The sequence below is a fragment of the Sminthopsis crassicaudata genome, chromosome 3 (assembly GCF_048593235.1).
Source record: "Sminthopsis crassicaudata isolate SCR6 chromosome 3, ASM4859323v1, whole genome shotgun sequence".
Taxonomy (NCBI): Eukaryota; Metazoa; Chordata; class Mammalia; order Dasyuromorphia; family Dasyuridae; genus Sminthopsis; species Sminthopsis crassicaudata.
In genome coordinates this window covers 267975833-268204284 of record NC_133619.1, presented here as the reverse complement: position 1 = coordinate 268204284, position 228452 = coordinate 267975833, and the positions used below count along the sequence as shown (strand labels likewise).

At 34.2% G+C, this 228452-nt stretch overlaps 3 protein-coding genes and 1 long non-coding RNA gene across 13 annotated transcripts; 1 reads left to right on the top strand and 3 right to left on the bottom strand.

Annotated features, from left to right (window-relative positions):
• Nucleotides 1–23796: 23796 nt before the first annotated feature.
• On the bottom strand, nt 23797–43364 carry CFAP298 (cilia and flagella associated protein 298). Of its 2 annotated transcripts, XM_074300767.1 has the most exons (8): nt 43208–43364; nt 42686–42886; nt 37296–37463; nt 35984–36051; nt 35054–35212; nt 28918–29049; nt 24425–24520; nt 23797–24079 (listed from the first exon to the last, which is right to left on the bottom strand). In XM_074300767.1, exons 2-8 carry the CDS (start codon nt 42822–42824, stop codon nt 23969–23971), a joined length of 873 nt encoding a protein of 290 aa, XP_074156868.1. In that variant the 5' UTR covers nt 42825–42886; nt 43208–43364; the 3' UTR covers nt 23797–23968. The 2 variants fall into 2 exon arrangements, with proteins under 2 accessions (XP_074156868.1, XP_074156869.1); XM_074300768.1 differs by having other exon boundaries at nt 42686–43362.
• Nucleotides 43365–49030: 5666 nt separating this feature from the next.
• Nucleotides 49031–153793, bottom strand: SYNJ1 (synaptojanin 1). 8 transcript variants are annotated; one of them, XM_074300766.1, is made up of 33 exons: nt 153602–153769; nt 152491–152632; nt 127139–127225; nt 125921–126188; nt 124438–124663; nt 123393–123476; nt 118818–118879; nt 113357–113453; nt 108294–108463; nt 105897–105978; nt 101839–101991; nt 97715–97880; nt 95526–95549; nt 89627–89818; nt 87597–87681; nt 85645–85785; nt 85152–85344; nt 84733–84891; nt 83717–83873; nt 79390–79507; nt 79060–79275; nt 76048–76126; nt 72595–72757; nt 71370–71591; nt 69999–70136; nt 69218–69256; nt 67134–67181; nt 65783–65821; nt 65605–65675; nt 59330–59438; nt 58837–59045; nt 52486–52509; nt 49814–49926 (listed from the first exon to the last, which is right to left on the bottom strand). In XM_074300766.1, the coding sequence occupies exons 2-32, from the start codon at nt 152612–152614 to the stop codon at nt 52489–52491; spliced, it is 3942 nt and encodes a 1313-aa protein (XP_074156867.1). In that variant the 5' UTR covers nt 152615–152632; nt 153602–153769; the 3' UTR covers nt 49814–49926; nt 52486–52488. The 8 variants fall into 8 exon arrangements, with proteins under 8 accessions (XP_074156859.1, XP_074156860.1, XP_074156861.1 ...); XM_074300758.1 differs by lacking the exon at nt 52486–52509 and having other exon boundaries at nt 49031–49926; XM_074300759.1 differs by lacking the exon at nt 52486–52509 and having other exon boundaries at nt 49031–49926; nt 97715–97871.
• Nucleotides 153794–160422: 6629 nt separating this feature from the next.
• Nucleotides 160423–202885, bottom strand: PAXBP1 (PAX3 and PAX7 binding protein 1). 2 transcript variants are annotated; one of them, XM_074300756.1, is made up of 18 exons: nt 201006–202885; nt 199608–199736; nt 194072–194248; nt 191025–191246; nt 189229–189332; nt 183532–183749; nt 182817–183006; nt 178611–178752; nt 175383–175482; nt 175173–175288; nt 169650–169849; nt 168549–168693; nt 167227–167348; nt 166636–166712; nt 166193–166259; nt 164246–164392; nt 163257–163411; nt 160423–162026 (listed from the first exon to the last, which is right to left on the bottom strand). In XM_074300756.1, exons 1-18 carry the CDS (start codon nt 201628–201630, stop codon nt 161909–161911), a joined length of 3054 nt encoding a protein of 1017 aa, XP_074156857.1. In that variant the 5' UTR covers nt 201631–202885; the 3' UTR covers nt 160423–161908. The 2 variants fall into 2 exon arrangements, with proteins under 2 accessions (XP_074156857.1, XP_074156858.1); XM_074300757.1 differs by having other exon boundaries at nt 178611–178734.
• LOC141561309 (uncharacterized) lies at nt 201828–204032 on the top strand. Its single transcript, XR_012488019.1, has 2 exons — nt 201828–202000; nt 203482–204032. It is a non-coding gene; the product is annotated as an uncharacterized LOC141561309 (long non-coding RNA).
• Nucleotides 204033–228452: the final 24420 nt, after the last annotated feature.

Sequence of the window (228452 nt, the reverse complement as noted above, 5' to 3'; positions counted from 1 at the left end):
AAATGTATTTCTGCATTAGCTATGTTTTTTTTAAATGCCAGAAAAATAAGGAAAGGAAAAAAAATGCCTCAACCTCCATTCTGAGAACATCAGTTCTCTATCTGGAGATGGATAACATTTTTAATTATTAGTCTGTTGGAGGTGCAATACATCACCATACTGATCAATTACTAAAATTTTCTACAGTTAAATATCTTTATGATATTGCTATTACTATGAGTATTTTTCTCCTGGTTCAGTTCATTTCAGTTTGTAACAGTTCATATAATTTCCCCCAGATTTTTCAGAGAAGAGTGACTTCATCATTTCTTATAGTACAGTAGTATTCCATCACATTCATATTCTGTAACCTGTTTAGCCATTCCCTAATTGATTATCTTCTAGTTTCCAATTCTTTCCAACACAAAAAAGAGCTGCTATAAATATTGTTTTACATATATGTCAAATTCTTTTTTATTTGATTTCTTTGGAGTATATATCTATTACTGCATGCAAGGGTATGCACAAATTTATAACTTTTGGGACATAGTTCCAAATTGCTTACCAAAATGGTTGGACTAGTTCACAGCACCACCAACAATGAATTAGTACATCTATTTCCACAGTTCTCTTCAGCATTTTCTTTTCTGTTGTCTTAGTTTGTCTTGTTGTCTTTTTTCATAGTTGTGAATGCAATAATATTTGTAAAGTGCTTAGCACAATACCTGGCTTATAGTAGATCATAAACTAAATTTTATTTCCTTGCCCTCTCCCCATTAGGGGGAGCTCCTTTTCTAATTTAATTTATTTAAATGGAGGAGCTCCTTTTCTAATGATTCATGAAAAACCCTGCTAGAGAAGCTGAATCTTACCAATTTTGACATTCTTGCTAAAACAAAATTAGGGAACAAAAAGGAAATTGCAACTAAATAGAAGAATGAGTCACAGGTACTCTTTAGAGAGACAAACAAAAGAAGCTGGTGGGGTGGATATTATTGTATATCCAAAACTACAAGAAGTGTTATGGTATTTGGTTAACACAATGCCTGACATATAGTAGGCAATTTATAAATATTTATTGATTAATTATGTAATGTTATACTTAAAATTAGTATTTGCCAAAAAAAAACTATCATGAAAACAATCATAACTTATACAACAATATCAGTTACTGAGTACACATGAAGACACACTATGAAGAATAGGATAAAATTTTTCAAATCAAATCAACATACTAATGATACTGAGTGAGTAAATTCAAGATTTCAATGCAGAAGTGGAAAAGGTGGTAAAGAGAAATATATAGAAAAGTATGGTTCGGGAGTAAGAAAAAAGAGCCAAAGACTGACAGACTATATAGAAATTTCATACTTCTTTATCATTTTAATGAGCATGTTTTGGGTTTATTAACCCAGAATCAGGCTGCTACATGCTTCCCTCAGGGTTCTCAGATATTTCTGAGGGACTGGTTTGTCTCTCCTTCAACACTTAATTATTCTATTCTGTCTCCTCCTACTATTAGTTAACAGTGATTGATATTTCTTTTCCATTTAATCCATAAACATCAATTGGTTTTTATCAAGGTACAGGTATAAGGTATAGTAAGAACTAAAATACATTTTCCCCTCCAGTGACCCCAGAGGCGTTCTCTACGTGAATTTGGTCTTTGAGAAGAGTGAGTTCACACATGACTCAGTTTTCACATAATATTGATCCCATCAAATTCATGGAATCTCAAGTGCTTCAAAAGATTGGTTCATTTTCCCAGCCTTTTAAAATTCATAAGATCAGAGTCTCCAGCTTAATCTTCATCTGAAAATTTAAAAATGTATATATTGCAGTATGCAAATAGCTGTCATGTTGGCAACAGAGAAGTTCCAAGATCTCTTCACAGCACTGTCTCTCACCAAATGCTGCCAGTGAAGGAGTCAAAACAAAAGCAGATTTCCAACCCAGAAAGAGAAAAAGGCCAACACCAATTAAAGTTTTTCGAAGTTTGTCTCTAGTATTGAGTGCATAGTTGCAACCCTCTAAAGAAGCTTCTATTCATCACATGGGCTAACAGATTATATAATGTTTAGCCATACTCCAATGTTTCTCCAAAGTGTTTCCAGCCTCTTTCCTGGGGGGAATAGTATTAGCGGTGCTTTGCCCACAATCTAATAAGGAGACAGCATTCAAATAACTACATACCAACAAGTGGTATTCCAATAAGGTAAATATGAAATAATCAACAAAAAAGAGATTCTAGAGTTAAGAGGGATTAGAAGGACTTTTTGTAGAACAGTGGGATTTTTAATTGGGACTTAATCATATCAGTCATTAATTTTTTTTCTCTACTTTGGCTATCATTTGTCTCATAGATAGAGTTGATATAGATACCTTGATCCATTTTTGAAAGCAGTTTATATGACATAAGAGAATTATTTTTTTTTACACAGTTGATATAATTCAATTATAAATGTCTGATTTTTTTTTTCAACAGAACAGCTCATTTACAATTTTGAACAAAAAAATTAAGTAACTTATTTCCTATTTTGGCCACTTGGATATTTTATATTTTTCTCTTTATACATTTTTTTCATGCTCTGTTTTGCTCTAGTCAAGAGTGAGAAATTAGATGTTAGTTCTGTTTTCCTCACATTGGTAACACTACAAAGCATAAAGAATCAGATATTGTTGTTGGATTGTTTTAGACTCTTTGTGACTCCATTTGGGGCTTTTTTGCCAAAGATATTGGAGTGATTCATTACTTCTTTCTCCAGCTCACTTTATAGATGAGGAAACTGAGTCAAACAGGATTATATAACTAGAAAGTTCATTGCCCAAGGTCATATAAGTAGTAAGTGTCTGAGGCCAAATTTGAACTTGGGAAGGCTTAGCAATATACATACTACTTTGAGTAGCTACTTATTTACCCCAAATTGGACATTAGCATTAGTCAAAATTAACAATCAGCAAATCAACAAACATTTGTTGAAGGCCTATCCTGTGTGTTACCATTACTATTGAATTAGATAATAGGGATAGAGCTATAAATCAGGAGAAAAAAAACATTACTTTCCAGGAGTTTCTATTCTAATGGAGGAGACAAGTTTATATATAAAAGCACACAGAATGAATATAAAGAGAATAAACACAAAACAGTTAAGTACAAGGTGGTTTGGGAGAAAGGGAAATAGCAGTTGGGGATGGACAAAGTCAGGAAAAGCCTCTTTTAAAAAGTGGTGACTGAGCTGATAAGCCAATAATTCCTATCTGTCGTAGTTTAATCTTTTCTTCATATAAATTCTCCTAAAAGTAATGTGCTTATTAAATGGCCACTTTTTTGAGCTCACATTCTTCTCTTAACATTTCAAAGATTCTCACTAACACAAAAAGAAAAGGCCACCAGATTGAAGAGTGACTCAGGGATAACAGGATATTCCCACTTTTGTTATCTTGGCAACTTCATGTTGAATTTAGTTGTCTAAGAATGAAGCATGAAATGATTGTTTGGCAGGATGTGTTATCTACCCCCTCTTCCATGAATCTCTAGTTTTTCCTCTAGTTAGCCATCTGGTTTTATATGGGACAGGCAGCCCAGATTTTAATGTCACAAAATTTCAACATAAGTGGATAGAAGCAGTTGGATTTGGGTAACAGCTCTTCTTCAATAACTTTAGTAATGATCTTCAGCAGCCAAAGAGTTTTCTCTTTTCTACTTCGTTATTATTGTGGTCAAGCATTTTTCTTTTCTTTTCTTTTTTTAAAGCTTTTCATTTTTCAAAACATATATGGACAATTCTTCAGCTTTAGCCCTTGAAAAATCCTGTTTCAATTTTTCCCTGATTCCCCCATGCCCTCCCATAGATGGCAAGTAATCTAATATATGTTAAACACAGCAGAAATATATGTTAAATCCAATATATGCATACATATTTATACAATTATTGTGCTGCACAAGACAAAAAGTGAAATAAAATAAAATGCAAACAAACAACAACAAAAAGAGTGAAAATGCTATGTTGTGAACCACATTCAGTTCCTACAGTCCTCTCTCTGGATGTTAATTGTTCTTTAAATGTTTGGTAGGATTCACATGTAAATCCATCTGGTCCTGGAGATTTTTTTCTTAGGGAGTTGATTAATAGCTTGTTCTGTTTTTTTTTGTTTTTGTTTTTGTTTTTGTTTTCTAAAATGGGACTCTTTAATTCATTTCATCTTCTGTTAACCTGGGCAACTTATATTTTTGTAGGTATTACTCCATTTCATTTAGGTTATCAAATTTATTGGCACAAAATTGGGCAAAGTACCTCCTAATTATTGCTCTAATTTCTTCTTCATTGGTGGAAAGTTCTCTCTTTTCATTTTAAAACCAACAATTCGATTTTCCTTTCTTTTTTCTAATCAAATTTACTAAAGTTTTATCTATTTTATTGGTTTTTCATAAAACCAACTCTTAGTTTTATTATTAAATCAATAGGTTTTTTTTTTTTACTTTCAGTTTTATTAATCTTTTATTTTTAGAATTTCAAATTTGGTATTTGATTGGAGTTTTAAAATTTGTTCTTTTTTCCAACTTTTTAAATTGCAAGTCCAATTCATTGATCTTCTCTTTCTCTATTTTATGCAAGTAAGCATCTAGAGATACAAAATTTCCCCTTATTCACATTGGCTGCATCCCACAAATTTTGGTATGTTGTCTCATTATTGTCATAATCTTGGATGAAATTATTGATTATGTCTATGATTTGCTGTTTCATCCATTTATTCTTTAGGATGAGATTATTTAGTTTCCAATTATTTTTGGTCTATTTTCTCCTGGCTTTCTATTGAAAGTAATTTTCATTGCATTGTGATCTGAAAAAATGTATTTGCTATTTCTGCCTTTCTTCATTTGATTTCAAGGTCTTTATGTCCTAATATATGGTCACTTTTTGTATAGTTCCATGTTTTCTGTCTCCATTCAATTTTCTCCAACGATCTATCATGCCTAACTTTTCTAGTATTCTATTTATTTCCTTAACTTCCTTCTTATTTATTTTGTGGTTTGATTTATCTAGTTCTGAGAGAGCAAGATAGAGAGAGATCTCTCACTATTTTAATTTTGCTGTCTATTTCTTCTTGCAGCTCTCAACTTCTCTTTTAGGCATTTAGATGCTATACCAATTGGTGCATATATGTTTAGTATTGATATTGCTTTATTATCTATGGGAGCCTTTAGGAAGATATGGTTTCCTTCCTTATGTCTTTTAATTAGATCAGTTTTTGCTTTTGCTTGATGTGAGATCAGGATGATACCCCTGCTTTTTTTTACTTCACCTGAAGCCTAATAGCTTCTGCTCCAGCCTTTTACCTTTACTCTGTATGTATCACTCTGCTTTAAATGTGTTTCTTGTAAACAACGTGTTGTAAGTGTCTGGCTTTTAATCCAGTCTTCTATCTCTTCCATTTTATGGGAGAGTTCATTCACATTTACGGTTAAAACAACTAATTCTATATTTCACACTATCTTATTTACCCCAAATTATAATTTTCTCTTCCCTTTTCCCATTTTTCTCCTCCTCAGTATTTTACTTATGAGTACCGCTTGCACAAGCAGTCCTCTCCCTTTAGAGCTCCTCCCCCTTTTTTATACTTTCCCCCTACTAGTTCTTTTTTCCCTTCTATTAGCCTACCCCTTCCCTTTTCCCCTTTCCCTTCCCAGTTTCCTATAAGGTGAAAGAAGTTTCTCTGTAAACAAAATATGTCTATTATTCTCTCTTTGAGCTAAATCTGATGAAGTAAGATTCACACAATATTCATCCCCTTCCCTTCTTTTCCTCAATTCCTCAATGACTCTTCGTGAGATGTAATTTCCTTCATTTTACTTCCACTTTCCCCCTTTTCTGTTATAATCTCCTTTCTGCCTTTAGTTTTTTTTTAATATATATATTATAACAGTAAAATCAAATTATACATGTGCTATCTATGTATACCCATAACAGAGATACAGTTCTCAAGAGTTCTTTTCTTATTGTCTTTTATGCTTCTCTTGAGTCTTATATTTGGAAGTTATTTTTTTTGTTCAGTTCTGGTCTTTTCATCAGAAATAAATGGAATTCATCTGTTTTGCTGAATGTCCATCTTCTTCCCTAAAAGAAAATGCTCAGTTTAGCTGGGTAGGTTTATTCTTGGCTGCATTCTGAGTTCCTTTGCCTTTTGGAATATCAGATTGTAGGTCCTTTGATCCTTTAAGGTGGAAGCTATTAGATGCTAGGTAATCCTTATTATACCTCCTTGGTATTTTAATTTTTTTTCCTGGCTACTTGCAATATTTTTTCCTTGGTTTGATAGTTTTTAAATTATTCCTTGGAGTTTTAATTTTAAGGTCTCTTTCAGGAGATGTTCAGTGAATTCTTTCAATGGCTGTTTTATCTTCTGATTCTATGACATCAGGGCAGTTCTCTAATGTCTAAGCTCTTTTTTTCATCATGGTTTTCAGGAAGGCTAATGAATGATCCTTAGATTGTCTCTCCTAGATCTATTTTCCAGGTCATTTGTTTTCCCAATAAAGTACTTTACATTTTCTTATATCTTTTCTTTTTCTTTTTTCTTTTTTCTTTTTTTTGGTTTTGCTTGACTGATTCTTGATGTTTCATTGAGTCATTCATTTCCATTTGATCAGTTCTGATTTTTAGTGAATTATTTTCTTCATTTACTTTTTTTGTTCTTTTTGTATTTGTCTAATTGAATTTTTAAATGAGTTGTTTTGTTCTATGGATTTTTTTCTCATTTCATAAATTCTGTTTTTTAAGGAATTTTCTTTTTCCATTTCACAAATTCTGTTTTTTAAGGGGTTATTTTCTTTTTTCATTTCAAAAATTCTGTTTTTTGGGGGGATTGTTTTCTTTTTCCATTTCACAAATTCTGTTTTTCAGGGAGTTGGGTTTTTTCCCCCATTTTGTCAACTCTATTTTTTTAAGGAGTTATATGCTTTTTCCATTTCACTAAGTCTATTTTGTAATGAAATTTCTTCAGATAATTTCTTTGTTTCTTTTTCCAACCCTCTTGTAAAGTTCTGATTTCCTTTCCCCATTTTTCTTCCAGCTCTCTTTTAAGATCTAGGAGAGCCTTATGTAATGGGGACCAATTTATATCACCCTTTGGGGCTTCATTTGGTGACAATCTGCTTTTAGTCTCCTCAGGGTTTGAAATCTGTTCTCTTTCACCACAAAAACTATCTATGGTCATAGATTCTTTTTGCTTTTTTACTAAATTAAAAAAAAAAAGTTGAAATCTGCTTTTAGGGCAAGAAAGATTGTCCAAGCTTCCTTTATAAGCAGCAGTAGCTGTGCTGGGTCAGTGCTGACTCATTCCCAGTGCTGGGTGGGCATGGCTAGGTCCCATGAAATTCTGGCATTTCAAGGTTCACTATTTACTTTTTCTGTTTGTGTTGGATATTTTATAACTTCTCTGCTTATCTACTGGCTTGCAACCACGGCAGAGTAGCCAATACTGCTGTTGATTCCTCCCCATTAATTCTCTAGCACATGGAGCCCACACCTCCCTGGTCTGTGCTGGGCCTGCTTGCGCTTGGCTCACCTTCCTTCATGATTGAAACAGACCTTTTCTGTAGAGATTCAAAATTATCTTCTGCTGGTAATTTGTTACACTCCCAATATTTGTGGATTCTGCCAGTCTAGAATTAATTCAGAGGCTGGATTTGATAATTAGTCTAAAGGTCATGAGAGAAAGTCAGAAGAAAACATGTGTCCTCTCCACCATCTTGGCTCCACTCCCTCAAGCATTTTTGTTTAAAAAATTTTTATTATACATTTTTACAATTTTGTTTAAAATTGTATAATTTTACATATTATTAGACATTTATCATATTTCATTCTGACAAAACAAACACTTTCCAATGTATTTCCCACATAGTATAATTCCTGAAAAATAGTTAATTGATGGTTAACCAAAAAAGAAGGATATCATAGGTTCTTTAATTTGGGCAGTATTGTATTATATTGGCCACTATATTTGACCAGAATTTGTCTGAGCATTGGTTGTTTTTGTTGTTGTTGTTTTATTTTGCAATATTTTAATTATACGTATTTTTTTATTTTGTTTTTTTCAATTTTAATCAGTTTGTACACATTTCTCATGCTTCTTCATAATTGTTATTCCTTACAGCACAGCAATATTCAATGACATTCATATACCAAATACAAGATCCCAACTGAGGCCTTTCCAAGGTTTTCTTCTCCCGTTCCTCATTCTTTAATCCAGCGATGCTGACTTCCTTCATGTCTGGAATACTCTTCCTCCTCATCCCTGCCTCCTGATTTTTCTAGCTTCTTTTAACACTTGGCTAAATTCCCATCTTCTACAGGACCTTTTTCCCAATTCTACTGCATTCCCCTTGTTAATTATTTCCAATTTATAGTGTGTGTGAGCATTTAACAATATGCAAACTATATACAAATAGTTTGTACATATTTCTTCACTTATTATCTCCCTCCTTGTTAGACTTGCCAGCTCCTTGAGTTCAGGGACTATCTTTTGTATTTCTTTGTATCCCCAGCACTTACCACATTGTTGGCACATGGAAGGCACTTAATGTTTATTGACTGTATACCAAGACTGTATACCAATATTGAAATTAATTTAAACCCTTGTGAGTCATTCAACAGTTAACAAAAGAAGAATTTTTTTGGGACATAATAAAGAAAGGATAAATAAAGATATAACACTCAAATTAGGTAACACTACTTGCCTTCATATGGAGAGACAAAAAGAATAGGGTGTGGTGATTTGCACTCTAGAGACATCTGCCAACTCTGAAGGGACTATATTCCAAATGAGTGAACCTTTTATGCCCTTATGTGACCAGAAAGCCATATCGACATAGCCTGAGGCCATCAGAGAGTGTGCCCAAAGTAGCACAGCTTGAGTTTTATGTTCCTGCCAATCAAAACTTGGGAGAGACTTCTTTACATTTTAGAGAAAGAATTAGCCTAATCCACATGGTGGTCAGTCGGTGTATATTAGGGGTGGAGGGAGACCTGGTAGTTAGTGATCCTATCAATCACACATGGTATCTATGTAAGTAGAGAGAAAGAACCGATAAGAGATGTTGTAAAGGCAAAATGTTCAAGACCTGCAATTGTTTGGATATGGACTTAAGAGGGAGATTAAATACAGAGTGACCCTTGGATTTTAAACTTGAGACTTAGAACTATGCTGATACTCTTAATAGAAAAAAGGAAATTTGAATGAAGTTTTAGAAGGACATTTAGGGAGGTTATAGGAGAATCATCTACTCAAATCTGGTGTGGCTAGTTTTCCCTAAAGTGCACTGAAATTATCCTCAAGATTTGGTCAAGGTTGGAACAACTGACATAGATCGCTGGTTAAGTTTATAAGTCCAGTGCAAAAGAAGTTGGGAATTCTTTAGGCTTGATAGATAAATTCCTTGTTGCTAGATACATATACATTTGGAGAAAGCAGAGTTTTTTTCACCTAAACCAATGCAGTCTTTTTTTCTGAATATCTTTTCCATGCTAATGTTAAGCAAACTTCCTTTTGTTAAGTGTATTGTCTACAAGTAATTCATTTCATTCCAGTCCTAAACCTCAACTACTGAGCTAGCCAAATCAGGCTTGGCCCAGACCAAAAGTGGGAGGTAATGAGTTCAATTTTTGGCATGATGACCACAAGATACCTTTGGCATATCCAGAAGGAGATATTTAGCAAAATGTAAGTAATTCATGATTAAGTTCATGAAAGTGTTAGTGCTAAAAGTCCCCAAAGCCAAGTTCAAAAAGATATCACCATATTAGTAAACTCTGTGCTTTCTATTTATATTTCAGTACCCTCTCTTTACTGTTGGCAAGTAGATCTGTAGATGGGAATATATTTTTCCATAAGAGATTTAGAAGTGTCTCTTTCTAACCCTGACTAGAAATGTGGCAGCTAGACATCATCATGTTCATCTTGACAGGCAAATTAATGCTGGTATGAATTTGGTCAGCTGAATCCCCCCCCTTTTTTTTAATAGTTTTTATTTACCAGATATATGCATGGGTAATTTTACAACATTGACAATTGCCAAACCTCTTGTTCTAATTTTTCCCCTCCTTCCCCCCTCCCCAGATGGCAGGTTGACCAATACATGTTAAATATGTTAAAATATAAATTATCATTTACATGATCACATATTATAAAGTATATACATATCCAGATAGTTGTTTTGCTGTACAAAAAGAATTGGACTTTGAAATAGTGTACTATTAGCCTGTGAAGGAAATCCAAAATGCAGGCAGACAAAATTAGAGGGATAGGGAATTCTATATAGTGGTTCATAGTCATCTCCCAGAGTTCTTTCGCTGGGTGCAGCTGGTTCAGTTCATTACTGCTCTATTGGAACTGATTTGTTCATCTCATTGTTGAAAATGGCCACATCCATCAGAATTGATCATCCTACAGTATTGTTGTTGAAGTGTATAACGATCTCCTGGTTCTGCTCATTTCACTCAGCATCAGTTCATGTAAGTCTCTCCAGGCCTTTCTGAAATCATCCTATTGGTCATTTCTTACAGAACAATAATATTCCACAACATTTATATACGACAATTTATTCAGCCATTCTCCAATTGATGGGCATCCATTTAATTTCCAGCTTCGGCCACCACAAAGAGGACTGCCACAATCTGAACTCCCTTTTTGATGGGAAAAATCCATTCTTACAATTCTAAAGAAGATGTCTTATCTTTAGGATTTATTAAAAGAATGGAGCACTGTGTTTTCCTTGAAACATATAAGTACCAATATATACTTTTTCCAATTTAAGAGATCAAGGAGAAGTGGACTGAACACTTTCATTTTAAAACAGAATTTTTACTGATATCTTTTGATTTTATGTATATATTATATATATGCCTCCAGAAATGATTCTCCCTTTCTTTTTTTTGAAGGTCTTTTTTTTCTGTGGTATATGTACAAATTTAATATTTCCCCTACTTACATTTAAAATAATTTATTTGGTACATTTGTTTTTAAAACTTTTGAGTTCCTGATTCTCTCCCTTATGCCCAGCCCCAGCCTCTATTAAGAAATCACATGTGAAGTTATGCAAAACATTTCCATAAAAGTTTTGTTGTGAAAGAAAACATAACCCATCCTAACAACAACAACAACAAAAAACTCAAGAAAAAATTTTAAAAATGAGAGAGAGACAGAGAGAGAGAGAGAGAGAGAGAGAGAGAGAGAGAGAGAGAGAGAGAGAGAGAGAGAGACAGAGAGACAGAGAGAGACAGAGAGAGACAGAGACAGAGAGAGAGACACAGAGAGAGAGAGACAGAGAGAGAGAGAAAGACAGAGAGAGAGACAGAATTCTTCAATCTGTATTCATACACAATTAGTTCCTTCTCTGGGTAGAGATAGGATTTTTCATCATAAATCCTTTGGTGTAGTCATGGATCCTTGTACTGTTGAAAATAGCAAAGTCATTTTACAGTTGATCATCCCAGAACACTAGTATTACTTTGGATACTGTAGGTATCCAACTGCTTCAGTTCATGGAGGATTTTCCAGATTTTTTTCTGAGAACATCTTAGAGCTCATCATTTCTCATTATATTCCATCATGATCACATACCATAATTTATTCAGACTTTCCCTAATCAATGGGGTGTCCTCTCAATTTCTAATTTTTTGCCTTGAGAAGAGACATTACTATAAATATTTTTGTACACATAGGGACTTTTCCTTTTGTATGATTATTCCTTTCAACAAAGAACAAGTAAGCCAAACCATACAGCAATATTATCTGATAGTATATACAATATTCCACCCCCATTGCTCACTGCTCTACTGAGGGAAGGAAGGTGTTTTCACTATTAACAGAATGCTTTCTGAAAAATCTTGAGGACTGTTCCCATTAGTAAGGCATCTAAACCTTATCCTTACTTTTTTTCTTAGGTAATTATTTTTAGAGTTGTAACAAAATTTATGTTATTTTAAAAAAAGGATTGATTGAAACACAGCTGAAACTTCTATGCTAGGGTTTATTCATGTCCACGAGTGACCTGTTAGGGGAACACAGAGAGGAAGAACTGTATCAACAGAGATTACTGGTAGAATACTTATCATTTCTAAAAATAATGGTAATGGATTTTTAAATGCATTCTACTTGTGTTTTCCCCCATCTCTAGGTAATGAAAGTTTTTTCCTTGTAATAACAAGATCTTGGAAGGATGCATAATTGTGATATGTTTTTTCCAAGGAAGTGCTAAGATTCCCACTGCTTTATATAAACTTCCTTTTACTGAAACAGCTCATGAACCCTCATGAGTTCATTTGTTGTGAACATTTCTTAAAGATTAAAAAATGAACTCAATTTCCAAAGTATACACGGGAAACCCAGGCATTCTTGATTGTAAACCTGTTCAGATACACCCATCTTGGCTTCCTTACCACATTAACTCCACTGAAAAGACCAGCAGGTGACCTGTAGTATGATGTAATTAAGATTCTGTAGAAGTACTGATTGGAAAAAGTTCTGAACAGTGGTGCCTCATGAAGGCAGTGGCAGATATCCAGCTCCACTGTGTGTATCCTGTTTCCTACTGCAGAAGTGCCAAGATGCAATGAAGAAAGAAATTAGTAGACCTTAAAATGTTTTGTTACCAGAAAGGAATGAAGGATCATGACTTGGGATTACTTCCCTCAACTTCATATTCTTCTCCTTTTGCCCTATATTCAGCAGCTACTCACAAGAAAAATTGCATATCATCATAAAGCATACCCTGCAAATCCACTTCCATGATGAGATTTTATTTCAGGGCAAACAAATAAAATGACTATTATTCTCCTCTACCTCAATACATGCTTGTATTCCTTTGATTTTGTTATTGTTGTTGTTTTGCAGTGGGTGGGAGCAATCAGGCTTAAAAGACTTGTCCAAGACCATATAGCTAGTGAATAGCTGAGCTTGGATTTGAACTTAGCTCCTTTTGACTTCAGGGCTAACTAGCTCCCCAGCTTACGTTTTTCTGTAACAGTGACCCCCCTGAGCCCTGTGCTTGGAGGCCAGCTGTATTACATCTCTCCCCTCTCCAGGATTCTCTGACACACTTAAGGGGTTTGGGTTATCTAAGCTCTTTTCCATTTGCTCCAGCCTCCACTGATGGCATTCCCCCAGTTGTTGAATGTCCTCTAGTTCTACTTCATAGAACAGCTTTTAAAGGAATATTTACTTGAAGATACAATAATAACTTGATATCAATTATTATATAGGATCCAATATCAAAGAAGTATTAGTATTTAGACAATCAAGCAAAAATTATTCCTCAAAAAATTATGTCACTGGGGCATAATCCTCCACCAATTCATCCTTGGGGAGGGGAAAGGATTAGATTCACCCTTTAGCTCAGTTCCTATAGCACAGTCTCAAGTTCTAAGTCCAAAGCCCTCTTGGACTTGATCCCAGACACTCTGGTATCTCAGGGTTTCCCTTCTGTGTTAGCTGTCTGCAACCTCCAGCCTGGAATCCTAGTTCTAAGGCCCCGAGGCTGGAGGATTCTGGATCCAATGGAGATTTTGCCTTCTGCACTTAAAACTGAAAAAGGCAAATGAAAAAAAAAAAAAATAGAAACACCAGATCCATTTCTCAGGGCCACAGAGTCTAAAGGGGATGAATGTGACTTTTCACTTTCTTTGGATATGGCGTAGAAAAGAGCAAGATTATTCCAGTTTGGTAGATATAAAGATACAGCTTGATCTGGCTCTGCAACATATTGGAGAAGGCTACTGACAGCGAGATGTAGGATGCCTTCTCTTGAAAATAGAGTGAATCCATGTTAGGTGATCTAGACATGTTCCAACACTCAGTTATATATCTATCTAACCAACAAATATTTGTTAATCACTATCTTCAAAGCACTGTGCAAGATGAGAGTGTAGATAAAACAAGATCTGGGACTTCATGGAGCCCATACCCTAGAAGGTGGATGAGAAATAGAAATTAACATAATTCTGGGTTACACACTCATTCTAGCCCCAGGGTTAGTACCAACTGTAATTGTTTTTCCCCCTAAATATTTGTTTTTAATTTAATTTTTGTTTTTAGGTCTAAATTATCTCTCTGCACTCACTGAGAAGGCAAAAAACACTGTACCCATTATATACATGAAGTCATGCAAAATATTTCTGCTTTAGCCATGTTCTCCCCCCAAAAATACACCAACAAGAATAAAGGGGGAAATATGCTTCAGGAACAGAAATGATTACAAGGGACAATGTTGAAAAATTATCCATGCATATGTTCTGTCAATAAAAAAAAAATACCTTCCCCCCCCCCAAAAAAAAAAAATATATATATATATGCTTCAGGTTGCACACTGAGTCCATAAGTTTCTATCTGGAGGTAAATAACATTTTTCATCATTAGTCCTTTGGAATTGTAATACTGATATTGATCAGTTACCAAGTTTTTCACAGTTGATTATCTTTACAATATTGCTGTTACTGTGAATATTTTTCTCCTAGTTCGGCTCACTTCACTTTGTATCAGTTCACATTAGTTTTTCCAGATTTTTATGAGACCATCCCCTTCATCATTAAGGGGATTTTATCACCTACATATATCATAACTTGTTCAGTCATCTCCTAGTGGGTGGGAATCCCTTTAGTTTCCCATTCTTTGCCACTACAAAAAAGAGCTATTATAAATATTTTTAGTAATAAAAGGTCCTTTTCTTTTTTCTTTGATCTCTGTGGATTATAGTCTTAATATACTGCTAGGTTAAAGGGTATATACAATCATATAGTTCTCTGGGCATAGTTCCAAATTGTTCTCCAGAATGGTTGGACCAGTTAATTTCATCACCACCCATTATAGTAATAATTATTAAATAATAAATGACAGGTGCCACTCAAAGCACTGTATAACTCCTATAGAAAAGGATTGTTTTCTATAATGGGGATCAGGGGAAGTATTCATGGAGAACCTCTAGTTATTTACATTTGGTTTCTGCTTATCCATTAGGATTACTGTTTCCTTAATTCATAGCTAACAGTGAACACTTCCTAGAGGGGTATTTGCCTCTCACTTATACAGTTCATCAATCCTTTCTCAAGTGGAGTAGGACTCCCTAGTAAGTAGTTCCTTTCATGTGGTATTTGGGCAGCCAAACCAATGGAAGGAATACTTGTAATGCGATAGTAGAATCTAACTAAAACCAATGCTATGGTCTCAGATTTAATTGATAGGATCTCTGCCTAATCAGAGACAGAAATACCATCTACCTGTACCTTTCCTTCCTTTTTCCTTTCTCCACCCTTAGTGAAGGAGCAAGTTGACTTCTTTTACAACATATGTTCCAGATGGCATCTTTTATCAACCAGAAATGGTGGGTGGCATTTTTCATGGTAGGTAAAAAGTAGATTTCTTTGGCCTCCTCTGCTAGAACATCTCCCACTACATATTAACTTGTGCCTTGGCCATTTCCACAACATCTCCCAAATCTTAAAGGCAAACCAAACTTTTCCCCAAACTTTGGCAAACCCTAGTGAAGGTGTAGTGAAGGGCTCCTAAAAAAGAATTGCACTGTGGGAGAGATCAAGTTTCTCTCCACCCTCTAATTACCACATTCATAATAATTTAGTTGAAGTGAACTTATAAAATAGGGTGAGCTCTGAAGTTCCCATTGGAGTCAGTAGCAGCATTCATTGGAGCAGAGTAACTAATGACAGTGTCTGCATTAAGGGCTGAGTGACACTGGGGAAAGACAATTTCAGCACTCCACAATGGCACTGACCCTTGGAGCACAGTGGAGATCTATGTCTAAGGAGAATTTTGCGAAGACTCCAAAAGAGAAAACTAGGATTTCCAAGACTAAGAAGTTATGAATTCACCCTCTTTGGCTGCATGTGATCTCTAAATTTGAGCTTGCTTTTCCAAGGGAACTTATGTGTGACTGGGAAGTGTGTCCCTCAGTTTGGGGAGACAGGATGATACAATCATAATAGCCAGCCTTAACAGAGTGTTGGAATGTGTGCAAAGCACTTCACACAGGGAATCTCATTTGATCTTCACAACGCACGGGTGAAGTACATACTATTTTTTGTTTTATAGATGAGGAAGGTAAGGTTAAGCAAGATTAAGTGACTTGTTCAGGGTCACAGCTAATAAGTTTCTGGATCAGAATTTGAAGTCAGATTTTCCTGAGATTGATTGTACTCCAACCCTGCCATTATCAACCCATTATGCCTAATAACTATCTTTGCTATTTCCAATTAACAGATTATTTCTGAAAGTTAACTAACTTTGTGATAAGAAGCACAATGGATGGTGGTTCAGAAGCTAAGCAGCTAAAGCAGTTTTTATGGGAAAATTTGCTTCTCAGAACATGTTAAACAAGGGCAATTAGGTAATGCAGTGACTAGAGTACTGATCTGGAGTCAGGAAAACCTGAGTTCAAATCCAGCCTTGGACATTTATTAGATGTGTGACTCTGGCCAAGTAACTTAACCCCGTTTGCTTCAATCTGTAAAATGAGTTGGAGAAGAAGGGCAGCTAGGTAGCACAATGGATGGAGCACCAGTCCTGAAGTCAGGAGGACTCAAGTTCAAATTTGGACTCAGACACTTAATTAGTGTCTGATTAATTAACTAGGTGTGTGACCCTGGGCAAAGAATTAGAAGTTGAGGAGATGCCTATCAATTGATAAATGGCTGAATAAATTATGATATATGAATGTAATTGAATATTATTGTACTGTAAGAAATGAGGAACAGGATGCTCTTAGAAGAACTTGGAAAGACTTATGTAAACTGATGTAAAGTGAAATGAGTAGAACTAGAACATTGTACACAGTCACAACAATATTGTACAATGCTCAATTGTAAATGACTTGGCTATTTTCAGTAATACCAATACAGTTCTGAAGGACTTATGATTTAAAAAGTCCACCTCCAGAGAAAATGCTGATAGAATCTGAATGTAGATCAAAGCATAATTTTTGAAACTTTATTTCTTTCTTTGGTCTTTGTTTTCTTTCATAACATGACTAATATAGAAATGTTTAGCATGACTGCACATGTATAACCTTTATAAAATTTTTTGCTTTGTCATGGAAAGGGGAAGGACAAAGTTAGGTTTAAGAATTTGGAACTCAAAATTTTAACAGACCAATGTCAAATATTGGGGTTTTTTTACACATAATTGGGGAAAATAAAATAGTAAGTAGAAAATGACATACCAAGTCAGAGAGAAAGGATTCATATGTAAAAAACTATTGTAGTACCTTTTGAAATAGCAAATAACTGGAAACAAAGTTGATACCCATTAATTAAGGCTAAACAATTGTGCTGCATGAATGTAATGAAATATTATTGTACTCTGTAGGGAGAAAAGCTAAGTACTCTTCATTTTGGCCAAAAAACTGTCAGATATAATTTATTAATAATATTAATAATATTATTAGCATTCCTTTTTGGAAAAAGATGCAAACAGCAAAATTTCCTATACTAATTAGAATTCTCCATCTCCATGTTTTCTTACATTTTATACTGCTTAAGAAAATACAAAACTTCCTCCAACAAGGTAAAATGTTTATGCTAGATGTTTTGATTTACAAATATAACCATAGAAATGTTTTAATATTACATCAGCTGAAGCATAACAGATTCTGCTCTAGCCTTTTACCTTTATTCTCTGATCTATTTATCTATATCTATTTTAAATGTGTTTCTTGTAAACAACATATCATAGGATTCTGACTTTTAATCCACTATCATTTAATGGAAGAGTTCATCCCATTCACATTCATAGTTAAAATTATTGTGTATTTCCCAACATCCTATTTTTCCCAATTTACACTTTTCTCTCTCCTTTCACCCTTTCCCATCTCACCAATGTTTTACTTCTGATCACCACCTCCCTTTTTTCAGCATTTCTTATCCCTTTCTCCTTCCTTTTCTGACCTCCCTTCTATTAGCCTTCTCCTTTCTTTTCTCCTTTCCCCTCCTACTTCCCTTAAAGAGTGAGATAAATTTCTATACCAAACTAAGTATGTATGATATTGGGATTTTCTTTTGAAGGAAAAAATATGCTGAGAGGTTGGAGAAAATGGGTCCAAATTGAAAAGAAAAACAAAAAGAGGGGCATCACTCTGCTGTGGGCAGAATAAAAACTCAAGTGGCATTCTGAGATTTGTAGCCCCAGAGATGGAGCCTTTCTTTCCTTTCCTGCCCTGAAGTACTACTACAAGTTTTGAGTTGATTTTAGCACCCTTATCTAGGTCCTCCCTTTCTCTGGGGATTTAACAAGCTGAACTGTGGCAGGAGGTTATGAAGAGGAACTCAAATACAGAAAAGAAGCATGTCAGATAAATGGAGTATGAGTCCTTTGAAGGAGGATTAAAACTATTTTGTTGAGCTGCCTGCAGGGACCAGGAAACCACTTTCAAGTAATCAAGTCCCTTCGTAGGAGGTGACAGTTATTCTCTGAAAGACTTCAGGAATTGGTGAAATATCTCAATCTCTCTCTCCTTTGCTCTCCTTTCTCCTCCCCTATCCCTGAACCTTTAGTCTTCTGCAAGTAGCAGGCATTTATACCTAGGTATATTCTATTCTTCAAATTTATTTATACTTCCTGTCTTTGAAAGCACTTTTCTTTGACATAGTAATCTGATTGATATAGCTGCTTTATGACACACCTATATGTATTGGGGAGGCTGCCAATGGTCAACTGAGTTTAACCAGAATTTAACCAGGTATTTAAATCTCTGTCCATAACACACCTAGCAAGAACTCTATGAGCTGAAATTGGAAAAGAACCTCATAGATACTTTATTCATAACTTTGTTAACAGAGAGGTCTTGATCTAGGTAGATTAGACTATTCACTCTGCAATTAAAGCTGGGTCAGAACTGCTGGCAGGTTTTCTACAAGCTTGAACTCTTTAGATTGGATTTCCCCCTTGTGCTAGGAAATCCTATCACTAGGAAACTCATCCTGCAAAATCGCATCAGATTTGATAACCACACCTCAGTATTCTCTATCCTTCTGAAGGACTAGCTCAAAGAATGCCTCCCAAATATTCATTTAAAGAGGGTTCCCAAGCTAGCCATTTCTTCATTTCCCACCTGGCCCACACTCTTTGGACAGGACTCCACCATGCCCCAAGCCAGGTACCCCACTCCCCACTTCCTTTCTGCTTCCTTTTGTGTATGGTCTTTCCCTATTGTAAGCTCCTGGAGAGTGAGGACTGTCTTATTTGTATCCCCAGTGCTTAGCACAGTGGCTAGCATATAGTTGCTGCTTAATGGCTATTGACCAAATGGCACATTTAGGAAATCTTGTCTATAGGACCCAGGAGCAGGTCATGACTTTGGGCTAGCCAAAACGAAGACAGAGGTATGTTTTAGAAAGAATCTGCTTCTTATTCTTGTGAAAAGAGAGAGTACCCAGACAAATATCTGCAATTCATATCTATATTTTGGTTTGCATAAGCTAAGTAGCAAGAACCCATCTCAGTGGAAATCCATTATTCAGAAACTTCAGAAACTTCCTCAGGACAGATTCTTCCACATTATTTCTAACAAATCCTAATCCTGTAGGCAGGAAGACTTGAGTTGAAATTCAGCCTTGGACACTTCCTAGCTAAAGTACATAGTTCCTGGATAAGTCACTTAACCCTCTTTGCCTTAGTTTCTTAACCTGCAAAATGATTTAGAGGAGAAAAACAGCAAGCCACTTCAATATCTTTGCCAAGAAAATCCCAAATGGGGTCATAAAAAACTGGACTTGACTGAGTATTTCATGACATACATGCACTACAATTTCTTCACTCACCAATCAATGAGTACCAAGTTTGTTCTCAAGTGTTTGCAAGTCATTTGGTGTGTCTGAACTTCGTGAGATCATAAATTTGCAAATGAAGGTAACTGTGGCCACTTGTGATTAGGAAACCATATGCTGATGCAATTTTCCAGGATGAGTTTCCTGGCGATAGAGTTTTCTAGTCCTAAGGCCCAAGACCTAAGGATACACAGATGATAAGTGACAGAGACAGTATTTGAAACCAAGAACCTCTGAATTCAAATTGAGCATTCTTTTCCATCCCTTTATTTGAGAAATAAAGATCAAAGAATCTTTAAAATTCCTTCTAGTTTGGAACTGTTGTAAAAAACAAATTTTGCTTTCAAGTTAGCAGGAGTGAGGCTCTTAAGAATACAGGAAAACTAAGCATCTTCTTTGAGTAGGTGACAAAGTTTGAATACAAATTTTTACTGCCTTATCGTTATCTAATACTTGTGATTCAAAGAATATATGATTCTGACAACAAAAGTCTTAAATACTTTGTTACATTAATACTATTCAAATTTATAGTGTCTAATTCTATGGGATTTTTTTCCTAACACACTGCCAACAAAATACCAAAAACAAGAATAATGTTATCATGTATCTACTTTGTTTAACCAATAGGCTGTAGGTTTTATTTGAGGTGGGGCAGAGATGGTACTGGGAAGGACAAAGTCTGTACAGGAAGATGAAAAAATTCTATTGCACATAATACCATTTGTAGAGAACACTTATTATGCCATATGAACATGGCATTAATACTTAAGGATATTTCAGAAATATAATCACCAAGACTAGTATTCATATACACTAGAATTGTGTCAGTGGCTCCCTGGGCAAAAAATGTGCACATAGGTACCCACACACATGGAATTGTTCAGTGAGCCATAGAACACTATTAAAACTTCTTAGAAACTTTGGACATATTTGCCAGGTACATTCTAAAGGGCTCTATGAGGGAGGGAAAAAGTAACAAAGCCATTGTTATATGAATGTAGAGCCAGAAGAAGTCAGGATTAAGGATTAATTAAAAATTACAGGGTTTTTTTTTTTTTTTTTTTTTTAAGCATTGTCCATTCTGCATTTTTTTTAATGGCCTAGTTTTTCTGTCTTTTATGGTAATATGGAATGTCTACTGGAATAATAAGGCAGCATGATTTCTCTTTTATTGGCCTGAACACATGTAACATATAAGAAATACTGGCCCAAGTTTATTTTGGTTAGTTTGCATGAATTTGGCTCTCACTGAATTTTGTATACATCCTTTTTCTTCATTTCTGTCCCAGGAACATAACTCTTTGAAGCAGAAACTATTTTATTTTTGCCTTTGTATCCTTTGTATCTGGCACTGTGTCTGTACCAGGTGCTGTGTCTGGCACCATAGAAGCTTAATGTTGGTCAAGTTGAATTTAATAAAATTTACTATCCTTTAGATAAGTGTGGGCATGACAATAAATCCTGCAAATTCTGAATGAGCATTTATGTGTATATGTGAGTTTGTATCTAATTCAAATTGTCACCTTTCTTCTGTAGATAAGCAATCAGGGCAGAGAACAGTGAAATAGTAGTTAGGAATCCTGTGTTTCTAGACCTAGTCTGCGTTGATTAGATGTGGATAAATGAGCCTTAAGTTTCCTCATCTGTTAAATCTATCTACATGACAGGCCAGACAGTATTGCATAGGGCACAGAAGCAGGCTCTTTCTTAGCCTTGGCCAACACCATCTGTAAATTTCTATCACCATAAAATTCCATTACATTCATATAGCAATTTGTTTAGAACAGTAACACTGAGTGAGTAAACTCCTGCCAAAGTTGACTGGCAATTGTCCTACAACATAATGTCTTAGGAAGGAAAGCAGAAAGCTGGGGAACAATTTTTATAGCCAGTATTTTCTGATAAAGGCCTCATTTCCCAAATATGTAGAGAGCCGAGTCAAATTTACATTAATACAAGTTATTTCCCAGTTGATAAATTCATATCCCAAAGGTTATGAACAGTTTTCAGATGAAGAAACTAAAGCTATCTAGAATCATGAAAAAATGCTCTAAATCAGGATTAGAGAAATGCAAATTAAAACAACTCTGAGGCACCATTTCACACCTATTACATTGGCTAATATAACACAAAAGGAAAAGGATGTTGGAGAAGATGTAGGAAAATTGGAACACTAATGCACTGTTGGCGAAGTTGTGAACTGACCCAACCATTCTAGAGTACTATATGGCCCTATGCGCAAAGGATTATATTCTTTGACTCTGCAATATCATTAGTAGGTCTATATTCCAAAAAGATTAAAAAAAGGGAAAAGGACCCACTTTACAAAAATATTTATAGCAGCACTTTTTGTGGTGGCAAAGAATTGGAAATTAAAGGGATGCCCATCAATTGAGGAATGGCTGAACAAGTTGTGGTATATGAATGTGATGGAATACGACTGTATTGGTGAGTAATGATGAGCAGTCTGTTTTCAAAAAACACCTGGACTTATAAGAACTGATAAGTGAAATGCAGAACCAGAACACTGGACACAGCAATAGCAACACTGAAAGAGTTTGCTCTTCTCAGGAATAAAATGGTAAAATGATTTTCATGATGGAAAATCTTTACCACATCCAGAGAATTAAAGAACACTATTTTCCTTTTTTTGTGTGTGGTTACCCCTTTTGATTTTTCTTTTATAACACAATGATTAATATGGAAATAAGTTTAATATTTCTGTACATGTAAAACCTATTATCAGATTGCTTGCTGGCTTGGGAAGGAGAGGGAAGGAAGAGAAAAATTTGGAACTCAAAATCTTACAAAAATGAATGTTGAAAACTACTTGTAACTGGGAAAAGATAAAATACTATTAATTGAGGAAAAAACAAACAAAAAAATGTTTTGGGAATTGCTTGGGGGACACTGTTTAGGTTGAGTGATTTACTTGAGCTTTATTGTGCCAGAGGCATACCTCAAACTCAAATTTTCCAGTCTTTGAAGTTGACTAATCAACTACTTTCCAATGGCATGACATATGGATAGGGCCTGGCCCATAATTTCTTCATAGAGGGAATTCTTAGATGAGAAAACTCTTTTAGCCAAACAGGTGGGTATGCCTTGAAAATTTAATCTTTGAGCAGGGGTTCTTAACCTGGGGAATGTGAACTTTAATTTTTTTTATATATTTCAATATAATAGATTTCCTTTGCAATCAGATGCATATATTTTTTTAAAAATTGTCCTGAAAAGGAACTCATATACCAAAATTCTCCCTGACAAAAAGAGATTAAGAACTACCTCCTTCCATATTAGATTTGCTTAGAACAATTGTGGGGATTAAATGGCTTACCCATGATCTCACAGCCAAAACATCAGTAGCTAGCTGGATTCTGACTCAGATCTTTGTTTCCACGTGACTTCTTTTGCTATACTAAAGACTTCAAATTCCCAAAAGTTCCCTAGTTTTCCGATCACTGTGCTACTGTTCATGCTGTTTGTTTTCCCCAGAAAGCCCTTCCTTCTCAGCTGTACCTGGCCATTTTGTCCACCTTCCAACCTTTAAAAGTTCAGTTTCCAAGTATTGAAGTCTTACCTGATTCATTTAAATAACATTTCTCCTTCCTATAAAATGACTAAACATTTTAAACTTTCATATTTTGTCATTTCACATTTGACCTATATTTTATAATTTTATAGCTATGTGTGTATATATTTCTATATATTTTATTTCCTACCAGACTGTTAAGTTCTGTGATAGTAGGGTATTTATATTTATTTGTATATATTTATTTATATTTATATTTATAATATATTTACATTCCTGCCAGAGCTCAGTATTAGTATGTAGGTCTCCAATAAATATTTGTTGAATGAATTAATCTTGCAAGAACCACCTACTAAATTAGATAAGGATACTAAATAAAAAACTGTAGAATTAGAAAAATGCAATATTGCAAAAAATGTCTTATAAGCTTTGCTTAAAATTTAGAAAAGAGATAAAATGTGAATTTAAAGATTTATTATTCATAAAAAATTTTAGTAATTCATATTTTAACCTCTAAGTTAAACAACTTGAAATCTATTATTTTTATCACACAGCTTTTTTTTTTTTTTTTTTTTTTAAACAGTGAAAGGCCAGTTGATTGTTTAAAATAACAGCAGCTTAATCCAGAACTTCATCTTGGTCTCCACTTTATATCTTTTACACCATGAAAATGTTTCTTTAAAGCAGTGTTGTCTGCCCATGTAGAGTCTAGACAGGAGTCATCATCATTTTCTTCCAGTTTCTGGGGAGGAAAAATAAAATACTTTACTTAAGTACTTTATGAAGTGCATAATAAAGTATGAGGAAGAATAAAATAGAAAGGTGCTCCATGTTCTCTGGAAGGCTTGACTCTGACAACCTCACATTCAGATTCCAAGGCTTCTGGAAGATGTAAAGGGGGAGGCTCATATGCAAAGGAAGACAATTTTGAAATCCTGGATCTTCCCTCTTCTCCCAAAACTCTGAAAATCTGACCCACTTTCTCCCCGGTATATTATTTCTACTCTAATGCAAATGATCTTGGGAAAAGAACTGACCCTCTAATTTTAAAAAGACCTCTGATGAAAAGCAGCCTCTTTTGTGTTACCTTGAGTTCCTCCTGCCTTTTGTAATAATACAGCATCATCTGTTTTTGTTCTTCATTGCTTATAACAGGCTCTCGGGCTGGAGCTCCTTGACCTTTCTGTTGAAATGTGGAAAGAGGTAAAGTGCATATTAAAGTAAAATTTACTTCTGTTTCAATAAGTCTGCTCTCCTAGATGGAGACAATTCCCTTCAACCACACAGAACACAAACCACTGAACTGCTCATCTTAGGTGATTCTAGTTCCTTTCATAAATCCTCTCAGAGTAGCTCCCCAAGGTGCTGAAGGCTTTCTTCTTTCTAGATCTTTGCTAACATAACAAAACACTACTTGAGTGGTCCATTTGCTGTCCCTAGTGCCTGTCACTTCATCTCTTTTCCTCTATTTTGTCAGTGACGTGGAATCTTACTTGTGATTAAGCATATATTTCTTTAATGATTTTTGTATGTCACTTCTTAATATCCTTTATTAAAAAAATCTTAAGATGGCAGGGATAGCATATAGTAAAGTATCTTTAAATGGTTTTATTGAGGAGCAAAGTTTAGTAGGTCAGGAGGACATGAACTCTCAGATTTAGAATAAGAAAGTAATTTGAGTCCCACCTCATCTACCTATTTGCCACGTCACCTTAAATAATCAAGTTTCTTCACTTCTGTAGACCTCAGTATCGCCACTTATAAAATGAAGGGATTAAATAAGTGTATATCTAAGGTTCCTTCTGAGTCCTAAGATTCCCAAGATTTTTTGGAAATCATCCATTCTAGCACTGATAGTTGCCTGAAATAGAACAATTAAGCTAAGGTTATTGCAGGGACTAATTTAATATTTGAAGGGTCTGGAGATGTGGTGGCCTCAGTCTTTGGGGAAGGTTTACAGTTCACAGGATCAAAGTTTTAAAGATGACAAGGCTCTCTGAGGTCATTATCTTCCTGACTCCAAACACAGTTCTTTCCATCCGTCTAGCTGTCTCTTTCACTATCAGGACAAAGTCAACAACTATCCCCAGGACATGAGTCAAATTACTTCTTCAGAACTTCTTAGAGCTACATGGTACCTCTGATCTCCATCATACTAGGAACATATAAATCTATTTCAGGAGCTTAGAGTACACTGAAAGCAGTCTTCTTTTGTATTAATGATTTTTAATCATTTTTTTTATTTTGAAAAAAAATATTTTGAAAAACATTCCCAAACCCTCAAGTTTTTGCCACCGTGCCCACATTTTCCATTTTAAATAACTTCTTTATTTTTAATAATTCAACTTTGCATGCAAAAAAAAGTAAATTAAAAGTTAACTCTATGCTCCTATTATATACTTCCTTTTCTACTTCTGTAGATGAGGATAATAGATATTTTTATGTACACTGACTTATGTAAAGCCTCGGACTTATAAAACTATATTTGCATTGCTGGTTCAAAAATTTCATATTTATTATAACTTTTCACTAGTTAGAAAGTAACCAACCAATTAAAGTTAAAATGTATAAATAATAAAACATGGAGGCAGAGCCAAGATGGCAAAGTATAGGTAGAAACTTGCTGAGTTCTCTCTCAAATAACCCCAAATTCCTTTAAATAATGACTCTAAACAAATTTTATGGCATCAGAACAAACAAAAAGACAAATTTTCAGCCAAAGACAACTTAAAAGGTCAGCAGAAAGGTCTGTGGCACCAGAGTGAGAGTCTGGCCTTGGCCTCAACCCCAGCAAAGCAGGAATAAACTTAGGGATGTCTGAATCAGTGACAATATTGATGATTTTCAGATCTCTCAAACCAGAGACACTACAACTTGGGACAACAAGACAACTTGGGAAATGAGCTAACCAGGACTGGATGTGGGCTGTAATGGTGGCAGCTTCTGGAGGCCTCAGCTCATAGAATAACTCTTTATTAGCAATGAGGAAAAACTCTAGTTGCTTTAGCACATTACAACTTATAGCCAAAGTGGAGTGGGGACCTTCCTTGCAGTTACAGGTGGTCAGGTCCCTAGAAGGATCTCTGAAAACAGCTGCACAAAATCCCTGAAGCTTAGGACAATGCACTTTCCATAATGAAAAGAGAGATTATTTTAACAAGATGATAACAGCTGAGTAACAGACTGAGAAAATGAGCAAAATGAGGAAAAAACTTCTGACAATAGAAAGTTACTATAGTGAGAAGGCAAAGTAAAGCACACTCTCAGATGAATATAATAAAGTCAAAGTTCCTACATGCAAAGCTTTCAAGAAAAATAAAATTTGATTTCAGGTCATGGAAAAGCTCAAAAGGAATTCTGAAAACCAAGAAAGAGAAAGGAAAATTTGGAAAGAGAATTGTGAATGGTGCAAAGGGAAATACAAAAAGCTAATGAGAAGAATGCCTTAAAAAGCAAAATTGGCCAAATGGGAAAGGAGGTACAAAAGCTCACTGAGGAAAATAATTCCTTAAAAATTAGAAATGAGCAAATGGAAGCTAGTGACTTTATGAGAAATAAAGATACAATCAAAAAAACAAAAAAAAAATGAAAAAACAGGAAAAACAAAGTGAAATATCTTAGTGGAAAAACAACTGACTTGGAAAACAGACCCAAAAGAGTTAAAATTATTGGCCTACCGGAAAGTCATGATCAAAAAAAGAGCCTGGACATCATCTTTTCAAGAAATTATGAAGAAAACTGTTCTGATATTCTAGAAGCAAGGGTAAAATAGAAATTGAAATTGAAAGCCACTAATCACCTTGTGATGAAAACTACCAGGAATTATTATAGCCAAATTCCAGAGCTCCCAGGTCAAGGACAAAATGTTGCAAGCAGCCAGGAAAAAAACAATTCAAATGCAGTAGAACCATAGTCAGGATAACCCAAGATTCAGCAGCTTCTACATTAAAGGACTGAAGGGCTTGGAATATATTTTTGAGAGCAATGGAACTAGAATTACAAACAAGAATCACTTGCCCAGCAAAAGTGAATATAATTCTTCAGGAGAAAAAGTAAAAATTCAATGAAATAAAGGACTTTCAAGCATTCGTGATGGAAAGACCAGAGCTGAATAGGAAACATGATTTACAAATTCAGGACTCAGGAAAAGCATAAGGAAGTCGTTAGGAAGGGGATAACCTAAAGGGCAATAAGGTTTACATTCCTACATGAGAGGATGATACTTGTAACTCATATAAACTTTCTCAATATTATGGTAGTTAGGAAGGAGTGTATATACATAGAGAGCACAAGTATGAGTTGAATATGAAGAGATAATATTTTTTAAAAAGGGGTGAGAGGAATGTATTGGGAGAAAGGGAAAGGAAAGATAGAATAGTGTAAATTATCTGCCATAAAAAAAGGCAAGAAAAAGCTTTTATAGTGGAGGAGTAAAGAAGGCAAGTGAGTGAACTTTCATCAGAATTAGCTCAGAGATAAAATAACATATACACTCAATAGGAGCATAGAAATCTATCTTACCCTGCAGGAAAGGAGAAGTGAAAGGGGATATGGAAAGAAGGGAGGGTGATAGAAGAGAAGGCATACTGGGGGAGGGAATGGTCCATAGCAAAATGCTTTTGAAGAGGATCAGGGTAAAAGTAGAGAGAGAATAGAATAAACAGGGAGGAAATATAGTTAGCAATACTAATTGGGAAAAGAATTTTGAAGCAAATTTCTCTGATGAAGGCCTCATTTCTAGGCAACTGTCAAGTAAAACCATTCCCCAAATCGATAAATGATCAAAAGATAGGAACTATGTCCCAGAGGGCTATAAAATTATTGCATATCTTTTGACTTAACAATACCACTAGCTAGGCATGAATCCCAAAAGAGTTTTTTAAAAAGTAAAAGGACCTATATGTTCAAAAATATTTATGTAAGCCCTCTTCTCAGGGTAAAAAACTGGAAATCAAGGGAATGCCTATCAATTAGGGAATGGCTGAATTAATTCTGATATGTGATTATGATGGAGTTCTATAAGAAATAATGATAGTCTCAGAAAAACCTGGAAATTCCTCCATGAATTCAAGCAAAGTGAAATGTACTGGCGTGTATAAAGTTATAGCAATATTCTGGGATGACTAACTGGGAATAAATTTTGCTATTCTCAGCAATACAATGATCTAAGACTATTCTGAAGGACTTAGGATGAAAAATACTATCCATACCTAGAGAAAGAACTGATTGTATCTGAATATAGATTGAAGCATACTTTTTTCTTTATTTTTTTGAGAGTTTTTTTTTTTGAGAGGAGGAGATCTATGTTTTATTTTGCAACATGATTTTTAGGGAAATATTTTACATAACTTCATATGTGCCTTCTTAATGGAGGTGGGGATGTGGAAGAAGGGAGAAAATCTGGAACTCAAAGTTTAAAAACATATGTAAATAAAATTGTTTTGCATGTAACTGGGAAAAATAAAAATATTAAATAAAAAATGAAACATTAAAGCATAAAGAAAATTGTTTTACATGTAATGGGAAAAATTAAAATATTAAATGAAAAAAATAATGAAACATTAAAGTATAAGGACTTACTTGCTGAAGCTTGACAATGATTTTAGTTTTCTCATTTTTCCCCACATAGTCTGAAAGTTTCTGAGTTCTTTTTAACTCCTTTGCTGCCCACCACATTTGTGCTTCCGATTCATCAATGATCTGAAGCCCAGCCTATAATTAAGTAAAAGAATCAGCATCAGGACAAATTTGTCTTCAAAAAAGAGATAAGAAAATGCATCCCTTTGCCCTGCCATCTCCTACCCTAATTTTTATAGAGGTGGGGAACTATGATTAATGAATGTTGTGTATACTCTTAGCATCAGCTAATATGCTGCTGATTTTTGCTAAAAGTGCCTTTTGTTTTGTCTTTTAAAATTCTCTGTTACAAGGAATGGCTCTCTGAAAGGAGACAGATATAGCTGAAGATAACTGAAAAACAACAAAAAAAATTATTTGTAAGAAAAGATAACTGGACTGCCATACCATTCAAATGTACATTGGCAAATTTTGAAACACAGCACAGCTTGGCTTATTATCGCTCCAAACAGATACCAGTCTACTAAGACTTTTTTGATAGCATCTAAAACACTCATCTTTATTATTTCACACTTTAAACTCATTTAATGCTCATTCATGTAGCATTAAATTCCTGCTTTGGAGCCACAAATTTATTTTAATCAACATTTCTAAGGTAACAGGAAAGATGGCGTATGAAGAAGAAAAGAGTGCTATTTTTGAAGCTCAGAGTTGCAGGTTCAACTCTCATCCCTGCTGCTAGGCAAGTCACTTTACTTCTCTGAGCTTCAGTTTTTCTCATCCTTAAAATGGGGTAAAGTTTCAACCCCACAGCTTTCTTTTTAGGAAAAGTGTTTAGTAAATCTCAAAATCCCAAGTAAATGGGAGTGTGTCTTGCAGAGAGAGAGACCATTAAAAGCATCTTGTTTTTGTACATTAAGATACAAAGGGGATCTGAATCTTTTTATGTTTTTTAAGAGACCAGGCCCTCCGTCTCACCAGATTGAAGTCCATCTTTCCCCTCGAACTGACTGGCATGGTCCCTACCTTACTCCTCTTTGAAGAGACTGACTTTGGGGATATTAAATAAATCATGTTTTACTATTAAGAGGAGAGAAAGATTTTCCCTCCCTTATCCCCAACTTACTCACTATAGGGAGTTTACATGACACAGACTAGAGGACCAACATTCAGTCCTCACAGTCCTTCATTTCCACTATAATGAAGCTCAATCATAATTCCCTTCAACCACTCACTGGCTTTGCCACATTGCTGACCTTTTTTGTCATTAGGAGGACCTGAAATTCAATACCTTAAACTCTAAAATTTCTTCTAAGTGAAAACTCCTATCCTTCCACTTACCCCACTCATTCCTGGGATCCTTGGCCCTGACATAATTTTTCAGCCGATCATCCAATTTATCTTTCAGGGGCAGCGTAAGATACAGTAGGTCAGCATTTCAATACTTTTCTCTGTAGGCACGACCTCACACCCCTTTAACTTTCCTCTGTAACTACTTTGCCAATTTCTCACCTAGGATAATATCAGGCTGCCAAGCATGGCTGGAGAGAAGCATGAGACCATTTTGTTTATATTTATTGTCATCTCAGGCTATGCTATTCCAGCTGAGCTTTCACTGTTATTTGGCAATATTTTCATTCCCTTCTCATCTGCCTTCTCTCCTCATGCTATTACATCTATTCTAGATTTCAGGGAGTATTATTTTGTCTCCCTCTCTCCTAAGATATTTATCATTTTAATTCTTTTCTTTAGAGCTTTTATTTCATTTTTATCTCTTGCTTCATTTCTTCCATGTAGTTCTTGGTTATAACCAATTTTTTTCTTTCTACTTGAAGTGATTATGGAGTTACTTAATCCATATAGTCTGTTTGGGGGCATATGTAGATGTACAGTAATTTTTAATATCAGCTAATAGTTTTTCTGATTAACCTATCATTCTAGTTTTATTTCATCAGTTGGCATTTTGTTCCTGGGCAGGCTCCATGGCCTGCTTTGGATATAGATAAGGTGGTTGCTCCTATTTGGTTTTGTTCTAGGTTTCTTCATCAATCCTACTTCACTGGAGTTTCAGGGCCTTTTCTGGCATCTTAGGTCAGAGTGTGAGGGAATCTCAGAATTTCTGGACACCTGGCTAATTGTGATCTGAGAGCTGCCATATCCAGATTGATTGTTGCTTCTCCTGGTAATTTCCAAGATATGCAGCATTTACACATCCCGGCCAGAATATTTGCAAACAACAAGATTGGTTTGATGAAAATAATGGGGAAATTCACAACCTACTAAATTAAAAAACCCAGTAACTTCACAGGGTTTATCAAAGGATAGTGCATGTGTCTCTAAGAAGGCTGTGGTTAACTCCATCAAAAGTAAAATGCAGGCAAATCTTAAGAGGGACACAGGATTCTTGGCTCAATAAGAAGGTAGATGAAATTCAGTTTTATATTAATAGTAACAAACCAAACTACTTTTTATGATGCTCTGAAAGCTACCTGTGGCTGAAAACTTATGGTGCATTTAATTACTCAGTGCTGTTAAATCACACTGATTAGTGATAAAACATGATCCTGGAGATATGGGCTGAACACTTCCATAGTGTTCTCAACAGATCATCATCAATTGATGCTGAAGCCATGAGCTCAGGTTGAAGCCAATATCTAATTAAATTTCCAAACGGAGAAGAGATTTTGTCCTTAGATCCTTTTGTGTGGCAAAGTACCCAGTACTGATTCTATTCCGGGTGAGATTTACAAAACAGGAGTCCACTGCTCATATATAAAAGGTGACAGAAATTTTCTGAGTTAATAAGACAAGAGGACATTATTTCCCTAGGAGTTCAAGGGTGCCTTTTTTGAAGAGTGCATCTATATGAAGGAAAAGGAAATAGATTGCCTTGTGAAAATCACTCAAGTTATTGCCAGAGTCCTCCTTAATAGGTTAATCCTTCACCAGAAAAATGATCATCTACCTGAGAGCCTTAGTGGTTTTCAGGAAAAGCAAGGGAATGGTTGATATAGTATTTGCCTAACAACTCCAGGAGAAATACCAGAAGCAGAACAGAGATCTTGATGTAACATTCATTGACTTGACCAAGGTTTTTGATACTGTCAGTTGTGAGGACTTATGGACTACCAAGACAAAATTTGGTTGTCCAGAGAAGTTTATCAGTATTGTATATTGGTTTCTTGACAATAAGCCTGCGCAGATTCTGGATAATGAATAATGCTCTTGTACTTTCCCAGTTACCAATGGAGTGAAACACAGTTATGTACTTGCTCCTTTGCTTTTTAGCATGATGTTTTCAGTAAACGTGTTGGATGCCTTCAAGGAAGATAAAAATAACATCAAGGTATTGATGATAAATTATTTAACCTGAAAAAGTATAGTCACTTTTGTAGGCCAAGACTCAAGTGGAGGAAGAGTCAGTGTGCAGTCTTTTTGTTTGGAGACAATCGTGTCCTCAGTGAAGCCTCTGAAGTAGAGATGCATCAGAGTATGGATCAATTTTCTGCTGCCTGTGTCAATTCTGGCCTGATAATTAATATCAAGAAAACATAGGTTTTCCACCTACCAGAACTATGTATCACCATCCATACATGGAGCCATTTGTTAGAACAAATGGAAATAATTTGAATACTCTGGAATACTCTGGCTAAGTTTACTTATTTTGTCAGTATATTTTCTAGTGACGTACACATGGTTGATAAGGTTAATGGATGCCAGAGAAAGCTCAGTAAATAGGAGGCTCCAAAAGAAAAGAAGAGGCATTAGACTGCCTAACAAGCTGAAGATTCAAATTGTGCTGATCTCATTGCTGTAGGTCCATGAAACCTGGATAGCATACTAGCACCATGCCAGGAAACTGAACCACTGCCATTTGAATTATCTTAGGAAGATTCTGAAGATCACCTGGTAAATTAAGGTAAGGGACACGGAGCTAAATTGCCAAGCATTCCAACTTAACTACAAAGCACAATTCTGATGGGCTGTGCATGTTGTTCGAATGCTATGAGCATGTTTGCCTAAAAAATTATTTTATGGAAAACTCACACAAGGCAAGTATTCACATGGAGGTTGGAAGAAGTGATATAAGGATATTCTCAAGGTCTCTCTGAAAAACTCTGGAATTGAACTGAGACATGGGGAGACACTAGCACAGGAATGGCTAGCATGGCATGTCTGCAGCAAAGAAGGTGCTATATTCTATGAACAAAGCAGAATTGCAGTGGCTCAAAAGAAACATAAAATACACAAATTTAGAATCACTGTCCACTCCAAATGTTCATATGGATCATTTATAAATGGTAAAACCTTCTTAGCTTGTATTGGTCTCATCAGCCCCAATCAGACATACTGTACCTTGATCTCAACAATAGTGATGTCATTTTGGTCTTTTTTTGAGAATGGGCAACCATCAGCCTGTTTCTAAGGTTTCCAATATGGGTTTCGGACAATCCTGGGGACTTCTGACCATTCTGTTTTTTCTAGACACAAAGCCTTGCAGGCTATATGTGTGTTTGGCTTGTGTTGGCGCTAGATTTACTGACAGATCCCTTCCCTATTTTCCACAGATTTAAAGATGGCTTTCCGTTCAGCTTCGGGTGAAAAAAAAAACTTACTATTTTATTGGGTTTCTTAATCATCATTCAGTCTGGGGAGAATATCAGGATTTTTCTGGAGTAGATATATAGGAGGCCTCTCTTTAGGAAGGCATCATCTTGGCCCAAAGTCCATTCCTTTAACTCTTAAGAGATGACGTAGTTTCTTACTTCACTGAGAATTCTGAAGTCATAAACTTCTATTTTACCTCTTAACAACTAAAAACTGTTTCCTTCACTCATCTCCTCTTTGTTTCTTCCTATTTCAGAGGAAGAAAAGTTCCTTCCCTTTCCCCTTGTGCCTTTGATTCCAGATTACTTCTATATCCCATTAAGCCTGTCCAGAGCCAAATTCCTAGAAAAAATAGTCTTAATTCACTGTCCTCATTTTACCCTTGACACGTTTGGTCCTAAACAATGTGGTTTATGCTCTTACTCCTATAGTACAACTTTTCTTTCAAAGATAATCAATAAACACACAATGGTAAACTTCAATGGCATTTTCTCAATTTCTTTAACCCCTTAGAAGTTGACAACAAAGGATTTTCAAGATCCTGTTTTATGACCACTTCTTTTTCTCCTGAATTTCTGATTAGCCAGGCTTCAAACCTTGGAATTCCTCTGATGACTCCTTTTCAACACCCTATACACCTAGTCAGTCACAAAGCCCTAGAGATTCCAGTATGAGTTATTTGTTGCTATCTCCTCTTTCTATTCCCCGCCCCCTTTCTATATCACTGTCAGACACACATGATCTTTTGCATAACCTATTCCCATAGTCTCTTAGACTCTCTTCTTGTCCTCTTTCAATCCATTTTCTGCACTGTTGCTAGAGACTGATATAATGGACACTTCTGATCAAATATTCACTCTTCTGCTCAAAACCTTTTAATTGTCCAGAATGACCATACTTACCTTATACTCCAATTTAACTTCACAGATTGATATTCCCCAAACACAAACTATACTGTCATTTTTTTTGTTCACAACATCCTTTTAGCTTGAAAAGCCCTCCTTTTACCCCCATTTCTGGCTACTGAAATGTGATCCACTCTTCAAGTTCTAGGTCAGATACCACTTGTATAAAGACTTCCCTATATCCTTAACCAGGATTAGTTTCTTTTAACATCATTCTAAATTCTAATACAGTTTATAACTCTTAGGAACTTAACTCAACTTAATTTGTATTATGGGTATATGTATATATAGATATATATCTCTCTCTATATATATATATGTGTGTGTGTGTGTGTGTGTGTGTGTGTATCTGTGTATCTTTTCTCTTACTAGATTATAAGCTTCTTCACAGTTGTTTTAAGTGTAAATTAGTACTAAGTAAATAATTATTCATAAGTATTAAACCTTAAAATTGCAGTGAAGACAACTTGTACTTCAGAAGTCAAAACAATGGACTTTTAAACTCCTTCCAATTATGGGATTATAAAAAACAATGTATAAAACATAACTTAGCTCCTGTAATTTGTAACTCCATTTCCTTTTTTTCCAGAGGAAATAAATCCATCTCAGACATGATAACTACATACCTGAGTCCCTGATAAATCTTCTTTATTCTCAAACTCCATTCTAATTGGATCATATGGTGGCAAACCCATTGGATACACAATCATTACAGCTCCTCGAAGTTGGTCCAGTGCATCTTTCACCATCTCCATAGTAACACATACATTAGCTTGTACTTGTTTCTGAAAATGAAGAAGCACAATTACTTAAGCAAAATACAACTATAAACAAAACTACTTCTATATTTTCATTACATTTTGTGCTTAATTAAAAATAAGACAAATAGCTAAAAAAAACCCCATAGTTCCATTAGAAAAAAAATCCTTTTATTTTCTTCCCTCCAGATTCTCAACTGGAAAACAAATCCATTGTAATATTAAGATGAATGTCTCTAAGCACATACAGGAATACTCTATGGATATACTATTGAAACTTCTCATTACTACCTATTTTAATTAATTAAAAAATAAAAAATGTAATAATTCATATTTGTCTCACCTGTCAACTACAAATTTTACCAAAAGTAACAAAAGTATCTCTACACTGAAGGAGTTGGAGGATATGGGATAAATAGTTACAGGAATAAAACAGTAGGCTAGGGAGTATCCCAAACATGTTTTGAAATTTTTTTAGTTTTTTAAAAAAATTTTATTTTCAGTTCCAAATTCTCTCCCTCCCTTAATTCCTTGCACAATCCAATGAGAAGGTAAGACAGATGGTACATATTATACATTTGAAGTCTTGAAGATATAGTTCTCTATTATTCATGTTATGGGAAAAAAAACCAAGAAAACCAAAAAAAGTGAAAAAACTATATGCTTCAGTATTCACTAAGAATTCATTAAATAATGAATAATAATACCCATCAGCAAAAAGTAGATAAACTCAAAAGATGGGTACCTTTGGGAGGATTTCAAGTTGGAAAGGTTATTGGTACATATGACATTCATTACCTTAGATATTACTGCCTTAGCTTCTTCTACAGTTTTCTTCAAAACTTGCATCATTTTTTCATTTGGAGCTTAGAAAAAAGAGAAGTGAAAAGATTTTATGATAAGTTTCAAATATATTGCATGCTTTAATTCTAACTAGTAACAATCTGACAGCAAGTTTAATGATAGGCATTAAGTTTTAGTGGATTCAAAAAGGTGCTATGTTAAGGACATCAGCTAGACTATAGTTAGTGTAGTAGCTGGGTAACAACAGAAACTCTTCATAATTATATCGTTTTCTGCAAAATGACAAAATTTGATATAGAGAATTTATAGGCTAAAAAATTGCAAGCAATGAAAATTGTTAGATTTCCTTTATTTAAAAGGCAGTTTAAAATTTTTTAGTTAAGAAACCAAGAGATATGAGAAAACCGAGTTGTATACTGAAAATATTTGACATGAATTTTATCCCCCAAAGCTAATAGTCAACTGAAAATAGTCCCTGCTGAAAGACTGTAAAAAATAAGTTGCTATAACAGGATTTACTTATGAATTAGTATCTTTTTGAATTAAACTTCTTTGCGCTAGATAGCATCTATATATTTTAGGTCTTAAATTCTTTAAAAGGACTATATCTTCAATTGTCACAGCCTTCATTGAACACAGTATTTGTGAATATGCCATGTACACAATAGATATTCAGCAAATACTGGAGTGGTTAAAATTCTTCAAAATTCAAAGTTTATATATAAAATCCTCATTGTCACAAAGAAATCATAATCTAGTTGATATTTTACAATTTAATGTCTCCATCTCTCATATATTAAGAGGATAACTGCATTGCACACATGATTAAGGATTACTGAATCATCAAGTGCTGGGTCATATGTACAGAAACAGAAAGAAGAATTATAAATATATTTAGCCCCACTTTTTTGTGGAAAATTTGGAATACAAGGTTATGAAAGGATCAATGTTAAGAAATTATCTGTGTATACGTTTTGAAAACAAAAGCTTTAATAATTAAAAAAAAAAGAATTCAAACCTTAAAATTTCTCCACTAAATTTTGTTCCACATTACATTTAAGACATAGCTGTCATTCTATTGTTAAGAAGAACTCTTGAGCTATACTTAAAAGATTCTTGTGCATTATCAGATTGGCGCCTTAGGGCAAGAACACATAAAATTAAGTCTATGCTTGTGAATTTGTGTTGACATGTTAAGACTACTTTTCAAATGAAAGATAATAAAATACTACATTTTCAAATTATCAGTATTGCCCAAACTTACTCAAACACAAAGAAGAAAAAAAGTTACTTATGGCTTAATTACCATGGCCATTTCTTCGTCCAATTTCATCCTTCTTAAACACTGAGCCCCCACTTGGTACACATCTTTCAGCCCATTCATCTTTTAATTTCAGTTCTTCAATTTGTTCATCTGTTAGACCTTGCATATTAGGTGGCAGAAATATGCCATGTTCTGCGAGTTCTTCCATTTCTTTAAATATGGACAAAACAGAAAATATTTCAGAGCTATATTACCATCACCACCAAGTATCTGAAAAACATAGTAACTAAAAAACCTGCAGATACAGTCTTATTTGATTTCCACAGTAACATTATGAATTATCACTGCTCTCTCCTGCATTTTTACAAAGGAAAAAACCTAAGATTCATTGAGAATAAGAGATAGTTAGGAAAAGGCTGAGCTACGACTGGAATCAAGGTTCTTAAATCCCTATTGAAGAGTTCTTTCCATTTATTAACTTGTGAATGTCTTTCATATAACATTTTTTAGAATTCTAGAGCTGGAAGAGAATTTAAAGGTCATCCAATCCAACCACCCACCAGCATATGTTGGAATTTCCTTGAGATATATCCAGCTCTTGCCCGAACATTTCATAACAAGGAATTAACTATAGTTTAGTAAGAATCCAAATTTATTCTTGAACAGCTCTAATTATTATAGTTTTTCTTAATCTCTCTATGACTTCCATTCATTAATTTTAGATCAACAAATTCAACAAATATTTATTAAACATATAAGTCACTTTTTAAAGGTACTAATGAAACAAGGACAGATAATGATAATTATTCTTCTTAAGGAATTGAAAAACTAACAGGGAGGGAAAAGATGTATACACAAATAATTATATAGAGAAGAAAGCAAGAAGTACAAAAGAGAATGACTAGATTCTATAACAGTATCTAAATAGCACTCTAAAAGGTACTATTCAGAAATGTAAGGAGAGACTTCTACCAAGAAGGTAATGGGAGAGAAATAAGACAGATAAATCTCCAATTATTCTCCTCAAAAACAATACAGAGACGTTTAAGAGAATGTAAGCTTCAAGAGAACATCACCTTATAGAAAAGGAAAATGTACATTTAAAGAAATCAACAAAGTAAAAAAAAAAACTCCAACAACAATAAAAAAAGGATTTACAAAGTCATACAGAAGAAAAGAAAGGAAAAAAAAAAACTATGGCCCTTGAAATAAATATATATTGTAGGACATAAAAATCTGGATAAGGAACATACCAAAGAAAGGAAAAAGTGACATCAGTGAAGAAAGAACAAAATAAAATGACAATGAACTATTTTTATTGAGTTACAAATATTTGTGGAAAATATAAACAAAACTGTGAAAAGACATGTTACAAAGTAAGATGGCAAAAACGCCAAGAAAACAGCAAAACAACTGCAAGAAACAATACAACTGGTGCTTAAAAGCTTTGTCAAACAAAGATGATGGAAATAGGAAATAAGAGGATAGAACTCAAGACAGAAAAGCTGAGAATTATCAGCATCCCCAAAAACGTTTAAGGGAGTTTTTAGGAAACTGTGCAAGAACTTCCTAGAATTAAGATAGGCTGCAGTGCAACAAAACCTAAATGGCACCAATAGGAATAAACCCCAAATTTAACTCCTTCATATGTGATAGAGCACTACCTTCCAATTTAGACAGCCAAAGAATAGCAAATAATAAGAAAAAATCACATATTAAAGAATGCCAAACTGATGCGTGGAAGATTTTTCACTCAAGATGAAAGAAAGAAAAAAAACAAAGGCACAGACAGGGAAGGTGATGATCACAACAACAGACTTTTCAAAGCAGGATAGCTTGACTACAATACAGCATGTGCAAAGGAGAAAGTACATGTGAAAGAAAAAGTGCAACTTACAGCTAGAAAGAGAAGCCAGAGTCTGGATATAATAAAAAAAATTATATTTTATTTTGGTATTGGAGGGATATGGTGAGCATATCATTATTCAAATAATTTTACTAATGCATCATGAATAATGTACTGGAGAAGAAAAATAGACTATAGGCAAGAAGATCACTTTGGAGGGTATTATAATAGTTCAGATAAAAAGAAATGAGCGCTGAGTGTAGCAAGTGTAATGTGGTAGTGTAGGTATAAATGTAAAGGATGGAACAAATGTGAAAGCTGTTAGAGAAATGTAATCAGTTGAGGGAATTAGGAAATGCTTATTCTAGAGGGGTGAAGACTAAAGATTTGACTACTGAAGAGAGTTCTACAAACAATAATTAAAGATCCATGTTGAAGTTAGTTTACTTGTCCAAAAGTGTAGACTGCATGATAAAGGTAGTAAGTTTCCCATCAATGAAAATCTTCTGAGTGGAGGTTGAATGTCTACTTAGAAACTATATTACCATCTGCTTTGCTCTCACATCCTAAGGACTACTGAATGCTTTCATCTGACTTGTAACTGAATCTCCTAGATGTGTTCCTCCTAAAGAAGGTGAGTTCCTTGAGAGAAGAGATTCTTACTTTTCTATTTGTAACCCTAGCATTCAGCACAATGCTCTCTGCATTTACAAAGTACTTAACAACATGTTTTTTCATCCATTCATTTGTTGGGGAGGTTAGAAAGATCTCTATTCAGATTAAAGACTGGAGTAATATTTGTGCTTCTTTCTAACTTTGAAATTCTGTGACAGGACTTGGCATCTGATTAGAAGTTGAGAAGGAGGATGGAGAAGGGTGACACAAGGTAATGTCAGTATCTCGGAGAATGGAAACTTGAATGATGGTGATAACACTGACAGAAAAGGGTTAGAAATAAGGAAGAACAGGAGGATCCAGAGTCACAGAGGACGAAGTCTACTAGTCAATTAGCCATGTGACATCAGGGGAAAGAGCACCAAACGTGGAGTACAAGGACTTGGATTTAAAGTTTAAGTCCTGTCACTTTTCCTGCATAATTCTGGGGTCTTTCAACGCCATAGGACCAGTTTCCTCATCTGTAAAATAAGGGGTTGGAGTTGATGCCATTTCAGATGCCTTTTGGTTTAACATCTATGATGTTTATACTTCCTTCTAGCCTTTAAATTGAGCCTTTTTCTGCCGTCATCCAAGATGTTAATGAAAAGAATCAAGTACAGAGCAGGCTGACATCTAAACTAAGGTTCTATGGGATACAATTAACAAGACCAAATTTTGTGATATATGTGGAATGAGGAAGAACAGATGAGGGTGGAAGTATAGTCTTGTTATCAAGAGTAAGTGGGAAATTCTGGAGGAAAGTAAGTTCTGGATATGTTGAGTTTGAGATGCCTATGAGACATCCAGATGGAGAAACTGAACTAGCATATTCTGCACATCTTTTATACCTACAGTCTTTTCTTCACTCTAATGAAAATGAATGCTGTGTAATTTTACTAATGTAATTCATGCACAAAGAAGGGGCAGCACTTTGTTGTTGTTCAATCATTTCAGTTATGTGTGACTTACTTCATCCCACTTTGGGGTTTTTGTGGCAAAAAATACTGGAATGGTTTGCCATTTCATTCTCCAGCTCATTTTACAGATGAGGAAGCTGAGGCAAATAGTGACTTGCTCAGGGTCAAACAGCTAATAAGTGTCTGAGGCCAAATCTGTTTCCTGACTCCAAGCTTGATGCTCTCTTCACTTTGCTAACAAGCTTCCTCAGGGGCAACACTAAATGGTGGAAAAAACAATGACTCTGGCAACAGATGACTCCAGGCTCACTAGCCTCCTATAGCACTATTTTCTCATTTGTAAAATGAAGGATTTTGGATTCATTGATGACTGAGATCTTTTCCAGCTCTAGATCAGTAACCCTATGACGACCCTAGTTTAGGCCCTCTTCATTGCTTTTACATGGATGATTGCAACATCATTTTGATTGAGCTCCCTACATCAAGTATCTCCCCTTTATGATCAATCTATCTTGCAACCATTAAAGTCATCAAGAAGCATTTATTAATCATGTTGTCTAGGTCTAAAAGTTGGGGATACAAATATAAGCAAGAAGAATGGCAGTCCCTGTGAAGGGTTTATAAACAAAATACACAGAGAGAAAACAGCACCTAAAAAAGGAGCGGAAAGGAGTAAGGAGAGATGAAGAGAGAGAAGAGAGTCAAAGTGGAACCTCAGAGAGAGAGGCTGGCCTCGTTAAAATGAAGGCTCTGGGAGAACCTAACCAAAAAGAGGAAGGGCTGAAGGGCAAGTGACTGATGTTTCAGAGTGAGAAAGTTAATGGATCATAATGTAAATTTTGAAACTCAAGAGTGGAACTCAGTGAGGAAAGGGGTGATAGTGATATTTCTAAAACACAGATGACAAAGAAATCACTTCCCTGCTCAAGAAGCTTCAATGGCTCTTCATAACTTCCAGGATCAAACACAAACTCCCCTCTTGACATTTAAAGCTATTTATAATTTGAATGAAACTAACTTTTCCTGTTTTATGATACATAATTCCCCTTCTAGTACACTATGGTATTGTCAAGTGGTCTTGTTATAGACTATATTATTATATATAGACTATATATTATAGACTATACACACACAACACTACCCCTTCTGGTTCTCCCCCATGCCTAGAAAAAGCTTGTTTACTTAAACTGAATACAATTAACACTCCCTGGGTACAATTAACCATTAGGACCCTATTTTCCCATTTGATCTCAAGACACCCTTTAGGTAAATATCTTGCTGAACCATTTGGTCTCTGCTTCAGTTCTCTCCCCACGCCAATTTATTCTCCCTTCTGGGGGGTGAAGTGTCCTCCCCCTCTCCTTACAACCTGGCTCAGACCGCAGTGTGTATTTCACAAATGCCTGAATGGAACCGCAACAAGGAGCTGAGCAGTGGTTTTGTGGGTGAAAGTCCGCCGTTACATCTATGACTTCGGTGTACAAACTCCCTGCTATCCGACAGATCTGCTGCAGCGCATCTGTAATTTGTAGTGGAAGGGTTTCCTAGCATACTGAAACTTTTACCAGTTCACAAAGCTGGTATATATCAAGATATAGGACTCAAGCCAAGCTCTAAAACTGGACTTCTCTATTTTGGGGGGGAGGAAATGTATCTAAATAAATCTATACAGACACAGAGATTTAATTTCTCCATATAAATCTAGATCTTTACATAGAGATATCTGTACGCACACGTTGGCAGGCGCTTGTTATTTTGTTTTGTTTACTGTGGCAGGGACTCTCCGTGGGCAACACTGGCTTGCCCCTAACTAACGGAGAGGTCTGTCGGTTCTGAAACTAACGTTTTTGGAAACCTGACTAGTACACGTCACTCGGTCACAAGACGGGGCTTGCTGATTCGGGGGCTAGCTCTCCATGCTTTTGCAGACGCCTCTTATTTCTGCGTGGGTGGAGGGTGGAAGGCCCTAAGTAGGTAAGTAGGTTTTTGCAGGGCTGTCTTGCCTGGGATACCTGAACAGATGCGATCCACCTTGAGTCTCCCGTTGTAGATCCTGGTGACCTGCAAGGTGAGCTCCTCCACCGGGGTGCTCCCGGGGGCCTGCAGCAGAAACTGGCTCTCATCGCCCCTTTTTACGTGGAGAAAAACCATCACTACTCCCGGAGTTCTTCTGGTACGGTTACAGAAGGATGCCGCGCACGCGCAGACCGGCGCTATCGGAAACAATACCGGAGTTAATAAGGCCCGATCTCCTGACTCCGGGGTCAAAGGGTGTCAAAGGGTTGGCCGCAGGGGTGCAGTAAAAGGGTTTGAAGGAGCGATCCCCCAATTGGGGGAAGCGAGAAAAGTGTAGAAAAGCGCCACCCGCTCTTCCGGAACTTTCGGTTGCTAAGGGCGACCGACTCCAACAAGTGTCTAAGGATAGCGGGGAACGGGAGAAACAGTGCCTCCGCGTCGGCTTCGAGGAAGCCCCTCCCTCCCCTCCGCCTTCGTCTTTCTAAGTGAAGCTGGGACCACGAAAGCCTCAACGTTACCACCGCTTCAACGTCTCCGAGACCGAGAACTGTGAGGACTGCTCCGGGCCGCCGCCGGGAGACACGGCGTTTTGGTCGTTCCCTCCCACATCCCGGAGGTGACGTCACACGAGTGTGACCTAGCGCCTTCTCCCTGCCTTCCCCTTCTTCCCGCTGTGGCTCTCCTGCGCAGCCGGAGAGCGGAAGGGGGGATGGGCTGCTCCAAGGACGGAGAAGGCTGCAGAAACGCACTCCTACCCTTAAACTCCGCTTTCCGAATGAACGGATGCCCATCAATTGGAGAATGGCTGAATAAATTGTGGCATATGAAAGTTATGGAATATTATTGTTCTGTAAGAAATGACCAACAGGATGATTTCAGAAAGGCCTGGAGAGACTTATATGAATTGATGCTGAGTGAAACAAGCAGAACTAGGAGATTATTATACACTTCAACAATGATACTGGATGAGGATGTATTCTGATGGAAGTGGATTTCTTCAACATAGAGAAGAGCTAATCAATTGATCAGTGATAGACAAATCAGCTACACCCAGAGAAGGAACACTGGGAAATGAGTGTAAACTGTTAGCATTTTGTGTTTTTCTCCCCATATTATTTTTACCTTCCGAATACAATTCTTCCTTTACAACAACAACAACAACAACAAAATTCGGTTCTGCACATATATATTGTACCTAGGATATACTATAAAATATTTAATATGTATGGGAATGCCTGCCATCTAGGGGAGGGGGGTAGAGGGAAGGAGGGGAAAAATTTGGAACAGAAGGGAGTACAAGGGATAATGTTGTAAAAAATTACCTATGCATATGTACTGTCAAAAAAAATGGAGAGATATTTTCATATAAGAAGTATGATTTATTGATATAATTAAACTTTTCTCTTAAATGATATTAGTTATCTGTTATGCTATATCATTTTATGTTATATTGTATAAATAAAACAATAAATATAAAAAAAAGCAACTCCGCTTTCTGAGAGCCACAAAACATACTCTCCCTTCTTCCCAGGTCCCCACCGTCCCCACCGTGTGTCAAAGGGAAATAGTGACACGCGCCTTGTGGGGTCTTCATCGTGAGGGCAAAAGGAAATAATATCTTTATAGATGTTATTAAGACACCCATAGAACTGTTCCTTCTCTGATCTAAGCCGAAGGTCCCGTTCCCATTTTGTTTTTCCTGGCTCGTTCAGTTAACCCCCAGGTGGCCGGGTGGCTGTGAGAATGGACCTATGTAGAGCACTTTGCAAATTTAGTGCTGAATATAAATGTCAATTATTATTTTTAGCCTCCAATTTGTTGACGTCTTCATTACCTGAGACTTCTCAGCTGCTGAGCTCAAGCCATCTCTAGAGAGTTAGCAATTCAGGCTTGTGCTGGTAATTAATCTGTAATAAATATCAAACTGGCTCTGGAAACAGTACCCGCTTTTAAACCTAATCTCTGTTAACACCTTAAATCTAAGCATTAAACAAAATCAAGTCCGGCTTTGTGTTTATGGCTGATTTTTAAGGTGTAAATGCTCTTACCGAATAACGATGGGCTCTGAAAAACTAGTTAGAACTGGCTCTCCGAATCTCGAGTCCCATCCTTTCTAGCCTAGCTTAATCACCAAATGGGTGGTTGCCTCCAAATTGAGACCTGGAAAAGACCTTAGTTTAAGAAGGCCCAGATGTCGCACTACATCGAGGGCCGTCTGGCTACTGGGCCCAAATGTCTCCAGAGGAGGCGAGGCACAGCTCCCCATCCATCAAATCCAATTCACTTGCATGTCATGGCATTATCTGATGCCATGATTGATCTTCAAAAACGAAGGACAAATAAAAGCCCCATTCTTTATAAAGTCATTGCTCCTTTTGAATTGGCTGATTTTCAATAAGGTTTGATGACACTGGCTTAGTCACAGGCTTCCTTCAGAACTCTACAAGTCTTTTTTTTGTTTTTGTTTTTTAGAATTTTTAAACAAACAGTACACAATAACTAGAAAATTTAGATGTGATGGCACAGTACGCCAACTAACTTACTTCAGTTTTAGAACTCCCAACCCCTCCCATCCTCCCATCTCTCACCCCACATAACAGGGTGGTATATACATAGTAGAAAGCTGGATTTATTTAGAGAACACAGATTCAAATCCCAATTCTGCCACTTGAAATGTAATCCTAAAACTTTCCTCATTTGTCAGAAGACAGAGTTGGATTAGATGGCCATGAAGACCCTTGCAACTCTGGATCTATGATCCTTCCAGCTCTAAATCTGTGATCCTAAGTTCTGGAACATTTAATTGCCTTGATTTTCTGGCCAAAGAAGCAGAAAGTCTGGAAAGCCTCTAAATCTGGAAATTGCAACACATAGAATGAACTTGGGATTTCAACTTCTGATTGTGGAATTTCCAATCTAGTCTGAGCCAAAATTCCAGAGGATCAATACTGCCTTGGTCTAATGCTTGTTGCTGGGGAATTGTCTGACACCTTCCAACCTCTTTAGCCCATGGAAGTTGCAATGGGAGTGTGGGAAGAACAATATAATAGTCTTTGTCCTGCATTTATCTTTCCTTGACTTTGAGCTAAGCACCTCTCTGCCAAGGTTGTGTGTCTCTTCCTGACACAAGGAGCAATGAGAGGGGAGCTTCATTAAAATATTTGAAAGTCAATGTCAAGGGGATCAGATGATTAAATATAATATTTTGCAGTATTTTACTAAGAATACAATAGATGTGATAAAGATTCTAAATTTCAATGTAGGCAGATAATAGAATTTCAACTAAATTGTAAACAATAAATAGGCCCCAAAATACGAAAATTAATATGCCCTAGTTCTGTTCATTTTATTGTGATAAGCGAATTTTTAGCTTTTGTTTCTTTTCTACAGTATTATCCTGATCTACCAGTCTAATGACTTTGTGGGTGACAGTTTGTAGGGATTTTGAGGCAAGAGAGATTAAGTGACTTGGCAAGGGTCACAAATCAAGTGAGTTTCTGACAACAAATTTGAACTCAGGTCCTCCTGACTTCAGAGCTGGTGCTCTACTGCACCACCTCTCTTTTCCTTACAGCCTAATGACTTTCAATAAGGGATATGAGATTTGGTATCCAACAAGAATTATTACTAACGAAACCACACCAGTTCTTTGTGATCATGTTTTTCTCACTATCCATCCCTTTAATTGTTTTTAGGATTTACCAGTAATTCAATCAATATATTATAGTTTTCAAATTTCACTGTTTTGAAAATGGGGATAACATTTGCTCTTCTCCAAAAACTTTCCAAAATCAAAGACAGTGACTAAAAAAACATACCAAATAGTTTTTAGTATCTTAGAATGTAATTATTATCTCCTCTGTCAATTAAGTTGCCTTTTCAAACTTCTGTATGTTCTTTTCTGCCCTTCAAAACCAGTTCAGTTTATCATCTAAATAATCAAGCTTATGTCTAAAAAATAAGAATCAAGTGTGAAACTGAAGGTCTTTTTTACTGAATAAATGGCACGGGGCTCCTTTGGCTATCCAAAAGTAATTTTCTCTTTACTTTTAGATTCAAGATAGGAATATTTTACTGTTGAATAAGTGGATTACTACTATTTACATATGATAAATAAGTTTAATTGGTCTCCGCTAATTATCACAGAAATTGTTTTGAAAACTCCTGGGAAGTATATTAGTGTCTGAACTCTTGTCCTAAAATATCTCTTTTTAAGCAAAGTGATCAACATGGTAAAGACAGGTATTTTTAATTAAGATGCCACATTTCACAGGATATGTACAGAATGTCACATACCACTGCATTTTAATATCATAGTTTTGTAAAGTGTATAGTTATAAATAGTGTGCCACATAAGCAATAACATTGTTACATATAAATAGCAACTTACAACAAAGGACAAAGAATTAGTGAAAAGTTTAGTGTTTGTTTCAATTTAGTATTTTTTTTTTTAAAGAAATGCTAGTTACTTTACTAATACACATTATACTATTTTAGCTACTTGCAGCATTTACCTTTTAAATCCAATAAACTCAGAATTTTTAGTAATCTGCAAACTTGATTATCCTGTTAAATGCTGAGTTGTACATACACTTTAGGCTGCACTTTATCATTAGATACCCAACAGGAAGCACTGCTTACAGAATTTCAATTTGCACTAGCAAAGTTCAAAGAATTGTCTTGCTAATATATAGAGCATATCTGAACACTGATCATTACACAGATGTTAGCAGCCACAATTTTAACAAGTTAATTCACATTTTGAAGCACACTGTTTATAGTAATACTGCTGTTTAAAATGTACAAATACTATTGTTCAGATAAGAAGAACAACAAAAAGCACAATATAAAATCCACTAAGGTTTCTTCTATTTAACAGCAGATCTTGGCTGCTAAGAGAAGTGTGAATTACTTTTACAAATATAATATTTTGATAACATTTATGAATTTTGATGTCTCTTACATAATGTTTCCCATAAGTGTTTTGAATGACACAATCATCTATGTTTTTTATCTTATTTTTGCCTATGATCAAACTCTGAAACCATACCAATAAAAGTGAGTCTTACTTTCTTTTCCTTGAGTAATGCACATCTTTAAATAAATAGTGACACGGCAAAAAAGGTAATTCTTTATAAACTATACTTATTTTAAAAAGCGTACTGGAGACATTTTAATAAAGTAAAAGATCACTTTAGTTTATATTTGCAACAGAAGTATTATGAAAAGAATTTTCTGCTTGAGTTTACTCAATGTTATCAAAATGCCACATTTTGTATAAATTTTGCACATTTCTTGATAAAATAATGGAAGCAAGATCAATTGCATAATGGCAGTGCACTGCAGGAGATAAAATCCACAGCTGACTTGGGGCTCAACATTAGTAGTCTCTTAATGGGATAAAGTAGTACTGGACTACATCCTCCATTCAAAAGAGCTTCATCAGCACTGAGGTCTGCTGCTTTATCTGGTGGAAGCGATGTTTTATAACTAAATTAGCAAATACAGCAGTGAGAATAGGTGTGGGATAAAATGTGCCTTAATCAAAAGCAAGGAGAGACTCATATTTAAGACCAGGAGTTAAAATGTTATTAAGTAAACTATGCAATAATTGTCTTTCCAGATGTTTTCAAAGAACCACAAGATTTTCAAGGTAGTCTGGGTAACTACCCATGACAGGGAACTTCTGATTCCACTGAGGTGCTGGAGAGAAAAACCAATAACTTAGGGGCAGAAAAAAAATGTGTTTTGTTTTGTTTTTTCTCCCAATTTGGGGAAGGAAAGCTTAAGAAGCAGGAAATGAAAATATTCCACATAACTGAAATGAAATATAAAGTGCCTCAGTTATAGTTACAATCTTCTTCATTCTATAACAATAGACACGAGGGCATTGAAGGTAATTAAAATCTGCCTTGAATCTATGCCATATAAATAAAATCAGTTTAACAAATAATGCAAATAATTTGTTATATAATTAAAAAAATACCTGTCAAATGTTTTTCAGTATACTTTTGGCAGTTCTTTGGTAAATATTCATAAATACCAGTTTCTAATCTGTATGAAAGGGCTTATGACTATGTCAGGTGAAAATTATCATAGTTTTTTTTCCATATTCTTTCAAGGGGGGTGAATAAGAGATCATTTGAAGAATAAGTAGTATTCCTAAAAGTAGCTTTAAGCATTTTAAAATTGGGATTACTAACTATTTTTGGCTAACTATCCCAGTAAACAAACTCAACTTTATAATAAAAATTATCTTTGTGTATTCCCAAAATATACATATTCAAACTTGTACACATTTAAATAGTGGTATTTCATGAAGATATCAGTGCACTTAATTATTGCACATAGTATAACTTTAATGCCCAATTTTGGGGATATACCTTGCCCAAAAGACCTTTCATCTCTTAACATTATTTTTCTGTAAATCTATGGCTGATGAAGTCTTAGATGCCAAAGGGGTAAAAGGATCTATAGGAGCTGTAGGGCTAGGCGTTACTACTGGGGTAGGAGGCTTAGGTGCTCTTCTTAATGGCAATATACAAAAAGGAATAGTTGAATTTTTATTCCAGTCCAAGGACAAGTCTGAGTCATGAAATGAAGTTGACTGAGTGTTTAGTAAGTGTGAACAAGCTGATTTCTCAGAAATTGCTCTATTCAATTCTGTTGCACTATCTTGTGATTTTTGTTTTACACTGAAATTATCCTCCTCAAAAGTTACCCAGTCTTTTGGTTTGAGGCTTTTCACTGCTGAAGATGTACTCTGCAAATCAAAACTGTCCTCAAATCCACCCTCGGGAAATGAAGTCTTGCTTACATTATCACTGAGAAGATATGAAGAGGTGGAAGGATTGTTAACAGGTTCTTTTCGAGAGAAACACGAAATTACTTGAGATTCTTGAGAGCCAGAACTAAATGGATTTCCAAGAGAAGTTTTATCAGTAAAAGGATTTGTCTTGTTTAAGTCAGTAACAAAAGGGTTTGAGGAATTTTTTCTATTTTCCTGGGATTTGCTCCGAGCTGGGATAGGTGGCATTTCCGGCATGAAATTTTCAGAATCCAAGAAATATGTAAAGCTTTGTGATGTGGAAGGGAACTTAAACAACTCCTTTTCATTTAAAGGTAGAACTGGTAATGTTTGAGTACCCATCTGAGACTTTGATGGAGCAAATAGATTAAATGAAAGGTCACTCTTTAATGGTGTTCGATACTTAATGTGCTCTTCATCTGTTTTTATCTGAAATAGAAAAAAAAAATGCTGAATATTTCAGATGGATTCTTATACTACTTTCCCCTACTCCATTCCTCATATCCTCTTAATGTTCCTTATTTCCTTGTGAAAATTCAGAAATCTGAGTACTAATATAAAAAACTGCCCATGCTGCATTATTCTTTGTGAAATGATGTGGCTGAAATTCTATTACATTTGGTTCCCTCTGACCAGCCCACCAAGTAAATCTTTTGTTAAAACCTCCTTTAAAAAAAGTGGAAATATTTCATTCATGCAAATACTGACAACCAAATGGAGAGGTACACAAACAACATTAGGAAATGCACTTTGCTTAACCTAGTAGCTGTCCAAATGACAGCCACAGAATAAGGAAATTACATTTTGAACAATCTTATGCTGGTACTGTCATTTGTAGCAATCTCTCAACATCTATTTATACTGATGTTGTGGTTTCATTGTTCTTTTATATGCAAAAATATAAATGTTAATATGAAATTTCATATGAATGAAAATTAGTATGTTAGCATATTTAGGATCATAAGCCCAAGTCAATGCACTTCTTACCTTTATCTTTGAGAGCAGATGAATTGCTTTGTGAAGGAGCTTTTGACTTTAAAGGCAAGATTTCATTTTTAGAACTAAAATGCCACAGAGGAAAATTTCCTCTTAGGGATCTTCCTCAGATTTAAAAACATTAAAGTATATTAAAGGACAAGATAACAAACTTTTTAGAAAAAGAAATAACTATAAAATAGATATAAGTCCACCATGAATATGGTCTTGACTATGAATATGGTCTTAATGATGGTGGGCTATATTATTGCCTTAATATACAAAAGACATGACCTTAAATTGTTTTCAAATTCTGGTGAAAGGATTCATAGAAAAGGTAAATCAGTTAGAAGAAACCTTTAGAAATTACCCTAAACCTTCATTAAAGGATGAATTTTCCTTTACAATATCTCACTTGAATGATTCCAATTATGATAAGGTCACTTTCTCAGATGGTGGCATATCCCATTTTGGGGATCTTCAGTTAGGAATATCTTCTTTATACTGAATTGAAATATAACTGTTTACAACTTCTACTCATTATCTTTGTTTCTGTGAGCCAAACAGAATAAGATTAACCTCTTATTAATGTTAATGTATTCACTACCCTATACTAGTGATTTTTTGTCGTCAACTGTAGTTCAGCTGGTAGAAGCTGGAAATGTGTCATAATTGGTCCATGAGGAAAATAATTATTGATCTTGGCCTTAGAGCAACTATGTCCTAAAAAATGAACAAATCAGTCTCTTCATTATTAATTTCTTTTCAAAAGTATCTAAGAATTATCATTAAATTCCTCACCCATTTGTGCAGCACATGGTATTTATGCCAACTTCAAATATAAAGAAATAAATGTAGTGTGGGGAAAGGTGAGCTAGAAGAAGAGGTCAAAGCTGAGACAAAGGTCAGGCCACCCGTCAGGGGGCATCATGTGAAGATGCAAAAAAAGAAAATTAAAAAATAAAGGGATTTTTAAGCCTATGTTCTAGGCAAGTAAATCAAGTTATTTATAAGAATGAAAGCTTAAATCTTGGTGAACAGTAACATACAGGCCTGGAACAAAGAAAAAAAAGAATTTTTGTTTTTTTTTATGATTCGAATTGTCTTTTGTTTGTGGATAGGGAGTGGTTAGCCACTTGCTTATTAATTAATCACCTCAATTAACTGCATCATAGAAGTATGTAAACATATATAAGCAAGAAAAATCCTTAAAATATACTAATTAGCTAAATTGGGACTGGGACCCCTACTCTCAACACATACTAAGGACTCATAATGTAGATATATACATTTTAGAATTGTATCAAAAATTTTTGCCGAATATCATAAACAGGTAAATCTTCATGTTGAAGAGAAGCAAATTTAGAACTAAAAATGAAGGTAATATGCAATTTGACATAGGCACAATCTTTCTATCTATTATCAGGTAAGTAATTTTCAAAGTACAACAACAACCACAACACCATTCATTGCATTGAGATTTGTAAATGAAGTAGAATCTAAATTAAGTCATACTAGAACTATTTATCTTATAAAAGAAAAAGTTCTTGAAAGATCTTTAAATAATATTTTCTGATTTTTTTTGTATTAAGAGAATGAAATCTTTGTTACCAGAAAATCCCATTCTTCATAAGCAGCCTGACAGAACAATTAAATTTACATATAAATAATCTTAACTCTGAAAGCATTTCTGGATTAGATAAACAAGCTTTCTAAAAACCAGCAAGTTATTCTCTAACGATTATTCTTTAAGGCATTGTTAACTGTTCATAAAAGATGAAGTGGGGGAAAATATTGTTAAACAGTACTAGCAAATATAACTAAAATGACTCCTAAAAAAAATCTAAAATGCTAAAGAAAAGGAAAAGCAGATTTATGATGATAGTCATTTATTAATGTGGATAGGTGATTAAAAAAAAAATATGGGTAGATGTATGAAGCAAAAGAGTTTCATACATCTGATCTTTCAGGACAGATGAAGAGCACATAGAAGATTGGTAAATAGTCAGATACCTGTTACCCTGACGATTGCTCCTGCTTTAAGAAAGGAGACAAACATCAAAGGAAAGAGTTAGGAGGAAAATCAGAACAGTCCTAACAATTCAGTCTTTAACACTATTTTCAATACTACAGCATACCACACAGTAAATGAAAGAATAGCAATATTTACAGGTTATGTACAATAATAGACTCAAGAGATAACTAAAATTTTTACACAAATTATTAAGATTATATGAAATTTCTAGTCATATGGAAAAATGCTATAAATCATTATCAATTCGAGAATTGCAAATTAAGACAACTCTGAGGTACCACTTTACACTTCTCAGATTGGCTAAGATGACAGAAAAAGATAATGATGAATGTTGGAGGGGATGTGGGAAAGGTCATTAATGCATTGTTAGTAGAACTGTGAACTGATCCAACCATTCTGGAAAGCAAATTGGAATTATGCCCAAAGAGTTAACAAACTGTGCATGTCCTTTGATCCAGCAGTGTCTCTACTGGTTCTGTATTCCAAAAAGATCATAAAAAAGCCAAAACAACCCACATGTGCAAAAATGTTTATAGCAGCCTTTTTTGTAATGTTAGGGAACTGGATACCCATTATAAGGAAGTGGATACCCATTAGTTGGGAAATGGCTGAATAAATTATGATGTTTGTTATGTTATGGAATATTATTGTTCTATAAGAAATGATCAGCAGGATGATTTCAGAAAGGTCTGGAGAAACTTACATGAACTGATGCTAAGTGAAGTAAGTAGAACCAAGAGAACATGGTACATAGTGGCAATAAGATCTAGTGATTAACTCTAATGGACATGGCTCTTCACAACAATGAGGTGATTCAGGCCAATTCCAAAGAACTTGTGTTGGAGAGAAACATCTACATCTAGAGAGAAGCCTATGGAGACTGAATGTGGATAACAACATAGTATTTTCACCATTTTTGTTGTTTGTTTACTTTTTTTTCCCTGTTTCTCATTATTTTCCTTTTTGATCTGATTTTTCTTGTACAGCATGATAAATGTGGAAATATGTGTAAAGAATTCTACATGTTTAACACATATTGGATTGCTTGCAGTAGGAAAAGAAAAACTTTGTTTGCAAGATTTTGCAAGGGTAAATGTTGAAAACTATCTTTGTGTGTATTTTGAAAAAAAAAACCTATTATTTTTAAGAAAAAGGCTATATGAGGACTATATGAGAAATCCACTTTAGTAGTAACATGATATTTAGGAATTTTAACAATTTTTGGTGCTTTGATATAGTCAATTCAAAGTCATTACTAAAAGATATGATATTCCAGATGATCTTAAAAACTGAAGAAAAGCAAGCCTTAAGAGCTCATAGGCCTTCCCCTCTCCCTTCATTCTACAATTATTTTATTTTAACAGAGAAACCAGGATACATAAAAACCTACATGATTATACTGGGGAAGTAAACTTCTCAAGGGATGATAATTTTTAACTTGGCTAGTAACAGTAACACAGAAAAGTTTCAAACAAAGCTCAAAATATTCATCTCCTATTATTCTCTGCCCTATACAGAAATAATTGTCACAATTCAGGCTATTTACTGCATAACCACATGAATGGGGTCTGTTTGGGCAGTGACAGAAAGAGGGATGATTAAAAACTTTACAAGAAAACTTATATTGAAGGGCAATCATTTCACCAATATTTTCTCCTCCACCTTTTTTTGAGAAAAGTGAGAAGAGAAAATGTTCAATTTTTAAATTACATTTTATTTAATTCTCAAAATATCTTCACAGGCCTGTTATCATAGAAAATATCAGTCATGAAAATTCTGCAAAGGTACTCATAAACAAGTGTCTATATAAAATTCACATGTCATAGAAGGTGATCAAAGAATAGTTTGTCAACTTAAAAACTGAGTTTTGTTGTTTTCAGAGAGGATACTTCATTTAGGGTTTGTTTATAAACTTGTTTGTCTGCTGGGTGAACATTTATCAACAAGAAGATAAGGAATGTAGGATAAGTGAAGAAAATACAAATGCACAGAATGTCCTTGAGTCAAGGAGACCTGATTGTGAATCCTGTCTTAGACACTAGCTATATGATCAAATGGTGAAGTCATTTGATCATTATGCTTCAGTTTCCTTATCTGTAAAATAGGGATAATAATAGCTCTTACTTCACAGTTGTTTTGAGAATCAAATGAGATAATATATGTGAAGTGCTCTGAAAACCTCAAAATACTATTTGATATTAGCTATTATTATTAATAATGAATTGGCTCATGCATGTTTCTAAAAATTTTCTTTCAAGAGATAAGGCCAATATCATGTCCAGAACTGCCAAAATTTATTGCATTCTGAGTAAATGTTCTGGATGACTGAACCCTATCTCTTTAAGTATTCTTTTTTTTCCATAGTTTTGAAAAGGAATCATTCTAAAATATATTATTGTACTTTTCTTTCTTATTAGAGTAAAATGAAGATAATTGAAGATAGCCAATTAACTGCTCCTTAATCTCCTGCTAGTTCATTATCTAGATCATACTCCCAACTTAGGAAGAGTGTTACCCAAGACTTTGTCCTAGGCATTTCTCTCTTTCTACACATTCTCTCTTGGTGATCATCTTAGCTCCTATAGATTTATTATATCACTGTTTTATTTATCCAAACCTAGCCTCTTTCTGGAGTTTCAATTCTACACTGTCTAGAAGATATTTCAAACTGGATGTTCCAAAGGCATCCACCCAAAATGTCCCAAACTGAACTTATCTATCTTCCTAACCTCACTGCTCTTTTAAACTTTATTTATGTCAAACTCTGAATTCTTACATCATTACAGATCACTTCAGCTCTCTTAAGTTTCAATTTCTTTATCCTTCCAACGAGGGGGTTAAACTTGATGTTTAAGGTTAAGACTGAATGAGTAGAGGGCCCTATTTGTTCCATCCAGGCCTTGGGTCCTTAGGGGCTGACAGGACCATATGCTGAAGGCATACTACACAGCCCCTCATTATACTCATAAAACAGTAGCCTGGATGGGCATCTATGCAGTTAATCTAATATTATTCTTTAAATACGTAGTTTTATCAAGTTCCAAATTAGATGACAGAATCCCATCAGCTTTATTAATTGATAAAATCTCAAGGCTCCTTTGGTTATAAGACATTCCATATAAATTAGAGCTGAAAAGGGGATGTACTTCTTGACAAATAACTCAGTGATTTGGACAGGCCCTGCATGGGAACACTTGGCAGGAGGGAAGAGTTGCACTCAACAACACATTATGATCTTCTTTAAATGTTTCCTCAGGGCTGCTGTAATTTAGAAAAAGAAGGTTGGTGGCACAACACATCAGTGAAGCAACTTAGTGCATACATAGAGTGCTAGCCCTGGAATCAGGAAGACCTAAGATCAAATATACTAGTTTTGTGATCCTGGAGAAGTCCCTTAACACTGTTTACTTCATTTTCATCATCTGTAAAAATGAACTAGAGAAGAAAATGCCAAGCAAACTCCAACTGAGGTCACGAGTCTAAAACAATTCAATAATAAAAATAAAAGGAAATTTTATTTTTGTTTTTAAATCAGTTTTAAGAAAGTAACACTGGCAAAGGAAAGGAGACTCAATGATTGATTATTGAGATAGCTTAGCACAGCTCCTAATTATTATAGCATAACCAATATGTTAAGTGTGGAGCTCTCACAGACCCAGAGTGGTGAGCATGTTGAGTCTGAAGGAAGAAGAAGCAGGAAGGCAAGAACACCATCCATTTCACTGTTCCCTAGTTGCTACTAATTGCTATTAAAAAGCTAGCTTAAGAATTCACTAAATTGAAATGAAATGAAACCATGTTAGCTATTGAACAAAAGTCAGGAAGCTAAATAGTAGATTTTTGGATAGCTCATTTGAGAGGGATAGGAGAGGAAGGATGCTGCTGCAGCCATGATTGAGTTTCTACTTTAATTTGTTCCTCCAGGAAACAGAAGCCATTAGAAATGAGATCTGGGAAAAAGAAACTCGAGGGAGGATGTTTTTTTCCACTCATCTTGGTCTCAGTCTCCACCTTCAGCTGAGATTGGGACCTTAAATGACCTGATAGGATAAGATATTGCCTAATTGATTATTCTGTCCAATTCATGGGTAAAAGTCAAAGAGTGGGTAGTGGGACCCTGGGCATCAGAAAGTGATTTTACTTCCCTAGTGATGGATGACGCTGTGAAGAAGGAATGGCAGCCAAAAGACTGAAAAATACAGAATAGGTGGTATAAGGAAGAAGGAGATAGTGGCTTAAGGCTGAGAAACAAATTGCAATCAAGAGAATTAAAATTTAATTATATAACTTGACTTGTGTTTCCAAGTATAATCTTGAAGATATTTGCCAGGTATAACTTCCCCACCCCTGGTTCTGATAGCTGATTTTCTTTATAAACTAAAAATACTGTATTTCTGAGTGTCATTTTTAGCCAGCTCCTAGCTCCTGACACTTCTCCATCATTTCATTACACTACGACTATATTGATCTCATTAGGTGGTTGTACTTTTGGCCATGACTACTTATTTTTTCTTTTCTGTTACTAGTTTTTCTGAAAGTGTTCCTTCCTGATGTGCCATTATCCCTTGAAGTCTTTGACCTGTTAACTTCTAGAACCATAGTGTGAGTCATTTTTCATTAGGCATAAAACATGGTGTGGTATGGCTATGATAGGACAGAGACCAAAGATAAAATGTAGGGGATTATCTAGCTAGTATGTTGAACCCTTATCTTCCTGACTCAGAAATTCTATTCACTATGCAAGATAGCCACTTATTACAGATATTACTATGTCTAATTTACAAATGTAGAAAATAAAGCTGCTCTCAAACCCTGAACTCTTCCATCATCCCATGTATCTCTCAACTATTCCACAACATATGGCAAGTTTCACAAATATGTCCTTTAAGGAAATTTCAACAGAAACTTGATATAGAATATTTTATGAACATAAATGAAATGTATGTGATTTTGTAAAATTGATTATGGGCAATCTCATGTGTAAGTGAATTTTCCATTTAATGACAAAATTTAAGGATAAACCTTTAAATAGTTCTTACATTTCTTTCTGCTTAAGATAGCATTTCCAAGATAAAATGAAACATTAAATTTAAAATCTGATAGTTTAAAACACTAAACATAACTTCCATTATTTTAGAACCTACTCTGCATGTAAACCTAAAAATAATAAGTTTTAACTTGAATGAAAATATGTGCATATATTCACTTTCGTATGTATGTGTAAATATTAACACCAGAGACCGCCAACTTTTTCAATCTGAAAATTACTTTGGCAGAGCAAGACTCTCAATGACCATTTACCATATACCTGAGTAAGACAGCCTGTCATAAAAATGTTACAAAATTGGAGTAAATGAAGGTACTGCTTTTGATGACATATCAGTGATATACCTAATTTGGGATCTGCTTAATTTTTATAACTATGTCTATTGTTCTTCATCCAATCCATTTAAGTTGGGCCAATAACTCTAAAAGTTTGCTAAAATCCACACAAACTATTGCTGATATCTGCTCAATTGAAATTGACAACCTTGAAAATGTTTGATCCAACAATCATTCACATTCTCTGATTCATTTATGAAAAATGAAGGCTGATTTATGAGATATAGAAAATTATGTGTAGGCATGGATAGATTGTAATCTGTATCTGGGGAACTATTCAATGAATGAGATCAATGATATATTTAAATGTTTACTGTATTATATTCTTGGTGACAATACTAAATTTAAATGGTTCAAATCTGTTTTCCTAAGAAACAAAAGCAAAGATAAAAGGGTTAACAAATTTTCAATGTTCAAATTATATAATAACCAATTAATGAGATTTCATAAATCACTCGTAACAGTATTATCATAGGAGGTAATTTTGGCAAATGTCAAAGCATACAAAATAAAACCAAAATTATTTCTTCTTCTATTAAAATAATGTTAATTTTAAGGTTGATATTGCAGTTTTGGTAACTTAAAAAAAATTAAATACTACCTCTTCCATAACATTTGCCCTAATTCTCTTACTTCACAAGGAAATGAACCTTTCAGAATTCATCTAGTACTTTGTTTATAAAGAATTATAGTTTATTTGTGCGGTGTCAATATCCATATTAGGTTGCAAATTCTATAAAGGCAGGGATAACGTCACATCCAATCTTTTTTTACCTCAATTAATGTCTACTGCACAGAACAGATACTTAGTGAATAGCCATTTATGGTAAATAAAATTACAAAAAGCCTTCTTTGGGGAAAACCTTAGCTTTCTAGATCAAATTAATGAAGATCATGTACGAGACAAAAATAAATACTGAAGATAACATCTTTTAACATATACTTACTTGTTGATGCAAAGCAGATTCAGGGGTCAAACTATGAGATGATCTGCTACGTGGCGGTGGCTGTGGTGGTGCTTCAAGATTTTGTTGAGAAGTAGGTTGAGGCATAGTTGATGTTATAGGAATAAGAGGCTCCTGAAGCTTTTGAACAGGTAGAGTAAGGGAGGGCAGGGCCGTCTGAGGCTTTAGTGGTTCAGGGAGTAAAGCTGAACCTAAAAATATAGTGGAAGTTTTACCAATTTCTAGAGTACCAGGTCTTTATTCTCCTCAGTACAATATTCCTCAGTATTGTGGGACATCCTGGTCCCTTTTTTCCAAGAAGTAACTATTTTAGTCTGTGGCACTTAATAAAAAATGTATTAGAATATAGATAATTTCAGAGTTTGGAAAATTTCTTCCTTCATTATTGTTATGGCTTTCATTTAATCAGCAAACATCAATCAAAGAATTAGAGGAAAACAAGGGATGCAAAACTGGTTACTTCTAAGGTAGTTACCTTTTGGTAATTCAGTTGCTTTACTTTGGATTTCAGCAGTGAGCTTCCCAGCAGAAACCCGGGCAAGGCTTTGTGGTGCACTAATTACTCCAGCACGTGGTGGGATAATCTTAAACAATACAAATGCAAAACTTGCGAAATTAATTTATTTCAAATTAGCATAAACTTCATTATAAATATTTTCTTTAACATGAGAACTCAGATTAATAAAATGACCAATTATGATTCTAGAGGATTAATGATGAAATAAATATGCCTCTTCTCTCCTGTCAATAAGAGTTATGGAATGAGTCAAGTCAAATTAACAAGTATTTGTTTGTAAGTGCTTATTATGTACCAGACATTGTGGAGGGGGGAAAGGGAATACAAAGAAAGGCAAAAACAGTTCCTGCTCTCCAGGAGCTTATAATGTACAAAAAATTTTACACGCACACACACGCACATTCAAGAATGAATTAAAATATGAAGGTAATCTCACAGAAAGTACTAACATTTATAGAAAATAAGATTTCAATTAAGACTTAAGGGAGCCAGGAAAGCCAAGAGGCTAAGATGAAGAGGGATAGCATGGGAGATAGAGAAAATACCCAAGGCTTGGAAATGGAGTGAGGTACTACAAGAAGATCAGTTACTCAACAGCAGAGTACCTGGAAGGGAATAAATTATAAGAAGGGGACAGATGGGTTCTGATGCTATTGACTTTAAAAAGCTAAACAGAGGAGTTTATATTTGATCTTGAATGCAACAGAGAGTCAGTGGATTTGGTTGATCAGGGAGTGACCTGATTAGACCTGTGCTTTAGGAAAGTCATTTTGTTAGCTGAGTGGAGAATGAGCTGGAATAGGAAGGTCAATCCAAAGGAATCATTTGATGAGTGTGGTGGCAGTGATGAAAGAAGGGGACATATGCAAGTGGATTTGGCAGAATCAATAGGATTTGAAATAGGATATTGGGGTTGAGAAAAAATGAGGCATTACAAATGCCAAGTAGGTATGAATTTTGGTAATTAGGACTATGGTGTCTTATATAGTAATAGGGATGTTAGGAAGATGGGAGGGTTTTGGAAGAAAGAGAATGAATTCACTTTTGAAATTTAAGATGTTTATGGAACATTGAGTTCGTCAGACAGAGGTTGGGGTTATATAAATATTTGAGAATCATCTGCAAACAGATGATGATTGAACTTATGGGAGTTGATAAGACCACTAAATGAAACAGTACAGAAAGAGATGAAAAGAGTACCCAGGACAGAGAATCGAGGTACAAGTCTTGCTTGCTCTCTTTATCAGCTCTTTACATCTATGTAGACATCAGTGAGAATACGCTAAATATTCTGAAAATTTTTTTCTTTTAAATAAACCAATTTACCAAAATATGCTACTGTTAAAAAAAAAAAAAGAAGGTATGGAATGAGACCATTTGTGCATGTTTGTTTTGTGAAAGAGAAGAGCTACCTCTTTATGTGAAACAGGGGTGAAAGAGGAGATTGTGGCAGAGGAACTGGCATGATGATAGATAAGAAAGAGGGGAGAAGAAGGAGTTCTTGGCAAAATGGCCTCATTTTTTTCAGTGAAATTATGAAGTATTTCCTCTATAGTTGAAAGGCCTGGGGAGAGGAAGCTGTTAAGAGGTTGGAGAAATGATGAAAAGGTCTAGAAAAGTTCTGCGTAGAGTAAGAAAGTGAATTGATTAGGGTGTTATTAAAAAATTGCCTTATAACTTGAAGGCTCAGTTGAGATGTGCAACATAATTTTGCAGTGGAACCAAACAGCATGGCTGTGTTATTTTCTCCAGCTTTGTTCAGAAGCATGTTAATAGGCGCTAAGGCAGTGGATAATAGGAGTAATCCAAGACTGGAGCTTGGTAGGGCAAGACAGAATAAATTTATAATATAAAACAAATGAATGCAATGGCTAACTGCATTTATTATACAGGAAAACCCTCTTACAAGGGAAGGTTATTGCAAAATAGCAGTTATTTTAAAATTAATTTATTTTCATCATTTAAAAAAGAAATTAGGAGATTACTAACATGCAGAAGATATGGGGGAAAGGATCTCATCATGGTGAGAAGGGCACTGAGGTCTTGTTAGATCTTGTTTATAGAAAGAGACTACCTTTCATTACACAATCTACTTCGCTAGATCTATGAAAGCAAAAAACCTTGAGATAGATCAAAAATATTTCTTTTAGCATATCAAATTGCAATAGTTAAACATAGCCAAGAGTTAAAGCACTTTACCCTACTATCCTTTTAACACTAATCATAGATAGATAAATAGATATAGATATAAATATGACAGATGTTCCTATTCACCTCTGCTTTTTATAGTCCTTACTTTTCTTCAAACCTCAGCTTGAGGTTGTCCTTGAATTCAAAGCCTTCCTACCTCACTCTATCTTTAATTCCACCTCTTGAAGTTATTTTATATTAGCTTAGATGTGTATGTTACACTCTCTTTGGAGAATGCAAGAATTCTGAAAGCAAGACTGTTTCGTTTTTTGTATCCCCTAGTAAATCATTGTCTTGGCAAACAGTAGGTTGTTAATAAATGTTGAATTGATTGAAGTACTATCTCAAGCCTATTAGATTGGCTAATGAGCCAGAAAAAGGGAAATGACAAATGTTGGGGAGGATATGGGAAAATGAGACATTAATGCATAGTTGTGAACTGATTCAATTATTCTGTAGAGCAACTTGGAACTGTGCCTAAAGAGTTATAAAATCATGCATACCCTTTAAGCTAACAGAACCACTACTAAGTATGTATCCTAAGAGATTTTTTTTTAAATGGGGAAAAATAGCTATATGAACAAAAATATTTATAGCAATTCTTTTCTCAGGGCAAAGAAGTGGATGAGAGGATGCCCATCAATTGGGGAATGACTGAATAAATCGTGAAATGTGATTATGATGGAATAGTATTGTTCTATAAGAAATGATGAGCAGGATGCTCCTAGAAAAACCTGAAAAAAGTCCTCTATGAGCTCAAACAAAATGAAACGTACAAAGTAATGGCAGCATTGTGGGATGATCAACTGTAAATGACTTTGCTATTTTCAGTAATACAATGATACAACTCTGAAGGACTTGGCTTTTTTCAGTAATGAACTGATTGAGACCAAATCTGGATGGAGAGAAGCCATCTGCATCCAGAAAGAGGATCACAATGCAGTATTTTCAGCTTTTTTTTTTTTTTGATTGCTTTTATTTTCTTTCTCATTTTTCCCTCTTTTTTGACCTGATTTTTCTTGTGCATGACAAATGTAGAAATATGTATAAAGGAATATTACATATTTAACATATACATGGAGGTAATGATGGATGTTGAAAATTATCTTTGCATGTACTTTTTATTTAAAAGCTATTATTTTAAAAAATATATATATAATGATTCAAAACTACTCTGAAGAAGTAATGATGAAAAATGTTATCCATATGCTGAGAAACAATTGATTGTGTTTGAATACTGAGTGAAGCATACTTTTTAAAAATCCAATATATGTATACATATTTATACAATTACCTTGATGCACAAGAAAAATCAGATCTAGAAAGAAAAAAACCAGAGAAAGAAAACAAAAATGCAAGCAAACAATAACAGAAAGAGTGGAAATGCTATGTTGTGGTTCACAATCATTTCTCATAGTTTTCTCTCTAGGTGTAGCTGATTCTCTTCATTACTGAACAATTGGAACTGGTTTGAATCATCTCATTATTGAAGAGAGCCACATCCATCAGAGTTCATCATCATATAATCATTTTGTTGCCTTGTATAATGACCTCCTGGTTCTGCTTATTTCACTTAGCATCAGTTCATGTAATTATCTCCAGACCTCTCTGAAATCATCCGGTTGGTCATTTCTTACAAAACAATAATATTCCATAACATTCATATACCATAATTTATTTATCCATTTTCCAATTAATGGACATCCATTCAATTTCCAGTTTCTTGTCACTAAAAAAAAGGGCTGCCACAAATATTTTTGCACATGTAGGCAGATCCCTTTCCCTCCTTTAAGATCTCTTTGGGATATAATCCTAGTAGAAATACTGCTGGATCAAAAGATATGTACAGTTTGATAACTTTTTGAGTATAGTTCCAAATTGTTCTTCAGAATGGCTGGATCCATTCACAGTTCCATGAACAATCTATTAGTGTCCCAGTTTTCCCACATCCCCTCCAACATTCGTCATCATCTTTTCCTGTCATCTTAGCCAATCTAAGAGGTCTCAGTGTAGTGGTATCTCAGAGTTGTCTTAATTTGCATTTTTCTGATCAATAATAATTTGGAACACCTCTTCATAAGGCATATTTTTTAAAATTTTATTTTTCTTGAGAATTTTTTTTTTTGGGGGGAGGTAGAATCTATGTTTTCTTTTGCAACATGACTTTCATGGAAATATTTTGCAGAACTCACATGTAATGAGGAAAATAAAATATTAAAATAAATAAAAAATAAATGCTATATTGAGTTCCTACCCTTTCTGGCTACTTTGTTCTACTATAACTCCTAGTTCCTGGATCTCTAATTACTTTCAAAATTACAAATTACTCATAAACTTAAGTCCTCACTTTACTAATGGCTCCCAACTCTCTACTCTCAAAGTATCTAGTTTTATTACACTCAAGGAGGTCCCCAGCTACTTTTTTTTATATTCTTCTAGTTATCTTTTACTCCCTACATATTTTTCTGTTTTGCTTTGCTTTATTTTTTAAAAGTTAAAAAATATTGCCATCATTCTCAATGACTCCCTATATAGGACACCTCAACCTTGCAACATAGAACAATTAAGCAAAACAAATCAACAAACTGGGCATGTCTGAAAATGTAGGCCTGCCTCATGCCACACTTACAATCTATCACCTTGCTGTCAAGCTATGTCCCCTACCATGTGGTCAATACATTTTATTGAGGTCATCTTTGTACATATCAACAAGTGTTTCAGCACTCTACTTTATCTCCTACTCCACCCTATTATAGGACAAAGATAAATAAACAAAAACATCTAGTCTAGTGGCTCTGCTGATATATACAATATCCTGGTCTAGTAGGCCTTCTATATTCATCTTTGTAACAAAGTAGGAGATATATTTAATTTTCAATACTCTTTTCATTTGACCTTCTCCCTCTACGATTTCTCCTTTACTTATATAGTAATTGATTTTACTAATGTTAAAACTGTTAAATTATATGTACTGATGTCGAAATTGTCTGCCTATTTGTCATGATCTTTTCTATCCTTTTTTTTTTTTTAATGACTTCTCCAGTTAGCCATTGATTTGAAAGACAGCTAATATATACGACTGTAATGGATTATTACTATTCTATAAGAAATGATGAAGAGGTGCTTTTCAGAAAAACTTTGAAAGATTAACATGAATTGATGCTGAGTAAAGTGAAGAGAACCAGGAGAACCCTATGCACAATAGCAGCACACTATTTTGACCTTTTAAAATTTATTTGTGAGGTTTTTTTCTTCATGGTTTTTCCCAATTGTTCTTGTTTTTCTTTCACAATATGACTAATATGGAAATGTTTAAAATGATTGCACATGTATAACCTTTATCAGAATGCTTGCTGTCTTGGTGAAAGAGGAGGAAAAAAAAGGAGGGAGAAAAAAATTTGGAAGTCAAAATCTTGCAAAAATGAATGCTGAAATGATCCTGGAAAAATATAATACTATTAAGTAAAAAAAAAAAAAAAAAAAAAAAAAGATATCTAATATCATTATTTTATAACTTTTTTAATGATATGACTTTATGTTCAGATTATGTATCCATTTTGAGCAAATTTTGGCATATGGCATAAGATGTTGGTCTAATCCTAATTTATCTTTAGTTGCTTTCTAGTTTTCTCAGAAATTCATGTAAAAAGGAGTTCTTCCCACAGTAATTTATATTCTTATATTACAATTATATACAACATATACAATAATATATATTACAATTCTTCTTTCACTTGCTTCTGTCTGTTGCTTATAGGAATTGAACCCACAGATTGGCTTTTCTCTTTTTAACAAAATAGTTTTAATAACTACTATTTTAAAATTAGAAGTCTGATAATTCCATGATCATTTCATTCACACTTTTCCCACTACTTCCCTGAAATTGTAGAGGTTTTGTTCTTCTAAATGAATTTTGATATTATTTTTGCCTAACCCTTTATAATTTCACTGGCATGGCACTTAACCATATATTTAAATTAATTTATTTGGTATTTTTTTGTCTTATACTTTCAGTAGTAAATTAGGCAGGATTTAATTCATACCGGCTTTGCTGCATTGTACCCAACAATTCCTGGGCTTGTTAGTCCTCCTTGAGGTGAAGGCTGATTACGTCCTAAAATAAAGATACAAAGATATCATTTTTTAAAAGTACATATTTTAGAAATCTATTTTATGGTCTAAGTTTATATAGAAGATTTTTTGATCTTTGTATTTGTTTACCTAATACATCTTTTCGTGTTGTTCCAGGGCTTTTGGGTGCTTTGAACAGGAAAGAAAAGAAAATCAGTCTTGAGAATAATACTTCATGGCATAATTTTACTTCTAATTAAATGAAAAATCTGAGGGCATGAAATAAATGAATGAAATTTCTTAAGCCTATTTTAGATAAAATTATTATAGTGGACAAAACTAACACAATTCTGTTAATTGATTTCTGACAGTATTTTTTCAGATATCATTCTGCAATATGGAAAAACTAGAATGTGCATTTCAAAAAGACCTTTAAATAAGACAAATGCACAAAATTTTGGATTTTGATTCTGACACAGATATACTCATGGTAAAACACAGCACTACTCAGAGCACAGTTTTCTGACCAATTCAAGGGAAGATTTTTCTTAATACTTGATTCCACAGTGCAATGATAAATTAACAGTACTTGTAACTAGTTGGTCATTTTTCTAGGCCACATCAAATACAATTTTCCTTTAAGCAAGTTCTGCTTTATTCAAGTTATATATGATTACTATAAAATTAAACTGGAGCCTCAGTATATAACACACTATCATTGGGGTTCATGCAAAACAATAATATTATGGATCATGTCATCTTATAATAATGACTGTTTAGCATCATTATAATTAAATCCCCTAGATGAGGTATAAGAAGAATATGCTTTATCAATAAAGCAAGAGCAAATAACGTTAAAGCAGGCTCTAGGAAATAACTATGAAAGATGAAATCAGAAAAATATTTAAGTAGGCTAGAAGGAGAAAAACTATCAGAGCACAGGATCTATGAACTAAGACTTTGGACTAAATCTGCCCACTTTCTTCTCTTCTGATAATTATAAATTTCAAAACCAGAGTTTAGTCTTTTAAAATGAAATTTCTACTTAGAAACAATTAGAGTTATCCTACATTAGAAAGTCATTTATGTAAGCCACCTACATTATCTATATACTATATTCTAGGACAGAAGTCCTAAATTAGATGGCTTAAATACAATGACTAGTTTAAAAAACTTCCTCTTAATATCACATATTCATAAATCTTTAACTTGTGTGGAAAAAAATAAGTACTTTTATTATAGCAATATTCTGTAATATTTAAAAGGAAAAGATTCCAAATAAATATATGAGAAAATTTTAGTAAAGTAGCATTGGTATTTTATGAAAGATAAATAGACAAATTCTGAAAAGGCTAAAAAATAAGAAGTTAATACACAAAAAGGAGAAACATGAAGACAGAATCTTAAAAAATATTTTCAGATACAGGAAAGCAATGTTCAGAGATGATAAAATGAGATACACACATATGTGTGTGTGCATACAATGCAAAAGTCTTGTTACCTTCCATCTCTTGCCTAGCTACCCCAGGGCTGGGAGGACCTCCAAGACCTTTTTAGAGAAAGAATAGAAGCTGTATATTGCATAGCATAAGCAGAAAAATATGGAAAGCAAGCACAAAAGGGGCACAATTTAAAAGAATTTCTAAACTAAACACACTTTTTAATAACGTGATTTTTGTTGTTTTAAATACTTCTAAGGCAATTATGGCAAACCAAGTTGAAATAACACTTCTGGATACCTATTTATAGCTTCCAACCCTCAATGGCCAGAAATAAGATTTTACAGAAAAGCAAGGACAAAGAGAATTTTATTTCATGCTTGTCCCATTCTTTAAAAGGAAAAATACCAAGATTCAACTTTATTTCTTATAAGACTAAGTTATATTTCCAAAATTAATATTAAATGATAATAATTATCAGTTTATATAAAAGGACTCAGTGCCTGAGTGATGCTGCTATGTCATTCTGAATTGCTAAGAGACTACATATGAGAAAGTGAATTTTAATAAAAAATTAAAGAGTTTGTTAAACTCTTAAAAAGCATGAGAACTCTTTCCTAAATACACTGCATTAGTAGGGTTATTTTTCCAGTGAGTGATAAATATGAACATTAAAAATATTCACTATTATTACTGAATTATATATTTCTATTTAAGTCACTCAAATAATTTTTCATATTTATTATGTTTTCTTCCCTGAATTAATGTTCTATGTACATGAAATTTAACTAGAAAATAATGTATGAGGGCAATGGTACATAGGCAATATAAATATTCTCTATAAGGAAACTAGAAATTTTCTAGAGTTGTACTTTGTAGAAAATGTGTTAATGAAACTATTTTGCTATTTTTATAACATAAGCTTCCTTTTGCTTATCCTGATATGTATAATATAAAAAATATAATATCCTGGGAAAATTTTCTTTTATAGTATAATACTTTTTCTTATTCTTTTCCTGGAAAATTGAATCAAACTATCTAAAATTTTTCTTCCAATTAAAATATTTTGTGTGGTTTTAATAGAAATTGAAACTTCTAATTAAAAGTAACACTGCTAACAGTGATTAACTTTTAAACACATAGTTTCTAATGAAAGAAAATAAAAGCGCATAGTTCTTAAAGATTTAGGAGATGATTGACATGATTTATGACAAGCCACAATAAAAGTATGCAAAATTTAGCATCTTAGATTTCAAACTAATATTAAGAATTTAAGGATTTTTTAACAGAATTGCATGACAGAGAAACATACTATAAGCAACTTAATTCTTCTATAATCACAAACATTCAATGCCAGATATGTGGTGATAAGAAATTTGAAAAGGTTGAAATGTTTGCTTTGTGTAATGGCATATGAATAGTCTTTGAAATTACTGTCTTACACAGAAGGAAAAAAAAAAAAGATTTATTACTGCTTTGTTAAAGTTAATGGGCTTTTAAAAAAACCTTTTATAGTAGAAGATAATAAAAAAAATATGCTTGTTTATAACAACAGTTCAATAAAAATATTTTTAAATTCTTGCATTTCAGTAGTGGAACAAAAACTCTGAAATCAAAAACTAGTACAGGCAAAATTTATTTGATGCTTAAGATGTTCTTCTATATAAAACTCTGTAATGATTTTTTATTGTTGTTCATATGTGTGATTTCATTAGTAGAAGTAATCCTCTGTGAGGAAACTTTCTCTACCAAAAGACATTAGGAGCCAAGAGTCTAGCTGAGATGTTCAGTCTACTAAGAGTAACAACTTGTTCAGGGTCATTGAGCCACTGTGTATAAGAGATGGAACTTGAATCTAGGTCTCCCCAACACCAAACCCTCCTGTTTGTCGATTATTTATCACACTTTCTTTTACTGAAACAGAGAGTGAACCAGACCAAGTAGTAACTATCTAGAAAACTGATGGCCTAAGCAGTTATATTCAAGACTGTAATGTTAGGGGGGAAAAAACTTCCTTCTTAAGAAATTTAAAGCAATGTTTTAACCTTTAAGACTTAAATATCCTTTGTCTGAAAGGAGAATTCTATGTCAGTCAATATTATGAACATACCAAAATCCAGACTTACTAACATATATAAATTGTTACCTCCAAATTCCTTTCTAGAAGGTGCAGGACTCCTACTCCCTTTATAAAGTCATAGGAAAATTATGCAGCACAATGGAAAAACAGAATCAATGACAGAAGTAGAAGTTAGGAGAATCAGATGTTTAAATGCTAATTAAAATAATTTATCATTTTAAATAAATTATCTAGGAATACACAAAAATATCTAAGAGCTATGGATGGCAGCCATTATGGATATGCATATATTTCGAATAATCTGATGAATTGTTAACACTTCACAGAGAAAAGGTGTTTTCCTAAGTGAGAAACTTTTTTTTTATCACACATGTAGACACACACACACACAATTTATTAATCTAAAATTTAATAATAAATTGTAAAGAATTACTGAACTAATTATATTAAATATTAATACTGAAAAAGTTAAGACTGGCTTGCACAAAAAACAAACAAACAAACAAAAAAAAACCTCAAAACAATCTAGATTTCAATAAGAAAGTCTAGATACTTAGCTATATCCAATTACAAAAAAGCCCTCACATATATACATACTAATAGGGATAGAAAAGAATTATGTTAGAAAAATCTCATTTACAAACACTTACTTTACATTTGGTTATGTCTATTATATGTTTCAGGAAAAGGCTGACAAGGCTGACAGAAATGAGTTAGGATATAAGAGCCAGAGATTTAAAAACAATCAATACACTAAAATATAAAAGGGCTGAGTATAATTTTTAAAAAGTCTATTGGAAAAGAAAAAAAAATTAATGGCACACACAATAAATAACAGTGCAGTTACCTGAAGGAGGGGGAGGTCTTTGTGGTGGAGCTGGACGTGTAGGTGGGGCAACTGGACGAGGAGGCGGAGGGCGTTTAGGCTCCAGGCTTTGGATAGCCTCTTTCTGTGCTATTACTGGTTGAGTCTCAACAGGAGAGCCTGAAAAACAATTAAAAAAAATAAATTTTATTTGAAAAATTACTTTTCCTGATGTGCTTGAAAATAATTACTTTTTTTTTTTTTTTTTTTTGAGGAGGACGTTAATTCAGAAAGGCAGAAAAAGAACTAGATACTCTTATTTTGTAAATGGAAAATTTAAGGCATGATGCCTAAAACTAAGTTAGAACTGCAACTAGAATCTAGGTCACTAAAGAACATCTATGGATAAAGTGGCATAGGGGATTCCAGTAGTTCAGTTTTGCTAAAGCAAGTTGCTCATGATATTATTTATCATATGTGTAAGGCTCCTAAAGCACAAGCCATGGTGTCTATCCAATCTCTCACAAATGGCTTCTTTTCCCTAATAGCCTTGGTTTCAGGTGAACACTCTTTGCCTTTACCCTGTAAATGAAATCAGTACATTAATTCTGGGCCCATTTCCCTTAGTATTATGATGATATTTCTTCTAACATTACCTTAATCTCATAGTTTCCTTAAAGGTAGAGAATCCCTGTACTTTCTGGAAGTGATTTGTGAAGCTCATTCAATGTGGCATTGATCTATAATCTATCTTACCCTTCCCTAGAATGATTATATCTACTTCCAGAGTAGGAAAGAATCCTACTTCCTACCCCTCCTTTCTTATTCCTAAAGGAATAATAATTTCTTGAAAAGTACATACAGTGGGAAGAATATCATTCGGCAAAACATTCACACCTTATGAGATTTTGTTTCCTCTCTGTTTTACTATCTAGGCAGCTAGGAGGTACGGTAGATAGAGCACTGGGCCTAAGTTGACACCATAATAACATTAAAATAAATGCAAATAATTGAATTTATATCAGAATAACACATAACACACATATCAGGTCAAAGTCTGAAGACATGTAATGAAAAAATTAGATTTTGGTGATGTGAATGAATTTCTTTTTTCCTGTGAATGCCCCCACAGCAATTTTTCTTCTCCTACCCTTGGCCTCAAGAAAATAGGTATATGTAGAATATAAAATACTATTTGGCATGGTGTGCCAAAAATACAGTTCAGCTTTTTAAACTTTAATAGCTTAAAACTGCACTAAGACTTTTGGGATCCCCTGTATATTCCAGATCTTCAATGAAGTTCTAGGGCAGAAGAGAGCGTTCTCTCTGACCTATTTGTAATGTCAAAAACATTTCCATTATGTACAGAGAAAAACCACATGCAGGACTAAGTTAATGTACAAGGATACTTGCTTTGTGAAGGAATAGAAGGCCCAGGAGGCCCAGGAGCTTTTGATGGACCTCGGCTTGGTCTAGCAGGAAGGGGAGGTGGAGGAGCATCAGATATTGTAGGGGACTGGCAGGGGCTGGATCGAGGGGAACAACTTGGGGAGGTTCCAAGACCAGAGCTTGAAACTGGTTGTAGATGCTGAGGAAGAATTTCTTCCACTTCTGTACTGTAGTCATCAACATCACCTAAAGAAAAAAAAAGATTCTTTTACTAACAAACTTCTAGTAATTGACATTTAAATTTTCATTTTAAGATCTTACTTTCTGTAATCCCTAATTCTATGATTCAAAGGATTAAATTTCAGAAATCAGAATTTGAAGAACTAAATTACTGAAGCCACCTACCAATTTCATAAATAAATGCAGATTAATGGTCAAAGGATATGAAAAGACAATTTTCAGGTAATTAAATTGAAACTATTTCTACTTTGATGCGTTTTCTGATTTTATCAATCATGCTGTCTAAAAATATAGATCAAGCTTATCCATCCTTGCCCATACTGATTACTCATTTGTATATTCTCAAATATACATCAAAAGAGATTACTTAATGTGCAGTGGGGGAAGGTGGCAATGGGGAGGAAGTGGATTTCTTTAGCTAGATTATGTTATTTAAATATCATATGTGAATCTGCCATTTTGAAATTCATATTGAAATTAGAGGGATAAGAGTGACAGTTTCTAGCTTTATCACAATAACAAAATAAAATATTCTTATAGACTTCCTAACATTCAAATTAAGTTTTGTTTTTTTAAATATTTGAAACAAGAAATGCAATATAAAATAAAAATGGACACTATTAATGCACATCCCAAAAAAGTAGAAGAGAAAGAACAATGAACAATGAATTCAATGAAATTTTTAGAAGTGTCTTGGCACAAATTTTTTTTTTTTTTAAAAGGCATTATAAAGAAGATACTGCTTTTTAATAAATATGAGACTGCTATAGGCAGCATGCTAAAGTGGAAAGAGAACTAGCTATGAGTCAAAGGATGTAGATTCAAATTCTACCTCTGATGATTCCCTATATGACCTTGGGCAAGTCACTTAAATTCCTTGGGCCTTGGTTTCCTTAATCTATAAAGTGAGAAGGTTGGAAAAATTGGCTTTTGTGCTCCCTTTCAGTTATGGATCTATGATCCCATGAATGATATAGAGCTATAAAATTTACTTGTTCAATCAACAAACCTTCCATAACAAAATCTTCAGCAACTTCTGCATCTTCACCAAGCAAAGTTGAGCTTGCTGATGTTGGCAATGTAATGCTAATTTTCTCCAAATTCATTTCTTTTTCCAAGTCAGCAATCCAGTTTGGGTTTTTTAAGGTAATAGTTATGATTCGATCTAAAACCTTTATTTGGAGGAAAAATACAAACTTATCAATATGAAAATTAAACTTTCTGCATAAAAGATATTTTTGTTCCATTCTTCTACAGTCCCCAAAGTGGCTGCAGAGCAGATAGGATAGGAGCCCTGCCCTGCTCCCTGCTCAGGGAGTGATAAATGGAGTCACAACAGGAAGAGAATCTTCACTGAATAGTTTCCAACCAGCTTTGATGAATCACCAGCTACCCAAGTGTATGCCGCATCCCACCTAAATCTGTACTTGTCGTATTTCCTCTCATGTCCCACTCCAGCCCAGCCTACCTACTTTCATTGCGTTCTTGGAAAACCCATTCTCTTCAATAAAATTTCTTTTCACTTTAGACTTCTTCCTCTTGGACTCCTTCTGTCTATTCTTATTTGTGAAGACTTGGCATGATATAGAATGATGATATAGAATGATATAGATGATATAGAATCCCAAACCATTCTCTCTCCTACTGGTTACACGGCTCATTCCTCATCCTGATCCAAGAGTGATAGTTAGAATACTTCTTGCTCACCATTATCAATTCCAGATTCCTTGTTTGATGCCATTAATCAACACTTTCTCCATTTGAAATTCACTCCATTTTAACTTTTTGTCCAAAATTGTAACAGCAGTTATTTATTCAACCCTATGGAATCTGCCCTCCTTTCTCAAGGAAATCAAGTTTTCCTCTTCACTCCAATATCGTCTACATATTCTAACTTCCCCTTCTCAACTCCTCAATCTCTTTAATTCCTGAGACTTCCTTTACTTCACAATAATTTCCCACTTATTGTGTACACAGCTCTCATTCTTTACCCCATGCTCACATTCAAATGTCCTACTTTAATTAAACAAAATTTACAAAATGATTTTATCAAATTCATACCCTCCTATTGTTCCATCTCTTCCTATGCTTTATCTCTCCTAAGTCTTCTTCAACCTCACTTCTACTCTCCCAAACTACCACATTTCCTTTCTTCTTTCCTAATCTCAACTCCATAGTTAACTAATTCCTCTATATTCAGACCTACTGATGCCTAGCTAAAAACTCTTGCTAAAATTCTGGATAGTCTTATCATCCACCTTATCTGCTTCTATTCATGTGCCAAATGTGAATAAGAGAAAATGTGAGTTGGAGGAAATCAGGCAATTAAGATACTTATGTTCTCTACAAATTCATATATCCAATCACCATAGCAAGTCTACTACCCTATTTGATTTTTTTATATCACCTTCTCTACAGAGTTATTCCTCCTTCCTTTATAATGCAACTAAAGCCTCACTTCTTACATGAAATTTTCCCTGATGTGCCCAACTGCTAGTATTTTCTCTCTCAACTTTGAATTTAACTACTCTGATGATTTTTGTTATTCATATTTTTATTGTAGTGGTAGTTGTGTTTGTTTTTAATTTTTTTAAGTATTGCAAATGGCACCAAAGAACAGTTTTCAAAGGATCAAAATTCCCAAATGTAATGCAAAGACATGGAATGGGCATAAATAGGTATAAATAATACCAAAGAATTGTGGAAAAGAATGCTATGAAAGAACAAAAGAGAAGCATGACTGGAAAAAATAGATGGATTGATCAAATAACATGAGAGAGAACAGGAGCACAGCTTGTATTCTCTACTGGTACCCACATGACACAAAGCAAAGCTACAAAAAGCCTCCAGCATGTTTTGGCAATTTAAAAACAAAAAACAAAACAAACAAACAAACAAACAAAAAAAATAGCACTTTAAGTTTTACAAGGAACTTTATCTACTTTTATATCTCAATTACCTCATCTGACTCTCATAAAAAACTCAGTAAGTAGAAACTATTACCCAATTCTTAAGTTTTAGATGAGAAAACTGAGGCTCAGAGAGGTTAAAAGTGACTTGCCGATGGTCACAGAGCTAGTAAGTATCAAGAATCAGAATTACAATCCCAGTCTCCCTGACTCCCAAATCTACAACTCTTTACCACTGAAGATTTATAGGAAGTCAAGGACAAGTGGCAGAGAATGGAAAATAGCAAGGAATTCTGAATTACATCAGAGTAGGGAAAATCCACATTGATAACACAGATCCATTAAAGTGCAGATTTTAAACCTTTTAGTGAAATCTAACCGGTTTAAATGTGTGATAAATAATTCTTTAAAAAAAAAAAAAAAGCTACTTTTTCTCTATATTTCAGCACTAATTAGAAGTAGTGGTTTATGATACAAGTTAATAATATATTAAAAATTCCATCAGGCTGTGTGTCCCAAGATAACAAAAAAAAAGTGTTCTACTCAACTTATGGGTGGTGGTTAATTTAAGTAATACATAATAATGAGAATGTGCTCATGTGTCACAGTAAAGCCTTTTCTTCTGAGTTACTTTTGGTCTTCTTCAGTTTAACCTAATGACTACATATTTCAGAAATTAATGATCTGATTGGAAGCATGCAGAATAAATTTATTGACAGCCTAATTTGTAGAAGTTAAGATAATTCTGTGTATGCCAATACTATGATCTGTGCCTAATAAGTCAGTAATATTTTCAAACAAAGAATAGTTTTGATAGTCTAACCAAAATTTAATAAGCTACCAAAATGATTTATTGATGAAATTTAAAAAATTTTTATCTATAAGAAAAAGGGACATAATGAAATAAACTGAATTGAATGATTTTCTTCCTACCTGGCTTCATTTCATATCACCAGCTAAGTGCTAGATGACTGCATATTCTATGAGATATACAAATGCTCCCTGAAAATTATTTAAAATTTTCAATTACACAACAAACTATAATTAAAAAAAAACAACAACAACAACAATTATATAAGGATGCAATGTGGGGAAGTAGAAAGAATGTCAGACTTGGAAGTCAGAAAACAAAGATTCAAATCTTACTTCTAATAGCTCCTAGCTATATAGTCATGGGCAAGTCATTTAATCTCTCAAGACATCAAATAAGATGATTTACAGAAAGTGATTTGTAAACCTTAAAGCAATCTACTTATCTATACATGTATGAAAATATGTAGTCTGGTATCATTATGACACCCATTGGCAAGTATATTTTATGATTATACTGTGAAATATGTCTGAGACTTGTTACTAAATAGAAAATATTTCTATCTAAGATTGTGTAAGATTAAGAATGCCTATTTTTTATTTATTAGCATAACTAGAACAAATAAATATATCTAAATCTGCTTAGGAGACTATTTCAGAATCTTTTAGAATCAATAAAACAGTATCTTACCCAATATAAGCATTTTATAAATGTTAATTAAATTGAAAAAAGATTATATTACCTCTTTACCATTGAGGCTCAGAACACTCAGGGCAGAACTTCCTTCCAAAAATGTTACCCACATTTTGTCTTCTACAAACCTTTAAGATAATTGCAAAGGATGTCAGTTATCTTTATTGTAACTCAATGACAACTGATACCTCACTGACTTATTCATTTAAATTTATGGTTGTGTGAATACCAAAAGATAAAAAAAATCTTAAAGGTAATTTTAATAAATCCCTAATTTCAAAGGTTAAGTTATTAGCCAAATATTAAACATGGCTATTATTTATTGTTAGGAAAAGAAAGAAAACATAAATATCAGTCTTTTCCTTAGAGAAACTTTTCTAGGTTTAGACACAGCATTTTTCTATGGTCACATTAAAAAAAAAAATTAACAGTCAAATATGTAAATTATGGATATTTAGAGGGAAAAATGCTGAAGTAGATTATCATTTTTCTGCTTAAAGGCCATGGTATGATTGCCATAATTACCTAACTGTAGTCTTATGAAATGAGGTAAAAACTATCAATCTGTTCAACATAAAACTAATAAGTTGCTCCTTAATGTCAACTGAAACGTATTAAGTCCTTCAACTTTCTTCAAGTTTTATGTATATTTTCTGGAGTATCCTTGCAGATAACAGAAAAGAAGTAAAGATAATTTTACATATACATATGAGATTATAAAAACTGCCACTATGGATCATACAATGTAGATACATGTTAGATGGTATTCTATATCTGATAAAAAAATCATATCCTCACATTCTTTAGTGTTTTTCCCTAGCTTTTCTTAAATGATAGATAGGATGGCAATATCCTATATTTTCAACCTATCACTCTTTGCAGTATGGTGGTTTTAAAGTTGGTTACTTTTTATGTCTTTTAAGATAAATCTGCCTCTTCAAAGGTTGAACCTCCTTGACTCTTTTCTCCTCTGGAATTCAAGAATAAGGATATTTGAAGTCTCTATTTACCCATCCCAATACTTGACAATTTTAAGCACTTCAGTCTTCCTTTTTTGCATACTGCAAAGTTAATCTTTCAATATGCAGTGTTTCCTTTGATGTTATGAACCTTCTAGGCTAAAAATGTCTTGTACAATTAGAATTGCCATAGTACGCTAAGTGTAGACAAATCAAGGTTTTTAATTTGTTTTTTAATACCCATCCTTACAAAACAGAAGCCATTTAGATATTAAGAGTCTTTGAATGATAACGAGGAACCTTTTCTAGGTCATTAAATAAGACTTCAGAATCTTAGATGTATGATTTGGATTGTTGTTTTGGATAAGGTGGTTGCTAAGAAACAGAAAATAAAGAGAAATGGGCACATCAGTCAATAAGCATTTAAGGCTTTGTGCTAAATCTAAGTCAGCCCCTGCTCTCAATGACCATCTCATTGACAAGCTATTTAAATGTTTTCAGTTATAGACTTTAATTTAAAAATCTAAAAGTATCTACTTTATCCAAATACTTATGGATCTAAAGAACTCAAATGTTAAGTTACATGACTTTTCCCTTTACAAAAATCATATTTAAATTTCTACAAAAAATCATGTTTAATTTTCTCATATTATGTTTAAGTATAAAAAAACCTATCTTCACAAACATGTTCATGTGGATGCATATTCCATCTCTAAATAAATAGTAAATAGGCATCATGTAGTCTAGCTTATTATACTAGATACAGTTGATGCTTGAATAAACAAATCTGAAATAACTGAACTTACTAGGAAGCTAAAAGTTTCACATATTTATTCATTCTCTTAATATTATTTCAAAGTTGGAAAAGAACATTTTACAAGAGAAGAAACCTGAGAATGGGAAATAAAAATTCTTGATCTCTTTTATTCTGTTGATCACATGCTTCTCCTTGATATCCTCTTCTTTAGTTTCTAAGGTTACCTTTTTCCTTGTTCTTTTCCTACCTGTCTAACCCTTCTTCTTAGTCTTCTTTGTTGGATCTTCACCAGGTCACACTGGATAAAGGTGGGTATCCTGCATTTGTCCTGTACCTTCCTCTTTTCCCTCAATACTATTTTACTTGGTAAACTCATCAGCTTCAACTCAAAGTTCTTCGCAAAGACCTTTCTGGTCTTCTTGCTTCTCTTTCTTCTTTTTTCCCCCTTTTCTGCCATCCCATTCTCCACTATGCAATCTAGTGACCCTGGACTCCTTGCTGTTCCTCAAACAAGATACTCTTGGCTCCAAACTTCAGGCATTTTCAATTAGGTATATATAACCCTAGAATACTGTCCCTTCTTATCTTCATGTTGTAGCTTACTTCAAGGTCCCTTTAATGGTGGTGCCTTCCTTCAAGTGATTACCTCCAATTTATCCTATATATATATCTTGTTTGTAGGTAACTGCTTGCATGTTGCAGGCTCCATTAAACTGTAAGCTCTTGGAGAGCAGAGACTTATCTATGTATCCTCAGCACTTAGGACAATGCCTGGCACACAGTGTTTAATAAATACCTATTGACTAAATTACTTTAAAGTTGTTCAAATTGAATATTTTACCTTTTAAAATGGTATTAAATTGGTTATGACTAAGAAGAGATTACTTAATTCTTTGTATTTTTATTTCCCATTGCCTAGCACAGTGGTTAGAATTTTCTGATTCTCATAGAATTTCTAGCTTTCCTAGTATTTTCGAGTTCTATCTTGCTAGCTCATATTTAAGTTCTGGTATAGTTTTCACTTAAAAGAATATTCCCACTTTCACTTTAATTTTTTTAAGTAAAAATTTTAGATTTTAAGATCTCTAAATTTCTCTAGCACTATGCCTTATTTTTAGCTTGAAATGACAAAGGTAGGTACTTAACTTAATAAAATTATTAACAACAAAAGGCAGTTATAACATTCTTACATCTGCATTATGTAGTCTAGTTTATCTTGAAAAAAATGAGAACAGTTTAATCTGAAGATAAACTGAAAAATGAATTAGGCCATGAATCATTAGGTACTCTGGAATTATAGTAAAAGCTTCATGATTAGATTATAATTAACAAATGTTACACTTACCTTATGAGGATAACTTCACCATAATTTGCAAATTGCTGGAGAAGCTCATCAATCAAGATATCATCAAAAAAATTATTTTCTGGTAGTGAGCTTTTGATGGAGACCAATACTGTGCCATCTGATGGTCCTTGGGTTGCAATGACTTCCTTATAAATATTTTGTCGTGCTTCTGCATCCACTTCAAATATGTCTATATCAATTAGTGCAACAACAGGTCTTAAAATACAAAGAAAATGAAATAGTCAGTCTGGGACATATTGAGGATACTAAAGGGAAAATAATCAGATTTCAAATTAGAATCTCATTTAGGAATATTTAAGCTATCTAAACCTGTGATCAGAAGTCTTCAGCTCAGCTCTTCCATAGTGCAGCAAAGTACCAGGATTCCAAGTGTAAAGGACTTTGCTTTCATTTTGAAAACTAGCATTCAGAAGATCCAAATCTTCAGCTTCAAACAACATAAAACAAAAACAAAAACAAAGGAGCAGCTATTTAGATTTGATACAGATTATGGAATAGTAAAAGGATGTATTTTAGTTACCATTAAATATGTGACAGAAAAATTCCTTATCAGTTTAAATTGTACAAATCTTTATTAAATATCTATTCAAAGTACTATGTAGATGGTTATTAGGTGCTGGGGAAAATCAAACAATAAACATTTATTAAATGTGTACTATGTGCTAGGTACAATGCTAAATATAAGGGATATAAGTACAAAAAAAAGAAGGAAACAGTTACTACTCTTGAGGGACACATCACAAACAAATCTAAGTGCATACAAAATAGATATATACAGTATAAATACAAAATAAATATGAGATATTTAGGGAGGAAGGGCATGGGAATTAAGGGTTGGAGATTAGGAAAGTCTTTGTGTAGAAGGCAAAGATTCAACTATTTTAAAGGAGGGAAGGGAATTTAAGAAGTAAAAGTGAGATGAAGCACATACTGAGTGTAGAAAACAGTCAGTGCAAAGGTGCAGAGATGGGGGATGGAGTGTTGTGTATGAGGAATATTGAAGACAATCTGTACGGGAAAAAAAGTATAAGTCTAGAGAGAAAGAGTGGGGACAGGCTGTGAAAGGCTTTAAAGCCAAACTAGCTGTTACCGAAAATCCTATCACCTTCCCTCTAATTTACGCTGAGTACATCTTATGTGTACATGGGTGACTGCATGTTCTCTCCCTTATTAGAATGTGAGCTTTTTGAGGGCAGGGACTGATTTTTTGCCTTTCTTTGAATTCTTAGCACTTAACACAGTACTAGGCCCATTGTAAACATTTAATGATACTAGTTGGCTTGACTTGATCTTAGAGGAAATAAGGAATGCATCAGAGTTTTTTGGATTGTGTGCATGGCAATGAGGAATGGGGGCAAGATGGAGGAGGAATGAAATAGTCAGATTTCTGCTTAAGGAAGCACTTTGGCTACTATGTGAAAGATAAAGTGGATTGAGGCAGACACTTAAGGGAAGGAGACCAATTAATAATAATAATAACTAAATTTATATAGTGTTATGTAATGCCTTACTAATATTGTCTAATTTGATCCTCAAAATGACTTTGGCAACTAGGTGCTATTATGATCCCCATTTTACAGATAAGGAAGCTGAGGCAAACAGATTAAGTGATTTGCCCAGAACCCCACAAGTAGTAAGTGTCTGAGGCAAGATCTGAACTCAGGTTTTCCTGACTCCAGGGCAGATGTGCTATCTATTGCCCCACTAACTATCAAGATAGTAATTTAGGTAAGTGGTGATAAGAGTTTAAATTAAAGGGGGTACTGGAGATAGTGTGTGATAGAAAAAAATAATTGGATATGAGAGATCTTATTGGAGGTAGAAATGAAAATATGGGGCAATGCAAATGAAGAAGATTGAGGTCAATACTAAGCTTATAAACATGAGAAATGAGATGAGTGACGGCTGCTGTTTATCCTTCGTTCTTGAAGAGGGTCATAATATCAGGGAGGGACATCCAAGAGAATTGGATTTAAATGAGGGAGGCTGGGCAAGATCATCTGCCTCACTTTCCCCTCCAGAGCCATCTGGGTTCAGTGGCCAGAGAGAAATCAGGATGACTGGAGATGGCCCTGCAGATGAGCGGAGATACATTCCACAGAAAGAGAGAAATTTGATAAAAAGGGAAGGTTTGGTGGAGAAAGCTAGTCAGGTCAATATTAGACATCTGAGATGTCCATGGGGCATTGTTTGATGGGAAGTTGTAATGTGAGACTGGAACTCAGAAGACTGCCTAAGTTTAGATATAAAGATTTTGAATGATTTGTAAAGAGTACTTTTGGGAGCTGATGTGATTACCAATAGAGTATAAAGGAAATTAAAAAAAAAGGTGTGTGTGTGTGTGTGGGGGGAGTGGGGATGGCCTCAGGACAGAATCCATAATCAGTGGATGAAATATATGAAGTTACATTAGGTTACAATAGTTAAATGTTAAATGTTAAATATATTAAAGAATACGTTAAATACAATATATGTATACATATCCACATAGTTATTTTTCTGCACAAGAAGAATTGGGACTTTGAAATAATGTACAATTAACCTGTGACAGAAATAAAAAAAGCAAGTGGACAAAAATAGAGGGATTGGAAATGATACACACTCAATTCCCAGAGTTCTTTCACTGGGTGTAGCTGGTTCTATTCATTATTGAACAAATGGAACTGTTTTGGTTCATCTCATTGTTAAAAAGAGTCACATAAGATAAATTTCTTAGCAGGAAAAACCTCCAGATAGCCACTTAGTAGTTTTTGAATAAATGTTGTACTGTTAGGCTTCAGTTAAAACTATGCTGTCCCTTAAAATTACTTCAATACATTTGAGAGCTCATTATGTAGATATGCTCTGTAGAAAGTAAATGGTAAATTATCAATACCTTTTCATTCTATGTGAATTCTTTTCCATGTTCTCTCCTAAATCCTTTATAAATTATTTACTTACCATATTCAACATGTCAGAGGTCTTCCTCTAAGACTTCTCATTATTTATTGTTGTCAAGCAATAACTGCATGCTATAACTTTTGTTTTATAACTTCTGATGACCTCAATGCCATTTTTAGATGATACAATTTTAAAAACATTAATACGAAGGCATTTTGGTAAGATATCACACTATGCTTATTTCACATTTCTTAATAGGCTCACTAGATTATCTATATTTTTGTTTTTTTTACAAATTATAGTATTTTATGAGGCACAGCCACATAGCATGATCAAAATATAGGGGATAGGAACAAGACTCATGATTTTATTGGTAAAAGGAACTTTTAGCTATGGAAATTCCTTTTACCGATATAGGTTTGAATCTTCTCTGTAACTTAGAGCTTTAGAGAGTAGACAGGATAATGAGAGGTTGTAAGATGTGCCTAGAGTCACAAGCCACTATAAATCAAGAGACAGGATTAGAATCCAATTGTTCTTGGCTATAATATTATTTAAAAGATAAGTTTTTCTGTCAGTAAGCACCTAAGGATAATTGAACAAGTTCTATGTGGTTTTTTAAAAAGAATGTACCTTGTTCTCCTTCTTATTCACAGGATCAGACTCAGGACTAGATGGAACCTTAGAAGCTATCTAGTCAAACTGTCTTATTATGTCATATGAGTATACAGGCCAAGAATGGTCAAGTGACCTGCCTAAAATCACATAGGATCAGCTATGACAGATGCAGCTTTTGAATATGAGTTCTCTGATTCCAAATGCTGCTGTCTTTTCATTTCAGCATGCTATAGAATATATACTGGCATGATCTCCATTTGAAGAGTCTGTTTAGGACATGTGGAATAAAAGACCAATTCAAATCTCCTGCAGAGTAATCTGGAGTTTGAGAAATTCAGTAGAATACTATATACAACCAGAAGCATCTGAAGAATCCCCCCCCCCAAAAAAAATTAATTCCATAATTAGATTGACTCTTAACTAGTAGCCTTGTAGTCATCAGAAAACAAATCATACTTGTATGTAGGAGCAAAAATTATTTTTCCTTCTAAAAATCCTCTAAAGATCTGTAGCAAACAAAATATAAATTTTAAAGTTATATTAAATAACAATCCAAGTTAAATATTTGCTATTGCTATAATTACTACTAATTATTCCATAGCTGAAAGCTCCTTTTACCAATAATATCATGAGTCTTGTTCCTATCCCCTATTTTTTGATCATGCTATGTGGCTGTGCCTCATAAAACTACAATCTGTAAAGAAACAAAAAATACTTAACTTAACAAAAAGAGCTCCAAAGATAGTAATATCTGTTCCAGAAAATTTTAAAATCCTTTGACAAGAAAGAGAAAAATACCATTTCCAAGTGAATATACTCACTACATTAGAGACATTTAATAAATCAATGTGAATGTATTGGTGTTCAATAGATAGCCTTATTGAAAACATTTAATTTCCTCTTGACTTTACATGAGAAAAAATATCACAAAACTATGGATGGATACTCAATGTTATATAAAAAAAAAAAACTTATCAAATTAAATATGAAGTTTAATTTCTTATTTTCCTAATCCTCAAAGGAAATGGACAAATTAAATCTATAGACTATGTTTATCTTCTCAATTGGCTTTAAATTATTTTCCTACACTAATTTAATATTATTCAATACTATTTAACTGAACAGTTAATTCCCCAACCTGATCTATCAAAAGGCCATTTCCTTCTTCTCCAAAGAATACGATCCGTCCAGGCCGGGGTACGACATTTTTCGCTGGTATCATAGTCATCAGAAAACAAATCATACTTGTATGTAGGAGCAAAAGTTATTTTTCCTTCTAAAAATCCTCTAAAGATCTGTAGCAAACAAAATATAAAATTTTAAGTTATATTAAATAACAACCCAAGTTAAATATTTGCTATTGCTATAATTCTTTTACTCTCCAAAGGGCACAAAAATATGTACCTATCAATCACTTTTCTAAAGCAACAGAATAAAAATTAGCAGTGGGAAAACAAAGAAGAGAACATAGTTGCTTAAATTGTACTGCATTCCTTCTACCATAGATTGAACAAGTAGATACAATATAGAAATTTTTCTTAGTGTTAAACCTAAATATGAATTTACACCTGTTATCATTTTAATCAAGAAAAAGCTTCTGAGAAAGAAGGTATCTGCATTGCCTATATAACATGAGAAATATACATATAGAGGTAATTCTCAAGTGTGGGGACTTTCTGGTTAAAAACTTTAAAGAAAAATTTACAAGGTACCAGTGTGCATGGCTAGAAGTTAAAAATACAAGAAGTAGGAGAAAAAAGTTAGGTTAAAAAAAAAAGTAGAAGAGCACAAGATTTTTAAGCCAAAAAAAAAAAAAAAAAAAAAAAAAAAAAAAAAAAAAAAAGAACAGTTTAAAATATCTAATTCTAGTCAAACTTTATCCCCTCCCCATATCCATGAATACAAATTACAAAAATAAGATTTTACTTTTTCTTCCCAAAAAGAAGAGACAATTCTGTAAATATAAAATAGAAGTTCTTATAAGCCTTCTAAAAATAATTTTTTACTGTCTTCTAGCATTCTGATAATAGTTTAAACATCCTATCACTCAAGTCTCTGATATTCTTAACTATCACTAAAACAAAAAAAGATCCCTTTTTCAACATATGAAAACTACTGATGATTTTAAAAGTTACCACCTCCTTGAAGGTGTACCTGTCCAGAATTTTTCTGATTAATAAGTTGATCTCCTGCTATAAGTGAATCCCAGTTCTGTTGCCTTATTAGTTCTTTAACTTCTTCATTTGGTAGATCTATACGATAATTAAAATCACCACACCAAAATATATAGTCATGTGAAAATAGCATTCTCCCCTGAGGAAAAAAATGAAATGGATAATTAAAACAACTTTAAAAAAAAACAACCCCACTGAGAACATTAACTTTCCCTCACACACTATTCCCTCTGATCCATGTCTTTGACCTTGCTTTATCTAAATATGACACAATAATACAAATTTTTTATCCATAATTATGATATTAGATTACAATCTTAGGAGTCTCTTGCAAATCTGAACATGTATATCGAGACAACCTACATTCTCTAGGAATCAGCAACATAAACATAAACTTACCATAGGAAAACTCAGTTTTCGGGCTATTTCTACAAAATCATCATTCCTTTCTTTGACTTGAGACTGCCCTGCAGCAAAGTGACTGCAGACAAAGCAAAGGCTTGTAGTGTGGAATAACATCCGTATTGCAACTGCTCCTTTATTTCCAGTAGCACCTCCCATTCCAGTCTTCACAGTATCAACTCCAACATCCCTTTAAAACAAAGAATTCTAAACCAAGACTATTCAAATGTAATTGTTCCTTAGAAATGAGCAAATATACATCAGTATTATGTACCATAAAATACATACAAGTAAATATGTCTAACAGTGATTTTGTGATGACATAATAAACTTGGGGTCTATTACAAGTACAATATAAAATAATAATTTTTTAAAATCTAGAACCATCTTTATATAAGCATCTCTGAAACAGAAGTCCACATTTTCTAGTTCCATCATCAATTCATTCTGTAGTACAAAGTAGTATTTTTAATGCTTGCTATTTACTGACCTGATAAAAGGAGCATGCTGAGGTCTGATAAAAACGAAGAGACAGACACCAACTAATTGTTCAGAAGCCAGCAACACATATTTTTTATCTCTGGAGATAGTCTTCTGCAGTTCAACAGCCCACAATTTCTGATTAGTTGTACTATCATAAAAAAGTAAAGGTTTAAAAAGGTTGCATTGACAATTCACAACTTGTTTATTCTATATTATAATCACTACAGAAAAAAACCATACAAATAACATAATTCTAAATAACCTAGTTATTTTTTTCCTGAGTATTTTTTAATTTTTTCCTTCTCACTTCAAGCAAAAATATTTTATCCTTCTTCAAATTTTTCAACATGTCTGTTTCTTTCCAATCCATTAGATTATATGATCCTTGAGATCAAGGTCCATATTATACCTTTGTAATTCCAGAAAAATGCACAGTGCCTCACACACAGTAAGTACATTAGAAAAGAATCCAAAGTCAATATTTTTCTCCCTCTTGCAAAAAAACACTATTTTCATTGTTGCAGAGCAATAAAGCTTTCAAATTTATATATATATGCCATAACAATAGGCTCAATGACTTAGAAGAGTTTTTTTTTTTTTTTTCCCATGTAATTCAGCAAAATTGAGTTACAACTTGGGATCCTGACCTATCATTCTATTAATGAATGCCAGAACTTTGGAAGAAAGTTTTATTATGATTAGCAACATTAGAGAGACCATCATAGAGTTCTAATTTCTTTTGGAGAAGAATATATTAAGTATAAGCTGCACATTTTTGGATCCTTGCTACAAAGTGTTTGATTAGTGACAGAAACATAACAGTGATGCATTTTGAAATCCCAAACAATAACAATGTTATTACTTTCTAAAAGTATGAGTGTGTGTTTTGTGTGTGTGTGCATATGTATAAAATGATAGCTTTCATTTTTACATTACATTTGTTTTCCATGATATCCTTTCCATCCTCTTACTCCCCCAGTCAGTTGTCAATTGTGAGTAATAAAGTACAACAAACTAATAAAGTGCAACACAGTAATGAAGTAACAAAGTAATAAAAAGAAGTTCAATCAACTCTGTGGAGTTTATTATCAAATGACACCTGATAATAAATTAAACTAAAAAATTTTCCCCATTAAAGAACCCCAGTCATACTTAAATATATCACTAAAAGTACAGGGCATTAAAAGTAAGTTTCCATTGTTTGAAGGCCCAAAATAACTTTCAAGTCAGCATATATAAGGTACTAAAAATAATAGAATAAAAGGGAAGTCTTGGGCTATGAGAGGAAAAAGAAGCAATAATGAGCCCAACCTCAAGTCAAGAGTCAGGAATTTTGGACACTATCACTACAACAACAATCTTCTCCTTACATTTCACTTCCCATTACTCCTTTCCCACTATCACCTGAGAGAAAACAGAAGGAAAGATAGATCCCAAAGTCAGAAGTCCTGAGTTCAATCCTATCATTTACCTGTGTGATCCTGGGAATTTTTCCCTTTGGCAAACAGTTTCCTTTCCTATAGCATAAGGGGATTTGGCCTAAGGTACCTTTAAGAACTCTTCTATAATTACCAATCTCTATTAGTGGAAGAATTTCCTTATACTAAGGCAAGCATTTGTTTAGAAATTCCCCTGATTCCTTCCTGATTGCCTATGTTCTATAGTGACAAGCCTTTTATGTCATCCCTACAACTGCATATCACAGCTTGGATATTAGGCATTTTTCTCTCATTTGAGTTTTTCCTACATAGCTAGTTAGGGCCAAATTCATTGCTACCCTCTAAGCCAAAAAAAAAAAAAAAAAAAAAAAAAACAAAAACAAAAATCCCTATTTATGATTTTACCTGCTTTGAATTCCAAATTATTTCATAGCCAAATTAGTTTCACAAATCTGATGTAAATTAACTTCTCTTTGTAGAATTATACATTTTCTTTGTGTGTTTTACTTTTCTGGCTTACCTGGTACTCACAATGTTTCCAGCACTTAATTCTACCATTTCTTCAAAACCAATTGCAAATATGTCGATAGGCTTATTTCTTCGATCTACAATTAAACATTTGAAAAGTATTTTGATATGCACATATTCACAAGAAAAAATTTTAAAAATAACTAAGATTTCATTAAAACCTAAGCTGATAAAAAGGCATACAATTTCAAATCTGATGACATCACTTTACATCTTTGTTCAAATGCCCTACATTTTAAACTTGATATTCTATTCAAATAGAAATTAAAAAGCCTTTTGCAATCAGAACTTCTTTCCTAAAGCAAGTCTCAATAATTGCCAACACATCTGACTACTTTTACATTGCTACAAAATTTTCATGAGAATAATGTACATACTTTTTGGACAAGATATGAGGAGGATACAGTCAGGCTTTCAAAAATTTTGTCACACTGTTTAATTAAAGGCATAGCTAATATTCTATTGTATTTGTTTGTTGATTATAAAAAAAAAATTTTAGTTCAGTAGAGTGAAACAAAGCCTTAAAAAAGGTACTCTTCTCAAAATGTTTCCTGTAACAAAATCATACAGGATTCTTTTAAAGATATAATATAAAATTTGTTCAACAATTCTCTTGATTATTAATATTATATCAAGTATAAAGCAAGGAAATGTATGTCTGCCTCAAGGGTTTTACATCCTCAAAGAGGATTTCCATAGAACAGTTAAAATCAAAGCTTTAGGGGCAGCTAAATGGCACAAGTGACTCCAGGGCTATTAGCCCTGGAGTCATGAGAATCTGATCAAATCTGGCCCAAGACAGGGCACATTGACAAGCTGTATGACCTTGGGCGAGTCACTTAACCCCAATTGCTACACACACACACACACACACACACACACACACAATCAAAGCATTATTCCTTATAGATGATGAGGTCCTCTAAGATATTCTTGATTGCAACAAGACCTTAAATACTGTAGAGTCTTTAAATGAGAACTATTATCACTCCAAAAAATTTGACCTAAGTAGCCATACATGAAAAACCAGAAGGATGAAAAGTGTCTGCCTAATGGGCAACTGTATGGTTAACACATAGAGCTGTCCCACCAGCACACAAGGATTGATGTATAATGCACTGCCTCTAGACCTGTTTTCAGTTCTTGAAAAGAAGAGCTCTGACACTTAATCAGTATCAAATGTTGAAAGGAAAATGAAAGGAAGAGATCCAAGTTTGTTAATTATAAAGCAGGAATTCCAAAAGATACAGTGAAAAAGGTGGGCAGAAATGGAATATTAATCTGTAAACTTAAAGTTGTAAAGTATCAATAAATACAGCACAAGATTGTTTTATGAGTTTGTTTTTATGACTGTGTGTGTGTGTGAATTACCATTACCATGGTTTGGGGGGAAAAACTCAGAAACCATCAAAATGCAAGAAATTTAGGCTATATTAGGTTAAAAAAGAAATAAAAGCAACTAGCTAGCTTTTTTTTTTTTTTTAAACATATGGGTAACTTTAAATATTCCTTCTAGCAGTCTATTAGTTCCAGATAGCTACCAAAGGAACATTGATTCTAGAATTCCCTAATCTATAATCAATCCCAAAGTGGCAATGGAATTTAAAACAAAAATCTCCAAAGCTACTGTTACAATACATTTTTCAAATAAGAAAAATAAAGCCTTCAAAAGACAAAATTATGCATAATATACTTTAATCATAAAATTAAACCATAATTTAATTACAAATTGCTTTGCTGTCATAACACTCAAATTTCTTTTGAAGATAATTACATCTCTTTAATTATAATTTTTGTTTTCTAGATTAGCAAATCAGGATAAGGCTTTTAATATTTTTTTTTTTTTTGCTGAGGCAATTGGGGTTAAGTGACTTGCCCAGGGTCACACAGCCAGGAAGTGTTAAATGACTGAGCCTAGATTTGAACTCAGGTCTTCTTGACTTCAGGGCTGATGATCGACCCACATCAACTAGCTGCCCCTAGGATCAGGCTTTTATTAAAGCTACATTAAAAGTATCAAACCTTGAAATTCTTGGATACCAGCAAATTTTGGGGCATCTAGTAGCCAATCAGTAAGTGTTTGATTCTTAAATGCAATGCTTCGAAACTGTTTTCCACCATTCACATTCCATGTTCCAGTACACACTCGAATTTTTTTTGGCTTTGAATATTTATAGAAATTCTCACACATACTCTTTAGTACCTTTGAAGAAGCTGTATAAAAACAACAAAAACAAAAATTTCATTTTGTCTACATGAATACATTTATTAAGATCAACCAAAATGACTCAGGAAGCATGCCATGATGATGGTCTCAACAAAACATACACATAAATATAAACTACTTGCAAAGGCATACAAAACTATCAGTTGTGAAAGCAAATTCCAACACAATGCACTTAACCAATAAAACAACAACAACAAAAAGGACAGCATAATAAGCAAAAGTAAAAACTATTACATTAAAACTGTGGCAATGTAATATGCCTAATTAATAGTTTTGTTCAAATGAAATGGCACATTATTTTTCTGAAGTGTTTAGAGCTGTACCTAAGTTAATATAGCGTTTGATCTACTTCTTTTATAGTTTGTTTTTTTTTACAATATTATCAGAGAATGGTTAAATTTTTTGTACTGGGAACAGAATTTTCTTCAAGAATTATATCTAATGTTCTCAGTGCTAGTAGTCTTGCAAGTTTTTGTTCACTTTTAAAATATCTAGAGAACTACTATAAAATAAATATGATGCCAGAAACTGAAAAGAAAAATAGATATGTAAAATGATAACACTAAGTCTATACATTTTTAAAAACAGAAAATCAATTTTTTTATCCTGGGTTATAACAGATCTTTCATTTTTCTTCTGCCCCCATTCTGTGGTACAGTGGACATACTCAAAATCAGAAAAACTAGGGTCAAATTTGAGTTCCGTTTGAATACAGGCACATCATTTATACCTCTCTAAATCCTTCATGTGTAAATTAGAAATAAAAGCTGCATCAACATACCTCCCAGGATTGTTATGAGAAAAGCAACTCTAATATCTATTTGTCATTTGTATTTCATTTTTGTTACTTTTGAACAATAAAGATAGATGCTTTTAATAACTGCTATTTATTTGTAGCTTTAAAGAGCTTTTATATATATTATCTCATTTGATTCACATTTGATTTGATTCACCTTGTAAAATAGTAATGCAAGTATTATCCCCCTTTTATAGGAGGAAACAGCTTGAGAGGTGAGGTGCCCAGTGTAAAAACATATAGCTGTTAAGTAGTGAAATTGGTATTAAGGGTTGATCTTTTAACTCAAGGACTCCAACTCTACCTCAGGATTTAAGATAAATACAATTTAAAGACATTGGTATCCAAAGGGGCCCATTAATACTTAATTGACCAGAGAGAGAACAACTTGGAACCATATACACACTTTACTCACGTGCCATTCATTATTCTCCATTTAGTCACACATTTAGTTGCTAGTTTGTAAATTTTAAAGGGAGAAAGTACAACTGAAATAACAAACTTACAATTAAATTGTTCTCAAAATATGATTGCTGGACTTAAGTATTATGAGAAAATATCTGTGACCACAGAGGATACATATATACTGTATAAATACATACAGTATTTTCTACAGACTGACTTTCCACAAATTTAATTAAGCCTATCTGGCTTATAAATAACCATAAACCACAAGGTACTATATTGCTGCTACATACATACTTTATGAGTATGGCAACCTCACTTTACATAAGTAGAGTTAAGATTTTGAAATCACTATTAGTCAGCAAATACATTTATTCAAATGTACTGGAATTAGTGAAACACTTAGAAAAATATGCTGATAGCTCTATTAACAAAGATGTACTCAACATGTTTTTAGGAACTTTATTACCAAATCTAGAAATTAACCAGAGGCACAGGAATTTTTTCTAGGACATGGAATTTTCCTTCATTTCCCTGTGATATGCTATTCTTCCTTTGCAGAACACTGCCCTCCACTCCATTCCACCCAGGCTGTCCTCTATTCCCTCAAAATTTTAGAATTATATCAGACTTATTTTTCTCTCATTTCTTGTTCCAGGCTAAACTTAGCCCAAGCCATTTCAATGACACAATTACTAATTAAAACAGAAACTCTTCCTTTCTATCTCCATATCATGTAATAACACTGTATGAGAAAGGTATCCCACTTGATAGTGGGTTTTTGTCCAAACCTAAGGAACAGTGTCTCCCCAGAGGCTGTGCTTTTTTGCTTCAGAAGAAAAGGAAGCTATACCAGTGATTTTTGAACAAACTACCCATTCAGTCTATAAGCAAAAACATAATATAACTTCTATCATATGGCCTTTATTAAATCAGTTGCCAAATTCTGCCTATATATCATCTCTTATATTGATTCCTTAGGAATAATTCACATAACTACGTACCTAGCCTAGGTCTCCATTACCTTTTGCTTAGACTATTACTATGTCATTCTCATGGTTTTGACTTTGCCTTAAGCCCTCCCTTCTCCAGACCATCTTCTTCCTGACTTAAAAAAAATCCACAAATTAACATTATCTATGTTTTACTGTATTTTTTTGAAATATAATCCTAGAATTTCCCTCAAAAACCACAAGTGATGGACACTGATGAACAGTGATGGAATGGAACCTCTTTCTAGTTCAAGATAGACTAGAAAAACTTCAAGAAAGATCAGTCTCATTGGAGTGAAGAAGATCTTCTATCTGTGAGAAGGCCTTAATTACAGTCAATAAGCAACTAAGACTCTTAGTCCTGGCTCAGGAGAGGAGTACAGCAGGAGGCAGCTCCCAGTCCCAACTTAGAAGGCAAATTGGGAAACCAGGCTGTTTCCTGAAAAGAGCAGGCAAAGCTATTCCCTGCAAACACAAGTGACCTCTGTGCTCAGAGCCAAGGCTCAGAGCTACACAGGAAGCTTGAGACAGAGCCCCTTATACCCCAGGAGCAGAGCTGCACCTTAAAGGTAAAAAAGAAGAAATACCAAAAGAAAAGGAAAGAAAATGAGCAAGAAACAGAAAAGAACCTTTACCCTAGAAAGTTATTATGGTGTCAGGACAGATCAAAACATAAACTCAGATGAGGATAGAATGTCCACAGAAGAAATCTCAAAGAATGATATATATTGGTCTCAAGCCCAAAGAAGGTTCCTGAAAATGCTCATAAGAAACTTCAAAAGGCAAATAAGAGGTTGAAGAAAAAAAGAGAGGTATGCATGACAGTTAACAGCTTGGAAAAGGAAAAAAATTGTCTGAAGAAAATAACACTTTCAAAAGTAGAATTAATCAAATGGAAAAAGAGATATAAAAGCTAATTGAAGAAAAACACACATTAAAAACTAGAGCAGCAAATAGAAATTAATGACTCTGTGAGAAAGCAAAAATCAGCCAAACGATCTTAAAAAAAAAAAAAAAAAAGTGAAAAAATGGAAGAAAATGTGAAATACCGAAAAATAGTTAACCTGGAAAACAAATCCAAAAGAGATAATTTAAAAAAATTATTGGCCTACCTGAAAACCCTGACCAAAAAAAGGAGCCTGGATAATATTCTTCAAGAGATCATTAAGGAAAACTGCTTAATATTCTAGAAATAGAGGGGGAAACACCCACTGAAAGAGTCCATTGATCACCTTCAGAAAAAGATCCCACAAGGAAAACCTCTAAAAGTATAATCGCAAAGAAAAAAATATTCAAGCTGCCAGACAAAAAACAATTAAAATATCAAGGAACATCAGTCAGGATTACCTAGGATCTGGCCCTTTCTACAATAAAGGATCGGAGGGCCTGGAATACCATATTCCATAAGGCAAAGGACCGGAGGAATTAACCCCCTTGGGAAACTCAGTATTATCTTTCAGGGAAGGTGATAGAGCTTCAATGATGTAAGAGACTTTCAATCATTTCTATTGATATAACCAGAACTACATAAAAAATTTAATCCACAAATACAGGACTCAAAAGAAGCATAGAAAGGTAAATAGGGGGAAATATATATTATTTAAAGGTTAAATTGTTTACATCCCTAGAAGGGAAAACAATATCTGTAACTCTTGAGAACTGTATTTGTAACTCAGGCAGAAATAGGGGAGCATCACATGGATATTATGATATCAAAGAAAAAGACGTTAAGAGGTAGGAAAAGGTCTGTATTAGAAAAAGAGGAAAGGGGAGGTATAATGAGACAATTAGTTCACATGAAGAGGTGTAAAAGACCTATTATTATTGAGGGAAAAAATGGAGGGGGATGAGCATTGTCAGAAGCTTGAGCACATCAATTTTGGTTCTTAGAAGGAATAACTTAAAAAAAAAGAAAAAGAAACAATTCTATTTCATTGGGTTCAGGCTGGGAGTTTGACACCTTTGTTCTATGTAGTGACAAAACGGACCTTCTTGAATGGCAGGTCTTCCCTTCTTTCAGTGGTTCCTTATTGCCATTAGAATAAAATTCCTGTTTAGCATTTAAAGCTCTTTACAAGTTATCTTTGACTGTTTGACCCCATATTCCCCACCATGAACATCTTGTTACAACCAAACTATTCTATGTGCTGTCTTCCATACATTTCACTCTGTATTTTTGCAGAGGCTGTCTCCTCTTCCCCCAGAGAATACTCTGCTTCCTCAACTCTGCCTTATAGAATCCTTCACTTCCTTTAAAGAACAGTTCTAGTGCTACAATTCCTAGTTTTCTCCCAATAATATGCAAATACGATTTTATTGATGGAGATGACACTAAGGAAGATTCATTAGTATTTGCTTCAGTACTATACCCTAAGAATCACAGGGCCTTTCAATTTGATTTGTAGATGAAAAACTGTACATTTGTTGCCTCTATTACAATTAGTTCTTTGAGAGAAGGGATTGTCTTACTTTTCCATTTGTTTTTGAAATTTTTGCAAATATGAAGTGATTAACAAAGGTTTTTTTTATCATTCATTCATATAGAAGAGTTAATCTTGGTGAGATATCTTTTCATCAGAGATCAGAGTGAAGATAAGATAATGGGAGATGATATAGTTGGGGGAGAGAAGTTGGAGATGTGAAGAAACAGTTCTGAGCTAATGAATCCAGTTTTTTCAATGTATTAGGAAGCAGGGTCCTTAGCTCTAAAGAGATTTTTGAGAAAAAAAGAGAGGGGACAGGAAGTAAAGAAAAGCAGTCTTGGACAAGAAAATCTTAAAATATATATCCACAACACTTTAAAGGAGAGAAAATTAACATTAATGTTTCATTTAAATTTATATCTTAAGAGTTCTGGACATTGTCACAACTTATGTTTAGATGAAAAGAATAGGTTTATCAAACCACTCAGATAATTCGTGTGACCATTCACCAGAACAATAATCAGGCCTTTTAATTTAATTAACAATCCCAATCCTTTTTTATGTCAAAAAATTTCCAAATCATACAATTGGCTAACATAGATCCTCACAGGGAAAAAAAAAACAAACAAAAAAACCCCCAAAATACAAAACCTTTTTTGTTCTTTAATAAAAGAAAGATCTTAGATGAATTCTTTTGCTTCTACAACTACCCTCATAAATCCATTCTCTATTGTGACTTAATACTACAGCAAGTGGATTTCCTGAATTTGTCTATTAAGAGTAAAAAATAATATTAAAAAAACTGATTTTGTTTCATTCAAAGAAAAAAACTAAATGTAAAAGCTAATTTTCTCAACTAGAACATTTATTAGGACAAGGACTTGAAAAGTTTCATATTTAATTGTAGAAAAGCATATTTATTTATTTCATCTTCCCAAACACATAAACTTTCCCTTCATGAAAACCAATATTTATACTATAGAAGAGTACTTTTTTACTTGTTATTCAAAAGACCTCTTTTAGAGTACATTAAAAAGAAAAATATTATTTTGTATATGGTTTATTTGCCATACTATACCTGACTGCAATGTCTGCTCAGAAACTTTGGATGCATCAAGAAAAAAAACAAGAAGACATTAGTAAAATAGTTATTGTCATAAAATCCATAATGATGTGAGAAAATATACTCTACATTTTTGAGAGTTTCACTTTTTTAAAAAAGTCACTTTGAAAAATTTATTTTTTACTAGCAAGAAGTTAAAAATAACTAACAGCAAGCAGTTTTTTCTTATCAAAAAAATAACACCACAATGTGATAACTTTCAGTCCTATATTAACTAAATGGGAATATTTCAGAGTTTCACAACTATAGCTGGCTGTATTACTCCTTGGCTTGCCCCAAAGGATGCAAACATTTATGTGCATATGAACTCTGGTAGACAAAGTAGAAAATGAGAAAGCAGTGTTACTTTGAAATGACTTACTTTGTCTTTTTAAGAATAATTTAGCAACGCTGAAAGATTCTGCCATGTAAAATTTTAACCTTTTAACACGGGAATACTTGCTGAATCATTTTTCTCATGGAATCAACCTAAGTAGCCTAAATGAAGTGACTTAATTCTTTCCAAGGTTTCAGGATACTACTTGAATATCCAGGGGTTAATGAGTTAGCCTGTGGATTTGGATCTGTTTGTTTTTCCCTTTTCTTCCTTTTACTTGTCTGTTTTTTTCATGGATTTAGCACCACCAGAATATTGGTCAAGGGCAGAAAAAAAGTGATGAAAATAACTTCTCTACTTGTAAACAGTTCTCTAAGTACAGTGGAGGAAAAAGATAACATAAATTGGTAAAATTAGATTTCTAGATGACTAATCAATTTAAACTATCCACACTGCAAGGGATTTCACAATAAAAGGATTGGATATAAATTACCTCTGGATCATTTTATGGATTAGCAACAAAAAATTTTTTCTTATTATGCAAGTTATTTACTTGAAACTAATGCTGAAGTTCAAAGAGACCTTAGAGATAATCTAATCTAAAATTTTTTATTTTATAGATGAGGATTACTGAAGGATTAATTTCCGTTTGCATAAATAAGAAAAAAAAAATAATTTTTTTGGAGTACTATAGCAGAAGATATGATAATTTACAGAGCGCTAAACAAATAGGAGAGGCAGTAGAATGCAGTCTATACAGTTTATGAATCAAGAATGGGTTCAAATCCCACCTCTCATTTCTGTGTGACTCTGGGAAAGTCACTCACCCTCTTACTGCTCCTTATCGTCTATGTTAAATTCAAATAAAAATGGATCCTTGTGGCTGCATATTGACTTAGCAAATCTCAAATTAACATTATCTACGTTGTACTTTATTTCTATTTATTTTGTTAAACATTGTTATTAAAAAATCTGGTTCAGATTTATTTCACTCAAGTTTTGCTAGTGAGTTTGACATCTCTAGAGCAGGTGGGTGACCTAGGCCTGGATTCATAAAGACTCATCTTTCTGAGTTCAAATCCAGCCTTGGATATTTGCTAGCCATGTCACTCTGGGAAAGTTGCTTAACCTGTTTGCCTCAGTTTCCAGGTCCAGATTTCCCTACTCTCCCTCTGTCACCCCAAGTTAAAGTAGAAAGTGGCCTTGAAGAGATTCCTTTTTAAATCAATTTCTAGAGTCATATTTTGTGCTTTTGGCATTATTAACATAATCAATGACATCAGAGTTCATTCATTAAGACATGAAATGGTAATAGACAAATTTGGGATGGTTTTGTATTGAAGCCTGATGTCATGATTTTTCCATTGCTAATAATTAATGCAAATTATTGGAACATAATCAATTTAAAAATGAGACCAATTCATAAGACAGGGTTATACAGTTTCTGGAAAGAATTAAATATTTTATGAAACATATAATTTATGTTCATCTCAAATAAACACAGTTACACCTTAAAACTAGTTGATTTAACTAAAGGAAACAAAAATATCTGTGTTTCAACATGAGTTTTAACAATAATAACACAATATTACATTTTTGATACAAACCTTTAAAGAAATGATAAATTTATTTTGTTAGTATTTGAAAAAAGTTAACAATATTTTAGTCAACTTCACTATAATTATTAGAAATACTCATGCAAAAGATAAACTGTACAAGTTTATTTATTTATTTATTTTTTGCTACTTGAGTTTTCAGGACAGAAAATATAATTCCATCAGTAAAAAAAAAAGAAATGGTTTAAATGTAAGATGACAAATGCATATACCTCGTAAACCTCCAGTAGTTAGTAGTGCTCGGGCTTTATCTGCCAAATCACTATTTAAAGTACTCCCCAACAGCAAAATGTCAATGGCTTCTTGCTTGGAGCTATCAAAGAAGTTGTTCTGAATTGTTCTGGTTACAGAACGAGCACCATCTTTTAACTTTCCAGACTGTGGAGGAAAGAATATACATGAATCCTAATTAAAAAAAAAAAATCATTAATGTAACTCAAAAGGACATTTTGAAACTTAATTTAGTTACATGAGTATACTAATTAAACTTTTTGTTTTGAAATAAATCTACCACTTATTAACCACATTTCAACCTGTCATCTTTTTATTAAGATAACTGTGAAAGTAAGAAAAAATTAAGTACAATGAGTTAAACAGAACAATGCAAAAACTGCACATAATCATGGGTTTTGTGTGATATCAAATTTCTACATTACAGTGCAGCTAAAAAGTGTAGATGGTTAAAAAGAAAAAAGCTTAAAGGAAAAATTCTCCTCATATGAAATTCAAGGACATAAAGTATCTACAAATTGATCCAAAAACATCATCTGTGAGCTAAAAAATGAAGAAATTAAAAAGATGTTCTAGAATAAGAATTCTTAATGTAAGTAAATATTCTATACTGCTTAATTCAAAAGAAAATTAAGTTGCTTACAGAAGTATCTTTTGTAATCTTTAGTTTAAATATTGCTATTTTGTTCCTTAGGCAAACAGTAAAAGGGAAATAGCGTCAAATCCTTGGAATCAGAAGACTTGGGTTCAAGTCCTACCTCTGAGACACACTACCTGTATGACCATGGTCAAATAACTTTATCTTTCCGTTAAGGGTCTCTCTCCAAGGGACAATAACTTGCAGATGACTTGCTAAGTTCCCAAATTAAAACAATTCATCACTGGAGGTTGAGGTGGGAGGGGTGGAGAGGGAAAGTACATATTACTAGCCAACAAAGAATGTCTGAGCTTGATGAGACTTTAAAAATGACAGTCACATTATTTGGAAACTTATAATGTTCAGTTACTTGCACAAAACCATACAGTTAATTGGTTCAGTGGTATAACCAGGAATAAAACTCAACAAATGCTGACTAGAACATTCCAATCCATTCCAGCATTCTTAGTACATCACTTTGTTATCTAAAAATATATACTAAGACATACACTGAAAAAAGATGACTTTTTAATAAAATCTTTAATAAATAGTCATCACTCACATAAAAGAGTATGTGTGTGTGTGTGTGTGTGTGTGTGTGTGAGAGAGAGAGAGAGAGAGAGAGAGAGAGAGAGAGAGAGAGGAAAAATCTTCAGAAAATTTCAATGTTCAATTTTAGCCTTTTTAAAGGGATCATTTCTAAAATATCAAGATGCTTGCTTTTCAAGTAAAGAGTCAAAAGTGTTTTAAAAATCACATCACTGGATAGAGGATAAGTAACTGGACACTCAACTTAATTTTTAAAAATAGAATTAGTATAGTATATTCAACATATTCCAAAAAGACACTCACCATTGTCAGGAAGTTAATCAAAAGGAATCCAGAAAAAGCAAAAGAAAGAGCAGCTGAGATTAGATTTTATGAAAATTAAGATGTATAAATCATACATAAATATTACTATGTTTATATGTTATGTTAGAGACAAAATATATGCACCTTTTGGAAGATACACATTTATATTAGACTGCTGAGGCATGGAGGTGCATAAATGGCTGGGGAACTCTGAATTATTATTCAAGAAATAATAAACTAAACCTTCAAGAAGAAAACATTATACTTTTGTACAGCAGCAAAATTCAAATCTGAAAAGTCTATCATCATTAAAAAAGCAATGGAAACCACAGATTTTACATTTTTCAAAAATCAGGCTATCTGTATCCAAATACATGCACACATGTATGCATGTATATACATTTCTAGGGCTATCATGCTGCTGTTCAAAAGCAAATATGAGAAAGATAAATACTTGTGAGTGATGGCATAGTATTTTAGGCAAACAGTATTTAAAATAAGGAGAAATGATTAGAAAATAAGTAGTAACTAAAATATTTTAAAGCCTAGACTGAAAGGATTTTTTGGAAGACCCAAAGATACGACTGAAGAAAGGATAGGAGATATAGACTGACAGGGAGGCCATGATAGTTCAAAGAGGGCCTGAATTAATGTGGTGGTTGTATGAACAGAAATGTGATAAAAGTTGCAATTGTGTTACCTCAACTGGGTTCATTTCCCATTAAAGATAACTGGACCTTTTTCCTTCCTTCCTCCCTTTTCTTTCTTTTCTTCTTTCCTTTTCTTTCTTCTTTCCCTCCTTCCCTTTCTTTTCTTTCTTTTCCTCCCTCCTTCCCTCCTTCCTTCCTTCCTTCCTTCCTTCCTTTCTTTCTTTCTGATGGACAAAGGTTTCAATCACTTGATGTGGCTTCCCTGGCAATTGAAGAATAAAAAACTAGCTTATGGGGAGGTGGTGCTCTTGATGATTGCTAGAATTCCAATCTCCTTGTCTTTTTGAGCCAGCATTGCCACTGTGCTGAAGTAGAGCCTCATGAATCAATAAGTGTATCCTGTTTAATTTTTAAGTGGAATTCCTCTATTATTTGTTCTCCAATGGGGATCAACAAGAAAGGAGGTGTAAGTCCTAAAATAAAAGAGTTTGGTGGCCTGGATCTATGTCCTTCCACCCTCTCCATTCCATATGACCAATGTGTGTGTCAGAGGCACTTTTTAATGTCAGTCTTTAGCTATAGACCTTCCCTACAAGTTTCCCTACAAAGGTCTCAGCAAACCCACTTGGGACACCTGAAAAAGAGAATGGGACAGTTACTGTGACACCAGAAAAAGTGGTGCTCTAGAGATTCCTGTCTCCTGTATTTTGTGCCATGGTGGGTAAGGAAGAACTAGGAAACATGCCAGGTCACCTTCACTATCTTTTCTCAGAAATGACTGCATTTTCCTTCATATTGCTAGTTTAATGGGCAAAAGTCTGAAGGAGCCCCCATTCCCTTGGAGTTAGTTTTGGGGCAAGTGAGGAATTCAATATGCTCAAAGCTCAGTATGAGGCAGCTCTATAACATAGTGGCTAGAGCTCTGGGCCCGGAGTCAGGAAGATCTGAGTTCAAATTCAGCCTCAGACAATTACCAGATTTGTGACCCTGAGCAAGTCATTTAACTTTTCTTGGTCTCAATTTCCTCATCTGGAAAATGGGGACAAAAATAATAGTGCCTATTTCCCAGGTTTGTAAATGACAATCAAATGAGATAATAATTGTAAAGTTTATAGCACAGTGCCTGGCACACAGCAGGCACTTAATGAATGCTTATTCTCTTCCTCTTTTCTTTATATCTATTATAATACTGATGATATAATGCTGACTGGGTTGAATAAAGACATAGTGATAAAGTAATTAGATCAGGTGTTGATCTCTATTTCTGTAGAATTACTCAGATTCTCCTCAGACTCATGCATAACTCTTTCTATTCCCTACCCTCTCCATAGCCAACTAGGAAGTCTTGTGATTCTTGCCCTCATCCAATTTCTTCTGTCTACCTAGACATATGCCATCTTCTTTTAGTACTTTATCCTTTCTTGCCTAGACTATTACAAGACTCCTAAATGATCTTTCCTGATCTCAGTCACCCACATACATGAGAAATCATCCTTAGGAATGATATTCCTAACATACATATCATACTGTGTGTCACTGTCCTGATGAAAAAAATGGCTCCCTGAGGCCTCAGAGAAAAAATGCACTTAAAGACTTGGCTAGCCCATCTCCATGAACTGATGACTTCGTCATTTCCACACATGACTCCTCGTCATGCTATTTCTTATCTACATGGCTTACCACAAGGTTACCTCTAATACTTGGAATATATAGATAATATATTATATACACACACACACACACACACATCTATATACATACATACATATACATATATAATATATATACATACATATACATATACATGTATATATCATATTGTTCCTGATGCTGTTCCTATCTGTATAAAAAGCTATTTGAATGTGAATACTGTTTCATTTTTATTCTCAGTGCTTAGCACATAATTGGAAATAAAAAGTTACTGCATATAATACACTTAAAATATTTCTTCTTTTGCTTTTTTTACCTTAGCCTTGCCTTCCAAAGCTCCAGTGCCTGCATAAATTTTGCTGATTGAGTCTCCATTCACAGACCACATTGATCGAAAAACTTCTTGGAAACGAGTCACCAGCTGAGGCTTTTCAGCTAAGCCCAAAGCTTCCAGTTGTTTAGCTAGCATCTGAAAGAGAAAGGTTGAAATTTTATAGAAAAAAAGATTTTATAAAATAATTTGATAGCTTTAAATACTACCTCCAAAGTGAAAAAAGAACCAGCTTCCTTGGCTTGTTTATAGGAAAAAAAATTATGCCAATGATGTTTAGATCTATTTTTCCAACCTTGTCCCAATCTTCAGTTTTACAACTCCAACAGGCTATTTGCACATCTTGCATTAGGGGTTCCACAGACATTTTAAACTCAACATGCTCCAAATGGAGCTTTCCCTTTCCCCAGAAACCATCTTATCTTCCTAACTTTCCTATAATTATCCAAGGATGCCAGTATCTTCCCAGGCACCCAAGAGCATCGTTCTCAACTCCCTTTTCTCTTCTGACACTGCCACAACCCTGGTAAAGAACCTCATCACCTCTCATGTCAACTATTTCAAGAATCTGTAGGTTGGGCCTCCCTTCATTAAGTCTCTTTCCATTCTAGTCCATCTTCCTCTCTACAATTAAAGTGATCTTCCTAAAGCACAGGTTTAACCATGTCAACAGCTTCTTTCTGTGAACTCTAGTGGCTCCCTATTGGCTCTAGGAAGAAACAGAAAACTCTTTTTAGCCAAGTCTCTTCTTAGCCTAGCTCTTCTGACCTTCCTCATTTTCTAACACTTTACTCCCTTCTTCAAACTGCAATCTAATGACACAAGATTCCTTTTTATTTCATCTCAGTCAATAAGTATTTATTCAGTCATTACTATAAGTCATAGTCAGGCAGGATAGTAAGAACTGCAGGTACAAAAAAAGGCAAATGACAGTTCCTGCCCTTCAGGGAATTCATTAATTAAGAGCCAACAAGCAAACAATTATCTATAAAAAAGACATATTATAAATAGGAAATAACCAAAAGAGATATGATATGGAAAAAAGCTTTCAGTATGAGAGATTTTAGCTGGAACTCAAAGGAAACCAGGAAAACTAAGGCAGAAATGAGGAGGGAGAGCATCCAACTCCTGAGGGACGGTCCCTGAGAACACAGAATGGTAAAGGGTCTAGTCTAAGGAAGAGCAAAAAAAGGGATGAGGGAACAGAAGATGAAGGAGTAAGTAGATGAATAAAAGGTTTGAGAGAAGGCAGCAGGGAAAGTAAAATAACAAAATGCTGATCAGATAAACAAAAGTCAGAGTCTCAGGAAGAGGCTGCTAATCATTAAAAGAAAACTTTGGAAGATTATCCAAATCAATTGTGTTATGACCTCAGGGGAAAGATTTAGAGAGGTAAAAGTATTATTAACAGCTCAAAAAAACAAAAATTAAGATAAATAAGCAAAATTAAACCATTTACTCCAAGACTACAGTAGACCTAATACTTCTTTTTTGTATGTATATTTTGTTTTGCTTTATTTTTCTTTTGATGAGGCAAGTGAGGTTAAGTGACTTGCCCAGGATCACACAGCTAGGAAGTATTAAGTGTCTAAGGCCAGATTTGAATTCTGATGCTCTTGACTTCAGAGCCCGTGCTCTATTCACTGTGCCATTTAGCTGCCCCTTAATACTTCTTTTTAAAGACTAAGAAAGTGGACTGACACAAAATGAAAGCCTACACTTTTGGCCATTCACAGTTGAATAAGTATGTCTGAAAATTCTGTTCATTTACTAAACACTTATTATAATCAAGAAAGGATTTGCATGGCAAAACTAAAACCAATCCCCACCTTCAAGAAGCTTAGATCCAGCTAAGATGAAACAAATGGACACAGATAGTTAAATGCAGGATAATTGGAGGAGAGGAAAAATTAGGGGGCAATCAGAAAAGGCTTCTCCCAGGAGACTGCAGAAGAACTAATCCTAAAAGGAAGCTAGACATTCTCAAAGTTAGAGAGGAAGAGAGAACAGCTTTCAAGAAAACAGAGGTCTGGGGAAGAGTAATTATAATAGATTATAATAGAGTGTGAAAAGGAATGGAGTAAAATAATCTTGGAGAGGCAGCAGCTAGACTGAAGGGTTTTAGATAACAAGTTATAGAAGGTGTATGTGACCCCAGATGCAGGAGGAAATCACTTGAGTGGGAGAAAGCTATGGACATGGTTCTGTTGTAAGAAGATTATTTGATAGTTCTGTTGAGAATGGCTCTTGTGATAGGTCAGAGGTGATGAGGAAAGGGATGTATTCTGAGATATGGATAAGAAAGAAGTTATAAGAGGTAAATTGAACGAAACTAGGCAAATAAGGGAAAGACTCAAAGATGTCTCAAGATTGTAAAGCTGGGTGACTTATTCAAGCCACAAGCAACAAGTATTTAGTAGTATTTACTAATGTGCTAAGCACCCAAGAAGCTCACATACTAATGGAAGAATAAATGAAGTATTTTTTAAGCATTTCCTATCTACAAAAGGTTATGCTAAGCACTGATTGCTAAGCTAGGCTGTCCCGTCTGTCCTGGGTGTGGCAGTTGGTGAGGATGGCCAGAGCACAGGACACTGTTAATATCTGTAATAATCAATGTTATAATGTTTTCACAGATTCACAAGTCTAGGTTTAGGTCTGTTCATAAGACAATGATTCCTCTTCCAATTTCCAAGACAAGTGTATTAAGGTAATAGTGAGAACATAAGAAAAGCAATGATTTTCAAAAGAATGTCAAAATAATCACTGAGTTTGTAAGGATATTTTAAGAAAATGGAAGTAGGAAAGGAATTATCGTGCTGAAAGCATTAAAAAAGTAAAAACTAGGTTAGAAGTAAGTTGGCAGAGAAGGCTGGACTCTTTTTGACAAGAGTTGTGAGGATTGGGCTGGAAGCAAGAATGACAAGCAAATCCCTGGTTTGCCTCTTACTGTATGACCTTGGAAAAAAATCACAACCTTTAATCTCAATAACAAAAGTAAAAGGGTTGCCTTAGGTAATTTCTAAGATTCCTTCTAACTCTAAATCTATGTTCTCAGCATACATTAAATCTTAAGTAATTTTGTATCAGATACTATTATTGTCATTCCTTGACATTTCACATTTCCCAGTTTTGATTATTTACAAGTTGGCCATTTAATTAAATGAGAATACTTGGGGTTTTATAGCATCCTGCAGAAAATCAGACAACATACAAATGTAAAGAAAACAAAAAAAAAAATTTACTAAGTTATAATGCATAAATACCATATATTATTAATCTGACATCAGTTACTACAAGTACACATAAATTCATTATAAACAGTTAAATTCTATTACATTTCAGTGAGCTAAAGAAATACGGGTTCTGCACTCTTTGTCTCTACCATCTAGACTCAAGTCGCATGAATTTTCTCATAAAGTGATCATTCTGTCTTGATAAGAAAGGAAAATTTCAAAAGGAAAAGCAATTGTTGCATGTACATCAGCAACCCTGAAGACTCTGCATAGTGAGATATTATTCTTTCTCCTATAGAAATTGCAACTATTTTATAAATACTGTGCATGGATTTACTTCTTTTGTGTTAAATAAATATGATTAGAATTGTTTAAAAAAAAATAAAAATGAAGGTTTGGGGTAGGGTCTAGAGTTATCTGCAGCTTTTCACATTAGCAAGAGTCCTGAAATCCTATCACCCCATTCCTCCCACGTTGAGGGACAACTGTATATATATTTTAGCAGCATATTTTTAAAAGGTACTTCACAGATGGATCATAGAATGTTAGAACTAAAAAGAACCTTAAAAGTCATCTGTTACAACCTCTTAATTTTACAGATAAGGAAGCCAAAAGAGAGAAATGGTGATTCATTGGAAGTGACATAACCAGTAATAATAGCCAAGTCTAGCACTTCTGTTTCATACTCACTCCACTGTACCATGGTTGATATATTAAGTATCTGAGCAGGAATGTAATTCATTTTTTAACCAATGGTAAAAAGTGTGATTACAAACTTAGGTTAACAATGTTTTAAGGTTTTCTTACCTCTAAGCCAAAGAAAGCTTGCACACTATTTGTCCTATCTAGACAATCCAAGCAATTTGTTCGAATAGTTCCAGTCTGAGATCTGTATCAAATTAGCCGAAATACAGCAAACCAACAAAAATTCATCAATATAAACAAGGCAAATTTAGAAGTAAATTAAGATAATCTAATCAGTAGCATTATACTCATCTTTAAAAGTCAGTGAGTCACATCGATTTTGGGATAGCTAAACAAGGTATCCATTTGAGAATGGCGAAGCAAAAATTCTGTTAAATGAATTTAATGGAAAATCATTGTATGATAAGAAACCTCAAGTACAAGGAATTGAGAAAACAGGAGAACTATATGAACTTAAGAAAAAGGAAATAAGAACCACCAGGAATTTTTACAAAGCAATAATATAAACAAAGAAATTTAATGCAATGTAATCATAATGACCAATCTTAGTTATTATTGGTGGGAAGAAGAGTGAAGGGATTTTGGATGTCAGACAAAGTTGGCTTACCAATTGGGTTTAGTTTAGTTGGCTTTAAAACAAATGATCACAAAGGTAACTTCCCTGGGGTGAATAAGGAAGTGATGCATTCAGAAATTATATAAAAAAATTAAGGTTATAATATAAAATTTTAAAAACAAACAAGTGGTTTATAGCTAGACAGCTATACAAAAATTAGAACTCTGGCACTTTCACTGAAGAATAATTATCTTCTGCCATTTCACAAAAAGTTTTTCTTTTACAACACTTCTACTTTGTCTAATTTAGATAACACATACACAAAAATACTTACCTATGAATGAATTTCATATTAAAAAGTTTTCAAATCTCTAGCTATTCCTAAATAATGTCTAGGCTATTAATCTGAAATAAAATTTAAACAGAAGTGTAATATTATGTTAGACTACTGAGACTTATTTACAACAGTCTCAGTTTGGAACATGATCATCAATAAGTTTTACTCTGAACTTATGTCTTGTAGCATTTCCCCTATTTATTTCCAAAACTAAAATGATTATATTAAAAACTGACACCAAGGCAAAACTTATTTACATAGGCATCTGGCAAAAGTTCCTCAAATATTAGATTACTAATATTTTGTTCACAAACACTTCTTAGACTGTTGACTGTTTAAGTCACAGTTCATTAAAAAAAAAAAACAACCCTAATATTTCTATCTTAACTTTTCCCTTTAACATACTTAATGGTAAAAACTATAGGGGCGGTGGCAAGAGAGGCTGAAACAAAGCTAATTTCAATGCAAGTTTGCTAAAAACCATTTTATCTTGTCTTTTGCTTTGACAAGAGGGAAGTCCTATGCAATATAAACCTAACTAATTGTATTTAAACTACAAGTTCTTTGAGCAAGGAGCATACTAAATCTGATTTTAATAAACAACACAGTACTAATGACCAAAGTAATTGAAATAATAAAACTGAGGTAATTGATGAGAATAAGTTTTTACTTATATACATAGAACCTATGATGGGATAAGAGGAACTTACATCTAGGATATTCAAACCCCCGAATAATGATGGGGGAAAGTAGAATATGCCTTTTTCCACAAAGGGGGGAAGGAAGGCAAACCTTTTTTATGTCAAGGGTTATTTATATTTATATGTATTTATAACATCTTTAACAGGCCATACAAAATTGTCAACTTATAGAACTTAAGCAAAGGAAGATTGCTTTATCTAGTTTTTAGTTCATATTCCTAAGGTTGTCTTAGAAAATGATATTGTGGGCCTTATGTAGCCCGCAGGCATATTCCCAACTCCGTTCAAAAGGATCAGTAATTAATATGTTCTATCAAATACAAAAAATAGAAAAGCTCAGAACAGAGATATTACTAGGTTGAATGAGTCTAGGACTATATCCTTTCACAAATGATAATATCAAAATTATTTTATATAATAAGGAAAAATTATTCAACTTCTCATTAAAGATCCTCCTTAAAGTACATCTTAGAAAATGATGATTTTCACAAAAAATAATTGCAAATTCAGTTAACAAAAGAAAAACATGCATTACTTAAAACAATTTTTTAAAGTAATGGAAGCATAACTTTATAATTCTTTTTTTTGGGGGGGTAGGTACTGAGGCAATTGAGATTAAGCAACTTGCCCAAGGTCACACAGGTAGGAAGTATCTGAGAGCAGATTTGAACTCAAGTCCTCCTGAATTCAGGGCTGGTGCTCTATCCACTGCACCATCTAACTGCCCCTATAACTTTCTATTTCTAATGAAAATGGGAATGAATATAGAACTGAAATATAAAAGATCAGCTAATGTAAATGAAATATTAAAACATTTATTCTAATAAAAATTTTAACAGCAGTTAAAAATTATAATGTAATTCTAATGTAAAGAATATATAGATTAAAAAAAAAAAAAATCAAACCTTTGAACTTCAGTTCCATTGAAATAAAAAAACCCAGAGTCTAAGAATTTTTGGACTTGAGGTTTAAGCACACTATGTAATTTCTCTACTTTTCCTCCTTTAACCATTTGATGATAGTCAAAATTGATCATCTGGACATCAATAACATGTTCAGAAGCTTTCAAGTGGCTCTGAAAAAAAAAAAAAGGAAATACTTTTAAAATGTGAACTGATAAAAGACTCAATCAAGCACTGATAGATTATTTATATATTGCTTATAAAATTAGATGATCACTTTACTCAAATAGTCTCCAGTACCTTTAGTGATGACAGTGATTAATATCACAGAGCCCAACATACTATTTTTGACAGGATATGTAGAGGAAGAACTGATTTAATTCATCAGTACTCCAATTTGTTCAGAAAGTTTAATAACTAATACATCTAAAATTAGTGACAAGAGTCAAATATCCCTTTTAGGGAAAAAATGCCTATTTGCTGAATTAATGGAGCACAAATTAATACTGTCTGCTTCATTCAAATACTTTAAAATATCCAAACGAGTCTGTTATCTCATTGGTTCAGGAGATTATCTCCAAATACAAACAACACAACCTATCCAAGCCTGCTGATTTTGTGATTCTTGCTGTCTATGTTTTGCCATCTTCAACAGAGGCGATCCATGCAACATACTGAAGGCCTTCCTTGTTTTCTCTTTACATTGCAATGATAGCATAAGCAGAGCTCTTTGGCTGTTCAACTGTTCCTATTTCCCACTCTTGTCACCTAGAAACCCATTTCTCTTCCTAACATAATTATTGTTGTTGTTATTATTATTATTATCATCGTTATTATATTATATAATTCCTGGATGATGTCTTTTACACTTTTTCTTCGGGGCTCCTCTGCCCATACCCACCAGGTGTCTCCCCACTCTCTCTGTGATACTTTTGTGTAATACTCACTTCTAGTTCTTTGGAATTAGGGATATTCACCGATTTACTGCCATAAAGGAATACTGGTAAAAATGTTACTATTGCAAAATACTTCTTTGATTTCATGAGAAGCTAGGAGTCAATAATATAACATTCTTTATCCTCTTGGACTTTCCTGATTGGATAGACAGGTCAAATTCCTTCCCATGATTATACCTCTCTCCTAGGAGGCTTTGCAATACTCACTGAACAATTAAAAAAAAAAAAAAGTCATAGATATAGAGCAAGAAGGACTTCTGAGACTATCTGAGGATGGACCTTCATTTTTACAAATGAGGAAGCTAAGATTTAGAGAGAAGAAATGATCTGATCATGATCACTTGTAGCTGTAAGGCTGGAATCTGAAACAAAGTCTCTGACTTCAGAGCCTCTCTCCATTGAATGATACTATATAGGGAAGTCTTTATCACTTCTGCTCTATAGTGGGTCCACCACAATGTAAATCCATGCACTGACTACACATCTTCCTTAGTTTTGCCTAATATTTATTAAAGAATCACTGGATTGGTGGAGTTGTTAAGCAATCCAATTATTCTAGAGAGCAACATGGAACTATGGCCAAAGGGCTATAAAATTGTGCATCCCCTTTGACCCAGCAGTACCATTAATGGGTCTGTATCCCAAGAAAATCATAGAGGAAGAAAAAGAACCCACATGTGAAAAATTATTTGTAGCAGTTCTTTTGGTGGTGGCAAAGAATTGGAAAATGGGGAGATACCCATCAATTGGGGAATGGCTGAACAAATTGTGACATATGAAGGTAATGTAATATTATTGTTCTATAAAAAAGATGAACAGGCTGATTTTAGAAAGGGCTGGAAAGATTTATATGAACTAATGCTGAGTGAAACAAATAGAACCAGGAATACATTGTACACAATAGAATATGCACTTTACTCAAATGAAAGATTTGGTTCTTCTCAGTGGCTCAGTGATCTAAAGCAATTCCAATAGACTCTGGACAGAAAATAGACAGAGAAAGAACTAAGGGGATTGGATGTAAATCAACACATGCTATGTTTAATTCTTTTTTTTTTTTTTTTAATTTCTCCTATGGTTTTCCCTTTTGCTCTTTTTTTTCTCCCAACATAATCATAAATGATTTAACACACATAAATGTGGTTAAAAAAATTTTTTTAAAAAGAAAAAAAAAAAAAGCATACATTAAAAAAAAAATAAAAAATCACTGAACAAAATTATTTCTGCTAAATCTTCCAGAGAATCTTGAATGATCTTAATGAAGAGATCTCAGATTCCCCCCCTTTTTTTAGTAAAAGATATTTTAAATTGTTTTGTTTTCCTATATGAAGTGCTTTATGTAATCAAAAATAGGAACAATGAAAGCTTACATTCTTTAATTATCTGTAGCATCTTTAATATTTATCTAATAATATCTTTAATTAATTGTAAAAGAATAAAGGTATAGTTTATTGTTGATTATTGCTTGTGGAAAGACTGCTTGTTTCATATATAGATGATTCCCAAGACTTTGTACACATGGATAAGTTGTTGATTCCTTGGCCACCTTTTTCAGAATTAACAAAGTGTGAGATTTTTTTCCCCCCGCGTTCTTAGTATCTTTCCATCCTTTAGATACCTTAGATATCAATAATCTCACAATTGTTGTGCTTTCAACATAGACCTTTATTTATATTGATACATGGTCCAATCTGGACATTTTTTTCCATCTTAGGATCCAGGAATAGTGGCTTGACTATCCTTGACACAGAAAAGTTTGTTCAAATGTTTTTTGCAAATTATTTCCATTTTTCTTATGTTTGTAATTCTCCTCCCATCATAACACTTAACTGGCCCGATGATTTTGCTTAGCTGGATATCTTGCTAAATTTTTAAAGTGGTTTTACCGTCCACTACTCTTTCTACTTTATGAGATGATTCTACTCATAATTATCCATCGTCCTTCTCGATAAGATTTTACAAGTTTTTTGTTTTGTTTTGTTTTTAAACTCTTTTACAAGAGTTTATATTTTAACCTGGTGTTACCTTTTATAGCCATTCATCTTCATTTTTAAAGTAAATCAGATGTTTGCACATTAAGGAGGTTTCTGGCTCTTAGTTTTCAGTTTATAGTTACTTTTAAGTGAAATAATTATAGTTAAATATTCTAAATAAACATTCTAAATAATAGTCTAAATAAAGTCTAAGTGGTCAAAATAAAGATAAAGTCTTCTAAGTTATGTAAAATACTTTGAAATCTTTACACTTATTCACTTGATGTTATTTCTTACATTTAAACTCCTCATTTTGCTGCAATATTTTCTATTCTGACTTTCCAATTAGGCCCCAGGAAATTCATTTCTAGGAAAAACTTTCAAGATTCCATCAACCTTGATATTCCATCTCACCAGTATCATTCTGTTCTGAATGGAAGATGGTGTCATGAATTTCAAAATTTCTCTTGCTATAGGGAGCTCAGCTCAGAGTATTCCCTTATTTCTTACATGGCTACACTACTTGTCATCCCCCCACATTCAGTATCTTTTACTTTTCAGATTCCTTTTGTGTGCTATCTTCCTAAAGTATTGAAAACTCTGTCAGGACAGAAATTATCTTTCTTTTTTGTATTTGTAACCATGGTGCTTAGCATAGTAGCTACCACACAGTAGATGTTTAATACATGTTTTATTTTAATACAGAAATAGTAAAATAATTCCATCTTCTAATCATTAGCTTAAATTGCATTTTAGGGAAAATGTTCTAATTTTTCATTACTTATCCATACCCCAGCTTTATAAGTTTCTCCTCTTTAAAATAGCAAAGCAAATCTTTCTGTCATTTTAGCTAACAACATCCTTAAGGAGTTTGTTCTACTGGCTTTTATTTTAGTGATTTTTATTTGCAATTCTTGGGTCCTTTCTCTGGATATAATATGGTCAGATCTTAAATGATTTCAAGTACATTTTCCCTAAAGTTATTATCACCTCCATGATTTCTGATATTTGTTGCTATTCTACAATTTTGATTTTTACACTACAATTATAATTCAAGTTAACAATTTATTTTATTTGCTAACCACTGTTAACATGACAATGATTCTGACACTGCTATTTGTCCATTCTGATTATTTTCCCAGAGATACTAATTAGTATGTAACAAAGCTGAAACTTGTTTTGTTATTTCTTATAATTAGATCTAATCTACTCATTTGTCTATTTCTGTTCACATACCTAAAAATTTCTATGAGAACATGCCCAAAATCAATATTTGGAAGTTTAGCTGACTAAATTGGGATAATGCTATCTAATTCCATTCCTTAAATAAAGAAAAAACAAAGGACCTCTAGCATTATTTTCAGGTACTATTCAGGGAAGGGTTTGTTTTAGCTTCTACAATATGGAAAAGTCAAATATTGTAGCTGCTAAGAAGGAAGTAGAAAAATGAAAACAAATGGAAAAGAAAATGATTAACTTCAGTGGTAGGCGATTAAATTTCTCTACCTTTCCTATTTTAATCTTTTGATGACAACCAAAGTTCATTATGTGGCTATAAGAATCACAAAATATTAAAAGATAAAGGATAAGGAATCCAGCTCATTGGATATATCCTCTTTGGAAAATTTATGGAAGGATTTGTACAAGTTGCATTATTTATGAATGGATAATATATTTATATCTATCAGTTCATTGCCCCAATGAAACACTTTAAACAATTAGAGCAAGGAGAACAACATCTTTTTCATTTATGAATTTACTTATTTAGAACTATTAGAACATAGTGAAGGGATGATAACAATGGAGGGATCAGGAACAACTTTTAACAATCTTTGTAAATAAGATTTTTACCATTGTAATTTGAAAATCTCTTTATGAAAATGATAGGTCTCCATACTTCAAAGGTTATTAGAACGATAAAACAAACAAATAAACAAAAAAACAAAAAATTATATATATATATAAACAAAGAACTTCTTAAATCTTAAAAGTGTTCTATAAGTGCCTGCAATTATCATTAATGTAGCCTGCAATACTTCTCTCAGAACTTACATACTTAATAAGCACCTAGTCATCTTCTTTTATAATGGCTACTTGTTTTTAAGAATCATAAAAGAGAATAACTAATCATACATACCTGGAAAGCTTTACTTAGCATATCTTCACCTTCCTTAGTCCCAAGTAAATTTACAATGATTTGTTTGCCATATAAATTTTTAAGTGTTATAAAGTGCCTATTAAACAAAGATAAAATCAGTATACTTAATACTGTAAGTTAACATAATGCTATAAATTCAATATATAGATATCACAATCTATACAAAACACTCAAATGGCAGTATGTCTAACTTATAAATCTAATAAATCAGAGCAAAAATGATTTCAAATTCACTTCTATTTGAATCTATAATCATTTATTATGTATCTATCATGTATAAAGCACTTGGGCTATCAATGTTAAACAACAGTCAATAGAGCTTACATTCTCATGGGAAAGAAAAGGAAATCAAACACATACACAAACAAGCTAAGCACAAGATAGAATGTGCTAAGGTCAACAAAGAATGATAAGAAAATTTAGAGAGAAAAATATCATTTTCAGTTAGGGGCTAAGGAAAGAAAGGAAAGGCAGAATCAAGAAAGTGGTGCAAGAAGCAGAAAAGTTAGAAGAAATAGTTGGAGATAAGAGTAAATAGTTCTGATTAATTCATAGAGAAGAAGAAAATAGGTAAGGTTAGCAAACAATTCTTTTTTTAATTAAAGCTTTTTATTTTTAAAACATATGCATAAATAATTTTCAACATTCACCCTTGCAAAACCTTAGCAAATAATTCTAAGAAACAGACTATGTGAAGAGAAGTAGTATGAAAAAGGCTACAAAGGCAGGCTAAAGCCCAACTGTAAGAGGCTTTAATTTAATTTAAAAAACAACTACCTATGTGCTGGGCACCAGCGAGAGACACATCCCCTTTCCCCTCTCAGAAAAAAGGGGGAAAATAATAAATACATTCTACTGAAAGAATAGAAAACAGAAATAGAAAACAATTTGAGAGGACACTAAGAACTAGGAAAATTAGGAAAAGGCTTTCTATAAGAGGTGGCACCTTGAAGGAAGAAGCTAAAGGATGTAAAAGGTGGGGGTGAGGAAGGTATTCATACTTTTAGCTATGGAGGAAAACCTGAGCAAAGATACTGAGGCAAAAGACAGAATGATAAATTTGGGTAATATTAATTAGATAAATTTGACCGAACAGAATCAGTGATAATGATCAGGTCACGAAACAGCTAACATTTGTAATAGCAATTACTACATGTTAGGCATTGTGTTAAGAATTTTACAATTAGTACCTAATTTAATTTCCACAATCACCATGGTGTGGTGGGTACTATTAGCCCCATAGTTAAGGAAACTGAGAATGAAACAGATTAGGTGGCTTATCCAGGTCATGTAGTTAGTGTGTGAAGGATATGAACTCAGTTCTTCCTGATTCCAGACTCAGTACTCTATTCAGTACACCATCTAGCTGCATGAAGGATACCAATGTGAAATAATCCCTGGAGAAGTAGAATGGAACAAGACTGTGAAGGGCTTTAAGTGCCCAAATGAGGAATTTGAATTTTGTCCTAGAGGCAATAGGGAACCATGAAAGATGAAGCAGGAGAGTGGCCAAGTTAAAGTAATGCTTTAAGATGTGGCGTGTTATGACTTAAGAGATGATGGAGCACCAATCATGAGGCAATAATCCAGAAGTGATAAGAGGCTTAACTATGAGAATGGCTGATAAGTAAAAAGTAGGAGAGATGTTATGAAGGCAGACTTGACAGATGGTGGGGAGGTTAAGGAAGTGAATAATCAAGAGCAACTCCCAAATTGCAAAACTAAGTAAATGTCAATATACTAAAATTAAATAAATAAAAAAGGCACATGTGAAATTCTGGAGGAGCTATGAGGAAGGGGGAGGGCAAAATAATGATTCTGTATGTATGTGCCACATTCAAAAAGCCAATTTTGCTTACCCAGGGAAATATCTAGCATGCAGCTGGAGATGTGTGAAGGTTCAACCAGAGAGGAGAGAGAGAAAGAAGAGGAATTTGTATTATTACAAGAATTTAGGGAGTTGTGTTGAGGGTTTAAAACAGTGATGGCAGTGGTAAGAAAGAAAAAAGTTTCCATTTTTGTGGAATCCACAAAAATGTTTTTGTCCAAATAATTTCACAGGGCCTGAAATTTAACACTCAAGAAACTCTTAAGTAAAATAAATAGGTAGCAAGGGAGAGAAAAGGGACCACCCACTGTGAGCACCTCTCCTTTCCAATTCCATATTACAAATCATCTATCTTTTTTGTTCTAGTTTAAAAGGATGACTTTTCTTCTTCTAACATTAACCCCTCTCAAATGAAATAATATATGAATAGTACTTTATAAACTTTAAAGCATTATATAAATGCTAGTTTTTATAGCTTTGTCCCCATCTCATCTTCTCTGAAAGGTTGCTCCTGCAAACTTCCTTTTTTATATTTAAACCTCTTTTTAACTGCTGAGTCTTCCCTGTTGCCTCCAAATAAATTCTGAAATCTCTAATCTTTAAAAAAGAAAAATCTTCCTTTGACCTCATCATCCTTTCAAATTTCCATCATATCTTTTTCCTTACACCACTAAATTCCTTTAAAATCTGTTGCTTCATTATTTAAATTTTTTACTCACTTTTCCCTTTGTGATTTGACCTTAACCCCATAATTATGCTGAAATTGTTATTTCCAAAGTCCATGATCTTTTTATTGTTAAATCTAATAGCCTGTTCTCAGTCCTATCTATCATGACATCTCAGTCACTTCACTCCTTCTTCTGGATACTCTTATCACTGAATTTTCATGTCACAGTTCTGTTATAGCTCCCTTCCTACCCAACTGATCAACCCCTCTCAATCCTCTTTGAAGGATCATCATCTATTCCAATACCCTGATGCATTAGTACATCCCCATGGTACATCCCCATTAGTACATCCTAGGACCTTTCTTCTCAATACATTCAACTTTCTTGATGATTTTGTCAGCTCTCATAAATTCAAATTATCTTTTTTGAAAATAAAAGAATCACAGATTAAGAGCTAGAAATGGCCTGAGATAATTATCTAATTCTACCCTCTAATTTTACAGATGAGAAAACTGAAGCCAAGAGAAGTTAAGTGCTCAAATCACTGTTGATTAGAGAAATACAAAGGAAGACAACTCTGAGGTACCACTTCATACTTCTCAGCTTGGCTAAGATGACAAGAAAAGATAATGATAAATGTTGAAGGGGATGCTAATACATTGTTGGTGGAGCTGTGAACTGATCCAATCACTGTGGAGAGCAATTTGTAACTATACCCAAAGGGCTATTAAATTGAGCAAATCCTTTGATACAGCAGTGTCACTTCAGGGTCTATATCACAAAGACATCATAAAAGAAGAAAAAGGACCCACATGTGCAAAACTATGCAGCAGCTCTTTTTGCAGTGGCAAGGAAATAGAAATTGTTATCTGGAGAATGGCTAAATATGGTATATTAATGTTATCAAATACTACTGTTCTATTAAAAAAGAATGAGCAGGACAATTTAAGAAAAGCTTGGAAAATATTTACAGGAACTAATGCTGAATGAAGTGAGTAGAACAAAGAGAACACTATACATAGCAACAAGAAGATAATATGATGATCAACTGTGATGGATTTGGCTCTTCCCAATAATGCAAGGATTCAAGGCTTGGGCTGCAAAATGCCAATCCCATTCAGAAAGAGAATTATAGAGACTGAATGTGTATTGAATCACAGTATTTTAATCTGTTTGTTTTTCTTTCTTGTAGCTTTTTTTTTCTCATTTTGGTCTGGGTTTTTTTTGTACAACATGGCAAATATAGAAATATGTTTAAAAGGGATTACAGATGTTTAACCTAGATCAGATTATTTGCTGTCCTGGAGAGGTGGCAAAGGAGGTAGAGAGGGAGAAAAATTTAGAATACAAAGTTTTGCAAAAATGTATGTTGAAAACTTTACATGAATTTGAAAAAAATATGATACTATTAAAAATAAATTATTTTTAAAAAGAAAATTAAAAAAAAAGAAACTGGCAGAAACAGTATTTGATTCCAGGTCTTCTAATTCCAATCCCAATGCCTTTTCTGTTGTATCATGCTATCTCTTTCCTCCTTTCCCCTATTTAGACCCATCCTGTACATACAGTTTGCTAAAATGATATACTTGAAGGTCAAGTATGTCCATGGCAGTTCATTATTCATGAAGCTTCAGTGGTTCTCTACTACTTTTTGGATAAAATGCAAACTTCTCTAACATTTAAAGCCCTTCACTGTATGGTTTATGTTTATGTTACTAGGCTAATAATATATAATCTTAACCATCATATATTCTCTGATGTAGCTGAACTGGTCTTTGCTATTCCCTATTTTATTTCCTTTGCAAATTTTGTCTCCCACATCTGGCATGTTCCCCCTCCTTAGCTATACCTCTTTGAATTCCTACCACCCTACAAAGCTTAGCAGTTCAAGGGCCAATTATTTTCATGAGGCCTTTCTTGATTTCTTCCATTTTTCAGTATTCTATCACCACAACTGCATCCTTACTTTCTTTTTTGTACTATCTTTGAATATATTCCCTTTATGTACTATCTTTGAATATATTCCCTAGTAAAATGTTAGCTCCTTAGGGGAAGGGACGAATTAACTTTTTGTACTATCCTTAATGTCTACTATAGTGGTAATCACTTAATAAATGCTTGTTGTTTAAGACATGAATTTGGAATCAGAGGAACTAGATTCAGACACTGGATCTGCTACAGAAAAGATCTTGTGAAAGGAACAGGGATGGAATAAATAAGACAACCTAGCCTTGAATTTTGCCCCCATTAACTATCTGTATGATAATGGTTCCAAATCTCATTTTCCTCACCTATAAAAAGGGATAAGTTATACTTACTCTGCCCACTTCACAAGGTTATTGTGAGAAAAGTACTCCGTAAACTTAAAGTGCTATATTAATGTGGTTAGTAGCTATATTTTACCAATGCAGGAGCAAGATGCTATTTTACTTCTACCTTTGTAAGTACTATGTTTATGGACAATGTCTTATGTCAGCAAGTACTACAAGCCATTAAGTACCTTCTACTGGTAGAAATATGCAAGCTCACATTGCTGCATTTTACAACCCTTTTCCTTGCATGGAGAAATTATTGCATCTTAGCTGTAGAGGGTTGATCCTATCTTCAACCCTACAGGCTCTACTTCTTGAGGAAAAGCACAAATCTGCACCCTCTGCCATTGATGACAACACAAAAACATTAGGCCAATGAAAAAAGATACACAGAGATAAAAAATAAAAATAAAAACAGATATAGAAAAGAGACACAGTCTGCTAGTCTTAAAAATGACAATTCTGAATGCCAGTAGTTTCCACTTTAAATGAAAGTTTGTGAGAAAATAAGAATTGAATTACAGAATTTACTTTATGACAAATTCGCTAAAATGAAATCCTTGTTTAAGAAATACTTAATTTCTAAATTCACAAAAGTGAAACAATTGGCAAAAAAAGCAAAATAATTTTACCTGTCAAAAGCAGGTGCATTAGCTTCAAATCCTCTTGACATTCGAACACGATGAGATCCCACCTTTAAAAAAGAAAGTTATATTTAATTTTATCAGAAAAAGACATGTAATAAATTGATAGATGTATTCAGAAAATCCACTGTTTCTGAATAAGCAAAGCCTTTCCTTCCTTTAAAGAACCATAGTGAACCAGAGTTACACAGATCCTTTTGAGGATAAGGTATTTTTATTATTGGTCAAATATAAAGTTATAGGGCATTTCTTTTTATTAAAGAGACTTGTGTTCCTTCTTTACACAAAGTTGATATATGGCAACCTTTTTTACATTCCATTCATAAAGAATTAAATTATCATTTCCATTTCAAAGTAAATACGAGCAGTCCCAGACAATTTAATAACACAAACAAGGTCAGGGTGAGGGAGTAAAAGTTGGCAGACATGAGATGTTGAGTGTACCAGTGGTACAGCTATCAGAGGAAGGGGGTAAAAATAGATGATGAAAGAGTGAAATCAAAGAGGACTAACTAGATTTTTGGTTTGAAATCTATTTTTCCCATTGACTCACACTGGTCTATAGACATGAAGCATTCACCATTTATTATTATAGAGGCACTTTTACACTCACATGGGATAGGATGGTCAAAACAAAACATACTTGTGCTGGCTATTTATAGAGATCAACAGGAATTGTATAGTCCAAGAAGGAATTATTTTTTTCTACTATTTCACACTGTTTTATAAAGCAACATTGCTAAATTATCTAATCTCTTCTGTAAAATCCAAAAACTGAATAGAGCTTTTATTTTAAAAATTAACAGTGGTGTCATAGGATATGAACAATTTTCAGATGAAGAAATTGAAACTATTTCTAGTCATATAAAAAGGTGCTCTAAATCATTATTGATCAAAAAATACAAACTAAGACAACTTTGAGGTACCACCACACACCTCTCGGATTGGCTAACATGACAGGAAAAGATAATGACAAATGTTGGAGGGGATGTGGGAAAACTGGGACACTGATACATTGTTGGTGGAATTGTGAATAGATCCAGCCATTCTGGAGAGCAAATTGGAACTGTGCTCAAAAAGTTATCAAACTGTGCCTAACCTTTGATCCAGTAGTGTTACTGGGCTAATATCCCAAAGAGATTTTAAAGGAGGGAAAGAAACCCACATGTGCAAAAATGTTTCTGGCAGCCCTCTTTGTAGTGGCCAGAAACTGGAAACTGAATGGATGCCCATCAATTGGAGAATGGCTGAATAAATTGTGGTGTATGAATATTATGGAATATTATTGTTCTATAAGAAGTGATCAGCAGGATGATTTTATTTTATTTTTCTTTAGAATTTTTTTTTCACAGTATATATGCATGAGTAATTTTTTTTTTATTTTATCCCTTGTATTCATTTTTCCAAATTATCCCCCCCCTCCCTCCACTCCCTCCCCCAATGACAGGCAATCCCATACATTTTACATGTGTTACAATAAAACCTAGATACAATATATGTGTGTAAATACCATTTTCTTGTTGCACATTAAGTATTAGATTCCGAAGGTATAAATAACCTGGGTAGATAGACAGTAGTGCTAACAATTTACATTCACTTCCCAATGTTCCTTCTCTGGGTGTAGTTATTTCTGTCCATCGTTGATCAACTGGAAGTGAGTTGGATCTTCTTTATGTTGAAGATATCCACTTCCATCAGAATACATCTTCATACAGCATTGAAGTGTACAGCGATCTTCTGGTTCTATTCATTTCACTCAGCATCAGTTGATGTAAGTCTCTCCAAGCCTCTCTGTATTCCTCCCAGCAGGATGATTTTAGAGAGTCCTGGAGAGACTTACATGAACTGATGCTAAGTGAAATGAGCAGAACCAGGAGATTGTTATACATGGCAACAAGAAGATTATATGATGATCAATTCTGATAGACATGACTCTCTTCAACAATGAGATGATTCAAACCAGTTCCAATTGTTCAGTGATGAAGAGAGCCATCTATACTCAGGGAGAAGACTGTGGGAACTGAGTATAGTTCACAACATAGCATTTTCACTTTTTTTGTTGTTGTTTGTTTGCATTTTATTTTGCTTCCCTTTTTCTCTTGTGCAGTATGATAACTATATAAGTAAGTATGCACATATTGGATTTAACATATATTTCTACCATGTTTAACATATATTGGATTATTTGTCATCTAGGGGAGGGCATAGAGGTATGGAGGAATTGGAACACAGGGTTTTACAAAGGCTAATGATGAAGAATTGTCCACACATGTTTTGAAAAATAAAAAAGCTTTAATAAAAAAAAAAAAAATTAATGGTGGCTGCCTCTCTCCACATAGGAAGAAAATTATCCTTGTATTGATGTCAGTTCTTTAATCCTTTTCCCATTTTTTTTCAGAATTAGTAACTTGTTTAAAATGGGTCAGGTTGTAATTATTTTAATTTTGTGAATAATAATAGCAACTAACCTTTATGTGGAGGTTATGATATATCACACACTATGCCAAATGCTTTACAGTTATTATGTCATTTGGTTTTCACAACAACCCTGCGGGGGGAAGGAGGAGGTTAGTGCTATTATTATTTTCATTTTATAGAGGAAGAAATTGAAGCAAATAGAGGTTAAGCGATTTGTTCAGTGTCACAAAGCTAGTAAGAATCTAAGGCCAGATTCCCCTATTCCTGCCTTTTTAGCTTTCTTTTATGTACTGTCTTCCTCCATAAGGTTCTTAATGGCAAGGACCATTTTTATTTCTAGTTGCATTTTCATTCTAGTATTTAGCACAGTTTCTAGCACATTGCAAGTATTTAATAAATGTTTTTGAATTATTGACTATTTAATGTTAAGTAGAATTTGGGAGGCTAATCATAGGACAACTAAAATGGGAAAAAAAATCAAGCTGCCAAGAGGTAAATTTGATGGCAGAGGGGGAAAAAAAAAAAATCTCAAGGTGCCCTGGAATCTTGAGAGAAACTATAGCAAGATTACACCTGAGGGAATAGGTCCAGAGTCCTATTAGTCCAGGTCCACAGGTCCCACTACAGTTCATCCTTTACTCAAATTGCTCTTCCTAAAGTAGTATCTTTCCAAGTCACTCCAGTGTTTCTATGATCCTCTAGGATCTTCTTCTGGCTTTTAAAAACTCTTCATAACCTGTCCCTTCCTATCTTTCCAATTTTCCGACATTTTACTCCCCACTATGTATTCTGCAATTCAGCAACACTAGACTTTGATGTTCCTTACACAAGAACTCTCACCTAGAAACTCCAGGAATTTTCATTGGATTATCTATGACTCATGCCTGGAATTCTCTCCTCACTCATCTCTTCTTGCTAGCTTCCCTGACTTCCTTCAGGTTCTAGCTAAAATTTAACTTCTACAAGAAGCCTTTCCTGATCCCCCTTAATGTGAGTGAGTGACTTTTAAGATTATGTCCAATTTATTCTCTATGTGTATATACATTCTTTTTCTTTCTTCCTCTTCATTTCCAATCTCCAGTCCCCACCCTCCCATCACTGTTTGTAAATAGTTGTTGGTATATTGTCTCTATAGACTAAGAGCTTCTTGGGAGCAATAAGCATTTCTTCAGCCTTTCTTTGAATCCACAGCTCTGAATACAGTGCCTGACATATGAATGCACTTAATAAATACTTGCTGATGTGACTTAGTTTCATTTAAAACAAGAATGTCAGTATTGATGGGAGATTCAGTTGTTTAACTGGCTTGTCAACTCAAAAGGCAGGTTCTGACATTTAGAATAACAATAGTTATGTTAATGGCAGGTGGGTCAGAGTAACCTACAAGGTAGACTACACTAGTCAAAATGTCCAATAAGAAGTTGTCTTTCTGTGAAAGGCAAAATGTTTGCCTAATCAATTCCTTTGTAAACTAGGTCAAAAGACTCCAAAAAAAAAAAAAAAAAAAAAAAAAAGCACATATAGAGCAAAATAAAATCTACTATATTCTGATGAATAAGGATCTTTTAAACAGACATAAAAGTAAATTAGCAGGGACAACTTAATAGCATGATGTTGAAGATCATGTTATATAGTTTGAATTTTGTAATATTTAAATTCAATATATACAAAAAATATCAAAAAGTATATACAAAAATCATCCATGACAAAATGTCACTTTGTGGATAATTGTGTATCTATGGTTTACATTTCAAAGATGTATACAAACTTAGAGTTTGCAAAGCACCTTCCTTAATAATTCTCTGTAGTAATTAGTATAACTATTATCTCATTTAAATAGATGGAAAAACTGAGGTTCAGAGAGGCTGACTGATTTCCACATGGTCACATTGTTAAAAAGTTTTACATATTGCTGAGTATAAATCCTAAAGGCATTTTTAAAAATTGTATAGCAAAATGGCACTGTGCTTTGTTTCAATTTGAGGAAAATGTCTTATAGGAAATTAAATTACAGCAAAAAAAAATAACCACTAAATGATCTAGGGTGGAAGATGGTATTGATGAGGAGAGCAGACAAGAATTAAGGTTTTGGACTCAAGGAAAATTTTCCTAGAGAAAAAAAGTTTCAAAATGGCAAAAACATACTTGCAAACCAGGTTGCTCCCAAAATAATGGTACAGATCCACGGATTTGTATGAAGGAAGATACAGCATCATCTAAAAATATAACCTGAGGAGGAAAAAAATCAAAGTTTTATAGTCAAAACATATTTGCTTATTTAAAAAATTTCAAATTTTGTGTATCTTGGACAGATTTTATACTTGCTTTACTTCATAAAACAATCAGTTCTATTAACTTATAATTCATGAGCTTTTGGACAAAATTATTTTTGTAATTAACATGTTTAGAAATATTCTATCATATGTTTTATGACTAAAATTTGATAACTGTTTTAAATCAATATATAATTTTTCAAAAAGAATTTAAGGCAGCAAAACAATAGGAATTGAAAATTATTAAAACTAATAAAGCTGCATTGTAAATACAGTGTTTTGGTTACTTCTAACAGAAACAATTTTCTAGTAAACTCTCTAATTTAGTATTGTACCCATATATGATCTTTCTTTACTCCTACAATTTTATACTTAAAAAATATGCTTTCTCTATTTTTGAAAAACTAATTGTTGAGCTGAATGTTTTTGTGTATACACACACACACACACACACACACACACACACACACACACACACACACACACACACACACCATGCCAGGATTATACAAATATTTTGGGCTAAATCAGTTCAAGCTTCTAATAGTAGCATTTTTTTAAAAAAAGTTTTCAAGTAAGTTTGATTTACCAAAAATAATCCTTTTTTAAAATTCATTAGCACTATATAATTTAAGTATTTATCTTACAATAATTAAGCTAAGGCAGCAGTTAGATAATTTGCTGGGTCTATATAACTGGAAAGCTATAAATGCTCATTTTGAAAAAACCACAGATGAAACTTTTTACTCACAGTACAATGACCAGTAAAGCAATGATGGACCATAGACTAACTTTGTTACAATTATGAAAAATGTTTTGAGTTAGGTAGAAAATATTTAATTAGTCTACTGTTTTTAGGTTTCTAGGAACACTAAATGAAGCAATGTTTAAAAAAAAAAAAAAAATCAAACTAATACCTGTTCTGTTTCTACAAAATTAGCAACATGACCATCATCATTTGTTCCCCGAACATTAAACCTGGTACCGGCTCGTTCACAACTTAGACGTGAAATAAGGCAAGCTTTTGCTTGTTTGTGAGCAGCATAAATTGTTCTAATTTCAACTCCTCCACACATAAGTCGTAATAACCAATCATCACAATTCACACCATAGTGCTTGAGATGTAAGTGTAGTGATTGATTCCTAATGGTGAAAAAAAAATTAGATTAGGTTAATGAAAATAAAACATGCAAAACTTCAATTCAAATTGTGTCCCTCAATGGGTAGATTTGTATACATATTATTTCTTAAAATGGTGATGCAGATGAAATGAATTGCAGTATAACTGAATAATAACAGAGAATATATGTCCTTTTAGGGAATATGGATTGGGGATGCAAAAAAAGTTGGGTAAATGATGGGCATACATTTAGCTATATTTTGATTTGCATACTATACTTTGTGAACTTGGGCAAATCACTTAATCTCTTTTCTTATTTTAAAAATGAGAATACTATTTTATATTTCTTGCACAACTGTTGTAAAAAACCAAGTAAGTTGATATTTGTAAAATATGAAATGCTACAAAAATGCAAAAATTTATTAAATACTAGATAAAGTCTTTTTGTGTCATCCTCAAGAAGATAATTAAGGCACCAAATATAATCTTCATAGGAAAAGTATCAAGAAAGGAAATGGTAAATAAGTATATTTATTTGAATAACTGGTGCTTATTTAGAAATCTTAGGAAGCCTTCTGAGATATAAGGAATATGTGTGTGTGTGTGTGTGTGTGTAGAGAAAGACAGAGACAGAGAGAGAGAGAGAGAGAGAGAGAAAGATTTATGTGAAAAAAATCTCTACTTCTCTTGGTCTGTACTCTGTTTTAAATCCTGTTTCCATGGTGATGTTGATTACAGATATAAGAAAATTAAAAGCAAGATTAGAAAAATTATACAAATTTGTTTTGGCTACATAAAAGTAACTGTAATCATTTTCTTAACATTTATGTTTAATTACCAAGGGCATAATCCTTACACATGTCATGTTAATATAACTTGTTTTATTACAATAATAAATTCTGTTCACATTCTCAAAGTCACTTTGTAATATGATATCCCATTATAAAAAACAAAGCAAAACTGGGAACTCTGATTCCAGAAGGTTTATATTGTCATAAACCTGACTTCTGGATAATTGAGATATTATTATACATTATTATAAAGCCATCATATTATTAATATCACACAAATTCCACTAATGATATTCCTAGTTTAGATAGTTTAAAATCATTTCTAAATTTAAAATCATATTCTACATCAAAGATCAGATATAGCTAAGTATCTAATATCCAATTAAATCTAGCACAAACTAATTAAATTAATTTAAAATCATCTAATTAAATATCTATTAGCCAGAAAAATCTTATAGTATATGAATATAAAGAGAAGGAAGGACTCACCAGAAAAATCTATCATCAGTTGTGCGGTCTTGACTGCTCCGATGGGCATTAAGACTCAAATCCAAACTACATCCAGTTGCAGACCACGCAAAATAAAAGTTTCCTGAATTCAAAATTTTACGAACTTCTGAAATGCGATCTTCATCTGAAGAATCAATTCTTAAGGATATAAATTCAGTGGAAATAACTCTAAAAACTTCAGATTCCTGGATTTTTCCAACAGACATGCATCCTGTGACTAGAATCAAATACTGTGCCATTGTATCACCTATAAAAGCAAAATGAAAGCTGATAAATTCCTAATAGTTTTAAATACAATTCAAAAATTTTCCTTAGGTAGTCTTATCATAGCTACAGCTCTAATTATTCACTGAGAAATATCAGACAAACTAAATATCAGACAAACTAAAAACCCACTAAAAAAAAAAAAAAAAGAGGAAGAAGAAAAAGAAGAAAAATTTTAACTTGAACATTGTTTTGGAATACTCAATATAAAGTATATAGAGAATAATATCAATATTTATTAAAATTTTTGGCAACCTTAAGAAATTGTATTCAGCCTCTAATTAAGGCATTAGAAATAAGTGCCTAGAACTAGGTGCTCTGTCTCAGGAGACATCAATATAATTTCCTGAAAGAACACTTTATCCTAGATATATATAAAGGAAGGACTTTTATCAAATCAGTGAACATGTAGTCCAAATCTTCTAAGGAGTCTCAAATAAGATTTCTCTACTGGTATGCAATTTCCCAGCTGGATCTTACAGTTTTTTTCTCAGGAAAAAAAAAAAAAAAAAAAAAAAAGATGAAATTTTTATGCTGGAAAAGAGAATCATTAATTCCTAATAAGTGATCTAATGGAAGTCATTCTTCCATCTTAATAATAGGCAGATATATTTACCATTTATATGGCAGATAACCTGAAGGCTTTATCCAACATAATCAAGTCAAATAATTAGGTCACACCAATACTTTGAAAGAGATTTCAAATAATATAGACATTATCATCTAAATCAGAAGATCACTATATTTAATGTTAGAAAGGATCTCAGAGACCCCTTTTTAATTTTAATTTAAACTCCTCATCTAAATATACTCAACTAAGAAATGTGTCTTGAATAGTTTTTTCTACATGCTGTCTTTTTTGGTTAAAATCTATAAAAACAGGGATGGGGAAAAAAAAAGGTATATTGAAAAATTTTGCTTTAATAAACTTACCAAGGTTTAGTCGCAATACACCTAAGAGTCCATATGCATCCATTACTTTGGAATACATGCCTTTGATTGCCTCTTTTTCTGCAGATGCTACCAAAAAAAATGTTTTAAGATGTTAGAAAAAAAAAACAAACTTTAAACAGTTCCCTACTGGATCTAAAGTTTAAAGAACTCAAGTCTTTTGAAGTGAGGTAGTTATTCATACCACAAATATATCACAGTACTATTTTGTTAAACTATTATAACTGCTTTGCTCCTAAATGCTGCAAAACATACTGGATCAACAACAAATTTATGATTTGTAATCTCAACTAGGCCCTCTTGTTGCACATTAATTCTTTATGAAGAGAAGAGTTTCTTTGATTAACAACTCTACCCTATGTGATACCCTACTACCATATGTGGCTGTTTTCTTCCCCAGTTAGCTACTTATAACTTCCTCTCGATCCCTTACTGAAAAAAAGTCAAATATTTCACCGAAAAAAATTGAAGACATCAAAAGCTTCTTTTTCTTACCAATTCTATACTCTAAATTATCTAAATATCAGTGGTATGTAGAAGGAACAATGGATCTGAGAGAAGGAGATAGGTTCAAATTCGTCCTCTGACATTAGCTTCCCTAAGCCTTAGTTTCCTCATCTGTAAAATAAAGGGGTTTGACTAGATGATTTCTAAGGTTCTGTCTCTAAATTATAACTATTCTTTATCCTCTCCTCCTTGGCTTAATTCTTAGGGGAAAAAGTAACATCTCTATTTGTAAATGCAACTCTTCTACATAGGCCCTTAGTGACCTCTCCTTCAGCTATTCCTTCTCAATTTTCTTTCTTTCTTTCTTTCTTTCTTTTTTTTTTTTTTTGCAATCACCAAAAATCTGCACACTTACCCTTACTCCTAATTGAGAACTAAAACCTTCCATAAAACCCATCAGAAACAAATATTTTGTCAAAACAAATTTCTACATCATTGTTTAGTATTTTTCAGTCATATTTGATTCTTCATGACCCCATTTGGGGGCTTTCTTGACAAAGCTACTGAAGTGGTTCACAATTGAGGAAATTGAGGCATTAAGTAACTTGCCTATAGTCACTCTGAGATCAGATGAGTCTTCTTTACTCCAGGATTAGTTCGATATACATTGCCTATATACTCTATAGCCCTTTCCCTTTCTCATCAGGAGGTATAGCATTAATCTTCTAGAATTGCATTTGGGGATTACACTGATAAAAGTTTCTAATTCTTTAAAAGTTGTTTATCATTAGCATATTGTTGTCACTGAATAAATCTTTTCTCCTGGCTCTGTTCACTTGCTTTTGCATCAGTTTATCACATTTCTTGGAAATTTTCATCATCATTTCTTGTTTTGTTGTTTTTGGTTTTTTTGCTGAGACAATTGGGGTTAAGTGACTTGCTTAGGGTCACACAATTAGGACATGTGTCTGATTTGAACTCAGGTCCTCCTGATTTCAGGGTTGGTACTTTATCCACTGTGCCACCTAACTGCCCTCATCATCATTTCTTATAGCACAATAGTATCCTAATAATTTATATATCATAATTTGTTTATTCATTTCTTCAGTTTATGGGCAGCATCACAAAATTTACATTCTTTGCTATCACACAAAGAACTTTAGTATTTTTTGGTACATTCTTAGGTTTTGATTGGGACTAATCCCTCCTTAATCTATCCTTATCCCTTTTCTCTTTCCCTTCTATTTCACTTAGTTAAAAATATATTGCTGTACCTGTATAAATGTAAACATTCTTTTAACTAATTAAGATGAGAATGAAGTTGAAGTGTTAGCTGCTTCCCCTGCCTCCTCCATCTCATTGTATAAATTTTATTTGTGGATTTCAATTGTATTCTCCACTAACATTCCTTTCCTTTCCTTTCCTGACACTGAATTTCTCTCACTTTGTCTTTCCATTCTTCTCTTAAGATCATCAAGATAATGTAACAAAATTATCTAAGGCCTTGGATAATTAAACTCTTTTTCTGACCTCTGACAATGATTTAATTCAGAGGGTTCAGAGGGGACACATGTATATTCTTATTTTAGAATATAAACATTTTATCCTTTTATATATATATATATATATATATATATATATATATATATATATATATATCTTCATATATATCTTCTTATGTTTCTCTTAATTTACATTTGAATTTAAAGAATTTCTATGCAACTCTGGTTTCTTCATAAGGAAATTTTGAAAAATTAAAGGTCTTTTTTGAAAAAAATCACTCAATTAATAAACATTTATTAGGTGTTTACTATATGCAGGCACTATAGCATTACATTCAATTTTGCTGGCTAAGTTACTGTTGGTTGTAAATTCATATCCTTTACCTTATAAAATATTATATTTAAAATTCTCCATTTTGCTGAATGTGAATCACAACATAGCATTTTCATTCTTTTTGTTGTTTGCTTGCATTTTGTTATCTTTCTCATTTTTTTCCTTTTTAATTTAATTTTTCTTGTGCAGCACAACAATTGTATAAATATGTATACACATATTGGATTTAACATATACATATTTTTTATTAAAACTTTTTATTTTCAAAACATGCATAGACAATTCTTTAACATTAACCCTTGCAAAACCTTGTGTTCAAATTTCCCCTTCTTTCCCCCATGCCCTCCCCTAGATGGCAAGTAGTCCAATATACGTTAAACATGGTAGAAATATATAACATTTTTAAAAACATGTTTAACATATACTGGATTGCTTGCCATCTAGGAAAGGAGGTGGGGAGAAGAAAGGGAGAGATTTGGAACAAAAGATTTTTGCAGGGGTCAGTGTTGAAAAATCATACATACATATGTTTTGAAAATAAAAAGCTGTAATTAAAAAAAAAGAAAAGAAATAATAAAGTTCTCCCTTTCAATATGAGGAGATAATTTTCAGATAGAAAAAAATGAAACCATTTTTAGTCATATGAAAAAGTGCTATAAATCATTATTAATCAGAGAAATGCAAATTTAAGACTACTCTGAGATACTACTACACATCTCTCAGATTGCCTAAAATGACAGGAAAAGATAATGACGAATGTTGAAGGATATGTGGGAAAATCAGAACACTGATACATTGTTGGTGAGTTGTAAAGTGATTCAACTATTCTAGATAACAATTTGGAGCTATGCTATCAAACTATGCATACCCTTTGATCCAGCAGTGTTTCTACTGGGACTGTATCTCAAAGAGGTCATAAAAAAGGGAAAAGGATCCACATGCAAAAATGTTTGTGGAAACCCTTTTTGTAGTGGCAAGAAAGTAGAAACTGAGTGGATGCCCATTAGCTGGAGAATAGTTAATAAATTATGGAATATTATTGGTTTTTTTATTTTCTTTTTTTTTCTTTTATTATACCTTTTTATTTACAAAACATATGCATAGGTAATTTTTCTCTTCATTACTGGAAAATTGAAACTGATTTGAATCAACTCATTGTTGAAGAGAGTCACATCTATCAGAATTGATCATCATATAGTATTGTTGTTGAAGTATACAATGATCTCCTGGTTCTGCTCCTTTCACTTAGCATCAATTCATGTAAGTCTCTCCAGGCCTCTCTGAAATCATCCTGCTGGTCATTTCTTACAGAACAATAACATTCTATAATATTCATATAGCGTAATTTATTCAGCCATTCTCCAATTGATGGACATTCATTCAGTTTTCCAGTTTCTTGCCACTACATAAGGGCTGCCACAAACATTTTTACACATATGGATCCCTTTCCCTCCTTTAAGATCTCTTTGGGATATAAATCCAGTAGAAACACTGCTGGATCAAAGGGTATGCACAATTTGATAACTTTTTGAGCATAGTTCCAAATTACTCTCCAGAATGGTTGGATCTATTCACAATTCCACCAACAATGCATCACTGTCCCAGTTTTCCCACATCCCCTCCAACATTAGTCATCATTGTTTCCTGTCATCTTAGTCAATCTGAGAGGTGTGTAGTGTCAGAGTTGTCTTAACTTGCATTTCTCTGATCAATAATGACTTGGAGCATCTTTTCATATGACTAGAAATAGTTTCAATTTCTTCATCTGAAAATTGTCTGTTCATACCCTTTGACCATTTATCAATTGGAGAATGGCTTGATTTCTTATAAATTTGAGTCAATTCTCTATATATTTTAGAAATGAGGCCTTTATCAGAATCTTTTAATATAAAAATGTTTTCCCAGTTTATTGCTTCTCTTCTAAACTTGTCTGGATTAGTTTTATTTGTACAAAAACTTTTTAATTTAATATAATAAAAATTATCTACTTTGTGATCAATCTCCAGTTCTTCTTTGGTCACAAATTCCTTTCTCCTCCACAGATCTGAGAGGTAAACTACTCTATGTTCTTCTATCTTGTTTATAATATCATTTTTTATGTCTAGATCATGAACTCATTTTGACCTTATTTTGGTATATGGTGTTAGGTGTGGATCAATGCCTACTTTCTGCCATACTAGTTTCCAATTTTCCCATCAGTTTTTGTTAAATAGTGAATTCTTAAACCAAAAGCTGAGGTCTTTGGGTGTGTCAAATAGTAGATTATATAGTTATTGACTATTTTGTCCTGTGAACCTAACCTATTCCACTGATCAATTAGTCTATTTCTTAGCCAGTACCAAATAGTTTTGATGACTGCTATTTTATAATATAGTTTTATATCTGGTACAGCTAGTCTACCTTCATTTGCTTTTTTTTTTTTTTTTTTCATTAGTTCCCTTGAAATTCTTGACCTTTTGTTCTTCCAGGTGAATTTTGTTATTTTTTCTAGGTCAGTAAAATAGTTTCTGGGGAGTTTGATTGGTATAGCACTAAATAAATAGATTAGTTTCAGTAGTATTGTCATCTTTATTATATTCACTCGACCTATCCAAGACCATTTGATATTTTTCCAATTGTTTAGATCTGATTTTATTTGTCTAGAAAGTGTTTATAGTTTTGCTCATATAGTTCCTAACTTTCCCTTGTCAGATAGATTACCAAATACTTTATATTATCCATAGTTATTTTAAATGGAATTTCTCTTTCTATCTCTTGATGTTGAATTTTGTTAGTGCTATATAAAAATGCTAATGATTTATGTGGATTTATTTTGTATCCTGAAACTTTGCTAAAGTTGTGAATTATTTTTAATACCTTTTTAGTAGAATCTCTGATGTTTGTTAAGTATACCATCATATTATCTATAAAAAGTGATAATTTGGTTTCCTCATTACCTACTCTACTTTCTTTAATCTCTTTTGCAGGATGAATATAGAGAGGCTTGGAGAGACTTACATGAACTGATGCTGAGTGAAATGAGCAGAACCAGGAGATCATTATACACTTCAACAACAATACTATATGAGGATGTATTTTAATGGAAGTGGATATCTTCAACAAAGAGAAGATCTAATTCAGTTCCAATTGATCAATGATGGACAGAATCAGAAATACCCAGAGAAGGAACACTAGGAAATGAGTGTAATCTATTTGCATTTTTGTTTTTCTTCCCAGGTTACTTTTTTCCTTCTGAATCCAATTCTTCCAGTGCAACAAGAAATTCATTTCTGCATACATATATTGTATCTAGGATATACTATAATATATTTAACATGTATGGGACTGCCTAACATCTAGGGGAGGGGGTGGAGGGAAGGAGAGGAAAATTAGGAACAGAAGTGAGTGCAAGGGATAATGTTGTAAAAAAATTACCTATGCATATGTACTGTCAAAAAAAAAAAGTTATAATTTAAAAATTAATAAAAAAATAAATTAAATTAAAAAAAAACTTTTCTATCACTAGTACTTGACAGTGCACTGAACACAGAACTATACAATTTTAGAGTTCTTTAAGAAGGAACTTCAGACGAGATCCAAGTTTGGACTAAGGGGTTAGACTAAATGACTATTACAGTTCTTCTAGATTTAAATATATACTCAAGATATCTAAGCTGACTCCTCAATTTTATAACTGAAGAAACTGAAGTGGAGAAAGAAAGTCACACAGCTAGTCATGGCAGCACCCAAATACTCTAACTCCCATCTAGTGTTCTTCCCACTAGAAACTTAATTATTACACTAAACTTGATACATTTAGTAAATTTTTGAACTAAAGTTTATTTAAAGTATTTCTATAATTATGTCTAATAGTGACTATTAATTGAGCCTCTCAACTTCCCCTCCCTACTAGGTCTTTTTGGCCAAGGAAATAACACTTATTTCAGTTATATCTACACAGAGTTCTATCTTCAACTTTTCTGTTTTAGTTATGACTTTTTCATTTTGAAGAAACCAAAAGAACATGTAGCAATTAAATAAATTTAACCCCCAAATTATCACAATTTTGTATTACCATATATATATGTATGTATGTATTATTTAAGCAAAAATTGATTTAGGTATCTAGCTAGTAAAACCAGTCTTTTGTCATACCCGTAGAGTCACAATTTAAGAGGGCATTGATAAACTGGAGAATTCAAAGGTGGACCAACAGTATAGTGAAAAGAGTTAATAAGTATATGTTATGGAAGGATTAGCTAAATGAAAAAGGAAATTAAGACTAAAGAAGACCCAGAAAGGATATAATTGCGTGCTTCAGTTTCTGTCACATGGAAGAAGGATTAGCCCTCTCCTGATATGGATCCAGAGATGCAGAATCAGAAGTAATAGGTAGAAAGGGCAAATGCAATTTTGATATCAGAAAAACTTCCTGACTATTAAAGCTTTCCAAAAGCGTAATGGGCAGGCTTGAGAGGTGATTCCTGATTTGGGGAATTTTGAGCAGAAGAGGAAAACTGAGTGACTATTTATCAAATATATTATGGCATTCATTCCTTTCATATATAATTTGACTAACTGTCCAACAAAAGTACCTGACAACCCTCACATTCTATAATTGTGCGATTTAATTTCAGAAGGACAAAATAAAGCAAAGACTTTTATTTGAAAAAATCTTGCAGACGATTTTTAGTACAATTTCTTATATTCGAGATGAAACTCGTGAGGCTCATGGAAGTGAAATAAATTTATTTGCTTAAGATTACACAATTACTTAGTGGAGGAACTGGAACTAAAACATAAGGTCTTTTTCCTCCACTCTGGGAGCCTGAATTCTAGACAAAAGACAAGAAAAATCATTTTTCTTTGTAAAAATTAAGCAAAAACAAATACAAAGATATGAAAATGTTTTGTTAAAACTTCATATCCCAAGCCTGAGAACAGCATGACATAGAAGATAGATCTTGAGGGGACAAAAATCCTGCATCAAAGACCTTTATTATCTTGTTATGGATAAAGTTACCTGGCAACAAATTAGTATAGTCAAACCAAATCCATACATTGGCCATATCAAAAAAGTATGCCTCCTTCTGCACCCCTGCTGTACCATTTGTTTGGCAAGAGGTTCAAAGCATGCCTCATCAGTGGTGCCCTCAGGCCATAATTGGTCATTATATTCACCTAAATTCTTAAATCTTTCAAATTATAATAATGCAGTCATCTTAAAAATATTATCTTGTTATGGATTTGTAAGTCACACATTTTTAACCCTTTTAAAAAGATATTTATATTTTTAAGCTTGCAGTACTTAAGTATCTTGGAATATGTACTCCAAAAATGTACTACTAGCTGTGAAAAGAAGCAGTGTTTTGGTTTCCTTTTATTCTGATATTCAAAAGGACTTTGAAATTATAGAATAGCCTTCATTATTTTTTTATTAATTTCTTGGTTTTACTTTTGCCTTTTAAAATTTGAATTCTAACCTTTTTTAAGGTTATCCTTATACATCTTACATAGGTTACCAGATAATGAATTACTTTACAGAAGGCATTATGTTAATTTTCATCATCATCATCATCATCATCATCATCATCATCATCATCACTACAATAGTGACTTTGTTTAGCCACAAAGTTTGTTGAATCTGTTGACAACAGAAATTTTCTCTCAAGATCACAAAACAAATTTAAAGGTGGAAATGACTTTAGATGCTATTTATTTCACCTCCTTTTTTTTTGACAGATGAGGATACTATGAACTAAAAAGATTAAGTGATTAACTGAAGATTATTATATATGAATAGCAGATTAGACCCAAGATTCAAACCCAGGTCTTCTGATATAAAATTCCATGTTCATTCAATTGTACCATTAGATCTTTTCCTATCTATCTGACTATTCCTCTTAAGTCCTTTATTGGTTCTTCATTCATATGTAAATTCTGTCTCTACGTAGCATGAGGATCTGTGCTCTCCTTACTTTCCCCTCCTTTTGAGTAACAAGGACAGAATTTAGTTTCTAGGGCCTGTGCTTTGGCAACCCTAGTTCAGCTATTAGGGTTCAATTTGGAAAAAGAATTATAAGCTAAACTGAGACTCAATAACATTCAGGAAAATTTTTTAACCTCCTAGCTAGAACTGCAGGATTCAAGCACATAGTTTATAAAAAACAAAATCATCTCAGGAACATCCCTTTGTGCACATTAATCACAAGTAAAGACATGCCCAAAAACACTGGGACTAAACTAATTTATAAAAAGAAAATCGGAATTATAAAATGCCAATAGCAGTGGTGGGTAACAAAATTTTATACACACACACACACACACACACAATACTTTTTTTCCCCAATTCTTACTATACAGATGGAGTGAGGACTGAAAAAGAGATAAAGAAGATGCCCTTGGCCAGTACTTTCTAGCCAAGGAGGGGAGGGGCATATATTACCAACTGGCTTACAGCATTATCTTATTGCTGGTCATATCAGGGAAGGCCAGTAGTTTGCCACTTAGTCTCCACCCTGCTTCTCAGTCTCTGCTATTTCTCCTCTCTTTATGTGTCCTAAATTTATTGCTTGACTCCAGACAGGTATAAGACACCACCCACCCTAAAGAACTATCTTAATTGCTCCATGGAAACATATAATAGAGGCTATAAATATCATGTTCACTAATTAAAGGCTTTCTCCAAGACCCTCCTTCCTTTTCCTTCTATATTATCTTGTTTGGCCATATCACTGGCTCCCAACCCAAACTCAAAACGTCCGAAACAGAATTCATCTTTTCACAAAGCCTCTTCAAACTTTTCTATTACAAATCATTCTCATATCTAGGCTCAAAAAAAAAAAAAAAAAATCATTCTTGACTCCTCCATTACACTCCCTTCACATCTCTAGTACATTTCCAAATCTTGTTTTTACCTTCACAATGCCTTTTATATATGGCTCCTCTCTACTCATAATTCTATCTTCATCATCTCTATTGAAATAGTCTTGTGATTGGTTTATCTGCCTTATCTTTCCATTCTTCATTAGGTTGAACTAGTTTTCCAAAAGCACAGATCTGATTATGGTGCCTCTACTTAATAAACCAAATGATTCCCTTTTACCTCCAAGATTTACTACAAAGTCTTCAGGTTGCTATTCAAAGATTTTCACAACCTGGCCCTTTCTATTTGTCCAATCTGCTTACATTTTATTAAACATCATGTACAACATGATCCAGTCAAATGGACATTCTTGATATTCCTAAGACATGAAAATCTGTCTCCTGATTTATTTCATTTCCCTGGACTCTCCCTCACGTCTGAAATGCTTTCTCTTTACTTGGGCTTCTTAGCTTCCCAGGCTTGCTTCAAGATTCTTCTCAAATTCCACCTTCTACAGGAGGCTATTCCTGTCTCTCTAGTTTTCATTCACTGGGTCTCTGTCTAATACTTTTGTCTTTATCTTTCCCATTAGGATGTGAGGTCCTTGAAGGCAGGGGCTGGGTTTTTTTTGTTTTTTTTTTTAATCTTTTTCTTGAGTTTCCATTGTTTCCACAATGCCTGGCATACAGTTAAGTCTGTTATTGTACAAAACCACAGTGACTCAAAAATATTTAATACATCTATGCTTATCACCCCTTAGGAAAAACAAATGTAGCTATAATAAATCTAGAGAAGGCCAACTAAAACAACCAAGGCCATGAAAGAAGCAGAATGGTAGTCAATCAACAATTGCGTGTGTAGGATTGATTCCTTGTTAACAACATGGGCTTCAGGCAGATTACTGGAAACAAAATAGGGAAATAATCTGCCTGAAGCCCATGTGGTTAAACCATAGACTTCAACAGAACAATAACCAATCAACCAACTTTTAAGGAAAAGTCAATGAGGAGTCCTAATCCTAGGGCCTAATCTTAAAAATTGTATAAAATTTAGAGTTTTACATCTTCTAGGTATGTTTTTACATGAATTGTCCCCAATTAATTTATTTTAAACTGCCCATGAAAAAGCTCATCTGGCATTTTCCTAACAAGCCAAGCAGTCTTTAGAGGCCTTTCTGCAAATTATACTATTTGTTTGACATTTCAATATGCAGAGTTGAGTTTCCTTAACAAACATGTAAATTTCAAATATACTTACATTAGAAAGCACTTAAGAGGACTATTAAATAGTCTTAATCCATCTTGTTAATATTTCATTTGAGGTATATACTGTTATTCCCATTTCATTTTTTATATCTAAACAAGTTCTCTTCTCAGATACAATATTATTTGTCCTTAGTGTCAAATTTTTGAATAGTTTTTATTATGTTTTTGCTTTGGTCTAAAGAATTTACCTTTTGCCCATGCTTCCTTTTCTTCTTCCAGAATGAAGCATATGGGTAGCCAATAGGTAAATTTATTTATAACAAGGAATTGCTTTTATTTTGGAGGAACAGTAGAAAGGAAATGAATAAAGAAGCATAGTGGCAGTGATACCCAAGAAAATAAAGCACATTAATTAATTATTTAAAGGTACATAGAAGAGAGCTGAAGGAAGCTCAGAAGGAGACCAAGACTTACAAAGCAGTTCTGTAACTGTGGTAATAAATTAAATGTATACTTATTTCTTTAACTTACTGATGAAGAGAATATAGTTAAATTCATATAAGTTAAATACATGTATATTTCAACTCTATCGTACCTTATTCAAAAGGACCCAAATAAGAAGGCTGGTAGAATCTACTTATATATGAGATAATCTATTCACATTAAGAATCAGAAGGCAAAAACATGGCTAAATGTGCCAGGTGAGGATCAATTGCAAGGAGAAAAAGAAATTATGCCATTTAAATATAGTGTAGATGACATAGAAAGAAGGATAATTAGACAAAGAATTCAGAGACGAGAATACAAACTTAGAATGGAGCCATGATGGGAGACATCAACTACCCTAATATTTGCGGCCAAAGCAGAGCAGCTGAGAAATTGGTGATTTGCTTAAGTAATAATTTCATCTGAAAACAGAAAACAAGTGACTAAGAACATAGTTTTGACTTATAAGGAAAAACTGGTTGCTGAACTTGAAAGGTTAAGAACCTTGGGAACAAATGAAAAATCATTAAATTGTCAATACATTCAGTTATGAAAAATTATAACAGCACTTTCTGTCATAGCAAAGTTAAGTACAAAGTGGTTATCAACTGACAGGGAAGAGCTTAAATAAGTTATGGTATATGATTGTAAAGGAATACTATTGCTTTAAAAGAAATGACAAATTACAGATTCAAAAAAACTTGGGGAGACCCATAAGAACTGATATAGAGTGAAGTGAGAATAATTTACATGAGTATAAAACAGTATAGGAAAACAATTTAGACAGACTGAAGACCTCTTACCCAAATAAAGACCAGTTATGTCTCCAGAAGGCTATTGAAAGAAGCATTCTTTTTCTTTGTGACAAAGGGGTGACAAGACTGGAGTTACAGAAGGAATCAGATATTTTAAAATGGAGTCAATATGTGCATTTATTTTGCTTTACTCTACTTAAGAGGGTTATAAGGCTAGGTTTCTGTGTGAAAAGGAAGATGTGGGGAGTAGTAAGGACACCAAAATTTAAAAAAAAAATGTCAGCAATCACTAAGAAGTTCATAAAGGAACACAGATAGACAAGATATTTTGTTTACTATTCTATTAAATTTAATATAGTCTTTATAAAACTCTAACTCTAAAATAGTTCCATTTCATATATATTCTGTTCTTCTAAACTGAAATGTTCATTTCTATTTATGCTTGTTAAGTTTAAAATAAGTGGTTTATCTTAAAATGAAAAAAAAAAAAAAAGGATGAAAAGGTGATGGTACATTGTTATAAATGGGTTATTATTATTATTAAGGCAAAAAATAGACATTCTTTCATTCTTATGAAAGGAAGTATGGGAAAAAACCTACAAAGTAATTCAAGTAAAGATTAATAGAACCCAAACTATATGTAAATTAGTTACAACTATAAGCATTAAAGAAGAAAAAAAAAAAATAAAGCCAAAAGGTATCAAAAGAGATCTAAAAAAAGGACACAGAACTATAGTTTTTCTTTTAGGGGTATAAATCAAGATTCTACCAAAGGCCCTCTTCTCTTTTCCTTCTATACTCTCATGGATATAATTATATAAATGTAAATAAGTTCTAGATCTGAGTTTTATCTCTAATTACCTATACCTCAAACTCAAATGTTTGTTTATAACTTTGGCATTATATTCATATTCTCACTCTCCCTCACCCCACAGAACCAATCAGTTGACAAATCTTATCAATTTTATCTCTACAGCATCTCTCACATTTTTAATTTAGGCCCTTATTATCTCACATGATTATTGCTAGAAGCTTCCTGATTAGTTTTTCTTCCTCAAATTTCTTTCTTTTTTTTTATTATAGCTTTTTATTTACAAGATGTATGCATAGGTAATTTTTCAGCATTGACCCCTGCAAAACCTTCTGTTCCAACTTTTCCTCTCCTTCCCCCCATCCCCTTCTCCTAGATGGCAGGTAGAACAATACATGTTAAATATGTTAAAGTATATGTTAAATGCAACATATGTATACAAATCCATAGTTATTTTGTTGCACAAGAAAAAAATTGGACTTAGAAATAAGGTAAAAATAACCTGAGAAGGAAATCAAAAATGCAAGGGGACAAAAACAGAGGGAATGGAAATGCTATGTTGTGGTTCATACTCATTTCCCATAGTTCTTTTGCTGAGTGTAATTAGTTCTCTTCATTACTGAACAAATGGAATTGATTTGGTTCATCTTATTGTTGAAGAGAGCCATGTCTACCAGAATTGATCATCATATAATATTATTGCTCAAATTTCTTATAACTTTTTTTAAAGTTATTGTTTTTCTGGCATATTTGATTCTTTGTGATATCATTTTGGGTTTTCTCAGTAAAGATACTGGAATAGCTAGCCACTTAATTCTGCAGCTTATTTTACAAATGAGAAAACTGAGGCAAAAAGATTAAGTAACTTGTCCAAAGTCACAGAGCAATTAAGTATCTGAGGGCAGATTTTAGTTCAGGAAAATGAGTCTTCCTCACTTCAGGCTTAGTGCTCTATCTACTGTGCCACCTCTAGCTGCCCCTACAATCTAAAATCCATCCAAAAACTGCTGTTATGGTGATTTTCCTTAGGCATGTACAACTATATCACTTCTTTATCTGATTAATTCCAGTGGCTCCCTGTCTCCTTTATGATATACAAGAATTCCTATGTTTTCACTTTTAATTTCATAATCTTGCTTCAGTCTATCTTTTTAGCCTGGGAACAAGCACTGATTAAGTAATTATATATTAGGCACTGTGCTAAATACTTTACAAATATTATCTTATTTGATGTTTACAATAACCCTGATAGGCAAGTGCTATTATTATCTCCATTATACAGCTGAAAAAAAAAAACTGAGGCTGACTGAGGTTAAGTGTCTTTCTTTGGGTCACAAAGCATTTAAAGTTAAATTAACATTTAGGACTTCATGACTGCAAGTCCAATGCTCTACCCACTATGCCCCTTAGGTGTGTCACTAGTGATAAAATTTCAAGCATTTGGAGATGATCTTTCCTAAACTCTTCAAATCATATACAAATTGATAACTTCTCTTTGACATAAAGGTAGCTTTGTCAATAGGAACCAATCCCATTACTGATATCCTACATCCCTAACCTAAATAAAAGAACTGAGAATGTTAACTTTATAGCTGATAACAGATTCATGAACCATTAAAGCTGGAAGGGGCCTCAGAGATCACATTATCCAGTGACATCATATTAGAGATGAGAAAACTGATCCGAAGACATAGGGTGACTTATGAGATCAGTCAATAAATGACAAAGCTGAGAATTAAACAGTTTCTTTATCTATTTGGAGCCATTCATCTTAAAGTATACATCATAGTTGGAAAACAGGAGACATATGAGTGATTACAAATACAAGTTAGTAATAGACTTGGGAACATAAAACACTAAGTTTAAGTGGTATTCCCTAGAGATCTGTACAAAGGAAATGCCTTTCTGCCATTTTATAAATCATCTTCACAGATCTTATCTTATTTGGTTCTCAAAACAACTTTATAAAGTAGATAGGGAAATATCATCCATTATTTACAAATTAGGAAATTAAGTATGAGAAAGGTGTTAATAGAGCCAAATTTAGAATTAGGTTTCCCAACTCTTGGTCCAATGCTCATAAAAACTCTGTGACTACATTCAATAATAAGTCTTAAAGCTAAAAATCACCTATGATTTCAGTATAATGTGATCTATTAAGTTTGCAGTAAGGGATCTCTTTTTGTCTTATGCTAGCCTTAAAGTCCTACGGCAGTTAGGCAGCACAGCATATAGACACACCAGGCCTGGAATTAGAGTGGAGTTCAAATCTGTGCTCACACTCTTATTAGCTGGGTGACCTTAGGTAAGTCATTTAACCCTGTTTGTCTGAGTTTCCTCATCTGCAAAATGAAATGGAGAAAGAAAAAGAAAACTATTCCAGTATTTTTTGGCACGGAAATTCCAAATGAGGTCACAAAGAGTCATACACAAATGAACAACAGCAAGCCTTATAATCTAAGAGGTACTGAAATATACTAAAGGAGTTCAGAAAAATGTATGTATATCTACACAAGGATATGTTTACAATATTTTTTCTTTACTTTCTCCTAAATTCTACATCCCCATCCAACTCACCTAATTGCCATTTCTGTCCATGACAACTCTGCTTCTATGCCTTCGCTCAGGCTGCCCTCTATGCCCAGAATATTCTTCCTCATCTCTATCCCTCTTCAGCTCTTTTTAAGGCTTAAAGTGCCACTCCATTCAAGAGGCCCTTCTTTGTTCCTTCAGTTAATATTGCTCTTCTACCCCCCATCACTATGCATATGTTTTTACATTATCTACTGTTTTTAGTTATATATGAACATATAGAACATGAACTATTTGAAAGTAAGAATGAACTCTTATATTTGTATTTCCAGTGACAAATGGGGAAAAAAAAAAGCCTTGAAACTATGGTTAAAATTGAAGACATAAAAAGGTCAAAGACTTAACATCATGAAAATGTTCAGAGGGTGCTGGAAAGTTAAAGAAACTAATCCCATACAAAAAGTGAAACTGACTGTAATAATAATAATAGTTAAAATTTATCAAGTATTTACTATGTGCCAGGCACTCTCCTAAGGTTTTACAATTGTTATCTCATTTGATCCTCAAAATAACCCTATCAGGCACATGCCATTATCATATCTTCATTTTACCGACAAGAAATTGAGGCAAACAGAGGTTAATGACTTGCCCAAGGTTACAATACTAGTGTTTAAAGCTGGATTCAAAGTCAAGTCTTCCTGACTCTCCACCCAGCACTTTATTTACTGAGCAACGGATCAGACACTGATCAGTGTCAAAGGTCAAAAAGGGAAGAAAGAACATATCTATAGTAGCTCTCAATTTCTCCTGTCATCTGAAAAATGAGAATGGATAAAAGTTAATATGTTACTTTTCATAAAGCTGTCTAAAAATTGTGAGAATTTTTTTTTTTTTTTTTTTTTTTTTTTTTTTTTTTGCAATTGGGGTTAAGTGACTTGCACAGGGTCACACAGCTAGGAAATATTAAGTGTCTGAGGCCAGATTTGAACTCAGGTCCTCCTGACTTCAGGGCTGGTGCACCACCTAGCTGCCCCATTTAGTGGTTCTTTTAAAAATTTTCTCTATTGAAGTAGCTAGGTGGTGCAGTGGATAGAGCACCAGTCCTGAACTCAGGAGGACCTGAGTTCAAATCTGATAATTCACTTAACCCCAAATTGCAAAAAAATTTTAAAAAGAACCATTAAATGAAGAAATCAAAAAAGTCTAAAAATTAACTAAGAAGAAATACCTAAAAAAAAACTCACAACAATCAATGATAAATGAGTATCAAATATATAAAATAGTTATAAATGTAAGGTCATAAAGGAAGATAGAAAATTATGAGAAACTCACAATATTAAAGAAGGAAAAGAAGGGAAAAACATGTATGCAGACAATTTAAGCATGAGATTAAAGTAAGATTATTCTAAGGACATTTATAAATGAAACTTAAAAAGAACAACAAAGAAAAGTTTAAGGAAATACGTTCTTATCATCACTGATAGTATAGGTAGGGAGGGGGAGGATTCTTTTCAGCAGAGAGATGGGGTAGATATGAAGACTCAGAGTTTGATAACTACCTGACAAAAAAGAGTAAAAAGTGAATAGGAAGAGCTCCACTGAAGAAGGTAGGCAAGTAGGATGTTCTGTCATCTCATGATTTTCCCCTCTGGATACCTGATGGTAGCAACCTAGAGGTAGGGTTCCCAATAACAGGATCATGGGCCCTTAGGTTGGAATAGCTGCAGTACTTTGGGCCACCTCACAGATTTATTTTCATACCATAAACCAGCATTATGGCCATTTACCTTACAAACTGGCAAATAAAAGTAAGACCCTCACAAAATAGGTAAGCAAAATCTTGATACATATTATGAAGTTATTTTAAATCTATATTGGCATTTCATTTTCTTTATATTTCAGGGTTGTTGTTTTTTTCCCTATGTTACTATATAAACTGTTGAGCAATAAAACTGATCACAAAGCTAAAAATGAAAATCATTCTCTTTATTTTCGTCATAGGTGAATGATAAGATACATTTATCTATCAGACTACTTCTCCTTTCCCCACTATTTCTTTTAAGTAAAAATTTAGAAGGCCAGGGAAATTAGACAGAAAAATGTAATGGTAGCTGTTTTACTGGGGATGGGAGTGTGGGGGGAAATAAAGCATTCAAAACATAAGTAGTTGTAACTAAAATTTGCTGACAATAATACATTCTGATTATGCTGATCCATTTGCTTCCTGTTTTCTTGTTCCTGGTTTTTTAATCATCCTGCCATAGACATCAGGTTTCAACTTAACTGAGCAATTTACTAGAATAATATTTCTTAAGTGGACAACATAAGATGATAAAAAAATAAATTCACTTCCTATCTAATCGTACAAACCTAGGTCTAAAAATTCTTTTTCAAAGACCACAAAGAGAGATATAAAACAGTAAAAAATCAGTGTTACAGATTTTTCCTTAGTAAAAAAATGGCATTATGTATAGAATGACAGGATTAGGAAGACCTTGGTTCAAATTTCAACTCTGGCTGTGCTACCATGAATACCAGGCAAACTGAAGACTGCATAATTAATTTGCATTGGTAGAAGGAATGATCTCATCAAGAATTTGATACAAAGAGGTCATCAATCTGCAGGAAAAAAAGAAAATTATAGTACAGATTTCATTTAATATACTATGTATGAAATGTACCCAACTGATCAAAAAGGTATCTAGAAAATGCACTAACAGCAAAGGAAGGAGGCAATAGTCATTTAAGGGATAACAGATGGTCAGCCCCAGTGGGAGTCTTGGTAGGTTCTACCAAGCTGAAAAGGTATGACATATGGTTCCCTATAAATGAATTTTTTGTCTGCTCCTTCAGGGACTAGCCTACTTGAGTTCAGGGAAGCTTATTACCAGGTTGAATACAATACATTTTTACCTCATCGAAGTTCTCAAAAACCATCTACCAAACTGCAGAGGTATTTCAATCTTAATAGAGAAATACTCACTACACTGATGATTCAACAGATCCTTTAAGTTTAAAAAAGAAACACAAAAACCAGATTCATAAGCATTCCTCAGAAACAATTTAAGTTAAAGAGAAATTCAGGGAAAACTTAATAATAGGTATTTTCAAATAGGATTTTCAATTAAAAACTTAGATAATGGCAGTACTTATATGAAATGCATACACTTATCATAGCATTTCCAAATCAACAATTTACTAAGTAGCAAATTTTTAAATGTAAAAAAAAGAACCAAAAAACTCTTCTATGCTTTTTCATATATACAAAGATCTTTAAAAAAAAAATAAACATTATTATCAACCTTGCTATTTATGATATTCTTCCACCTATCCTTTAAAATTTACAGTTTTCATTCTCTTAGTAATTCATAATTATGCCTCCAGAATAGGCAAACAAACAGAGGTACTTAAAATTCACAATAAGAAAAAAGGGGAAATAAAGGGAGCAAGTATTTATTAAGTGTCTATTAGTGCGAGGTAGGCAGTACACCAAGGTGGCAGAGTAAATAGGGTGACAAGCTGGGAGACAAGATGATATCTTTCTGAATTAAAGTCTGGCCTCAGCCATTTACTAGTTATGTGACCTGGGCAAATCATTTAATCCTGTTTGCCTCAATTCTTTCATCTGGAAAATGAGCTGAAGAATGATAAACCACTCTAATATCTTTGCTGAGAAAATTCCAAATGGGATCATGAAAAGTTGGGCAGGCCTAAAACAAATGAACAAAAATAAAGTTTGGTCCTCACAATAACTCTGCATGGTAGGTGCTGTTATTATTTCCATTTTATACTTAAGTAAACTTTGATAGACATGGATTAAGTTATACAACTAGGAAGTGTCTAAAACCAGATTTGAACTCAAATCTTTTTTATCCTGGTTCTAGTAACTCTATCTACTATACCACCTAATGAAGTTTTTTCCACTAAAATTATACATCTAAGGTTGTTCATTACCAAATTCAGAAATGACCAAGTCAGAACATAGTGCCAGATTATCCAAGTTTATTTTAGAAGGATCCTTCAAGCTCAGAGATGTTAAATAATTCATTTAAGATCACATAGCATGATATTAGCTGAGTTAAGACTTGTTTCCAAACCTCTTTTTCTACTACATCATTATTTTTTAATTCAATTAAAGAAGTATTTGTTAAGCAATTAACACATGAAAGATACTCTGTTAGAGACTGACAATATAAATACACAACAGTTCTTACCTAAGTTACTGAGGTGTTACAATATATCTATAGATCACTAAATACCAAGTAATTTTGGGTGAATTGTAGGGGAGGGGGAAAGGGGTGTAGCACTAGTAGCTAGAGAGCAGTCCTATGTAAGAGAAGACACTTGAACTGAGCTTTAAAACATCTAAAAATTTTAAAAGACAGTTGGGAAAGGAGAGCACTCTAGAACAGAGAAGTGTCAGAACTGACAGTTACATGGACTGGAAAATTGAGAAATTAGAGAAGGCAAGACCAATTAGAAGGATATTTCGTTAGAGGTGATAAAAGCGATAAAGAATAAGGAGATAAAAGATAATGTGAAATTAAAATGGCTAACTATATGATCAAGGAGAGAAAAGTTAAGTCAGAGTAGAGTCTGGGAAGACTAAAAAAAGATGAAGTGCTTAGGTTCCTAATGAAGAAGCAAGAACGGGATAAAAGGTCATGATCCAAGAAAAGAATTTCAAGTCTCCAATTTCATACAATGATGAGTCCAAAGGTATGACTATATGCACACATACACACACACACACACACATGCACGCACACAACACACACACACATACACACAATCTAGTCTTGTATGTGTCTAAGAGTACAGATTATGGAAGGTGACAGGATTGATGAACTAAGAGGTCTGCAAATGAGGGCAGGGCTGATGCAAAGATAGATTGAAGCTCTGAGTTCCCTAAGAAAGGAGAAGAAAGAATTGATTACTTAAAGGTAACAGCTAGAAAGATGTGAAGAGGGCAAGATAGACAGATGAAGTGACTCCGAAAGGAGAAGTTGCTCAAATGGCAAAAGAGGCAGAATCTAAAAGATAATAGCAAAGAGCAAATAAAGAATAAAGAATATGCCTATTCTTTTTTACTGTCCTATAATGTTGGAGGACAAAAGAAAATATATACTGCAGAATGCCATGTCTTCTATAAGAGACATATTTTTGTGAATGTAAGAAGATGGAAGGAAGGTAAAAGGAAAAGTTCAAATCATTGTGCAGTACATTATTAGGTAATATTGAATTATTAAACGTTATCTTAAATAATATTTAAATAAATATTAAATTAGAATATTGAATTATTACTGATGTATAGTGGAATATTTATAAGTAACCTCTACATCTTTATTCCTAAGAATGATATCATCATTAAACAGGATGAATGATTTCTTATGTTTCTATACCATCTACTTGTTCAGTTATAATTTCCTCAGTCTCTGAGGTTCTAGTTTACTAATTTATTAACTAAAAATAAAGATTATACTCCAAGAAAGGATTAAAATCAAAGAAAAAGCAACCAATGAAAAAGTTTCACATTATAAGACTGGAGTAAAGCAGAACTCAAGAGTTCTCTCTTGACAATAACTATTCTATTGTATTACATAAAATTCTATTTATTCTAAGCTTGCTCTAAAGTATAGCAAACTCAGTCCTTGTGTTAACATTCAAATAAATACTCAGATAAAAAAATATTTATTTTATATCAAAGGACATCCAGACATAAATTCTTAACAGCTATAAATCAAAACTTTATTTTAACAAATGTTTTTTTTTTTTTCCAAGAAAAAACAATTTATTAAATTCTTGTTAATGTAGCTATTAACTAGTTTTAGCCAAGATGATGTTACTTTATTAATTAAGCTTTCAGGAAAATTCCTTTGTTTTGTTCATAAGATTTTTTTTTTTATTATATATATATATATATATTTTATAATATTATCCCTTGTATTCATTTTTCCAATTTACCCCCCCTCCCTCTATTCCCTCCCCTCGACGACAGGCAATACCATACATTTTACATGTGTTACAATATAGTCTAGGTACAATACATGTGTGCGAATATCACTTTCTTTTTGCACAATAAACATTAGAATCCGAAGGTACATGCAACCTGGGCAGACAGATATTAGTGCTAACAAATTTTCATTCCCCTCCCAGTGTTTCTTCTCTGGGTGCAGCTACCTCTGTCTATCATTGATCAACTGGAAGTTTTAATAACTACAAATTTATCTTGAAAGCTATAATTAACATTTCAACTTAAAACAAATACCTAATTTTCATGAAAATGACAAGACTTGAATTTGGCCTAGAAAAATGGGCAAAGAAAGTTACTGGATAATTTGTAAGATAGCAAGGAATAGTATGAGCAAAGATTAGAACAGTTTGTTATGGAAACAGGAGATTCCAGTGGTTTTGTCATTCTAAATCTTCACTCTCCAGCAGATCTAATCTGTGGCCAAGTTTGGTAGATTCTACTCATACAGTATCTTTCAAGTATATCTACTTTTCTCCTCTGACACTATCACCACTCTGGTTCAGGACCTCAACACCTCATTAATGGAATACTAAAAAAAATCTTCTTATTGGACTCTCTACCTAGCCCTATCATATGTCCTCTCCTATGAAAGAGTTTAGTCTGACCATATCAAATCTTAAGTACAAGTTTTGACCATATCATCACTATTCAATTTTTGTTTCTCTTGTTCAGTCATTGTTCTGTCATGTCTGACTTTCTATGATCTCATCTGGAATATTCTAGGCAAAGATATTGGAATGTTTGCCAATTATCTTCTCCAGATGAGGAACTGAGGCAATGACTTGCTCAGGATTACACAGTTAGTAAGTATCTGAGGTCAGTTCTGAATGCAAGAAGATCAGTCTTCTTAACTTCAGGACCAACATGATATCCACTCTACCACTCAGATGCCCAATATGCTAATCAATACACTCTAGTATCAAATCTTCAGGATCAAATATAAAATTCTCTCCTTGGCTTTTAAAAATCTTCACCATCTTTTTTACCTTTCCAATCTTCTGACATTTTACTCCCTTCCACATACATGACCCAGTGATACTGGCTTCTTTGCTATTCAGACTCCACATATTTTCCTATGGCTGTCTCCCATGCCTGGAAGGCTCTCATCTCATCTATAAAGGCCTGATTTTCTTTTAAATCTCGGTTTTAATCCCACTTTCTACAAGGAGTCTTTTCTGGTCCCTCTTATAGTTAGTGTCCGTCTAAGATTATCTCCAACTTATCTTGTACAATTTATCTGTATATAGCTGTTTAAATGCTAATTTCCCCAAACGACTGTTAGCTTCCTGTAGGCGGGGATTGTTTTTGCTATTCTGTATATCCCCTAGGTTTGGCACAAAGCCTGGGACATATTTAGTGTTTAATAAATACTTATTGAGTTGAGGACATACAAATTACTAAGAACCTTCTGTTCTTGGTAGAGAAGTCTCTTTACCTGGTGGCAAACTGGAATCACTATAGTTTTAGGGTAGTGAAATGGATTTTCAGGAAGATTCTTAGTATGTAATATGAAGTGAAAATAAGGAAACAGGTTTAAGGCAAGGAAATCATTAGGACGATTTTTCTAGCACACATTTTACAACCATCAGTCAAGAAATATTTGCTATTGTTGGTAAGAAAGAGAAAAACCATTCAAAATGTGCCTCAAGGAAATCTGACTTATTAGTATGGTTACTCATTCAAGTTCAAGTAACTGATCTATGCCTTAGCAAATGCTATTCAAAAATTACTGAAAAATTCAATTCATTGAGGTCACCTGGTAATGAGGTTTTCCATATTTAGACCTCTACTTTCAAACATATTATCAGGTCTATACTTGAAACTTTCCAGAGCTTCACTGGTATAGCTTTTAAGAATAAAGGGTCATTTTCACCTTATTGGTAGAAAAGCATATTTAGCTGCAATATATTTTTTGGTATTTATCTTAAGACTAAATTCCAAATAAACTTTTAAAGCAAACTTTTAATGCAACATTTTTGTAGTATTACTCCAAACTTTTCATTAGTAATTGAAAATTATCTTAAAGAATTAATGAGCTACATAAAAAAATGGTTTTAATCTTTATAGAAAGAATAAAATGTACTCAATTTTTTTCCTTCAAAGAAACGTACAAGTGATTTAAATCTAACAGAACATGAACAGGAACAGTAACTAAGCCAATTGTTTCTGCAAAAATTTAAGTTCAAATATTAAAAATTTTTCAAAAAATAGATTGTCTTGTTCAGGTGATTTTTCTCCTTGAACATTGATAATGAAATCCCTTTACACTACCATATTTTTTTTTATATAATTAGTATATATATTCAAAATTGTGATAATTTCTAGGTTTTCTGTCTTGGGATGAAAAATCTAACATGAATCCTTCAAGATTTTAAAAAAAACAATAAGATTTGCAAATATACATTCAATTTATAGCCCAAGTTCCAACATGAACAGGAAGGCAGATATGGATTAAATCTCAGGTATTTCCTTGTAGGAGATTTCATTTTCAAAATAAGCAGGTTGTACTAAAATTCTTTTTAACAATAATAGTTGTCTTCTTCACTGATATGTGATACTTACTATCTCATCACTCTTTAAAAAAAAAAAAAAGGATGGATCAGGAGGAATAAAATATATTTTTTCAATTTTTTCTATTTGTTGAATGGATAATTTCCATCCACAACTGTATTGTCTATGTGAGAGCAAAATGAATAGATTATATACTTATTAAATCTGCAGATTACAATACTCTAAAAGAAAGATGGCTAACATACGGGATACCAGAAATGGAATCCAAAGAAACCAACAATTGCAATATATCAATTAATTCTGACATGAAATTTAATAGGAATAAATATGAAGTCCTACATTTGATTAAAAAAAAAAAAACTATTTCACAATTATAAGATAGAATAAGAAGAGGTGCGGAAAGACTGCTGGATTTATAGCCAGAGGATCTGGGTTCAAATCTCAAATCTGTTACTTATTGCTATTGGCACTCTAGGTCAAGTCACTGAACCATTCCAGGCTTAAGTTTCTTCATCTTAAGAATAGATAACCTCTGAGGTCCCTTCCACTCAAATTAATTCAAGTCAAATAGCACTTATTAAGCCCATATTATGTGCCAAGCACTGTCCTAAGTGCTGGGAATCCAAAGAAAAACAGTTTTTAATCTCATTCAATAATGGCTGAAAATAGTAGCATTGATTCTTTGATGGGTTTCTGACATAATTGAGCCTTAAGTTACAGGAACATTTGAAACCCAGATAAGATTACCTAGGACAAGTCATAATTTAAAACATTTGCAAGGATGGTATAAGATGTTTTGCAAAAAAAATTTTGAACTTTTGGATACATAATAAAACCTTTATCTTCCTCTGTCCTCGATTCCACTTCATCAAAATTGGTACAAATGAAAACCAGTAAAAATGTTAATTAGGAATAATTATTATTAAAGTACTTCAGCCTAAAATTAGAGATCTCCTCTAGTACATTAAAACAAAAACTATATTTCAAATATATTCCTGCTTTTCTCTCCAAACAGTAAAAACTAACAATCCAAGTCCATTAAATATCAATAGTATCATCAATGAAGTCTAAACAATTTTAGGATATGTCATCAATTGGTTTAATGTTTCAATGATACTGAAAAACAAATGCCAATAATTAAATAAGGTTTTTTTGAAAAAAATTAAATAATAGGTAAAATGCTAAGCTGACTTTAGAATGATAAAACCTCACTGAATGGGCAGTAACTATTACCAGAAAGAATCTCTTAACATTCAACTGACTGACAATGTCCCAAATTTGCTGGCTATCCTATAAAATTAGAAATAGTGGACCGATACTCAAATAAAACATTTAAATTTTTCATCTCCTAAATAACTGTAGTAAATGACACTATCCTCATAGTCTACTAAGTTCTTTCCTATTAACTTGCAACCACATACATCTCATTAAATTTCAGAAATGTTTATGCAACCTAAAGGAATTCTAGTAAGCCACTCTGCTTGTGGATTGCCTGATACTTTCAAAATTGTGTAAAGACTTTTGCAGTAGATTTCAACATCAACAGCAGAGAAAAAAAAATGCAATTCATTAAACTAATAAGCTCAACTCAGAGGATCTGATATAATTCGAATTTTTAATTTTACTTAGAAGGTAAAGCAAAAATCAAACTAAAAGAAATTTCAGCATGGAAGAAAAAAAAAAATGGAAATTCATTAGAAAGGTGTTAGGATGAAAAAATGAAAATACCTTATTACAGCCAAGACAATTCATGACTTTTGTTAATGGACTATAAACAAAATGGTTGAATTTACACTGTTCTAAATCAGCTGTCTTAACGTTTAACAATATGTGTGTGTATTATATATTTATATATATATATGAAGAGACTTACAGAGCACTGCTACAGCACCAGACTCAAACATAAGACATTCTTCCTTGTGCCTTGTTTCCACTATGAGACTGAATGGTGTAGGATCCAGTTTCTGAAAGATTCGAAATCCTTTGCTAAACGCCATTCTTTCTTCAAAGGCAGCCTAGGAAAGCCAAGAGCAGCAAATGAAGCTGATGCTCCCCTCTGCAGTACTGACCGCAAAGCACCAAGAAATTCCTGCCAGGTTTTGCGTAGGTCTGTTTGTCTGTCTGTCCTTCTGGAGTGATGGGGAAGGAAAAGGGGGTGAGAAGACAGACACCAAAACGAAAAAGTAAAACACCACAAAAAAAAAAAAAAAAAAAAAAAAATCGGAGTGGGTGGGGGAGACGAGGTTCTCAGTTCCCCGTGACAAGCAGAGCTTATGATCACTTGGAAGCTCCAGTACTGTCTTGACAGATAATCAGGATTACAGAAGGAAAAATTAGGGAGCTTATTTATTAGGAAATAATCAGCTTCTTGCTTTACACATTATGAATCTGTGTGCACACATTTATATTTTAAAGGAAACTTCAACTGTCCCCAGTAGGAGGAAGAGGAAGGAGTAGAGGCCGAAGGATAAAATGGAAGAGGGCAGATAAGATTATCCAAAGAAAGCTCCCCAGAGCTGAAGTTTAATCGGGGGAGCAGAGGTCACCAGCCACCTTTCAGGGACCCTCGACCCTTGAGATTCCAGGGGAAGGAGCTGCAAGGATCCGCCGGAGAAAGAAGGGCTGTCCAGGCTCCCGCCCGCCCCGCGCCCCGCTCCCCGCTCCCCGCTCCCCACCCCCGCCCGCAACACACAAATCGGGGAAAACAAGGAACAGACGCGCCCGCGTCCCTGGACCCTTGCATCCCCGGGGCCTGTCACAGGATGCTGGTTCCCGAGAGGGCAGCGGGCGGGCGGACTCCTCCATTTTGAGCCAGGGGAAAAGACCCTGGAAGGGCGCTCACTTGCTACCCTCTCGGCCGTCCCTGACAGCGGCTGTCACGACCTCCTTTTCTCACCTCGCGGTCACTCGCAGCCAGGTCCCTTCCTCCCCGCAGCCCGCGGACAAGCCGCCGCCGCCCCGTCCTCACCCTCCCGGGTCTCTACCTGAGCCACCTCTGGCGCTGTCACGCTTCTCTTCAAGCGGCTGGAAACTGGTTGCAACCGAGCTAACCCGCCTGCTGTGGGCTAGCTCCAGCTCCGTCCGCCGGCTGCAGCCCCGCAGCCCGGGTTGTCCGTGTCGCTGGCACTGGCGCAGCTACCGCCGCCGCCGCCGCCGCCGCCGCCACCGGCGGAAGCGTCACTTCCGCTCCGAAGGGGCCATCTCTTCCGCATTGCGCAGTCTACAGAGTCGGAAGAGCCCACCCCAAAGAGGGGGGGAAGGGAGGGAAGAGGAGAGTGAGAAGAAGAGATCCGCTACGGGAGGCCCCGCCTCCTGGAAGCTTCAATTTCTCCTCTTCGTCTCCTCCCCCCCCCAGTCTGAGACTTTTCAGAACCCGGGTCTTCCAACCTTCTCCGCTCATCTTTCCCTCTGCTAGAGTGGTAGAAATTAAGAGATAGATCGTAAGCATTTAAGAATTCTGACTTTCCACAGAGAATCATATGCTTTCATTTCATTTTACTTGCACCTTCTAACATATTTACCCCAATTACTTGTAAAAACAATAAAATTTTTATCATTTTTATCAATTTTATCATTTTTTTCAAATTTCGAGTTCCAAATTCTCTGTCATTGAGATGGCAAGCAATTTGATATAGATTGTACACATCATACGATTTTAGAGGAATCTTGTCCAACCCCATAATTTCACATATAAATGTTATACATCTTTTTTCCCCCTGCCTGCACTCCTGATCCTACTCTCGGACTTTGCAATTGATACCCCAGAAACCTCTCTGCTCTAGAAGCTCCCGCTGATCCTGAAATTCATATTTTAGAAGCGGCTGTTTGGTTGCCCCAATTAAAATGTTTTATTTTAAATAGTTTTTTCCGCATCCGTGAAAAGATGTTTTCAACATTCATCTTTTCAAAAACTTGTGCCCAAATTTTTGTCCTTCCTCTTTCCTCCCCCCTCCTAAGGGCAAGCAACCCGATACAGAAAACTTGTCTTCTAAAGAGGCGATCCAGACCACCTTTCATTGCCCTCTAGAATGCTTTTTCCTCCAGTCTCAGATTTTGTCTAAAGCCAGGTATCCTCCTCTTCTTGCCCTCCCTGCCTCTCCACCCATTATTTCCAGCTTTTTCTACTGGTCTTCTTCCTATTAGAATGTAAACTTCTGGAGGGCAAGTAATGCTTTTCTTTCTATTCCCAGTATTTAAAAAGTGCTAGGCATATAGTAATATACTTAACAAATGCTTGTTAACTTGACAAAACTGATGAGGGGGAAGGTAAAGTTGAGATTAGCCTAAATGAAAGGTATGAAACGTTGCTTCTATAGGAAGTCAGTTGCAAACAGATTATTAAACTCATTGGGGAAAGAAATCTTTTCTTATATTAGAATATAAAAAAAAATCAAAACTTCAAAACTTGCATTAAACCATTTTTTTAAAAAAGATTTAAAAGGTTTTCATAATCTAGACTAATAATTCTCAAAGTTCTAAAAATGTGGTTTGAATCCCATTTTGGGGTAGAGTGGACACCAAGACCTTTTTAGAGGTCTACAAATTCAGTACTATTTATGTAACAATACCAAGAAGTTATTTGTCTATTAAAATACTATTTCCTTTTCCAATTACATAACTGTAAGATGAAGTTGGATTTTCCTGACATACTGCAATCAAAACATGTTGCAACGAATTGAATGTAGAAGCAAATATGAGAATGACTGTCTTCTATTAAATATTGAAGAGATTTGCAAAAATATACAAATGCCACCTAATTGTGGGCATTTGGTTCTTTTTCATAAAATGTTATGTTAGTATGTTTATTATTTTAAATAAATACTTGAAATCTTGTTAGTTTTAATAGGGTTTATAACTTAATAGGGTAAATATTAATGAAAAAATCTTTAATGTACTCAGCAATTTTTAAGAGTAAACCTGAGACCAAAAAATTTAAGAGCTGTTGATTTAGATTATGTGTTCTTAATTTATTACATATCAGGAATCCCCCTTTGGCAATATAGTAAAGCATAATATAAAAATACACAAGATTATTAAGGAAACCAATTATGTTGAAATACAATTATAAAGCACTATTAAATGCTTACTATGTGCCAGGTGTAGGGTTAAGTACTAGGAACTCAACTACAAGCAAAATGACTGTCGCTAACCTTAAGTGGAAGTTGTCCAAAAGGAAGCAAGGTAAAAAAGCTCAGTCAGGAGTAGAACTAAGTTAAAAATTAACAGGACCGGACTGAGTGTACTTCATCAAATGAAAGTTTTGGAAAAGACAGAGGTAAAAAGTCAGCCATTTTGGATGCCATTAATGTTTTCTCATCTAGGTTCACATAGATTCTGATACCTATCCATACTGACACAAAGGTGTGTCAAGATACCAAGTGAAGATATGGTCAACCTGCCATGGGGGGAAGAGGGTGGGGGGAAGGAGGGGAAAAATTGGAACAAAAGGCTTGGCAATTGTCAGTGCTGTAAAATTACCCATGCATATATCTTGTAAATAAAAAGCTATAATTAAAAAAAAAAAAAAATCCCATGTGAAGAAAGACTGATTTAGACTAAAAAATGTCTATTGGATCCCACTATTTTATGCTGTCCAGAATACAGAACAGTGTGATAACCTAAGATGATGCTGTCAAAAAATTTTTCCTATCATTCCATAAAGACTTCAAATTGATGAAAAGTGGAGAACAAGAACATTATACAAAAAAACAGTAGCATTGTGACTGATGAACCATAAGACTTAGCTACTCTAATCAATATAAGGATCCAAGATAATTCCAAAGGACCCATAACAAAATATGAATTATATCCAGATTCACATCTCTAAGTCCATATTGAATATTTTACTATATTTTTTTTCTTTTTAACTTTTACACATAGCTGATATAGAAATATTTTGCTCGTTTTCAAAAGCATAATTAAGATAATATTGTTTGCTTTCTCAATGGTAGGTGAGGACAAATTTGGAACCTAAAATATAAATTTGTGAAAAATTGAAAATATGCTCCTCCACTTCTGTTCAATCACAAATATCTGAAAACAGTAAAGGTTAAAAAAAAATATATATATATGTTCCTCCCTACCCTCCCCCAAAAGAATCTTATTTCCTAAATGGTAAGAAAAATTGCTGATTTCTGAGTAAAATATGTTAATTCTTTATTCCATCCAAAATGGTATTCTTTAATGGAGTTTAGAGTCAATCCAGTACAGCAAACATTTATGATGTGGCAATTTATAGTTTAGGTCTCTTACTTCCATTGTGATAAAAAGAGTATAATGGGACAGAAACTCTGGCTCAGGTTCATTGCTATCACTATGCTAAGATTATACTATTCAGTCCCCATTTTGATCTTCCAAATATTGTTCCTGGAAACTCAAGTCAGCTGTAAATACCTATTATCATCCCTTTTTTATTGTTACTTGTTCTTAAATATGTATACTCTTATCTTCATTCCCTTTATTCTCTTGGTAAAATTCCATCTTTTTTCTTTTTGGCTATTTACGTAGTCATTTTCTATAAATGGCTGCTGAAGTCAATGCTCTCTGATTTTTCATAAAGATGAATCTATGCTCTGAACATAAAATCTGCAGTTTTATGTTGACTGTGTGATTAGGAGTACCTAATCAAGGCATACTTTGATTATTTTTATCACAACAAGAACCTTCTAGTATACAGTACCTACTAGGTATTTTGCTAGTTGTAAAGAAACAATCCATAAGAAATAATCCCTACCTTGAAGAAGCTTATTAATTAAAGGAGATAATTCAAATAGGCTGAGTCAACTTGATGTGACATCCATAGATCTGATAAACATTTAAGCCCATCATGTAAAAGGCTTTACACTTGAGATGGGGATCAAAACACAAAAATGAACACTGTTCCTCTTAGAGGAAGATGAAATAATTCAAATATAGCTACAAATATATATACAAAGTAACTTAATTTGAGGGAGAGATTATTGCCAACTGTAAAAGAAGGGAAGATAAGAAAAGGCCTCTTGAAGGAGATAATCCTTGGTGAGCCTTGATAAAAGAGATTCCAAGACAATTAAATTCCAAAAGTAGGGCATATACAAAGACAAGGAAGCCAGAGGTAGAATGCCATGTTGCAGAGCACTAAATTCCAAAATATGACAATTTAGTAGAATACAGAATGAGGAAAAATATAAAATCAATTAGGAAAGATAGTTCAGAGTGGGATTGCCAAGGTTTAAAATGCAGACAAGAGTCACTCAAAACTTCTTGAACAGGAAAATGACATGGTTACAACTGGGCTAAATTTAATCTCACCAATTTGAACTTCTAACCAAGAGAGCTGCCTTGATGGAAGGCAAAGTGTCCAGCTTCCACATACCTACTCCATCAAAACTCTTTTAAGTTCACACAAATTCAAATAATGGAGAAGGGAGTTAACATTTATATAGCACTTTATATGCTAGGCACTGTGCTATGCCACTTTTTACAAATATTATCTCATTTGCTCCTCACAACCCTTCAAGGTAGGTATTACCATTATTCTCATCTTACACTTGAAGAAACTAAGGCACAAGTGACTAGCCCACGGTCACATAGCTATTAAGTGTCTGAGGCCACATTGGACCTTAGTCCTGACTCCAGGCCCACCATTAAAAAACTTATGTCATCAGCTGCTTCCAGTGATCAAGAAATACAATGAAAACCTTTTGTGTGTCTACAACCCTAGGACTGCACAAGAGGTCATGCAGAAGCCTGAGGACAATAGCAAATTGATACTGCCAATGTAAGGTACTTCCCTGCACAAAGATAAGGAAGTGAGTAATTTGCAAGGCTCTGAATCTGGAGGCAACAACAAAGGAATCCCCCTGAGAAAGGCTAAAGTGATTAAAAAAGAAAAATTTAAAAATCCCAGGTTGGGGTCATTGGATGTCCAAAGGAGTGGCAGTATCAATGTTTTTGTAGTGCCATAGTGTTCAGACAGGGAAACTAGAGCTTAAAGGCTCTGGCCTGCCTCATGTTGTTTTGAGATATTACCTAGGGCTTTGAAGAGTCAGAATTCTGAATTTCAAAGATCAGAATCCTAAAAAGGTCAGTAAAGGAACTCAGAAAATTCAAGGCTAGATCAAGAATCATCAACTATTCTAAGCAAAAGGAAAGGAGGGAGCAAAGCATGGTTTTGGCACAAAGCCTCAATTGAGAACTAAACCTGCAAAGATGAAATTATTAAGAAACAATTACCAATGTAAAAAAAACTACTGTAAGTCTAGAGATCATTCTAAAAAAGTAATTGAAATTTATAAACAAAAGGAAATAGAAATAGATTTTTCACAAGGACTACATACTCAGAAAAAAAGAAACAAGGGAAAATTTAGCTCTGGAGAAAAAGATTTGGAAAAAAAATTATTCTAGAAGAGAAAGTGATAAACCTTATGTAAGTGACCTACTTCTTCAAAACTAAGTCAATGGTTTTATGAGACAAGAAATAGTTGAATAAAATAAAAAATTTCCAAATAGAAGAAAATGTTTATGATATTTTTAAAAAACACCTTGGAAAACAAATTAAGGGGAAAGCTTGATTGCTTTTTTGGGCATGGCTTAAATGAATCCTATTATTAGTTTAACCTGTGGTTAACATCTTAGCAGTTTCATTCAATCATAACTTTTTTTTGGAGGGAGAAGGCAATTGGAGTTAAGTGACTTGTCTAAGGTCACACTACTAGTAAATGTTAAGTATCTGAGGGTAGATTTGAACTCAGGTCCTCCTGCCTGCAGAGCAGGTGGCTCTGTCCATCCACTGCACCATTTAGCTGCCTCTTCATTTCTGGCTTCTTGAAATTTAGTGCTCATGCTATTTTTTTGGTCAATTCCTAAACTCTCTCCTTGATTAGTTTTCCAAGGTGCTTTTTGACCCGGCAATAAATCACTACTAGACCTGCATCTTAGTTTTTTTTTAAGGGGGGAAAGGGGAAGAAGATCTATTTGTACAAAAATATTTATAGTAACTTTTCATGGTGGCTGAGAATTGGAAATTGAGATAATGCCCATCAATTGAGGCACAAGTTGTGGTATACGTATATGATAGTGATAGAATATTATTGTACCATAAGAAATGACAAGATATTTTTCAAAAAAGCCTGAATTTACATGAACTGATGCAAAGTAAACAGAACCAAGGGCATAAGAACTAGGAATGAATAACTAGGTTAAATCAGTCAACAATAATTTACTGAATGCAAAGAGATGTGCGCTAAGCATTGTACTAGTTGTGACCATAGGTTATAGTACTAAAACATTTATGCCTCAGTGCAACCATCTTATTAAAGGCTCTCCACTATAGTAGGACTCATGATGGTATGGAGGTTATCTCAAAATTTTTAATTAAGCTAGAAATGTTTTCAGTACACGTCAGATGTACTGTTGTCTGAAGACCAAGCCCCTAGCTGAAGGCAGATGAATTTTTCAAAACACAGAAATTCTCAGAGATCAACCAAGCAACAGAAAAATAGATATCTGTATTGGTGGAGGAAGTACTAACACCAATTAAATTACTTACCCATGAAGTACCTTTTTGAAAAATGTTAATCAGTCAAGATGGCTGTTGTAAGGAAAATGTGATAAAAGATATGAACAGAGTACAACGTACTGATGTTGCTTAGAGACTTTTAGAGGTAGCTGATTTCACTTTATAATGAAGTCCTTATTCTATTAATGAAAACCCTTTGGATAAGAGGAAAGATAAAACTACTTCATACTGCTAAAGCAATGTTATAGAGGAGTTTGTTTTTTCCAACTCCTAAAGCCAAAGTAACTGGATGTTCTGTACAAAAAGAAAAGTCTCAATGACAATTTATTGAAAGGATTCTTAAAAGCAGATAATGAAAAATGGGAATCCAATGGGATCATTAAAAACAGTTTAGGTTCCAATTGGTGTGCATGTCATCCATACTATACATGTTAACATACCCATTTACACTATGCAAACTGTAAAGATGTGTTTTGATTCTAATGTTTGTAGGTCACCAAAGAAGTACAAAAATCTCCATTAAATTGTATATGGAAGGAAAGGCATGTTTCCTACAAAAGCCTTCAGAATTCGCTGAGCAAGTACTTAGAACTGTGCTCTCTGATATTGTCATATGTTTAGTGCTTTATCTGGAAATATTATATTCTTACCAAACAAGTGTCATAAATTCTAACAAAAGTAGCCAGCAGCAATGTACATCAAAAGAGAAATTTAGAAATTATTTGGCTAAAAATTAATTTTATATCTCTTTATATAAACTAATATTCCTTAATTTTAAAAAAATTCCATTTTTTCCTTGAAAATCACAGAATAAGTGTAAACTTTGAAACAAAATTTCTGAATATTTACAATGTCGTATAAATATTAAAGATCATGGGATAGTAAATCACCTTAGTGGGGCAATCATCTACAAATTTTATTTATATACCCACTTACCAGAAATGTGTTTTATGTATTTATTGCATATATCTCTCACATATGTGGGATTTGAACAAATTGCTGATATAACTATATATGTGTTTGAGCTGGTCAGATAATAGAACCATGAATGAAGCAGTCAGATCAGACAATTAAATGATGAGTTTGTTGTTTTCAAAATTCAATTTACACATTCCAACTATACACTACTCTATTAACATTTATTAGTGTTCCCTTTAATCCCACATTCAACTACAGAGCTAATATAAGGGAGAAAAATCTCATTAACTCAGTAAGTTCCACAGTTCAACCATTTCAATTTCAAGGGAATACTGTCATTGTCATCATCTTTATCTGTTTCTAACTGAAGGATGTTTTAATATTTATGTAACTTATGTCAAGCCCTTTGTTGCAATAATGCAGTAATTTCCTAAAATAATTTGCTACTGAAGAATTTTCTGATATCAAAAGGCTTTTCTTAGTAGGAAAATGCCAAAAATTTCCAGTGTGAAAGTAACTTCCAGGAAGTATAAACAGACACATAATTACACATTTTACATGTGTGTACATAACAGTCATGCGCGCACGCACACACACACACGTGTACTGGAAGACAATAAACTGAATAGATGGCTAATATGTGGTTACAAAAATTTTTTTAAGCGAGGTATGACGGGCAATAAGGAAAACACTCTACATATTAAATGTAATCATTCTGGCCTCCTCATCCTGTAAGGTTGTAGTACTATATATAATTATGTTCTATTAAAACAAGAATCAATACTTTACAGTTTAAGAAACTTTACATATATACAAAAAATATACATCAGGAATGGATTTTTAAAGCTCATATTGGGTTTTTTGTATGAAAGTTCTATTTTCCTTCAATTAAAGTCTTTAATTCTTTCATATTGTGGTCATTTGCAACAGTCGTAGCATGATCCAGAGCTCGTACACTTGCAAGAAGTTTTACTATCTGTTTTATATTTTCCCTTAAAAAAAAAAAGAAAAAAGAAAAACATTTTAAATAAAAAAGCAGTTGATTATTTTTCATAAGTAAACTTATTGATATTTTGATTACAAAATCAGTTTAAAAATTCATCTATTAACATATTGTTACATAAGAAAGAAAAAAGTTTATGTAAAAAGCTTACAACATGCTATATGTATTGATCTGATATAATCTCAAATAAAAAATGTATAAAGCTTTACTGCATACTATAATCAGTATCATTTGTTTTTTCCATTAAGAAATTCATATTGAGACAGCATTAAGTCCTTTTCTTTGCAAACCTGAAATAATTACTGAGTAAATTAAATTTAGTCTTATTAAATGACCAGTAATTTCTGTTGATTTGGGTAAATAAAAATAAAATGAAAAACATAAACTAAGTGATTTATCCTGGAAAAAGAGTTCACAATCACTAGTGCTATTCTGATGAATTTATCCACTTTATATCTATATGACTTTCTATAAATCTTAGCTATTATTAATATGTAAATATTAGTGTAATCAAAATTGGGACCATGAATGATTCCTCACCAAATAAATAAATTACCTAGAAAAGATTCTTAAGATTTCTCCTTTCCCTCCCCCTCATTCCTTTTCACTATTATACCCTAGCCAAATCTGGCCTTAAATGTTTTGCTTCATCTTTCTTAAATTTCATCTTGAAAATAGATTGAATGAAACAACTTTAAAACAAGCTTTCATAATTTGCCAACCCAACTCATATTATATATATATATATATATATATACACACACATACATAAATGTATAAATTATGTAATATGCTTATACAATTAGCATTTCAAATTGAGTAGGAGTAAAATCATAATCAAATCACAGGCACAAACACACATTTTGAAGGACAAAGATCCAAACCTAAGATTTCACCAGTGTACCCTGTAGCCAACTCCTAGTGTGGAAATTCCTTCAACTGAGCAATCTGAGCACTGAAAGATTTACCTGTCCATGGTCATATACCTAGGACAAGAATTCAGGTTTACCAAATTTCAAGGCTAATCTTTCAGCTACTATGCTATGCCTTTTATGTGTGTTTTGTGTGAGTATGTATGTGTACATACAAGTATCTGCACATACATATCCAAGAATTCAAAAACAAAAAATACACAACTTTAAACTTTAAAATATTTAAATATTACTTGATAAGATGATCTCTTATTTTGCAACTTCTTTAACTGATTACAAATAATTACCTTGCATTTCTTTTTTCTACATCAGAGCATCCAATGCTATTCCTATAAATAGTATCTGCCAGGTGAACTAGGTATCTACAAAAGTTTTCTAGCTGGCATATAGTTCTTTCTCCTTTCAGATTTACAAACCACTGTTTGGGGAAGCAGTTGATTACCTGTAGAATAGAAAAAAAAAAGTAGTGAGCAAGGTTAGGTAATATAATTATATAACTTTATATAGTTCAAGATAAAGTGTCTTATTTTAAAGGGATGATGCTTTAAAAACTTGAAAAAAGATTAATTTTGCCAATGTCAAATTGAGTACAGGGATATACTCATATTTGGAAATCAAATGTGTTGAGTTTCCACATCTTAGCTAAACCAACTTTTTAATGTAGATATGGCATGTTTTAAATGATGCTATTCTGCAGATCATGGATACCAAGTTGATTAGTAGAAATGAAATGAAAAAACAATAATACTTCTTAAAAGTCTTGAAAAGAATCAGAACTGATAAAACTGTCCCAGCAAGAAAATACCACTAATAAAGCTAGTAAAGCTGCCCTATGCTATTTTTCATATCAACTGCACAATCATCAGAAAACAGAATTAAAAATTTGGAATATACAAATAAAATTACATATTTAAGAAAATATTAAGAAAACCAGTTTGCTTTATGATCATTTGACCATTTTTAAGTGGCTATTAAAAATAGTGTCTATCACAATACTTAAGTATTTCACAAATGTTTATTATTTTAAAGATCAACAGTCAAAAAATAAAACCAGATATAACTAATCCTAAATACTTAAAAGTACCCCCAAAATTATTTATTAATATGGTACCCAGGATGCTAAGGTGGATTTAGAATTGGTTATGGGTTAAGTTAATTTCCAATTCTAGTTTCTTATGTCTTCTAATGTTGTAGAGAACTTTACAAAATACTCAAAAAGTTTCATGCCTATTTATTTTTAAATTCAAAATAAATTATATAGTCTTAGTTAACTTACATGTTGGGCTTTTTTGATGCTGTCATCTCCATATTCTGAATTCTGAAAAGCCATAAGGATGTATCTATTTAGCAAACCATCTATGGATAATTCTTGAAGGGTTTTGTTTGAAAAAATACCATACCACTGGAGAAAGTTTCCTAATAGCTGAGGAGAAAAGCACAGTGCAGAAGTGAGGCAATATAAGAAGTTAGATTGTATATTACGTATACTGTAAGAAAATATCTTTTAAAATGCTGGTATTGGGTAAAAATGTTTTAGAATTGTTACATAAAAAACCAAACAAACAATAAATGAGTATTATTTCACTAGGGAATATGATTTAACCTAAAATAAAGAGGCTCTCAAAAAGCAATTTTTGAAGTCTTTCCAGATTGTGGGTCTTGCTAGGACATGAGCTACACTATAATTGAATAGAAAACCCATGTCTTACATGTATGCCACTCTGAAGCAATGAAGGACTTTTATGGGAGTAGTTTAATAATTTTTTTTTTTTTTTTAAGATTTGAAACAAGAAATGGCTTATATCTCACTGATGCTTTACTTGTAAAAAATAACACATATTCAGTACAATTTCATTACTGCTTTAATATGGAAAATTCTCTTACCTACACATAAATCAGCAACACTGATTATAATCCTTACACAAAGTTCCCAACTTCAGTGTGAAAATATTCCAAATAGGAATTTTGTCAGTACTTATGAGAAATATAAACCAAAAAGTAGCTGATTTTGAAAAGTTTCAATTAAAAAACGTCTGAACAAATTCTTATTGAATTGAATAGATAACCTCTCCAAATCTATTTTTAAAACTTAAAACACTTTACAAATTTATAGTCAACACACAAAAATTTTCCCAACAATGTCCACATGCAGAACCAGATGCTATTGCTGACACTGAAAAAACTTGGAGCCATTAGAGAACATTTAGGTTCAGTGGCTGAAGTAAGGATACAAAGTGCTACATATACTTTATTACAATGGATTTTCACCAACCCTAAATTACAATTTTTATTATCAGTATCACTTTCCTTTTACAGGTGAGTAGATTTAAACCCAAGTTTCTACTGACTATGAAAAATAGGTGGTATCACAGTGCACAAAGTGCCAGACCAGTTAAAAACTAGTCTCAGACACTTAATAGTTGTGCTAAACAAGTAACTTAACCCTATTTGCTGTCCTTATCTGTAAAATGAGCTTGAGAAGGAAATGGCAAACCACACCAGTATCTCCGCTAAGAATACTTCAAATAGGGTCGTAAGAGACAGAACTGAAAAATGACTGAATAACAATTCTCCTCACTTTAAGTTCAGAGCTTTTATAAATAAACCATACTGCTTACCACAGTTTAAACAATTGCAACAGCTTATGGACATTGATTCCAGAGTCAGACTATCTAGGAAGATTCCCAAGCATTCAATAGCCCCTTCTCTATCAACAAATCAAATCCAAAATTCTCACTTTGTTCTGGGAAGATTATATCTGCCATTTATATTTATATGAAAAGTTCAATAATATTCCTTTCTTGCAACCCATTCTCTAATGTCTGTATTAAGTGGAAAGATTATAGAATTCTGAAACATGAAAAACATAATGAAGAATGTAGAAATGATGGGTTACAAGACTGAAGTGATATAGGGGGAAAAAGATTAGTGGTGGGGTGTCAATCAAATTTTTAAAATTTCTCTATGCCCAGGAAAAAACTAGTTCAATCACCTTATAGTTCATAAACAGATTTTTCTGAGTTAGCCAAGAAATCTAACCATTACTGTTTCTCTTGGAAAGTTTATGAGTTTTAAATAACAAAACTGCAAATGAGCCTTTTTCAAACGGAAGCTTTCCTGTAAATATATTTTAATATTAGAATTAATTTTATTAACTAATAAGACTGTTTCAAAAAGGTAGCATTTATGAATTCGCTATCCCTAGAATGCTATGGTCACTTACCTTAACCGAAGACCAGAACTGTCGTTGGAAAAACAAGTAAGGGCCAGAGTTTTTATTTTCCAAGATACTATATATACAAAAAAAAGAGAAAAATATTAATTGAAATATTTTATTCTAAAAGTCAGATGATATAAACATTCATCAATAATTATGGATGACACAAAATAGTCAAAAAAAGGTTTAAAAGGCAGCACTAGGCTTCTGTTTCATTATATTTTTAAAGATATATTTGACATTTAAGGGATAAAATAATATGTTTTTATTTACTTGAGAGATATTTGATGGAAAATCAATGATTAAATATTATCACCTATTCATAAATTAACAATTTGCCTACCACATTATCAAAGTCTCCTTGGGCTCCTGAAACTCGTTAAATTAGTAAAATCAAATGACAATTTATATTAAAATGGGAAAGTAGTAGATAAATAAGTTTTACTTACTTCTTGGGATACAAGGGCATGAATACATCATCATCTAATGTTCTTCTCATTCTTAGTAAGAGTGCCTTTAAATACAGCTGAAAATATTAAAAAAAATAATAATAATTGATGACCATTAAAAAAATTGTAATTTTTGAATCTGTTAAAATGTAAAAACTTATAACAAATCACATTTCTCAATGCTTGAACTATGTTACAGAAGTTTAAACTCATGAAAATTGCTAAGTGCTAATTTTTATGAGTTATTTTTCATAGGAATTACTTAAAATACTATTTCTAACAACAAAAAATGTTTCTTCTAGTGTAAAGGGAGAAGACAGACAGTTGTAAGTTGTAACCTATAACATCCTCATTCACATTTTTTTTTTTTTTGAGGCTGGGGTTAAGTGGGGTTAAGCCCAGGGTCACACAGCTAGGAAGTGTTAAGTGTCTGTGAGACCACATTTGAACTCGGGTCCTCCTGAAATTCAGGACTGGTGCTCTATCCACTGCGCCACCTAGCTGCCCCCCTCATTCACATTTTCAGTGGGGAAAAATAGCAAGCAATCTAAACATAAGAATGCTTCTCAACTAGTAACGAAAATAAATTACCTGTGTGTTTTTATTTTCTGCATTTACCACTGAAGGATATCCACTTGTCAATTTCAATGTAATCCCAACCATTCTAGATGTCTGCGTTGTGGAGAAGGGATCCCAAGTATTTTCAGCTATTCCTATTAGAGTAAGAATGAGTCTTACTTGAAATAGAGATAAAGGCAAACTGTATATAATAAAAATATAAAAACATAAGTAGCAAAACAAAACAAAAATACTCAGTAAGTTTTAATAATCAGGAATTCCTGCTTACAAATATTTTTTAAATTCAAGGACTTCTGGGAACTTACTTTCCCAGCTAATGGAGCTATAGAAAAACTCTCTTGTTGCTCCAGGAGATTTACTTCCTCTTTTTCCTTGTTGGTGGCCTGGCTTGTCCCATCACTTTAATCTACTTTAAATCCAAAGAAAATGTCCCTAAAATGCCTCTACTCTTCCAGTTCCCAAAGATCATTAACCTTCTACTGATGTGTATTGATTCAGCCCTCAGTGTAGATCTCTTTGCTTAGCAAATAGAAAAGAGGTGTATTACTTTATTCTTTATTAAAGATTAAGATCTTCCCATTCCTTGAATAAAATTCTGTTTTCAAAAATTGTCATTGGTATATTGTGGTTCTCTTGCTTAAAGATTCCCAGTGACTTTGAATTCCTGTTCTCTAGAGTTATCTTTTTGCAGAGTGGGCAGGACCTTCCTATGATTAGGAAAAAAACTAACTATAGAACAAGATTCTTAGTCACTCTGACTTGTTGACATTAGCAGAAAGTTGTTTTCTACCCCTTTTGTAAAGCATAATTGAGGTTTCCCAGCTAGATAAATGTCACTCATTGACAATTAAAAACACCCAGGGTTTGTCTAACAATGGAATTTTTTTCCAGAAAAGTCTGCTCTGCTGATAACAACATCTTACAGAGAAACAAAGGAAATAAAAATCTGTATACCTTCAAAACTTTTGAAGTATAAAAATTTCAACTTTTAAATTATTTGAGATAAATCATCAGAATAAAAGTCAAAATAAATAAAGAACAGGATAGTAGGAAGGCTGATTTGTCATCAGAACAAATTTCCAGTTAAAACTTGGAGACCATTTTCTCAGAAAAACAGAGAAAAACATGATAGAATTAGCACTAGTGTTATACATTTTGGACTAAAGATGAATTTAAGTATATCTACAATATAGTTTCAGACGAGAAAATTTTCCAACAAGTTACAAACACAACCTAAGAATGCCACCTATTTATAAATTGAGAACTAACTCCTCTCACACAGACGTATTATAATAGAGAAAAAATTTTAAAGCCATTATGTTAATAAATTATACCTGTTAGTTTAGGAAGAATCACTTTTTCCACAATTGTAGGTAGTAATGCAACATCTACATCTTCTTTTTCTTGCTCCTGTTCTTCACAGCCATAAAACAGCAAGGATTCAAACCATAGCATACTTTCAAAGTCACGACATTTTGCCTTATAAAACAAGTAAGAATGTCATTAGAATAAAATATTCAAATTATTTTTATCATATGTAGAAGTAATATAACAAGGGTATCAGTACATTAAAACACTTTACCAAGACAACAACTTATAATAGGAACTAAGCAACTTTTACTCTACCTTCACGTATTCCAGAAATTCAGCAATGGATAATTATTTTTAAAAATGAAAAGAAAGACATCAGGATTCTAGTTCTACTACTTAAAATAAATGTTGTCTTAGACATGTCATTTTAGTCTGTTTTAATTTTCCTCCATTATAAGAGAAAAGAATATTAATTCTATCTCCCTCAAAAGTATTTGTTTGCCAAGAATCAAATGAAATAGCATATGTGCAAATAGTCTGAAGAGTAGAAAAAATTACAGAAATATAAGGCATTTTATTTTATTAGGAGCAATTAAATGTCATAGCATATTTTTGAAAATTTTTATGACTAAGAATACAAAGGCATCTATTCCCAAATGACAATTATTTAACCTACCTTTTACTGATACCTCAAAATGTTATGTTTTTATTAAGTATTAATGAAGAACATAGAAATAGGATTATATTATTTGTAATTTCAAAAGTATTTCTAAGTATTTTTACCATCAGGGTGGTGAGATAAGATTGGTTTCTAATTTTCAGTATATTGGAACAGAAGTGAAGAAAGACAATGATACAGCTAGCTACTCATAACCTGGCTAAAAATAGAAGAACTGCTGAAAAACTATAAAGCAAAGGGTAATTTATCATGTAGGGCTAAAGATTATAATGGGTATAATCCTTAGTAACTAACATAATACCCTCTCCACAGAGTAGTATATTATTCCAGGATTGAAATAAATTGTATATTGGGTAAAATATTGAGTTCTTATTCTAAGATAAAATTTAATCAAACATACTATTTATTATATAAAAAAAAAAAATAACTTTTTACATCTACTCACCTCCAGAGGAGTCCAAGTAAGAAGTTGCAACCTTATTAAAGGATTGAATAACTTTGGCAAACACAGACCAATATAAGCATCTTTATAAGAAGTGAAATATTTAGAGCGCCATGCTTCAAACTGTGATTTAATACAATCAATCGAATAGAAGCTCTCAAGGACATCTTCAAAAATCTTACTGGATTCTTTTGAGATACGATCTAGGAAAGAAACACCCCTAGGCTCATTACTAAGTATTTAAGTATAAGATAAAAAGTATCCTGCATTTTGTCCTGAAGGAAATCAAAAATAAGGTTTTTATAACTATTAATAAAACAAGATATATCTGTGTTATAGTGAAAAAGACCCGTGGACTTAGCATAATTAACTAAGTTAAAATCTCTTCTATCATACTTATTATTTCTATACCCATATATAATTCATTTAATCTGTTTCCTCCTTTATAAAACAGGGACAATAGCTGGAGTACATGCCTCATAGTGCCATTGGCTACATCATGAAATATTTTTATATAAAGTGATTTATAAGTTTTTAAGTGCCATATAAATTCTAACAGTTTATCTTTGCCATTATTTTAAGCATTATAACAAATTTTTATTCTTAAGACTCTACTTAAATTAACATTCAAAAAAGAACCTATTATATACAAACCAGGCAACTAGGTGGCACAGTGCACTGGATCTGGAGTCAAAAAACAACAAAAACCAACCTATTTTCCTGAGTTCAAATCTGAGTTTCAAATACTTACTAGCTATGTGATCCTGGACAAGTCACTTAATCCTGTTTACCTCAAATACTTATATGTAAAATAAAATGGAGAAGGAAATGGTAAACTACTCCATTATTTTTATCAAAAGAAAACAAAAAACAAATGGGGTCACAGAGAGTCAGATACGACTGAATGAAAATGTGCAAAACAGCGGACACAAGAGTCAGAAAAAGTGCTCTACTTCAATTAATAGAAAACACTTCTCTTTGGGCACACAAGAAATGGATCTACATAAAACATGCCACTTTAATTAAGCCTTAAAAGGAAAATGTTTCTGAAAGACTAAAATGGGAAGAAAATTAATGGAGAAAGAAGTGTCTCTTTAAACTTTGTATTTCTGCACATTCAAAAAGTTTTATTGATTTTTTTTCCCCCCTACTTTTCTTTGGAAACAGGATTTGGGTTAACATACTCTTCTACCTCTACATGGACCTCTCATAAGCATTCCTCCCCCACTCTCCTATCTCCAAAAAAAACATACCCATAAATTAAATATAGTCAAAGAAAACTGAATGTATATATTGGTCATGCCTGAAAACATGACTTATTTGTACCTCTAGTCCATCACCTCTCTGTCAAGACATATTTTATCACATACCTTTGGAGTCCTGGTCAGAAGTTATATTAATCAGAGTTCTTAAATATTTTATTGTTATTCTTTACAATGTCTTAACAGTTGTTTATGTTTTTTTTCCCCCTAGCTCTGGTCATTTTTCTCTTTATCAGTTTATATAGTCTTCTCTGGTTTTTCTAAATTTGTCCCTCTTCACAGCATTTCTTAGGACAAAATAACATTTCACTTACACTGGCATTTCATAATTGTGTCAGCTATTCCAATTACTGATGGGCAACCCCTTTCTGATTCTTTACTAGAACAAAAAGTGCTGCATTGAAGATATATTTATACATAAGGCCCCTTCCCTATTTTTTGATCTCTCTCTCTCTCTCTCTCTCTGAATATACCTTTGAGTATGCATGTAGTAGAGTATGTATACTCATACTTTCTGGTCTTCCTTTATTCCTATCAGAGGTGAAAACTAATAATGGGGTATACTGCATATGATGTTAGACTTCATGAAACCTATGTTAGTAAATTTTGATTATTTGTTTATTCTTTCCTTTCTCCAGCCCCCCACCCCCTTCCTTTTAGGGAAGACTGTGAGAATTAGAGAGGAAAAAGATTTAATGGAGATTTAAGTAAAATAAAAATATGAGGCTTAAAAAAAAGAGAAAAAACTAGAAAGGCAGGCTACAGACTGTAGAGTCTTATATGGCTAGGTTAGTAAGTACATATTTTCTCTAGAAAGCACTGAAAGCTTCTGAGTAGAAGAGATGATAAAAGGAGAGAAACTGCAAATCAGGAAGACCAGAATTAGAAAGAGACAAGAACTTGAATTAAAATGGTAGTTATGTGATTGAATAGAAAAGATTTGAAAATGTTGTGGTAGGAAGCATTGAGTAAATAAAGCAATTGAATGGATATGCATAAGATATGAAGGAGAAAGAAAATAAAGACTTCATGTTTTATGCCTGGGAAGATAATAGTGCTATTATCTACAAGTATTGGGATACCGGGGAGGCCTGAAATAATAATAAATATATAATAAGCCAATTAAGGAAACCAAAAGTTTAGACAAGTAGAAGAAACAGGAAACAAAATGAAGTAGAAATAAGAAGACAACAACAATATTGAATGTAGAAAAGTCTAGGAAGGTAAGTACTGAGAAAGAATCATCTACTTTAACAAATAAGAAATCACTAGTAACCATGGAGAGTGTCATGTCTCTTTCATGGTAGGCCAGGAAGCCAGACTATAAAGGAAAAAGAAATGAACCGAAATTAAAGCAAGAGATATTAAATCTAAAATTATTGTTTGAATTAATTTAAGGAAAAAAAGATATTGATATTGTTGAAAAGCTAGGATCAAGGATGAGAGAGCAGAAAAAGTGGGGTGGGGAAGGATGCTTATATTGACATTGGATTGGAATAGCATAGAAAGAATGAATTTGTAAGCCAGTAGGAACAAGTTTATAGGCTAAATCACTAAGAAGGTGCTTAGTAAATGCTAACTGAATGAATAAATCATAAGAATATCAGTATGAAAGTCCCCCTTTGCTGACATCTCCCAGATATGACTTCAGTCAGTTGTAGCAAGGGTTTACAAGGTTTAGGTTTTGGCAACTGGGCCAGTGAAGAGCTAAAGGAGGGCTCTGCTGGTGATGTATCTAGAGAGAATTAGCTTATTTAGTAACAAGTGTTAGTAAATTCAATTTAAAACAAAATAAGAACAGAAATTTAGATGCTAATCTGCAATGTCATAACAATTGGAAAATGCTTTCATTAGATGCTTTATACTTTTCTAATCTTTAAACCGCATACCATAAAACTAAATTAAAAAGGGACAAAGCAAAGAACAAGTTTTCATAGTCTCTCTGTACACATCTGTGTGGTCCTGGAAAAGTCATTTAATTGTTCTAAAACATCTTTTCCTAAACAATAAAATGAAGATAATATGTATATTATCAACATCAGAGGGCTAGAGTACTGTTTGTGAAGATTCCATGAAAATTTCTTATAAACTTGAAAATTTTACAGAAATGAAGGCATTATAATATAAAGCAACACAATATAATGTCAATAATTAAGAAATTAATTCAAGTTTTAAAATTCACTTAAGATTCCTTTTATCTTTATCAGCTTTGTTTGGAAAGTTAGTTTTTAAGCAATTAAAGTACAAATGGAAGTGTATACAGTTACCTAAAAGCAATGAACTATGATAAAATTCAGTCTAAACTCTGTGTGTATAAGATAGGATTAAAATTGAATTGGCATATTAGCATTTAATTGCAAGTAAATAGTATTGGCTATACACTTAAATTTAAATGCATTAGAGTTTTTTTTTTTCTCAGTGAGCAACTCAAATTTCCTTTCAACTATTTTATTAGTGCTTTCTTTTTAAGAGCTATTATTCCAATATTGCCTAATTTAACACACTTTTAGCAATTAAGACATTTCAATGTTTTGTTTTTATCAATTTCTAATTTCAATAAGTAACTAGGCCTTATGCTAGGCACTAAGAATACAAAGACAAAGGATACAGTCCTTATACTCAAGAAAAAATAAGTACCCAGTTAAATAGGTACAAAATAAATACAATGTAATTTCGGGGTAAGACTGAAACAATAACAATTGGGTGAAATCAGGAAAGACCTCTTGCAGAAAATAACATTTGAATGAGTCTTCAAGAAGCTAAGGTACCCAAGAGATAAAAGAGTATCCCAAGGCATGAAAGACATCTATGCAAAGGAAAATAGATAGGCAACAAATATACCAGTGTGATTAAATCACAGTGTTAGGGAGAACAATGTATCATCTAAGCCTGGAAAGACAGACTGGAAACAATGTGAAGGGTTCCAAGTGTTGAGAAGTTTTTTTAATACCAGAGAGTGATCCACTGAGAGGAGCAACTAGAGACCAACTGGTAGGCTTTTATAACAAAAGCCCTAGTGAAAGGTAATGAGGACAGGAATTCCCAGAATGGTGGTTGTGTGAGTGAAAGGAAAGGAATGGATATTAGAGATATTTTGGAGACAGAATTATTAGGATGCAGAAAATGACTGAATGGGAGGATGAGGAAAAGAAAAATTGAGGTAACTTGTAAGCTGCAAAACTGGGAATCTATAAAAGTTATGGTGTTTCTATAGGAATAGAAAAATTGAAAAAAGAAGTGAGTTTAGGGGGGATATAATTTGCAGGGTTGGATTTGTTGAGTTTGAGATGTCTACAGAGACAAGTGAAAATGTTCAGCAACCACCTGGAAATGAAAAACTGGAGGTCAGGAGAAATATCAGAATGGATATGTAGATGTTATGTTATATTTGATATGTTATTTGCACAAAGTTGATAGTTGACTCCACGAGAGCTGATAAGATTTTAAGAGAGCATAGAGAGAAAAAAGAAGAGAGCTAGAACAGACTCCTGACAGATCCTACAAAGAAGGCTGAGGAATGGTTGGAAGGGTAAAAGGATCAGAGGATTCACAGATCTACAGTTACCTCTCCAAAGGAGTTACCTAGTGGCTGAATTATATGCGTGATAAAAATGATTACGTATTTTTCAGGAATTAGCACCAGCCAACTAATATCATTAATTTTTTGTGAAGAAAAAAAGATTATATTTTTATTCATGTGGAACATGAAAAGAGGTCTTATGTGATCAAGTTTTGGTCAGAGCAACCTAGAAATGAAACAGACTAGGGTACATAATTCTTTCCTTCAGATGTCAAAATCAGAGGTACATACCACAAGATTTTATTATAGGCAGTGGCAACACTATACTCCTTTATGTTAGTTTGATAGTGGCAATTTACTCAACATCTTTCTACAATACTCAACAACAACAAAAATCCCCAAGTCACCATTTTAAAAATAAATAAGTCAGCTTCTATGTTTCTACTTTCACAACTGTAAATAAGACTAAAATACAGACAAAGGGATAGGGAATGGAACTGTAATTTCATTGGCTCCATACTCCAAGCTGAGGAAATTCCCTGCACCAGTGCAGATGAATACTTTCTGTAAAACTTTCAGTCTTACAGAGCTTTACAGTTTTTACGATGGGGTAAAGTCACTTGCGCAGGATCACCCAGCCAGATGAGGCAGAAGCTGGATCTGAACCTAGGTTTTCCTGGGCTTTCAGTCCAAATCACTATCCACTAATGCCCAAATTCCATATTTAAATCACAAATATCTAACCTCTTTCCAGACTGAAATTAGTAATATCTGTCGATGTTTCTTCATCATCACTGGAAAGACCTTCAAGGTGATCTGCCATTTTGCCGGTTTGCTCTCTGGCTTGTCTGCGACGGGTCCTAAACACAAACAGTATCAAGTTCCCCCAAAACAGATTTTTAAAAAATATCTCTCTCATTACATACAATGACCACAAAGATGGGAAAGCATTACCTTCTGGCTTCTCGCTCTGCAATCCGACGCTTTGCATGCTCTTGATACAGGGCTCGATCTCGTCCAAAAGAATCAAGATTTGGTGCCATCAGAGCTTTATCTGTAAGACATCAATGACTCAAATTAAAAGCCTCCTATCAACAATACTGGGGAAAGAGTTTGCATAGAACAAACTAGTATGACAGACTGCTTGCTAATCTCAATACAATGTGATTGGTTCCAGTTAACAAACCTGAATATTTCTGTGTTCCTGGGGAAAAGGGCAGAGGAAGCAACAGAAAAACTGAATTCACTTTTAGAAGAGGCAACAACTCTAGGTATATATAACACTTTTCATCTTTTTTTCAGATCTTAAGTCCTGAAAATGGTGCATACTATTATGAACACACAAAAATTAAAAAATCTAAATTGCCTGACTAAACAAAGGAAATGTTTTCCTTAAGCAAGAAGATTTCAAATGTTGTGTGCTTCATAACATGAAAAACAGCAAAGAAAGACAGGCAAGGACACAGAAAGAAAACAGCTTTGTGATCTAAATTCTATTTAAACTTTGGCCTATACTAACAAGATTAGATTTCTTAATCACAACTATCTTTTGGAACCTTGAAGGAGATCTCAGTAAGTCCAATCTCACCATTCCAAAATATTCTTCCTTTTATATTTTTCTCATCCCTATTTCCAAATTCCTAAATTATGAATCTTTGAAAGGAAATAATACAGGACTACAAGGGAGATAAATGAGGAGATATTCGAGGGGAAGAAGTAACACATGAAAAGGTACCAACTAAAAGCTTGTGAAGATTCCCCCCTCACACCTTAAGTTTTCTGGGCTTGTCCAAAAACAAGACAATCAACAGCAGGAAAAACAAAACAAAATAAAATAAAACAAAATGACTTATTTTCAAAATGTCCTATTACTACTGAAGAAGATAGAAATAAAAAAAAAAAAATTAACTGTTAAGATAATTCTGCAGGATTTTTAAAAATATCTGTCAGAGCTTGCATCTGACAAATTCCTGGGGCAAGCTGCTTAATCTCCCCATGCTTTAGGAAATCTAATACTACAAGTTGTAGAGAAGGTGCCAATCTATACTGTACAGGGAGTTTCCTACATTGATGCAAAAATTGATCCAGTCCTTACTCCTATCCACTTGGATAAATAACGAGGGATTATTTAATCATGAATGCTCCCAAAAGTGGCTATAAGCTCTATAAATTTCCCCAAGCTATTATTTCAACTAAGGAACTCCTTGGCACTCAAACCATCATACTTCTTAAAAACAAACTTCAATAAACAAATGATTTAAAGTATGGATAGTACTATAATATTTTAACTATCATCATTTATAGGCTTTACAAAAATAAAGTTTGAGGGAAAATATCTGGGAAAACATCTGAGTCTACAGATCCTTTTATCTCTATTCCAATCCCTCTATTTTGAGGTAGCAAGGATTATCCAAAAGTATAAATTAATTTATGCAGGCAATCTTTGTTATAAGTTTTTAGAATCTTTTTTAATGGACGTTAACACTGCTTTGGGAAGCATTAGAGAGATTTTCACCATTTCCCACATTATTTTTCCTCAAATCTTCTGATAATGTTCACTCCTTGACTCATTTTTTATTTTTATTTTTTAAAACTTTCAGTTTAATTATATACCATCCCATATATATTACAGGCAACACTTTAAATAGTGTGAATACATTTTGATGAGCATTTTATAAGCAGCAATGGAAATTGCTTAGAGAATCTAAAATGTGTAATTCATGTTAATCATTTTATTTAAGAAGGAAATTATTCCCAACAAGTTGCTAATTACTGAATGATGAAAGGGTCAGGTTAGAGAAATCTAGCTCAGTTCTGAGCAAAATGTTTAGGGTAGGATGCAGAAGGCAAAATCTTCAAAACATCAAAACAAGGACAAGGCAAAACAAAATCAAAAGTCATTTGTGGCTCTCAGCTCAGGCTAGTTTATTCTGGAAGCCACTACTGGTACCACTTCTTTTCTTTGCCTCTCCCAAATTCACAGGACATGCCTACTTTGCTAATCAAACACTTCTTTTAGAAAGAGAAGGTCATCATGAGTGTTAAGTGATATCAGCAAAGACAGATCAAAAAAAAAAAAAAAAAAAAGAAAGAAAGAAAGAAAGAATGAAAGAAAGAAACTGCAAAAGAAATTAGATTTTCACATCAGCAAAAACTCTGATTATCTAAAAACATATTAGAATGCATGGGCAAAAAGAAAAGGGTTTCGAAGATTTAAAATTAAGAAAGCCGTATTTTTATGGATTGAGCTAACTACATATATTTACATATATATGTAAATGTATATGTATATGTATGAGTATGGGTGTCTCCAGGAAGAAATATGAGTCTCAACTCAGTCTACCTAAACAGAGATTAACAATTATGTTTCCTTTCGAATTTGCAGTATTATTTTTTCTTTAAATAAACTACTCTTTGGCCAAAGGAAAAGTATTGTTAGTACACTATAGGGATAAGACCCTTATCAGGTTAAAAAAAATGAATATGCAAATAATTCTTATTACATTTTCAAATCACTTTTACAAAGTGAATAAATATTTCAGAAAGACTAAAGTTCATTAACATTTTAGCCTACAATTTTAAATATTGCAAAACATTTAGTGTGCTAAACTTAGCATGGTATGGAAAGGGATATTTTTAAAAATATGGAAAAATGCTTTATCCAAGATATATTTAAATGAAGATTGTAAACCCCAGAAAGCTATAGTTTTGACAGTTGATTCATATAGTAACAATTTTTACAAAATAAAATTGTGGCAAAAAAAAAAAATTTTCCCCCTATCAATCAGGTTAAAGTCTTCAAGTTTCCTTTGGGTGATTAAGTTAACATAATATTTAGCCTTAACTATGTGTAGAATTGAAAAAAATAGAAAAAAAAAAGATAAGATGGTTTCAAGTTAAAATATGAATATGAGGTATTGACTGAACTCTAAAGAAGAGGAAACATGACTAGAAGACAGAAATAATTACAAGAAAAAAGGTAATAGTGAAAATCTCAGAGTTCTTGTGTGATGAGGATTTTAAAAAATACATTTTGAATCTATGTTATTTTTAGATCTTCCTGTCACAAGAGCAAAGAAACTTGTTTTTAAAAAGTACTCTGAGATATCTACTTTTCAATTAAGCTGCACTAAGTAAACAAGGTTGTTTAATGAATAATAAAAACCTTCAAGATGGACTGACTTGAATGGCTTGAAAACTCCGAAGATTCATCTTTAATATCATCTTGTCGTCTTTGGACAAGGCGGGAAGCTCGCTGTTTGTACAGCTGATGCATTGCTGATTCAAGTTCGTTAATCAGTGGCACCTGCAAAAATACAACACACTACGTAACATCAAATTCTAGCTGCTTAAGTATTCGGGGGTTCCATACTAATCCAAGAATTCTGAAAAAGTATCCTAACTATGGTCAGAATAAAAAAATGTAATTAAAAAAAAATGCAAGAAATTAATTTGTGTTTCTGTAGTTCACAAATAAATTCTGTTCACAATTCCAAAAGTCTCTTTGAATATGTTTTCCAATAAAATTTGCCTACCAAATTTTTTGGAATATCTCAAATTTTTTAAAAAAAGTGCATCATTAATTTCTCAGCAGAAAGGTCTGATTCTCAAAAATACAAAGAAGTCAACTATACAATTATCACTGGGCAGTGCAAAAAATAATATATATCATCTGTTTCTTAAATTAATCCAAAAGGCAAATGAATAATTTAAGATAATCTTAGTACTGCCCTAAAATTTATAGACACTAATTAACTCAGTGATTTACTGAACTTTTAAGCAACTATCAACAAATAGGGTAATATTACTACAATAGTTTCACTAACCTCTCTGTTAGCAACCAGGATTTCCTGTTATGAGGCACTAATTTCTTAAAGCATAGTCAGGAAGTTCCACCTCTTGCCACCAAAGAATTATTTTCCTTTATTTTATTATAAGACAGTGAGTTTTCACATAAATTATCAGTATAAGAAATCAATGAACTCTGCTTCTAGTTTATTAAAACATTATAGTTAAATATATTACTGGTTCTTCTTTAGCACAAAAGCTTTTATAAAAAGCATATCAATACAGTATAATACAACAAAATACAAATGCTTATTTCTTAATCCTATTATTTAAAATAAAAATGTCATGAAGAGTCCAGAAAAAAACTACCCATTACATGTACATAGCCACGCTTCATGATTTCTTGATAGTGAGTACAAATGGAAAGTACTTAAGAATTTTGGGGTTTTTTTGTTTTTGTTTTTTAAAAAACATTGGCCCCAAATGTTAAAGTAGTTTCTTTAATGGAATGGACTGGAAATGGATAATTAAAAAACAAAATAAAATCAAAGACAAAAAAGGGCAGGTAAAAAGAACATCTCAGTTTAACTTTTTGTACATCTGCATGAGACTATTGCAAGAAATAAAAAAAAAAAGCAAATGTTCACTGAAAGGTGAAAATGATGTAGTCATTTTATTCTTGCCTCTAATGAAGGGGCAACAATGTCCCCAAATCTTCACTTACTATTGTTAGCCAGTTTTTATAGATGAAATTACAATAATTTTGTGTTACACTTTAACAAAGAACACCCTACTCCCTGAAAAATTCTAATGTTAATTTAACAATTTAAAAAAAGAACAAAGACTAAGTATGCTTAAATTCACAAGAAACAGGATCGAAGACAAACCATATTTTGTAAAGAATTATAAAATTCATCCTTCACTTCTAATACTACTACTTTCTTTAATGGAATTAATGTAAATATATATTTCAAATTTCTGGGTTTCTCATGATCTAATTTTCCTAATTTTGGATGCCTTTTAACAAAATCCACAGAAAATTCTACCAAACATAAGAATCCATACAATTCAAAGCTTAAATGTAACTAGAATTACTTTAATGACTTTCACCAAAAAAATATTCCCTTCTTCAAACCTCAACAAACAAACAAAACCCCATGACTAAGTATTATTTTAGTAGCATGTCTTTTACTAAGCTGGAAGCCAGGATGATGGCTAGATGTAGAAGGAAAAACAAAGACACTGAGAAATTAGAATTAGAAACTAGAACAAAAGCTAGAGATTCTGACTTTGATTAAAATCTGGAAGCATTAGAACTTTTTACTGTTGCACAATTCAGCTTTAAGAGGAAAACTTAGAGGAATGATCAAATTTGTAGTCTTGCACTGAAGCAATGTCCTTGCAGTGTCATCAGTGATCTGAATCTTCAAGATTATAATCCAACTCTGTTCCAAAAATAGTTCCAAGATAGATGACTCATGACAACATTAATTCTGCAGCATTTTCATAATCAACTTGTATATATGCAATTATTCAAAACTAAACAGTATTCAATGGTAAAAGATAAACTACCTACATGTGATGAATTAAAATCAAATGCTATATTGGTCTGACATATATGTATGGCATCAGATAAATATAAATTCCCCTCCTTTAATGTTTTTCATGTGTGGCCTATGGTATGATTAATATGAAGTATGAAGAATAATTTCTACATAACACAGCAATACATTCTTTAACTTTTCTGTAACTGGCAAAATTCATTGAGCATTTAGTACAAATAAATGAAAGGACAAAAGTGGGGGAAAGAGCCAAAAGGGGGCTGAAACTCCCAGAAATTGGATTTTTTTTGAGATAGTTTGAGATAGTTGTTTACAAAACAACATGTCTTTGTCTTAATTATGGAGTTTGATTTAACTTACATTTATTAAGTTTAAATAAGTGTTGAAAGCACAAGTGACATAAATGCTAACAATTATTACTTGTTTACATTACTTAAAATGCTGTATTATCCATTAAATAGATATCCAATTAATTAGAATATCATATAACCTAAGCTTAACTGTCTTAAAGTTAATTTTCTTTCTGAAGCTTATATTCTCAAATAATTGGGCTTTGTGTAAATATGCAATTCTCTGTACAATAAGATCCAATCCCCCAAATACCTTACTTATTTTCAGTGAAAAAGCAAAAAATAAAGGAGAAGCAGTAATCTTTGAGTCACAGAAGGTGAGCACACAATGATTTCTAGGTTTAGCTCAGCTCTGTTGATAGGAATAACATCAAGCTGTTTTTTGCTAGTTATATACTTAGGGATCTTGAACAAAACTAAGTCTATGCCTTCACTATTCCTTTATGTACTGTCCCTACTCACTGGAATGCTATAACGAGGGACCATATATCTTAGATGTTAAGAGCAAGCCAGGCATATAACAAAACCCTAAGATTGAATCAGGATATCACTACATTACTGTAAGTCATGGACTAGTTCTAATCATAAGTCAATTGGGCACTTTAAGGAAGCTAAATTTAGCCTGAAAACTATCTGTTACTAATCCTTAGTTTTAGATATTACAATATCTAAATAGCAGAGAAATGAAATACTTAAATGTTAATGTTTTGCCAAGCCATGTTTCCACAATATAACAGATTATACATTGATCTACACAGACAATGACAAAAGAAAAAGCTTTCTTTCAATCTCTATAAAGATTAATACTTCATAAAGTTTTCTTCCAAACACTATTTCAAGAGGAAAAAATAATAAAGGAGTAGGTGGGGACAAGAAGAGGACTATCATTTTTAAAGCTAAGAACAAATAAATACTATATGGTTTTTTATAAACTAATGGATGAAGCAATCCACTTTTTGCACTTTCCATTAAAATCTCAGAGAAGAAATATTTAGCTACATTGTAATTTCTAATTTGGAAGAAAAATTAAGTAAAAGACAATTGTAAAGAAAGGAGATTCTGAGGAAATTATTAGAAATGTAATCAATGAGTGACAAAATGAAATGCTAAAATTGTGCCCAATACATTCTTCTAAAAGCAAACATTTAGAATAAAATGACAACTTAAAAAAATGGTAGTTCAAAATGAATGCTTCTTGAAATGGATGATGCTGTAATTTAAAGCAGAATACTGTTGGAAACAAAAATAACCAAATCTATACTAAGAAATAAAAACATTATTAAATCATTTTGTATGTATTTGGAATTATGTATAGAATTATAATAAGCAAAGCTTAAAGCTAGTCTTGGAAAAAAAAATCCCATCACATCAGTACCTGACTTGTAATGTTTTAGGGGCAAGCCAAATCAGTGATCTACTGTATGATTAAATCAAAATTTGTCCAAAAATGCTTCAAATAATATGAGAAAAGGCACTCATCAAAGGTTATACTATTAAAATTATTAGCAAAATCATGAAAGTAAAGCAGCATATCTTTTCATTGTTTCTTAAACAAAAAACACAAAAAAACCTTTAAAAAATTTTAAAAAACAAATAAAAAAAAACTAAAACCCAGAAAGGTGCTAAATAAAACCTAGATTCCCCAACTTTTGATTTATTGAAAGAGATTAATATTTTTGCATTCTTACCTTTTCACTGAAACACTCAAGCAAGTCTTGGACATACCCTCGCATTTCTTGCAAAAATTTATACCGTTCACCAATACCCCCAGAAGACCCTTCCAATCTTTCAATAGCCCTGGTGGAGTCCACTCGGCTTTGCAGATGTTTCTCATGTTGCTGTCGATTTGCTTTGTGCAATTCTTTCAAGGAGTCTAACCTTAGAAATGAAAAAAAGGGATAAATATAGCAAATTCATCTCTAAAACTTTAAGTTGTCAGGACACTTGCAATATTACATTATAATGCAATTAGTTCCAATGTTAGAGTATGAAAAAATTTCAAATGCACTTTTCATCTGCACTGCTTTTTTTTTTTTTTTCCTTTTCAAATATAGCAGTTTAGGGACTTTTCGGAAATATTTGATAGGCTAACCGAATTCTCATTCTTTGTTTTGCTTTCTCCCCCCAAATCTTGACTACACTTTTTCAGTGTCCAGAAGGTAGAAAATCAGATTTGTCTTCAACAAGATCATATGGTGACATTTTTATAATTTTTTCCAGGCTTCCACAGAAGTAATCCAAGGAGGTAGCAGAACAGAGTATGATGTCATCTTCTGTTTAGTTTCTGAAGATGGGCCAGTGACTCTTCATTGATGATATTCTGCATCTGCTACCCCAGACTAAATGTTGCCTGAGGGAACAGAAAGCTAGAAGACAGGTCTTTAAGAAGCTGATCTGCCCTACCTGTCTTTAAGCTGTTTCTTTACCAAATCAATAGTAACAGGAGTCATCTCATTACTGGGAGTTTTGAAAGGGACTGTATTATCTGTTTTTTGAGATTTGGCTTCTGATGATCCATAGGCTGTGTAACTGTAAGGAATGCCATACGACGAACCATAAGGCATTGTCTGGTAAGTATTCTGGTAGTACATATTCACTTCTGCAGGCTGACTTGCTTGAACCTATAAAAGAAGGCATGTGATACATGAAATACTAACAACGCAACTGTCAATATGGAGGTAAAATACAATTCCAATAGAAAATGCCCCCAACTTAGACTTAAATTGCATTTAAAATTTTAAATTAGTTAAAATTTAGTATTGCACGTTTCTTCAAAAGCAAACAAAAACCATCAGGGAACAAGAGAGGGAGCCTATAGAGATATATATATATATATATATTTTATTTTAACAGACCTTCAATTGATGTCTAACAATTGACAGAATTATTATTAGAGAATGCTAAAAAAAAAAAAAAAAAAAAAAAAAAAGAGAGAGACCTCAGAAATTATCTAGTCCAACTTCATATGTAAAGAGGAGGAAACTGAGGATCAGATAAGTGAAATTATTTGGCTCAAAGTCACAGAACTGTTAGTGATAGTTAGGATTAGAATTCAGGTCTCACTGTGATTCCTGTGCTCTTTTTACTAGTTTCTTCTTAGCCCAGCATGCCAATTAAGGACTTGTAAAATTATGGCTTCATCAAAAAAGATTTACTCAAGAGTAAGATAATTTTTATTGGCATGGTTTGTAAAAAATATTCCAAAGTGTTTATTCTGCTTTCCTCAAAGGGAGGCAGCACCAGGAGCAGAAAGGGCACCGGACTGGAGTCAGAAAGTCTTTTACCACACAAATGATCATGGCTGAGTCACTAACATCTGAGCGTCAGTTTCCTCACATGATGCTACTTGTATCCAGTGAAAGCATTTGTAACCTACATAACCTACCTTACAAAGTCGCAACTTTGCAAACCTTAAAAGTCACATACCAATATCAGCTATTCATCCCTGAGTTGTAGAGTTACCAGCAGTCATTTAGCTAACCCAAAGTCAGAAGGGATGTCTACTGTCAACACACATGACAAGTGGTGATCCAGCTCCTGCTTGAAGATCTCCAATGAAGGGAAACTCATAATAACTTGAGGCAGGTGATTCCATTTTTGGACAGCTCTAATTGTTAGAAATTTTTCCTGACAGCAAATCTAAATCTGTCCTTTTGCAGCACTCACCCATTGTTCCAGTGTTTGTTTTTTGGGACCAAATCACACCTTCCAAAAGAAAGTCCTTAAAATACCTAATTGACAGCTTTCATATTTTTTCTGAGCCACCTCTTCTACAGGCCTCCTTCACCAATTTCTAGTTCCTTCAATTTATTCTTGTGGATAAGATGAAATCAAGTCTTTCTCTATCCTAAGTGCCCTCCTCTTGATTTTCTCCAATTTATCAATATCCATTCTTAAATCACTATGCAACAGTATAAAAACAGTACATTTAATCAGGGAGCACAGAGGTGCTATTGCAATATCTTTTTGATAGCTTGCTGCTGACTGTGGGGTTGTAAAAGCCCCCACTGTAAGTTCACCAACACTCTCAGATCATTTTCTGGCAAACTACTATTTAACTATTCTTCCCCAATCCAGAAATTGAAGTTGATTTTTGGAATCCTATTCTCTTTAATCTTATTATATGCTCTAACTTGTCATCATCTTTTGAAATTCAAAATGTAATCCAGTGTTAGCTATTCCTCACAACCTTTCATTAGAAAGTATACTCTCTAATGAATATGCCACGCATATTAGTATCCAAGTCAATGATAAATGCTAAACAGCACAGGGTCAAACACAAATCCCTGGGATATTCTGCCAAGTTGATAATGAATTATAACTGATCACTCTTAGACCAGACATTCATCTGCTCTGAATTGATATATAACTTTATTATTTCACCTAGTCTCTATTCCTTATTTTCCCATGAAATTTAATCAAATGATTTCCCAAAATATAAGTAAATTATCTTTCAAACACTTTCAAATCTACCAATTTAATAATAATAATCAAAAAGGGGTGAAGGGCAGTCTAATTTGGCACAACCTGCCATGCTAGCTCTCTGTCATCCCTGCTTTCTTAGTTGAATATTCACTAATCTCTTCTTAAATTATCTATTCTAAAATGTTTCCAAGGAACCAAAGTCAATTTGACTGGCCTATAATTTATAAACTCTTTTCTCTCTCCTTTTATAAAAATCAGGACACTTGTTTTCTAATATTGCAGTGATTTCTCAGCAATCACACCTGCTATTCCTCCAGTATACAAAAATGTAGTTTCCATTTGCCAAGTGACCTGAATTCAAAGTCAGCCAGGTGCTATCTCCTTTACTTATCTTGAGTAGCAAATTCCTGTTCTTTGTTTTTAACTGTTATTTCCAGTGTTTCTCCTTTACTGAGAAAACAAAATGAGATTGAACAGCCTTCTCAGTTGTCAGTGATCATCATCCAGTTCACCCCAAGGCTCTATTCCTTTCTTCTCTCAATATGGCTAGGTAAACTCCTCTGTGACACCCTCTGCTTTTCTGGTCAACAGCCCTGCTGGCACTGTCATCACAGCACTGTGCCAAGCACCCTGGGTCACTTTCTCCTGCTTCCATCTTCTGTACTCATCTTTGAAATCTAAGTTGCTTAGTAAATTCCCTGTGCATCAACATCACTATCTTCAAATATGGTCTGTTTTTCCTTCTCACTGAAACTGTTTCCCTTTGTCTTCAAAATTTCTTTCTTGAGTTTCCTATTGTTTGTGGAATGATACCTTTGTTACATTTTAGTACACAGGTTGAAGGTTTTTCCTTTGAAATCTCCTTCCTCATAATCCAGGGAGCATGCCTGGTTTTCCCTTCCTGTATTCCATCTCAAGGACAAACTGATCTCCCCAAGATTACCAACATTTCCATATCAACAACCTCTATCTCCAGTCTAGAATGTCCCCTTTTGGCTCTTTGATCTTCTAAAGGATGAAGTAATACCATTAAGACAATTCAAGTCAAGAAGGGTGTAAGCAGCTCTGCTTTTTCAGACCCCAGGTGATATCTGGATGGATGAAACTTCCTATGACTCCTATATTAAACCGCTGTGCCAGGCTGGTGACTCATGTCCCTATCTCCTTCTCTATTTCCTCTTTCTGCCCAAGTGATGTTACATTCTAAGGACATTACTTTTGTTTTTCTTTCCATTGATCTTCACCCAGATTGCATGGTACAGTGTTGAGAGAACTGGCATTAGAATCAGAGGCCCTGGGTTCAAATCCTGCCTCTGATATAGTGTGTGACACTGGGCAAGTCACTTAATCTCCCTGGGTCTCAGTTCTTCATCTGTGTCAAATGAGAGGGTTGGACTAGATGGCCTCTGAGGTCCCTTGAATATTGAATATTCTCCACCATGCTTCCTCCCTGTGATTCCTGATTTTCTCACCACCTTAATATATGATACTCACCACCTTAATATATGATACTAACCCTCCTCCTCTTTCCCCCCTTTTTACCTAGCTTCGTTCTTTAAATTAAGTATAATCATTCAGTTGAACATTACAGTCATGGGATTCATCTCACCAAGTCTCAGTGATGCCTAATGAGGTCAAATTCACCTTTTGCTCCTCTTGCTTGTTGCCTACTCTGTGGGCATTTGAATAGCCATTTCAAGCTGTGAAGTTTTAGTACTGGCTCTTTTCCTAGATTTTTGTCTCCTGTGAACTTCTGGGTGTCCCGACTACTATTCTTCTGCCTTCATTGTAGCTACTCTCTATGGTGTCTAGCTTGGTAGATTTACATAGGTTTTAAAGTCCTTTTGATTAGATCTGCAAGACAGCCAGCAAATACATTCTTACCAGTCTTTGTTAGGTATACTCCATTTCAGTATTTTAAAAGCTGTGGTCCAGAAATCCAAAATTCATTCTCAGATACCATCATTTTAGCCAGTTATTCATTTTTTTAAAATGAATTTCTTACTTCTACAAAAATGCCTTCAGTGAAAAATACAACTTTGGCCCCTTGCCCATGATTTCATCAACTCTAGTAAATACTTCTTAGTTTCCTTCTGGCGATATAATTTGTACCCATGTGAATGACCAAGAATGCATAGGAATCATATGTATTGATGAATCTTGGGAGTCTCTATTATATCTTGGATAAATTTCCCAGAAAGACAAGAGATACAATTTATCAGTTCCCCTGAACAAAGACTCTCTAAACATCACCACCTTTACTCTTTACTTCTTCCTCTGAACCTTACTGGATGATCTCACCTGATAGTTCCTGGGGCTCTTTCATTCTCTGGAGAACAGATAGCTGCTTTTTCCTCAGAACATCCAGCTATCTCCTGGAACCTAAAATCTGTCTTTAGGACTAAGTGTATATCTGTCTCTTATCCTTTGTGTTCTGTATTACACTTATCTATTCTCCAACCTCTTATCAAGAGTCAAAATTTTTCATTCCTCTCATCTCCATGTCATTCCACTAAAGCTCTGCCTCAGCTTTCTTTAGAACACTTCACTTTCCCAACAAATAGTGTGTGGAAGGGTCACTTGAATCCCTTCAGCCTCTTTTTCCAGGAGGAAGGGCAGCCTAAATTAAGAACCTGGGGTGTGCAAGAGCCAGCTTGTACTGGCTTATGAGAGCTGACTGTTACAAATTTCAAAATGATCCAATGCTACAAATCAGGGCTTGATTTATTATTTTGTTGATTGTCTAGACTTGAGAAAATGGAGAAAATGTTAATAATGCAAATTAAACTTGTGTTTAATTTAAAGTGCATTGTGGATATATATTTCCCCCCCTTCAACAGAAAGTTGGTTATTAAACATTTGCCAGAACATCTCTACCAAGAATGGTGTTATCAGCTGTAATTTACATTATGAGTTAGAAATCTTTCATATCACATATTTTAAATAGAAGATATCAATTAAATAACTGTCCATGCACCACTGTGCTTTTCAATTTACTACAAGCCTAATGAGTTAAAACAATATTATTAGTACCATTTTGTAGATGAGGAAAATGAGGCTCAGAGAAGCTCAAGGTCATAGAGCTATTCGGTGTTAGCATCCATAATCAGGTCTTAATATTCCAAGATAAGCTATTTCCTCTGAGCATTGTTACTTTGAATCTATAACTTAGTATTACTTTCTGTTAGGTAGTCTACAATTTTCTATAAGTGTAAATTAGTTATCACTTTCTTCTTTAAGTAGCAGTTATAATAACAGGAATGGGTATCTCTACCCAACAATTTTATCTGAGGAAACAGAAAAATCTATTTTTTTTTTTTTCTGTCTGGAAAAAACAAAACATTAATATAGCCTCTTCTAAAATTCCAAGAAACATTTTTCTATTAGCCAGATGTAATTTTATTGGAAACTCACTGAATGGTTGCCAAATTCAATAATGAAATAGAATTACTTGAATTTCAATATCCTTTTTTCCCCCCCATGGGACTATGTTCTAATAGAATTCCCCTCAAAAATCTGATAATACATGACATAGCTAACAGCTTTATGTAATAAGGTTGACTGAAGTAATTTGACAAAGAATACTCAATATAATTTTTTAAAACTAATGATTTTGATTAATACCTTTAAAAAACACATTAAGAAATCATTATAAAATTAGTTTTTAGGACTTGCCTGAGGTATGTTAATTCCTTTTCTTATCTGCTCTTGTTCCCATCGACTTAGTTCTTCATCCTGTTCCCCAGTTACTAAGGCTTCATCATCACTCCCTTCAATACCTAAACAAACATAAATTTTTCAAAAATATGAAATATATCCCAATAAGCCTTATCTTAGTTTCAATTTCTTGCTTAAGGTTTTCATTCACATAGAACACACTTTGCATAAATGTCCTACACTTTGTTGCTGGATATGGAAATATCTTTTGAGTTCTTTAAAGCTATGCCAGTGTAACTGATATTGGAAAGACTTTTGAGTATGTCATTTACAAAGTCCGCTCTTCAAAGATTAGCCTTCCTAAGTACAAAGAGATTCCAGAATTTCATCACCAATAAGATGGCTACTGGGTTAGACATTCATTGACTAAGATGACTCATAATAAAAACAAATGATAGAAAATAAAATAAGATCTGTCAGCTATTTTGACAGAATAGCAATCTATTCTTATCATTGTCAGTGGAACTATACCTGGGTACTTAAAATTTCAGAAGTTATTTGGACCAAACCGAATGTACAAAAAAAGAAATTCATGCTGGCAGTGACAATAAAAGAACTGTGGGACCAACTTTCAAGATGGTATTTTTTTAAAAGTGATTATGAGGACATCAGAACTAATTATCCCTGTTTTTAACTTTCTCTTATGATCAAAAACTTTTAAGAAATGATATACATGTACAAATTTGGCTCTAGTTCATGAAATGAGTAGGAAACAGGAAGCCTTTTGCAGATATTTTTGTTAGTGGGTTTCTTAATTATCTCACAAAACTGACTTAAAAATAGAGAAAATTACAAGAATTTTTCTTCCCCTTTTTCACTGCCACATTATCAAGATCCTAGGAGTCCTTTAATGAGATAAGCTCAATAATCTACACTGGAAAAAACAAATGAATTAAAAATGTTTTTTTGCCACACTTATTATGTAGAATTATATGGACAGGCTCTCCAACATCTGCTCAATCTAAAACTTAGTAAAACAGCAGGACAAATAGCATTTGGAAAATTTTGCAGTATCTTCCTAATACAAATACATTTTTTTGGTAACCACCTGTCTTTGCCTATTGATACTGAATGGCTCCAAACAAGGCAATCTCTAAAGAATCAAAACTGTAGGTGATATATAGGGCATGGAAGAAAAAAAAAAAAAAACTTGTTAAGTGAAAAATAAAATAAAGTCAAAAATTTTTAAAAATACAAGGCAAGGTAGACAAAAAGTTGGTACTAGAATAACAGCAATGACAACTAAAACATAAAATGCTATACTAAAGACAGTATCCAAGAAATGCATGATCAGGCAAGAAGGTAAGCAGGACATGTAGAAGGAATGAAGGCCAAAATGGACAGTCTAAGAGCTACACTAGAACCCATAATTTTTTTTTTTAACATGTATACATTCTCATTCATTCTCATTCTCTCTCTCATTCTTTCTCTCTCTCATTCTCTCTCTCTCTCCTCCCCTACACTAGAACCCATAATTTTTTTTAACATGTATACATTCTCATTCTCTCTCTCTCTCTCTCTCTCTCTCTCTCTCTCTCTCTCTCTCTCTCTCTCTCTCTCTCTCTCTCTCCCCACCTCTCTCTCCCTCTCTCCTCCCCTACACTGAATTCCATAGACAAAAACCATAGAGGATGAGAAGGCATTTGTGCAGCTGTATAGGAATATCTATGCTAACAAGATGACTATGGCTGCTAAAAATGTGTGGTTCATTTATTAGTATCTTAATGAGATTGCTACTCTATTAAAAATGTTACCTATTTCTTCTGCTATTTTTTGCCTCTGTGATTTTTCTTTAACAGAGAAAACTATTCGACGCTTTTCGTCATCATCATCATCATCACTGGCATCATTTTCATCTTCTCGAACAAGGCGGCCTTTACCAGGTTCATGATCATGAGGTGCAAAATCACCAAGTTCACGAGCCATCTGACGTTTCTTCCTAGCAGCATGAATAAAAGCAGCATCTGGAATTTCCCCTAAAAACAAATAAGTGTTTTCTAAATATAATTCGACGGGTAAAGTTTTCCGTGTTAGAAGTACAAACTGTGTACATATTAAAGAAAGAAATGTGTAAAATAGAATAGAAATCAGGAGTTATTCTTGGAGCTTTAGAAGTTAATTAAGAGCAGTTATCCAACATCCATTACATGCAGATCCCTGTATACAGTAGTGCTAAGGGGCACAGAAGCTACTGTCTCTTCAAGACATCTTTGTTAGAACTATTTTCTGGTATTAACTAATGATATAACTTTTTTCTCTTAATCATCAATACTCACACTATCCCTTCTTTCAATCCAGATCAAACTGCTATTGGACACAATATAGGAGAAAGTTGGCAGAGTTTCAATCCTTGCTTATATTCCTAATTGCTTATTAGTTGTTTAATTTAGGTTAACCTCTTCCATAGTGTCCTTTAAAGTTAAGAAAAGTAGCTTCTTACAAATACAAAATCATTAAACTAGTCTAAGAAGAAAATAAGAATTATGCCCCCCCCAAAAAAAAGAGAAACTAAAATGTCCATATTTCTTTGACCCAGACAAAAAAGATCCCTTATGTAACAAAATATTCATACACAGCAGCACTTTTTAGGTGGTAAAGAAAAAGGAAAAAGTAGATTGAATATTCTTTATTGAATAGAAAATAGTGAAAACAAATTAAAGTATAGAAACATAATAAAACATTAGTGGAATGAATATGAAGAATTTAGAGAAGTACAGAAAGATTTACTGATGCAAATTAAACAAAACCAGAACAATATTTACAATAAGAGAAAAAAAATCAAAAGAACTCACTTAGCACCTATTACACGCAGTACTAAAGAGTTGGGAGTACAAAGGAAAAAAATACTGTAATTTCTGTTTGCTCTCAAGTAGTTTTGAGAGGTGTGAAGAAAAAGAATACATTTAAAGTAATATCATCAACCAAATCAAAACAAACTGAAAGGCAAGTAATTATTATGAAAAAGCTCTGTCCTACAGAAGAGAAAATGTACTTCCCTGCTTTGTAGAAGGAAGTAGGGCAATCATGGGTTTAAAACATTGTATTATTGATTAGTTTTGTTGAGCTGCTTTCTTCCCCCTTCTTTTAAAAAAATTTTTTTGTTACAAGGGATAAGTGACTAGACAGGGAAGGATATTTGGAAATGAATGATTTTTTAAGAGAAATCAATAAAAAGGTTTTTGTTTTTGTTTTTTTTTTAAATTGAGGAGCATCTGGCTATGAATTTGAGAATGTTAGTACAGGATCAAGGAACAGGGAATTAACATAAAAGGTAGCTGATTTATAGGAAACCAAACCATTCTCCAATTGATAAATGGTCAAGGGATATGAACAGACAGTTCTCAGATGATGAAATTGAAACTATTTCCACTCATATGAAAGAGTGTTCCAAATCACTACTGATCAGAGATGCAAATTAAGACAACTCTGAGATACCACTACACACCTGTCAGATTGGCTAAGATGACAGGAACAAATAATGATGAATGTTGGAGGGGATGTGGGAAAACTGGGACACTGATACATTGTTGGTGGAGTTGTGAAAGAATCCAGCCATTCTGGAGAGCAATCTGGAACTATGCCCCAAAAGTTGTCAAACTGTGCATACCCTTTGACCCAGCATTGCTGTTTTGGGGATTATATCCCAAAGAAATACTAAAGAGCGGAAAGGGACCTGTATGTGCCAAAATGTTTGTGGAAGCTCTTTTTGTTGTAGCTAGAAACTGGAAGTTGAATGGATGTCCATCAATTGGAGAATGGTTGGGTAAATTGTGGTATATGAAGGTTATGGAATATTATTGCTCTGTAAGAAATGACCAGCAGGAGGAATACAGAGAGGCTTGGAGAGACTTAAATCAACTGTTGCTGAGTGAAATGAGCAGAACCAGAAGATCACTATACACTTCACCAACAATACTGTATGAGGATGTATTCTGATGGAAGTGGAAATCTTCAACATAAAGAAGATACAACTCACTTCCAGTTGATCAATGATGGACAGAAATAACTATACCCAGAGAAGGAACACTGGGAAGCGAATGTAAATTGTTAGCACTACTGTCTATCTACCCAGGTTACTTATACCTTCGGAAGCTAATAATTAATGTGCAACAAGAAAATGGTTATTTATACACATATATTGTATCTAGGTTATATTGTAACACATGTAAAATGTATGGGAGGGAGGGGATAATTTGGAAAAATGAATAAAAAAATAAAAAAATAAATTTAAAAAAACATAAAAGGTAGGATAGGATAAAATAAAGAATATGGCAACAGCTTTTAAAACTGATTATATTATTACAAATTGTTTAAGAGGTTTTACCCAAAAAGGAAATAAGCAAACCTTAAGGTTCTTAGTGATATTTGCCAAAATTTAAAAACAATAGTTTTTAAAAGACAGCTGAACAGTGCTTATAAGTTTCAAAACTGGGCTAAAGTGATGATGTTAACATTTATATGGCAAAATTGGAATTCTGACTTCTCTTGGACAAAAAAGAAAGGTAATCAATTTTCAAGTAATTCTATGCTTACATTTATTCAAATTATAAATAATCTCCTGTACAGATAAAATTGGCAACATGCACATTATCTTGGAAAAACCTTAGTGGTTCTCCCACCCCCATCTAGAAATGAGACTACGATCTCCTGTATTACATCTACTTCTAAGCAATGTTACAAAAAAATAAACTGATTGCAACCCTGTTTTCTCCTCCAGGAAATAGATCTCAAGCAACCTGTCTTAGGTCACTCTACAACTGATAAGCTAATTTGGCATTATCAATTTTTTGTAAGTACATACCTGGACGTAAAACGTTCAAAGAAGACAGAGCATTTGAAAAAGTTCCACCAACTTTTGGCTTTTCTTCTTCCTTCTCACTCTCCACTTCCATTTCTTCTTCACCATGTTCACAAATAATAGCCCCATCTTCAAGATTTGGATCCTTAGGCTGCCCTGATTTGTCCAAAGGCTGTTCAGCTGAAGGAAAAAAAGAATTCTAAAAGGATACATTTCCTCACCCCAAATTTCATTATCAGGAATACAATCAGAGGAGGAAAAGGGATGCATTGAAGGAAAAGGATTTCCTTACTGAACTATGCTTTGAGAATTTCTAAATCCTCCTGTCTCCACTGCCCTCTAGGATATGTGCAGATTTACCTTGAATACCAAGTTAATATTTTCATACACTCCATTTTTATTATGTATTTTGCTCTTTACCTAAAGTTTTGGATGAAAGTTTTTCATCCTCCCCAATGACTATTAAAGAATGTTTACTATAATACCCTGCATATACAGCAGGGTGCTTAAATAAATGTTTATTGAAAGCTGATCTGATTTGTTCAATTCTTGGTAAACTGAGTATTGATTAGGTTTGACTAACTCTAAGAATCCCTTAAATATTATTTAAAATGATCCTTTTTAGCTTAAGTGGGTGAACATAGAGGCATAATACAAATAATTTTGACTTCCTCATAAAATTCTAGAATTTGAAGCAATTGGCTATCTGTGACAAGATGAATAAGCTCAAATAGTCTTTAAAAACTGGGTCTTTCTCAAGTATATGTTTTATGGATTTAAAAAACCATATGGTTTTCATTCATCTTTTTTTCTAATTTGAAGAACAATCATTTGTAATAAAACACCTATAAGGCAATTGGAAGAATTCTAAACTTGGAGTCAGAAGATTTGAAATTGAATGTCTTCTTTAACATTTCCTAATTCTAACTAAAAGTCATTTCACTCCTAAAGCCTCAATTTCCTCATTTATAATAGTGCTGGACTAGAGCATAAGTTCTTATTCTTTTATTGTGTTATAATCTCCTTTTTGGCAATATGATGAAGTCCATGGAACTCTAATCTGATTGTTTTAAAATAAAAAACAGTCTTAACAAAGAAAATCAACTAAATTGAAAATTATCAATATTTCAAAGAATTATTTCCTATACCCTAAATTAAGAATCCCTAAACTAGATGACTTTAAGGTCCTTTCCAGTTCTAATCTATGACTCTAAGACCTATATGGTGAGTTGAGAAGTCCTAGCAGGAGGTGTTATGCAGTAGACATCTAGTAATCTACAAACTAGATATCCACTTCTACTTATCAAGTCTTAGGTGTACCTTCCTTCAGTTAGTCCTGGGAAAGCTTGCCTACATAAGCATCAGTGCTTCTTTCTCAGCCATTTATGATCTCTGTGCTAGAAGCCAGACTGTTAATCTTCTTTCTTACCCAGGACAACTGTTATAATCTTTGTTCTGAGAAGATTTCTAAGGAGATGAATATAATGCTATTACACTTAATATTTTAAGCAATGAAAAAATTTAAAAATTTAATGTACAGCTAATGTAGGCAATTAATATAAACAAAATTTTATCCATAACAATAACAGATCTTTAATTTTCATCTTCACAACTATTTAACTCTTTACAAATTTATCCTCTCTATTTCAAGAAAAATTGACATTAACACTCCTTTTCATACACTCTTCATAGTAGGCAGGGTACGGATGACGGGAGGGAGATAAAAGAGGAAGGTGGGTGGCTACTTTCAGTGGTCTATTTTGCTACTGGGCCCAGATAGCTTAGGAGGAGCAAGTCATGACATCACTTTCTTGATATCATGGTCCTCATCAAAAATAAAGGACAAAAAACCATTGGTTCTAGTAGTATCTGCCTCACTGGGGACCCAACTGCCCAATTCCTGTTGAGCAATACAGCTCACTCACTCATTTCTTCCTCTTTCCCTACCTTCTCTTCCTCTGTCCACACAGAATCACTCTTATATGTGGGTGCTCTGCCCAAAGCATATAAAATTTGATTTTCTCTTTCAACAAGCAAGCCTTAAAACTCAAATTATTGTGGTTCTCACTGATTAGCCAATAATAAGTCCCAAACCAAGCCTCTCTCAGAGTCTGCGTAAATAGCAATTATTTCTGTTTTGGCCAGAAACCTGAGGATCTGCTGGGACTGATTTTGTTTTTTGACTAAGTAAAAGAAGCCATTCTTTCTCAAATTTCTCACCCAACCTTAAACACTGAATAGACATGGTCTATTAGACTATAGATTAAAAAAGCTAAGGCGTTCCACTACATCTCCAGCCTTTTTCAGCCATCCTGATCTATATCTAGCTACTGAATCCAATTCTCTTGCAAGTCATGATATCACCTTCCTGATGCTATGTCCTCTTCAAGAACAAGGGACAAACAAATACACCAGATAAAGTGGCTTATTTGAGATTTCCCATACATAACATTTCATCTTGTCACCATGGCTAGAATATTCTTCCTCTTCAATGCTAACTCTTAAGATCTCTAGATTCACTTGAGGTTGAATTCTGGTATTCATTTCTACTGGAAGCCTTTTCTGATGACTGGCTGCTGTTAGTGCCATCTTCTGGTCCTCAAAAAGATTACTTTTATGTACTCTGTAAATAGTTTTCTGTATATATACTTTAGCCCCCAAATAGAAAGTTGCTTAAAACATGGACCCAATTTTAAAAATCATCAGTTCTTAATTATACCTTGCAAATGATGAACACTTAAATGCTTACTGAATTGAATTAAATTGGATCCAGAATATCCTACACATATTATCTGGCTTATCTTTCTCAGAGATTTATTTACACTCATTCTCTCCAGTCTCAGAAAGAGGTATATCTCTTTTAATTTCATTATTTTCTATCGTCTTTGAAACCTTGCTCTATCTTTTATACTTATCCCTCCTCAGCATTTTTCATCTCTACTGGTACTTTTTTTTAAACTATGAACATATATATGACTCTGTTGTTTCATCTAGTGCAAGAGTCCTTAAGCTTTTTTTGGTGTTATGGACTCCTGTAGTCTAGTCTGTGGATACCTTCTCAGAATGTTTGCTGGCTACATTCATAATTGAAGGGTAGAGATTAAGGAAAATAAAGATGCACTCTATTTCTTATCTAAGTTCATAGATCTCTTGGAAATCTATACTCTGATCCAAGAATTCCACGTTAAGGGTTCTTGCTCTATTCTTTCCCTCTTCTGTTCCTTTTTAAATTTCTCAAATAACCAATTTACACCTGTCACATACCATTTACTTTCTCAATAACTGCTCATTTTATAACTACTTCTTCATTTTATAACAACTACTTCATTGTATAATCACTGTGACCAAAACTACAATTGTTCTTTAAAATGTTAGCAATGACAACGATCAAATTTAATAATCTTTTCATATAGAAGCCATTAAGAAACACATATAGGGGGGGTAGCAAGTGGATAGAGCACTAGTGCTGAAGTTAGGAGGACCTGAGTTCAAATTTGGCCTCAGACACTTAATACTTCCTAGCTTTGTGACCCTGGGCAAGTCACTTAACCCCAATTGTCTCAGCAAAAGAAAAAACAAAAAACACACATAGTCCAATAAAATAAATCAATACATTGGTCATGTCTTAGAATACATCTCAATCTGTTTCTTTTCTCCATTACCCCTCTTCTCAAGAGGTGGGAGACATGATTGGTTACCCAGACAGAATCTTCCTTCCCATGCTACCAACACCTACTACCCTCCTCATATCAGCATTACTTTAGCCTCATCCTACCCTACTACTCTCCCCTTTAACCATATCCTATGGATCTCCATTCCATTGTTTCAAAATTGACTTTTACGGATCTCTTCCTCTCTTCTCCATCTATCTTGTAATCATTAAAATCTAGATCCTCAAATTCAACAAAAATACTGTTCCTGGCCATCTTCTCCAGTACTGTCCAGTAATATATTCTCTCATGTTTTTCACTGCCTTTCCTTACCATCAATCAGAAATCTGATTCACTCCATCTAGTTACACTAGTCAATCCAGATCTTGATGGTTATTCTCTAATGGCTGATAGATTATTTTTTCTTCTTTGTCAAGGAGTTCTACACAAGATTTACATTTGTCTCCACCTTAATCTCTTTCCATTCTTAAGAACCTCAATTTACCTGCTACCATTCTTCAAATATTTCTGCTTCCCAATTCAAAACAAAAGCTCATGATTTATTGTGCATCTTTGTTTCACTTCAGCCAAAGGGGAATGATCATACTTTGACCTAATTATTACCCTCAAGTGCTTCACTCCACAATGAACTATAATGAATTTACTTTATGAATTCTACTTTATTTCATAACTTGTCTTTCATTGTTCATGTTGTTTCCTCTTTTAGAATTTTAGTTTAATTTAATTCTACATCGCTAGAAATGTCTTTAAAAAAAAATTTTTTTTTGGCACTACTTAGCATGCCATATAGTAGGAGCTTAATAGTTTACTGACTCTTCAACTTTATACTTCATATATCAACATTTTGCTGTTCTTTCCTCTGTTCATTCCTCAGAAGAAGAGATAGCCCTTCTCCTTGCCAGTGCCCAAATCCTCTACTTTTATATCTTATTCTATCCCTTCCTGTCTCCTCCTCTGCCCCTTCATTCATTCCTTCTCTTCCTAATTTTTAATTTCTCCTTTTCCACTGGCTTCTTCTTTGCTGCACTTATACATATTCAGATAACCCCCATTGTTAGAAAAAAAAATTTACCTTATTCTAATATCCATATCTAGCTTCTCCTATTTCCCATTGCCAACCTTCCTGAAAAAGCTCTACATTTGTTGCTTTCTCTTTTTTACTTCTCATTAACTTCTTAATCTCTCAAAGATAGACTTTTACCCATTACGCAACAAAAAAACACTTTACAAGGTCACCAAAGTTCTTACCTGTATTCTATTTGGTCATATCTTCCCTGACTCCTTCCTATTATTTGAATCTATGCACCATACCCTCATTCTAATAATTCTCACCTATTGAGGTTTTTGTCACTTTGTCATTGTATCCCTCCTACCAATCTGACAGATCTTTTTCAGTCTCTCTTGCAAAGTCATTATTCACCTCCATTAGTGAGCATGCACTAAGTTCTGTCATAAGCCTCCTCTTTTTTTCTCAGTTGGTGATTTCATCAGCTTCCATGTAATCACATATCCTCATGAAGATGCATTAAAAAAAATTTGGAAATTGGAAAGTTGAAATATCAACTTGAAATTCAATATCACCTCTGCACATATCTCCTGTAAAGGGAAGAGGGAAAGATGAAGGGAACTAAGGTGTCAATCTTCTCTGTTTTCACATCACAATTATTTCTGACTGAGACAGGTGAGATAATGCCATAGGAATGAAAAAAATCCTAGTAGCAAAGATTTAATATTTTCTTTAAATAGACACATTATGATTTCATAACTACTATGTAATAAACCTATTTTATTAGAAAGAAGTTCCCCCAAATTATTTCACATTCATTGAATATCCAAACTATGCAGTCATTATATTCTTTTCTATTTACCGTCAGCTGATGAATTGAGTTCTGTCTTAACCTTTGATTTTTCAAGATCTTCTTTATATTCCTTCTTAAGTAGTTTTACTATTTTTTTGCTATAACTTGATTTCTTCACTTTAAAAACTTCTTCAGTTTCTTTAAAAAGAGAAAATATTTATGTAAGACATCTATATTTGTCATATTAAAAGCTGCCAAATGTTATATTCACTTTACAAAAACCAAATTGCTCAGATCAACTGTTATACGCTGCAATCATCAACTCCTTCTGAAACTGCTTTGAATCTCTCACTCACTTGGAACTCCAAAGGAATAAATGCGATTTCTGGTCTTCTCGTCTCTCCCGTTTTCCCCTCCCTTCCCCTCCCCTCCCCTCAATAAAGAGTTAAGACAGGAAATTTTCTAACAAGCTGTTATGCTAGTGAAGATAAAATAAACAACTGAAACAACAAAACATTTTAACATCCCAAATATTAAAACTTTTTAATATTTTTAATAACTCAAAAATCTGTCAATTAATTCACTTTTAGTTTAAGGTATTTCAAAGGGAGTCCAACATTCCATGGCATATCAATTTTATGTTTAAAAATTTGGGATACTCTAGCAAAAAAAAGAGGGGGAAACTTTTCATTTGTTTAATACATGTATCACCCTAAAGTTTGCAAAAGCCACTTACAAATATTTCATTTAATTTGTAGAAAAAGCAGTCTCTAGTTCAAAGAAATCCTGCCCTCAAAAATACACAGCAGCAAAAGACTCAAAAGGAAGAAAAACTGACATCTCCATTTTATGTAAAGTGCCTGTCATCATCCTCAAGCATGTATTTCCAGGAATCAGAAATTCATTTCACTACGCGCCTATCAGATGCTTGGACAAATTCGTTTAAAAAAAAAAAAAAAAGTAAAGAAAAAATAATAGGAAGGTTTTATGAGCTCCCCTGAACTTTTCGTGGATTCTTCCTCATTTAAGAAAAAGAAAAAAAAAGTGCACGGATCTTTATCTCTATCAATGCTATTCTTTTCCGTGACATTATCTCTATGAATTTTTTTCCTTTTCTGGTCTCCAATGGGCCATCCACACCAGGCTGGGCTGCACTAAGCGCCAGCTGCGAAGAGGCAGAGGCCGGTAACTTCTCCCGAGGAGAGGAGCTAAAATGTCTTCGAGGTGGGAATATTTAGGAAACAAGGACAAAATTCATCGGGGGAGGGGGAGGGGAGGTCTGTCGCGTTCCCGAGGGGACACGAGGCAAAGAAGCAGGAGGGCGCTCGGTAGGAGTGTCTCGGGGGAAGGGGGGTGTCAGGAAAGCCTGGATCCCCCAATACCCGCGGGAGTTGGGAATCCGCGGAGCGCCCCCCGAAGGCGGAGCCGGTCGGGAGCGGAGGCGCCGGCGGCAGGGATGGCGGTTACCTTCTTCTTCGTCCTGGAAGCTCAACAGGCTGGCCCGGGGCGCCTCTTTGTTCTCCCGCGGCCTCTTGCGCGGCTTTAGGCCGTTGCCCTGCTCTGCACTGGCCGGGAAGCCGGGCCCGGCGTCAGCCCCCGGGCCAAGTAACAGCGAAGCGGAAGAGGAGGAGAGGAGCGGCGGGCCGGGGGCCAGGGGGGACGACTGGAGCTCGCCTCCGGGGGCCCTGTCCCCGGCGCCCGACTCCTCCCCCCCGCCCGGCGGCAGCAACGCCGGCGCCTCCTGGTCCTCATCGCGTTCCCGCTCCTCCTCCTCCGAGTCGTTCCGCTTGCGCACGTTCACCCTCCGGGCCTTGCGGAACATCGCCGCTGCGGAGGTGGCAGTGGCGCCCACCGACACAGCGTCCGGGGGACCTCGGCCTTCACACGCCGCGGCACCGAGCGCAGAGCCCAAGACGGCGCAGGCGCCCACTCCGAGCTCTCGGTGCTCCTCCTCCCCAACCCGCGCACAAGCAGGCCGAAAGCCCGGCTCCCCGCGGGACAGGCACTTTGGTCTTCTGCCCCCTGCCGGCCCGGAAGACTCAAAGGTGGTAAAGAAGCCGAAAACTTCGCGTTCGACAACAGGGAGCATCATAGAGATGAAGGGAACGTGGGGCTAGAAAGTCACGGCGTGCTCTCTGGCCTACAGGATCGATGGTCAGATGTCACATGGTCTCGTCTTCCACCTCGCGCCCTGAGAGGAGGAGAAGAGGAGCCGGTGGGTATTTGTAATCTAGCAGAAGAGACTGCCGGCGAACTGCGGCGGGCCCTTTCGGAGGAGCCGGGGAGCAGTTGAAGCTGCTACCGACGGAGCATTTTGTTTTGGTTTTTTTGGCCCCACCCCTGAGAATAGAAAGTTATTTTTTAATTATTTATTTTTCACACCACAAAAAAACCTGCTTTCTCCCTGTTTCCTGCCAACCTCCGCGCTCCTCCCCGCTTTTGCTACGTTTTCTTGTAGGCAGGTGAGCCCTTGATTTATTTGCCCAATCTTGGGTTTGTTTGCTCCCCTACTCTCACCTCCAACAAAAAAATGTACTGAACGACAAAAGCATGGTGGTCGGAAATACAGGTGCCTCTAAGCTGGCCCGGAGACAGCTGAGAAGGGCTGCGTTTCATTGTCAGAAGACTTGGGCTCCAATTCCAGTTCCTCTTGCTTGTGATCATGAGCGGGTCTCTTCATCCTGGTGTGAAAGGGAAGGATTGATAGAACATGAGTTTTTGAAGACACCTTTACCCATTTTTAGTTTGAAGTCCAATACCCCATTGATGGTTGATTTGTTTACAATTCTTTGTATAAAAAGAGTTGCTAAACTAGGCATTGATCAACACCTAACACCCTAAGCAAAAATAAGGTCAAAATGGGTTCGTGTTTTAGACATAAAAAGTGATAATATCGGCAAATTAGGAGAACAAGGGATAATCTCCATTTCAAATCTGTGGAGAAAGAAGGAATTTATGGTCAAAGATGAACTAGAGATCATGAAATGCAAAATGGATAATTTTGATTATATTAAATTTAATTTTTTTTGTACAAACAGAATCAATGCAGCCAAGATAAGAAGGGAAACAGTAAATTGGGGGAAAAAATTACATCCAAGGACTCTGATAAAGGCCTCATTTCTAAAATATATAGAGAATTGACTCAAATTTATTAGAATATAAGCCATTCTCCTACTGATATATAGTCAAAGACTATGAACAGACAATTTTCAGATGAAGAATTAAAACCATTTCTAGTTATGAAAAAAATTCTCTAAATTACTATTGATTAGAGAAATGCAAATAAAGGCAACTCTGCAATACCACTATATACTTCTCAGATTGGCTAAAATGAGAGGAAAAATAAAAATAAATGTTGAAGGGGATGTGATAAAACTGGGACACTAAATACTTTGTTGGAGTTGTGAACAGATCCAACCAAAAGGCACTCCATACTCATTGGTCCAGCAGTGTTTCTACTGGTCCTGTATCATAAAAGAGGGAAAGGGACTCGCATGTGCAAAAATGTTTGTGGCAGCCCATTTTGTGGTGACAAGAAACTAGAAACTGAGTGGCTGCCCATCAATCGGGAATGGCTAAATAAGTTACAGTATATGAATGCAATGGAATATTATTGTTATATAAGAAACTATCAGCAGGATGATTTCAGAAAGCCCTGGAGAATCTTGCATGAACTGATGCTAAGTGAAATGAGTAGAATCAAGAAAACATTATACACAGCAACAACAAGATTATATGATAATCAACTGTGATGGACGGGGCTCTTTTCAATAATGAGGCCAATTCCAATAAGCTTGTGATGGGAAGAGCCGTTTACATCCAGAAAAGGGACTACAGGCTCTGAATGTGATCACAAGATAATATTTTCACCTATTTTGTTGTTTGCTTTTTTTTTTTTTTCTTTCTCACTTTTTTCCTTTTTTATCTGATTTTTCTTATGCAGCATGATAAATATGGACATGTCAAGGGCTGAAACTTTGAGTAGGTGCACTGGATTCAGACCACCGAGCACTTAAGGCTAATTACGCATTGGATAATACTCTATTAGCTTATGCTTGGAAAATGGCCCTTCCCACTCTTCTGTGCTGGCTCCATCTTTTGGTATATACAGAAAATTGTAGACAGAATTAGGGGGTGGAGTAAGACAAGCCAGGGTCACTTTGGAGGTAGACAAGGAAAAGGGAGGTCATGGAGAACCTGCATTCATCCCATTCACTTCTACCCCTAAAGATCAAGAATAAAGACCAAAGACTTTTGCTTATCCTGACTCCAGCTGATTCCAAGGTATCCAGCATGCTAACTTGGTTTTCACATAGAAATATGTTCAAGAAGAATTGCACATGTTTAACCTGTATTGGATTATTTTCTGTCTAAGGGAGGAAGAAGGTGGGGAGAGAGGGAGAAAAATATGAAACACAAGGTTTTCCAAGGGTGAATGTTGAAAACTATCTTTGTATGTATTTTGAAAATAAAAAACTTATAAAAAATAAAAAAGCTTCTATAAATATTTTTGTACATATAGGCCCTTTTCCTTTTTTCTTTGATGAATTTTGCTTAGGCTGAATAGTGGTATCTATGGGTCAAAGGATATTCATAGTTCAGTAACATTTGGGGAATAATTGTAGTTCCAGATTGTTTTCCAGAATTGCTTCACAAATTCAAGGTTTATGAATGTACCTATGCCCTCTTTTTTAAAACTAGGTCTCCCTAGCTTGTCCCAGCTAGATGTATATCAGCCACTCAATGGCCTGAAGTCAAATCTTATCAGCACAGAAGCTTTAACCTGCTCCATTTTTTCTGACCTTGGCTGATTTCTTCCCTCCTTATACAAACTAGTGGTTCTTCTCTCTTGTCAGTTCACCATGGTAATATCTGACTTTGTTCAGACATATGATCAGATTTTCCTCTACTGCATTTTAGAACTGAACTTATGTTCTGCCAGCCTCAATCTTCTCAGCATTAGGAACTAAAGACATAGGCCACTATCCTTGCAAGGTGTTTGTTTTCCTGGACCCTCTAATGCAGGGGTTCTCAAACTATGGCCCGCGTGCCACATGTGGCCCACCAGGTTATGGCAAATGGGCTGAGGGGCCGAGACAGAGTGTGAGGTTTTGGTTTTACTCTAGTCCGGCCCTTCAACAGTGTGAGGGACAGTGAACTGGCCCCCTATTTAAAAAGTTTGAGGACCACTGCTCTAATGTGTTCAATTTTCCTTCTTAGGGTTATAAGGTTGAATCTCAAAATTATTTTAATTTGTATTTAATATTAATTTGAAGTATTTTTTCATATGGCTTTAAGAGCTTTCTATTTATATCTTTTCACCATTATCAATCGAGGAATGCAAGCCATTCTTTTCTATATGGCTTTACTTATATTTTTTGGTGCAGTTATTTTCTTTGGTGAGCCTCAGCTTTTAATATTTTTATAATTTTTCTTCATTGTTTTGGGGATTTTCTTCTCTTATTAATGTCTCCTACCACTGTTTCTAAGATGGAATTTTGTGCTAGAGCTAAGAACTGCAGACTCCCACATTCTTGGGAGAGCATGGTAGACTCAACTTTGTTTCTGTTACCACTGCAATGCTGAATTGAGTGGGTAGGAGTAAGCCCCTACTCCTCCAAAAGACCTGACTTTGGGATTTGTCTCCTCATGGTCTATCATAGATTTTGGTTTTAACTCCTCTCTCTCTCTCTCTCTCTCTCTCTCTCTCTCTCTCTCTCTCTCTCTCTCTCTCTCTCTCTCTCTCTCTCATTTAACTCTCCCTAACTGTCCCTATTGGGTATTGTAGATTGTACTAGCAATAGGCAGTTCTTATAAGGCCCATGGTCTTGGGGTTTTGCCCAGTTGCTTCCTACACATGTTCTTGTGATGTCTCCAATAGAGTTACATTCAGCTTATTTATAAGGTTCCCCAGTACTAGGGACCGCATGTACATTGTGTTAGCCTTTTCTCCTGCTATGTCTCCACCATGGGCTCCTCAGATGTTACTAGCACTAGCTGTAGGCTTAATGGTGAATACCTGGAATACAAGCTATCTGGGTCTTATGCTGACCCTGTCCTTTGTGGTTTCTTTGTTAGGTATACTTGTTTCAGGGCTTTCTAGGATCCCTCTGTTGTTAAAGTTATTGGATGGTATGCTGACCCAATTTCCTGGGGTGACTGGTGTGAATTGCATAGTGTCTTCAAGTTTTTTTCTCTTGCTTGTCCACTGAAGCAGGCTGTCTGGCCACTATAATGGCCCTTCTCTTCCTGTAACTGCAAAAATGGCTGCCAGAGCACTGACTTCAGACCTCTTAAAAGGTCCCAGGTATGTGTCTGGTCCTATCTCCCTTGATCTATAAGTTCAGTCATTATGTAGGATTTTCATGACTATAGCACTTATAGTTTCCCCAATTTGTGTGGGATCAGTGACAATCCAATATATTAATTCTTTGTATATTTCCAGCTTTTGCCGTTGTATTGAAAGTAAGATGTCAAAGCGGGTCTGAAACTTGAATCTTTTAGCCTTACTGCCCTGATGTCTTAGCTTGTATAATTTCTCAAAGTATTTAATCAGTAACTAATCTATAGACAACAGAGGAAAAGATGTTTGGTTTAGTGAAGCAAGTATAGAACGCCCATGTCTGGCCTGCTCCTTCAGCTTGCACTCAAAGTCAAGGGTTCGGTCTTCATAAATTTGTCTGTTCTCAGTGTTAAAGTAATAAGTATAACTCAGAGTATAGAATCATCTTGTTCTCACATTAAAACCTGTTCACTGTTGAATATATTCTTTGACTGAGCTGAGAAGAGATCACATATCCCATACATTCTTGCTCCCGTTAAACATTGTCTGTACAAGTGGCAGAATTCAAGAAATTAACACTTTTTTTTAATACTGTAAAATAGATTTTTGGATACAACTTAAAGAGATGGCATTTTACTACAGTAACATGTTACTGTTTCAAAGGTTTTCATCTACTCAAACTAAAGGAAAAGGAAATTGAGATTTTTATCAGAGGGAAATCCTGGTTCCTTTGGAGCTCTAAAACGTGGTCTCTTCCTATTGGAAATAACTCCTCATCCTTCAAGTGAGAAAACAGACCATCACCACTTGCCTTTTTGTTACATGGACCCAGAGATCTTTATAATGAGTTTTGAAGTGTAGACTCCTTAAGTAATGATTTAATTGCTTTTAGGGACTACCATAACTTCTTTGAGGCTTTCTGAACTTGTTATCCTATTTATTAGTCTGCTTGTCCTAGTGAAGGGTCAGTTTGGACCTCTCCTAGAATTCACTATATGTTTCAAAGATACCTGGAGAAATTTTGAGCTCCCTTAAAGTTTCAGGAATCCAAAGGAATTGTTATTCCCCTCCCTAAGGATTAAACCTGCTTGATTCACATGGGTCTAGAGCAGAGGTGTCTATGAGTGAGACAGAATCATACTCCCAGCCCAGTGATAGTTTGTTCTAACATTTGGCACCTAATCCCAGAACAAAGGGTCATCTCACTCTTGGTGCCAAAAGTATAGAATATACATATATATATATATATCAAAAGCAATTCACAAATGGTACTATAGGACCTAGAATAACTTCCATGTCCATGGATTACTCACACTGGCTTCTTGGGAGTCTGGTCTTTATAACCTGACTTTCATTTGCCAGGATTCTTATCCTCTGAAGCTTCTTCCTTCCTCAAGTGGCTTTCTCTTTATATCTGTGTCTATCTGGAATGTATGCCTGCACCCTACTGGAGGCAGTGTCTGCTAGTGGTTAACTATTTTCTATGAAATATAATGTAAATTTTAGTCTCTAATTTATAATGCTATATATTTCTACAAACCAGAAAAGACTTCCTTTTTTTTTTTTTTTTTTTTTTTTTTTTTTTTTTTTTTTGTCTCTACAGTCTCTTACATAGTCAGGATTGTAAAAGTAGAGAGAAAGACTATCATTTTTTTTTTTTTTTCTTATCCTCTACTGGAAGCCTAATCAAAGTCACTGAGAGTCCCTGCTTCACATTACCCTCAGCTTGGAGAGCTGTTTTGCTACTTGTTCAGCTATTCTCACCTTTCTCAGCTTCACTTCTTTTGGCCAGAAACCTTGATGGTCTTCCCTTCCCAGATTTATTTGTTTATTTAGATTTTTATTTTCCAATTAGGTGAAAGAGGCTGTTGTTTGCTTCAATTACTACCTATTCTTAATCACTTTAATCACTTAATTACCTTAATCATAGTCCTCTTTGAGAATGGAAAAAACAAAAACAACAACAAAAAAAAAAAAAAACCAATATTTCCTATGAAATGGATAATGGGGTTGGGGAATAGGGGTTGAGGTAACATGAGAAAAGAATCTCCTTGGATAACACCCTTTAACCATAGATGTCCCTAAGCGTTCTGTCCTGGGTCCTCTTCTCTCCTTCTCCTACTGCTTCACTTGCTGTGATTGTTTCTCATTCACTCTTCAAGTAGACCCTGACTTCAGGGAAGTGATGCCAGGACATGCAAGTGAATTGGATTTAAGTGAGGGAAGGCTATACAAGGTCTGCCTTACTTTCCCCTGCAGAGCCATCTGGGTCCAGTGGCCAATAGAGATGGCTGGAGATGGCCCTGGATGCAGTAGAAGATGAAGGCCTTTTAAAGCTAAGGTCTTCAATAGGTCTCATTTTGACTGAGGCAATTATCCATTCAGTGATATCCATTCTGTAAGAAAGAAATGAGACAAAGAATGGCCTTTTTTTTTAGTAGTTAAAAAAGGAACCAATCTGGGAGGGGAAGATTTCCAGGGTTTCTGACCCAAACCGGCAACATTTGCTATTTACATTTAAGCAATTTTTTTGTTGTTGTTTAGGCAATGTTACCCCAGTCTATTAACCTCCAATCTAAGCTCCTATCTAACATTTCCAACTGCCTTTCAGATACCTCAAACTCTATGTCCAGTAGACATTCTAAACTCAATATGTCCTAAAAGGAACTCTTTAACTTTCACTTTAACTGTATGTATCCCTCCCCCTCTTCTCTGTTACTATAGAAGGCATCATACCATCCTTTCAGTACCTCAGGCTCACAATTTAGGAGTCATCCTGGACTCATTATTCTCACCTTCCCACTCCCCACCCTGCTTCCTCAAACCAGTATCCAAGCTGTTGTCTGGTGCTGCAAATTGAATTAAAGAGATATTCAATTCTATTCAAATTCCAGCTATAGCTGAAACCCAGCTTGTAGATAAAAAGAGCCAACTTGAAACAACTCATTGTAGAGGTTCTAACATGCCATGCCATGCTGTGCCAAGGAAACCTCTCCCCACTGGAATAATATTCTCTTCCAATGCTACCCTCTCTTTATTCCCACCTATTTCCCTAACAAGAGTTTATGCCTCTCGGTCAGGATTTCCTTATCAGAACTCCTCCACTAAGTAATTCAGCCTTTCTATTCTTACATAATAAAGGCTGACTTCCCAATGCCAATAATAAACCTCTTTTATCAGTCTAGCCTTTTCAGGTTTGTAAATTCCTTTACAGAGAATCTCTGCACCACCAGAATGGAGTTCCCCAAAACTCCCTACCCTTGAACTGAATTCCAAGGGAATGTAGGGGAAGCAAACCTATCCATTTGGTTCCCTGAACCCCAAACCTGCCACTAGACCTTATCATTTAACTCCCTGACCACCAGGAACCCTAACCTCATTTTGGTTCCCTAAATATAGACCTTATCATCCCCAAATCTAAATTTCATCATATTTTGGTTCTCTGACTGGGAATTGAACCCAGACTGTGGCTGTCAAAGCACTGAATCCTAACCACTAGACCACCAGGGACACAACCTCATTTTGGTTCCCTATATCTAGACCTCATCATTTTGTTCCCAGACAAAAGGGAACCCCAAAACCTAAACCTCATCAGTCTCACACCTGGATTATTTTAATAACCTGCTGGTTGACCTTTCTGCCTCAGGTATCACCCCATTACATCTATATTCCATTCAGTCAATAGAATAATTATCCTAAAATGCAGGTCTGATCATGTAGACCTGCTTTCAGAATCTGATACAAAATAGTGTGTTTGGCATTCAGATCCTTTCATAACCTACCCTCTCCTACCTTTTCAGTCTTCTTACAATTTACTCCAACGCATACTCTTTGATCTATTGGCATTGGTCTTCCAGCTGTTACATGAGCAAAACTCCATCTTTCAACTTCAGAGTATTTTCTCTGGTTGTTCCTTATGCTTGGAACACCTTCTCACTGTGCCTACTGATCTCCCTGGCTTCCTTTAATTCCAATTAAAATCTCTTCTTTTACTGGAAGCCTTCCCCAACTCCCCTTAATTCTAATGCCTTTCCTTTCAATTACTTCTTATTTATCATATATATATATGTATATATATATATACACTTTGGTTTGTATATATTTGTTTGCATGTTGTCTCCCCCATTATATTGTAAACTAATTGAGAGCAGAGATTGCCTTTTACCTCTATTTTATACTCAGTATTTATCAGCCTGGTATATAATAGATGCTTAATAAATTGATTGATTGATTGAAACCCTTCTACCCTTGTTGAAATCATCTTCACAGGGAATCCTCAGCTTTTACTGGCTGCAACCCATTTATTTATCTATTTTATTTATTTATTTGGTTTTATATGTATATATATATTCATTTTTAAAAACATATTTCCTTGTGAATCATGTTGGGAGAGAAAAATCAGAACAAGAGGGGAAAAAAAAAACCAAAAGAAAAAGATTTCTAAAAAAGCAAACAAAGCATGTGTTGATCTACATTCAGGCTCCATAGTTCTCTCTCTGGATGCAAATGGCATTTTTCCATCAAAAGTTTATTGGAGGGGGCTAGATGGTACAGTGTATAGCATCGGCCCTGAAGTCAGAAGGAACTGAGTTGAAAGTCTCAGACATTTAACACTTCATAACTGTGTGATCCTGAGCAAGTCATTTAACCTCAATTGTCTCAGGAATAAAAAATTTTATTAGGATTGTCTTGGATCATTAAACTGATGAGAAGAACTAAGATCATAGTTGATCATTGCACAATCTTGCTGTTACTATTTACGAGATATTCCTGGTTCTGCTTGTTTTGCTTAGCATCAGTTTGTGAAAATCTTTCCAGGCCTTTCTAAAATCAGTTTGTTCATCATTTTTATAGAACAATAATATTCCATTACTCTCATATACCATAACTTATTCAGCCATTCCCCAATTATGGACATCTATTAATTTTCAATTCTTTGCCACCACAAAAAGAGCTTTTTGCACATGCAAATTCTTTTCCCTCCTTTATGAGTATTTTTGGGCAGTGACACACTGGATCAAAGAGTGTGCACAATTTTATAGCCCTTTGGTCACAGTTCCATATTTCTCTCCAGAATGATGGGATCATTCACCATGTATTAGTGTCTCAGTTTTCCCAAATCCCTTCCAATATTTATCATTATCTTTTCCTGTCATCTTAATCAGTCTGAGAGGTGTGAGGTGAGAGTTGTTTTAATTTGCATTTCTCTAATCAATAGAGATTTAGAGCATTTTTTCATGTGATTATAGATGGCTTTAATTTCTTCATCTGAAAATTGTCTTTTGACCATTTGTCAATTGGGGAATGACTTAATTTTTATAAATTTGACACATTTCTTTATATATTTTAGAAATGAGGCTTTTATCAGAAACACTAACTATAAAATTTTTTACCTTGCTTTGTGCTTCACTTCTAATCTTGGTTGGGTTGATTTTGTTTGTGCAAAAACTTTTAGTTTAAAGTAATCAAAGCTGTCCATTTTGCATTTCATAATGTTCTCTAGTTCTATCCCTTGCTTTCTTAATTTGCTTTTAGTATTTCCCTTTATGCCCAAATCACGTACCCATTTTGACCTTATTTTGGGATGGGGTGTGAGATGTAGATCTATGCCAAGATTCTGACATATTATTTTCCAATTTTCCTAGCAAATTTTGTAAATAGTGAGTTCTTATCCCAGAAGCTGGAGTTTGGGGTTTATCAAATGCTAGATTACTATAGCCATTGATTATTGTATCCTGTATATCTAAGCTATTTCACTGATCTACCATGTTACTGACTAGAACTCTTAAGAATTTAGCTAATTAAGATGGTGGAGGCAGAGTGAACCCAATTTTGCTTTTTTGTTCTTATTTATTTATTTATTGAAGAATGTTTCTACTTGGTACTGACTATATTTACTTGCTCATTCTGACAACCTTACTTTTTGAATCTAAGACAGAACTTCTTAAAATGTGTTCCTCTCTTTTTGTACTTGGAATCTGTCATCTTTTTGTCAAAATATCTGTAACGTGTTTCATGATTAGTTCTCTGGAGAAATTATTTCTTTAATATTGATGAGATTTTCAGTAGCTGGGTTGGCAGAGAGATACTGGAGCATTGATAAAAGTATACCCTGGAACAAGCAGGGAAAAGGCTCTGATAGAAATCAGTTTATTTTAGTGGTCCCATTCTCTGTGGAGGTTAGCCAGTCAGAAATCCAAGTTATGTCAAACCCTGAGAGCCATTTTCTGTGGAGGTCATGAACAGCCTAAATATGTCTGTAAGAAATCCCAGGCATGTTCCTAAGGTTAAATTTTCCCTATAAATCTGCTTATGGACCACATATTTTTGTTGCATTCCTTTGGATCAGGTACTCTGCTTTGTCCTTCTCCTAGCCCTTCTTTCCATGCAATGTGATGTCTTTTCTCTGATCTTCCCATCGTGCTTCATGTTATCTTTCCTCTCATCCCCCCATTATTCTCTCCTCTCAAATCCCACTATGCTTTCCATAGTTAACAAACTCTTTTAGGATGCTAAATCCTTTTTAAAGTTTTAGCCTGACAGCTAAGGGCATACCCCAACCAGATGGAGTGTTTCCTTTCTCCTGGATCTTGAAATGATCCACCATTAATTGCTAAAATCATTTTCTTGCTCTCCTACTCTATTTCATATTTACTATTTCTTGTGTCTATTGTATCCCTTCATTTTGTCTGTAAACTCTTCACTTAAATAAATCTACCTTTTGCCAAAGAGAATGGACATTGTGAACTCTTCAGATGACTGAACTCCAACATTTGGTGCTTTTTCTAAAGCACATCATCTGGTGCCTACCATCACTTGCTACATTAGTCACATCAATGTTTCATGATAGGTTCTTTGGAGAAATGGCTGATTAAGTTCTTAAGTCTTTCAAAATTGTATTTCTTACAATATTGTCCTGGAATAGTGTTCTCCTGGTTCTGCTCACTTCACTGGGCATCAATTTGATGGGAATATAGCTTCTAGGGGAAACAGCAGTAAGGAGGTCCCCCCTGACCTTAAGAGTGCTTTTGTTCTAATAATCTATCAATGATTCTAAAATCTTTTGGCTTTAGAATCAGTGATCTCGAGGTCTCCCCAATCTGAGAGTACTATTGTTCTAACAGTCTGTCTTCAATGATTGTAAAAATATTCTGGCCTAGGAATATAATATTTCTTCCCTTAGACTTTAGGGAAAATAATAGTGATCCCAAGACTCTCTGGCCTTAGAGTGCTATTGTTCTGACACTCTGTTTGTCAATGATTCTAAAATCTTCTGGCCTTAATCCTAGAGCTGCGCGTCAGTGATAACCAAATTCCTAAAACCATTCCTCAGTACTGCTTGTAGGCCATAAAATTAGTATCTCAGTGACATGAAGAACTGGATTTGTCTCTTTGCTCCTGGTTCTTTGCTAAATTCTTTTGGAACTTAACCCACTTCAATTACTATTAAAATTACAATAAACTTTGCCCCTTGACCTGAATATGGGTTCAAACCTGCAAATTCTTTTGAGACACCTTGAGACAGTGATCTGCAACTCTAACCTTTTGGAGTCTCTTCTGAACCTCAAGAAGTTCACTCGGGATTTTCTGCAATTATGTGATCACTTTTCATGGCACAATGGTATTCCATTATGTTTAAAAATGATAATTTGTTTAGCTATTCCTCACTTAATGTTTTGTTGAATGGTGACATGGTTGGCAGAGAGAAACAGAAGCATTGATAATATTATTCTCTAGGGCAGGTGGGAAGATGACTCTGATAATTGAGATCAGTTTAGATTCATGGTCTCACCCTCTGTGGAGGAAATCCAGTCAGAAAGCCATAAATCTTGTGCCTGTATTCATTGGGGTTTGCAAATTCTTTCGCAAAGCCTGCCACAGGCTAAGGGAATCCCATTGCTGTTAGGGGATCTCTTTCCGTCTATTATTGTACATCATCACTTGCACCTCATCAATTTGAATCCCAAATTCATTTGAGACAAAGGGACAGAGATCTCAGAAATTTTCCCTATGATTTTGGCCCATACCATCTTTGCTGCACTCCTTTGGGTTGATGAGGTTAGTGGAAGGTTCAGGGTTCAGGAAACCAAATGAAGAGGTTCAGGGTTGTGTCCCCAAATGAAGAGATTCAGCACAAAGTCCCCTTGATTCCCCTAGGATTCAGCCCAGGGTAGGGAGTTGTGAGAACCCCTCTGGCAGTGCAGAGATCCTTTATAAAGGAATTTACGAACCTGAAAAGCTAGACTGGTAAAATAAGTTTATTATTGGCATTGGGAAGTCAGCTTTTGCTATTCATGAATAGAAAGACTGATTTCCTAGAAGTAAAGTTTTGAGCAGAGAAATACCAACAAAGAGGTATAAAGTCTTGTTAGGGAAATAGATGAGAAAGAAATAAAGGGAGTAATGCTGAAAGAGAATATCACTTCAGCGAACAGAAGATCACGGCTATGCAAAGAGGAGAGAGGTTCCTTGGCATAGCATAGCATGGCATGTTAGGTCCTCTGCAAGAATTGAGCCCCAAGTTGGTTCATTTTATAATAGAAGCCTAGGCTAGCAGCTCTTGATGGGGGCTGGGTGCAGTTTGGGCTAGACTCAGAATAAAGAATCTTGGAACTAAATGAGTGTCTCTGGGCTAATTTTCACCTCAATAGAGAGCTTAATCAGTAGTGAGTGTTAAAAATGGGGGTAGTGCCCATCTCTCAGGATAACAGAATGAAGCTGTTTATCCTGTTTCCCTCAAGCGGGGTCTTTTACAGAGACCAGAATTCAAGGAGACTTTCTGATTGAAGGGGTTTCAGAGAGAGAGTTGTGGGGTCCCCCCTTCAGTTTCAGGCTCCCCTTGTCAGGGTCAGTCCACCAAAGGACTGCCAAGTTTTTCTTTGCCAAGGAACTCTGCTTCAGTGTCTTTCCTCTTACTCCTCTCCCATGCCATGTAGTATCTGTTTTCTAATCAGACCATATCTAATAGTCCTCAAATTACAGCCTGCAGGCCACATGTGGCCCACTGAGGATGTTTATGCAGTCCGTAGGGTTATGGCAAATGGGCTGAGGGGCGGAGACAGAGTGTAAGGCGATAGGAGGTGAGGTGAGTTCCCAGGCTGGGGTGTATGGTGTGGGGAAGGGAGAGAGATGCAGAAGACTGAGAACTGAGAGCCCTAGGCCTTGCAAAGTAACGGAAGCCACCACAACAGACAGGCGCGAGGGATGTACAGTGCATGCTGCACATGTCACAACCTCTGCAGGGGAAATATATAGGCTGTGTCTGGTGCGCGGGTATAGTAACAGTTAGTACTACAAGTCCCAGCTTGACTCTATCATTGTCATTATGCTGTTGTCGCCTAGAGTGAGGCTCCTGGTACCAGGACGTGGCCCTGTATCCATAGTGACTTCATGTCTGGCTGTTGTGGTCATCAGTTTTATCATTGTGTGTATGTTCTGTAGTTTCATAAAGAGATGGAATATTGCTAACATATGTCATCACCTTGTAATCACTGGGGGTCTGACCTTAGTGCCCCCCCACTTATCCTGAGTATGAGGGGGTGCAGAGCTGGTGTACTGCTTTATCCCCCTCCAGATTCTTAAAGTCCCCATACACTTGTGCAGCTTCAAGTCACATGATGACCTCCCCTGGAAGCCCCAATGTACGATTTGTCATTGAAGCTCATTCTGCACATACAATATATTGTGCAGTTATATACATATATGCACAGTTTTGCCTGTGATTATGAGTGCAGCACATACAATCATGCAGCGCTGGATCATGAGAATTGATCCCGGGATTCAGAGGAAGCTAGGGCATTTGGAGGCCGCTTGAGCGGTGACTTGTGTGCAGTGAAGGTCTGAAGTGAGAGAGAGTGCAGGAAACAGAGCCACCACAGTGCAGAGGCAGCTTGGAGGAAGTTGGCCATTGCAGTCTGTATGTCTCTGTGTGGGCAAAGTTATTGCTGATATATTGTTTTTGTAGCAATATATATATAGGGCATTTTACTAATAGCAATTTGGAATCCCTTAGAAATAATGATGTCAAGAAAAAGAAAAATTGACTTGGAGTGTAGGATATTCAAAGAACAGTGGACTTATGATTACTTTTTCATGCAGTACAAGGAAAAAGAGCTGTATGTCTGATATGCCAGAATATAGTGTCTGTTTTCAAAGAATATAATTTGCTTCAACACTATGAAACTCAACATAAAGATAAATATGATTGTTTGGCTGGAGAAGTGAGAAAAGATAAAATATTGAAACTGAAAAATGCATTGACAACTCAGCAAAATATTTTTGTGAAGCAGAAGCAGCTAAATATTTCATCACTGAGAGCAAGTTTTCAAGTTGCCAAGCTAATAGCACACACTGGCAGACCATTCATTAACGGAGAATTTGTTTTTTTGTTTTTTTTTTAAATTTTGTTTTGTTTTTTATTAATTTTTATAATTATAACATTTTCCTTGACAGTACATATGCATAGGTAATTTTTTTTTTTTTTTACAACATTATCCCTTGTACTACCTTCTGTTCCGAGTTTTTCCCCTCCTTCCCTCCACCCCCTCCCCTAGATGGCAGGCATTCCCATACATATTAAATATCTTATAGTATATCCTAGGTACAATATATATGTGCAGAACCAAATTTTGTTGTTGTTGTTGTTGCAAAGGAAGGATTGTATTTGGAAGGTAAAAATAATCTGGGAAGAAAAAAAAACAAAACAAAACAATGCTCACAGTTTACGCTCATTTCCCATTGTTCCTTTTCTGGATGTAGCTGATTCTGTCCATCATTGATCAATTGGAATTGGATTAGCTCTTCTCTATGTTGAAGATATCCACTTCCATCAGAATACATCCTCATACAGTATTGTTGTTGAAGTGTATAATGATCTCCTAGTTCTGCTCGTTTCATTCAGCATCAGGTCATGTAAGTCTCTCCAAGCCTCTCTATATTCCTCCTGTTGGTCATTTCTTACAGAACAATAATATTCCATAACATTCATATACCATAATTTATCCAACCATTCTCCAATTGATGGACATCCATTCATTTTCCAGTTTCTAGCCACTATGAAAAGGGCTGCCACAAACATTTTGGCACATACAGGTCCCTTTCCCTTCTTTAGTATTTCCTTGGGATATAAGCCCAGTAGTAGCGCTGCTGGGTCAAAGGGTATGCACATTTTGATAACTTTTTGGGCATAATTCCAGATTGCTCTCCAGAATGGCTGGATTCTTTCACAACTCCACCAACAATGCATCCGTTTTCCCACAGCCCCTCCAACATTCATCGTTATTTGTTCCTGTCATCTTAGCCAATCTGACAGGTGTGTAATGATATTTCAGAGTTGTCTTAATTTGCATTTCTCTGATCAATAGTGATTTGGAACACTCTTTCATATGAGTGGAAATAGTTTTAATTTCATCATCTGAAAATTGTCTGTTCATATCCTTTGACCATTTATCAATTGGAGAATGGCTTGATTTCTTATAAATTAAAGTCAATTCTCTGTATATTTTGGAGATGAGGCCTTTATCAGAACCTTTAACTGTAAAAATGTTTTCCCAATTTGTTACTTCCCTTCTAATCTAATCCCTTGCATTAGTTTTGTTTGTGCAGAAATTTTTTTTTATTCATTTTTCCAAATTATCCCCTCCCTCCCTCCACCCCCTTCCCCCGGATGGCAGGTAATCCCATACATTTTACATGTGTTACAATATAACCTAGATACAATATATGTGTATAAATAACCATTTTCTTGTTGCACATTAATTATTAGCTTCCGAAGGTATAAGTAACCTGGGTAGATAGACAGTAGTGCTAACAATTTACATTCGCTTCCCAGTGTTCCTTCTCTGGGTATAGTTATTTCTGTCCATCATTGATCAACTGGAAGTGAGTTGGATCTTCTTTATGTTGAAGATTTCCACTTCCATCAGAATACATCCTCATACAGTATTGTTGTTGAAGTGTATAGTGATCTGGTTCTGCTCATTTCACTCAGCAACAATTGATTTAAGTCTCTCCAAGCCTCTCTGTATTCCTCCTGCTGGTCATTTCTTACAGAGCAATACTATTCCATAACCTTCATATACCACAATTTACCCAACCATTCTCCAATTGATGGACATCCATTCAACTTCCAGTTTCTAGCTACAACAAAAAGAGCTGCCACAAACATTTTGGCACATACAGGTCCCTTTCCACTCTTTAGTATTTCTTTGGGATATAATCCCAATAACAGCAATGCTGGGTCAAAGGGTATGCACAGTTTGACAACTTTTTGGGCATAGTTCCAAATTGCTCTCCAGAATGGCTGGATTCTTTCACAACTCCACCAACAATGCATCAGTCTCCCAGTTTTCCCACATCCCCTCCAACATTCATCATTACTTGTTCCTGTCATCTTAGCCAATCTGACAGGTGTGTAGTGGTATCTCAGAGTTGTCTTAATTTGCATTTCTCTGATCAGTAGTGATTTGGAACACTCTTTCATATGAGTGGAAATAGTTTCAATTTCATCATCTGAGAATTGTCTGTTCATATCCCTTGACCATTTATCAAATGGAGAATGGTTTGGTTTCCTATAAATCAGGGTCAGTTCTCTATATATTTTGGAAATGAGACCTTTGTCAGAACCTTTACTTTTAAAAATATTTTCCCAATTTGTTACTTCCCTTCTAATCTTGTTTGCATTAGTATTGTTTGTACAGAAACTTTTTAGTTTGATGTAATCAAACTCTTATATTTTGTGATCAATAATGATCTCTAATTCTCCTCTGGTCATAAATTCCTTCCTCCTCCACAGGTCTGAGAGGTAGACTATTCTCTGTTCCTCTAATCTATTTATGATCTCATTCTTTATGCCTAAATCATGGACCCATTTTGATCTTATCTTGGTATATGGTGTTAAGTGTGGGTCCATATCTAATTTCTGCCATACTAATTTCCAGTTTTCCCAACAGTTTCTTCCGAATAATGAATTTTTGTCCCTAATGTTGGTATCTTTGGGTTTGTCAAAGATTAGATTGCTATAGATGTACCCTTTTTTGTCCTTTGTATCTAATCTGTTCCACTGATCTACCGGTCTATTTCTTAGCCAGTACCAAATGGTTTTGGTGACTGCTGCTATATAATATAGCTTTAGATCAGGTACACTTAGACCACCTTCCTCTGATTTTTTTTTCATTAGTTCCCTTGCAATTCTCGACCTTTTATTCTTCCATATGAATTTTTTTGTTATTTTTTCTAGGTCATTAAAATAGTTTCTTGGGAGTCTGATTGGTATAGCACTAAATAAATAGATTAGTTTGGGGAGTATTGTCATCTTTATTATATTTGCTCAGCCTATCCAAGAGCACTGAATGTCTTTCCAATTATTTAAATCTGACTTTATTTTTGTGGCAAGTGTTTTGTAATTTTTCTCATATAATTCCTGACTATTCTTTAGTAGATGGATTCCCAAATACTTTATACTCTCAACATTTGTTTGGAATGGAATTTCTCTTTGTATCTCTTGCTGTTGCATTTTGTTGGTGATATATAAGAATGCTGAGGATTTATGTGGATTTATTTTGTATCCTGCCACTTTGCTAAAATTCTGAATTATTTCTAATAGCTTTTTAGCAGAGTCTTTGGGGTTCTCTAAGTATACCATCATGTCATCTGCAAAGAGTGATAGTTTGATTTCCTCATTTCCTACTCTAATTCCTTGAATCTCTTTCTCGGCTCTTATTGCCGAGGCTAGCGTTTCTAGTACTATATTGAATAGTAATGGTGATAGTGGGCAACCTTGTTTCACTCCTGATCTTACTGGGAAAGGTTGCAGTTTATTTCTATTGCATATTATGCTTACTGAAGGTCTTAAATATATGCTCCTGATTATTCTAAGGAATAATCCATTTATTCCTATACTCTCAAGAGTTTTTAGTAGGAATGGATGTTGGATTTTGTCAAATGCTTTTTCGTGCAGAAATTTTTTAATTTGGTGTAATCAAAATTTTCTATTTCTATTCCAATAATGGTCTCTAGTGAGGGAGAATTTGTTAAAGAATGCCTTCTTTCTGTTGCCAAAGAGATGTGTCCAGAGAAGCCTGGTTTATTTAGTACAGTGAGTCTTTCAGGACCTACAATTACATGGAGGATTGAAGAAATGGGAAACAATCTGCATCAGCACTTGCAAAACTCCACAAAAAAAATTTCATATTTTCCTTGGCACTCAATGAAAGAAATGATGTTTGTGATTCTGCACAACTTCTAATTTTTATTCGTGGGATGAATGATTATTTTGAAGTCATAGAAGAGCTTGCTGCACTGAAAAACATCAAAGGAACAACTACAGGAGAGGATATCTATGAAAAGGTTTGCCAAACTATGAATGGTTTGGAGCTGGACTGGCTAAACTAGCCAGCATGACACAACTTATGGTACCCCTAAGCATGGTGGGGTTTAAGGAAGGAGTAATTGCTCACATTAACCAAGAGTTGGACAAACATAACAATTCTCATCCAATAGCCATACACTGCCTCATCCACCAACAAGCACTGTGTAGTAAATCACTGAAGTGGGACTCTGTTATGAAAATTGTGGTATCTTGTGTTAACTTCATTAGAGCTAATGCAATAAATCAACTTCAGGAATTTCTGTCTGAGCTAAATGTTGTTGTTGTTCTATATCACTCAGAAGTCCGTTGGCTGAGTCGAGGCAGAGTTTTGAAATGTTTCTATGACTTACTTCCACAGATTACCACTTTTCTGCTTTCAGAAAACAAAGAAGTACCAGAGCTCAATGATGCAGAATGGAAATGGCACCTTGCCTTTCTGACAAATATAACAGAGTTACTCAACAATTTCAATAGGCAACTTCAAGGAAAGGGGAAACTCATCTGTGATATGCAATCACTTGTCAAAGCATTTGAAGTAAAATTAGGCCTCCTCATCAAACAAGTGAAGGAGGAAAACTGCCATCTCCCTACAACTCAAAATCTGTTAGCAGAAAAACCGCTGATTGCATTCCCAAACAAAACATGTGTGGATTCATTGGAAAAATTGCAAAAGGAGTTCCAATTTAGATTTAAAGAGCTTCATCTCTATGAACAGGATATACAGCTTTTCCATAACCCATTTTCTATTGACATTGAAAATATGGATACAATTTACCAAATGGAACTGGCTGAACTGCAGAATTGTGACTCTCTGAAAGACGCATTCAAATCAAGCAGCCTTCATAATTTCTATGTATCTCTCCCCTCTGAGACATATCCTCATCTCAGGAACCATGCACTCAAAATGGCAACCGTCTTTGGCAGCCCTTATGTTTATGAACAGACTTTTTCTAGAATGAAACATTTGAAATCTTCAACCAGATCAAGACTAATGGATGCACACTTGCATCACTTGTTACAACTAGCAGTGACAAATATGGAACCAGACATTGACTCTCTCATTAGACAAAAGCAGGCCCATAGTTCCCATTGAAATACTGATTTAACTTTACTTCATTTTAAATACTGTATTTATTCCCATTTTGTTTCTTCATTTCAAAATAAGATATATGCAGCGTGCATAGGAATTTATGTTCATAGTTTTTGTTTTTACAATAGTCCTGCACTCCAACAGTCTGAGGGACAGTGAACTGGCCCCCTATTTAAAAAGTTTGAGGACCACTGTCTTATAGTGTTTCATCTTCTGATCCCACTTCTCCTTCTTATAGATAATTACTTCTTTTAGGGTGCTAAATCTTTTTCAGGATTTAGCTTACCAGCTAAGAGCATGCCCCATTCTCATGGGGTGCTCCCTTTCTACTGGATAATTATGAGTTCCACAAAGGAATTTGTCTTTTATATGCTCTCCCACTCTATTTCATATTTACCATTCCTGGTATATTATTATATCCTTTCATTTTATTTGTTACCTCTTCTAAATAAATCTCCCTTTTTCCAAAGAGAGTGACCATTGTGAATTTTTCACAAGACTGAACCCAACATTTGGTGCTTCTAAAGCATATCATTGGATGCCATATCATTTGTTACATCAGCCACATTCTTTTTCTTTTTTTTCCATCTATTAATCCTAGATTCAGGATGAGGAAGTTTGTTTTGCTTATAACTATTACCTTTTTGGTAATTTTTTTTCTTGAAGCAACTGGGATTAAGTGACTTGCCCTGGGTCACACAGCTAGGAAGTGTTGTGTCTGAGGTCAAATTTGAACTCATGTCCTCCTGACTTCAAGGTTGGTGCTCTATCCACAGTGCCACCTTGCTGCCCCCTTTCTGATAATTTTCTTTCTTCTTAACAATTCCTTTCCTTTTCCCTTCCCCCATTTCCACTTGTTTTCTTGTGAAATTTATGTATTTTTACACCAAACTAAGAATATTTCCTTTTGTTTCAAATAAAGTTCATCCAATGTCCACTATCCCTACCCTTACAAATTTATATATTTATATACAAATTCATATATTTGATTATTAGCACCTCTTGCTTCCATAGTATATTCTTTTTATTCAACCATAGTATATTCTTTTTATTCTACCTTCTCTTTCCCTTTTTTATATCCTCAAAATAGAGGCAAATTACCTCTGGGCCCTCTGTTTTTCTTATTTCACTCCCTTAATGCTCTTGGAAGATATGAATTTTCTGAAGGACACTTCTTTTCTCTCTATTAGAATGTTACCACTACATCACATGGCTTATTTCAGTTGTTTAAAATTTTTATCTTTCTAGGTTTCTTTTTAATGTTGATGTTTTTTTCTATTTTTTTTTTTACATCATCTTCTCCTTCCCTTTAAAATTTTCCTTTTATGTATTGACTTCCTCAATTAAAATGTAAACTTCTTGAGAACAGGAGGTATTTGTATTCTCCAATGCTTAGCACAGTATTTTGGCACATTGTGAATGCTTAGTAAATGTTTGTTGTTTTTAACAGAAGCTTCTCTGTCTTGTATAATCCTGACTGGTTCCTTTCAGTTGAGCTGGATTTTTTTTTTTTTTTTTTCTGGATTCTTAAACAGGATTTTTTTTTTTTTTGACTTTTAAAAAAAAATCTGAATTTTGGCTTTGATATTTCTAATATTTTTACTTTGAAGATTTGTTTCCAGGATTCTCTCTTTTTTCTAATGCTACCCTCTAATTTTAATAGATCAAAGCCATTTTCATTTGTAGTTTCATGATGTGTGATAGTCAGGCTTTTTTTCCTCCAAAAATAATGTTTTTTGGGCAATCCAGTGATTCTACAGTTATTTTTCTTTTTCTTTTTAAATGAAAGCTTTTTATTTTCAAAATATATACATGTATAATTTTCAACATTCACCCTTACAATTTCTAATTTTTCTGATTTTTCCCACCCTTTCCCCCACCTCTTCCTGTATATGGCAAGTTATGTTTTATTCTCAGAGGTGTTGGCAGAAAGAAGAAATCCTTTACCACCCTCAAATCAAAGAGTTTAGGACCTTTCCCCTGTCTCATCCAAAGCAGAACCCTGCACATACAGTTGGACCTTTTGAACTTAAAAAAAATTTTTTTTTTCTAATATTACTTGCTAGCTCATGAATCATTAATTTGTTTGGTCTCTTCTGGTTTTCAGAGTAAGATTTACCACTTTTTCTGATTCTACCTATCCTCCTTCCACTTCTTTACCTTAGCATTTTTATTTTTTATCTGTAGGGTTAGCTCTTCTAAGTTTCTTCATGAATTAGAAATCAGACTCCATTTGAATCTTTGAGATTGGAGTGGTGGGTCTTTAGGTTGTCCTATGGTATCCTCAGGATAGAGTTGCAGAGAATCCAGGTGTAGCCTGCTCTGAACTCACTTGCACTGGTCACTTGCTTTCAGAACTTCCAAGGCTCCCAACCTGGGGTTTATAGTTTTTTTGCAGGGGGACTCTTCACTTGCTTTGATTAGACACAAAGTCACCCAGGCCACATGTGTGTTTGGCCATTTTCTGCTATCTTTGGGAGGCTATAGATTTGTTTGCTTGTGCAGATGCTGCTATTGATGTTCGCTTTACTGGGGACCCCCTTTCTAATTGCTGCCTCCTTGCTGCCTTTTTGTGCAATTCTGGGGTGGAATTATTCACTTACCATAGTTTCTCAATGAATTTCCTGAGGATTATTTAGTCTGGTAAGAATTTAATGTTTTTGCTGGAAAACCTGTGGGAACTTGGTGCTCTATCATTCAGGCAGCCATCTTGCCTAATTTATTTTCTCCAAAAATGGAATTTTTCCCATCTTGAGTCACTAAAGGGTTCACACTCCTTAAAGGAATCAGAGTACAGACTCATTTTGGTTTTGCATTAAAACTTTTATTATGTATGACTACATTCTGTGATTACATCAATTGAGCTAATATGGGAATTACAATGTTCCCCTTCCATTACACAAGTTTCACATGTGGTACTAGTATTCTGTATGGTAGAAATCTAAACTCTTAGTAATATTGCTATTTGTTTATAACTTAGCTCCTTATGATGTAAACTAAACTAGCTTATTCTCAGGAATTGTTAAAATGATTAATATTCCTATTATTAATATTAATATTCCTATTAATCAGTTCTCCCCAAGAACTGTCCTGTTTGCATAGAATGATGTGAAGTTGGAGTCCATTGTTAATCCATTCATTTTGTCTTCAACCTCTGAGATGGTCTTGATTAGCATACTTGAGACAGCTTGATGGGAACTCAAGTTGACATCTTTAAAATAGTCTCAATATCTCAATACACAACCTTGTCACTCCTTAGATTCCACCATAATTTTATCCTCTTCCCCCTGAGCTACAAAAATCTTGGCCTCTTAAAAGCAAGTTGTTCAATGACCTATGACACTGCCTTGCAAAGTTGTAGTTAGTTTGAGCCCATGAATTATTTTACATTAATAAATGGCAGATCTCTGTTATTTGTGACGGATGTCTTATCATGGTTGTTCCATGTCACTAACTACTATGCTTTCCCAAATCTACTTCATATTTCTCTTTCATATTACCACTAATTGTGCCTTTACTGTCACATCATTTAGCTATTGTATAGTCTTCATTCTGCATATAGAATTTCTGGCCAAGGCATCTGGATGCATGTATCTTTGTTGACCAATAGTCCACCATCACAACTTGTCTTTTCTTCTGTAGATCTCTATATAGGTTGCATGGATGGCCAAAATGAATAGGCATTGCATTCCATCTTCCTGTTTATTGGAATTATTTCCAATCAGTCCTGACATTCTGCTGATAGATGGCAGATCTGGAAATACCAGAGCCACAAGTACACTGTCCTGTTGATATCAATGACTTCATTGGATTATTTCGGGTTCACTTTGATGCATCCCAAATATCAGTAATTTTTGTTATTCAATTCAATTGTGATTGAAATATGATGGCTATTGAAATCCACTGTCCAAGACAATGGTGTATCACATTGTCATTCTTTTATCTGTTCCTTTGTTCAGAGTCCTATAAATAGAATAGATCCATAAGGAATAAGAAATGAGACCAGGGGGCAGGTAGGTGGTGAGGTGGATAGAGCACCAGCCCTGAAGTCAGGAGGACCTGAGTTCAAATTTGACCTCAGATACTTAACACTTCCTAGCTGTGTGACCCTGGGCAAGTCACTTAACCCCAATTGCCTCAGGAAAAAAAAAAAAAAGAAAAAGAAATGAGACCATATTTACTGTTTCAGAATCTAGAGTGACTTCTTTCCCTAGTCCTATTTCTTTTGCTTGGGTCTCAGAAGATATCAGCTTCTGCATCATCAAGGCTATATTCTTCTCACAAGTACCTCTATTCTATATATAATTATGTTCTCCCCCAGTTATAGTGGAAACCATTCTAATTTTCTGTGGATGGCTATGTTTATATGTTAGCCTAATACATATCATTCCTTTGTCTCATTACCTTTCCATACAGTATTGGTTTCATCCAAGTTGAAAGGTCTTTATGATGCTGTTTGAGTGGTCTAGATGAATGGATATAAGAGAGTTGTTAAGAATCCCCTTTAAATCGGCCTCAGGTTTTAGGAGTGAATACTCATTCCCGAATTATTAGTTGCAAAATCAAAGTTTATTGTTAGATAGAAATCAGTTTACCAAGAGACTGACTTCTATAGTGGCAGATCTATTGAAAATGGAGTTTTGCACTAAAAATGCAGTTCACAGTGGACAGAAGGTCCTGGCAGCAAAGGGAGTTACCAAAATCCATCTGCAAAAGACCTTGGTTGAAGGAAGCTATTATATTGGGACTTAGTGGGGGGGTTGGGACAGCCCATATTGGCTCATCTACAAGCTGGGTTTTAGCTTGAGCTGAAATTTGAATTGAATGAGTTTCTTTAATTGAATAGGGTTGGAATTCTTTTGCTAAAGTCTAGAACCAATTCCACCTAGATAACAGAATGAAACGGTTTGTCTTGTTTCCCTTGGGCAGGGTCCCTCACTGATATTTGAGGATATTTTCTCCTTCAAGGATTCTTAGAGTTTTGGGGTCTCTTCTTCATTCGGACTTCTGCTTTTGACTCTACATGGCTGTCTTGCTTTAATTATGAAACTCATATACTAGTGTACATTTCTGAGCTATTCATAGATAAGACTTCCAATTTTGTGTCATCTGCACATTTTAAAAATCATGACAATATCTCTTTAACTTTACTTCCCCTCACTCTACCATGACATTAGAACCCTGGCTATCCCCAGATGTGGCCGGTAAGACAATTGAATTTCTCTTTGCTATGGGAACTTCTTTATTCTTGCTCTGGCACTCTGTTCTCACTTACCCCTTCCCCCATAGAGTGGGCATTGCAGGGGAACTTAACAACTGTTTGGAGACCTTTCCTCTGTTTTACCAGCTTAGTGACCTGTCATTTAAACGCTCCCTTATTGGAGCATGATTTAATGGTGAAATTGAGGATCCAATTTTCTCTTCTCAGACCTCCAGGTGGTCTTTTTGTGCTGCTCTCACAGCCCTCCCATATCCCCTTTGAAATCTGGGAGAAACTAGATTCCTCTGGTGGTGCCACTCCAGCCTTAGTCAGGATTGAGACATTTCTTAAGCACAAAGTTTTAGCTAAAGAGTTAAGAAATTTGGAGCTGCTTAACTGCATTCTTCTCTTGACCTATAGTCTCAAAAGGCAGGGTCATGCCCTGGGAGATCCCAGACAGATCACCTATTTTTCAAAGGAACTGGACTCAATTTCCCAAAAATAGCTCTTGTGCTTTAGAGGAGAAGCCTCAAAATTTACCCCAGGGCATCAAAGCATTTTATAAGCCAAAGGGCATCTGTGGCTTGTTAGTGGGAGGCTTACTAGATATCAGGCTCTCCTGTTAGACAGTCCTGACCTGACTCTCTGGGTATGTCACTTTGCTCCCTGAAAACAGTTAGGAGAGTTATTCATAATTGAAAGGAAGCTTTAGATTCTGTCTACTCCAGCCGACCTTTCTCAAAGGATATTCCTCTTGATAACCCAGATAATGAATGGTTTACAGATGGGTCGAGCTTTCTTGAAAATTGGGAAAGACAGGTAGGATATTCTGTGGTGACTCTTAATGACATCCTAGAAGCTAAGCCACTGCCTCCTAGGACTTCTGGCCAGAAAGCTGAACTCATTGCCCTGACCAGAGTTTTGGAACTGGGGAAGGGAATGAGAGTGAACATCTATACAGACTACAAATATGCTTTTCATATTTTGCATGCTCACGGGGTATATGGAAAGAAAGGAGACTTTTGGTAGCAAAGAACTTTCCTATTAAATAAGCAGGCTGTCCATAAACCCAGAGAGGTTTCAGGCATATTTTGTAAAGGACCCCAGAGTGAGATTCAATTCAAGTCAAGGGAAATAAGGTTGCAGATCTAGCTGTTGGGGTTGCTGCCCATTTACCCCTGGCTTTAATCCCCAGCTCCCCATTTCTTACATCCCTATGGTGGGCTATAAGCCCACCAGAATAAATACCCTTAAGCCAACTTTTAGCCTATTCAGAAAAGAGGCATATATTTAGGGGAGATTGGTTTATGGTCTCTGTTAGTAATTAACTCCTTCTTAGCCTTTCAGCTGGGGAGCACTGTGGGCGGTGGGGGTGTTCAGTATTGTTGGGTAGGCTATCAGCATCCTTAAGGCAGCCCACAGATGGGACCTGATGCAAGTTTTTGCAAAGCCCCATTCCCAAATGTCACCATCTCCACACTGGATGCCACCCCCCTTTTAATTTGCTCCTGATATTTGTTTCCTCCAGGCTCTAAGCTATTTGGACACCCAAGATTTAGATGCTACTGCTGCTATCTTCAGATTTTGCATTTCCCCTCCTGGCCTGAAATCCCAGTAAACATAGGGACAGCTCTATGACCCTTGTCAGGTTGAAGCAACTACAGAAGATGACCTTCCAGTTACCCCAGATGTATTTGGGGGACTGCTTGAGGGGAGGGAAATGATGTAAATTGTGCCCCCTTTGGGGGAATTTCTGACTCAAAATCTGGGAGAGGCATACCTTTCCCCGACAACTGCCATTCAATTGGAAATCTCGGCCTGGGGCATAGTCACTATCCTTTTGAATGGTTCAAACTGCTCCAGAGCTCCAGGTCAACACTGGCCCCATAGAGCCCGGGGTTTGTCAACCTATTTTTGCAAAAATTATCCTAATCATGCCCACTAAGAAAGCTGTCTTCTTAGCAAGCTGTCTT

Coding starts and splice junctions, on each gene's coding strand:
- CFAP298 (XM_074300767.1), bottom strand. CDS start 42,824: ATGGTTTTTCTCCACGTAAAAAGGGGCGATGAGAGCCAGTTTCTGCTG. Junction 35,213..35,983: donor CTAAGGCAGTAATATCTAAG/GTAATGAATGTC, acceptor CTTCATTTTCAG/AAACAAGTACAAGCTAATGT. Junction 24,521..28,917: donor TCATTGTCAAGCTTCAGCAA/GTAAGTCCTTAT, acceptor ACATTTCAACAG/AAAGGTCAAGGAGCTCCAGC.
- SYNJ1 (XM_074300758.1), bottom strand. CDS start 152,614: ATGGCGTTTAGCAAAGGATTTCGAATCTTTCAGAAACTGGATCCTACA. Junction 108,464..113,356: donor TGCTAAGTAAAGCTTTCCAG/GTATGTATGATT, acceptor TTTTTTTTTCAG/AGCCACTTGAAAGCTTCTGA. Junction 49,927..58,836: donor AATCTGCTTTGCATCAACAA/GTAAGTATATGT, acceptor TTTCTATTTCAG/ATAAAAACAGATGAAGAGCA.
- PAXBP1 (XM_074300756.1), bottom strand. CDS start 201,630: ATGATGCTCCCTGTTGTCGAACGCGAAGTTTTCGGCTTCTTTACCACC. Junction 191,247..194,071: donor TTTGAACGTTTTACGTCCAG/GTATGTACTTAC, acceptor ATTTGTTTTTAG/GGGAAATTCCAGATGCTGCT. Junction 167,349..168,548: donor GATTCTTCCTAAACTAACAG/GTATAATTTATT, acceptor TTACTCTAATAG/GAATAGCTGAAAATACTTGG.